This window comes from Oncorhynchus gorbuscha, linkage group LG09 (genome assembly GCF_021184085.1).
Source record: "Oncorhynchus gorbuscha isolate QuinsamMale2020 ecotype Even-year linkage group LG09, OgorEven_v1.0, whole genome shotgun sequence".
NCBI lineage: Eukaryota > Metazoa > Chordata > Actinopteri > Salmoniformes > Salmonidae > Oncorhynchus > Oncorhynchus gorbuscha.
Window position 1 is genome coordinate 17,859,049 of NC_060181.1, and position 252,594 is coordinate 18,111,642.

The 252,594-nt window shown below is 43.4% G+C and overlaps 4 protein-coding genes and 1 long non-coding RNA gene across 11 annotated transcripts in view; 4 read left to right on the forward strand and 1 right to left on the reverse strand.

Moving 5' to 3' along the window:
* Window positions 1-77,019, forward strand: part of LOC124043220 (potassium voltage-gated channel subfamily H member 8-like) — a 167,278-nt gene extending 90,259 nt beyond the window's left edge. Inside the window, exons 7-18 of the mRNA XM_046361549.1 lie at window positions 9,400-9,604; window positions 11,171-11,383; window positions 12,150-12,349; window positions 13,573-13,822; window positions 48,202-48,416; window positions 50,374-50,412; window positions 52,743-53,038; window positions 53,318-53,433; window positions 60,389-60,471; window positions 60,572-60,629; window positions 68,013-68,092; window positions 75,694-77,019. Coding sequence (XP_046217505.1) covers window positions 9,400-9,604; window positions 11,171-11,383; window positions 12,150-12,349; window positions 13,573-13,822; window positions 48,202-48,416; window positions 50,374-50,412; window positions 52,743-53,038; window positions 53,318-53,433; window positions 60,389-60,471; window positions 60,572-60,629; window positions 68,013-68,092; window positions 75,694-76,551 — 2,613 coding nt within the window. The 3' untranslated portion in view covers window positions 76,552-77,019. The remainder of the gene's footprint in view (window positions 1-9,399; window positions 9,605-11,170; window positions 11,384-12,149; window positions 12,350-13,572; window positions 13,823-48,201; window positions 48,417-50,373; window positions 50,413-52,742; window positions 53,039-53,317; window positions 53,434-60,388; window positions 60,472-60,571; window positions 60,630-68,012; window positions 68,093-75,693) is intronic.
* Window positions 77,020-106,359: 29,340 nt separating this feature from the next.
* Window positions 106,360-115,681, forward strand: LOC124043222 (ras-related protein Rab-5A-like). Of its 2 annotated transcripts, none has more exons than XM_046361550.1 (6): window positions 106,360-106,538; window positions 108,246-108,475; window positions 108,771-108,922; window positions 114,781-114,903; window positions 115,010-115,103; window positions 115,312-115,681. In XM_046361550.1, exons 2-6 carry the CDS (start codon window positions 108,310-108,312, stop codon window positions 115,425-115,427), a joined length of 651 nt encoding a protein of 216 aa, XP_046217506.1. In that variant the 5' UTR covers window positions 106,360-106,538; window positions 108,246-108,309; the 3' UTR covers window positions 115,428-115,681. The 2 variants fall into 2 exon arrangements, with proteins under 2 accessions (XP_046217506.1, XP_046217507.1); XM_046361551.1 differs by having other exon boundaries at window positions 106,376-106,441.
* Window positions 115,682-118,904: 3,223 nt separating this feature from the next.
* LOC124043223 lies at window positions 118,905-121,570 on the forward strand. The gene is made up of 2 exons (XR_006840284.1): window positions 118,905-119,880; window positions 120,038-121,570. It is a non-coding gene; the product is annotated as an uncharacterized LOC124043223 (long non-coding RNA).
* Window positions 121,571-122,580: 1,010 nt separating this feature from the next.
* On the forward strand, window positions 122,581-140,184 carry LOC124043224 (histone acetyltransferase KAT2B-like). Of its 4 annotated transcripts, none has more exons than XM_046361552.1 (18): window positions 122,581-122,914; window positions 123,652-123,778; window positions 124,838-124,983; window positions 125,053-125,139; window positions 125,258-125,439; window positions 126,562-126,753; window positions 126,865-126,968; window positions 127,134-127,259; window positions 127,394-127,533; window positions 130,423-130,631; window positions 135,064-135,190; window positions 135,435-135,545; window positions 135,695-135,838; window positions 135,975-136,089; window positions 136,323-136,353; window positions 136,516-136,579; window positions 136,700-136,784; window positions 137,757-140,184. In XM_046361552.1, exons 1-18 carry the CDS (start codon window positions 122,714-122,716, stop codon window positions 137,948-137,950), a joined length of 2,385 nt encoding a protein of 794 aa, XP_046217508.1. In that variant the 5' UTR covers window positions 122,581-122,713; the 3' UTR covers window positions 137,951-140,184. The 4 variants fall into 4 exon arrangements, with proteins under 4 accessions (XP_046217508.1, XP_046217510.1, XP_046217511.1 ...); XM_046361554.1 differs by having other exon boundaries at window positions 136,326-136,353; XM_046361555.1 differs by lacking the exons at window positions 136,700-136,784; window positions 137,757-140,184 and having other exon boundaries at window positions 136,471-136,579.
* Window positions 140,185-141,136: 952 nt separating this feature from the next.
* LOC124043225 (zinc finger protein 385D-like) lies at window positions 141,137-235,000 on the reverse strand. 3 transcript variants are annotated; one of them, XR_006840285.1, is made up of 14 exons: window positions 234,835-235,000; window positions 229,018-229,139; window positions 191,092-191,202; window positions 190,360-190,525; window positions 185,852-186,103; window positions 185,285-185,466; window positions 184,945-185,049; window positions 178,053-178,146; window positions 146,913-147,108; window positions 146,771-146,823; window positions 145,402-146,602; window positions 145,061-145,252; window positions 144,622-144,797; window positions 141,137-141,760 (listed from the first exon to the last, which is right to left on the reverse strand). XR_006840285.1 is itself a non-coding variant. In XM_046361557.1 (8 exons), the coding sequence occupies exons 1-8, from the start codon at window positions 234,878-234,880 to the stop codon at window positions 184,369-184,371; spliced, it is 1,224 nt and encodes a 407-aa protein (XP_046217513.1). In that variant the 5' UTR covers window positions 234,881-235,000; the 3' UTR covers window positions 183,562-184,368. The 3 variants fall into 3 exon arrangements, 2 of the variants coding, with proteins under 2 accessions (XP_046217513.1, XP_046217514.1); XM_046361557.1 differs by lacking the exons at window positions 141,137-141,760; window positions 144,622-144,797; window positions 145,061-145,252; ... (2 more) ...; window positions 146,913-147,108; window positions 178,053-178,146 and adding an exon at window positions 183,562-184,608; XM_046361558.1 differs by lacking the exons at window positions 141,137-141,760; window positions 144,622-144,797; window positions 145,061-145,252; ... (2 more) ...; window positions 146,913-147,108; window positions 178,053-178,146 and adding an exon at window positions 183,562-184,608 and having other exon boundaries at window positions 228,939-229,139.
* Window positions 235,001-252,594: the final 17,594 nt, after the last annotated feature.

Below are 252,594 nucleotides of genomic sequence, written 5' to 3' on the forward strand. Positions count from 1 at the left end.
GGAGCGGACGTAAAACGTTCTTTTAGAAGATCAAAAGCTCCTGGGCGGAACCGGACCACTTAAAACACGTCTTGACAGAAGTAAGAGCTGTGAGAGGGGCAGCAACTTGACCGAAATTACGAATGAAACGCCGATAGAAATTAGCGAAACCTAAAAAAGCGCTGCAACTCGACACGTGACCTTGGAACGGGCCAATCACTGACAGCTTGGACCTTAGCGGAATCCATCTGAATGCCTTCAGCGGAAATAACGGAACCGAGAAAAGTAACGGAGGAGACATGAAAAGAGCACTTCTCAGCCTTTACGTAGAGACAATTCTCTAAAAGGCGCTGTAGAACACGTCGAACGTGCTGAACATGAATCTCGAGTGACGGAGAAAAAATCAGGATATCGTCAAGATAGACAAAAACAAAAATGTTCAGCATGTCTCTCAGAACATCATTAACTAATGCCTGAAAAACAGCTGGCGCATTGGCGAGACCGAACGGCAGAACCCGGTACTCAAAATGCCCTAACGGAGTGTTAAACGCCGTTTTCCACTCGTCCCCCTCTCTGATGCGCACGAGATGGTAAGCGTTACGAAGGTCCAACTTAGTAAAGCACCTGGCTCCCTGCAGAATCTCGAAGGCTGATGACATAAGGGGAAGCGGATAACGATTCTTAACCGTTATGTCATTCAGCCCTCGATAATCCACGCAGGGCGCAGAGTACCGTCCTTCTTCTTAACAAAAAGAACCCCGCCCCGGCCGGAGAAGAAGAAGGCACTATGGTACCGGCGTCAAGAGACACAGACAAATAATCCTCGAGAGCCTTACGTTCGGGAGCCGACAGAGAGTATAGTCTACCTCGAGGAGGCGTGGTCCCTGGAAGGAGATCAATACTACAATCATACGACCGGTGAGGAGGAAGGGAGTTGGCTCGGGACCGACTGAAGACCGTGCGCAGATCATGATATTCCTCCGGCACTCCTGTCAAATCGCCAGGTTCCTCCTGAGAAGTAGGGAGAGAAGAAACGGGAGGGATGGCAGACATTAAACACTTCACATGACAAGAAACGTTCCAGGATAGGATAGAATTACTAGACCAATTAATAGAAGGATTATGACATACTAGCCAGGGATGACCCAAAACAACAGGTGTAAACGGTGAACGGAAAATCAAAAGAAATAGTCTCACTGTGGTTACCAGATACTGTGAGAGTTAAAGGTAGTGTCTCAAATTTGATGCTGGGAAGATGACTACCATCTAAGGCAAACATGGGCGTAGGCTTGTCTAACGGTCTGAAAGGAATGTTATGTTTCCGAACCCATGCTTCGTCCATGAAACAACCCTCAGCCCCAGAGTCAATCAAGGCACTGCATGTAGCACCCGAACCGGTCCAGCGTAGATGGACCGACATAGTAGTACAAGATCTAGATGAAGGGACCTGAGTAGTAGCGCTCACCAGTAGCCCTCCGCTTACTGATGGGCTCTGGCCTCTTACTGGACATGAATTAACAAAATGTCCAGCAACTCCGCAATAGAGGCACAGGCGGTTGGTGATCCTCCGTTCCCTCTCCTTAGTCGAGATGCGAATCCCTCCCAGCTGCATGGGCTCAGTCTCAAAGCCAGAGGAGGGAGATGGTTGCGATGCGGAGCAGGGAAACACCGTTGATGCGAGCTCTCTTCCACGAGCCCGGTGACGAAGATCTACCCGTCGTTCTATGCGGATGGCGAGAGCAATCAAAGAGTCCACATCTGAAGGAACCTCCCGGGAGAGAATCTCATCCTTAACCACTGCGTGGAGTCCCTCCAGAAAACGAGCGAGCAGCGCCGGCTCGTTCCACTCACTAGAGGCAGCAAGAGTGCGAAACTCAATGGAATAATCCGTTATGGACCGTTCACCTTGGCATAAGGAAGCCAGGGCCCTAGAAGCCTCCCCACCAAAAACTGAACGGTCAAAAACCCGAATCATCTCCTCTTTAAAGTTCTGGAATCTGTTAGAGCAATCAGCCCTTGCCTCCCAGATAGCTGTGCCCCATTCTCGAGCCCGGCCAGTAAGGAGTGAAATGACGTAAGCAACCCGAGCTCTCTCTCTAGAGTATGTGTGGGGTTGGAGAGAGAACACAATCTCACACTGCGTGAGAAAGGAGCGGCACTCAGTGGGCTGCCCGGAGTAGCAAGGTGGGTTATTAACCCTGGGTTCTGGAGGCTCGGCAGGCCAGGAAGTAACAGGTGGCACGAGACGTAGACTCTGGAACTGTCCAGAGAGGTCGGAAACCTGAGCGGCCAGGTTCTCCACGGCATGGCGAGCAGCAGACAATTCCTGCTCGTGTCTGCCGAGCATGGCTCCTTGGATCTTGACGGCAGTGTAAACAGCGTCTGAAGTCGCTGGGTCCATTCCTTGGTCAGTTCCTTCTGTCATGCAGGTGAACGAGGACCCAAACGCGACTTAACAGAAACAGAGTTTATTAATGTTCAAAACGGAATAACAGAAATCCTCTAGATTGTAGAGGGGAAAACAACTGGAGAAGCGGCCACAGACTGCAGGTCGCTTCGGGTAGGCGCAGGCCGTAGTCGACTGAGACACCTGCTCACACGCAGCGTCTGATGAAGGCACAAAACACGACAGGACAGGGTAATACACAATCACGGCAAAAACACGACAGGACAGGGCGAAACGCAATCACAGCATGGTGAATACAATGCAAGGAACTGACGGCACAGGAACGGAACACAAAGGAATAAATAGGGACTCTAATCAGGGGAAAGGATCGGGAACAGGTGTGGGAAGACTAAATGATGATTAGGGGAATAGGAACAGCTGGGAGCAGGAACGGAACGATAGAGAGAAGAGAGAGCGAGAGAGTGAGAGAGGGAGGGGGAGAGAGAGGGCTAGAAGGAGGGAAAGAACCAAATAAGGCCAGCAGAGGGAAACGAATAGAATGGGAAGCACAGGGACAAGACAAGATAATAAATGACAAACATGACACATTCCTTTGTCTTGATCTTCGTGTTCTTTGTTTAGTGTGTTTCAATTTTCCCAAAAGTGGTTAGATTCTATGGTTTCTTCAATTAGATTGAGCTGATTTCTGATGTGCTGTTCCTTCTTCTTCCATAGTGTTTTAGTGATTCACCACAGTGAAGGCGTAGGCTCAGGTTTTCTGGGTCTCTATGTTTTTTACTGGATAGGATTCTCGATTTCTTTCTTAGGTTTTTGCAATTTTTTGATAGGGAAATTGAGAAGTCAAATACTGTATATGTATATTCTAGCATCTTGTCCTGACAAAATATCCCGTTTACTACGGGAACGTCCAAAAATGAAAATACTGCCCCGTAGTCACAAAAGGCTAACAAGGGTTGAATTTGTTGTGGCCTAATTGTTTTTTTGTAGGTTTCCACATTACTTTCCATCCATCAATAGTGTTTCTTAATATTATTAAGTTCCTTTGGTTTTGATGTCTCGTGATTGAGTATTGCTCTGTTCAAGTAGACTGTGATTTTACTGTGATCTGACAGGGGTGTCAGTGGGCTGACTGTGAACGCTCTGAGAGAATTTGGATGACATCAATGATAAAGTATTCTACAGTACTACTGCAAACAGATGAGCAATAATTGTACGTACCGTAGGTGTACCTACCCACTGAGTCCCCTCGAAGCCTACCATTAACAACATACATACCCAGCGTGCGACAGAACTGCAGGAGTTGTGACACGTTTTTGTTGGTTATTTTGTCGTAGTTGTGTCTAGGGTGGCATATGGGGGAGGGAACCCTGTCACCTTCAGGTAGGTGTTTGTCCCCTTGTTTGCTGAGGGTGTCAAGTGTTTGTCCAGTTTTGGCGTTTACAGTGTATTCTGAAAGTATTCAGACCATTTGACTGTTTCCGCATTTTGTTATGATGCAACATTATTCAAAAATTGCTTAAATCATTTTTTTCCTCATTAATTTTCACACAATATCCCATAATGATAAAGCAAAAACAGGTTTTTAGAATTTCTGCAAATTTATGAAAATAAAAAACTGAAATATCACATTTACTTAAGTATTCAGACCCTTTGCTCAGTACTTTGTGGAAGCACCTTTGGCATAGGTCTGATCTGAGGGGTTCTAAATGGGGTGTGGGCATGGTTGGTTTTGGGGGTTATTGATTGGTCTGTCTGTCTGTCTGTCTGTCTGTCTGTCTGTCTGTCTGTCTGTCTGTCTGTCTGTCTGTCTGTCTGTCTGTCTGTCTGTCTGTCTGTCTGTCTGTCTGTCTGTCTGTCTGTCTGTCTGTCTGTCTGTCTGTCTGTCTGTCTGTCTGTCTGTCTGTCTGTCTGTCTGTCTGTCTGTCTGTCTGTCTGTCTGTCTGTCTGTCTGACTCTCTCTTTTGCTCTCTCTTTGACTCTATCTCGCTCTCTCTCTCTGACTCTCGTTCTCTCTGATTCTTTCTCACTCTCTCACTCTCTCTCTTTCTTTCTGTCTATTTTGCTCTCTCTCTCTCTCTCTCTTTCTATTTTCTCTCTCTCTCTCTCTCTCTCTCTCTCTCTCTCTCTCTCTCTCTCTCTCTCTCTCTCTCTCTCTCTCTCTCTCTCTCTCTCTCTCTCTTTTAAATCCACTTCCTCTCTACCCTTCATCTCTATTTTCCCATCGTCCTTCTCCCTTTCTCGAAAGTGCCTCCTTTCTGTTTTGTTACCTTTCTACACAATTACTGGCCCACTTTCTTACTCTTAACCATCTTCCCCATCCATTTGTGCAAACCTGCGCACACACACACACACACACAAGCTTGCAGATGTACACACACACATTCTCTCACTATTTCTCAGTTAGTCCCAGAGAAAAGGCTGTTTGTAAATGTGTGTGTGTGTGTGTGTGTGTGTGTGTGTGTGTGTGTGTGTGTGTGTGTGTGTGTGTGTGTGTGTGTGTGTGTGTGTGTGTGTGTGTGTGTGTGTGTGTGTGTGTGTGTGTGTGTGTGTGTGTGTGTGTGTGTGTGTGTGTGTGTGTGTGGTGGCTAAGGTCTAAGGAGCTGTGTTATGATGGACTGCTGTTCGAGATTGCCTGAGGAGCAGTTCCGAAGTCTTTCTGGGAAACTGCTATAATGTGCTGCACATTGTATGGGAGGGAGGGAGGGAGGGAGGGAGGGAGGGAGGGAGGGAGGGAGGTGAAAGCATATGTAAGTGGATAGAGATTTACACACACACACACAGACTTTCATCACACACTTACAGCCCACCTGAAGTGAAGTGTATGATTGCTATTTTTTCCACTGAAAGATCCTTGTCAGTCAGAAACACTCTTTATTGATGCCATATGAGCATTTTAACAGGCCTGAAATCAGTTGTTATAGAGAGGGAACGTACGGATTGGACAGCTAGTGGGATTTGAAACGGAACTGGGCTTTGAAGGGACTTTAGAAAGTGCTTACTTTGACCTCAGACATGGTTGTGTATTTTGTATAGCTCAGCACTGGTTTATTGCCATTGGTTTACTGTGTGTGTGGTTCTGAGTTTACAGCATTGTTGCAGTGAGCTATAGCTTTACTATCAGCCTGGGTGGCAAGGGGAGATTGCTGCTCATTTTCATTGCCTTGTTAAAGACGCAGTGTGTACCAAATGGCACCCTATTCACAATATAGTGCACTACATTGGACCAGGACCTGTTGGACTCTGGTCAAATGTAGTGCGCTGTATAAGGAATAGGGTACTATTTGGCAGGCACACACAGGGCATTTGTGAGTTCCTGTTCACAGGAAATCACTCTCTGCATTCGTTCTCTCTCACAGTGCCTTCAGCACCAAGCACTCAAATGTCAAAGAAATGAAAGAAGTGTGAGAATATGCAGCAGTGTATTTACTCAAAGCATGGAGGAGAACTATATTCCTGTTGAAGATCACAAGACGGATGATGAGGATGATGATGATTTTTTAATGATGCCATTGGTATAATTTTATAGAATTGAATATTGCTGATCTGCTCTGAAAGATAGTGCTGACAACAATGATGATGCAGATTTAATTTATAATAAAAAATAAATATTATGTTACCTTTATTTAATTAGGCAAGTAAGTTATGAACAAATTCTTATTTACAACGACGGCCAAACCCAGACGATGCTGGGCCAATTGTACTCCGCAGTATGGACTCCCAATCACTGCCAGATGTAATACAGTCTGGATTCGACCAGGGACTGTAATGACGCCTCTTGCACTGAGATGCAGTGCCTTAGACCGCTGCGCCCCTCGTGAGCAATGATGTGTGAAGATGCTGTGAAGATGCTGAAGGAAACAGGTTCAAAAGTATCTATATCCACTGTAAGACGAGTCCTATATCGACATAACCTGAAAGGCCGCTCAGCAAGGACAAAGCCACTTCTCCAAAACCGCCATAAAAAAGCCAGACTACGGTTTGCAACTGCACATGGGGACAAAGATCATACTTTTTGGAGAAATGTCCTCTGGTCTGATGAAACAAAAATGGAACTGTTTGGCCATATTGACCATCGTTATGTTTGGAGGAAAAAGGGGGATGCTTGCAAGCCGAAGAACACCATCCCAACCATGAAGAATGGGGGTGCAGCATCATGTTGTGGAGGTGCTTTGCTTCAGGAGGGACTGGTGCACTTCACAAAATAGATGGCATCATGAGGAGGAAAAATATGTGAATATATTGAAGCAACATCTCAAGACATCAGTCAGGAATTTAAAGGTTGGTCGCAAATGGGTCTTCCAAATGGACAATGACCCTTAGCATACTTCCAAAGTTGTGGCAAAATGGCTTAAGGACAACATAGTCAAGGTATTGGAGTGGCCATCACAAAGCCCTTACCTCAATGCCATAGAAAATTTGTGAGCTTCCCCCGAAGTTGGTTCCTCTCCTTGTTCGGGCGACGTTCGGCGATCGACGTCATCGGTCTTCTAGCCATCGCCGATCCACTTTTCATTTTCCATTTGTTTTGTCTTGTCTTCCCACACCTGGTTTCAACTCCATTAATTACATGTTGTGTATTTAACCCTCTGTTCCCCACATGTCCTTGTCAGGTATTATTTATTGTAAGTGCTTGTGCATGTTGTGTCTGGGGTTTTTGTCCAATTGTATATATTGTTTTTTTGTTCAAGGTGATTTTTATCATTAAACTGATCCGTTGTAACACAGTCTTTGCTCTCCTGCGCCTGACTTCTCTACCGCCAGTACGCACACCATATGAGCAGAACTGAAAAAGTGTGTGCGAGCAAGGAGGTCTACAAACCTGACTCAGTTCCACCAGCTCTGTCAGGAGGACTGGGCCAAAATTCACCCAACTTATTGTGGGACGCTTGTGGAGGCAATCCGAAACGTTAGACCCAAGTTAAACAATTTAAAGGCAATTCTACCAAATACTAATTGAGTGTATGTAAACTTCTGACCCACTGGGAATGTGATGAAAGAACTTAAAGCTAAAATAAGTCATTATATATAATATTATTCTGACATTTCACATTCTTAAAGTGGCTATCCTAACTGACCTAAAACAGGGAATTTTTACTAGGATTAAATCTCAGGAATTGTGAAAAACTGAGTTTAAATGTATTTGGCTAAGGTGTATGTAAACTTCCGACTTCAACTGTAGTTGGCCTGAACAGCACCAGCATTCTCATTAACATTGTACTTGCTATGACTGTAATATGTTGTTGTTAATCTACCTTGGTTGAATGCACTGACAGCCTTGAGCCTTCTTGGGTATGAATCTACAAGCTTGGCACACCTGCATTTGGGGAGTTTCTACCATTCTTCTCTGCAGATCCTCTCAAGCTCTGTCAGGTTGTAACAAAAGCTGAAATATATCACTCTACTATTATTCTGACATTTCACATTCTTAAAATAAAGTGGCTATCCTAACTGACCTAAAACAGGGAATTTTTACTAGGATTAAATGTCAGGAATTGTGAAAAACTGAGTTTAAATGTATTTGTGTCATGTTTTGTCATTGATTATCATGTCTTGTCTCTGTGCTTTCCTTCTATTCGTTTCCCTCTGCTGGTCTTATTAGGTTCTTTCCCTCTTTCTATTCCTCTCTCTCCCCCTCCCTCTCTCCCTCCCTCTCTCGCTCTCTCTCTCTATCGTTCCGTTCCTGCTCCCAGCTGTTCCTCATTCTCCTAACTACCTCATTTACTCTTTTCACACCTGTCCCCTATTTTGCCCTCTGATTAGAGTCCCTATTTCTCCCTCTGTTTTCCGCTTCTGTCCTTGTCGGATCCTTGCTTGATGTTCGCTGTGCTGTGTCCTTGTTCCGCCCTGTCGTGTTTTACCTTCTTCAGATGCTGCGTGTGAGCAGGTGTCAATGTCAGCTACGGCCGGTGCCTTCCCGAAGCGACCTGCAGTCTGTGGTCGCGTCTCCAGTCATTCCTCTCTACTGACGAGTGGATTTCAGTTTTTCTGTTTTTGCATTAGGATTATCGCTTTTGTTTAAGACGTGAATAAAGACTCTGTTTCCGTTAAGTCGCTTTTGGGTCCTCATTCACCAGCATAACAATTTGGCTAAGGTGTATATAAACTTCTGACTTCAACTGTGCTTGAGTTACACTTTACGCAGGCATTTACACAGGCAGGACAATTCTGATATTTTTTTCATTAATTGGTCTTGGGACCAATCAGATCAGCTCTTAAAAAGATCTGATGTGATTTGTCAAAAGACCAACTGGTGGAAAAAATATCAGAATTGGGCTGCCTGTGTTATGCTTTTACACAAAGTACAGGAGGACATTGTCATATCCATAGAACAGGACTCCTTCAATAGATAAGCCATCTCAGGCTCCTAAACTGAGTTAGATGATGGTTTGATGATAACAGGTGATGTCAGATGGTGGTAATGCCAAGTATTAGTGATGCCAGATGATGGTGATGCCAGGTAGTGGTGATGCCAGGTGATAGTGATGCCAGGAAATGGTGATGCCAGATGATGGTGATGCCAGATGGTGGTGATGCCCGGTAGTGGTGATGGCAGGTAATGGTGATGCCAGATGATGGTGATGCCAGATGGTGGTGATGCCCGGTAGTGGTGATGGCAGGTAATGGTGATGCCAGGTAATGGTGATGCCAGGTGATGGTGATGCCAGTAAATGGGGATGCCAGATGATGGAGATGCCAGTTATGAGTCATGCCAGATAGTGATGATGCCAGGCCAGGGTGATGCCAGGCGATGGTGATGCCAGGCGATGGTAATGCCAGGTGAATGCCAGATCCTCACTACTACCTCCCTACCATTTCCATAATGCAGTCATGCAGGTCACATTGATCAAGAAGCAGCCGGTTCTGAAATGCATCTTTTAAGTCCAAAAATGTGTCAGTCAGCTGAGGAGGAGGAGGATGATAATGACGATGAAGACTCTTGCCACTTGCTCCCCTCTGTACCTCATCTGCTATCACTGTAATAGAACCACACCTGTCATTCATTCCCCACCCAGGTATCAGTAGTCCACCTGTTGAAGACAGTGCGTCTGCTCCGGCTGCTGCGTCTGCTCCAGAAGATGGACCGGTACTCCCAGCACAGCACTGTGGTGCTCACCCTGCTCATGTCCATGTTCGCCCTGTTGGCCCACTGGATGGCCTGCATCTGGTACGTCATCGGCAAGAAGGAGATGGAGGCCAACGCCTACTCCTGGGACATCGGTGAGTGGTGGGAGCGACTATTTCTGTCTGATCAGGGATTTGGGGCATCACATCAGCGAGCAGCTTGTTCTGACTTGGAGAGGGGGGGGGGTTCAGAGATGGGGAAAGTAGAGGTCAGGAAGAGAGGTGGGAGGGTGAGGGGTGAGCATCTGAGGGGTGAACATGTCAGAGAATGGATCAGGGTTAAGGTGGGCATCGCATCGGTAAGTGGCTAGTTCTGTCTGGAGGGGTTCAGGGATGGGATCAGGCACCTGGCCAGAGACCATGGACATCAATGAATGAGCCGGACATCGGTGAGCAGCTAGTTCTGTCTTAGAGCTCTGGGGTGGAGCTGACATTTGGTGAGTGGGTGTTTTTGGTTGGTAGTGTCAGCTGGTTTTCGCAGCATATCATGGCTTATGTGTGTTTGTTTTTGGCTAGCCTTTATTAGCTTTCCAGCAAGCATCTCTCTCTGCAGTTTTAATGGCTGTGTTGATTATTTTATTGATTTGAGTGATTTCTAGCGAGACCTTTGTTACATATGCTATAACATATTCATGCATGGGGAATTGAATGTGACTGGGGGAAAACTTGTCCTGTTTTTATTTGTTTCTGGGGTTATGATTGACAGAGTAGCATAGTCCCACAGTAATGACTAGTCATCGGCCCAAACTTCCCCTGAACTAACTCCAGATCCAACACATAATGAGGCCTCTAGGGCTGATCCTCGGTGAGTATCGATGAGCCAGGTGCTGTTCTCAATTACCTCTACCTGACGTCTCCAAACTGATTCTGGGTCAGTATTGATGGGGCCATGAGAAGCTGATGCTTTTTTCCCCAATTAACTCAGCCTCAGTGTCATAAAATGATCTGAGGTCAGTATATCAGGGCTACCGGATTAATGTGCTCTATCCCAATTACGATATTCTAATGCTGATCCCACGTCAGTGTCAGGAGCTCTGTGAGAGAGGTATATCCAATTACCATTCTTCAGTGTCTGGTGGAGGTCTCAGGGGCCTGATGACTATCTCAACACTCACGTCACAGATAGAACCTGACCTAGGATCAGTTTTGGTTCTCAGGTACTTGCTATGGATTGGATTGCTATGGGATAGATTGGGACCAGAAATTGTCCTGGTTGTTTCTAACACCACGTTATTTTCCAAATGATGATCATTCTGTGCAAAACCCCCAATTTAGACTGGCCCACCGGGCTTCAGATGGACCAGCCCATCTGGCATTTTCCCAAAGTGCCCTATGTCCAGTCCATTTCTACCTGCTATTACTCCAGTTTGTATGTTAGGCATCCAGGGCTCTGGATACAGCTCAGAGAAGCTATATTGTTAACTCCAATTTTGGGCTCCAATTACGTTATATGTATTTACATAGCTAGTGCAAGGTTCTGGGGAAAAGAAGTAAACCACGTAGGGAATAGGGAGACGTTTAGAACAAAGCCTCACAAGAATGATTGGAGAAAGTTTCTACCACATTCCTTACACTTCTTCTACATCATGAGAGGGAGTGTACGAGAGAAGAGTAGAGAATTGGAACAAAGCCTGTCTTTCCCTCCCTCCTCTCTGTCTCCAGGCTGGCTCCATGAGTTGGGGAAGCGTCTAGAGTCTCCCTACGACCCCCAGGGGGAAGTGAACGGGACGAGGCTGAGCGGACCTTCTCTGAGGAGTGTCTACATCGCTTCTCTCTACTTCACCCTGTCCAGTCTGACCAGCGTGGGCTTCGGCAACGTGTCAGCCAACACCGACGCTGAGAAGATCTTCTCCATCTGCACCATGCTCATCGGAGGTAGGGGAGACACACACAAGTACACATACACACATCACAATTCATGCATGTAAAATGTGACTGCCAGGCAAATAGTTCTATTTAGTTGATGGTCATCATTTTTGTTATGTCTGGTTTCATCTAGTTGTACTGTGATAAAGGCTAAAGTGGCTGATCAGTTGGTTTGGACCAGTTTTATCTGGTTCAAACCAGAGACGTGAACTGGTTTTGGGGCAGAGGGTTTACATGAGGTCACAGTGGCAAGTGTTCTCCCTCTGGATGTTCATGAGTCTGGATGTGGTAAATGTCCCCGACTGCCTGGGGGCAATCACACGCACGCTCACACACACACACACACACACACACACACACACACACACAGGGAGCATAGAGACATAAGGGGTGTGTGTGTGGATGTGTGTGTGTGTGTGCGTCCCATGCCTCATCTCCCCTGTCTCCCTCCAGTGTTTATGAGATGAAAACAAAGACCTAGCCAGCCCAGATAGAGTCTGGTATAGGTCAGACCTAGTGTGTACAGTGTATAGGGGAAATTGAGTTATTAGCCTCGAGTAAATCTTTTTCTTCTCTTCACTCAATCTCATGCCCCACCTCTCAATCTCATGCCCATCCAACTCCCAATTGAACCCTCCAAACAACCCCCAACCCCAATTTTACTCCCACACTCTAACCCCAAACCAATATCATGCCCACCCCATCTTCCAATTTCATGCCCCTGCAAATCCTAATTGAACCCCCCAAAACCCTGCTTCCCTCCCTCCCCCTCTAGCGTTGATGCACGCCCTGGTGTTTGGTAACGTGACGGCCATTATCCAGCGGATGTACTCTCGCTGGTCCCAGTACCACACCCGTACCAAGGACCTGAAGGACTTCATCCGAGTCCACCACCTGCCCCAGGGCCTCAAACAACGCATGCTGGAGTACTTCCAGACCACATGGTCCGTCAACAACGGCATTGACTCCAACGAGGTGATTCAACTAATCAAGGGCTTGATGATAACTTTTATTGTAGACAATTAAGAGACTTGGCTGAAAATGTGGAGAAAGAGAGAGAAAGAGAGAGAGAGAGTGACTGAGACTCACTTAGACAGAGAGACAGATACGTAGGTAGACCAAGAAAAAGATAGAGACAGAAGCTGAGTGAGAGACAGTGGCCAATCATGCCTCAAGAGATGTTTGCCTGTGAGACACATAACAGAACAGAGCAAAGCATTCATATAGGATAGGGAGATGAATCACAGATGTATGAATTATAGATAGGCCTGTTGATTAAAGTGGGCCTCTGTGGGCTGATGACTCATTGATCTTTTCTGCTCAGCACTTTTCTGTTATATGCTGAAACAGAGACTGACAAACATTGTGTGTCAGGGATGATTAGATGTTGGAGAGATTGATTACTGTGATAGTAATGTCGCTGGTGCTGTGTGATGGGAACAATAGTGTGAAGCAGAGTTCTCCATATAGGGTCTGGGCCGGTATTCATGAAGGGTCTCAAAATCTAGGATCAGATCCCCTCTGTCCATTCAACACAATCTGTAAAGATTCCTCCCCACTCTGCTGAAAAGTTTTTTCTCCACTTTGCCATACATGAGTAATGGTTAAGAGCGTTGGGCCCGTGACCGAAAGGTTGCTGGTTCAAATCCCTGAGCCGACTGGGTGAAAAATGTATCGATGCCCTTGAGCAAGGCACTTAACACTTAATTTCTCTGACTAAAATGACTAAAATATATGTACATTATTTTTTAATTGTGATTTATCAGGGGCTGCTGCAGCAACTTCAGCCCCTCTACTTCCCAAGGCTATGACCACTTGTGCCGTGTCAAAAGTTCAACTCGCTCCATGCAGCACAGCCTAAAGTCAACACAACTTACTGCAAAACACTTGCAATATTTTCACCAAAGTGCCTTCATTCAAAGTGGCCTGATACATGCTGATGTTTGGTGACATCATTACTTTTTATTTATTTACCTGACCTTTTTAACCTTTATTTAACCAGGAAGTCCCTTGAGGTGAATAATAGAAATAAAAAAGTCAAGAGAAAACTGACCAAGATAACAGTTTAGAGTCAACTGCAATCATGCCATGGCTGTCAATCTCTCTCCCTCTTTCCTCCTTCCCCTCTCCTCTTCCTTTCTCTCTTCTTCTCCCTCTCCCCTCCCTCTTTCTCTCTGTCCACCTCCCCCTCCCCTCAGTTGCTGAAGGACTTCCCAGATGAGCTGCGCTCTGACATCACCATGCACCTGAACAAGGAGATATTGGAGCTGTCTCTGTTTGCCTCGGCCAGCAGGGGGTGCCTGCGCTCCCTGTCCCTGCACATCAAGACAACATTCTGTGCCCCTGGGGAGTATCTGCTGCGCCAGGGGGACGCCCTGCAGGCCATCTTCTTTGTCTGCTCTGGGTCCATGGAGGTGCTGAAGGATGGCATGGTGTTGGCTATACTGGGTGAGACATGGTGTTGGCTATACTGGGTGAGACATGGAGGGAGGGAGGGAGGGAGAGAGAGAGAGAGAGAGAGAGAGAGAGAGAGAGAGAGAGAGAGAGAGAGAGAGAGAGAGAGAGAGAGAGAGAGAGAGAGAGAGAGAGAGAGAGCAGAACGGTAGGCAGACAGACAAAATCCAAGTCCATTGTTGGAACACTTTGTGATGCTACTTGTCTGATTCCATCCCAACAGGCCACCTGTGGATCATAGTTTCCATTGTCGGGCGGAATCTACAGTCCTCTGTCACCTGTCACTCCCATGAGTTATCCATCCATTCCATTCACCATGAAAACCCCTGTTCTTTATGACAGCTACTGTGTCTGACCTCCAGCTGTATGACAGCGTCTGACAGAAAGACCATCTACACTTCTCTATATTTTTCCTCTCTTCAATTTAAGGAGCTTTATTTGCATGGGAAATATATGTTTGCATTGCCAAAGCAAGTGAAATAGATAATAAACAAAAGTGAAATGATTAATAAACATGAACAGTAAACATTACACTCACAAAATTTCCAAAATAATAAAGACATTTCAAATGTCATGTTGTAATGATGTGCAAGTAGTTAAAAGTAAAAAAGGGAAAATAAAAAACATGAATATAGGTTGTATGTACAATGGTGTTTGCTCTTCACTGGTTGCCCTTTTCTTGTGGCAACAGGTGACAAATATTTCTGCTGTGATTGCACACTGTGATATTTCACCCAATAGATATGGGAGTTGATCATTTGATTAGTTTTCAAATTTGTGGGTCTGTGTAATCTGAGGGGAATATGTGTCTCTAATATGGTCATCCATTTGGCAGGAAGTGCAGCTCATTTTGTGGGCAGTGTGCACATAGCCTTTCTTCTCTTGAGAGCCTGTCAGGGCCCAGGTTTGACAGAATCTGTGCAGAATATCGAGGTGCTGCTGTAAACCCTCCATGGTTGGGGACGGAAGCACCAGATCATTAGCAAACAGTAGGTATTTGACTTCAGATTCTAGTAGGGTGAGGCTGGGAGCTGAAGACTATTCTAGTGCACTCACCAATTCGTTGATATATATGTTGGAGAGGTTGGGGCTAAAGCTGCATCCCTGTCTCACCCCGTTGACCTGTGGAAAGAAATGTGTGTTTTTGGCCAATTTTAACCACAAGCTTGTTTGTGTACATGGATTTTATAATGTTGTATTTCCCCAAACATGTATCGATGAGAGTCGGGAAGCAAGTTCAGGGAGTGAATACGTTTAATTAATAAATGAACAAAACAAGAACCACAAACAGCGCACTGACATGAAACAGCAACAATGACAACTGGGGAAGAAACCAAAGGGAGGGACATATAAAGGGCAGGTAATCAAGGAGGTGATGGAGTCCAGGTGAGTGTCATTATGCACGTACTGCAGGTGTGCGCCCTAACGAGCAGCCTGGTGACCTAGAGGCCTGAGAGGGAGCACACGTGACACAATACCACTTTCCATCAATTTGTATATCAGGCACTCATGCCAAATTGAGTCGAAGGCTTTTTTGAAATCAACAAAGCATAAGAAGACTTTGCCTTTGTTTTGGTTTGTTTGTTTGTCAATTAGGGTGTGCAGGGTGAATACGTGGTCTGTTGTACAGTAATTTGGTAAAAAGCCAATTTGACATTTCCTCAGTTCCTTGTTTTCTTTGAGGAAATGTATGAGTCTCCTGTTAATGATAATGCAGAGAATTTTCCGAAGGTTGCTGTTGATGCATATATTTTTTTATTCAACAAATATTGAGGTGCCAGAGCTGAGGATGATGTTAAAGAGTTTAAGTATAGCAAATTGGAATATGTGTTCTGTATATTTGATAATTTAATTTAGGATACCATCAACCCCACAGGCCTTTTTAGGTTGGAGGGTTTTATTTTGTCCTGTAGTTCATTCAATATAATTGGAGAATCCACTGGGTTCTGGTAGTCTTTAATATTTTGATTCTAAGATTTGTATTTGATCATGTATATGTTTTTGCTGTTTGTTCTTTGTTATTGAGCCAAAGAGATTGGAGAAGTGGTTTATCCATACATACTCCATTTTGGATAGATAACTCTTCGTGTTGTTGTTTGTTTTGAGTTTTCCAGTTTTCCCAGAAGTGGATAGATTCTATGGTTTATTCAAATACATTGAGCTGATGTCTGACTTGCTGTTCCTTCTTTTTCCGTAGTGTATTTCTGTATTGTTTTAGTGATTCACCATTGTGAAGGTGTAGGCTCAGGTCTTCTGTCTTTATTTTTATTCTTTCATCAAATCATTTGTCATTGTTATTAATTTTCTTACATTGTCTGCTTGAAATGTTTAGATTTGATAGGGAGGTCAAAAATATTGTTTAGGTTTTCTACTGTCAAGTTTACACCTTCACTGTTACAGTGAAACCTTTTGTCCAGTAAATTGTCTAGAAGGGATTGAATTTGTTGTTGCCTAATTGTATTTTTTGTAGAATTCCACACTATTTTCCTTCCATCGATAGCATTTCTAATATTATTCAGTTCCTTTGGCTTTGATGCCTCATGATTGAATATAGCTCTGTTCAAGTAGAGTTGGATTTAGCTGTGATCAGATAGGGGTGTCTGTGGACTGTTTGTGGACACTTTAAGAGACTCTGGGTTGAGGTTAGTGATAAAGTAGTCTACAGTACTACTGCCAAGAGATGAGCTATAGGTGTACCTACCATAGGAGTCCCCTCGAAGCCTACCATTGACTATGTACATACCCAGGATGTAAAAGAGCTATAGGTGTACCTACCATAGGAGTCCCCTCCGAAGCCTACCATTGACTATGTACATACCCAGGATGTAACAGAGCTATAGGTGTACCTACCAGAGGAGTCCCCTCGAAGCCTACCATTGACTATGTACATACCCAGGATGTAACAGAGCTATAGGTGTACCTACCAGAGGAGTCCCCTCGAAGCCTACCATTGACTATGTACATACCCAGGATGTAACAGAGCTATAGGTGTACCTACCAGAGGAGTCCCCTCGAAGCCTACCATTGACTATGTACATACCCAGGATGTAACAGAGCTATAGGTGTACCTACCAGAGGAGTCCCCTCCGAAGCCTACCATTGACTATGTACATACCCAGGATGTAACAGAGCTATAGGTGTACCTACCAGAGGAGTCCCCTCGAAGCCTACCATTGACTATGTACATACCCAGGATGTAACAGAGCTATAGGTGTACCTACCAGAGGAGTCCCCTCGAAGCCTACCATTGACTATGTACATACCCAGGATGTAACAGAGCTATAGGTGTACCTACCATAGGAGTCCCCTCGAAGCCTACCATTGACTATGTACATACCCAGGATGTAACAGAGCTATAGGTGTACCTATCAGAGGAGTCCCCTCGAAGCCTACCATTGACTATGTACATACCCAGCGTCCGACAGAACTGCAGGAATTGTGACCCTTTTTTTGTTTATGTTGTTGTAGTTGTGTCTAAGGGGGCATATGGGGGAGGGAATGCTGTCACCTCCAGGTAGGTGTTTGTCCCTCTGTGTGCTGAGGGTGTTCTTGTCCAGTTCTGGCATTTAGGTCACCACAGACCAGTACATGTCACTGAGCCTGGAAATTGTTGATCTCCCCCTCTAGGATGGAGAAGCTGTAATTGTTAAAGTATGGGGATTCTATTGGGGGGGTTAGGGTTAGGTAGCACACAGGAGGACATTTTTCTCTCTGGAAATCATTTCCTCAAGCCAGGATCATTTCCCCGAGCCAGATGTAACATGTTCCTGTTTTGACTGATTTAATAGAGTGTGTTAGGTCTGCTCTATACTAAATTAGCATACCCCCTGAATCTCTTCCTTGTTTCATGTTTCACACCTGGTAGTTTGGTGGATGGGACTCTGTAACCTAGAGGGTAACCAGTTGGTCCATCTTCTTTATACCATGTTTCTTGTAGGATTACAATGTCTGTATTGCCAATTTATTTGATGAAGTCTGGGTTCCTGCTCTTTAGGCCAAAGGCAGATGACCTCAGACTTTGTATATTCCAGGATGAGATAGTAAAATATTTGTGTTCTATAGTGTCTAGTGTTGTTTTTGTGTGGTTTAGGCCCGGACCATTACAGTAGGAGTGAGCAGTGCTTGTTGAGCATCTGATACATACCTCTTAGGTCACAGGATGGGGGCTTGGGGGCGGTGTAATAGTGGGGGTTGGGCCTGTTGCTCTGCTCACAGCCTGGGCATATGTCCTGCTGTCATATTGAGGTCCTTGTCGCAGGGGCGGTGGGCATGAGCTGGGCAGAATGGGCATAGGTCTGATATGGGGGGGGGGGGGTGCTACCGTTCAGGGTGATGTCCTTCAGGGTCCTGGCAAAAGTAGGGATTGCTGCCTTGTAGAGGTAGACCTGGGAATAAAGGCTGTTCAGGTCCAGGGTGGAGTGGTGGGCCAGGTAGACATTAGGTTTTAAGGCACAGTCTTGTGAAATGCTTGAATTCACCCGCTGTATGGAGATAACCACTTGTGCGTTGGGGAAAGTGGAAGAAGCTTTTTCAATCACTCCCTTGAGTGCTGTTGCCACCTTTTCCTGCTTGGCCATCAGGTCATTTGTGCATGTGTGAATTATGATGTTGCTGGGAGACCCTAGTCTGTCCTCTGACAACAGCTCCAGGGCATGCTTAGTGTTTGGGCACCAGAGTTTAGCCACTTTGTGTTTGGTAAAAAGTGTATGTATGAATGTATTTGTCATTTGAGTCAATGAGGAGCATAATCTCTGGCTTTTGTGTGTCCTCGATGGATGTGGGGGGCTGTTAGGAGGGGGTGGGGTCTATGGGGTTGGGTACCATGTTGTTTATCCCATTGTGGTGTTGAGGTTGTGGTCTGGGTCTGGCGTGAGCTGTTCTGCTGGCTTGCCTGTGGGGGTGTTCTGATCACTGTAACACCTTAGCTCTCTGACCTCTAAGTTCTCTCATCTCAGTCCGTAGAGCAGCCAGCTCTCTCAGACAGCTGTCCATCTCCACCTTCTGCACTTTCGGTCTTGTTGGGGGGGGGGGGTTGTTGTGCTAGTCTCTCAAAGCACTTCACGATGACGGAAGTGAGTGCTACAGGGCGGTAGTCATTTAGCTCAGTTACCTTAGCTTTCTTGGGAACAGGAACAATGGTGGCCCCCTTGAAGCATGTGGGAACAGCAGACTGGGATAAAGATTGATCGAATATGTCCGTAAACATACCATGGTCTGCGCATGCTCTGAGGACGCAGCTGGGGATGCCGTCTGGGCCTGCAGCCTTGCAAGGGTTAACACGTTTAAATGTTTTACTCACGTCGGCTGCAGTGAAGGAGAGTCCGCAGGTTTTGGTAGCGGGCCGTGTCAGTGGCACTGAATTGTCCTCAAAGCGAGCAAAGAAGTTGTTTAGTCTGTCTGGGAGCAAGACATCCTGGTCCGAGAAGGGGCTGGTTTTCTTTTTGTAATCGGTGATTGACTGTAGACCCTGCCACATACCTCTTGTGTCTGAGCCGTTGAATTGTGAGTCTACTTTGTCTCTATACTGACGCTTAGCTTGTTTGATTGCCTTGCGGAGGGAATAGCTACACTGTTTGTATTCGGTCATGTTTCCGGTCACCTTGCCCTGGTTAAAAGCAGTGGCTTTTGCTTTCAGTTTCGTGTGAATGCTGCCATCAATCCACGGTTTCTGGTTTGGCAATGTTTTAATAGTTGCTGTGGGTACGACATCGTTGATGCACTTGCTCACCGAATCAGCGTATTCATCAATGTTGTTGTTCGACGCATTGCGGAACATATCCCAGTCCACGATATAATTTTCCTTCTGTGCTCTCTCTTTGATCCCGTAAAAATACTGGAACTGCATGAGGATGGCCTGCACCATTACTGTCCCAGACTTGTACACGTTGACAGAGGTTGTTTACATTTCCTCAATGTCTAGTATTCTGAGTTTCCACCCTGGGCCAATACCCTCTGTCTTGACATAGTGTGCTCTGTACCATGCCAGGGGATGGTCTGTGTGGAAAATGAAGTTGCTTATGTTCACCTCTTTATAGCAGTCAGAAAATAGTTTCTCTGGACTCTCCTTGAGGAGCTTTTTTTGTACTTATTCCTTGTAGTGTTTTTTTTATATCCACGGAGTACTGTATTGTAATGACCTCTAGACAGGGTGAAGACATGGGGGCTTCAAAGGACTCTGCCTTTGGGTGGGGGGGGGCTGTGAAACCCCCTTGCCATTGGTAGTCTCATTGGTTCACACCTCTCACTTCACAGTTCAGTGCAAATTGAAGCTGCCACCATGTCTGTTCTGTCCTAGCTTGTTAGCTTAGTATACTTATTTACGTAGCTTTATATAACAAAATGACCTGGAGATTGTCTTTTACATTTTGGCTTCAGAAGTAGCTTCAGACTGAATATTACTCACTCAGTTTTGTGTTGGATGGCATTTCCAGGTACCGCTGTCATTCTTCTGCAGGTTTTGCTTTGTTAGAAGTTTTTTCTTGATAGTCCTTGGTAGTAATAGTCCATTCGGGTAATTTTGTCCAAAATCAAGGTTTTGGTATGGAATTGTGATTTGGATTGAAGGTTTTGATGTTGAAGTTAGTATTCTGTATAAGTCCTTCTGAAAAAATTCAAGTTTATCTACATTTATCCAACTGTAAATTTTATATTTTTGCAGAACTCAGGAGCCCATTCTCTCTCTCTCTCCTATTGTCCATCTCCCTTTCTCCTTTTCTCTCTCTCTCTCTCTCTCTCTCTCTCTCTCTCTCTCTCTCTCTCTCTCTCTCTCTCTCTCTCTCTCTCTCTCTCTCTCTCTCTCTCTCTCTCTCTCTCTCTCTCTCTCTCTCTCTCTCTCTCTCTCTCTCTCTCTCTCAATCTCTCTCTCTCCTTTTCTAGTTGTCACTCATTTGTTTTTTAACATTTGACAGACAGACCACTTATGTGTCTCTGTCTTCCTCCTTTTCCCCCAGTTGGCGTGAATGCGTGCGTGTGTGTGTATGTTTGTGAGCTTTTGCTTATTCACATGGTAAAATATCTCTGACTCTCTATCTGTGTGTGGCTCTGTACAGTAAGGGTCTGACTGAATTTGTTTGACTGTGTGTGAGTCGCTGTGTAAAGTATCTATGACTAAGTCTTTGTCTGTGTGTTTGTGTTCGCATCTGCTCTGCCCATGTGTACAGTGTGTGTGTGTGTGTGTGTGTCTCTTTGTGTCATGTGTGCATACAGTATTGGACAGGGACAACACTCCCTTTCAGAGCACTCCTGCTGACTGTGCAGAAGGTCAGCCGGACATTGAGTGTCTGGGAACAGTGAAAGCTCTCTAAAGAGTCACGCCAACTCCTTACAAACCTTCTCACAGCCAAAACAATAGAGAAAGAGGGGGGTAAAGAGGAGGAATAGATAGAGGAGAGGAAAGTAAATTAGAAAAATGAACAAGGGAGGGAGTGAGGGATGTGGGAGTGAATAGAGGAGAGGGGAGAGATCAGGTAGGTAGGAGTGAAGAGAGGGGAGAGATCAGGTAGGTAGGAGTGAATACAGGATAGGAGAGGAGAGAGATCAGGTAGGTATGAGTGAATAGAGGAGAGAGATCAGGTAGGTAGGAGTGAATAGAGGAGAGGAGAGGAGAGGAGAGGAGAGGAGAGGAGAGGAGAGGAGAGGAGAGGAGAGAGAGAGGAGAGGAGAGGAGAGGAGAGGAGAGGAGAGGAGAGGAGAGGAGAGGGAGAGGAGAGGAGAGGAGTGGAGAGGAGATCAGGTAGGTAGGTATGAATAGAGGAGAGGAGAGGAGATCAGGTAAGTAGGAGTGAATAGAGGAGAGGAGAGGAGAGGAGAGAGATCAGGTAGGTAGGAGTGAATGGAGGAGAGGAGAGGAGAGGAGAGGAGAGGAGAGGAGAGGAGAGGAGAGGAGAGGAGAGGAGAGGAGAGGAGAGGAGAGGAGAGGAGAGGAGAGGAGAGGAGAGGGATCAAGTAGATCAGGTAGGTAGGAGTGAATAGAGGAGAGGAGAGAGATCAGGTAGGTAGGTATGGATAGAGGAGAGGAGAGAGATCAGGTAGGTATGAGTGAATAGAGGAGAGAGATCAGGTAGGTAGGAGTGAATAGAGGAGAGGAGAGGAGAGGAGTGGAGAGGAGAGGAGATCAGGTAGGTAAGTATGAATAGAGGAGAGGAGAGAGATCAGGTAAGTGGGAGTGAATAGAGGAGAAGAGAGGAGAGAGATCAGGTAGGTAGGTATGAATAGAGGAGAGGAGAAGAAAGAGATCAGGTAAGTAGGAGAGGAAAGGAGAGAGATCAGGTAAGTAGGAGTGAATAGAGGGGTGGAGAGAAGAGGAGAGAGATCAGGTAAGTAGGAGTAAATAGAGGAGAGGAGAGAGATCAGGTAGGTAGGAGTGAATAGAGGAGAGGAGAGGAGAGAGATCAGGTAAGTAGGAGTGAATAGTGGAGAGAGCTCAGGTAGGTAGGAGTGAATAGAGGAGAGGAGAGAGATCAGGTAGGTAGGAGTGAATAGAGGAGAGGAGAGGAGAGGAGAGAGATCAGGTAGGTAGGAGTGAATAGAGGAGAAGAGAAGAGAGAGATCAGGTAGGTAGGAGTGAATAGATGAGAAGAGAGGAGAGAGAGCAGGTAGGTGGGAGTGAACAGAGTGAACAGAGGAGAGAGATCAGGTAGGTAGGAGTGAATAGAGGAGAGGAGAGGAGAGAGATCAGGTAAGTAGGAGTGAATAGAGGAGAGAGATCAGGTAGGTAGGTATGAATAGAGGAGAGGAAAGAGATCAGGTAAATAGAGGAAAGGAAAGGAGAGGAGAGAGATCAGGTAGGTGGGAGTGAATAGAGGAGAGGAGTGAATAGGTAAGTAGGAGGGTAAGTAGGTAGGTAGGAGTGAATAGAGGAGAGGAGAGGAGAGAGATCAGGTAGGTAGGAGTGAATAGAGGAGAGGAGAGAGATCAGGTAGGTGGGAGTGAACAGAGTGAACAGAGGAGAGAGATCAGGTAGGTAGGAGTGAATAGAGGAGAGGAGAGAGATCAGGTAGGTGGGAGTGAACAGAGGAGAGAGATCAGGTAGGTAGAAGTGAATAGAGGAGAGAGATCAAGTAGGTAGAAGTGAATAGAGGAGAGGAGAGGAGAGAGATCAGGTAAGTAGGAGTGAATAGAGGAGAAAGATCAGGTAGGTAGGAGTGAATAGAGGAGAGGAGAGAGATCAGGTAGGTAGGAGTGAATAGAGGAGAGGAGAGGAGAGAGATCAGGTAGGTAGGAGTGAATAGAGGAGAGAGATCAAGTAGGTAGAAGTGAATAGAGGAGAGGAGAGGAGAGAGATCAGGTAGGTAGGAGTGAATAGAGGAGGAGAGAGAGGGAATAAGAGCAGTCATTGTTTAGAGCAGTTACTGTTTACTATCAGTACCCCCCTAGCATCCAGGGATGGGGGAAAAAATTATTTACAAAACACCATAAAGATCAATATATCAAAACTACAAAATAGTTGTATTTTGACATGTATTTCATTTAAAATACATGTATTAAGTATTTTAAAATACATAAATATATTGCAGGTACAGTTGAAGTTGGAAGTTTACATACACTTATGTTGGAATCATTAAAACTCGTTTTTCAACCACTCCACAAATCTCTTGTTAACAAACTATAGTTTTGGCAATTCGGTTATGACATCTACTTTGTGCATGACACAAGTAATTTTTCCAACAATTGTTCACAGACAGATTATTTTGCTGTACCGCAATCCTAGTGGGGTCAGAAGTTTACATAAACTAAGTTGACTGTGCCTTTAAACAGCTTGGAAATTTCCTGAAAATGATGTCATGGCTTTAGAAGCTTCTGATAGAGTAACTGACATCATTTGAGTCAATTGGAGGTGTACCTGTGGATGTATTTCAAGGCCTACCTTCAAACCCAGTGCCTCTTTGCTTGACATCATTGGAACATCAAAATAAATCAGCCAAGACCTCAGAAAAAAAACTGTAGACCTCCAGAAGTCTGGTTCATCCTTGGGAGCAATTTCCAAACGCCTGAAGGTACCACGTTCATCTGAACAAACAATAGTACGCAAGTATAAACACCATGGGACCACGCAGCCGTCATACCGCTCAGGAAGGAGGTGAGTTCTGTCTCCTAGAGATGAACGTACTTTGGTGCGAAAAGTGCAAATCAATCCCAGAACAACAGCAAAGGACCTTGTGAAGATGCTGGAGGAAACAGGTACAAAGTATCCATATCCACAGTGAAACGAGTCTTATATCGACATAACCTGAAAGGCCACTCAGCAAAGAAGAGGACACTGCTCAAAAACCGCCATAAAAACAACAGACTACGGTTTGCAACTGCAGATGGGGAAAAAAATAGTACTTTTTGGAGAAATGTGAAGCAAAAATAAAACTGTTTGGCCATAATGACCATCGTTATGTTTGGAGGAAAAAGGGGGATGCTTGCAAGCCGAAGAACACCATGCTAACCGTGAAGCACAGCATCATGTTGTGGGATGCTTTGCTGCAGGAGGGACTGGTGCACTTCACAAAATAGATGTTATCATGAGGAGGGGAAATGATGTGGATATATTGAAGCAACATCTCAAGACATCAGTCAGGAAGTTAAAGCTTGGTCGCAAATGGGTCTTCCAAATGGACAATGACCCCAAGCATACTTCCAAAGTTGTGGCAAAATGGCTTAAGGACAACATAGTCAAGGTATTGGAGTGGCCATCACAAAGCCCTGACCTCAATCCTATAGAAAATTTGTGGGCAGAACTGAAAAAGCGTGTGCGAGCAAGGAGGCCTACAAACCAGCTCTGTCAGGAGGAATAGGCCACAATTCACCCAACTTATTGTGGGAAGCTTGTGAAAAGCAACCTGAAACATTTGACCCAAATTTTAAGCAATTTAAAGGCAATGCTACCAAATACTAATTGATTGTATGTAAACGTATGACCCACTGGGAATGTGATGAAAGAACTTAAAGATAAAATAAGTAATTCTATATTCTATTATTCTGACATTTCACATTCTTAAAATAAAGTGGTTATCCTAACTGACCTAAAACAGGGAATTTTTACTAGGATTAAATGTCAGAAATTGTGAAAAACTGAGTTTAAATGTATTTGGCTAAGGTGTATGTAAACTTCCGACTTCAACTGTAGTTGGCCTGAACAGCACCAGCATTCTCATTAACATTGTACTTGCTATGACTGTGATATGTTGTTGTTAATCAACCTTAGTTGAATGCACTGACAGCCTTGAGCCTTCTTGGGTATGAATCTACAAGCTTGGCACACCTGTATTTGGGGAGTTTCTATCATTCTTCTCTGCAGATCCTCTCAAGCTCTGTCAGGTTGGATGGGGAGCGTCAATGCACAGATATTTTCAGGTCTCTCCAGAGATGTTATTTCTGATTCAAGTCTGGGCTCTGGCTGGGCCATTCAAGAACATCCAGAGACTTGTCCCAAAGCCACTCCTGCATTGTATTGGCTGTGTGCTTAGGGTCGTTGTCCTGTTGGAAGGTGAACCTTCACCTCAGTCTAAGGTCCTGAGCACTCTGGAGCAGGTTTTCATCAAGGATCTCTCTTTACTCGATCCTGACTAGTCTCCCAGTCCCTGCCGTTGAAAACATCCCCATAGCATGACGCTGCCACCACCGTGCTTCACCGTAGGGATGGTGCCAGGTTTCATCCAGACGTGACGCTTGGCATTGAGGCCAAATAGTTCAATCATGGTTTAATCAGACCAGAGAATCTTGTTTCTCATGGTCTGAGAGTCAATTTTGGTGCCTTTTGACAAACTCCAAGCGGGCTGTCAAGTCACCTCCCTGACTAAGACCCTTCTCCCCCGATTGCTGAGATTTCCAGAGCGGCTAGCTTTAGGAAGTGTCTTTGTGGTTCCAAACTTATTCCATTTAAGAATGATGGAGGCCTTTGTATTCTTGGGGACCTTCAATGCTGCAGAAACGTTTTGATACCCTTCCCCAGATCTGTGCCTCGACACAATCCTGTCTCAGAGCTCTACAGACAATTCCTCGACCTCATGGCTTGGTGTTTGCTCTGACATGCACGGTCAACTCTGGGACCTTTATATAGACAGGTATGTGCCTTTCCAAGGTGTGTGCCTATCCAATTCATGTCCAATCAATTGAATTTACCACAGGTGGACTGCAATCAAGTTGTAGAAACATCTCAAGGATGATCAATGGAAACAGGATGCACCTGAGGGTCTAAATACACTTGTAAAGATTCAACCCTTTTTTCAATCTTCACCTAAGATGACCTACCCAACTCTATCTGTATTATCTGAAAATGTAGCTAGCTAGACTATCTTACCTTTATACATCATTCATGGTTCGATGCGTCTCCTGTCGGATGCCATGGTTGCCCTTAGTTTAAAGATGTAATCCGGAGACAGGTGTTTTCTCCATCTCTTTAGCTATCATTACTAAAATTCAACTGATTTCAAAACTCAGTCCATCAGAAATTGTAGAGCAACACTTATGCAGTTGTAATACACAATACATTTTTTTGAAAAGCAGCGTTGGACAGGATTTCCTAGACAAACTAACCAGTTCAAATAGACAGAAACATCTCAAGGATGATCAATGGGAACAGGGTGGATCTAATATCCAACCCTTTTTTTGTTGCCTAAAATGATATAACCAAATCTAACTGCCTATAGCTCAGGACCTGAAGCAAAGAATGCATATTATTGATACCATTTGAAAGAAAACACTTTGAAGTTTGTGGTAATGTGAAATTAACGATCCTGTAGAGGTTATGTAAATAAGTAATTTCTGTTTTTATTTTTAATAAATTAGTAAAAATGTCTAAACCTGTTTTCACTTTGTCTTTGTCTTTTTTATAATCCATTTTAGAATATGGCTGTAATGTTACAAAATCTGACCGACCGGCCCAAATCAGTCTTGTGTAGCAACATTTTACCCTGTGCTCTGACCTCTTTCTCCCCTCTCTCTCCAGATGAAATCTCGCGTCTTGTGACGGCCGGCCGCCCAACAACCTGCCCGCTCGACCCTATCCCCTCCTCTCTTCTCCAGACCATTTCCGGAGACCTTCTCCCTTACCTCACCTCGCTCATCAACTTATCCCTGACCGCTGGCTACGTCCCTTCCGTCTTCAAGAGAGCGAAAGTTGCACCCCTTCTGAAAAAACCTACACTCGATCCCTCCGATGTTAACAACTACAGACCAGTATCCCTTCTTTCTTTTCTCTCCAAAACTCTTGAACGTGCCGTCCTTGGTCAGCTCTCCCGCTATCTCTCTCAGAATGACCTTCTTGATCCAAATCAGTCAGGTTTCAAGACTAGTCATTCAACTGAGACTGCTCTTCTCTGTATCACGGAGGCGCTCCGCACCGCTAAAGCTAACTCTCTCTCCTCTCCTTCTAGACCTATCGGCTGCCTTCGATACTGTGAACCATCAGATCCTCCTCTCCACCCTCTCCGAGTTGGGCATCTCTGGCGCGGCCCACGCTTGGATTGCGTCCTACCTGACAGGTCGCTCCTACCAGGTGGCGTGGCGAGAATCTGTCTCCTCACCACGCGCTCTCACCACTGGTGTCCCCCAGGGCTCTGTTCTAGGCCCTCTCCTATTCTCGCTATACACCAAGTCACTTGGCTCTGTCATAACCTCACATGGTCTCTCCTATCATTGCTATGCAGACGACACACAATTAATCTTCTCCTTTCCCCCTTCTGATGACCAGGTGGCGAATCGCATCTCTGCATGTCTGGCAGACATATCAGTGTGGATGACGGATCACCACCTCAAGCTGAACTTCGGCAAGACGGAGCTGCTCTTCCTCCCGGGGAAGGACTGCCCGTTCCATGATCTCGCCATCACGGTTGACAACTCCATTGTGTCCTCCTCCCAGAGCGCTAAGAACCTTGGCGTGATCCTGGACAACACCCTGTCGTTCTCAACTAACATCAAGGCGGTGGCCCGTTCCTGTAGGTTCATGCTCTACAACATCCACAGAGTACGACCCTGCCTCACACAGGAAGCGGCGCAGGTCCTAATCCAGGCACTTGTCATCTCCCGTCTGGATTACTGCAACTCGCTGTTGGCTGGGCTCCCTGCCTGTGCCATTAAACCCCTACATCTCATCCAGAACGCCGCAGCCCGTCTAGTGTTTAACCTTCCCAAGTTCTCTCACGTCACCCCGCTCCTCCGCTCTCTCCACTGGCTTCCAGTTGAAGCTCGCATCCGCTACAAGACCATGGTGCTTGCCTACGGAGCTGTGAGGGGAACGGCACCTCAGTACCTCCAGGCTCTGATCAGGCCCTACACCCAAATAAGGGCACTGCGTTCATCCACCTCTGGCCTGCTCGTCTCCCTACCACTGAGGAAGTACAGTTCCCGCTCAGCCCAATCAAAACTGTACGCTGCTCTGGCTCCCCAATGGTGGAACAAACTCCCTCACGACGCCAGGACAGCGGAGTCAATCACCACCTTCCGGAGACACCTGAAACCCCACCTCTTTAAGGAATACTTAGGATAGGATAAAGTAATCCTTCTCACCCCCCTCCCCCCCTTAAAATATTTAGATGCACTATTGTAAAGTGGCTGTTCCACTGGATGTCATAAGGTGAATGCACCGCACCAATTTGTAAGTCGCTCTGGATAAGAGCGTCTGCTAAATGACTTAAATGTAAATGTAATGTAAATGTTTTTTTTTACATTGGATAAAAGTAGAGACTCAGAGCTACAAAATGGTATAGCATACACTACAGTTGAGGAACAATGGGAATGTTCATTTATTTATTTTATTTCACCTTTCTTTAACCAGGTAGGCTAGTTGAGAACAAGTTCTCATTTACAACTTGCGACCTGGCCAAGATAAAGCAAGGCAGTTCGACACATACAACAAGACAGAGTTACACATGGAATAAGCAAATATTCAGTCAATAATACAGTAGAAAACATCTATATACATTGTGTGCAAATAACGTAAGATAAGGGAGGTAAAGGCAATAAATAGGCCTTGGTGGCAAAGTAATTTCAATATAGCAATTAAACACTGGAGTGATAGATGTGCAGAAGATGAATGTGCAAGTAGAGATACTGGGGTGCAAAGGAGCAAGATAAATAAATACAGTATGGGGATGAGGTAGTTGGAAAGGGCTATTTACAGATGGGCTATGTACAGGTGCAGTGATCTGTGAGCTTCTCTGACAGCTGGTGCTTAAAGCTAGTGAGGGAAATATGAGTCCCCAGCTTCATTGATTTTTGCAGTTCATTCCAGTCATTGGCAGCAGAGAACTGGAAGGAAAGTTGGACAAAGGAGGAATTGGCTTTGGGGGGGATTGGTGAAATATACCTGCTGGAGCGAGTGCTGTGGGTGGGTGCTGCTATGGTGTCCAGTGAGCTGAGATAAGGCGGAGAATTACCTAGCAAAGACTTGTAGATGACCTGGAGCCAGTGGGTTTGGCGACGAGTATGAAGCGAGGGCCCATCAACGAGAGCGTACAGGTCGCAGTGGTGGGTAGTATATGGGTCTTTGGTGACAAAACGGATGGCACGTGAAGGACTGCATCCAATTTGTTGAATAGAGTAGAGGCTATTTTGTAAATGACATCGGATTGGTAGGATGGTCAGTTTTATGAGGGTATGTTTGGCAGCATGAGTGAAGGATGTTTTTTGCGAAATAGGAAGCCGATTCTAGATTTAATTTCGTATTGGAGATGCTTAATGTGAGTCTGAAAGGAGAGTTTACAGTCTAACCAGACACCTAGGTATTTGTATTTGTCCACATATAAGTCGGAACCGTCCAGAGTAGTGATGCTGGATGGGCGGGCGGGTCCGGGCAGCGATCGGTTGAAGAGCATGCATTTAGTTTTACTTGCATTTAAGGGCAGTTGGAGGCCACAGAAGGAGATTTGTAATGGCATTGAAGCTCGTCTGGAGGGTAATTAATCTTTGGGCTCGGCGTGCCGCTAGCGACCCACCTCGACAACATCCAGTGAAATTGCAGAGCACCAAATTCAAATAAAAAAATAGTAATAATAAACATTCATGAAAATACAAGTGCTATACATCGGTTAAAATATTAACTTCTTTGGTCTAGGGGGCAGTATTTTGACGTCTGGATGAACAAACGTGCCCAAAGTAAACTGCCTTTTTCTCAGGCCCAGTATCTAGGATATGCACATAATTGTTAGATTTGGATAGAAGACACTCTAAAGTTTCTAAAGTTTCTATAACTGTTATGTAATGTCTGTGAGTATAACATAACTGATATGGCAGGCAAAAACCCAAGGACAAACCATAAAATGTAAAGAAATTCAGCCTACCACTGTTTCCAATGGCTGGCATGTTTATTATGAGGCGAAAACCTCCCAGATTGCAGTTACTAGGGCTTCCACTAAATGTCAACGGTCTTTAGAAAGAGTTTCAGGCTTGTTTTTGGGAAAATGAGCTAGAATGTGTAGTTTTTCTGAGTGGCTCCGATTTTGGCTGTTATGTTTTCATGCGCGTGGATGAGAGCGCGTCCTTTGTTGTTTATCTCCGGTAAAGACAATAATGATTCTCTGTCTTAAATTGTATCGTTTATTTACGTATTAAGGTACCGGAGGTTTGATTTTAAACATTGTTTGACTTGTTTGGAAAAGTTTATTGGTAACGTTTGGGATTCAGTTTGTATGCGTTTTGAAGGAGGGAAACCGGTGGATTATTGAATGAAGCGCGCCAGCTAAACTGAGTTTTTGGGGATATAAAGAAGGACTACCGAACACCATTTATGATGTAACTCGGACCTTTTGGAGTGCCAACAGAAGATCTTCCAAGGTAAGGCATTTATTTTATCGCTATTTCTGACTCTCGACCTGCCTGGTCGAATTGTTTTTCATGCTTTTATATGCGGGGCACTGTCCTCGCATGGTGTGCTTTTGCCGTAAAGCTTTTTTGAAATCTGACAAGCTTTATTTTGATGTATGACACTTGTATTTTCATGAATGTTAAATATTTCTATTTACATGTATGTCATTTGAATTTAGCGCTCTGCAATTTCACCGGATGTTGTCGAGGTGGGTCGCTAGCGGAATGACTGCGCCAGAAAGGTTAATCCAGCCGCTTTGTCAGATTTCAAAAAGACTTTACGGTGAAAGCATACCATGCGATTATCTGAGGACAGTGCCCTGCTTACAGAAGCATACAAACATTTTCCAACCAAGCAGAGGCATCACGAAAGTCAGAAATATCGATATTGGCAATCCAAAGGGTCCCAGCTACACAATAAATGGTTGTTTTGTTCGATAAAGTCCCTCTTTATATCCCAAAAAGTCAGTTTTGTTGGCGTGTTTTGTTCAGTAATCCACTGGCTCAAAGGCGGTCAAAACATGCAGACGAATACATCCTAATATTACCGGTGCAGTTCGAAACATGTCAAATGATGTTTATAATTAATCCCCAGGTTGTCAATTATCTAAATAATCAACACTATTTCAACCGGACAATAGCGTATTCAATAGAAAGGAAAAAGAACAAACCAGTACTGCATGATTCCATAGACCACTTACCAAAAGGTCTTATTTTCGTCGTTTTTCAAAAAACAAGCCTTGAAATCATGTCTAAATACTGTTGACATATAGTGGAAGCCAAAGGAACTGCAATCTGAGCGCTAAACCCTACATAGTCAATAGGCTTTCAATGGAAAACCACTCACATCAAATAAATCCATTTCCTGGATGGATTTTCCTCGGGTTTTCGCCTGCCATATCAGTCCTGTTATACTCACAGACAGTGTTTTCTATCCAAATATACCAATTATATGCATATCCCCGTTTTAAATATTTATTGGAGGATTTTTATTTTTGTATTACTTGTAACTGTTTTGGGTAATGCAAATTATTGTGCTGTTAGGGGAATAACCTGTTAGGAGAATAACCTGTGTGTAAATGTAATCTGTTGCTGTATTTATTTGTGTTATCTGTGATCATTTTGTTTGCCTTGGGTAGTTTCGTAATCAGTGTACCTAAAACTGTATGTGTAAACATGTATACGCAGGGCCCAGCTGTAAGAGACCTTGGTCTCACATTTTGTTTGCCTTGGGTAGTTTCATAATCATTGTACCTAAAACTGTATGTGTAAACATGTATACGCAGGGCCCAGCTGTAAGAGACCTTGGTCTCAGTCTGTGTTCCTTGTTGAAATAAAGGTATAATAATCCTAGCTTCTGGGCCTGAGTAACAGGCAGTTTACTTTGGGCACGTTTGTCATCCAAACTTCAAAATACTGCCCCTTAGAATAAAGAAGTTTAACACAGTGTCCAAAGAAGAGCCAGAAGTATACAGAATGGTGTCGTCTGCGTAGAGGTGGATCAGAGAATCACCAGCAGCAAGAGCAACATCATTGATGTATACAGAGAAGAGAGTCGGCCCGAGAATTGAACTCTGTGGCACCCCCATAGAGACTGCCAGAGGTCCGGACAACAGGCCCTCCGATATGACACACTGAACTCTATCAGAGAAGTTGTTGGTGATCTAGGCGAGGCAGTCATTTGAGACACCAAGGCTGTTGAGTCTGCCGATAAGAGTGACAGAGTCGAAAGCCTTGGCCAGGTTGATGAATACGGCTGTACAGTATTGTCTCTTATCGATGGCGGTTATGATATTGTTTAGGACCTTGAGCGTGGCTGAGGTGCACCCATGACCAGCTCTGAAACCAGATTGCATAGCGGAGAAGGTACGGTGGGATTCGAAATGGTCAGTAATCTGTTTGTTAACTTGGCTTTCGAATGCCCTAGAAAGGCAGAGTAGGATAGATATAGGTCTGGGTTTGGGTCTAGAGTGTTTCCCCCTTTGAAGCGGGGGGTTACCGCGGCAGCTATCCAATCTTTGGGAATCTCGGATGATACGAAAGAGAGGTTGAACAGGCTAGTAATAGGGGTGCAACAATTTCGGCACATAACTTTCAAAAGAGAGGGTCCAGATTGTCTAGCCCGGCTGATTTGTAGGGGTCCAGATTTTGCAGCTTTTTCAGATCATCAGCTATCTGGATTTGGGTGAAGGAGGAATGGGGGAGGCTTGGGAGAGTTGCTGTGGGGGTTGTAGGTATGTTGACCGGGGTAGGGGTAGCCAGGTGGAAAGCATGGCCGGCCGTAGAAAAATGCTTCTCGAAATTCTCAATTATAGCGGATTTATCAGTGGTGACAGTGTTTCCTAGCCTCAGGGCAGCTGGGAGGAGGTGCTCTTATTCTCCATGGACTTTACAGTGTCCCAAAACTTTTTTGAGTTTGTGCTACAGGATGAAAATGTCTGTTTTAAACAGATAGCCTTAGCTTTCCTAACTGCCTGTGTATATTGGTTCCTAACTTTCCTGAAAAGTTACATATCACGGGGGATATTCAATGCTAATGCAGAACGCCACAGGGTGTTTTTGTGCTGGTCAAGGGCAGTCAGGTCTAGAGTGGTTCTACATTTCTTGAATGGGGCAAGCTTATATAAGATGGTGAGGAAGGCACTATAGATCTGGTCTATAGCAAGCGGCAATTGTGAGAGACTTGTTTCTGGAAAGTTGTCAAACTAACCAACCAACTGTCGAACTAACCAACTATTGAACTTAACTATTGAACTAACCAACTAACTGTTGAACTAACCAACTATCCAACTATCCAAACCAACTGTCAACTAACCAACTATGTAACCAACTATCTAACTAACCAACTATTGAACTAACCAACTAACTGTCAAACTAACAAAACCAACTAACTAACCAACAACTTCAAACTAACCAGCTATCAAACTAACCAACTATCTAAACTAACCAACTGTCGAACTAACCAACTGTTGAACTAACCAACCAACTGTCAAACTAACCAACCAACTGTCAAACTAACCAACTAACTATGAAACTAACTATCAACTAACCAACTATCTAAATAACCAACTATCTATCGAACTAACAACAACTGTCGAACTAACCAACCAACTAACCAACTATCTATCGAACTAGTCAACTATCAAAATAATAACTGTCAAACCAAAAGCTATCCAACTATTGAACTAACAAACTATCCAACTATCTATTAACCAACAACTGTCAAGCTAACCAACTATCGAACCAACCAACCAACTTTCGAACTAACCAACAACTGTTAAACTAACCAACTATCGAACTAACCAACCAACCAACTGTCACTGTTGAGCTAACCAACTATTGAACTAACCAACCAACTGTCAAACTAACCAACTGTGAAATAACCAACTGTCAACTAACCAACTAACTAGAACTTAACCAAAAGGTCTTATTAACCAACGTTTTTCAAAAAACAAGCTGTTGAAACTGTCTAAATAACAACTGACCAACTAACCAAATAACTGCAATCTGAGCGCTAAACCCTAACATAGTCAATAGGCTTTCAAAAAACCACTACATCAAATAAACATGTCAAACTAACAATTTTCCAACTTTCGAACTAACCAACAACTGTCAAACTAACCAGACAAACTTTTCTATCCAAATAACTAATTATAACATAACCCCGTTTTAAATATTTATTGTCAAACTAACCAACTTTTTGTCAAATAACAACTAACTGTTTTGGGTAATGCAAATTATTGTCCTGTTAGGGGAATAACCAACTATCTAGGAGAATAACCAACTGTGTAAATGTAATCTGTTGCTGTATTTAAGTGTTATCTGAACTAACCAATTCAAAATAACTAAGTTTCTAACCAAATATCTATCTACAACTAAAACTAACCATCTGTGAATTAAAACATGTATACGCAGGGCCCAGCTGTAAGAACTAACCAACCAACTGTGGTCTAACCAATTCGAACTAACCAACCAACCAACTAATCAATCTAAAAACTATGTGTAAACATGTAACCAACCAACTGTCAAACTAACCAACTTGGTCTCAGTCCAACCAACTTGTTGAAACCAACCAACCAACCAATAACCATCTTCTGGGCCTAAGTAACAGGCAGTTTAACCAACTAACGTTTGTCATCCAAACTTCAAAATACTGTCCCCTAACCAATAACTATTGAAGTTTAACTAACCAACTGTTGAACTAACCAACTGTCCATACTAACCAACGTCCATCTAAGGTGGATCAAGAATCTAACCACTGTCAAACTAACCAACCAATTGATCAAACTAACCAACCAACTGTCAAACTAACCGACCAACTGAACTCTGTGGCAACTAACATAGAGACTAACCAACCCGGACAACAGGCCAACCAACGATCTATGACAACTGAACTCTATCAACCAAGTTGTTGGTGATCTAAGGCAGTCAACTGAGACACCAAGGCTGTTGAGTCTGCCAACTAACTGACAGACTAACCAAAACTATGGCCACCAACTATTGAATAACCAACTGTCCATCTCAAACTAACCAACGGTTATGATACTGTTTAACCAACAAACGTGGCTGAGGTAACCAACTAATGACCAACTCTGAAACCAGATTGTCATAACTAACCAACCAACTATCGGTCAAAATCGAAATGGTCGAACTAATCTGTTTGTTAACTAACCAACGAATGCCCTAACCAACCAACTATCTATAGAAATAGGTCTGGGTTTGAACTAATCAACCAACTATTGAAACGGGGTCCAACCAACCAAGCTATCAATCTTTATCTCGGATGATACGAAAGAAGGTTGAACAGGCTAGTAACCAGGGGTGCAACTAACCAACTAACCATAACTTTCAAAAAACTAACCAACTATTATCTAATTATCTGATTTGTAGGGGTAACCAGATTTTGCAGCTTTTCAGATCATCAGCTATCTGGATTTGGGTGAAGGAGGAATGGGGGAGGCTTGGGAGAGTTCTGTGGGGGTAATTATCTATGTTGAACTAGGGGTAGCCAGGTGGAAATTATCTATCGGCCGTAGAAAAATGCTTCTCGAAATTCTCAATATCTATCTAATTTATCAGTGGTGACAAGTGTTTCTAAGCCTCAGGGCAGCTAACCAACTATCTATCTTATTCTCCATGGACTAACCAAGTGTCCCAAAACTATTTTCTAAGTTTATCTATCAGGATGAAAATGTCTATCTTTAAACAGATAACCAACTATCTATCTAATTATCTAACTGCCAATTGTATATTGGTTATCTTTCCTAAAAGTTATCTAATTATCACGGGGATATTCAATGCTAATCAGAACTATCTATTTAACCAACTGTCTGGTCAAGGGCAGTCAGAACTAACCAAGTGGTTCTAATTTCTTGAATAACCAACTATATATAAGATGGTGATCTATCACTATAGATCTGGTCTATAACAAACGGCAACTATCTATCTAATTGTTTCTGGAAAGTTGTCAAACTAACCAACCAACTGTCGAACTAACCAACTATTGAACTTAACTATTGAACTAACCAACTAACTGTTGAACTAACCAACTATCCAACTATCCAACTAACCAACTGTCCAACTATCTATGTAACCAACTATCTATGTAACCAACTATCGAACTAACCAACTGTCAAACTAACCAACTAACTATCAAATTAACTAACCAACTATTGAACTAACCAACTGTCAAACTAACCAACTGTCGAACTAACCAACTGTTGAACTAACTAACCAACTGTCGAACTCACTAACCAACTGTCGAACTAACCAACTATCTATGAAACTAACTATCGAACTAACCAACTATCTAACTAACTAATCAACCGACTGTCGAACTAACCAACTAACTTTCAAACTAACCAACTAACCAACTATCTATCGAACTAGTCAACTATCGAACTAACCAAATAACTGTCAAACTAACAAGCTATCCAACTATTGAACTAACCAACTATCCAACTATCTATGTAACCAACTATCGAACTAACCAACTAACCAACTGTCAAACTAACCAACTAACTATCGAACTAACGAACTGTCAAACTAACCAACTGTCGAACTAACCAACTATCTATGTAACTAACTATCGAGCTAACCAACTGTCTAACTAGCCAACCAACTGTCGAACTAACCAACTGTTGAACTAACCAACTGTCTAACTAACCAACCAACTGTCGAACTAACCAACTGTTGAACTAACCAACTGTCTAACTAACCAACTGTTGAACTGACCAACTGTCGAACTAACCAACTGCAGAACTAACCAAATAACTGTCAAACTAACCAACTATCCAACTAACCAACTATCTATCGAACTAACCAACTATTGAACTAACCAACTAACTGTCAAACTAACAAACTATCCAACTGTCGAACTAACCAACAACTGTCAAACTAACCAGCTATCAAACTTCTCAACTATCTATGTAACTAACTATCGAACTAACCAACTGTCGAGCTAACCAACTAACTGTCAAACTAACCAACTAACTGTCAAACTAACCAACTAACTGTCGAACCAAGCAACTATCCAACTATCGAAATAACCAACTATCTATCGAACTAACCAACTGTCGAACTAACCAACTTTCGAACTAACCAAGTAACTATCGAACTAACCAACTATCAAAATAACTAACTTTCTAACCAAATATCTATCTAACCAACTAACTATCAAACTAACCATCTATCGAATTAACCAACCAACTGTCAAGCTAACCAACTATCGAACCAACCAACCAACTTTCGAACTAACCAACCAACTGTTAAACTAACCAACTGTCGAACTAACCAACCAACCAACTGTCAATCTAACCAACTATCGAACTAACCAACCAACTGTCAAACTAACCAACTGTCGAAATAACCAACCAACTGTCGAACTAACCAACCAACCAACCAACCATCTATCGAAATAACCCACTATCGAACTAACCAACTAACTATCGAACTAGCCAACTAACTGTCGAACTAACCAACTAACTATTGAACTAACTAACCAACTATTGAACTAACCAACTGTCCATCTAACCAACTGTCCATCTAACCAACTGTCCATCTAACCAACTGTCAAACTAACCAACCAACTGTCAAACTAACCAACCAACTGTCAAACTAACCGACCAACTGTCGAACTAACCAACTAACTGTCAAACTAACCAACCAACTGTCGAACGAACCAACCAACTATCTATAAAACTAACCAACCAACTTTTGAGCTAACCAACTAACTATCGAACTAGCCAACTAACTGTTAAACTAACCAACTAACTATTGAACTAACTAACCAACTATTGAACTAACCAACTGTCCATCTAACCAAGTGTCAAACTAACCAACCAACTGTCAAACTAACCAACAAACTGTCGAACTAACCAACTAACTGTCAAACTAACCAACCAACTGTCGAACTAACCAACCAACTATCTATCAAAATAATCAACTATCGAACTAACTAACCAACTGTCGAACTAACCAACCGACTGTCAAACTAACCAACCAACTATCTAGCGAAATAACCAACTATCGAACTAATCAACCAACTATCCAACCGTCGAACCAACCAAATATCTAATTATCTATCGAACTAACCAACTATCGAACTAACCAACTTTCGAACTAACCAACTAACCAACTATCAAACTAACCAACTACCTATCTAATTATCTATCGAACTAACCAACTATCGAACTAACCAACTATCTATCTAATTATCTATCGAACTAACCAACTGTCTATCTAATTATCTATCAAACTAACCAATTATCTATCGAACTAACCAACTATCTATCTAATTATCTACCGAACTAACCAACTGTCTATCTAATTATCTATCGAACTAACCAACTATCTATCTAATTATCTATCGAACTAACCAACTATCGAACTAACCAACTATCTATCTAATTATCTATCGAACTAACCAACTATCTATCTAATTATCTATCGAACTAACCAACTATCTATCTAATTATCTATCGAACTAACCAATTATCTATCTAATTATCTATCGAAATAACCAACTATCTATCTAATTATCTATCGAACTAACCAACTGTCTATCTAACTATCTATTGAACTAACCAACTGTCTATCTAATTATCTATCGAACTAACCAACTGACTATCTAATTATCTATCGAACTAACCAACTATCGAACTAACCAACTATCTATCTAATTATCTATCGAACTAACCAACTATCTATCTAATTATCTATCGAACTAACCAACTATCGAACTAACCAACTATCTATCTAATTATCTATTGAACTAACCAACTATCTATCTAATTATCTATCGAACTAACCAACTATCTATCTAATTATCTATCGAACTAATCAACTATCGAACTAACCAACTATCTATCTAATTATCTATCGAACTAACCAACTGTCTCTCTAATTATCTATCGAACTAACCAACTATCTATCTAATTATCTATCGAACTAACCAACTATCTATCTAATTATCTATCAAACTAACCAACTATCGAACTAACCATCTATCTAATTATCTATCGAACTAACCAACTATCTATCTAATTATCTATCAAACTAACCAACTGTCGAACTAACCAACTATCTATGAAACTAACTATCGAACTAACCAACTATCTAACTAACTAATCAACCGACTGTCGAACTAACCAACTAACTTTCAAACTAACCAACTAACCAACTATCTATCGAACTAGTCAACTATCGAACTAACCAAATAACTGTCAAACTAACAAGCTATCCAACTATTGAACTAACCAACTATCCAACTATCTATGTAACCAACTATCGAACTAACCAACTAACCAACTGTCGAACTAACCAACTAACTATCGAACTAACGAACTGTCAAACTAACCAACTGTCGAACTAACCAACTATCTATGTAACTAACTATCGAGCTAACCAACTGTCTAACTAGCCAACCAACTGTCGAACTAACCAACTGTTGAACTAACCAACTGTCTAACTAACCAACCAACTGTCGAACTAACCAACTGTCGAACTAACCAACTGTTGAACTGACCAACTGTCGAACTAACCAACTGCAGAACTAACCAAATAACTGTCAAACTAACCAACTATCCAACTAACCAACTATCTATCGAACTAACCAACTATTGAACTAACCAACTAACTGTCAAACTAACAAACTATCCAACTGTCGAACTAACCAACAACTGTCAAACTAACCAGCTATCAAACTTCTCAACTATCTATGTAACTAACTATCGAACTAACCAACTGTCGAGCTAACCAACTAACTGTCAAACTAACCAACTAACTGTCAAACTAACCAACTAACTGTCGAACCAAGCAACTATCCAACTATCGAAATAACCAACTATCTATCGAACTAACCAACTGTCGAACTAACCAACTTTCGAACTAACCAAGTAACTATCGAACTAACCAACTATCAAAATAACTAACTTTCTAACCAAATATCTATCTAACCAACTAACTATCAAACTAACCATCTATCGAATTAACCAACCAACTGTCAAGCTAACCAACTATCGAACCAACCAACCAACTTTCGAACTAACCAACCAACTGTTAAACTAACCAACTGTCGAACTAACCAACCAACCAACTGTCAATCTAACCAACTATTGAACTAACCAACCAACTGTCAAACTAACCAACTGTCGAAATAACCAACCAACTGTCGAACTAACCAACCAACCAACCATCTATCGAAATAACCCACTATCGAACTAACCAACTAACTATCGAACTAGCCAACTAACTGTCGAACTAACCAACTAACTATTGAACTAACTAACCAACTATTGAACTAACCAACTGTCCATCTAACCAACTGTCCATCTAACCAACTGTCCATCTAACCAACTGTCAAACTAACCAACCAACTGTCAAACTAACCAACCAACTGTCGAACTAACCAACTAACTGTCAAACTAACCAACCAACTGTCGAACGAACCAACCAACTATCTATAAAACTAACCAACCAACTTTTGAGCTAACCAACTAACTATCGAACTAGCCAACTAACTGTTAAACTAACCAACTAACTATTGAACTAACTAACCAACTATTGAACTAACCAACTGTCCATCTAACCAAGTGTCAAACTAACCAACCAACTGTCAAACTAACCAACAAACTGTCGAACTAACCAACTAACTGTCAAACTAACCAACCAACTGTCGAACTAACCAACCAACTATCTATCAAAATAATCAACTATCGAACTAACTAACCAACTGTCGAACTAACCAACCGACTGTCAAACTAACCAACCAACTGTCGAACTAACCAACCAACTGTCGAACTAACCAACCAACTATCTAGCGAAATAACCAACTATCGAACTAATCAACCAACTATCCAACCGTCGAACCAACCAAATATCTAATTATCTATCGAACTAACCAACTATCGAACTAACCAACTTTCGAACTAACCAACTAACCAACTATCAAACTAACCAACTACCTATCTAATTATCTATCGAACTAACCAACTATCTATCTAATTATCTATCGAACTAACCAACTGTCTATCTAATTATCTATCAAACTAACCAATTATCTATCGAACTAACCAACTATCTATCTAATTATCTACCGAACTAACCAACTGTCTATCTAATTATCTATCGAACTAACCAACTATCTATCTAATTATCTATCGAACTAACCAACTGTCTAAGTATCTATCAAACTAACCAACTATCTATCTAATTATCTATCGAACTAACCAACTATCGAACTAACCAACTATCTATCTAATTATCTATCGAACTAACCAACTATCTATCTAATTATCTATCGAACTAACCAACTATCTATCTAATTATCTATCGAACTAACCAATTATCTATCTAATTATCTATCGAACTAACCAACTATCTATCTAATTATCTATCGAACTAACCAACTGTCTATCTAACTATCTATTGAACTAACCAACTGTCTATCTAATTATCTATCGAACTAACCAACTGACTATCTAATTATCTATCGAACTAACCAACTATCGAACTAACCAACTATCTATCTAATTATCTATCGAACTAACCAACTATCTATCTAATTATCTATCGAACTAACCAACTATCGAACTAACCAACTATCTATCTAATTATCTATTGAACTAACCAACTATCTATCTAATTATCTATCGAACTAATCAACTATCGAACTAACCAACTATCTATCTAATTATCTATCGAACTAACCAACTGTCTCTCTAATTATCTATCGAACTAACCAACTATCTATCTAATTATCTATCGAACTAACCAACTATCTATCTAATTATCTATCAAACTAACCAACTATCGAACTAACCATCTATCTAATTATCTATCGAACTAACCAACTATCTATCTAATTATCTATCAAACTAACCAACTATCGAACTAACCAACTATCGAACTAACCAACTATCAACTAACCAACTAATTATCTATCGAACTAACCAACTATCGAACTAACCAACTATCTATCTAATTATCTATCGAACTAACCAACTATCTATCTAATTATCTATCGAACTAACCAACTATCTATCTAATTATCTATCGAACTAACCAACTGTCTATCTAATTATCTATCGAACTAACCAACTATCTATCTAATTATCTATCGAACTAACCAACCAGCTATCTAATTATCTATCGAACTAACCAACTATCTATCTAATTATATATCGAACTAACCAATTATCTATCTAATTATCTATCGACCTAACCAACTATCGAACTAACCAACTATCTATCTAATTATCAATCGAACTAACCAACTGTCTATCTAATTATCTATCGAACTAACCAACTATCGAACTAACCAACTATCTATCTAATTATCTATCGAACTAACCAACTATCGAACTAACCAACTATCGAACTAACCAACTATCTATCTAATTATCTATCGAACTAACCAATTATCTATCTAATTATCTATCGACCTAACCAACTATCGAACTAACCAACTATCTATCTAATTATCTATCGAACTAACCAACTGTCTATCTAATTATCTATCGAACTAACCAACTGTCTATCTAATTATCTATCGAACTAACCAACTATCTATCTAATTATCTATCGAACTAACCAACTATCGAACTAACCAACTATCTATCTAATTATCTATCGACCTAACCAACTATCGAACTAACCAACTATCTATCTAATTATCAATCGAACTAACCAACTGTCTATCTAATTAACTAACCAACTCTGAACTAACCAACCAACTATCGAACTAACCAACCAACTATCTATCTAATTATCAATCGAACTAACCAACTGTCTATCTAATTATCTATCGAACTAACCAACTATCTATCTAATTATCTATCGCACTAACCAACTGTCTATCTAATTATCTATCGAACTAACCAACTATCTATCTAATTATCTATCGAACTAACCAACTATCTATCTAAATGATCTATGGAACTAACCAACTATCTATCTAATTATCTATCGAACTAAACCAACTATCGAACTAACCAACTATCTATCTAATTATCTATCGAACTAACCAACTATCGAACTAACCAAACTAACCAACTATCTATCTAATTATCTATCGAACTAACCAACTATCTATCTAATTATCTATCGAACTAACCAACTATCGAACTAACCAACTATCTATCTAATTATCTATCGAACCAACCAACTGTCGAACTAACCAACTATCTATCTAATTATCTATCGAACTGTTCGAACAACTATCTATCTAATTATCTATCGAACTAACTAACCAACTATCGAACTAACCAACTATCTATCTAATTATCTATCGAATTAACCAACTATCGAACTAACCAACTATCTATCTAATTATCTATCGAATTAACCAACTATCGAACTAACCAACTATCTATCTAATTATCTATCGAATTAACCAACTATCGAACTAACCAACTATCTATCTAATTATCTATCGAACTAACCAACTATCTATCTAATTATCTATCGAACTAACCAACTATCGAACTAACCAACTATCTATCTAATTATCTATCGAACTAACCAACTATCTATCTAATTATCTATCGAACTAACCAACTATCTATCTAATTATCTATCGAACTAACCAATTATCTATCTAATTATCTATCGAACTAACCAACTATCTATCTAATTATCTATCGAACTAACCAACTGTCTATCTAACTATCTATTGAACTAACCAACTGTCTATCTAATTATCTATCGAACTAACCAACTGACTATCTAATTATCTATCGAACTAACCAACTATCGAACTAACCAACTATCTATCTAATTATCTATCGAACTAACCAACTATCTATCTAATTATCTATCGAACTAACCAACTATCGAACTAACCAACTATCTATCTAATTATCTATTGAACTAACCAACTATCTATCTAATTATCTATCGAACTAATCAACTATCGAACTAACCAACTATCTATCTAATTATCTATCGAACTAACCAACTGTCTCTCTAATTATCTATCGAACTAACCAACTATCTATCTAATTATCTATCGAACTAACCAACTATCTATCTAATTATCTATCAAACTAACCAACTATCGAACTAACCATCTATCTAATTATCTATCGAACTAACCAACTATCTATCTAATTATCTATCAAACTAACCAACTATCGAACTAACCAACTATCGAACTAACCAACTATCAATCTAATTATCTATCGAACTAACCAACTATCGAACTAACCAACTATCTATCTAATTATCTATCGAACTAACCAACTATCTATCTAATTATCTATCGAACTAACCAACTATCTATCTAATTATCTATCGAACTAACCAACTGTCTATCTAATTATCTATCGAACTAACCAACTATCTATCTAATTATCTATCGAACTAACCAACCAGCTATCTAATTATCTATCGAACTAACCAACTATCTATCTAATTATATATCGAACTAACCAATTATCTATCTAATTATCTATCGACCTAACCAACTATCGAACTAACCAACTATCTATCTAATTATCAATCGAACTAACCAACTGTCTATCTAATTATCTATCGAACTAACCAACTATCGAACTAACCAACTATCTATCTAATTATCTATCGAACTAACCAACTATCGAACTAACCAACTATCGAACTAACCAACTATCTATCTAATTATCTATCGAACTAACCAATTATCTATCTAATTATCTATCGACCTAACCAACTATCGAACTAACCAACTATCTATCTAATTATCTATCGAACTAACCAACTGTCTATCTAATTATCTATCGAACTAACCAACTGTCTATCTAATTATCTATCGAACTAACCAACTATCTATCTAATTATCTATCGAACTAACCAACTATCGAACTAACCAACTATCTATCTAATTATCTATCGACCTAACCAACTATCGAACTAACCAACTATCTATCTAATTATCAATCGAACTAACCAACTGTCTATCTAATTAACTATCGAACTAACCAACTATCGAACTAACCAACTATCTATCTAATTATCAATCGAACTAACCAACTGTCTATCTAATTATCTATCGAACTAACCAACTATCTATCTAATTATCTATCGCACTAACCAACTGTCTATCTAATTATCTATCGAACTAACCAACTATCTATCTAATTATCTATCGAACTAACCAACTATCTATCTAAATGATCTATGGAACTAACCAACTATCTATCTAATTATCTATCGAACTAACCAACTATCGAACTAACCAACTATCTATCTAATTATCTATCGAACTAACCAACTATCGAACTAACCAACTATCTATCTAATTATCTATCGAACTAACCAACTATCTATCTAATTATCTATCGAACTAACCAACTATCGAACTAACCAACTATCTATCTAATTATCTATCGAACTAACCAACTGTCGAACTAACCAACTATCTATCTAATTATCTATCGAACTAACCAACTATCTATCTAATTTATCTAACCAACTATCTATCGAATTAACCAACTATCGAACTAACCAACTATCTATCTAATTATCTATCGAATTAACCAACTATCGAACTAACCAACTATCTATCTAATTATCTATCGAATTAACCAACTATCGAACTAACCAACTATCTATCTAATTATCTATCGAATTAACCAACTATCGAACTAACCAACTATCTATCTAATTATCTATCGAACTAACCAACTATCTATCTAATTATCTATCGAACTAACCAACTATCGAACTAACCAACTATCTATCTAATTATCTATCGAACTAACCAACTGTCGAACTAACCAACTATCTATCTAATTATCTATCGAACTAACCAACTATCTATCTAATTATCTATCGAATTAACCAACTATCGAACTAACCAACTATCTATCTAATTATCTATCGAATTAACCAACTATCGAACTAACCAACTATCTATCTAATTATCTATCGAATTAACCAACTATCGAACTAACCAACTATCTATCTAATTATCTATCGAACTAACCAACTATCTATCTAATTATCTATCGAATTAACCAACTATCGAACTAACCAACTATCTATCTAATTATCTATCGAACTAACCAACTATCTATCTAATTATCTATCGAACTAATCAACTATCGAACTAACCAACTATCTATCTAATTATCTATCGAACTAACCAACTATCTATCTAATTATCTATCGAATTAACCAACAATCGAACTAACCAACTATCTATCTAATTATCTATCGAACTAACCAACTATCTATCTAATTATCTATCGAACTAACCAACTATCTATCTAATTATCTATCGAATTAACCAACTATCGAACTAACCAACTATCTATCTAATTATCTATCGAATTAACCAACTATCGAACTAACCAACTATCTATCTAATTATCTATCGAATTAACCAACTATCGAACTAACCAACTATCTATCTAATTATCTATCGAATTAACCAACTATCGAACTAACCAACTATCTATCTAATTATCTATCGAACTAACCAACTATCTATCTAATTATCTATCGAACTAACCAACTATCTATCTAATTATCTATCGAACTAACCAACTGTCTATCTAATTACTATCGAACTAACCAACTATCTATCTAATTATCTATCGAACTAACCAACTATCTATCTAATTATCTATCGAACTAACCAACTATTGAACTAACCAACTATCTATCTAATTATCTATCGAACTAACCAACGATCTATCTAATTATCTATCGAACTAACCAACTATCGAACTAACCAACTATCTATCTAATTATCTATCGAACTAACCAACTATCTATCTAATTATCTATCGAACTAACCAACTATCGAACTAACCAACTATCTATCTAATTATCTATCGAACTAACCAACTGTCTATCTAATTATCTATCGAACTAACCAACTATCTATCTAATTATCTATCGAACTAACCAACTATCTATCTAATTATCTATCGAACTAACCAACTATCTATCTATCTATCTATCTATCTATCTATCTATCTATCTATCTATCTATCTATCTATCTAAACTAACCAACTATCTATCTAATTATCTATCGAACTAACCAACTATCAAACTAACTAACTATCTATCAGTGGTGGAAAAAGTACTAAATTGTCATACTTGAGTAAATGTAAAGATACCTTAATAGAAAATGACTCAAAAGTAAATGTCACCCAGTAAAATACTACTTGAGTAAAAGTCTAAAAGTATTATGTCTAAAAAAAATACTTAAGTATCAAAAGTAAAACTATAAATAATTTAAAATTCATTATTTTCCTTATATTAAACAAACTATTTTATTTTATTTTTTATTGACGGATAGCCAGGGGCACACTCCGACACTCAGACATAATTTACAAGTTAAGCATTTATGTTTAGTGAGTCTGCCAGATCAGATGCAGTAGGGATGACCAGGGATGTCAAAATCCCTTGTCAAAATATAAGGAGTAAATTTTGAGTGTCAAGGACAATATATGGAGTAAAAAGTACATTTTATTTCGGAATGTAGTGAAGTAAAAGTAATGTTGCAATAATATAAACAGTAAAGTATAGTACAGATACCCAAAGTACTTTTAATTATTTTTACTTAAGTACTTTACACCACTGCTATCCATCTAACACATACTTTTGGTCTTGTGATGTAATACGTTCAGTTAGCAAACACTCTTATCGCACCATAGGGCTATGAGACTTCTGATACCAATGCAGGGTGAAAAGGGGCCACAAAATAGTAATTGAAGTAAATGAAATACATATTTCAAACACATGTAACAGAAATACTGCCCATCTCTGCCAGCCCCCCCCCCCAAAAAAAAGAGATCCTAATCAAATCTAATCAGACATCCAACACAGTACACACAAGAAAATGGGAGCAGAGTAAACAGTCTATGAAAACAGAAAGATAGTGTCACTTTATGACATGGAACATATTATATGTTATATTCTAACTATGATCTATGACTGATCAGATTCTGTTTTGTGTTTTTAACTTATGGCCACATATTAAGAACATTCCATGACACAGAAGTACAGCCCTAGAAATGACATGATAGGGGGCTTTGTCTATTCTATATTTAGAACTCTCTGTCTGAAACCTCCACCACTCCCTCTCCCTCCCCAGGTAAGGGTGACCTGATCGGGGCCAACATGTCTATAGATGACCGGGTGATAAAGACCAACGCAGATGTGAAGGCCCTAACCTACTGTGACCTGCAGTGTATCAACCTGAGTGGTCTGTATGAGGTACTGGACCTCTACCCAGAGTACACCAGCCGCTTTGTCCAAGACATCCATCTGGACCTCACATACAACCTGAGGGAGGGACACGAGTGCCATGTGAGTGACGTAAAACACCCACACAGTTACACATGGAATCAGGCACGCACACACACACATAGTAAGACCATGCTCAACAATAATAATAATATAATAATAATAATAATAATAATATGTATACCTATAGGGCCATAGGTAAACAAGAAAATGCTCATCCGGAGCCGGCGCTCCTAGTGGCCAGTGACTTTACTGCAGGAAAACTGAAATGCGTTTTAACTCATTTCTACCAGCATGTCACCTGTGCAAGTAGAGGGGAAAAACTCTTCATCACCCTTACTCCACATACAGAGATGCATACAAAGCTCTCCCTTGCCCTCCCTTTGGAAAATCTGACAATAACTCTTTCCTCCTGATTCCTGCTTACAAGCAAAAACTCAAACAGGAAGTACCAGGGATGCGCTCAATACGGAAGTTGTCCGATGAAGTGGATGCTAAACTACAGGACTGGTTCACTAGCACTGACTGGAATATGTTTCGCGATTCATCCGATGGCATTGAGGAGTTCACCACATCAGTCACCAGCATCATTATTAAGTGCATTGACGACATCGTCCCCACAGTTACCGCAAGTACATATCCCAACCAGAAGCCATGGATTACAGGCAACATTCATTCTGAGCTAAACGCTAGAGCTGCGGCTTTCAAGGAGTGGGACACTAATCCGGATGCTTATAAGAAATCCAGCTACGCCCGCCGACGAACTATGAAACAGGCTAAATGTCAATACAGGACCAAGATCGAATCCTACAACATCCTGACGCTTGTCGGATGTGGCAGGGCTTGTAAACTATCACGGATTACAAGGGAAACCCAGTCGCGAGCTGGCCAGTGATGTGAGCCTACCAGATGAGCTAAATATTGGTCGAGAGCTTCAAGTTCCTCAGTGTCCACATCGCTAAGGAATTATCATGGTCCACACACAGCAACACTGCCGTGAAGAGGGCACAACAATGCCTCTTCCCCCTCAGGAAACACACACACACGGACAAGCACACGCACGCCGCACACACGCACGCGCACACACACACACACACACACACACACACACACACACACACACACACACACACACACACACACACACACACACACACACACACACACACACACACACACACACACACACACACACACACACACACACACACACACACACACACACACACACACATTATTTTCTTCTATCCTTGTGGGGACCTCAAATTAATTTCCATTCAATATCCTACTTTACCTAAACCTTACCCTTACCCTAACCCTAACCCTAACCCTAACCCTGAACCTAACTAGGCAAGTCAGTTAAGAACAAGTTCTTATTTTCAATGATGGCCTAGGAACAGTGGGTTAACTGCCTTGTTCAGGGGCAGAACGACCTATTTTTACCTTGTCAGCTCAGGGATTCGCTCAGGGAAAATTGCGCTGCCAGGTTTGTTTCACATAAGGAATTTTAAATTACTCATACATTTTATGTTTGAAACGTAAGTATATTTTAGTAATTACATGTACTTTTGATACTATTATATTTAAAACCAAATACTTTTAGACTTTTACTCAAGTAGTATTTTACTGGGTGACTTTCACTTTTACTTGAGTCATTTTCTATTAAGGTGTCTTAGAGTTAACCGAAAGATTGTTGGATGGAATCCCTGACCTGACAAGGTACAAATCTGTCGTTCTTCCCCTGGGCAGCTGTTCCCCGGGCTCCGAAGACGTGGATGTCAATTATGACAGCCCCCCGCACCTCTCTGATTCAGAGTGGTTGGGTTTCAGTTGAATGCATTCAGTTGTACAACTGACTAGGTATCCCACTTTCTCTTTCCTTTACTTTTACTCAAGCATAACAATTGGTTATTTTTCCACCACTGACAGTTTCTGAGAGGAAGGATAACATCTGGGTTGGGCTGTGCTAACAATATAGACATGTTGAATTCACTCCCTTTTCTCTTCCATCTTTTTACAGGTCATATCCAGATTGTCCACCAAACCATTGGACACACAGGTACTGGCTCAGCAGACACTGGGGGCAGCAGGTAGCCTAGTGGTTAGAGCCGACGAGGTGAAAAACCCATCTGTGCCCTTGAAGAAAGCACAAAACCCCTAGCTTGTTCCTGGGGTGCCCTACTACTATGGCTGACCCTGTAAAACAACACATTTCACTGCACTTATCGTACTACTATAGCTGACCCTGTAAAACAACACATTTCACTGCACCTATTGTGCTACTTTGGCTGACCCTGTAAAACAACACATCACTGCACCTATCGTGCTACCCTGTAAAACAACACATATCACTGCACCTATTGTCCTACCCTGTAAAACAACACATATCACTGCACCTATCGTGCTACCCTGTAAAACAACACATATCACTGCACCTATCGTGCTACCCTGTAAAACAACACATATCACTGCACCTATCGTGCTACCCTGTAAAACAACACATATCACTGCACCTATTGTGCTACTTTGGCTGACCCTGTAAAACAACACACATCACTGCACCTATCGTGCTACCCTGTAAAACAACACACATCACTGCACCTATTGTCCTACCCTGTAAAACAACACATATCACTGCACCTATCGTGCTACCCTGTAAAACAACACATATCACTGCACCTATTGTCCTACCCTGTAAAACAACACATATCACTGCACCTATCGTGCTACCCTGTAAAACAACACATATCACTGCACCTATCGTGCTACCCTGTAAAACAACACATATCACTGCACCTATTGTGCTACTTTGGCTGACCCTGTAAAACAACACACATCACTGCACCTATCGTGCTACCCTGTAAAACAACACATATCACTGCACCTATCCTGCTACCCTGTAAAACAACACGTATCACTGCACCTATCGTGCTACCCTGTAAAACAACACATATCACTGCACCTATCGTGCTACCCTGTAAAACAACACATATCACTGCACCTACCCTGTAAAACAACACATATCACTGCACCTATTGTGCTACTTTGGCTGACCCTGTAAAACAACACATCACTGCACCTATCGTGCTACCCTGTAAAACAACACATATCACTGCACCTATCGTGCTACACTGTAAAACAACACATATCACGGCACTTATCCTAAAACAAAGAAAATAGGATTGAACGGAGACTTTATAAAGTCAGCAGTTCGTTTTTATGGTGATGGAGAGATGGGAGGAAGGGTTCGGAGGCAGAAGAAGGAGGGGAATGAGGGATGAGGTGATGGAGGGATATTAATTGGTGGGGGAAGTTTGAATTTCAGAGCTGATTTGATTGACGGACTGCCGGGGAAACTTTGGCGACTCGTTCAATTACACAGCAGAGCGGAGCACCATTCATTATTCACAAGAGGAAGTGATGGAATTAGGAGTAGAAATGTGGGAACAGTATTAGATCAGGTTATTAAACAGAGAGGGGTAGGGGGCCTGCAGTGTGTGAAGGAGGGTGTAGGGGGGCAGTGTGTGTGTGCGAGTGTATGTGCGTACACAGGGCCAGTAATAATTTAGACATCAGCTGTTTCAATGAGCGTTTTGAATCTCATTCAGTAGTTGGATTCAATAACCTCAACTGTGATTTTCTTTTGACTAAGAATGAGAACATAGGTCATCAATCAAAAGACATTTCATGCTATTTTCTACTTATAAATTCCATGTTTCTTTTACTCCATCAACATCTCATATTGCATGTAATTAGCAGTCTAGATCTGACTCATTGGGTGTTCAAAGGTTATCAGAATCATTGAGGTCAGGTTCACGCTGTTCATCACAGCCAGGGCTGGGTAGGTTACTTTCTAAATGTAATCTGTTACAGTTACTAGTTACCTGAGCAGGTGCTTGAGTCAGCCTTGACAGCACAGAACCCTGAGAGAACTTTAGTTGTTATGGAAATAGAACATTCTACTCTGAGGTGGATGTTTGGCTGACACACAGTACAATGGAGTCCTATACTGGTCTCAATGGTGTTGTCTGTTCCAGACAGTCGTTTAGTTATAGGGTGGCGCACAATTGGCCCAGCGCCGTCCGGGTTAGAGGAGGGTTGGCCGGGGCAGGCCCTCATTGTAAATAAGAATTTGTTCTTAACTGACTTGCCTAGTCAAATAAAGGATAAATAAAATAAATAGTTACAGCAATCTTCTACTCTCTCAATTCCATAGCACCCAGATTCATCAGTATAACTAGGTGTCCCCAAAATTGACTTTATTGTGTGACTGCAAACAGAAGTGATATTGCCTGTCTGTCTGTGAAATTAAATGAAGGCTAAGGGAATGATTTACAACAAATGCTCTCTGTCCTACATCCTATTTCTTTCTCTCCTCGCTCTCTGCAGACAGAGGGGAGAGGCAACGGACGAGTGATCCAGTCCTATCCATCCATCATTGAGAACCAGGAGGAAGAGGAGGAGGAAGATGAGTTGGCATCTGTATCTCCGGAATTGGTGCGCAACAGCGTCCTGTACACTAGAGAGGTGTCTTCTGGGAAGTCTCCATCGGGTAGAGCCGGGATGGAGAGAGAGTTGCACAGCGGCAGAGAAGGAACACACCAGAGCACTAGGAAACTGAGGGAGAAGATCCAGATCCGCCAGACAGCTCTCACCACGCTAGACCCCTCCAACCTCAGCCCTAGGTAACAGCTAATACTATCACACAATCTACTGACTCGTCAATTATTTTTGTCAGTTGTCTATCAGTCCACATGTCTAATCTGTCACTCTCTCTCCCTCCCCTTCCCCGTCTCTCTCCCTCTCCCTCCGCTTCTCTCTCTTGCTATTTCACTTTCTCTCTTTCTCTTTCTCTCTCTCTCTATCTCTTTCTCTCTCTCTCTCTCTCTCTTCTCTACCTCTCTCTTTCTCTCTGCTCTACCTCTCCCTCTCTCTTTGTCTCCCTTCTCTCTCTCATTCCCCAGGGTTGTGGACGGTACGGAGGATACTGAAGGTACAGAGACGTCTCCACTGTTCTCCTTCTCTCCTAGTCGAGCCTGTCCAGTCAGCGGTCCAGGGAATGCACCTGCCACATTTACAGGTCCCCACAACCATAACCACAATGACAATCACAACCCCCACCACCACAATCAAAACCACAACAACAACCACCACCACAACCATCACTATGACCACAACCAGCACCAGAACCACAACCAGCACCATAACCATCACCACAACCACAGTTACCTGTCCAACATTGTAATCGGTAATGTAACTTTTGGATTACCCAAAATCAGTAATTCCATTAAGAGGCATAGGTTAATAGCTGGCAAAAAAATCATCAAATCAGATTTGAACCCTAACCTTAACCACACTGTTAACCCTAATGCATAACCCAAACCTAAAATTAAGACCAAAAAGATCATTTTTACAATATAGCCAGTTTTGACTTTGCAGCTGTGTTGTCCTCCCAATCAAAGGATCAGACAAATCAAATCAAATCAAATTGTATTTGTCACATACATGGGCCGGATATACTAAAGCATTAAATGTAGTGTGTGCAAACCTCATAGCACAGTAAGAACACTACAACCCAATTTATTAACTGTCTTTCAAATGTGAAAAATAGCCCTTATCAGTTAATAAATTTGTTTCAAGGAATATGCAAGATATGGCATTTACATACTATTTCGCAGATACTGGGAGGAGGAAATGTAAATAGATTAAAATAACATACGCACTGTGATTTATCAAGATTGCGTCTGTTTTTAATAAGTTTCAATCGAAGGTGCAAAGTTAAAGAAATCAACATTTATTGAAAAATGGAATCACTTTCAACATTCAAAACATATTATTACATAACGAAATACTCAAGCTCAATAATATCTACTTGTGTTAAACTCCGCAAAATCATGGATGGATTGTCCTGACCGCGCGCTCTACAAACTCGCCACGGACGCCCTCGCCTTCACGCGCAAACAGTACACGTATATCGTTGCCAAGCACACAGACATAGGCTGTATTAAATATCCTACCTGCAGCTGAAAATTAGCCTTTGCTAATTTGAATGCCAGCAAATAACTTGCCTTGGTACTTGACTCTTGAATTGCAGTTTGTCGGTGAAAAAAGTTCTGTTGACTCTGTAAATTAGCTGCCAACCTCTGAGCAGTAGCCGCCAGTTCTTGTGTTGACTGCTTGCTAGCATAGTTTGCATGCTTCGTGGCAAAGTGACGGCTGATATTGTACTCTTTGAAAACCGCAACAGCTTCTTGGCATATCAGACATACAGCCGTTGATCGGACTTCAGTGAAGAAGTATTTTGTTGTCCACTCCTTATTAAACACTCGGCATTCGCTGTCCACTTTCCTTCTCTTTGGTCCGCTCATTTTCACAGAAGGGCTTAATGATGACGTGAAACGAAGTGAAAATTAAAGTGAAATAAAGAGAAATACGCGCCACTCCAACAACGGTCAATGTGTTTTGAGTGCGCCATCTATTGGGGAAATGTGGGCATTGCAGGGAAAGGGGAAAAAAGGAGGTTTTTACTATAATTTGGACAAGTTCGGCGGGCCGGATTAAAAAGCCTAACGGGCCGTATGTGGCCCGCGGGCCGTAGTTTGCCCATGTCTGGTCTAGGGTGTCAGGTAGGGTGGAGGTGATATGGTCCTTGACTAGTCTCTCAAAGCACTTCATGATGACGGAAGTGAGTGCTACGGGGCGGTAGTCGTTTAGCTCAGTTAACTTAGCTTTTTTGGGAACAGGAACAATGGTGGCCCTCTTGAAGCATGTGGGAACAACAGACTGGGATAGGAATTGATTGAATATGTCCGTAAACACACCAGCCAGCTGGTCTGTGCATGCTCTGAGGGCGCGGCTGGGGATGCCGTCTGGGCCTGCAGCCTTGCGAGGGTTGACACGTTGAAATGTTTTCCTCACGTCGGCTGCAGTGAAGGAGAGTCCGCACGTTTTAGTTGTGGGCCGTGTCAGTGGCACTGTATTGTCCTCAAAGCGGGCAAAAAAGTGATTTAGTCTGCCTGGGAGCAAGACATCCTGGTCCGTGACGGGGCGGGTTTTCTTTTTGTAATCCGTGATTGACTGTAGACCCTGCCACATACCTCTTGTGTCTGAGCCGTTGAATTGAGATTCTACTTTGTCTCTATACTGACGCTTAGCTTGTTAGATTGCCTTGCGGAGAAAATAGTTACACTGTTTGTATTCGGTCATATTTCCGGTCACCTTGCCCTGATTAAAAGCAGTGGTTCGGGCTTTCAGTTTCACGCGAATGCTGCCATCAATCCACGGTTTCTGGTTTGGGAATGTTTTAATCGTTGCTATGGGAACGACATCTTCAACGCACGTTCTAATGAACTCGCTCACCGAATCAGCGTATTCGTCAATGTGGTTGTCTGATGCAATACGAAACATATCCCAGTCCACATGATGGAAGCACTCTTGGGGTGTGGAATCAGATTGGTCGGACCAGCGTTGAACAGACCTCAGCGCGTGAGCTTTTTGTTTTAGTTTCTGTCTGTAGGCAGGGATCAACAAAATGGAGTCGTGGTCAGCTTTTCCAAAAGGAGGGCGGGGCAGGGCCTTATATGCGTCGCGGAAGTTAGAATAGCAGTGATCCAAGGTTTTTCGAGCCCTGGTTGCGCAATCGATATGCTGATAAAATTTAGGGAGTCTTGTTTTCAGATTAGCCTTGTTAAAATCCCCAGCTACAATGAATGCAGCCTCCGGATAAATGGATTCCAGTTTGCAAAGAGTCAAATAAAGTTAGTTCAGAGCCATCGATGTGTCTGCTTGGGGGGGAATATATACGGCTGTGATTATAATCGAAGAGAATTCCCTTGGAAGATAATGCGGTCGACATTTGATTGTGAGGAATTCTAAATCAGGTGAACAGAAGGACTTGAGTACCTGTATGTTGTTATGAATACACCACGTCACGTTAACCATGAAGCATACGCCCCCGCCCCTCTTCTTACCAGAAAGATGTTTGTTTCTGTCGGCGTGATGCGTGGAGAAACCCGTTGGCTGCACCGATTCCGATAGCGTCTCTCCAGTGAGCCATGTTTCCGTGAAGCAAAGAACGTTACAGTCTCTGATGTCCCCCTGGAATGCTACCCTTGCTCGGATTTCATCAACCTTGTTGTCAATAGACTGGACATTGGCGAGAAGAATGCTAGGGAGTGGTGCGCGATGTGCCCGTCTCCGGAGTCTGACCAGAAGACCGCTCCGTTTCTCCCTTTTACGAAGTGTTTTTTTTGGGTCGCCGGCTGGGATCCATTCCGTTGTCCTGGGTGAAAGGCAGTACACAGGATCCGCTTCACGAAAGTCATATTCTTGGTCGTACTGATGGTGAGTTGACGCTGCTCTTATGTTCAGTAGTTCTTCTCGACTGTATGTAATGAAACCTAAGATGACCTGGGGTACTAATGTAAGAAATAACACGTAAAAAAAAAAAAAAAAAACTGCATAGTTTCCTAGGAACGCGAAGCGAGGCGGCCATCTCTGTCGGCGCCGGAAGATACTGGGGGTGCCGGAAGATATAGTACTGAAAGCATAAGCTACAGTACAACTAGCTAGCATTGCAATGCATAAAATGCAGTGAGTTCTTGACTCAAAGAGAGAAAAAGACAATAGTTTAAGTTTTGAAGAGAGAGAGAGAGAGAGAGAGAGAGAGAGAGAGAGAGAGAGAGAGAGAGAGAGAGAGAGAGAGAGAGAGAGAGAGAGAGAGAGAGAGAGAGAGAGAGAGAGAGAGAGAGAGAGAGAGAGAGAGAGAGAGAGAGAGAGAGAGAGAGAGAGAGATCTTCTGCAAGAAGATAGAATTTACAGTTGGATAAATGTAAACTATAATTTTTTCGCACAGACTTATACAGGATACTGAGTTCAACACAAAACTGAGTGAGTAATGTTCAGACCGAAACAACTTCTGAAGCCAAAAAGTAGAAGACAATCTCCAGGTAATTTAGTTTTTTAAAGCTTAATAAATAAGGCTACTACGCTACCAAGCTGCTAAGGAAAGAAACTGACCTGACTGCAACTGCAATTAACACTGAAATGTGGAGTGAGAGGTGTGAAAACCATTGAGCCTAACAATGGCAGGAGAGTTTCACAGCCCCCCCCCATGGCTTCACTCTGTCCAGAGGTTATTACAATACAGTACTACACGGAATAAGTACAAAAAATGCTCCTCAAGGACAACCCATAGACACTATTTGCTGACTGCTACAAAGAGGGGAACGTAAGCAACTTCATTTTCTACACAGACCATCCCCTGGCATGGTACAGTGCTATAAGAGTACACTACCCCCGTGTCAAGAGAGAGGGTATTGGCCCAGGGTGGAAACTCAGAATACTAGATGTAACAGTATACTTTTAAACCGTCCCCTCTCCCATACCCGGGCGCGAACCAGGGACCTTCTGCACACCATCAACAACAGTCACCCTCGAAGCATCGTTACCCATCGCTCCACAAAAGCCGCGGCCCTTGCAGAGCAAGGGGAACTACTACTTCAAGGTCTCAGAGCAAGTGATGTAACCGATTGAAACGCTATTTAGCGCACACCGCTAACTAAGCTAGCCGTTTCACATCCGTTACATAGACATTGAGAAAATTGAAACAACCTCTGTCAACGTCTACAAGTCTGGGACAGTAATGGTGCAGGGCATCCTCATGCAATTCCAGCAGGACTTTTAAGGGATCAAAGAGAGAGCAAGGCAGATGAATCACTCTCTCTCTCTCTCTCTCTCTCTCTCTCTCTCTCTCTCTCTCTCTCTCTCTCTCTCTCTCTCTCTCTCTCTCTCTCTCTCTCTCTCTCTCTCTCTCTCTCTCTCTCTCTCTCTCTCTCTCTCTCTCTCTCTCTCTCTCTCTCTCTCTCTCTCTCTCTCTCTCTCTCTCTCTCTCTCTCTCTCTCTCTCTCTCTCTCTCTCTCTCTCTCTCTCTCTCTCTCTCTCTCTCTCTCTCTCTCTCTCTGATGACTCCCCCATCCTTAGTGAGTCTGATCACACCTCTTCAAACTGTCCTGCAGATGAGGAAAGTCACCCCCCCCAGCACTGAACAAACCCGGATCCCACAACTGCACTGCTCCTCCATCATTGAGAGGGATAAATTCACAGAGCTGGAGAGAGTCATGGTGGAGCTGAGAGAGCTAGTCCACACAATCCAGACAGAACAAGCCCACGAAGCAGACCAGCACAACAAACCCCCTCCCCCCATCCACCAAACTACCAGGTGTGAATCATGAAAGCGACTCAGGGGGTATGCTAATTTACTATACAGCAGACCTAACCTACTCTTTTAAATTAGTCAAAACAAGAACATTTTACATCTGTCTAGAAATAAATAAGGAAATGATCTCAACAGAGAAAAATGTCCTTGTGTGCTACCTGTATCCCCCCAATAGAATCCCTGTACTTTAACGAGGACAGCTTCTCCATCCTAGAGGGGGAGATCAACAATTTCCAGGCTCAGGGACATGTACTGCTCTGTGGTGACCTAAATGCCAGAACTGGACAAGAACCTGACACCCTCAGCACACAGGGGGACAAAAACCTATATGGAGGTGATAGCATTCCCTCCCCCATATGCCCCCCTAGACACAACTACGACAACATAACCAACAAAAATGGGTCACAACTCCTGCAGCTCTGTCGGACGCTGGGTATGTACATAGTCAATGGTAGGCTTCGAGGGGTCTGGAAGGTACACCTATAGCTCATCTCTTGGCAGTAGTACTGTAGACTACTTTATCACTGACCTCAACCCAGAGTCTCTTAAAGTGTTCACAGTCAGTCCACTGACCCCCCTATCAGATCACAGCAAAACTCTACTTGAACAAAACTATATTCAATCATGAGGCATCAAAGCCAAATGAATTGGATACATGCTATAGATGGAAGGAAAGTAGTGTGGAAATATACCAAAAAAACTATTAGGCAACAGAAAATTCAATCCCTTCTAGACAATTTCCTGTACAAAATGTTTCACTGTAATAGTGAAGGTGTAAACTTGGCAGTCGAAAACCTAAACAGTTTCTCTATCAAATCAAATAATTCAAGCAGACAACCTATGAAAATTAACAATGACAAATGGTTTCATGAAGAATGCAAAAACCAAAGAAAGAAATGGAGAACCTATCCATCCAAAAACATAGAGACCCAGAAAACCTGAGCCTACACCTTCACAATGGTGAATCACTAATACAATACAGAAATACACTACGGAAAAAGAAGGAACAGCATATCAGAAATCGGCTCACTGTAATTGAATGATCCATAGAATCTAACCACTTCTGGGAAAATTGGAAAACTCTAAACAAACAACAACACGAAGTGCTATCTATCCAAAACGGAGATGTATGGATAAACCACTTCTCCAATCTATTAGGCTCAATAACAAAGCACAAACAGCAAAAACATGTACAGGATCAAATACAAATCTTAGAATCAACTATTAAAGACTAACAGAACCCAGTGGATTCTCCAATTATATTGAATGAATATAGGACAACAAACAAACCCTCCAACCCAAAAAGGCCTGTGGGGTTGATGGTATCCTAAATGAAATGATAATATATACAGACCACATCATCCTCAGCTCTGGCATATGCCCCAATATTTGTAACCAAGGTGAACACCCCGAACCACAAAAGTGGAGACAAACTTAACCCTAATAACTACCGTGGGATATGCGTCAACAGCAACCTTGGGGAAATCCTCACCATTATCATTAACAGCAGACTCGTACATTTAGTCTGCGACAACAACGTACTGAGCAAATGTAAATGTACTTTTTACAAAATTACTGTACGACAGACCACGTATTCACTCTGCACACCCTAATTGACAAACAAACAAAACAAAAGCAAAGTTGTCTCATGCTTTGTTGATTTCAAAAAGCTTTCGAGTCAATTTTGCATGAAGGCCTGCTATACAAATTGATGGAAAGTGGTGTTGGGGGAAAAATGTACGACATTATAAACTCCATGGACACAAGCAACAAGTGTACTGTTAAAATTGGCTAAAAATAAACACATCTCTTTCCACAGGGCCGGGTGGTTTGACAGGGATGCAGCTTAAGCCCCACCCTCTTCAACATATAAATCAACGAAGTGGCGAGGAAACTAGAACGGTCTGCAGCACCCAGTCTCACCCTTCTAGAATCTGAAGTCAAATGTCTACTGTTTGCTAATGATCTGGTGCTTCTCTCCCCATCCAACGAGGGCCTACAGCAGCACCTAGATCTTCTGCACAGATTCTGTCAGATCTGGGCTCTGACAGTAAATCTCAGTAAGACAAAAATAATGGTTTTCCAAAAAAGGTCCAGTTGCCAGGACCACTAATACAAATTCCACCAAGACACCATTGCCATAGAGCACGCAAAAAATGATACATGCCTCTGCCTAAACATCAGTGCCACAGGTAACTTCCACATAGCTGTGGACGATCTGAGAGACAAGGCAAGAAGGGCCTTCTATGCCATCAAAAATAACATAAAATTCAACATACCAATTCGAATCTGTCAAAAAATACTTGAATCAGTTATAGAACCCATTGCCCTTTATGGTTGTGAGGTCTGGGGTCCGCTCACTAACCAATAATTCACAAAATGGGACAAACACCAAATTGAGACTGCATGCAAAAAATATCCTCTGTGTACAATGTAAAACACCAAATAATGCACAGAGAGCAGAATTAGGCTGACACGTGCTAATTATCAAAATCCAGAAAGAGCCGTTCAATTCTACAACCACCTAAATGGAAGCAATTCCCAAACCTGGAAACACGATTAGACCCAACCAAATCATTAGGAAACAAAAGGATAATTATTTGACACATTGGAAAGAATTTACAAAAAAACAGAGTAAAGTAGAATGCACAGTGGCATAACACCTGACCACTGTGACTGACCCAAAATTAAGGAAATCTTTGATTATATACAGATTCGGTGATCATAACCTTGCTGTTGGGAATGGCTGCATAAGGCAGAACTGGCTCTCAAGAGAAGACAGGCTATGTGCACACTGCACACAAAATTAAGTGGAAACTGAGCTGCACTTCCTAATCTGCCAAATGTATGGCAATATTAGAGTCACATATTTCCCTCAGATTATACAGACCTACAAAGAATTTGAAAACAAATTCAATTTTGATAAAGTCCCATATCTATTAGACGAAGTAGTAGCAGTGCTATGCAAGCTAGAGAGGACGTCACGCTTCACATTCTTGGACCCAGAGTGGTAGGAGACGGTGAAATTGAACGGAGTGAACAACAGAGCCTAATGAGCCTGCTTTGAGTTGAGGCGCTTGATGGTGAGGAGATATTCCAGACGTGGTCGGTCCACACTAGGAATAGATGTTCCACCCCTTCTAGCCAGTGTCTCCATTCCTCTGGCACCATCTTGATCGCAAGAAGTTCTCAGGTGACCAACGTCACAATTCCTTTTAAAACAATGGGAAACGAAAGTGCAGGGATATATATTTTGGTCCTGGGCAGAACGCTGGAACGGCCCCCACTCCAATGTCTGAGATTTCGACCTCCACCACGAACTGACGGGATGGGTCCGGATTAAGATGGAGGCTGTAATGAGCCGATGCTTGAGATCTGAAAACGCCCGGTCAGCAGCTGGGGACCACTTAAACAGAACTTTGGGTGAGTGCAGAGATGGGGGAAGACAGGGTGCTGTAGCCCCGGATGAAGTGGGGGTAGAAATTAGCAAATCTCAGGAAACGTTGCAGCTGCACTGGATGTGGATTGGGGCCACCTCCACCACTCTCACCTTGTTCAGATCCATCTGAATGTTCTCGGCAGCGATGATGGATCCCAGAAAGGAAATAGTGGAGCAATGAAATTCACACTTCTCCGCCTTGACAAACAACTGGTTCTCCAGGAGGCACTGGAGGACTTGTCGGACATGGAGAACATGCTCCTGAACCGAACAGGAAAAGACAAGGATGTCGTCAAGGTAGACAAACATGAACCGGTTCAACATGTCATGGAGCACATCATTGACCAGAGCCTGGAACACTGCGGGAGTGTTGGTCAGTCCGAATGGCATAACCAGATACTCGTAGTGCTCGCTAGTTGTGTTAAAGGCTGACTTCCATTTGTGTCCTTCCCGTATCGGAACCAGATGGTAGGTGTTCTGAAGGTCCAACATCAGGAATAGAGTCGCCTCCGGAGAGGCTTTAAAGAAAGAACAAAGAAGAACCCTGCACCCGCAGGGGAGGAAGAAGGACGAATTAACATTCCATGGTTTTGGTCTCAGGACCAGACATGGTATAAAGCCTCCCGGGAGGTGATGTAATGGTAGGGAGGAGGTCAATGGTGAAGTCATAAGGTTGATGTGGAGGAAGAGATGTGGCGCCGGCCTTGGTGAAAACCTCCTGGAGGTCCTGATGCTCTGCGGGAACGGTAGAGAGATCCGAGGCTTTACCCAAGCCCACAGGAGGACGTCTAGGGGATGGGCTGCGCCGCCTTGAGGCAATGTACATGGCAGAACCGGCTCCAACCCAGGATAGAAGCCGTATCCCAGTCAATCATTGGTTTGTGCCTCTGGAGCCACAACAATCCCAAAACCATGGGAGATTCAATGAGCAGGAACCGCATGGACTCACTGATTCTCTGACACTCACAGGTTGATAGGAATAATACTGCGAGTGACCCTGCCAATAGAGTGTCCATCCAATGCTCTGGCGTCCATTGGAACAGAGAGGAGTTGTGTGGAGATACCCAGCTCTGACACCAGGGTAGGGTCCATAAAGCTCTCGTCGGCCCCAGAGTCCATGAGCACCCGAAGAGATTTATACTTTCACCCCACAACAGGATAGCATGGAGAGGATTACGAGTAATGGGAGCTGGGAGACTCCCTCTATGGCCCACCCGTGTACTTGTACCTACAGATGAGCTGGGGGGGGGGTTTATTGGACAGGTGGCTTTGTAATGTCCTGAAGTTCCACAATGCAGACAGCTTTTAGAGCTTAGTCTGCGTAAATGTTCCTCAGGGGACAATCTAGCCCTGCCCAATCGCATGGGCGCCAGAGGAGGCGAGTCGACAGTCCTCAATGATTTCTGAGGGAACTCGGGTGGATTCTCTCTGGACTGGAGGTGTCGGGGATTTCCGGGGTTCTTCAGGGGATGAGGAAAAACGTGGACGGATGCGTGTGCCCGGGGTCAGACCTCCTCTCCCTACTGTGTTCCCGTAGTCACCCATCGATCCTTATGGTCAACGCTATGAGTCAGTCAAGGTCCAAGGGCAGCTCCTATGCTGCGAGCTCGTCCTTAATTTCCTCCGATAATCCATGTAGGAAGGTGTTGAACAGAGATTCCGGGTTCCAGTCACTCTCGGAGACTACCGTGTAGTCTGCCACACTACGGGAGTCTTGACGCGGTTGAAGTAGCTTCCGAGCCGCCTCTTTTCTAGACAATAGAGAGTCAAGCACCTTCCTTACTTCCACCTTGAAATCCTCCAACCTAAGGCAATCTTTGAATTGTTGCTCCCACACCGCTGTAGCCCAGACGAGTGCCCTCCTGGATTTCAGCGTTATAAGATAAGATATCTTTGAACGGTCCAATGGAAATGAAGAGGGCTGCAGCTCAAAAATGAGGGACACTGGAAGAGAAATGCCCGGCAGGTCCCGGGATCCCCAGAGTAGCGCTCTGGAGGATGTAAGCAGGGGTTCTCTGGAAGCCGGGGTAGGATGGGGAACGTCTGGGAGTTTTCCGTTGTGGCTTGCTGCCTAATAGATAGTCGGCAGAATTATTCCAACGATGCACTGATGGCATGGTCATGGTGTTCCGCCAAGGTGGGGAATCCTTCCATAAGGTTATGTAGTAACTCATCATGTCTTCCAATGGTGGCTCCTTGTGAGGAGACAGTGTTGCAGAGCTGGCCCGAGTCTGCTGGGTCAGTCATGGCCAGTTTGTACTATCAGGACTCAGGATATGACACAGATGCAGACACAGGAGGCGGATAGTACGATTCTCAGAATATTTATTATAACAAATAGCAGGCATAGGGTAGGCAGAGGTTCGTAATCCAAAGCAGAGTCAACCAGGGAGAGAGCTGCAGGTCAGGACAGGCAGAAAGGTCAACACCCAGGAAGACTAGAAAACAACATTTGAGAACAGGATAAACGGGAAAAACGCTGGTAAGACCGGACATAACAAAATGAACTGACAACAGACAATTTATTACTCCGATTCTGTTGCAAAACATTTCTTAAATGGAAGCAAACGGGACGTAACAGGGAGGGACCTACCTGAATTTTCCAATAGAAACTCGTTTTGCTCTGTTTGCTTCTTCCTCGTTCTTAAACAGTAAATGGTTTCTGTAATGATACATCCCTGTGACAATGTTGCGTTGGGAGGTAGGTGAAGGAGTCGGGCACAGGAGAGCAGAGATGTCTGAGATGTGTACTTTTAATAGGTAAGTCCACCAAACACAGGTATGGCACAATCCAAAAGTCAAACGCCCTCGACAACAGAGACACTGGTTACTCACGCAAGGAGGAACAAACAAAGTTCCTAAATAACACACTCTTATTAAATGCGTTATTCAAAAAATTGGGCACAACCTCACCGAGTGAAACAATCCCACACAAACCTAGGCAGGCAACAGGGTAAATATATACACACAGAAATTAAGGCAAATGAAACCAGGTTTGAAAGAACCAAAGACAAAACAAACAGAAAAGGAAAAAAGGATCGGTGATGGCTACTAGGCTGGCGACTCCGAGCGCCGCCCGATCAGGGAGAGGAACTACCATCGGTGGAAGTTGTGACAATCCCCGGTCGCAAAAACAATTACTGGCAGCTTAAACTTCTTAAATTCAACCATTATTGGGTTAAAATACACAGCATATACATTTGGGAACAGCCATCCTCAATAACCACAATCCGTAAGGCACAAATAAATGAGAGAGCAGCAGTGTGATTCACATCAATGTGCTATGTAGCATAGATATGAATAATAAGTGATATCAGTATCTCCCATAGGTTATGTACCACTTCTGTCATCCTTATCTCCAAGCATTTATTCAAGTTGGATCATTTTTGGTTGCCGACAGCAGTCACATAATTGGAAGACATAGCTTTGACCGTAGCCTACAAAAGCCTATTCCTGCTCTTTTCCCGCGATCCATCAAACGTATTTGGTGTGTCATCATAGTGGTCTCTGATTTGTGGTCAGACTCAAACTTCAACTTGTGCCTTTTTTCAATGTTGATATGAATGTCATTGAGAAAGCAGAAAGGTGTCAAATAACTTTTGTGCAAACATCCTTTCTGAATTTATGAGTAATCCTAGAAGTAATCACCTAGTTTTTCAAAAGTATCTGTAATCCGATTACAATATTTTAGCTTGTAATTTAGCGGATCCCACCACAACCATCACCACAATCACCTCCATTATCACAACCATCACCACAACCACAATCACAACCATCACCACAACCATCACCACCACCACAATAACAACCATCACCACCACCACAATCATAACCATCACTACCACCACAATCACAACCACCACAATCACAACCACCACAATCACAACCATCACCATCACCACCACAACCACAACTATCACCTCAACCATCACCACAACCACCACCACCACAACCATCACCACAATCACCTCCATTATCACAACCATCACCACAACTACAATCACAACCCTCACCACCACCACAATCACAACCATCACCACCACAACCACAACCACAACTATCACCACAACCATCACCATAACCACAACCACTACCATCACAACCATCACAACCACCACCACCATCACAACCATCACCACCACCACCACAACCATCACCACAACCAGATCATGTTGTGGTCAAGTCATCAGGCTACATTGAACTGATTATCATAAACTGTATTATATGATGATTACATACAGTGCCTTGCGAAAGTATTCGGCCCCCTTGAACTTTGCGACCTTTTGCCACATTTCAGGCTTCAAACATAAAGATATAAAACTGTATTTTTTTGTGAAGAATCAACAACAAGTGGGACACAATCATGAAGTGGAACGACATTTATTGGATATTTCAAACTTTTTTAACATATCAAAAATTGAAAAATTGGGCGTGCAAAATTATTCAGCCCCCTTAAGTTAATACTTTGTAGCCACCTTTTGCTGCGATTACAGCTGTAAATCGCTTGGGGTATGTCTCTATCAGTTTTGCACATCGAGAGACTGAAATTTTTTCCCATTCCTCCTTGCAAAACAGCTCGAGCTCAGTGAGGTTGGATGGAGAGCATTTGTGAACAGCAGTTTTCAGTTCTTTCCACAGATTCTCGATTGGATTCAGGTCTGGACTTTGACTTGGCCATTCTAACACCTGGATATGTTTATTTTTGAACCATTCCATTGTAGATTTTGCTTTATGTTTTGGATCATTGTCTTGTTGGAAGACAAATCTCCGTCCCAGTCTCAGGTCTTTTGCAGACTCCATCAGGTTTTCTTCCAGAATGGTCCTGTATTTGGCTCCATCCATCTTCCCATCAATTTTAACCATTTTCCCTGTCCCTGCTGAAGAAAAGCAGGCCCAAACCATGATGCGGCCCCCACCATGTTTGACAGTGGGGATGGCGTGTTCAGGGTGATGACCTGTGTTGCTTTTACGCCAAACATAACGTTTTGCATTGTTGCCAAAAAGTTCCATTTTGGTTTCATCTGACCAGAGCACCTTCTTCCACATGTTTGGTGTGTCTCCCGGGTGGCTTGTGGCAAACTTTAAACGACACTTTTTATGGATATCTTGAAGAAATGGCTTTCTTCTTGCCACTCTTACAGAAAGGCCAGATTTGTGCAATATACTGACTGATTGTTGTCCTATGGACAGAGTCTCCCACCTCAGCTGTAGATCTCTGCAGTTCATCCAGAGAGATCATGGGCCTCTTGGCTGCATCTCTGATCAGTCTTCTCCTTGTATGAGCTGAAAGTTTAGAGGGACGGCCAGGTCTTGGTAGATTTGCAGTAGTCTGATACTCCTTCCATTTCAATATTATCGCTTCCACAGTGCTCCTTGGGATGTTTAAAGCTTGGGAAATCTTTTTGTATCCACATCCGGCTTTAAACTTCTTCACAACAATATCTTGGGCCTGCCTGGCGTGTTCCTTGTTCTTCATGATGCTCTCTGCGCTTTTAACGGACCTCTGAGACTATCACAGTGCAGATGCATTTATACAGAGACTTGATTACACACAGGTGGATTGTATTTATCATCATTAGTCATTTAGGTCAACATTGGATCATTCAGAGATCCTCACTGAGGGGCTGAATAATTTTGCACGCCCAATTTTTCAGTTTTTGATTTGTTAAAAAAGTTAAATATAGTGAAATATCCAATAAATGTCGTTCCACTTCATGATTGTGTCCCACTTGTTGTTGATTCTTCACAAAAAATGCAGTTTTATATCTTTATGTTTGAAGCCTGAAATGTGGCAAAAGGTCGCAAAGTTCAAGGGGGCCGAATACTTTCGCAAGGCACTGTAACTACATAGTCCTTACCTAGAATGTAAACTTTAAAATGACATAACCCTGTTATTATTACCTACTATATAACAAGTATATGAAGATATTGGGACTTGTAAGTAACACAGTAACTGCTTCACCAGTTTCGGTTATTTTGTGACTCTTTCTAAATGGTGTTGCAGATATTCTCCAGATCAGCACAGCAGAGTCAGCAGCTAAAGCTGAGGAGACCTGGGGACAACTACGGCACCTAGACCAGGAGGTACAGTATGCTGTCTGTGCATACGTGTATGCGTGCATGCTTGTGTAAGAGGTAGCATTAGTCAGTTGAGCCACAGGCATATGGCCTTCTCAGGTGGTAGATGGATGGAGGGAGTGAGAGAATGAGGGAGCGAGAGAACGAGGAACAGAAAGACAGGACGAGGAATCTCTTCGAACTCTTCCAGAGGACACAGATTGGAGCGGAACTGGGACTCGCCAAATGGTGTCACAGGGAACATTCTAGAACGTGTTCAACCTTTTGTGGAACCAGGAACTGGCATAATCTGGTTTACCCTCTATGGAGGGACGCTTACATTGTAACATTTGAGGAAAGACTGAAGTCAACTAACCGTCTAAGGGATATGTGCTATTCCACGGGCTGTAGAACTTAAATACTGCTGTAGAATGTGCTTTTGAGGGAATCATAATTGTGTAATGTTCCATAATAGAACACTAGAATAAAGAAAAGCAGCTTTCCTCCATTCACACAGAGTCTCTATGTTAGCGTATCCCATGGTTTTGATTGGCAGGTGGCTAAATTGACATTAGGCTCTTGGCAGAGTGGGGGTCTCCCCCCGTGGTGCCTCGCTCCATCACCTGGCCTTGGCTGATAGGGGAAGGAGAGGAAAAAGGAGGAAGGATTTGGGGAATTTATAGATTGGTAAGGGAGAAGGATCGAAGAGGATGAGGAGTGGGCAGAACCTCTTTCCCTCACTCCATCGCTCTGTCTCACCACCCCCCATACCTCTTTCCCTTCCTCCCTTTTACTGTCTCTCCCCCGTACCTCTTTCCCTCCCTCCCTTTTACTGTCTCACCACCCCCCATACCTCTTTCCCTTCCTCCCTTTTACTGTCTCTCCCCCATACCTCTTTCCCTCCCTCCCTTTTACTGTCTCACCACCCCCCATACCTCTTTCCCTCCCTCCATTTTACTTTCTCACCCCCATACTTCATTCCCTCCCTCCCTTTTACTGTCTCACCACACCCATACCTCTTTCCCTCCCTCCCTTTTACTGTCTCACCACACCCATACCTCTTTCCCTCCCTCCCTTTTACTGTCTCACCACACCCATACCTCTTTCCCTCCCTCCATTTTACTGTCTCACCACACCCATACCTCTTTCCCTCCTTCCCTTTTACTGTCTCACCCCCATACCTCTTTCCTTCCCTCCTTTTTACTGTCTCACCCCATACCTCTTTCCCTCCCTCCCTTTTACTGTCTCACCCCCATACCTCTTTCCCTCCCTCTCTCTCGCTGTCTCATGTCTCTCTCTCTCTCTCTCCCCCATGTCTCTCTCTCTCTCTCTCTCTCTCTCTCTCTCTCTCTCTCTCTCTCTCTCTCTCTCTCTCTCTCTCTCTCTCTCTCTCTCTCTCTCTCTCTCTCTCTCTCTCTCTCTCTCTCTCTCTCTCTCTCTCTCTCTCTCTCTCTCTCTCTCTCTCTCTCTCAGGGAGGACAGTGTTTGACAGGTTGCCTCTCAGTGTGGTTCCCGGTGGTAACTGTAATTCTTACTTGAGCCAGTCCACGTTGGTCACCACGGGACATGGAAGAGGGGCTGGGGATTAACCCATAACCCTCGTCTCACATGAAATCAATACCATGCACGTTGATCCAAACATGTTGTATCACTTGTTACATTACATAGAGGTACACTAAAACTTCCTAAGAGCAGCCAAAAGTGATTTTACCAGTTATTACCTTATTCCTTATTTAGTTCATGTTATTTCATCTAGCTCATGTGCCACGACTAAATATGTGTAAATTCAATTTTTTTTATCGTTCGCTAGATTGAACTGTGCCTCAAGACTTGATTCTCTGGCCTATTAACTTGATTCTAGGGAAGAATCAAATCAAACCATTTTAGTATGGACATTTGGGTGATAATATGTTTACTACAATATAATATGTATTTATGTATGTATATGTATGGAAATTTGAGAACTGGGACATAATTATATATTTTGTAAAGATGTTGATTTTTGTAGATGCAGAGTGAATGTCACAGAGCATTATTTTCATGTCTAAACAATCGTAAGAATTTTTTTTATTAAATCCTAATTGTCCCTTGGTACTATACTCCGGCTTAAATTGTAAGAGCAGACTGATAAAACATTCAGCGTATAAACAGTGATACTAAATTATACAATGATATAGAATGATGGCCATCACAATCACCAGTAAACCTTTAATGAGGATAGAGCTGAGGAGATAAATTGATCACATTGAGTCAACAATCTGATGAATGTTGAATAATGAACTAATATTCAGATGCAATAGTCCTCCATCTACCCTCACAAGCTCCTTGCTGAATCTGCCGTGTTACTGACTTCAATTGTCTACAAATCCAACTGTGGCAATATTACATACCTGCCCAATGACCTGTGAACTCTCAGCTCTGACCTTACATACCTGCCCAATGACCTGTGAACTCTCAGCTCTGACCTTACATACCTGCCCAATGACCTGTGAACTCTCAGCTCTGACCTTGAACATACCTGCCCAATGACCTGTGAACTCTCAGCTCTGACCTTACATACCTGCCCAATGACCTGTGAACTCTCAGCTCTGACCTTACATACCTGCCCAATGACCTGTGAACTCTCAGCTCTGACCTTACATACCTGCCCAATGACCTGTGAACTCTCAGCTCTGACCTTACATACCTGCCCAATGACCTGTGAACTCTCAGCTCTGACCTTACATACCTGCCCAATGACCTGTGAACTCTCAGCTCTGACCTTACATACCTGCCCAATGACCTGTGAACTCTCAGCTCTGACCTTCGAGCGACCCCTAAAGACTTGAGCTCCTGACGTGTGTAGATGACACATTCATTTTGAAGAGCGGAGGCCAAAATGTGTCCCCTGGTTCCTGAGACCATAATCAACACCTACCCAGGAGATCTGGAACACTGACAGACTCCTGGGAATTCCAGAACAACCCGTAGTGACACATAGAACCATGGGAAACACCATGTCTGATGAATGCTAACACTAACAGGCTCACACACATACACCCACCACTTATGCTGCTGTCAAACTGTTTACTATTGTTATATTATTTATTCTGCTACTAGTCACTTTCTCCTAATCCCCCGCCTACATGTACATCGCTACCTCAAATTACTGCAATATCCCTGCACATTGTACATGTGGTACTGGCACTGGCCTTGTATATAATGTTTTTCTTATTATACTGTATATTTATTTACATTTTATTAGTAATACTATTTTGATATTGATTACTGCACTTTTGGATAAAGCTTTCAAGTTAAGCATTTCACTGTATTTGTGCATGTGACAATAAAACTTGAATTTGAATCAGGGATGGCCTAAATTCTGAATTTTGGAATTGAGTCCCATTCAACTCTTTAGTTGAAATGCTAATTGATTTGGCCACACCCCACACCCCACAGAATGTAGAATTTGAGTTTGAGTGACAGCCAGTAGAATTTAATTAAGTGCATTTCAAAGACATTCCACTCAGTCATAGAACATGAGAGTTTCATTGACTCTTGACAGGTCACACTTCCAGACACCAAATAATATATCACTTTTCTCTGGAAACAATGTTCATATACTCTTTTAATCATATTGCTTAGAACAGCCAATTATACAGTATTTCCACCAACCATTTCATGTTTGACTTCTTGCATCAGTGTCCGCTTGAGGGTTCAACTAATACATTCTCGGGAATGTAATATTTCCCCCATATTGAACAGAATTTAAGTGATTAATGAAGACCCCACTCTGCCTCACCTCTCTGTCTCTGTCTCTTTCTCCCTCTTTCTCTCTCCCACACTCTCTCGCCCCTCTTTCTCTCTGAGGTGACAGGGCTGAAATTGTGTTGATGGCGTAGCGGATTGGACTGTCCCGCTTCTATTTTTATCAACCCCATCGTTTACACAAAGAATTTGCGAGAACAGAGAGAGAGAACTAGAATGAGGAGAGAGTACTAGATTTGTCTCTTAAAATACACCTGAAAATGAGTTTTTATTGAGTTATAATACTTTGGTGGGTGCTTATATTTGTCCTATTTCAATTGGAAATGCATTTTTGCATATCCTAACTCTCCCCTCGGAGAGTGGGGTCACAGCCAGATTCAGCCATTGTGAAAGGCGATGCTGGAAAAAATGTCGGTTCAGTACCTCGCTCAAGGGCACGTCAACAGATTGTGCACCTTGCCAGCTTAGGGATTCAAGGTTTCAGTTATTGGCCTAACCCTCTTACCACTAGGCTACATACCACCCATAGAAAAGGTCATCAATCACTCAGAAAATACCATATGGCTAAGTTAGTTTGTGCCGTCTGGCGCCGGTATGTCATGGTCATCAGTCAGTTATTGATGTTTGCCTCGGCTGAACCTGCGTTGATGTGTTTACTTTCACTATCTGGTCCTGACGTGTTCAAGTTCCGTATTGTATGTGCCTAACCTTCACTTGTCTCCTACGTAGCATGATCCCTGCATGCGTGTTGATCTGTGTTGTGTTAATGGGTTGCCTAGCGTGATGAATACCCATGTATACGTTGAGTGACAGAGCCAGCTGGCATGCTGGCAGGGTGCCCTTGCTGTGCCATCTCTCTGTAGGACCACTACTGGCTGAATAGGACTAATCACCTCCAAGCCATCATTTTAATGACCAATTAGACCAGCATCATCAAGCTAGGCCAGAATAGCAACCCAAAATGGCAGGCTGAAAATGACCAAATTAATATTGATGACCCGGAATGGTTGATGTAATAATGGCAGTTTCACTAAGGGTGGTAGACCCATAATGGCTGCCTCGGAATTGGCAGATTAAGACTACATCCAGATTGGTGCATTTTAACACTCCCTGTCATGGCTTTCAAAGTGTTGCGCTAGTTCAGAGAGGAAGAGGTGAAGCAAGTGGTTTTACTCCACACAAAATCTGTCAACAAAAATAAGCCCATGAGGTGAAGAATTGTTGTATAGTGGTCAATGTGAGTGTTGAATTTGGTCAAGAACATGTATTGCTTATTTGCTAAAAGAAGCTTATTTGATCTAATAGAACTTTCATAAGGATTAGATTGTTACGAATGCAGTGATATAAGTGGACTCACTTGGCATTTTGGCAAATCTGAGTTTTCATTGAGATAGAGGACTCATTTTATTTCACCTTTATTGAGCCAGGTAGGCAAGATGAGAACAAGTTCTCATTTACAATTGCGACCTGGCCAAGATAAAGCAAAGCAGTTCGACACATACAACAACACAGAGTTACACATGGAGTAAAACAAACATACAGTCAATAATACAGTAGAAAAATAAGTCTATATACAACATGAGCAAGTGAGGTGAGATAAGGGAGGTAAAGGCAAAAAAAGGCCATGGTGGCGAAGTAGATACAATATTACAAGTAAAACACTGGAATGGTTGATTTGCAGTGGAAGAATGTACAAAATAGAGAGAAATAACAGGGTGCAAAGGAGCAAAATAAAGAAATAAATGCAGTAGGGGAAGAGGTAGTTATTTGGGCTTTATTATAGATGGGCTATGTACAGGTGCAGTAATCTGGGAGTTGCTCTGACAGCTGGTGCTTAAAGCTAGTGAGGGAGATAAATGTTTCCAGTTTCAGAGATTTTTGTAGTTCGTTCCAGTCATTGGCAACAGAGAACTGGAAGGAGAGGTGGCCAAAGGAAGAATTGGTTTTGGGGGTGACCAGAGAGATATACCTGCTGGAGTGCGTGCTACAGGTGGGTGCTGCTATGGTGACCAGCTGAGATAAGGGTGCGACTTTACCTAGCAGGGTCTTGTAGATGACCTGGAGCCAGTGGGTTTGGCGATGAGTATTAAGCGAGGGCCAGCCAACGAGAGTGTACAGGTCGCAGTGGTGGGTGGTATATGGGGCTTTGGTGACAAAACGGATGGCACTGTGATAGACTGCATCCAATTTATTGAGTAGGGTATTGGAGGCTATTTTGTAAATGACATCGCCGAAGTCGAGGATTGGTAGGATGGTCCGTTTTACAAGGGTATGTTTGGCAGCATGAGAGAAGGATGCTTTGTTGTGAAATAGGAAGCCAATTCGAGATTTAACTTCGGATTGGAGATGTTTGATGTCAGTCTGGAAGGAGAGTTTAGTCTAACCAGACACCTAGGTATTTGTAGTTGTCCACATATTCTAAGTCAGAGGCGTCCAGAGTAGTGATGTTGGACAGGCGGGCAGGTGCAGGCAGCGATCGGTTGAAAAGCATGCATTTAGTTTTACTTGAATTTAAGAGCAATTGGAGGCCACGGAAGGAGAGTTGTATGGCATTGAAGCTTGCTTGGAGGGTTGTTAACACAGTGTCCAAAGAAGGGCCAGAAGTATACAGAATGGTGTCGTCTGCGTAGAGGTGGATCAGAGACTCACCAGCAGCAAGAGCAACATCATTGATGTATACAGAGAAGAGAGTCGGTCCAAGAATTGAACCCTGTGGCACCCCCATAGAGACTGCCTGAAGCCCGGACAACAGACCTTCCGATTTGACACAATGAACTCTATCAGAGAAGTTGTTGGTGAACCAGGCAAGGCAATCATTTGAGAAACCAAGGCTGTCGAGTCTGCCGATGAGGATGTTGTCATTGACAGAGTCGAAAGCCTTGGCCAGATCAATGAATACGGCTGCACAGTATTGTTTCTTATCGATGGTGGTTAAGATATCGTTTAGGACCTTGAGCGTGGATGAGGTGCACCCATGACCAGCTCTGAAACCAGATTGCATAGCGGAGAAGGTATGGTGGGATTCGAAATGGTCGGTAATCTGTTTGTTGACTTGGCTTTCGAAGACCTTAGAAAGGCAGGGTAGGACAGATATAGGTCTGTAGCAGTATGGGTCAAGAGTGACCCCCCCTTTGAAGAGCGGGATGACCGTAGCTGCTTTCCAATCTTTGGGAATCTCAGACGACACGAAAGAGAGGTTGAACAGGCTAGTAATAGGGGTGGCAACAATTTCAGCAGATCATTTTAGAAAGAAAGGGTCCAGATTGTCTAGCCCGGCTGATTTGGAGGGGTCCAGATTTTGCAGCTCTTTCAGAACATCAGCAGACTGGATTTGGGAGAAGAAGAAATCATCATCATGGATACAATCCGTTTTAGCATGGACATTGCCATTGAGTGCTTCCATCATTTTAAAGTAGTCAACTGGGTGGTGATTCATATGAGTTGGAAGCAATCAGCCAATGAAGAATAAGAAAATTGACTACTTAAAATGGGAGATAGCCTCAATAACGCTGCTCATGCTGTCACAGACACTATAATGGCAGAGATACAAAGATGATTTCTCTATCTATCTCTATGGCCTGTTGTTCACACACATATCTGCCCTCTCATTGGCTAGACTTGTCCCACCTGATACCGTCTTCTGTCTTTGAGGACATGTTTTTCCATTGTTAGAGCTGTCACTTGACTATCTTGTCAACATAATAGAACATCTTTTGTCAAGTTTAAGGATTAGCTGGAGGGATTCTCCACCAGTGTTAAATCCATTAGAAGGAATGTGTTCAGCGGTAGAGCTAAAATGGCTGACCCAAAATGCATAATTTGATATTGCTGAGCCCAAATTAATATGGGTGACTGAAATATGTTTTTGTGTTTGTTCCCAGGTGAGTTCTCTGGGGAAGGAGGTGGCAGAGCTGGGCCAAGTAATGAGGAGTATGGCTCACCTGATGGAGTCCCTCATCTCCGGACCCAAACCCCTCTATCCTGCACACTTTGTACCTGGACACCCCACGTACCTGTCCCACCCTGCGCCCACATCCCACGCCACCCCCCCCACAGTCCTATCCTCCCCCTTCTCAGACTGGTCCTCTCTGGGAAGACACCCCCCTCACCACCCCCTCTCCTTGCACCTCTCCACTTGTTGGCCATGTCCAGCGGCATCCTGGGATGTTCCACGTGGATCCCGCCCTGACCGCTTTTCCACACAGACCACAGAACCTCCACCTGGTCTACCCTCTGTGCCCTGGCCCGGCCTCCTCCCCCCTTTCACGCCCCTACCCCCCCCTCCTTCTCCCTCACGGACGCCTCAACAGAGCTACTGCTCCCCTCGCCCCTCACTTCTCCTGGGACGCCCCACTGTGGAGGGGGAGGGGGCGCTGGGTCCTTCAGGTTGCGGGCACGGAGTCTGGAGACCCCACAGCCACCGCGTGATAGGAGAGGAGGGGCCCCTCAGAGCTCCGGGAGCCTGCCCCACCCTGGACGGAGCTACCAGCACATGGATTTGTAGCGGACAGAACTGGACTAAAGTGGACTCTCACTTAGATACTGGACTAAAGAGATACTGGACTAAAGGAGTGGATGGGACTAACAACCAGGTCCCTATATCATCAGACTACACTCTTACAGGGACACACAGATCTCTGATAATACTGATAACATGTAATTTTCTATCTCCGTTTCCAAGGCACATTTTTATTTTCAAATTGCATGACAAAAGTAGAGGGGCAGTAGGTAGCCTATAGGTAGCTACATTGTATAGACGTTCCAGTAGTGTTCTGGAGGGGTATAGAAGCAAGAATGTAGCTGTGACGTTGTGTTATTCTCTGGAGAAGACCCTGGGGGTCTGAAGGAGAGGAGAAGAGCAGTACTGCACAATGACAGAGGAGGAGGAGGAGGGGACTGGGTCGCACCAGGGATGGATGGAATAGTAGAGATGCCTGAGTGTATAAGGGGGAGGGAGAGGGAAGGAGGAGGGGGGGATTTCTTGCTCTTTCTCTCTTTCCAATTTTCAATTCGGATGGATTGGAGGAGAGAGTGAGTGGTGGAGGGAGTTGTGGTTGAGGGATGATGGAGAGAGTTGGAGGATGTGAGGCTTTAAGTTCCAGTTTTCTATCCACTCCCACCCCATCACTGTTCTTGTAGTTGAGGTCTGGGCCTGCAGCTGGGGACCAGTGGCTGGTGTTTGGGGGTTGGTTGGTAGGGGCTGCTTGCGTGGGTTGGTAGGGGCTGGTTGGTGGGTTGGTAGGGGCTGGTTGGTGGGTTGGTAGGAGCTGGTTGGTGGGTTGGTAGGAGCTGGTTGGTGGGTTGGTATGGGCTGGTTAGTGCGTTGGTAGGAGCTGGTTGGTGGGTTGGTAGGAGCTGGTTGGTGGGTTGGTAGGGGCTGGTTAGTGGGTTGGTAGGAGCTGGTTGGTGGGTTGGTAGGGGCTGGTTGGTGGGTTGGTAGGAGCTGGTTGGTAGGAGCTGGTTGGTGGGTTGGTAGGGGCTGGTTAGTGGGTTGGTAGGAGCTGGTTGGTGGGTTGGTAGGGGCTGGTTAGTGGGTTGGTAGGGGCTGGTTGGTGGGTTGGTAGGAGCTGGTTGGTGGGTTGGTAGGGGCTGGTTAGTGGGTTGGTAGGGGCTGGTTGGTAGTGGCTATGGATGCAAGGAGGATGAGGGAGTGGGGGGAGGAACGGGAAGAGGGGGGCATGTTGCGCCTGGAGCGACACAGCCCCTGCTGTTGTCTGTCATACTGTGCACAGCGAGGCGACTCTTTCTCTCTTTTCAACATAAATCCCACACATTACCATGCTGCATGTCACTATGGAACTCCAGCTTTTTTATTTATCTATTTAAATGAAACACGATTCAGTCTTTAATTAGTGAATTTGGCATTTATCAACACATATTTATAGGTACTGGGTCTATTTATATGAAACAAATGGGGAATTTTTAGACACAAGTACCAAGAGAGTAGTTAAAGGTCAGAACCAGGTATCCTAGCGTTTAGAGCGTTGGGCCAGTAATCAAAAGGTTACTGGGTCAAATCCCTGAGCTGAGAAGGTGAAAATGTGTTGATGTGCCCTTGAGCAAGGCACTTAACCCTAATTGCGCCTGTAAGTTGTTCTGGATAAGAGCATCTGCTAATTGACTTAAATGTTTATGAATCATTAGGCCTATTTGGCAGGATTTCCACAATGTGTCTCCCATTGGTTCCATATCCAAACCAATCAGAATAAAAGGCAATATCTCCACATTTCAAAGCACAAGAGAAAATTGATTGTATATTTATATGAATGTATCGATACTAAAGCTGTATTTTTGTACCTCGTGGACTGTAGGTGTAAGGGGTGCATTTCATTTGAGGGGAGTGTTGTAGTGTGTTGGTGAGTAGGCTGGGAAAACAGGAAGTAGTGAATCTGGCCACATCTAGCTCTATGTAGGTATCCAGTTCCAGAACCATTCATTTCAATTGAAAACGTTTCTAAAGCATTTTGAGATAAATAACCAGATCAATGTCCTTATATCTCCTTGAAATTATTAATTGTTTTGTGCACAATGTATAGTCAAAACATAATTTTAATTTCAATTGAAATGAATGGGCCTCTGACAACAGACTGGAACCAGAAGTAGTGGGGGACTGCATCAAACATTCCTATACGCAAAATATTGTACCAGACAAGGCAATGATGCCCAGGCCCTTCCTGTCTCAATGGTTCCTGGTTGATGGAATGTACTGTAATCAAATTAACCTCTTTTTTCTTTTGATATTTATTATTATTATTAGATAAAAACCTGTTATGATAATAAATTAAAAATACTACTGTTATGTACATGCATCTTGTTTATTTTGAATTCAACACACACACATATATATATATATATATATATATATATATATATATATATATATATATATAAATACACAGTGACTTCGGAAAGTATTCAGACCCCTTAACTTTTTCTTATTTTTTTTAAGATTACAGCCTTATTTTAAAATTTATTCAATTGTTTTTTCCCCCTCATCAATCCACACACAATACCCCATAATGTCAAAGCAAAAACAGGTTTTTAGAAATGAAATATCACATTTACATAAGTATTCAGAACCTTTACTCAGTACTTTGTTGAAGAACTTTTGGCAATGATTACAGCCACAAATCTTATGCTACAAGCTTGGCACACCTGTATTTGGGGAGTTTCTCCCATTCTTCTCTGGAGATCATCTCAAGCTCTGTCAGGTTGGATGGGGAGCGTTGCTGCACAGCTATGTTCAGGTCTCTTCAGAGATGTTCAATCGGTTTCAAGTCCGGGCTCTGGCTGTGCCGCTCAAGGACATTCAGAGACTTCCCGAAGCCACTCTTGCGCTGTCCTGGCTGTGTGCTTAGGGTTGTTGTCCTGTTGGAAGGTAAAACCTTCGCCCCAGTCTGAGGTCCTGAGCACTCTGGAGCAGGTTTTCATCAAGGATCTCTCTGTACTTTGGTTTCATCAGACCAGACAATCTTGTTTCTCATGGTCTGAGATTCCTTTAGGTGCCTCTTGGCAAACTCCAAGCGGGCTGTCATGTTCCTTTTACTGAGGAGTGGCTTCTGTCTGACCACTCTACCGTAAAAGCCTGATTGGTGGAGTGCTGCAGAGATGGTTGTCCATCTGGAAGGTTCTCCTATCTCCACAGAGGAAGTCTAGAGCTCTGTCAGGATGACCATCAGGTTTTTGGTCATCTCCCTGACCAAGGCCCTTCTCCCCCGATTGCTCAGTTTGGCCAGGCAGCCAGTTATAGGAGTCTTGGTGGTTCTAAACTTCTTCCATTTAAGAATGATGGAGGCCACTGTGTTTTTAGGGACCTTCAATGCTTCAGAAATGTTTTGGAACCCTTCCCCAGATCTGTGCCTCGACACAATCCTGTCTCGGAGCTCTACGGACAATTCCTTCAACCCCATGGCTTGGTTTTTGCTCTGACATGGCCTTCCAACTGTGGGACCTTATTTAATTTACCACAGGTGGACTCCAAACAAGTTGTAAAAACATCTCAAGGATGACCAATGGAAATAGGATGCACCTGAGCTCAATTTCAAATCTCATAGAAAATGTTTTTTATACTTATGTAAATAAGGTATTTCAGTTTTTAATTTTTTATATATTTGCAATAATTTCAACAAACCTGTTTTTGCTTTGTCATTATGGGGTATTGTGTGTTGATTGCTGGGGATTTTAAAAAATGTAATCCATTTTAGAATAAGGCTGTAACGTAACAAATTGTGGAAGAAGTTAAGGGGTCTGAATACTTTCCAGAGGCACTGTACACAAACACACACACACACACACACATGTTGAAGTTGTGTTGAGGGTACATGAAGGTCACTGCTTCAGATGGAGTTAAGACGGAGGTGAGTGAGTGTGTGTGTGGGTGTGTGTACATGCAAAAGTTTTGTGGTTGGGTTTTGTTGACACACCTGTTGTGGGTTCAGCAGATTTCAGCAGCCTGGCTGTTGTCCTCGTAGACAGAGGAAGAATAGCGGGATGGGGCAGGTGTGTGTTTGTGTCTGGGAGGGAGAACATTTGTTGTTGTTAATGGTTTTTGGGTGGGAGGTAGGGGGCTTGGATGACTCAGTGGTCTGAAATTATGATGTGTGTATTTGATATGGGTGGAGGATGAGAGGGTGAGGGGGGACTACAAGGCGGGGGTTACAAACCCGATGTGATAATGATTGTGTTTGTTTAGAAAACATAAAAGTCAGTGGAAATGAAGGTGTGTTTAACTGAAGGAGGTGTAGACAGGAGCAGATAGGGTGTGTTAATGAGTAATGAGTAATTGAGTGCACATACAGTACCAGTCAAAAGTTTAGACACACCTACTCAGTCCAGGGTTTTTCTTTATTTTTACTATTTTCTACATTGTGGAATAATGGTGAAGACATCAACACTATGAAATAACACCTGGAATCATGTAGTAACCAAAAATGTGTTAAACAAATCAGAATATAATTTCGATTTTAGGTTCTTCAAAGTAGCCACCCTTTGCCTTGATGACAGCTTCACCCGACCTCAACCCAATTGGGATGGTTTTGGATGAGTTGGACCGCAGAGTGAAGGAAAAGCATCCAACAAGTGCTTAGCATATGTGGGAACTCCTTCAAGACTTTTGGAAAAGCATTCCTCATGAAGCTGGTTGAGAGAATGCCAAGAGTGTGCAAAGCTGTCATCAAGGCAATGGGTGGCTATTTGAAGAATCTTAAATATAAAATATATTTGTTTAACACTTTATCGGTTACTACATGATTCCATATGTGTTATTTCACAGTTGTGATATATTCACTATTATTCTACAACGTAGAAAATAGTAAAAATAAAGAAAAGCCCTTGAATGAGTAGATGTTCTAAAACCTTTGCCCGGTAGTGTATATGGGAGTGTAACTGTGCAAAACACTGTTTGATCATGTTGTGCGTCTTTCGCATTTTAATGGAGGTATGAGTGGGTGTGTGTGGGTATGTGGGGGTATATGAGGGCGTATGGGGATATTTGGGGATGTAATTGTGCAAAACACTGTATGATCATGCTGTGTGTGTTTGGCCGGTACGGGGAGGTAGACGGAGGCCGGTGTGTTTTGATGATGATGTGTGTTTAGCGATGTCTCTCTGTGGAACTTGTTATTTGGCTTTGCTTGCTGAAGCCCATCCATATTTAATGGTGAACAGACAATCTCACCCTGTATGTTTATGCACTATTTTGTCCACCTGCGATCTGCCTCATATTTTATTCACTGCTTTCCACCTCCTTTTATTTATCATTTGGAAATAGAGGCCTTCCACAAACGATAATCTATAAAAATGTGCGATAGGATGAGAGTAAAAGAGGGGGACAGTGAAAAAGAGAGAGAGGAACAGAGGAAGCAAGACAGAAAGAGACATGAGGTAAAGAGGACATAAATATTGTTGTGTCTTTGGCATCATTAAAACTGAAGACTAATTGACCAAATAGCTCTCTGTAATTATTATTAAACTGATTAATCATGTAACTGTAATTAACTAGGAAGTCGGGGCACCAAGGAAAATATTCAGATTACAAAGTTATAATTTTCCTAATATAACTTTCAGATATTTTAATATCTGATCAATTCGTCTGCAAATTAATTAATCATTATTTACCTCACGTTAGTCTCATTCCAAACGTCGCAAATTGTTGGTTATCTGCACGAACCCAGTCTTCACTATGAGTCATCCATACATCAATTGTCTTAAATTATTTATTTACTAACTAAGTAATTCACAGAAATGCATAAACAAACAGTAGATAGTTACAAGGAAATGATAGCGGAGTTTCCCTAGTGGGATAAACTGGTATCGCGGCTTGGTGGGCAAAAAGGGAAGTGGGATTCAACTGAGATGAGACACTACAAAGTTGTGAGTGTGTGTGAGAGAGCACTTCCCTCTCAATCCAAAGTCCTTAATAAAGGCCCTGGCCCAAATAAAGCAGCACTTCACTTATCCTCGGTACACACACACACACACACACACACACACACACACACACACACACACACACACACACACACACACACACACACACACACACACACACACACACACACACACACACACACACACACACACACACACACACACACACACACACACACAGACAGACACTCAATCACATACACTCAATCTTCCATTCGAATTAGCACTTTGTCCCAGTGAAAATAGTTTCTCCTCCACAAGGAGTCTCACCCCATTTTTCAGCACAAAAGCTGAAAAATCTGTGCTGGAGATGGACTGAAAATCACACATTTCTATTCAGTATATTCCTTTATCTCTACACATTCTGCAGGTGTGATGTATAATTTGTTGTTTTTGTGTACAGTAAAGTGAAAATGTGAAAATTCTGCTTGGCGTCTGCTGACTCTTATATCTGGGCTATTATTATTCTCTCCCAGACAGGACAGTATGGAGAAGCAGATCGTTCCATAGATGAACCCTATGGCCAGTCTCTATAGTGTGTGTGTGTACAGTGCCTTGCGAAAGTATTCAGCCCCCTTGAACTTTGCGACCTTTTGCCACATTTCAGGCTTCAAACATATTCAGCCCCTTTAAGTTAATACTCTGTAGCGCCACCTTTTGCTACGATTACAGCTGTAAGTCGCTTGGGGTATGTCTCTATCAGTTTTGCACATCGAGAGACTGACAATTTTTCCCATTCCTCCTTGAAAAACAGCTCGAGCTCAGTGAGGTTGGATGGAGAGCATTTGTGAACAGCAGTGTTCAGTTCTTTCCACAGATTCTCGATTGGATTCAGGTCTGGACTTTGACTTGGCCATTCTAACACCTGGATATGTTTATTTTTGAACCATTCCATTGTAGATTTTAGGTCCTTCTGTAGCTCAGTTGGTAGAGCATGGCGCTTGTAACGCCAGGGTAGTGGGTTCGATCCCCGGGACCACCCATACGTAGAATGTATGCACACATGACTGTAAGTCGCTTTGGATAAAAGCGTCTGCTAAATGGCATATATTATCATTGTCTTGTTGGAAGACAAATCTCCGTCCCAGTCTCAGGTCTTTTGCAGACTCCATCAGGTTTTCTTCCAAATGGTCCTTACAAAGGGATGCTGGCCCATGTTGACTCCAATGCTTCCCGCAGTTGTGTCAAATTAGCTGGATGTCCTTTGGGTGGTGGACCATTCTTGATACACACAGGAAACTGTTGAGTGTGAAAAACCCAGCAGTGTTGCAGTTCTTGACACAAACCGGAACGCCTGGCACTTACTACCATACAGTACAAAGCCACTTAAATCTTTTGTCTTGCCCATTCACCCTCTGAATGGCACACATACACAATCCATTCACCTGGTCAGTCTATGTCATGGAAAGAGCAGGTGTTCATAATGTTATATTATCAATGTTCTTTTTCAGCCACGACTCCAAGTAACATGGAATATTACAGTTCTTCAGGTGCCGTTGATAGGATAGTCTCGAACTGGAGCTCATCCCATTTGTTTTTTATTGACTACTTTCACCAATAGAACGGAGAGTAGAGGCGGATTACGCCTCTCTTACATAGCCTTTTTCTTTTTAGAGTATTGGGAGTGGTCCAGGATGGGCAGTATGTCCTGTGCCTCTGACTCTTTGAAGTAGACATCTTCTTCTAAATCGAGGTTAGTGATCGCTGTTCTGATGTCCAGAACATATTTTTGGTGATAGGAAACAATGGCAGAAACATTTTGTACAAAAGAAGTTAGGATCAGCGCAAAAAAACACACAAAATTGCCATTCTGTCCATCTCTCCAGCCAGACCATTCTATTTGCATGATCCTGTCGAGGCCCAGTAGTTTATCCTTCGCTTGAGGGACAACTAGGTGTTTGATAAATGAGTCTGTGAGCGCAGCTCCCTTGGGTAGAATGCTACACGTAGCAGGAGAGAGGAGAACAATGTGCATGTCAGAGCAGAAGATTAATGTTGGGCTCCACTGTAGATGATGTAGACTCAGCTATGCTCCCCGCCCGACCAACATGGAGCCTTCTAAATTGCTTCTATTGATGCTCATCTGTCTAACAGTCTAACAGATAGCATGATGTTGTGACCATGTAGCCTCTAGATCAAACTATTGTGGTTTTCCTTGTAGTGTGAGGAAACTATGCACTCTGCCAAGAGGTTCAGACCTTTATGGCACAGGAGATGATGATGTGCCTGCCTCTTCTGTAACCACAGGGTTGCTGGTTCAAACCCCACTCCAGCTGTTCCCTGCCTCTCGCTACAGTGATGGCAGTAGGAGGATAGGAGAGACCAGGGGCAAATGTAACTAGCCTGGCTATCCATCCACATTGCTGCGGCCAAACCCCACGCCCACTAGTGTTTCTTTTCCACCATGAGTCTGGATTTGTTTCCTCCTCCACAACTTCTGGAATGCAAACACATTCTGACTGTCCTGATTGATCCCGGAAACTGATGGGTTGGGCCAGAGCTGGCCTATGTGATAACATTATCGACATTGATACTCTGATTGGCTAAAGTTGTTAGACACGATCTCATCGCTGATTAATTTATTTTGTACAATGCCCCTCATTTTGACTGCACACAAACGACTTCTAGGACGGCAGATTCGGTCTAAATGTATGTAGCGATCAATAGAGGAGCTGAATGTAAGTATTTAATGATAGGGGAGACCAGGGTCAAATGTAACAGGGGTCAGTTGTAACACCTTTAATTCTTCCAATCAGAGACAAGCTAGAGTGTTGAAATTCAATCAACAATTCCTACCCTTTCAAAAAAGTTTGAGAAAAAACACCATGCCTAATGTTCTCTCTTATCATTCAAAACTCCTAATTTCCTCCAAACCCCGTCTGCAGTCTGTGCCACATGTGCAGTACTTTTTAGGCATATGTCATAACAAACGTCTTAGAAACAGGTTGGCCATTGGTTGTATAATAAAGTGAGAGCCTTCACCCCCCTGTCCTTCACCAGTCTCCTGCATTATATAACAACACACTGTGAGGAGCAGATAAGTCAAATCTCCCAATGCTGAAATGGCTTTGTGCGCGTCTCGCCCGCTTGTTAAAACACTCCGCAGCCAGGGCTTGGGTCGTCAATCACCCTGAAGGCGGCTGCAGCGGGTGAGCTAAATTGGCTCTTGCACCACGCGGGGGGAAAATCTGCCTGTGGTGCAGAACTCAACATGGGGCGTATTCTGTCATAGCCTACCTCTCTCTGCTCTCTATTCTTTTCATGTGCTGCAGACAAACAAAAAGTCCACTATAGAATAAAGACAGAAAGGCCGTTTTTTAAAGAATATTCAAATGTACAATTCTGCAATCAAAAGTGTTTATGCTGTTCAGCTGAGATTTACTGTATGGCCTCAGAAGCTTTCAGATTCTGTCGCAGGGCTAGATGAAATGAAGAGAGAAAGAGAAAGGAAGACATGTTTCGAAGTTGTGTAAACAAAACTCATTAACAAGTTCTGACATGGCAACAGCAACACCTGAGGGATACAGAGATCAGAAGAAACTGGACCCAACCACAGTCAGCAAAGCAGGGGAAGAACCTTACCTCAAAGCTTTCTCAAAGTTAATACCATAGGTGTGTGTCAAATACCTAAAATAATGAGAAGGGAAGGGTGGGAACTATGCTTGAGGAATTAAGAAGTAAGTGCCTCTCTGGTTAAGTGTTTAACTGTTCAGGCCTAATTTCTTTCAACTGAGACATTTAGAGAGCTTTTGGTTTTTTGTCGTAATTGCAGCTCCAAGCAAAAAGGTTTTCTTCCATTTTAAGGCACGTTATCCTCCACTAAATGTCAGAACCAGCTCCTGAGGCCCAGTGTAGACTAATTGCAACACAACTACATTAGGCATTGTGAAGATACGAGAGTCTCGAAATACTCTCAAATCCAGTCCTGATTGGCTAAAATAGACCTATGCAACTTCATAAAAAGGGCAAAGACCTCCTGAAAAGTACATAGAAAGCTATACAGAAACTGGTGTATGTGGGAGAAGAGAGAGAGAGAGAAAGAGAGAGAGAGAGGTGAGTTCTTCTGCAAGAAGATAGAATTTACAGGGCAAAGACCTGAAAAGTACATAGAAAGCTATACAGAAACAGAGAGAGAGAGAGAGAGAGAGAGAGAGAGGCAGAGAGAGAGAGAGAGGCAGAGAGAGAGAGGCAGAGAGAGAGAGAGGCAGAGAGAGAGAGGCAGAGAGAGAGAGAGAGAGAGGCAGAGAGAGAGAGAGGCAGAGAGAGAGAGGCAGAGAGAGAGAGAGAGAGAGGCAGAGGCAGAGAGAGAGAGAGGCAGAGAGAGAGAGAGAGGCAGAGAGAGAGAGAGAGGCAGAGAGAGAGAGAGAGAGGCAGAGAGAGAGAGAGAGAGAGAGTGTGTATCAGATGGACAACATGCTCTGCTCACACCTACTGTAATGATCCGGAACTAAACCACACAAAAACAACACTAGACACTATAGAACACAAAGATTTTACTATCTCTTCCTGGAATATACAAGGTCTGAGGTCATCTGCCTTTGGCTTAAAGAGCAGGAACCCAGACTTTATCAAAGAAATTGGCAATACAGACATTGTCATCCTACAAGAAACATGGTATAAAGGAGACAGACCCACTGGTTAACCTCTAGAGAGCTGGTAGACCCATCCACCAAACTACCAGATGTGAAACAGAGAAGACAACATAACCAACAAAAACGGGTCACAACTCCTGCAGCTCTGTCGGACGCTGGGTAAGCTTTGAGGGGACTCCTCCGGTTGGTAAACCTATAACTCACTCTTGGCAGTAGTACTGTAGACTACTTTATCACTGACCTTAACCCAGTCTCTTAGAGTGTTCACAGTCAGTCCACTGACACCCTATCAGATCACAGCAAAATCACATTACTAGCCGTTAGATTCTACAACCATCTAAAACAAAGCAATTCCCAAACCTTTCATAACAAAGCCTTAACTTCCATAGAAATTAACATGGAGAAGAGTCCCTTAAGCAAGCTGGTCCTGGGGCTCCATTCACAAACACAAACATACCCCACAGAGCTTCAGGACGGCAACACAATTAGACCTAACCAAATCATGAGAAAACAAAATAATTATTACTTGAAACACTGGAAAGAATTTACAAAAAAACAGAGCAAACTCGAATGCTATTTGGCCCCAAACAGAGAGTGCACAGTGGCAGAATACCTGACCACTGTGACTGATCCTAAATTAAGGACATCTTTGACTATGTACAGTGAGCGTAGCCCTGCTAATGAGAAAGGCAACCCGAAGGCAGACCTGACTCTCAAGAGAAGACTGGCTGTGTTCGCACTGCCCTCAAAATTAGGTGGAAACTGAGCTGTACTTCCTAACCTCCTGCCAAATGTATGACCATATTAGAGACACATACAGTGGGGCAAAAAAGTATTTAGTCAGCCACCAATTGTGCAAGTTCTCCCACTTAAAAAGATGAGAGAGGCCTGTAATTTTCATCATAGGTACACTTCAACTATGACAGACAAAATGAGAAACAAAATCCATTGTAGGATTTTTAATTAATTAATTTGCAAATTATACTGCTTGTTTTGTATCAAATTCCAATGATAAAACTGGGGTGGACAAAAATGTGGGGGGGACCTGTCCCCAATGAAAGTTGCACCCCTGAATCATATACTGGTAAGTACATAATACCACAGAAATATTTAAGTAATAAGGCACGAGGAGGTGTGGTATATGGCCAGTATACCACGGCTAAGGGCGGTTCTTCAGCACGGCACAACGCGGAGTGCCTGGATACAGCCCTCAGCTGTGGTATATTGGCCATTTCACACAAACCCCCAAGGTGCCTTATTGCTATTATAAACTGGTTACCGATGTAATTAGACCAGTAAAAATAAATGTTTTGTCATATCCGTGGTATACAACGGCTTTCAGTCTATCAGCATTCAGGGTTAGAACCACCCAGTATATACTGTATAAAAGTATAAATGACACAGTAGTAATATTATGTGACTTATATGAAAGCCTTCACTGGAAACCATGTAACTAAAAAGAGAAAATATACTATTTTGTGCCAGAGTCTGGTGTTGCACATATGCCCACATTTGCCCCCTGGCAACAGGGGTTCGAGGCGACTTGGTGACCCTCAGTCTATGCCCCTACTATCTGTCACTATACATTGTCAAAAATAATACAAATCCTTTAAATATATATTTTTTTAAAGTATAAAAAGAAAAACTATTTCAAAAAAATGGAAATGATGGCAGGCAGACACAGGAAGTCATATAGAGTAGCTTTCACAGTTAGTAGGACCCCTGTCTGCCTGGTATCTTTTACATTTTATTGAAACAATATTTTCTCCGTTCTAGCAATATGTCAACAAGGGTAAGGGCCTAGGGGTAGCTGTTGATATGGGATTCAGGGTATATTTCCCCATTCCCTCCATTGTATTACTTGCTAATTTACATCCCCTTTGGGACATAAGGGACAATGAGCCACTTATTCTTGTGGAAACATTTAGCACCTTGTTGACTTATTCCCTGTGTTGTATTGAATGACCTCTGCTTGTTTAATGCTGTGCTTGTTTGGTAAGCTCATAGACAAGTCTTCCCAATGGGGATACAATGGAATACACTAATCATACAAGTATCTCATTGCTCGTTTGTGCAGACAGCTTCCCACCTAGTGCCTGAAGTATTTTTTTGCAGTTTACTGGTGAGCGATAATCTTTCTACACACACCAAAGTAGGCTAGGCACCAGCATGGCTGTATAATCCACAGGAGACCTGTGACCTAAGAACATTCACTGAAACCCTTATTGCTAACACCTATCCAATCCTCTCAGATCTACCTAAGTGCATAAGGTGTATGTAGGGGTGAGGGATTGATTTAGGATTCATGAGAGGTTTCTTCTGAATAAACCACCACTGGGTTCTCCCACAGTCCCACTAGGTAACACATTCAGTAATAATTCCACCATGGAGTCAGTCACCATAAGCCACTATATTGTTACTTACCTGTATCCTATATGTCCTCAGCTCCAGCCCCCTGACAGTCTGTCACAGACTCATTATCTGTGCAGTCCAGGGCAGATAGGCCTTACCATCACTTCTGTTGCATTCGTCAAGTAAATGCATTACCTTGTCAGTCATCATATGAATATTGTATAAGGGGAAAGTTATTAAATTGAGAAATGTCATCATGTCAACATTCAAGGGCAACCTCTTCGTGCTGGGTTGCTACTGGAGAAACTGGTATTGAAAAATGTCACAGAAGCTCTGTTTATACCTTGTGCTAACATGTGTCGTTTGTCCTGGTTTTGTCCACATTCTGATTGTGCCCACATTTTTAGGCATATGTAGACTAATAAAATATGCATTGTGATCCTATTGTGATCAGAAATTATAAGTGTAAACAGACAAGATTAGGAAAATATCAGGACGAAGGACACATGTTAGAACCAGGTATAAACAGGACTTGTGTCAACTTTCAAGGGCAACCACCTCATGCTGGGTGGTTACTGGTGAAGATTGTACTTTACGCTGAATTTGGATACATGAATATGGGATAGAGAGTAAATGATAGCTCTCAATACTTATTCTGAGAATCATCTTTGGATGCACTCTCTCTAGCAGTCAAATAACTGGAGAGATGATCAGGTGAGAGTGTGTGTGTGTGTGTGTGTGTGTGTGTGTGTGTGTGTGTGTGTGTGTGTGTGTGTGTGTGTGTGTGTGTGTGTGTGTGTGTGTGTGTGTGTGTGTGTGTGTGTGTGTGTGTGTGTGTGTGTGTGTGTGTGTGTGTGTGTGTGTGTGTGCGTATGCGTATGCACGTGCACGTGCGTGTGTGAGGCCAACTGACCTCGTGTCTGTCCTGGTTTAATAATTTGAACATGTGAGAGCGATGCTGGATTTCACGGTATCATGTCCACTCATGGGTCACCGAAAGATGTAATGTGATTTAATGTCTGTTCCACTGACTCACAGATCAAATTATCTGGTTTATGGATGTCAGTGTCCTCAGTGCCCTCCAGGTCTAGCATGCCTCTTAGGCCAATTCTCTTTAATAATCAAACCAAACAACACAAACACACATAAAACGCACACACATACAGACACACTCTCACTCTCTCTAATACACACACACACACACACACACACACACACACACACACACACACACACACACACACACACACACACACACACACACACACACACACACACACACACACACACACACACACACACACACACACACACACACACACACACACAGCTACATAATAATCAGGATCAGCCAGCAGTAAAGGTCTCTCAGAACCATATTCATCCTGAATTAATCTCCAGCTGTTGAAAGTAGGGGTGTGGATCATAAAACCAGTCAGTATCTGGTGTGACCACCACTTGCCTTATGCAGCTCAACACATCTCCTTTGTATAAAGTTGATCAGGCTGTTGATTGTGGCCTGTGGAACGTTGTCCCACTCCTCTTCAATGGCTGTGCGATGTTGCTGGGTATAGACGGGAACTGGAACATGCTGTCGTACACATCAATCCAGAGCATCTCCAACAGGCTCACTGGGTGACATGCCTGGTGAGTATGGAGGGACATTCTCAGCTTCCAGGAATTGTGTACAGATCCTTGCGACATCAAATCAAACTTTATTTGTCACATGCGCCGAATACAACAGGTGTAGACCTTACCATGAAATGCTTACTTACAAGCCCTTAATCAACAGTGCAGTTCAAGAAAATATTAATATAATATAATAATAATATATAATATTATTATTAAATATTTACCAAATAAACTGGTTGAGTCAATCACCACCTTCCGGAGACACCTGAAACCCCACCTCTTTAAGGAATACCTAGGATAGGATAAGTAATCCCTCTCACCCCCCCTTTAAGATTTAGATGCACTATTGTAAAGTGACTGTTCCACTGGATGTCATAAGGTAAATGCACCAATTTGTAAGTCGCTCTGGATAAGAGCGTCTGCTAAATGACTTAAATGTAAATGTAAACTAAAGTAAAAAAGTATTAAGTAGCACAATAAAAGAACAATAACGAGGCTATATACAGGGTGTACCGGTACCGAGTCAATGTGTGGGGGTACAAGTTAGTCAAGATAATTTGTACATGTAGGTAGGGGTGAAGTGATTATACATAGGTAATAAACAGTGAATAGCATCAATGTAAAAAACAAATGGAGGGAGGGGGGGGGGGGTCCTTTGATTAATTGTTCAGCAGTCTTATGGCTAGGGGGTACAAGCTGTTAAGGAGCCTTTTGGTCCTAGACTTGCCGCTCCAGGAGCAGAGAGAACAGTCCTTGGTGACTGGAGTCTTTGACAATTTTGGGGGCTTTCCTCTGACACTGCCTAGTATATAGGTCCTGGATGGAAGGAAGCTTGGCCTCAGTGATGTACTGGGCTGTACGCACTACTCTCTTACGGTCAGATGCCGAGCAGTTGCCATACCAAGCAGTGATGCCACCGGTCAGTATGTAGCTGTAGAACCTTTTGAGGATCTGGGGACACATGCCAAATCGACATGGGGCTGTGCAATATCATACAGAAACATGAGGTGATAGCGGCGGACGATTGGGACAACAATGAGCCCCAGGATCTCGTCACAGCATCTCTGTGCATTCAAATTTCCATTGCTAAAACCAGTGGAGGTTCCTTAGAGGAGGAAGGGGAGGACCATCCTCCTCGGGGAATTACATAAAAATAAAACATTTAAAACATCTAAATGTTAAAACTATACTAAATATATTCAAATGTCAACAAATAATTGATTAAACCACATTGCAATGAAGGTCTACTGTAGCCGCAGCAGTACTCTGTAGGGTAGCACCATGATGTAGCCGGAGGACAGCTAGCTTCTGTCCTACTATGAGTACATTGACTTCAATACAAAACCTAGGAGGCTCATGGTTCTCACCCCCTTCCATAGACTTACACAGTAATTATGACAACTTCCGGAGGAAGTCCTCCTACCTATCAGAGCTCTTGCAGCATGAACTGACATTTGATCATATTACCACAGTGCTAGCCTCTCTAAACTGGCTTCCTGTCAAAGCAAGGGCTGATTTCAAGGTTTTACTGCTAACCTACAAAGCATTACATGGGCTTGCTCCTACCTATCTCTCTGATTTGGTCCTGCCGTACATACCTACACGTACGCTACGGTCACAAGACGTAGGCCTCCTAATTGTCCCTAGAATTTCTAAGCAAACAGCTGGAGGCAGGGCTTTCTCCTATAGAGCTCCATTTTTATGGAACGGTCTGCCTACCCATGTCAGAGACGCAAACTCGGTCTCAACCTTTAAGTCTTTACTGAAGACTCATCTCTTCAGTGGGTCATATGATTGAGTGTAGTCTGGCCCAGGAGTGGGAAGGTGAACGGAAAGGCTCTGGAGCAACGAACCGCCCTTGCTGTCTCTGCCTGGCCGGTTCCCCTCTTTCCACTGGGATTCTCTGCCTCTAACCCTATTACAGGGGCTGAGTCACTGGCTTACTGGGGCTCTCTCATGCCGTCCCTGGAAGGGGTGCGTCACCTGAGTGGGTTGATTCACTGATCTGGTCTAACTGTCTGGGTTGGCGCCCCCCCTTGGGTTGTGCCATGGCGGAGATCTTTGTGAGCTATACTCAGCCTTGTCTCAGGATGGTAAATTGGTGGATATCCCTCTAGTGGTGTGGGGGCTGTGCTTTGGCAAAGTGGGTGGGGTTATATCCTTCCTGTTTGGCCCTGTCCGGGGGTGTCCTCGGATGGGGCCACAGTGTCTCCTGACCCCTCCTGTCTCAGCCTCCAGTATTTATGCTGCAGTAGTTTATGTGTCGGGGGGCTAGGGTCAGTTTGTTATATCAGGAGTACTTCTCCTGTCCTATTCGGTGTCCTGTGTGAATCTAAGTATGCGTTCTCTAATTCTCTCCTCTCTTTCTTTCTCTCTCTCGGAGGACCTGAGCCCTAGGACCATGCCTGACATGATGGACTACCTGACATGATGACCCCTTGCTGTCCCCAGTTCACCTGGCTGTGGTGCTGCTCCAGATTCATCTGACTTGAGCCCTAGGACCATGCCCCAGGACTACCTGACATGATGACTCCTTACTGTCCCCAGTCCACCTGACCGTGCTGCTGCTCCAGTATCAACTGTTCTGCCTTATTATTATTTGACCATGCTGGTCATTTATGAACATTTGAACATCTTGGCCATGTTCTGTTAAAATCTCCATTCGGCACAACCAGAAGAGGACTGGCCACCCGACATTGTCATGCTGGTGAAAGAGGACCCAAAAGCGACTTGGCGAAAACAGAGTCTTTAATCCAGTAAAGTAAATACAATCCAAAAAAACACAACTTTCACTCGAAATGACGAGGACAAACTGGAGACTCGATCTTGAACAGCAGGTGAACAACAGGTTGCCTCGGGAAGGCACTTGAACCAGACAGACTCAGACACCTGCTCACCACGCAGCATCTGAGGAAAACACGACACGACAGGGCGATACACAAACACAGCACGGTGAATTCTAGACAAGGAACCGACAGGGCAGAAACGAATAACAAGGAGAGAAATAGGGACTCTAATCAGGGAAAAGGATCGGGAACAGGTGTGGGAAGACTAAATGATTGATTAGGGGAATAGGAACAGCTGGGAGCAGGAACGGAACGATAGAGAGAAGAGAGAGCGGGAGAGTGAGAGAGGGAGGGGGAGAGAGAGGGATAGAAAGAGGGAAAGAACCTAATAAGACCAGCAGAGGGAAACGAATAGAATGGGGAGCACAGGGACAAGACATGATAATAAATGACAAAACATGACAGTACCCCCCCACTCACCGAGCGCCTCCTGGCGCACTCGAGGAGGAATCCTGGCGGCAACGGAGGAAATCATCAATGAGTGAACGGTCCAGCACGTCCCGAGACGGAACCCAACTCCTCTCCTCAGGACCGTAACCCTCCCAATCCACTAAGTATTGGTGACCCCGTCCCCGAGAACGCATGTCCATGATCTTATGTACCTTGTAAATAGGTGCGCTCTCGACAAGGACGGGAGGGGGGGAGGGAAGACGAACGGGAGTGCGAAGAAAGGGCTTGACACAGGAGACATGGAAGACAGGATGGACGCGACGAAGATGTCGCGGAAGAAGCAGTCGCACAGCGACAGGATTGACGACCTGGGAGACACGGAACGGACCAATGAACCGCGGAGTCAACTTACGAGAAGCTGTCGTAAGAGGAAGGTTGCGAGTGGAAAGCCACACTCTCTGGCCGCAACAATACCTTGGACTCTTAATCCTGCGTTTATTGGCGGCTCTCACAGTCTGTGCCCTGTAACGGCAAAGTGCAGACCTCACCCTCCTCCAGGTGCGCTCACAACGTTGGACAAACGCTTGAGCGGAGGGAACGCTGGACTCGGCAAGCTGGGATGAGAACAGAGGAGGCTGGTAACCCAGACTACTCTGAAACGGAGATAACCCGGTAGCAGACGAAGGAAGCGAATTGTGAGCGTATTCTGCCCAGGGAGCTGTTCTGCCCAAGACGCAGGGTTTCTGAAAGAAAGGCTGCGTAGTATGCGACCAATCGTCTGATTGGCCCTCTCTGCTTGACCGTTAGACTGGGGATGAAACCCGGAAGAGAGACTGACGGACGCACCAATCAAACGACAGAACTCCCTCCAAAACTGTGACGTGAATTGCGGGCCTCTGTCTGAAACGGCGTCTAACGGGAGGCCATGAATTCTGAATACATTCTCGATAATGATTTGTGCCGTCTCCTTAGCGGAAGGAAGTTTAGCGAGGGGAATGAAATGTGCCGCCTTAGAGAACCTATCGACAACCGTAAGAATCACAGTCTTCCCCGCAGACAAAGGCAGACCGGTAATGAAGTCTAGGGCGATGTGAGACCATGGTCGAGAAGGAATGGGGAGCGGTCTGAGACGACCGGCAGGAGGAGAGTTACCCGACTTAGTCTGCGCGCAGTCCGAACAAGCAGCCACGAAACGGCGCGTGTCACGCTCCTGAGTCGGCCACCAAAAGCGCTGGCGAATAGACGCAAGAGTGCCTCGAACACCGGGATGACCAGCTAACTTGGCAGAGTGAGCCCACTGAAGAACAGCCAGACGAGTGGAAACAGGAACGAAAAGGAGGTTACTAGGACAAGCGCGCGGCGACGCAGTGTGCGTGAGTGCTTGCTTAACCTGTCTTTCAATTCCCAGACTGTTAACCCGACAACACGCCCATAAGGAAGAATCCCCTCGGGATCAGTAGAAGCCACAGAAGAACTAAACAGACGGGATAAGGCATCAGGCTTGGTGTTCTTGCTACCCGGACGGTAAGAAATCACAAACTCGAAACGAGCGAAAAACAACGCCCAACGAGCTTGACGGGCATTAAGTCGTTTGGCAGAACGGATGTACTCAAGGTTCTTATGGTCTGTCCAAACGACAAAAGGAACGGTCGCCCCCTCCAACCACTGTCGCCATTCGCCTAGGGCTAAGCGGATGGCGAGCAGTTCACGGTTACCCACATCATAGTTGCGCTCAGATGGCGACAGGCGATGAGAAAAATAAGCGCAAGGATGAACCTTATCGTCAGACTGGAAGCGCTGGGATAGAATGGCTCCCACGCCTACCTCTGAAGCGTCCAACCTCGACAATGAATTGTCTAGTGACGTCAGGAGTAACGAGGATAGGAGCGGACGTAAAACGTTCTTTTAGAAGATCAAAAGCTCCCTGGGCGGAACCGGACCACTTAAAACACGTCTTGACAGAAGTAAGAGCTGTGAGAGGGGCAGCAACTTGACCGAAATTACGAATGAAACGCCGATAGAAATTAGCGAAACCTAAAAAGCGCTGCAACTCGACACGTGACCTTGGAACGGGCCAATCACTGACAGCTTGGACCTTAGCGGAATCCATCTGAATGCCTTCAGCGGAAATAACGGAACCGAGAAAAGTAACGGAGGAGACATGAAAAGAGCACTTCTCAGCCTTTACGTAGAGACAATTCTCTAAAAGGCACTGTAGAACACGTCGAACGTGCTGAACATGAATCTCGAGTGACGGAGAAAAAATCAGGATATCGTCAAGATAGACAAAAACAAAGATGTTCAGCATGTCTCTCAGAACATCATTAACTAATGCCTGAAAAACAGCTGGCGCATTGGCGAGACCGAACGGCAGAACCCGGTACTCAAAATGCCCTAACGGAGTGTTAAACGCCGTTTTCCACTCGTCCCCCTCTCTGATGCGCACGAGATGGTAAGCGTTACGAAGGTCCAACTTAGTAAAGCACCTGGCTCCCTGCAGAATCTCGAAGGCTGATGACATAAGGGGAAGCGGATAACGATTCTTAACCGTTATGTCATTCAGCCCTCGATAATCCACGCAGGGGCGCAGAGTACCGTCCTTCTTCTTAACAAAAAGAACCCCGCCCCGGCCGGAGAGGAAGAAGGCACTATGGTACCGGCGTCAAGAGACACAGACAAATAATCCTCGAGAGCCTTACGTTCGGGAGCCGACAGAGAGTATAGTCTACCCCGAGGAGGAGTTGTCCCCGGAAGGAGATCAATACTACAATCATACGACCGGTGAGGAGGAAGGGAGTTGGCTCGGGACCGACTGAAGACCGTGCGCAGATCATGATATTCCTCCGGCACTCCTGTCAAATCGCCAGGTTCCTCCTGAGAAGTAGGGACAGAAGAAACGGGAGGGATGGCAGACATTAAACACTTCACATGACAAGAAACGTTCCAGGATAGGATAGAATTACTAGACCAATTAATAGAAGGATTATGACATACTAGCCAGGGATGACCCAAAACAACAGGTGTAAATGGTGAACGGAAAATCAAAAAAGAAATAGTCTCACTGTGGTTACCAGATACTGTGAGGGTTAAAGGTAGTGTCTCAAATCTGATACTGGGAAGATGACTACCATCTAAGGCGAACATGGGCGTAGGCTTCTCTAACTCTCTGAAAGGAATGTCATGTTTCCGAACCCATGCTTCGTCCATGAAACAACCCTCAGCCCCAGAGTCTATCAAGGCACTACATGTAGCACCCGAACCGGTCCAGCGTAGATGGACCGACAAAGTAGTACAGGATTTTGATGGAGAGACTTGAGTAGTTGCGCTCACCTGTAGCCCTCCGCTTACAGATGAGCTCTGGCTTTTACTGGACATGAATTAACAAAATGTCCAGCAACTCCGCAATAGAGGCACAGGCGGTTGGTGATCCTCCGTTCCCTCTCCTTAGTCGAGATGCGAATCCCTCCCAGCTGCATGGGCTCAGTCTCTGAGCCAGAGGAGGGAGATGGTTGCGATGCGGAGCAGGGAAACACCGTTGATACGAGCTCTCTTCCACGAGCCCGGTGACGAAGATCTACCCGTCGTTCTATGCGGATGGCGAGAGCAATCAAAGAGTCCACATCTGAAGGAACCTCCCGGGAGAGAATCTCATCCTTAACCACTGCGTGGAGTCCCTCCAGAAAACGAGCGAGCAGCGCCGGCTCGTTCCACTCACTAGAGGCAGCAAGAGTGCGAAACTCAATAGAATAATCCGTTATGGACCGTTCACCTTGGCATAAGGAAGCCAGGGCCCTAGAAGCCTCCCTACCAAAAACTGAACGGTCAAAAACCCGAATCATCTCCTCTTTAAAGTTCTGGAACTTGTTAGAGCAATCAGCCCTTGCCTCCCAGATAGCTGTGCCCCATTCTCGAGCCCGGCCAGTAAGGAGTGAAATGACGTAAGCAACCCGAGCTCTCTCTAGAGTATGTGTTGGGTTGGAGAGAGAACACAATCTCACACTGCGTGAGAAAGGAGCGGCACTCAGTGGGCTGCCCGGAGTAGCAAGGTGGGTTATTAACCCTAGGTTCTGGAGGCTCGGCAGGCCAGGAAGTAACAGGTGGCACGAGACGTAGACTCTGGAACTGTCCAGAGAGGTCGGAAACCTGAGCGGCCAGGTTCTCCACGGCATGGCGAGCAGCAGACAATTCCTGCTCGTGTCTGCCGAGCATGACTCCTTGGATCTCGACGGCAGTGTAACGAGCGTCTGAAGTCGCTGGGTCCATTCCTTGGTCGGTTCCTTCTGTCATGCTGGTGAAAGAGGACCCAAAAGCGACTTGGCGAAAACAGAGTCTTTAATCCAGTAAAGTAAATACAATCCAAAAAAACACAACTTTCACTCGAAATGACGAGGACAAACTGGAGACTCGATCTTGAACAGCAGGTGAACAACAGGTTGCCTCGGGAAGGCACTTGAACCAGACAGACTCAGACACCTGCTCACCACGCAGCATCTGAGGAAAACACGACACGACAGGGCGATACACAAACACAGCACGGTGAATTCTAGACAAGGAACCGACAGGGCAGAAACGAATAACAAGGAGAGAAATAGGGACTCTAATCAGGGAAAAGGATCGGGAACAGGTGTGGGAAGACTAAATGATTGATTAGGGGAATAGGAACAGCTGGGAGCAGGAACGGAACGATAGAGAGAAGAGAGAGCGGGAGAGTGAGAGAGGGAGGGGGAGAGAGAGGGATAGAAAGAGGGAAAGAACCTAATAAGACCAGCAGAGGGAAACGAATAGAATGGGGAGCACAGGGACAAGACATGATAATAAATGACAAAACATGACACACATAGCCTGGTTCCTCTCTAGGTTTCTTCCTAGGTTTTGGCCTTTCTAGGGAGTTTTTCCTAGCCACCGTGCTTCTACACCTGCATTGCTTGCTGTTTGGGGTTTTAGGCTGGGTGTCTGTACAGCACTTTGAGATATCCACTGATGTACGAAGGGCTATATAAATACATTCGGTTTGATTTGATTTTCCCACCCAATCAAATAATGAATCTAGTACTGAATGCATTAGCTACAGCTAGCTAGCACTGCACTGCATAAGATGTGGTGAGTAGTTGACTCAAAGAGAGAGAGAGAAAGACAATAATTGAACAGTTAACAAATTAATTTCTTTCAAAATGAAAGACAACCAAGAGATAGATAGAGAGAGATTTAATATTTTTTAAACTTTCAGTTTCACTTACTTAGCTAGCAAATGCAGCTAGCTAGTTTAGCCTACTCAAACACCCTGCTCAAACAGAGGGATGCTATGTTAGCTAGCTGGCTATGACTATCCAACACAAGAATGAAACTCTTCCAAGTCAAGGTAAGCTTTTGGTTTTACTAATTAATTTCCACCGGGGCCTGCCGGTGTAAGTGCTAAACTGCTTACTGACTGGACACTGTAACGTTTCTGATTGATTGTAGCAGGTTTATTAATGTGTTAGTTCTATTAGCTATGTTGACTATGATGCTACTTTAGCTAATATGGAAACAACAATGTAGAGGTTATGCTATGGTTTTGCTTGGAAATGTTTTTGTGCCTGGTCACATACAGCTGATGTGATGTGTATTGAAGTCCAGTAACAAAGATAAAAGGTGAGCGGAGAGGAGTGCATAGATGCGAGAAGGAATACAACGAGGCTGCTATGAAAGTGAGGGGTGTATTCATTCTGCCGATTCTGTTGAAAAATGTTTCTTAAAGGAAGCAAACGGAACGAAATGAGGATAAACATACCTGCATTTATAGAAACTCTAGTTTACAACTGTTGTACTAATGATTACAAGACGGTAATGAACGTGTCTGTCCGTGTGTCACTGTCTGTCACCTGTATGCACCTGCAGTACCAGTCAAAAGTTTGGACACACCTTCTCATTGGAGAGTTTCTCTTTATTTTTACTATTTTCTAAATTGCAGAATTAAAGTGAAAACATCAAAACTATGAAATAACACATTTAGAATAATGTAGTAACCAAAACAGTGTTAAAGAAACCTAAATATATTTGAGATTCTTCAAAGTATCCACCATTTGCCTTGACGACAGCTTTGCGCACTCTTGGCATTCTCTCAACCAGCTTCATGAGGTAGTCACCTGGAATGCATTTCAATTAACAGGTGTGCCTTGTTTTTTTTAACCTTTATTTAACTAAGCAAGTCAGTTAAAAACAAATTATTGTGTTGTGCTGTGTTGTGACAAGGTAGGGGTGGTATACAGAAGATAGCCCTATTTGGTAAAAGACCAAGTCCATATTATAGCAATAACAGCTCAAATAAGCAAAGAGAAACGACAGTCCATCATTACTTTAAGACATGAAGGTCAGTTAATCCGGAAAATGTCAAGAATTTTGAAGTTTCTGAAAGTGCAGTCGCAAAAACCAACAAGCCCTATGATGAAACTGGCTCTCATGAGGACCGCCACAGGAATGGAAGACCCAGAGTTACCTCTGCTGCAGAGGATAAGTTCATTAGAGTTATCAGCCTCAGAAATTGCAGCCCAAATAAATGCTTCACAGAGTTCAAGTAACAGATACATCTCAACATAAACTGTTCAGAGGAGACTGCATGATTCAGGCCTTCATGGTCGAATTGCTGCAACGAAACCCCTACTAAAGGACACCAATTATAAGAAGAGACTTGCTTGGGCCAAGAAACACGAGCAATGGACATTAGACAGGTGGAAATCTGCCCTTTGGTCTGATGAGTCCAAAGTTGAGATTTTTGGTTCCAACCGCCGTGTCTTTTTGAGACACAGAGTAGGTGAACGGATAATCTCTGCATGTGTGGTTCTCACAGTGAAGCATGGAGGAGGAGGTGCGATGGTGTGGGGGTGCTTTGCTTGTGACACTGTCAGTGATTTATTTCGAATCCAATGCAAACTTTACAAGCATGGCTACCACAGCATTCTGCAGCAATATGCCATCACATCTGGTTTGTGGGACTGTCATTGGTGGGACTATCATTTGTTTTTCAACTGAACAATGACCCAAACACACCTCCAGGCTGTGTAAGGGCTATTTGACCAAGAAGGAGATGACCTAGCCTCCACAATTACCCAACCTCAACCCAATTGAGATGGTTTGGGATGATTGGACCGCAGAGTGGCTACTTTGAAGAATCTCAAATTGAAACACTTTTTTTGGTTACTACATGATTCCATATGTGTTATTTCATATTTTTGATGTCTTCACTATTATTCTAGAAAATAGTAAAAATAAAGAAAACCCCTTGAATTAGTAGGTGTGTCCAAACTTTTGACTGGTACTGTAAGTATTCACACCCCTGAGTCAATACTTTGTAGAAGCACCTTTGACAGTGATTACAGCTGTGAGTCTTTCTGTGTAAATCTCTAAGAGCTTTAATCACCTAGACTGTGCAACATTTGCCCATTATTCTTTTCAAAATTCTTCAAGCTCTGTCAAATTATTTGTTGATGATTGCTAGACACCATTTTCAGGTCTTGCCATATATTTTCAAGTAGATTTAAGTGAAAACTGTAACTCTGACACAGGAAAATTCAGTGTCTTCTTGGTAAGCAACTCCAGTGTAGATTAAGGACAAAAAGTGAATTGCTTTCCCAATTTTTTGGCAGATTACTTTATTGCCTTGTTGCAAACAGGATGCATGTCTTGGAATATGTTTAATTCTGTACAGGCCTCATTCTGTACAAACCTCCCTGGTCTTTGTGGTTGAATCTGTGTCTGACATTCACTGCTCGACTGAGGGACATTGCAGATAATTGTATGCGCAAGTTGCAGAGATGAGGTAGTAATTCAAAAGTAATGTTAAACACTGTTATTATTAGTCCATGCAACTTGTTATGTGACTTGTTAAGCAAATGTGTACTCTTGAACTTATTTAGTCTTGCCATAGCAAAGGGGTCGAAAACAGCTTTAAATGTTTAATTAACTTGCAAAAATCATCATTCCACATTGACATTATGTGGTATTGTGTGTAGGCCAGTGAATGTCTGACAATGTATTTTAGGCTGTAACACAACATAGTTTTGAAAGAAATCAAGGGGTGTGAATACTTTATGGGCAAATGAATAATCATCTTGTTGTTTGTCCGGGGATCCAATGCAACCTCCTTTTTTAATTTTTTTAAACCTTTATTTAACTTGGCAAGTCAGTTAAGAACAAATTCTTATTTTTAATGACGGCCTAGTGGGTTAACTGCCTGTTCAGGGGCAAAACGACAGATTTGTACCTTGTCAGCTCAGGGATTTGAACTTGCAACCTTCCGGTTACTAGTCCATTGCTCTAACCACTAGGCTAACCTCCTTGACTTGGGCACTGAGGGACCAGACAGACATACTGTCTACGGGTTTCATTGAATAGAGATTATGACCCTTAACAGTGCCATACTGCACTGGGCTAAGTGTGCTGTACTAAGAATAGCCCCACTGTCAAAGTACAATAGTGGAGGTTATTATACCATGCCAGGGTCAAGGAGAGGCTTCCTAAAGAGAATCTGTGGGCCAACTCACTGCTGCTACTCCAACCTCAGGTTGTAAAAGGCTTGACTTGGCTGTGACTTGTTTACGTCTTCATAAAGGCAGGACAACCAAGACTGAATATATATTTGGTTTTGGTTGATTGATTACTTTGTCAACACGTTGGTTTGCAGATTGATCAATGGAAGGTTGAGAAAACCAGAGGATTTTGACAGAATCACTCTTGCGATACAAAAATAATAAATGGTCTTTCTTTGGATGAATAACACAATGTGGAAATGGAATGGTAGCCTTATAGAATATCATTTCTATACGGTTCACAATGCTGTTGATAGTTTATTTGTTTTTACTGTGTATGTCAGCCTTCATTTATAGGACTCATGTGAGGCAGGATTTCCAGCTGTGAGACACATAACGGTAACAGGTATCTAGACCTCCACCAATGGACTGTATGTATGGTATCATTTTAAAGCCTTGAGCTCCCTCTTCTGGTTCAAATAGCAGCAGCATCTTGCTCCAAGACCTGTGTATCTCATCCTCCAGTCTATGGACCCGTGCCAGTTTGTGAAATGTTTTAATGATACTAAGGGATGGATAGAACTGTACAGAATGGTTACCTGAAGGAGAATGCTTTTTCAATTTCAGTCAAGTGGAGAGTTTCGTATTTAAAAAAAATCTAGTCCAACGGAGGTCATGTAATTTGTTATTGATGAAATTGAGATATTTTTGTTTTAGAATTTAAACTATGCTTTGGAATTAGTTGCTTATTAGGCTATATATCGATGTGTGCCCAATGCCACCCCTCATCTCTGATACTCCACTGGGAGTATGATGTGTGCCTATAGGCTATTTAGTGTGGGCTCAATCAAATTATCCATAAACTATAGACTATAGGCTACGAAGTGCATGTTCAGAGAAGCACAGAGCAAAGTAATATTTCTAAGATAGCTGCTGGGATGGTGTGAATAAAACTAGGCTGCAATACACACTGCAATGGATATTCCAACCCTGAGCCCCGGCCTGCTCTGCTCTTGCTGATGAAAAACGTTTTTGTGTGCTGCCTGCTGAACGAACCCTACGGTCGCAGTTCAGGAAGAGAGTCAAAGGCTCTTTGACTAATTTTTGGTTAGGCCCAGACTTCTGCAGAGACTAGCATATAGCCTTTGTTCTGTTCGGTTTGAGAAGGAGAGAGCGACGATGGGAAGGAGGACCGGGGGTCAAATTTGTTAGCGTGCTACTACTATAATTGATGTTATTAAAAACAACATGTTTCTTATGTATTCACCAGAGTTATTGACCTCACAATAAGACAAATTTTAGTAATTTTGTTGTGCTGAAACTTGAAGCAGCAGCTGCTGCAAAATCAATCGAAAATGGACAGCTCATGGTGCTGAAAGAAGGCAAATTCGAGTAGGCATAATTCATTTCAACTTCTTAATTTGAATTAGACTTTACTAATAACAAGAGGGATTTGTGTTGGAGCCTATTTCTTCCTATTTAGGAAATAAGAGGGAGGTCTACAAAATTAGGCTACAGTCTGCTATATCCGTATATTTGGAGGTCAATTCATCCACCCACTATGCACTCTTTAAAAAGCATACCTCTGCAAATCCACAACCTTCTGGCCCACAGCCCTGTGCTCTATAAAAAGTATGTGTTGCCATCCAACACTTACAGGACGAATAACAGTTTCTACAACTGCATATCTATGCTCTTATCTGTCCAAGAAGTGAGGATAAACGGTAAGCATGTTCCACTTTATTGTTTCACTACACCACATGACCAAAAGTATGCGGACACCTGCTTGTCGAACATGTGATTCCAAAAATCATGGCCATTAATAAGGAGTTGGTCCCCCCTTTGCTGCTATAATAGCCTTGAGTCTTCTGGAAAGGCTTTCCACTAGATGTTGGAACATTGCTGCTGGGACTTGCTTCCATTCACCCACAAGAGCATTAGTGAGGTCGGGCACTGATGTTGGGCGATTAGGCTTGACTCGCAGTCGGAGTTCCATATCCACCCAAAGGTGTTTGATGGGGTCAGGGCTCTGTCCAGGCCAGTTAAGTTCTTCCACACTGATCTTGACAAACTATTTCTGTATGGACCTCGCTTTGTGCACAGGCACATTGTCATGCTGAAACAGGAAATGGTCTTCCCCAAACTGTTGCCACAAAGTTGGAAGCACATAATCGTCCAGAATGTCATTGTATGCTGTAGCATTAAGATTTCCCTTCACTGGAACTAAGGGGCCTAGCCCGAACCATGAAAACAGCCAGCAAACTTTACAGTTGCCACTATGCAATGGGGCTGGTAGCATTCTCCTGGCATCCACCAAACTCAGATTCATCCCTTGGACTGCCAGATGGTGAACCAGGATTCATCACTCCCAAGAACGCGTTTCCACTGCTCCAGAGTCCAATGGCGGAGAGCTTTACATCGTCCAGCCGACGCTTGGCATTGCGCATGATGATCTTGGGCTTGTGTGCGGCTGCTCGGCCATGGAAACCCATTTCATGAAGCTCCCGACGAAGTTATTGTGCTGACGTTGCTTCCAGAGGCAGTTTGGAACGCAGTAGTGAGTGTTGCAACTGAGGACGCTACGTGCTTCAGCACTCGGTGGTCCCGTTCTGTGAGCTTGTGTGGCCTACCACTTTCTCCTAGATGTTTCCACTTCACAATAACAGCACTTACAGTTGACCAGGGTAGAAATTTGACAAACTGACTTGTGCCACGTTGAAAGTCACTGAGCTCTCCAGTAAGGCCATTCTACTGTCAATGTTTGTCTATGGAGATTGCATGGCTGTGTGCTCGATTTTATACACCTGTCAGCAACGGGCGAGGCTGAAGTAGCCAAATCCACTAATTTGAAGGGGTGTCCACATAACTTTGGCCATGTAGTGTATTATTTTGGGTATAGGGGAGTCACTTATTATTTTTCAAGCGTTCATGGGAGGGTTTATGTAAAATATGTGATGTTCATCCATTTTCATTTCAGGGGTCGATTTTCTAATCCTTATTATAAATAACGTTTACTCCCTAATTGAGTCAGTTATTCAAAGCTAGGTTTAATATAGGAGGAAAAGACATATCTTGCTGGTCCCAGACACACAAGGGACAGCATGGCCAGTCCCTGGAACGAACAAGGTTGAGAAACACAGTCAGATACAAATGCCGCGTTCAAAACAACTTGGAGCTTGGAAATGTCCTACTTCCGACTTCAGTTCGTTCAGAACAATTGAGAACTCGGTGGAACAACCGAGCTCCGACTATGAAAAATCGATTTGAATGGTCACACAAGTCGCAATTCCAACTCAGGACCTCGGGCCGCTATCTAGAGCTCCGACTTCCCAACCTGAAGTTCACTGACGTCATTTCGTTACCGAGTTCCCAGTTCTTTTAAATTACATTGAACATTTAAGTGATTTAGCAGACGCTCTTAAATCCGGCAATAGATAACTTATGATACAGCCTAACCTACACCTTACCCTCGGCTATGTTTTTTTTGGTGCACATTGTCCCCCCTTCACTTTATGAGTAATACATCTATATGCATATTTACGTCATCTTCATCTTAATTATCCAAAAGCTTTTACTTGAGCCCTGTATTTACTTCAATTGTAAATGGCAGATCCAATAACAAGGCAATTGGGTAATCTAACGTCTGCTTCTAACTAGTTTTACTAATTTGTTCCAAATCACTTGAAATCCCACATTACTCTTGATTTCATCCTCGAAGAAAAACAATCAAATTCATGAATCCGGCGTTACCTCTGCAGAGTAGACGTGCTGTGTGACGTGGCAGAATGGGCGGAAGGGGTTGTTTGTGTTTTGGTTCTAGTAAAAGGGGAAGTTGCAAGAAGAAAGAAAAAGGAGGAGACGTGATCGGGGTTGTTGAAATTATTTGTATGTTCAACAATACGTATCTGTCCGCACTGCGACCTTTAATTTGTGTATAGACTCGTGTGTGGTATTCTGTGTTCGTCAACCGACTGGCACTCAGGTATAGTAAGCAAATGGTGTGACAAGTTGTATATTTCAGCTCATTAGTTGTCAACAGGCTAGGTTAGCTAGCTTGATATGCTAACATTGGCGTCTGATGAGAAATGCAAAAAATAGGCCGTGGCCCGGATTTGGGTCGGGAAGAAACCTAACAACGGTTTTGTAATTTAATCGTTCCGGTCAAAACCGTGTTCGTGATGCTATTTATTGGTTGTTTATCCTAGTTGTGTTGATCATGTGTGGACATGGGTTCGTAATACGCTTCTCCTCGCTAGTTAGCTTATTGAAAATGTAGTTGGCCAGCCAGCTCCATCATCACATTCGCAATCGGACTTGTTATGCTAACGTTAGCTTGCCACCCAGTCACCTAACTAGCTAACAGTAGCTGCTTGGTAAGACAGTCAGTAATCAGGGAGTAGGTAGGTAGCACACGTTAGCAATTCAGATGTTGATGTAGCTAGTCAGCTGGCTAGTTACCTGGCTTGCTAATAATCTAGCTAGCAAGCTAACGTTAATTGGGTTAGCATTTGCTTCTATTTGGAAAATGGCGTACTCTCAATTTTCTAGCTAGATGCTTTGGCTTCGAAAATAAATCGAAGAATAGGCCACGTTGGCTATGCTAATTTAGTACATTGTTAGAAGTTTGAACAGTCCATGCTAGCACTGCAGAGATTCATAACAGTGCTGGTTGAGTCACGTCCCACCTCGAAGGCAACAGAGAGTACAGGCCGTTGGCATTGCTGTCAGCCGATTGCGCATGTTTACCTTCTAACTAACGTCGCTATTATATTAGCTATATGTAGGCGAACATATTTACATTGGAAGGCAACACTGCAACGTCCTTGCTGAGTAGTGTTTTCCTCTATGACACATTGTGTGTGTGTGTTTTGGAAAGTTTGAGGGGTACAATTTCAGCTCCGAGTGGGGATGTTACTGTGTGTACCGAAAGAGTTTGCATTGTTTTGACTGTAAATGCATATGGGAAGTCCAGATCAGAGCCATATTATTATGTCTTTAACAAAACTATTTCCATAGTCTACAGATTAGGCACACACAACTATGTCAGTAGCAATGTATGGTGTATTTGAAGAGGGAAAATATATTTTAGTGAGCTCACATATCCAGCCATCTCTGTGATACCATGCATTCAGAGACTGGGCTGGGTCATATTCAATACACAAAATGGGAGAGAACTGTTTAATACAAGGATATACTATCTGCTTGTCCCATAAGAAAAGCTTGTATTCGTTTTCCGTTGCACAGTGTTTTGCTATGGTGTGCTCTTATTAACATGCCCCAGCTCTACAGCAAGGTTTGACTGCCAAGCCATGTTTATTTTGACAACTTGTTTTCAGGGCAGCCTGCCTTCTACCTCCCTGAGAAAGAAGGGAAATAAAATGTCCAGCTCATTCATTCCATTCCAAGATTTCACCATATATTTAAGGGTTAAGTTGATCTCTTTATCAGAAGAGTCTGGACATGTATATCAAGTTTTTTTTTCTGAGAATCATGTCCACTTCCATACTGTCACCTTGACTCACTTATAGACCAGGGTTAAACTACATGTCAAAACAACTTTACGAAAACATCCATATCTCTACTTCAAAATCCTCTTATCTTTACCACATCTGACATAACCCTAGCAGAATACATCATCAGAGTTGTGAATAATTGTTCCTTTTTTCCTTCTCTCTACCGCCGCCTCCAGCTGAAGCCCTGACAGCATAGTCAGACGTGCGGGACAAACACTGACCGGGGGATCTGACTAGGCCATGGCCAACAGGGGAGGAGCTACGAGACCCAACGGGTCTAACGCTGGTAACAAGATCTGCCAGTTCAAGCTGGTACTTCTGGGGGAGTCGGCAGTGGGCAAGTCCAGCCTGGTGCTCCGCTTCGTCAAGGGACAGTTCCACGAGTTCCAGGAGAGCACCATTGGAGGTGACCATCACTCATTTATGCACTTAAGCCAGGAACAGAAAAGTATCTATAGCCTCTTCTGGAAGTTTCTACCCCTTCAGTGTTATAGGATCTGAAGGAACCGGTTATGGAAGGAACCTCAGACTTGCAGACAATGGCGCAATGGGGACTATGGGTTGTTGTTGGGTCTGGGCTGTAGTTATTTATTTATCCCTTCATTCATATTGTTGAATGTGTTTAGTGAGGTGTCCTGCTTTAATGCTTTTTAAAGTTCACGTCAATTATGTATTTGACAACTCTCTTCACTCCTCCCCAGCGGCCTTCCTGACCCAGACAGTGTGTCTAGACGACACGACGGTGAAGTTTGAGATCTGGGACACGGCAGGACAGGAGCGCTACCACAGCCTGGCGCCCATGTATTACAGAGGGGCGCAGGCCGCCATCGTGGTCTACGACATCACAAATGAGGCAAGTAGCATAATCTTGATAGATTATATAATCAGTGCAACCAACCTTCCTTTGTAAGAATGATAATTGATCTCACATGTTTGGATATGTGGTCACACTGGTGATCCATTCACGTTCCAGATTGAAAGTGGAGTGTTTTTAACATCACCATTTCCCTGGTACCATGTCTCATCAAATCAAATGTATTTATACAGCCCTTCGTACATCAGCTGATATCTCAAAGTGCTGTACAGAAACCCAGCCTACAACCCCAAACAGCAAGCAATGCAGGTGTAGAAGCATGGTGGCTAGGAAAAACTCCCTAGAAAGGCCAAAACCTTGGAAGAAACCTAGAGAGGAACCAGGCTATGTGGGGTGGCCAGTCCTCTTCTGGCTGTGCCGGGTGGAGATTATAACAGAACATGGCCAAGATGTTCAAATGTTCATAAAAGACCAGCATGGTCAAATAATAATAATCACAGGCAGAACAGTTGAAACTGGAGCAGCAGCACAGCCAGGTGGACTGGGGACAGCAAGGAGTCATCATGCGATGTAGTCCTGAGTCATGGTCCTAGGGCTCAGGTCCTCCGAGAGAGAGAGAGAAAGAGAGAGCACGCTTAAATTCACACAGGACACCGGATAGAACAAGAGAAGTACTCCAAATATAACAAACTGACCCTAGCCCCCTGACACATAAACTACTGCAGCATAAATGGAGGCTGAGACAGGAAGGGTCAGGAGACACTGTGGCCCCATCCGATGATACCCCCGGAATGGGCCAAACAGGAAGGATATAACCCCACCCACTTTGCCAAAGCACAGCCCCCACACCACTAGAGGGATTTCTTCAACCACCAAATGACCATCCTGAGACGAGGCCGAGTATAGCCCACAAAGATCTCCGCCACGGCACAACCCAAGGGGGGGTGCCAACCCAGACAGGAAGATCACATCAGTCACTCAACCCACTCAAGTGACGCACCCCTCCTAGGGACGGTATGAAAGAGCCCTAGTAAGCCAGTGACTCAGCCCCTGTAATAGGGTTAGAAGCAGAGAATCCCAGTGGAAAGAGGGGAACCGGCCAGGCAGAGACGGCAAGGGCGGTTCGTTGCTCCAGAGCCTTTCCGTTCACCTTCACACTCCTGGGCAAGACTACATTCAATCATATGACCCACTGAAAAGATGAGTCTTCAGTAAATACTTAAAGGTTGAGACCAAGTTTGCGTCTCTCACATGGGTAGGCAGACCATTACATAAAAATTGAGCTCTATAGGAGAAAGCCCTGCCTCCAGCTGTTTGCTTAGAAATTCTAGGGACAATTAGGAGGCCTGCGTCTTGTGACCGTAGCGTACGTGTAGGTATGTATGGCATGACCAAATCAGAGAGATATATAGGAGCAAGCCCATGTAATGCTTTGTAGGTTAGTAGTAAAACCTTGAAATCAGCCCTTTCCTTGACAGGAAGCCAGTGTAGAGAGGCTAGCATTGGAGTAATATGATCAAATTTTTTGGTTCTAGTCAGGATTCTAGCAGCTGTATTTGGCTAACTGAAGTTTATTTAGTGCTTTATCTGGGTAGCCGGAAAGTAGAGCATTGCAGTCGTCTAACCTAGAAGTAACAAAAGCATGGATACATTTTTCTGCATCATTTTTGGACAAAGTTTCTGATTTTTGCAATGTTACGTAGATGGAAAAAAGCTGTCATTGAAACAGTCTTGATATGTTCTTCAAAAGAGAGATCAGGGTCCAGAGTAATGCCAAGGTCCTTCACAGTTTTATTTGAGACGACTGTACAACCATTAAGATTAATTGTCAGATTCAACAGAAGATCTCTTTGTTTCTTGGGACCTAGAACAAGCATCTCTGTTTTGTCCGAGTTTAAAAGTAGAACGTTTGCAGCCATCCACTTCCTTATGTCTGAAACACAGGCTTCCAGGGAGGGCGATTTTGGTGCTTCACCATGTTTCATTGAAATGTACAGCTGTCTGTCATCCGCATAGTAATGAAAGTTAACATTATGTTTCCCGAATGACATCACCAAGAGGTAAAATATATAGTGAAAACAATAGTGGTCCTAAAATGGAACCTTGAGGAACACCGAAATTTACAGTTGATTTGTCAGAGGACAAACCATTCACAGAGACCAACTGATATCTTTCCGACAGATAAGATCTAAACCAGGCCAGAACTTGTCCGTGTAGACCAATTTGGGTTTCCAATCTCTCCAAAAGAATGTGGTGATCGATGGTATCAAAAGCAGCACTAAGGTCTAGGAACACGAGGACAGATGCAGAGCCTCGGTCTGATGTCATTAAAAGGTAATTTACCACCTTCACAAGTGCAGTCTCAGTGCTATGATGGGGTCTAAAACCAGACTGAAGCATTTAGTATACATTGTTTGTCTTCAGGAAGGCAGTGAGTTGCTGCGCAACAGCCTTTTCTAAAATTGTTGAGAGGAATGGAAGATTCAATATAGGCCGATAGTTAAAAAAAAAAATTCTGGGTCAAGGTTTGGCTTTTTCAAGAGAGGCTTTATTACTGCCACTTTTAGTGAGTTTGGTACACATCAGGTGGATAGAGCTGTTTATTATGTTCAACATAGGAGGGCCAAGCACAGGAAGCAGCTCTTTCAGTAGTTGGAATAGGGTCCAGTATGCAGCTTGAAGGTTTAGAGGCCATGATTATTTTCATCAATGTGTCAAGAGATATTCTACTAAACATCTTGAGTGTCTCCCTTGATCCTAGGTCCTGGCAGAGTTGTGCAGACTCAGGACAACTGAGCGTTGGAGGAATACGCAGATTTAAAGACGAGTCCGTCATTTGCTTTCTAATGATCCTGATCTTTTCCTCAAAGAAGTTCATGAATTTATCACTGCTGAAGTGAAAGCCATCCTCTCTTGGGGAATGCTGCTGTTTAGTTAGCTTTGTGACAGTATCAAAAAGGAATTTCGGATTGTTCTTATTTTCCTCAATTAAGTTGTAAAAATAGGATGATCGAGCAGCAGTAAGGGCTCTTCGATACTGCACGGTACATACATTCCAAGCTAGCCGGAAGACTTCCAGTTTGGTGTGGCGCCATTTCCGTTCCAATTTTCTGGAAGCTTGCTTCGGAGCTTGGATATTTTCTGTATACCAGGGAGTTAGTTTCTTATGAGAAATGTTTTTAGGGGTGCAACTGCATCTAGGGTATTGCGCAACGTTAACTTGGGTTCCTCAGTTAGGTGGTTAACTGATTTTTGTCCTCTGGCGTCCTTGGGTAGACAGAGGGAGTCTGGAAGGACATCAAGGAATCTTTGTGTTTGTGAATTTATAGCATGAGTTTTGATTTTCCTTGGTTGGGGTCTGAGCAGATTATTTGTTGTAATTGTAAACATAATAAAATGGTGGTCCGATAGTCCAGGATTATGAGGAAAAACATTAAGATCCACAACATTTATACCATGGGACAACTAGGTCCAGAGTATGACTGTGACAGTGAGTAGGTCCAGAGACATGTTGGACAAAACCCACTGAGTCGATGATGGCTCCGAAAGCCTTTTGGAGTGGGTCTGTGAATATTAAAGTCACCAAAGATTAGAATATTATCTGCTATGACTACAAGGTCCGATAGGAATTCAGGGAACTCAATGAGGAACGCTGTATATGGCCCAGGAGGCCTGTAAACAGTAACTATAAAAAGTGATTGAGTAGGCTGCATAGATTTCATGACTAGAAGCTCAAAAGACGAAAACTGCATTTCTTTTCTTTTGTAAATTGAAATTTGCTTTCGTAAATGTTAGCAACACCTCCGCCTTTGCGGGATATGGTCAGTAGTGTAGCCAGGTGAGGCCTCATTTAACACAGTACATTCATCAGGCTTAAGCCATGTTTCAGTCAGGCCAATCACATCAATATTATGATCAGTGATTAGTTCATTGACTATAATTGCCTTTGAAGTAAGGGATCTAACATTAAGTAGCCCTATTTTGAGATTCAATAATGACAGGAATGGAGGAGGTCTTTATCCTAGTGAGATTGCTAAGGCGAACACCGCAATGTTTAGTTTTGCCCAACCTAGGTCGAGGCACAGACACTGTCTCAATGGGGATAGCTGAGCTGACTACACTGACTGTGCTAGTGGCAGACTCCACTATGCTGGCTAACAGCCTGCTGCCTGGCCTGCACCCTATTTAATTGTGGAGTTAGAGCCCTGTCTATGTTGGTAGATAAGATGAGAGCACCCCTCCAGATAGGATGGAGTCCATCACTCCTCAGCAGGTCAGGCTTGGTCCTGTTTGTGGGTGAGTCCCAGAAAGAGTGCCAATTATATAAAAATTCTATCTTTTGGGAGGGGCAGAAATTGAGTTGTGAGACTCTGCTGTAGAACTCATCACTCCCCCATACCTGGGAGGGGGCCAGAGACAATTACTCGATGCCGACATATCTTTCTAGCTGATTTACATGCTGATGCTATGTGATCTCTGACTGTTTCATCCTAACATCGTTGGTGCTGACGTGGATAACTGACGTGGATAACAATAACTATACTCTCTACACTCGCCAGTTTCAGCTTTACATTACATACATTTAAGTAATTTAGCAGACGCTCTTATCCAGAGCGACTTACAAATTGGTGCATTCACCTTATGACATCCAGTGGAACAGTCACTTTACAATAGTGCATCTAAATCTTAAAGGGGGGGGGGGTGAGAGGGATTACTTATCCTATCCTAGGTATTCCTTAAAGAGGTGGGGTTTCAGGTGTCTCCGGAAGGTGGTGATTGACTCCGCTGTCCTGGCGTCGTGAGGGAGTTTGTTCCACCATTGGGGGGCCAGAGCAGCGAACAGTTTTGACTGGGCTGAGCGGGAGCTGTACTTCCTCAGTGGTAGGGAGGCGAGCAGGCCAGAGGTGGATGAACGCAGTGCCCTTGTTTGGGTGTAGGGCCTGATCAGAGCCTGGAGGTACTGAGGTGCCGTTCCCCTCACAGCTCCGTAGGCAAGCACCATGGTCTTGTAGCGGATGCGAGCTTCAAGTTGAATGACTAGTCTTTAGCCAGCACCATCTTCAGATTAGCCTTAACGTCGGTAGCCCTGCCCCCTGGTAAAGTGTATGATCGCTGGATTATTAGTTTTAAGTCTAATACTGTGGGTAATGGAGTCGCCAATGACTAGAGTTTTCAATTTGTCAGAGCTAATGGTGGGAAGCTTCGGCGTCTGAGACCCCGTAACGGGAGGAGTAGAGACGAGAAGGCTCGGCCTCTGACTCCGACTGATTGCTTAAAATGGGGAAACCCGGTTGAAAGTTTCTGTCGGCTGAATGAGCGACACCGGTTGAGCATTCCTACAGCATTTCCCTCCAGAAGCCGTGAGAAAGTTGTCCGGCTGCGGGGACCGTGCGAAGGGATTTATACTAACGTTACTATCTGTACTTACTGGTGGCACAGACGCTGTTTCATCCTTTCCTACAATGAAATTACCCTTGCCCAACGATTGCGTCTGAAGCTGGGCTTGTAGCACAGCTATCCTCGCCATAAGGCGATCGTTCTCCTGTATATTATGAGTACAGAGACTGCAATTAGAAGGCATCGTGTTAATGTTACTACTTAGCTTCTGCTGTTGGAGGTCCTGACGAACCACGTCCAGATAAAGCGTCCGGAGTGAAAAAGTTGAACGGGAAAAAAAAAAGTTGAGGGAAAAACCAAACATATAAACGGTAATTTAAAAAAGTAAAAACCGTAAAGTTGTCAGGTAGCAAAGTGAAGGAGACGGCACCTGCGATGGTAAAAAAAAACACTCCCTGTTAAGAACTCTTTAAAAAAAAAAAAATTATATACCATTTTTTACATTTATATTGACTCTCAATGTTAGAACTCTTTAAAAAAAATATTGTCTCTTGTCTCAGGAGTCATTTGCGCGGGCCAGGAACTGGGTGAAGGAGCTGCAGAGACAAGCCAGCCCCAACATTGTCATCGCCCTGTCTGGCAACAAGGCTGACCTCGCCAGCAAGAGAGCCGTGGACTTCCAGGTGAGTCCTCCAAAACACCTGTACCTGTCTGGTGTCACGAGAACACACCGGTGTGTGTCTGCGTTTGACAGGCAGTGACTGTCTCTGACATGGTTGTTTTTCCCAGGATGCCCAGTCATATGCAGACGACAACAGCTTACTCTTCATGGAGACGTCGGCCAAGACGTCTATGAATGTGAACGAGATATTCATGGCTATTGGTAGGTTCCTCTAACCCCGTGACACACATCACTTACTGATGTTTACATTTACATTTAAGTCATTTAGCAGACGCTCTGCACACTCAAATACTCACTAAATACATACTTAGACATGTATCAAGGAAATGTGAACTAGCAGAATGTTTTGATCAAGCGATCCTCATCAGTAGCTGCCGTTTGTGAAGTTTGTTTTTCTTCCATCCTCTAGCAAAAAGATTGCCCAAGAGCGAGCCTGCGGCCACAGGAGCTAACAGCGGGCGGAACAGGGGCGTCGACCTAACGGAAGCCGCCCAGCCAACTAAGGCCCCCTGCTGCAGTACTTAAAGCGAACCCCCCCCCCCCCCCCACACACACTGCAGTAACTAATGTGATGACCCCCGCCCGCCCAAAACTCTCTGATCTGCAGCAATGAAAAAGATGCCCTTTGAAAAAAAAGATGCCCTTTGAACCCCCTTCCCATTCTACCCTTCTCCTCATCTCTGCAGTAACTAATGCAAAGCAACACCCTCATCTATAGTTCTCTCAACGATGCCCTGCCCCTCCCTCTCCCCTACTGGTTCTGCTGTTACTAATTGAGACACCTCACACCTTCCTCCTTCTTTTCTGAAATTAGTGCCCGCCTTCCTACCTCATTCTTCCTGACTATTGGCAAGCAGCAGGACTAAGGGACGGGGCAACTCTGATGGTGGTCTCATCTCTTGGGTATAGCTACAGACTATCGCTCTGTGTTTCTAACACAATCTCTGTCCTTTCTGTTTGTTTTTTTGTTTTGTTTATTTTTTTTAATAGTGGGAATTATGGATGCATGTATCACTACATGGCCTAACTTGATGATGAGAAAAAAATCTGTTAACTTTATTCAGCGGCACAAAAACATATATTTGAGAGGGAGAGGGTCTTCAAAGGTTTGCGAGGGCTAATTCTAAGGAAAAGACTGTTTGGCAGTGGTCTTGGGTTCCTTCTAGTTTCTCTCTGTTGTTTCTGTCTACCCTTATCTGTCTCTTGAGTAATGTATTCATATGCTTTGCCCACTAAACCTTTAATAGCGCTAGTATAGAGTTTCTCCCTTCTGTCTCTCTTTGTCCCATCCCAAGGCCTTGCCTGCTTCTAATGCTCAGCCCCAAATCAAACCCTAACCCCTTAGGTACTTCATGTAGATCTGAGAGGATTTGAGATCAAAACAATCGGGTGAACATTCCACCTAGCCTATCAGAGGGCAAGGTGGAGCGATCCCCATAATGCTCACACCTATTCAATTCTCTCAGGTCTACCTAAGGGGTTAGAGGGCAATTTGGGATTGGGCATAGCTGTGGCATCGTGCAATGGTTCACAGTATTGGCTCTGTGATTTCTTCAGTGTCTGCAAGGACCTTCACACTGCGAAGCAACCTGCCTCCACACCCACCCCAACCCTACCTACTATCACCACCTTACCCCCACCAACCCTACCTGCTTTCACTTCCTTACCCTTCCCAACCATACCTGCTATCACCACCTTACTCCCCCCAACCCTACCTGCTATCACCACCTTACCCCCCCCAACCCTACCTGCTCCCAACCCTCATCACCCCTTACTCCCCCAACCCTACCTGCTATCACCACCTTACTCCCCCAACCCTACCTGCTATCACCCCTTACTCCCCCAACCCTACCTGCTATCACCCCTTACTCCCCTCAACCCTACCCCCAACCCTACCTGCTATCACCACCACCTTACCTGCTATCACCACCTTACCCCCCCAACCCTACCTGCTATCACTCCCCCAACCCTACCCTTACCCTTCCCAACCCTACCTGCTATCACCACCTTACCCTACCCCCCAACCCTACCCATGCTATCACCACCTTACTCACCCCTCAACCCTACCTGCTATCACCACCTTACTCCCCTCAACCCTACCTGCTATCACCACCTTACTCCCCTCAACCCTACCTGCTATCACCACCTTACCTGCTATCACCACCTTACTCCCCCCAACCCTACCTGCTATCACCACCTTACCTGCTATCACCACCTTACTCCCCCCAACCCAACCCTACCTGCTATCACCACCTTACCTGCTATCACCACCTTACTCCCAACCCTACCTGCTACCTGCTATCACCACCTTACTCCCCTCAACCCCCCAACCTTACCTGCTATCACCACCTTACTCCCCCAACCTTACCTGCTATCACCACCTTACCTGCTATCACCACCTTACTCCCCCAACCCTACCTGCTATCACCACCTTACCTGCTATCACCACCTTACTCCCCCAACCTTACCTGCTATCACCACCTTACCTGCTATCACCACCTTACCTGCTATCACCACCTTACTCCCCCAACCTTACCTGCTATCACCACCTTACTCCCCCAACCCTACCTGCTATCACCACCTTACCCCCCCCAACCCTACCCACCTATCACTATCACCTTACTCCCCCCAACCCTACCTGCTATCACCACCTTACTCCCCCCAACCCTACCTGCTATCACCACCTTACCTGCTATCACCCCCTTACTCCCCCCAACCCTACCTGCTATCACCACCCCAACTACCCCCCAACCTACCTGCTATCACCACCTTACTCCCCCAACCCTACCTGCTATCACCACCTTACCCCCACCAACCCTACCTGCTATCACCACCTTACTCCCACCAACCCTACCTGCTATCACCACCTTACTCCAACCCTACCTGCTATCACCACCTTACTCCCAACCCTACCTGCTATCACCACCTTACTCCCACCAACCCTACCTGCTATCACCACCTTACTACCCCACCAACTCCCCCAACCCTACCTGCTATCACCACCTTACTCCCACCAACCCTACCTGCTATCACCACCAACCCTACTCCCACCAACCCTACCTGCTATCACCACCTTACTCCCACCAACCCTACCTGCTATCACCACCTTACTCCCACCAACCCTACCTGCTATCACCACCTTACTCCCACCAACCCTACCTGCTATCACCACCTTACTCCCACCAACCCTACCTGCTATCACCACCTTACTCCCACCAACCCTACCTGCTATCACCACCTTACCCTACCCCACCAACCCTACCTGCTATCACCACCTTACTCCCACCAACCCTACCTGCTATCACCACCTTACTCCCACCAACCCTACCTGCTATCACCACCTTACTCCCCCCAACCCTACCTGCTATCACCACCTTACTCCCCCAACCCTACCTGCTATCACCACCTTACTCCCCTCAACCCTACCTGCTATCACCACCTTACTCCCCCAACCCTATCACCACCTTACTCCCCTCAACCCTACCTGCTATCACCACCTTACTCCCCTCAACCCTACCTGCTATCACCACCTTACTCCCACCACCTTACTCCCCTCAACCCTACCTGCTATCACCACCTTACTCCCCTCAACCCTACCTGCTATCACCACCTTACTCCCCTCAACCCTACCTGCTATCACCACCTTACTCCCCCCAACCCTACCTGCTATCACCACCTTACTCCCCTCAACCCTACCTGCTATCACCACCTTACTCCCCTCAACCCTACCTGCTATCACCACCTTACTCCCCCCAACCCTACCTGCTATCACCACCTTACTCCCCTCAACCCTACCTGCTATCACCACCTTACTCCCACCCAACCCTACCTGCTATCACCACCCTACCTGCTATCACCACCCTACCTGCTATCACCACCCTACCTGCTATCACCACCCTACCTGCTATCACCACCTTACCTGCTATCACCACCCTACCTGCTATCACCACCCTACCTGCTATCACCACCCTACCTGCTATCACCACCCTACCTGCTATCACCACCCTACCTGCTATCACCACCCTACCTGCTATCACCACCTTACTCCCACCAACCCTACCTGCTATCACCACCTTACTCCCCCCAACCCTACCTGCTATCACCACCTTACTCCCACCAACCCTACCTGCTATCACCACCTTACTCCCACCCAACCCTACCTGCTATCACCACCTTACTCCCCCCAACCCTACCTGCTATCACCACCTTACTCCCACCCAACCCTACCTGCTATCACCACCCTTACTCCCCCCAACCCTACCTGCTATCACCACCTTACTCCCCCCAACCCTACCTGCTATCACCACCTTACCCCCACCCAACCCTACCTGCTATCACCACCTTACCTGCTATCACCACCTTACTCCCCTCAACCCTACCTGCTATCACCACCTTACCTGCTATCACCACCTTACCCCCACCCAACCCTACCTGCTATCACCTTACTCCCCCAACCCTACCTGCTATCACCACCTTACCCCCACCCAACCCTACCTGCTATCACCACCTTACCCCCACCCAACCCTACCTGCTATCACCACCTTACTCCCACCCAACCCTACCTGCTATCACCACCTTACCCCCACCCAACCCTACCTGCTATCACCTTACTCCCCCAACCCTACCTGCTATCACCACCTTACTCCCACCCAACCCTACCTGCTATCACCACCTTACCCCTACCCAACCCTACCTGCTATCACCTTACTCCCCCAACCCTACCTGCTATCACCACCTTACTCCCACCCAACCCTACCTGCTATCACCACCTTACCCCCATCCTGACCTGATGGTCTCTGTCCGAGGGAGGGGTTATATCCTGATCCATTCTGGTTACAATGTCAGCTGATGTTCATTACGTCTCAACATGTTATGGTTCAGGTTATGAGGCATGTCCAGGTGTAAACAAGATGCTGGCTGGAAGGCAGCTGTTTTCCACTTGGAGAGACAGGGGAGCATGATGAGATGACCTCTGTAGGTGTTGAGAGAGGGAACATGGTGATGTCCAGGTGTTGAAGAGGGGAACATGGTGGGTGACCTCTGTAGGTGTTGAGAGAGGGGAACATTGAGGTGAGACAGAGGGGAACATGGTGAGGTGACCTCTGTAGGTGTTAGGTGTGAGATGACCTCTGTAGGTGTTGAGAGAGGGGAACATGGTGAGGTGACCTCTAGGTGTTGAGAGAGGGGAACATGGTGAGGTGACCTCTGTAGGTGTTGAGAGAGGGGAACATGGTGAGGTGACCTCTGTAGGTGTTGAGAGAGGGGAACATGGTGAGGTGACCTCTGTAGGTGTTGAGAGAGGGGAACATGGTGAGGTGACCTCTGTATGTGTTGAGAGAGGGGAACATGGTGAGGTGACCTCTGTAGGTGTTGAGAGAGGGGAATATGGTGAGATGACCTCTGTAGTTGTTGAGAGAGGGGAACATGGTGAGGTGACCTCTAGGTGTTGAGAGCTTCTTCATTAGGAGCCAGCTGACACTGGCCCTGGGTGTGTCCCAAATGTCACCCTATTCCCCAAATCGTGCACTGTTTTTGACTAAAGCCCTGGTCAAAGTAGTGCACTATATAGGGAATAGGGTGCCAATCAGGATGTCTCTCTTTGTCACGGTCACTATTCCTCCCTTGTTCTTTAGGAAGTGCTGTGGGTGTGGGGTTGTGTGTACACAGAGGGAGACTGGACTGTTTGGTGATAAAACATCCTCAGAGACAACAAACACAGTCAGACGCAGGTTTATTTCTCTAAACCCTTCCAGATCTAAATAACACACACAAGCTAAAACACGGCTCGCTCACACATGTACACTTTTGTGTTATTCTTAAACCCTGGACCTGTTACACACACACACAACCCGTCCTGATCAATAACTCTGTCCAGGTCTCTTCCTCATGCCTTGCACTAATGATTCTCATGAATATATCTTGTCATAATTACAGCCAGTGTGATATATATATATATATAATATACTGTACATAGGGTATTGCAATGTATTCTACTTTTTCCATTTACAGTTGACAGGACTAATGCTTGCTAGGGAGTTGTCTAGATAATCATTAAACTGTACAGTTAGCAGAAAACAGCTTCAGTGTGGGTTTGGAGTTGTTTTTTTCCCCCCACAAAAATGTTTAAATTATAATCGATGGTGGTCTTTATAAATGTAAGTGTTATTAACAAACAAAAATATCTTGCATTTCTTTAGTGGTCTGACTTATACTTTATTTCTCAAGAAAAGCTAAATGATTATTTTTTTTGGTTTCTATTTTTTAACATTCTCTCTCTCATTTCACTCATTTGTGAGTGATCTAAAGTTAGGATGCCCTGTCAAGTACTCCTCATCCCACTAGAACTGAAGTCACACACAATACACTGTCTGGCTGTTGAATCCCTGTTGGAGCAAAGCGGAAAGGATTTGAAAAACATTTACTTTCCGCTTGTCTTATAACGTCTCAGTAGGAATGTAACGACGTTGTGGGAACAATGTTAACAACCTTAGTAGGAGAAGAAAGACGGCTCTGTTCTACTGTTGGGGTATTAGCTGGTGGATCATGATGATGAATAAATGGATTAACTCATAGGGATGTACATTGTATACATTTTTGTTGTTGTGGCCACTTAATTGCAGCCGGAAAAAATAAAATAAATGCAAGCATTTTACAGTACTGTTAAATAATATCATGTGTGGAGTAGGATATTTGTCTTACCTAAGAGGTGGTTCCTGTTTTTTTAATGATTTCTAGAACTTGTGGTTCTAAGATTTTGTTTTCAGCGGTTCCAGATGTTTTCTTACACTACTGTACACTGTCTGGGGTAAAGAACCCCAACCACTCTGCCGGAGGTCACCAGTGGCATCCTGTTATTTTTATCTGACCTTTTGACCACTTAGTGTGACCTCAATAGGCAAAGCTATCGACCAAGATACTAGTGGTCCTGTCAGACCTGTCCTCACCCTGGCTCTCTGAATATCGAGTCAGAATAACAAAACTCTATTGTAAGATGTAATAATCGGCCTATAATTGGAAACATTTTATTACATATGTATTGTGTAACTACAAGGACTAGTCCATTATTGTGGTATTTGTAAGGTGGACATCATCACCAGAGTCTTTTGTCTGCTTTTCCCATGTCTTATTATTTTGTCTATGACGGTATGTTACTCCATTTGTCCCAGGTCATTACATTTGACCTTGAAATTCTCACTACCAATGGTTACATTTTTTTGTGTGACCTCTATCCTGGATCATAGCCTACTCCAGCATTTCCCAAACTAGGGGTTTGAAAACAGGAAATTCTGATATACAATTATGTCCGTAACCTCCAGTAGCAGCTAGATGCGGTTGTAATGAACAGTGGTTTCTGTTTTCTTCCTACAAATGTACTTCTATCTTTTGAATGGTTTAAGCTACATATTATTATGACCCCATCATTGATGTTGATAAAAGCCACATTGTCCGAGAGGGATTTACATGGTTATCAAAACGTAACGCCAGGGTAAACCTACAGGACACAGACCTTATTTTAAGTGTTTCTAAAATCATTTTGTGTTTTACATGGTGTGGGTTTTTGATATCAAAATGGGGTCGCGGACCAAAAAAGTTTGGGAACCCCTGGCCAAGCCTACTCACTGGAATACCCAGTTTGTCTCCCCTAGTGGAGGAAAAATGGACCTACAATGACAAACAAAAAAATAGGGATCAGCGCATTGAGCTATAAAAAAAACGGATCAGCGCCATGTCTGATTCTCCAGTAGTGGAATAGAGAACGGGACACCTAAACCATTTAATTCCAGGGTCGGGGATCCCGTTCGGTCTCGAGGATGTCCGGGAGCGCAGGGATTCAGCAGGGCTCCCCGGCCATCGGTGCAGCGGGATCGGCGCCTGCGGCTCCGGGAGCCGGGGGAACCGAGGGTTCGGGCGCCACGGTAGGATCGGCACGAATCGCGGTGAAGAAGGCGCAGCTCCGCTCCTCCCCGCGCCCGAAGAAACTGGAGAAGCTCGGAGTTTATTCATCTTGCAAGGTCGTTTTAAGTAGTCCATTATTACATTATTTAGCAATTATACATTTTGCAATGTTTTGAAAGTGGTTTGAGTTTCAGATGCTTGTTGGTTTGCAGCGCTACCAAAATGCAAACGCAGCAAAGGAAGCCATTGCTGCGCTTGCATTTCTTCATATCCCTCATGCTCTAGTTATGTAAAATGATCCTATTGGAAATAAACATCAGGAAAAAAACGGCAAAATGTACAGTTTAGTGCTCCCATATTATAATGTTGAAATATGTATTTCTAGGCGGGAGAGTGGACTAAACATTCTCAAGGTGCTTTGACAAATTCAGGTTAGCCTGCATGCCATGGTGCGGAATGCCTCCAGCAAGGGGAGCGTGCGGGGCGTAATTCACCCCACTGGGATAGTGACAGTGTTTTTTCCGTCTGTCAGCGCACTGTGGTAAAATAGAAAGTATTTATTGCAGTTATATATCATCTGCAGGGAGAGACAGCGTCTTTGTTTTGACAGTGACAGCTGCTGGGGGCGGGGTTTGTTGTTGTTCCTTGGCTCTTGTTCCTGTGCACAGTTTGACTCCAGCTAAGAGTTGTAGTGAGAGAGGGCTGGCCCAACAGGCATTGCCTAGCTATGCCACTTTGTAGCCAAGCTGTCTTTGTCAATTTATGCATATAAATTCAATGGAATTTTTCCTATTACGTTATGTTTCTAAACATGTGTGTGTGTGTTTCTAACCGGTGGAACCCTGTGCTGTAGGCTGAGGGGGCCTGTAAGTGTAACAGCTGGAAGAGCCAGAACCCCCCTCCCACACCACCCCGTACAGACCAGCAGCCCAACACTTTCAACCTTCAGGACCCCTGCCGTAGCTGCTCTCATACACTGGGTAAGACTAGGGGGAGAGAGGGTCAGAGGGGGGACATGAGGATGGGGTGCCCTGTGTACTGGAGGGGGAGAGAGGGTCAGAGGGGGGACATGAGGATGGGGTTGCCCTGTGTACTGGAGGGGGAGAGAGGGTCAGAGGGGGGACATGAGGATGGGGTTGCCCTGTGTACTGGAGGGGGAGAGAGGGTCAGAGGGGGACATGAGGATGGGGTTGCCCTGTGTACTGGAGGGGGAGAGAGGGTCAGAGGGGGACATGAGGATGGGGTGCCCTGTGTACTGGAGGGGGAGAGAGGGTCAGAGGGGTGACATGAGGATGGGGTTGCCCTGTGTACTGGAGGGGGAGAGAGGGTCAGAGGGGGACATGAGGATGGGGTGCCCTGTGTACTGGAGGGGGAGAGAGGGTCAGAGGGGGGACATGAGGATGGGGTGCCCTGTGTACTGGAGGGGGAGAGAGGGTCAGAGGGGGACATGAGGATGGGGTGCCCTGTGTACTGGAGGGGGAGAGAGGGTCAGAGGGGGGACATGAGGATGGGGTTGCCCTGTGTACTGGAGGGGGAGAGGGGGTCAGAGGGGGACATGGGGAGCGGTTGCCCTGTGTACTGGAGGGGGAGAGAGGGTCAGTGGGGGGACATAGGGAGGGGTTGCCCTGTGTACTGGAGGGGGAGAGAGGGTCAGTGGGGGGACATAGGGAGGGGTTGCCCTGTGTACTGGAGGGGGAGAGAGGGTCAGTGGGGGGACATGGGGAGGGGTTGCCCTGTGTATTGGAGGGGGAGAGAGGGTCAGAGGGGGGACATGGGGAGGGGTTGCCCTGTGTACTGGAGGGGGAGAGAGGGTCAGAGGGGGGACATGGGGAGGGGTTGCCCTGTGTACTGGAAGGGGAGAGAGGGTCAGAGGGGCGACATGGGAATGGGGTGCCACTGCCTCGTGTAAGGGCATGATATAGGCAGGTGGAATGTTCTAGAAATCCAGATAATAAGGAGGTAACAGGTTTTCAGGGAAACATTGGTCATCAAAACTAAAGTCTGTCTTCGCACTCTCACTCACTGTCTCTCCTTTTCAGGTGACCATGTGACCCACCTGGAGAACGTTTCAGAGGAGGAGATGAACAGGCTTCTGGGCATTGCTCTGGACGTGGAGTACCTGAACACATGTGTCCACAAAGAGGAGGATGCTGACACCAAACAAGTCTACTTCTCCCTCTTCAAGGTAGTCCACATGTCAACAACACATTACTTTCAGTGCATCTGTCTCACAATGTCCTTCTTTCACCTTCAGCTATTGAGGAAATGCATCCTTCAGATGGGCAGACCTGTGGTGGAGGCACAGGAGAGTCCTCCCTTTGAGAAACCTAGCATTGAACAGGCAAGTGTACACAACAAATACACACACGCTTAGCAAAAAAAAATACATATTTAGATCACACTTACACAAGATGTATACATTATATGTTGTTTACATGATCTCTGTGTCTCTTCAACAGGGGGTGAATAACTTTGTCCAGTACAAGTTCAGCCATCTTCCCTCCAAGGAGCGTCAGACCATCGTGGAGCTGGCCAAGATGTTCCTCAACCAGATCAACTACTGGCAGCTGGAGACGCCCTCACAGAGGCGACAGCGGGCGCCTGCTGATGATGCGGCTGGGTACAAAGTCAACTACACCAGGTAGTAGGCACCCTTTGATGATATGAATGCAACTGCTGGCAGGCGCCCTTTGATGATATGAATGCAACTGCTGGCAGGCGCCCTTTGATGATATGAATGCAACTGCTGGCAGGCGCCCTTTGATGATATGAATGCAACTGCTGGCAGGCGCCCTTTGATGATATGAATGCAACTGCTGGCAGGCGCCCTTTGATGATATGAATGCAACTGCTGGCAGGCGCCCTTTGATGATATGAATGCAACTGCTGGCGCCTTTGATGATAGGCGCTGGCCTTTGATATGAATGCAACTGCTGGCAGGCGCCCTTTGATATGAATGCAACTGCTGGCAGGCGCCCTTTGATGATATGAATGCAACTGCTGGCAGGTGCCCTTTGATGATATGAATGCAACTGCTGGCAGGCACCCTTTGATGATATGAATGCAACTGCTGGCAGGCGCCCTTTGATGATATGAATGCAACTGCTGGCAGGCACCCTTTGATGATATGAATGCAACTGCTGGCAGGCACCCTTTGATGATATGAATGCAACTGCTGGCAGGCGCCCTTTGATGATATGAATGCAACTGCTGGCAGGCACCCTTTGATGATATGAATGCAACTGCTGGCAGGCACCCTTTGATGATATGAATGCAACTGCTGGCAGGTGCCCTTTGATGCTGTGTTCACAGTCATGACATGTTTATTCCTAATGCACTGACCACACTGTGGACTGGCTTCATGTTCTTAATGCTTACATGCTGACTACACCGGGCGCACGCGTGCATCCACGTGCGCCATCACACCCATGTAGATTTTGTTCATCCACACCAGACATGATTTGTCCTGGGATATAAACATTGGGTTGTTGTTTTACCTGAAATGCACAAGGTCCCTTTTCCCCCCTGGATCTTGGGGATTTTGACCCATTTTGAGTCACACACAATCGTGTGTTCTCAAACACTTAAACATAGGGTAGCTATGGTGTTTTTAGTCCCCATTAGCCCCAGTCACTCCCATAACTTGCTACCAACAGATTCATTTTCTCTTCATTCCAATAGATGTGTACATTTCATGCAAATTGTATCACCGTTATATAACCCAGAATCAAACCCACATTTTTTGTGGTGTGTTTTCCCCCAGATGGCTGTGCTACTGCAACGTCCCTCAATTCTGTGACAGTCTACCGCGGTACGAGACGACCCAAATCTTCGGTCGGACCCTTCTGCGCTCCGTCTTCACTGTAATGAGGAAACAGCTGCTAGAGCAGGCCAGGCAGGAGAAGGATAAGTTACCCCCGGAGAAACGCACTCTCATCCTCACACACTTCCCCAAGTAAGAGACAAATTCTTCACATACACACAAACGTACACACACACACAAGATAGAGGAGGATTCCTAGTCTCGGTCTATAGTAGGTGTGATGATGATATCTGTGTGCTGTAGATTTCTGTCCATGCTGGAGGAGGAGGTGTACAGTCACAGCTCTCCCATCTGGAGTGAAGAATTCCTGGCTGGATGCTCAGGAGGACCGATCCCCATCCATACAGGTAAAACACACCTGACCTTTAGCCAGCTTGTCCAACACACTCTCACTTAGAGTTATACCTTGCCTAAAAAAGTTTAAGTAGGGAAAGTTGTGATGTGATTGATATGATGAGTGCTACTCTCCATTGATAAAGTAATCTGATTAGCTCCCTTGTGTATAATGACAGTGATCAGTGCGCCCCCAGTGGCCAGGCCTCTATACTACAACTCCAGCCCAGTATCTGTGGACCCATCCAGCTGTGGCAGTGTCAGTCCTGCCAGGAAGACCGCCTCTGTTCTGGAACCCAGCCCAGGTAAACACAACAGGCTCTACGCACAGATCCAGGATCAGCTTAGCCTCCACAAATTATAACCTTAACCATTAGGGGTAAAATCTCTCTTTAGATCAGTTTCTAGGGGAAACTTTACATATGATCTACCTGTGTAGGTGGGCAGAAGCGGAAGCCGTCGGAGCCCCTCCCCCATGAGGAGACTAAGAAGCTCAGGATTGTCGGGGACATTCCCATGGAACTCATCAACGAAGTCATGGCAACCATCACCGACCCCGCCTCCATGCTGGGACCAGAGGTAACATCAAACACTCAGGGCTCTGATCAATCAGCCGACTTCCGAATACAGATTGTTTTGGCGGTGCCTGAGGTGGAACTGCGTTAGAGCTGTCAAATTCAAAGGCGGCTCCTTGCATTATACCTAAAGTGGACATTGCCATTGTCTGCAGGGAGTCACCTTTGGAGAAATCCCATGCAGCCTTCAAGTTCGACCACTGGAATGCACAGAAGGCTGCTGAGGGGGAAACGGCTCATAATTATGTGCCGGGATGACGCAAATGGAATGGCATCAAACACCTGGAAACCAATTGTTTGATGTATTTGTTACCATTCTACGAATTACGCCCCAGTTATTACCACGAGCCCATTCTCCCCAATTAAGGTGCCACCAACCTGGTGCTGGAATGTAAGGCGTAGTATTCACCTGATTATGATGATAGAAACACTAATTATTTTGTTTAATGATTCGTCTATTTGAGCATCATTATTTCTATACAGCCTACACTTTCTGTGTCTGAACTTCTATCTCGAGCGGGGAGGGTGTGGCTTCGTGACAATGATCGCAAGAGCAGCTGCTCACCGATTTGAAGGCTCCAGCACAGTTCCACCTCCAACACCACCAAAACATCCATCCGCTATGCGGCTGTCTGCTATCACCGGTTAACTCTTGATCTGATGGAATCTAGACCTCAATCAGTCCAACACGTATTCATCAATACTTCCATCTCTTCAGTCCAACACATCATCAATACTTCCATCTCTTCAGTCCAACACATCATCAATACTTCCATCTCTTCAGTCCAACACATCATCAATACTTCCATCTCTTCAGTCCGACACATAGTCATCAATACTTCCATCTCTTCAGTCCGACACATAGTCATCAATACTTCCATCTCTTCAGTCCAACACATAGTCATCAATACTTCCATCTCTTCAGTCCAACACATAGTCATCAATACTTCCATCTCTTCAGTCCAACACATAGTCATCAATACTTCCATCTCTTAATTCCAACACATAGTCATCAATACTTCCATCTCTTCAGTCCAACACATAGTCATCAATACTTCCATCTCTTCAGTCCAACACATAGTCATCAATACTTCCATCTCTTCAGTCCAACACGTATTCATCAATACTTCCATCTCTTCAGTCCAACACGTAGTCATCAATACTTCCATCTCTTCAGTGCAACACATAGTCATCAATACTTCCATCTCTTCAGTGCAACACATAGTCATCAATACTTCCATCTCTTCAGTCCAACACGTATTCATCAATACTTCCATCTCTTCAGTCCAACACGTAGTCATCAATACTTCCATCTCTTCAGTCCAACACGTAGTCATCAATACTTCCATCTCTTCAGTCCAACACATAGTCATCAATACTTCCATCTCTTCAGTCCAACACATAGTCATCAATACTTCCATCTCTTCAGTCCAACACATAGTCATCAATACTTCCATCTCTTCAGTCCAACACATATTCATCAATACTTCCATCTCTTAATTCCAACACATCATCAATACTTCCATCTCTTCAGTCCAACACATAGTCATCAATACTTCCATCTCTTCAGTCCAACACATAGTCATCAATACTTCCATCTCTTCAGTCCAACACGTATTCATCAATACTTCCATCTCTTCAGTCCAACACGTAGTCATCAATACTTCCATCTCTTCACTCCAACACATCATCAATACTTCCATCTCTTCAGTCCAACACATAGTCATCAATACTTCCATCTCTTCAGTCCAACACATAGTCATCAATACTTCCATCTCTTCAGTCCAACACATAGTCATCAATACTTCCATCTCTTCAGTCCAACACATAGTCATCAATACTTCCATCTCTTAATTCCAACACATCATCAATACTTCCATCTCTTCAGTCCAACACATAGTCATCAATACTTCCATCTCTTCAGTCCAACACATAGTCATCAATACTTCCATCTCTTCAGTCCAACACGTAGTCATCAATACTTCCATCTCTTCAGTCCAACACGTAGTCATCAATACTTCCATCTCTTCAGTCTGACACGTAGTCATCAATACTTCCATCTCTTCAGTCCGACACATAGTCATCAATACTTCCATCTCTTCAGTCCGACACATAGTCATCAATACTTCCATCTCTTCAGTCCGACACATAGTCATCAATACTTCCATCTCTTCAGTCCGACACATAGTCATCAATACTTCCATCTCTTCAGTCCGACACATAGTCATCAATACTTCCATCTCTTCAGTCCGACACATAGTCATCAATACTTCCATCTCTTAATTCCAACACATCATCAATACTTCCATCTCTTCAGTCCAACACATAGTCATCAATACTTCCATCTCTTCAGTCCAACACATAGTCATCAATACTTCCATCTCTTCAGTCCAACACATAGTCATCAATACTTCCATCTCTTCAGTCCAACACATAGTCATCAATACTTCCATCTCTTCAGTCCAACACATAGTCATCAATACTTCCATCTCTTCAGTCCAACACGTATTCATCAATACTTCCATCTCTTCAGTCCGACACGTAGTCATCAATACTTCCATCTCTTCAGTCCGACACGTAGTCATCAATACTTTCATCTCTTCAGTCCAACACAGTCATCAATACTTCCATCGCTTAACACTCTCTATTCCATCTCTGTTAAAAATCAGTTAGTGGATATTAGATTATATTTGACTTGCAGTTCAGAACCTCCCACTAAGTCAATGTTTTAGAGGCAGTATTGAGGTTTGAAGGTGATGATTATGGTGAAGCTACTGCTGCTGCTGAGAATAATGATAATGGGACAAATATATGGACACTGCTAAATCAAAATGAGTGCTGTCATAGGACTTGATAATGAGTAAGGCTGACGTCATTCCCTCCCCACCCCCAGACCAGTCTACTGTCGGCCCACTCAGCCCGTGATGAGGCGGCACGCCTGGAGGAGAGGAGGGGGGTGATAGAGTTCCATGTCATCGGGAACTCCCTCAACCAGAAGCCCAACAAGAGGATCCTCATGTGGCTGGTGGGCCTCCAGAATGTCTTCTCTCACCAGCTGCCTCGCATGCCCAAAGAGTATATCACACGCCTCGTCTTTGACCCGTGAGTGTTACCATGAAAGATGGCGCCGACAGACATGGCAGCTTTCCTTATAGCGCCTAAGCAACTTTGCAGTATTTTTGTTTTTTTTGTGTGTTATTTCTTACATTATTAGCCCAGAACGTTTTTGTGTTATTATATACAGCCGGAAATAACTTTTGGATATCAGAGCGGCGGTAACTCACCAGCATTACGACCAGGAATACGACTTCCAAGAATTGGATCCTTTGTTCGCACCCCCCAGGGCATCTGAACTTATCCCAGAGGCTGCTCCAAGAACCCGTGGAGAAGAGGTATTTGGAGTGGACTTCTAGTCCGACTCAAGAGGCGAGCACACCATCCACCGCTTCCGAGTATATTACTCGCTAATGTGTATATACTGTCCCTGTCCATACAGCCAGCTGGTTCTCAGTACACCTCACAGACAGAAATAAAAAAACTCTCCAGGAAGAAGGACAGTGGTGTATGTTTAAAAATTAACCACTCGTGGTGTGATTATAATGTACAGAAACTAAAGTCCTATTGTTCACCCGACCTGGAATACTCCACAATCAAATGCCGACCGTATTACTTCCCAAGATAATTATCTTCGGTTATAGTCACAGCTGTGTTTATTCCCCCTCAAGTCGATACCAGGACGGCTCTCAAGGAACTACACTGGACTTTATGCAAACTGGTAACCACATATCCTGAGGCCACAGTTATTGTAGCTGGCGACTTTAACAAAGCAAATTTGAGGAAAACGCTACTGAAGTTCTAGCTGACAAGGCACAAATCTGTTGTTCTGCCCCTGAACAAGGCAGTTAACCCACTGTTCCTAGGCCGTCACTGCAGTACTCGCGCTGCTAAAACACTCAACCACTGCTATTCTCTCTTCCGGGATGCCTACAAGGCCCTCCCCCGCCCTCCCTTTGGCAAATCAGATCACAACTCCATTTTACTTCTCCCTTCCTATAGGCAGAAACTCAAAAAAGAAGTACACATGCTAAGGTCTATTCAACACTGGTCTGACCAATCAGAATTCATGCTTCAAGATTGTATTGATCACGGGATATGTTCCGGGTAGCCTCGGAGAATAATATTGATGTATACACGGACACGGTGACTGAGTTCATCAGGAAGTGTATAGAGGATGTTGTTCCCTCTGTTACTATTAAAACCTACCCAAACCAGAAACCATGGATAGATGGCAGCATTCAAGCTAAACTGAAAGCATGAACCACCGCATTTAACCATGGCAAGGTGACTGGGAATATGGTTGAATACAAACTGTGTAGTTATTCCCTCTGTAAAGCAATCAAACAGGCAAGACGTCAGTACAGAGACAAAGTGGAGTCACAATTCAACGGCTCAGACATGAGGTCTACAGACAATCACGGACTACAAAGGGAAAACCAGCCACATCGCGGACACTGACGTTTTTCTCCCAGACAGCTGGGGCGACAGCGTAGCCTAGTGGTTAGAGTGTTGGACTAGTAACCGAAAGGTTTCAAGATCGAATCCCGAGCTGACAAGGCACAAATCTGTCGTTCTGCCCCTGAACAAGGCAGTTAACCCACTGTTCCTAGGCCGTCATTGAAAATACGAATTTGTTTTTAACTGACTTGAATTTTATTTTAAAGGTAAAATTAAAAAAATACCTTTGCCCGCTTTGAGGATAAGACAGTGCCATCGACCTGGCCTGCTCCCAAGGACTGTGGGCTCTCGTTCTCCATGGCCGATGTGAGTGAGACATCTTAACGCTCGCACAGCTGCTGGGCCAGACGTCATCCCTAGCCACGTCCTCAGAGCATGCGCAGACCAGCTGGCTGGAGTGTTTACAGAAAAATTCAATCTCTCCCTATCCCAGTCTGCTGTCCCCACTTGCTTCCACCATTGTCCACCATTGTTCCTGTACCCAAGAAAGCAAAGATAACTGAACTAAATCTCCCCGTAGCACTCACTTCTTTCATCATGAAGTGCTTTGAGAGGCTAGTTAAGAATCATATCACCTCTACCTTACATGACACCGTAGACCCACTTCAATTTGCTTATACCGCCCAATAGATCCACAGACGATGCAATCACCATTGCACTGCATACTGCCCTATCCCATCTGGACAAGAGAAATACCTATGTCAGAATGCTGTTCATTGACTATAGCTCAGCCTTCAACACCATAGTACCCTCCAAGCTCATCATCAAGCTTGGGCTATGAACCCCACCCTGTGCAACAGGGTCCTGGACTTCCTGACGGGTCGCCCCCCATTGTGGTGAAGATAGGAAACAACATCTCCACTTCACTGATCCTCGACACAGGGGCCCCACAAGGGTGTGTGCTCAGCTCCCTCCTGTACTCCCTGTTCACTCAACTTAATCATCAGGTTTGAAGACGCCACAGCCATAGTAGGCCAACAATGACGAGACCGTCTACAGGGAGGAGGTGAGGCACCTGGCGGAGTGGTGCCAGGAAATAACCTCCCCTTCAACATCAACAAAACAAAGGAGTTGATCTTGGACTTCAGAAAAGGGGGGGCACGCCCCTTTCCACATTGATGGGACCGCAGTGGACAAGGTGGAAAGCTTCAAGTTCCTCGGCGTACACATCAACTGACTATCTGAAATGGTCCACCCACACAGACAGTGTGCTGAAGAAGGCACAACAATTGAGAGCATCCTGTCGGGCTGTATCACCGCCTGGTATGGCAACTGCACCGCCCGCAACCGCAGGGCTCTCCAGAGGGTGGCACGGCTGTCACACTGTTAAATAGCCATCACTAGCCGGCTACCACCGGGTTACTCAACCCTGCCCCTTATAGGCTGCTGCCCCATGTACATAGACTTGGAATCACTGGACACTTTAAAAATGGAACACTAGTCACTTTAATAATGTTTACATCCTGCTTTACTCATCTCATGTGTACATACTGGGTTCTATTCTACTGTATTTTAGTCATTGCCACTCCGACATTGCTCGTCCTAATATTTATATACACTGCTCAAAAAAATAAAGGGAACACTTAAACAACACAATGTAACTCCAAGTCAATCACACTTCTGTGAAATCAAACTGTCCACTTAGGAAGCAACACTGATTGACAATAAATTGCACATGCTGTTGTGCAAATGGAATAGACAACAGGTGGAAATTATAGGCAATTAGCAAGACACCCCCAATAAAGGAGTGGTTCTGCAGGTGGTGACCAGACCACTTCTTAGTTCCTATGCTTCCTGGCTGATGTTTTGGTCACTTTTGAATGCTGGCGTTGCTTTCACTCTAGTGGTAGCATGAGACGGAGTCTACAACACACACAAGTGGCTCAGGTAGTGCAGCTCACCCAGGATGGCACATCAATGCGAGCTGTGGCAAGAAGGTTTGCTGTGTCTGTCAGCGTAGTGTCCAGAGCATGGAGGCGCTACCAGGAGACAAGCCAGTACATCAGGAGACGTGGAGGAGGCCGTAGGAGGGCAACAACGCAACAGCATGACCGCTACCTCCGTCTTTGTGCAAGGAGGAGCAGGAGGAGCCCTGCCAGAGCCCTGCAAAATGACCTCCAGCAGGCCACAAATGTGCATGTGTCTGCTCAAACGGTCAGAAACAGACTCCATGAGGGTGGTATGAGGGCCCAACATCCACAGGTGGGGGTTGTGCTTACAGCCCAACACCGTGCAGGACGTTTGGCATTTGCCATTGAACACCAAGAATGGCAAATTCGCCACTGGCGCCCTGTGCTCTTCACAGATGAAAGCAGGTTCACACTGAGCACGTGGAGGCCACACACACTACTGAGCCTCATTTTGACTTGTTTTAAGGACATTACGTCAAAGTTGGATCAGCCTGTAGTGTGCTTTTCCACTTTAATTTTGAGTGTGACTCCAAATCCAGACCTCCATGGGTTGATAAATTTGATTTCCATTGATCATTTTTGTGTGATTTTGTTGTCAGCACATTCAACTATGTAAAGAAAAAAGTATTTAATAAGAATATTTCATTCATTCAGATCTAGGATGTGTTATTGTAGTGTTCCCTTTATTTTTTTGAGCAGTGTATTTCTTAATTCCATTATTTTACTTTTAGATTTGTGTGTATTGTTGTGAATTGTTAGATATTACTGCACTGTTGGAGCTAGAAAAACAAGCATTTCATTACACCCGCAATAACATCTGCTACATTTGTGTATGTGACCAATAAAATAAGATTTGATTTAGAGTTCTACCCTGATTGACTGACCACCAAAGAGAAAAATAGTCCCAACTTTGTAGCAAAGAAAGAAAACTTTTAACGTGAAGTTGCTATACAGTTGTAACCAGAGGTTTGACCCCTCAACGTTATGTAAACCGTGGCAACAATTGAACATTACACCTGGTTGTATCTATTTAACTCTAAAGCAGTTGCGTATTATGAGCTATTGAGTTGAATGATAAATTGGGAAGCGTTCACCGTCTCTCCAAACAGAAAGCACAAGACTCTGTCGCTGATCAAAGATGGCCGTGTGATCGGAGGCATCTGCTTCCGGATGTTCCCCTCGCAGAGCTTCACAGAGATCGTATTCTGTGCAGTCACCTCCAACGAGCAGGTCAAGGTACGAGAATGCAGCTCTTTTAACCTAGTCCCAGATCTGTTTGTGCTCCTTTCCAACTCCTATGGACATGTGTGACATGACAGTGACCATAGGACTTGGCCTATACACAAACAAACAGTTCTGGGTCGCATTTCTGTTGGTATTAACTGATATGACTGATATCCATTCTACTGCCATTGAGCTCTGTGCCTCACTCTTCTTGATTGGTCAGTTTTGACCTTTGACCCCTACCTATTGTTTAAAGGGATACGGCACTCACCTGATGAACCATCTGAAGGAGTACCACATCAAGCACGACATCCTCAACTTCCTCACTTACGCAGACGAGTATGCCATTGGCTACTTCAAAAAGCAGGTCAGTACATAATTGGTTGCTTAAAAAGATCAGCAAATGGCATTGGTTATCTTGTAATGTAGGGAAACATCAAGAAGCAGTCTCTTTAAAAAAAAATACCATTCTTACAGCTCTCTGTCTTTCTTTTTCTCTCCATCTCTCTGTCTCAGGGCTTCTCTAAAGACATCAAGGTTCCCAAGGCCAAGTATCTGGGCTACATCAAAGACTATGAGGGAGCGACACTGATGGGCTGTGAGCTCAACCCCAGCATCCCTTACACGGAGTTCTCTGTCATTATCAAGAAGCAGAAAGAGGTGTGTGTGGTGTGTGCATGCCTACAATGTCTATTTGTATAATAAATTGAGTTACCTAAGTTCTTTCTCTTTCGGTCTCCCTTCCACTATCTCTCTCACACCCTCCCTCCCTCCCTCACTCCATCCTCGCTTTCAGATCATAAAGAAACTGATAGAGAGGAAGCAAGCTCAGATCAGAAAGGTCTACCCAGGACTTTCCTGTTTTAAGGAAGGAGTTCGACAGATTCCCATCGAGAGCATTCCTGGAATACGTATGTTTCTCCTCCTGTAATTATATTAGTCTACCTTCAGCATAGGTTCAAAGGATGTGTCCAAAATGGCACCCTATTCCCTACATGGGCCCTGGTCAAATGTAGGGCACTATATAGGGAATAGGGTGCCATTGTGGACAAAGTCAAGTCTCCAAAGAGGTAGCAGTGATTTGGGCAGTAAAGAAGTGTGTGGACAGTGTCTCTAGTTTAACTCAACTCCTTTTTGTCACCAGGAGAAACTGGATGGAAACCGGTGGGCAAAGGGTGAGTCTTTCAGCTCCTTATAGCTTCTACTCATCTATTTTTAGTAAAACAAATGTAACGGCTTTTAAGTTTTCCTTCTAAAGCTTAGCCAGTGAGCTAATGGTAACTCTCTGACAGAAAATGAGGGTGATCACAACTTCCTGTTTCCTGTTGTGATCCCAGGAAAGAGCTGAAGGATCCAGATCAGCTGTACAGCACCCTGAAGACCATCCTACAACATGTTAAGGTGAGGGACACGCACATACGCATGCACATACGTACTCACTCACGTACTCACTCACTCTCAAATGCACATACACACCAACTCGTAGCCACACACACACAGGTTTCTCGTTATGTGTTATAGAGTCACCAGAATGCCTGGCCGTTCATGGAACCAGTGAAGAAGACTGAGGCTCCTGGTTACTACCAAGTCATCCGCTTCCCCATGGGTATGTATGGCACTACGCATGGAACACATCTGTGCCTGGGTCAACTCTTCAGGGGAAGGAATATAGCCATACATAACTTGTAAGCAAGAAAATATGGATGATTGCATCCGATATAGCCCCTTCAAAAGTATTCATACCCCTTGACTTGTTCCATATGTTGTTGTTTTACAGCCTGAATTCAAAATGGATTCAATATATTTTTTTCTGACCCATCTACACACAATACCCCGTAATGACAAAGTGAAAGTGTTTGCTAATTTATTAAGAATTACATTTATTGAAGGCGGAAACGAGGGTAAATCTCTAAGGGCTTTCCACGCCTGGATTATGCAACATTTGTCTCATTATTCTGTAAAAAAAGATATTCAAGCTGTCAAGTTAGTTGTTGATCATAGCTTGACAACCATTTTCAGGTCTTGCCATATATTTTCAAGTAGATTTAAGTCAAGTCTGTAACTCAGCCACTCAGGAACATTCACTGTCTTTTTGGTAAGCAACTCCAGTGTAGATTTTGCCCTGTGTTTTAGATGATTGTTTTGCTGAAAGGTTAATTAATCCTCTAGTGTCTGGTGGAAACCAAACTGAACCAGGTTTTCCGCTAGGATTTTGCATGTAGTTGGCTCCTTTCCATATTTTTTTTTAAATCACAGAGCGGAACAGCGGACTGTCAAGCTCCCGCCTATCTTCTCTTTGGATTGGTGGATACATCTCTTCATTTGAATACTTTAAAAAATATTTGATGAATGGTGTTGATGTCAGTGCCTGTATTCAATGGAGTTTGAGATGCTACGCTGAATATGAATAGACCATCTTATTTATTTGATTTGATTTTGGGCTTCGCCTCTTCTTCCCTGGTATAGTTACCTACAGACAGACACGTAATGGCGAGTTAAGTCATATTGTGTTAATCACAACATTTGGTTTCAGAGAGGTCAATCAAGAGTCGTGTTAATGTTGTGTGATTATCCCCAGACCTGAAGACGATGTCTGAGCGTCTGAAGAGCAGGTACTACACCACGCGGAAGCTCTTCATGGCCGACATGCAGCGCATCTTCACTAACTGTCGCGAGTACAACCCCCCAGAGAGCCAGTACTACAAGTGTGCCAACCTGTTAGAGAAGTTCTTCTACACCAAGATCAAGGAGGCAGGTCTCATTGAGAAGTGAAGAGATGGGAGGGGCTTCAAGGGTGAGGGAGCAATGGCTTAGGTCTAATGATTTTTAAATGTTTTTGTTTTTATTTACTTATTCTTTATTTTTCTACTGCGTTCAACCAGAAAAAAAAGAGATAGCTATATATCCACTAGGAAGAATGATTTTGGGTTAATCAGTATACTATCCCTCGCCCCACTCAGGAAAACAGAAGTCCTAGATAGAAACTCCCATCTGTTCAGCTAACACAACCCTCCATCTGTTCAGCTGACCCAACCCTCCATCTGTTCAGCTAACACAACCCTCCATCTGTTCAGCTGACCCAACCCTCCATCTGTTCAACTAACACAACCCTCCATCTGTTCAGCTAACCTAACCCTCCATCTGTTCAACTAACACAACCCTCCATCTGTTCAGCTAACCTAACCCTCCATCTGTTCAGCTAACCTAACCCTCCATCTGTTCAGCTAACCTAACCCTCCATCTGTTCAGCTAACCTATCCCTCCATCTGTTCAGCTAACCTAACCCTCCATCTGTTCAGCTAACCTAACTTAACCCTCCATCTGTTCAGCTAACCTAACTTAACCCTCCATCTGTTCAGCTAACCTAACTTAACCCTCCATTTGTTCAGCTAACCTAACCCTCCATCTGATCAGCTAACCTAACTTAACCCTCCATCTGTTCAGCTAACCTAACCCTCCATCTGTTCAGCTAACCTAACCCTCCATCTGTTCAGCTAACCTAACCCTCCATCTGTTCAGCTAACCTAACTTAACCCTCCATCTGTTCAGCTAACACAACCCTCCATCTGTTCAGCTAACACAACCCTCCATCTGTTCAGCTAACACAACCCTCCATCTGTTCAGCTAACACAACCCTCCATCTGTTCAGTTAACCTAACCCTCCATCTGTTCAGCTAACCTAACCCTCCACCTGTTCAGCTAACCTAACCCTCCATCTGTTCAGCTAACCCAACCCTCCATCTGTTCAGCTGTCCCAACCCTCCATCTGTTCAGCTGACCCAACCCTCCATCTGTTTAGCTGACCCAACCCTCCATCTGTTCAGCTGACCCAACCCTCCATCTGTTCAGCTGACCTAACCCTCCATCTGTTCAGCTGACCCAACCCTCCATCTGTTCAGCTGACCCAACCCTCCATCTGTTCAGCTGACCCAACCCTCCTTCTGTTCAGCTAACCCAACCTTCCATCTGTTCAGCTAACCTAACCCTCCATCTGTTCAGCTAACCTAACCCTCCATCTGTTCAGCTAACCTAACCCTCCATCTGTTCAGCTGACCTAACCCTCCATCTGTTCAGCTGACCTAACCCTCCATCTGTTCAGCTGACCCAACCCTCCATCTGTTCAGCTGACCCAACCCTCCATCTGTTCAGCTGACCCAACCCTCCATCTGTTCAGCTGACCCAACCCTCCATCTGTTCAGCTGACCCAACCCACATGTAAGACGTCACATCTGTGAAAAACTGGACTGTCTGAGAGATATGGGGAGGGATAGTCAGTCAGTTACTCAGCCATTCAGTCTCTGTCTCCATGTGGTGTTACTGGGTCGTAATGGTATAGGGTGAAAAAAAAACCTAGACGCCGATTTTGGGTCAGTTTTGCACTTTCCCCACTAATGGTAAAGGGTTAGGATTAGGGGAGGGGAAGCTGATCCTAGATCTGTACCTAGGGGAAACCTCTACCTGGAACCATAGTAATCTGACTTGTTTCATTTGTATGTGCGTGTTACGCGTGACTTCAGATGAGGTCTGTCCCAGAATTTTTGAGGGCAAAATTTGTATGTATGTTACTAGAGTTCATCCTGCCAAAAAAGGAAAATTATATTTTAAATCTGTCTGTATGAATTTTAACAGTTGTAAACCTCTTGAATTATTTGCTGTATATTTTTCCTGGTTTTTAAACTGAAAGGAGGGGAAGAAGCCCTTCATGCTGGTCCATGTAAAAAGTCCCATAGGGCAAAAGGTGACCATGGAAATGCACTTATTTATTTTTTCAAGCAACTATTCAGCATCACATGGTGAGAGCTTTTTTGTTTTCCATTGAGATGTTCTGTCTTTTGAGAAAAGCACTATGAAATAATGGCTAATTTTAACTATGTAGAGTTTCTCCTTATTTATGTGCTGTAATTTTTAAGGAATAATGCTTAATAAAATAATTTATTCTGTCTTATTTCTGTCTAGACGATTGATATCTTTCTACTTTGAAGATAAAATAAAAAGATTGTGCAATACTATGTAGTTTTGCTGTTTTGTATAGAAGATGTTTGTACTTTTTCAAACTTTAGGAGAAACCTGGATTTTGTAATAATGGTTTGAATGACAGACTATTTTATAGACTGATTAAAATAGAAGTGAATCTAATGGATTGGTGTTGTGTTTGTCCTGCTGCAAATCACTGACTCAGACGTGCCAACTCAAATCCCACTTTGCAAATCTATATAAAACAAACACCGTTTTTTATACCTGCCGCTAACATGGGTCCTGTGTCCTGATATGATCCATATTCTGATTGCCCACAATTGAAATAACAGGTGTAGACGATTAAAATAACATTGTCGTGTTCACCTGCTCAGAGGTTGCATGCGTCAACCAATGGTTGCGTGCCACATCAACTGTCATCGATTGACAGATTGCTATAACATGTTTGTAAGTTGTGTAAGTCATGTCATGTAAGTTGATAGTTAAATACCTATCTAGGCATTGTAAGGTCTGGCAGGCCTCAGCAACCCCTGGGCAGAGGAATGCGCACCTCGTGATCAGATCTTTCTGATTATCTCCAGAGGTAGTTGGGGACGAATTAATTGGTTAGATGAAAGCTTAGTGCCAGGTCAGTGGGTGGCGGGTCAGTGCTATCTGGAATCCTTGGGATGTCCCTACCCTAAACATTTTTGTTTGTCCTATACTAATTTGGCAGTGGTGGCCCGCCACTTAATATATATTTTTAAAGAATATATATTTATGTATACACGTCTGCCGAGACAGGCTTTTTAAGATCAGAGTGACAAGTTCCAGTTATTTGTAGAAAGTAGCATTTGATGCATTGTTTTTTTAAGGTAGCTGCAGATGGGCAACCCCACACTTCAGCCTATTTATGTAAAGCCACTACGCTGCATCAGTCAGGCTACAGTAATGCAGGTTACAAATTATATTTCAGATGGTGTCTTTTAAAGTACAACCTGAGTGTATACCTGAATGTTTATTCATAAAACCAAAACATCTTACACATGAAAACAGCGGCGTGTGGCAAATGAATATTCAAAGTTCTAGAAAAAGCAAGCAGAACATATATGAACAACAGTGAAATGACTGAACACAACCATACAGTACATGAGGAACATGTCGTCCGGCAGAATGCTGTTCTAACATCGCCCTCTACAGGTGGCTAACAATCAATACAGGCATCACGAAACGGGGAGATGGAGAGAATATAGATTTTGGGGAGATATACTTGAACATCTCCAATGCCCCTGATGATTTGGCTAAATTCAGCCTACTGATAAGAACAAAGAATGAACTAAGAAATGAACCACAATTAAAGCTGCCTTACATTATTTCATTGGACAAAAAAACTATTAAAATAATTTACCACAAACTCAGGTGCCAAACTAACTCTCAAACAGATTTGAATGGGTAAAACGTGTGTTCAATGTGTGGACACAAAGCACATGTTAGTGACATCCCACAACAGACTTATTGTATTTCTCCAGCAACGACGGCTGGGTCTTCATGGACTTCCTGGGTTTCTGTTTGAAGATGGGAGAGCGGAGGAACTTGGTGTCTGTGAACTTGTCTCCACGCCTCAGTTTCCTGAGATAAGAGATGGAGAAAGGATAGAGATTATTTTTTTGTTCATGTTTTGTTATTCAACCAATGTTCGCAGGTCTTATTGGGTTTTTAAAACAATACAGCCATATCAATTGATAAAAATATCAATTTACGTAAAATGCTTAATACTTAGATGTTGACATATCAATTACAAGCAATATAGACAGCAAACATGGTTAATATTTGCCATTTACCTCTGCTAGATCACATTTAACAATAAAAGCTCTATTTTTGTTATTTTTATAAAATTATAATCAAGACATAGGTGGGGGAAAAAATCATGTTTATCTTGAACAAATATACATGAAACAAGGTTATCACAATTGATGTTTATTGGTTTGAACTGAACAAATTCTAAAGACAAATTTTAAAAACAGTATTTTGTGAAAATGATAAATGAGCCCCATTGAACACAAATTAAGGCCGGTCTACACACTACGAGGGACAGAGTTTTGCTGTGTTTGTGTTGCAAATGTATTTCTTGCACTTGATGCATGTGTACTGTCTCCCTGTCCTTCTTGGTTCCACACACATCGCAGCGCTTCTTAACATTACTACCGGGTGCAATTTAGAATGAACGCAGTTCAGGAATTTTACAAATTTCTCACTCACATACAGTGGGGCAAAAACGTATTTAGTCAGCCACCAATTGTGCAAGTTCTCCCACTTAAAAATATGAGAGAGGCCTGTAATTTTCAGCATAGGTACACTTCAACTATGACAGACAAAATGAGAAAAAAAATCCAGAAAATCACATTTTAGGATTTTTTATGAATTTATTTGCAAATTATGGTGGAAAATAAGTATTTTGTCACCTACAAACAAGCAAGATTTCTGGCTCTCACAGACCTGTAAGTTCTTCTTTAAGAGGCTCCTCTGTCCTCCACTCGTTACCTGTATTAATGGCACCTGTTTGAACTTGTTATCAGTATAAAAGACACCTGTCCACAACCTCAAACAGTCACACTCCAAACTCCACTATGGCCAAGACCAAAGAGCTGTCAAAGGACACCAGAAACAAAATTGTAGACCTGCACCAGGCTGGGAAGACTGAATCTGCATTAGGTAAGCAGCTTGGTTTGAAGAAATCAACCGTGGGAGCAATTATTAGGAAATGGAAGACATACAAGACCACTGATAATCTCCCTCAATCTGGGGCTCCACGCAAAATCTCACCCTGTGGGGTCAAAATGATCACAAGAATGGTGAGCAAAAATCCCAGAACCACACGGGGGGACCTAGTGAATGACCTGCAGAGAGCTGGGACCAGAGTAACAAAGCCTACCATCAGTAACACACTACGCCGCCAGGGACTCAAATCCTGCAGTGCCAGACGTGTCCCCCTGCTTAAGCCAGTACATGTCCAGGCCAGTCTGAAGTTTGCTAGAGAGCATTTGAATGGTCCAGAAGAAGATTGGGAGAATGTCATATGGTCAGATGAAACCAATATATAACTTTTTGGTAAAAAATCAACTCGTCATGTTTGGAGGACAAAGAACGCTGAGTTGTATCCAAAGAACACCATACCTACTGTGAAGCATGGGGGTGGAAACATCATGCTTTGGGGCTGTTTTTCTGCAAAGGGACCAGGACGACTGATCCGTGTAAAGGAAAGATTGAATGGGGCCATGTATCGTGAGATTTTGAGTGAAAAACTCCTTCCATCAGCAAGGGCATTGAAGATGAAACGTGGCTGGGTCTTTCAGCATGACAGTGATCCCAAACACACCGCCCGGGCAATGAAGGAGTGGCTTCATAAGAAGCATTTCAAGGTCCTGGAGTGGCCTAGCCAGTCTCCAGATCTCAACCCCATAGAAAATCTTTGGAGGGAGTTGAAAGTCCGTGTTGCCCAGCAACAGCCCCAAAACATAGTAATAGTAATAGTAATATATGCCATTTAGCTGACGCTTTTATCCAAAGCGACTTACAGTCATGTGTGCATACATTCTACGTATGGGTGGTCCCGGGGATCGAACCCACTACCCTGGCGTTACAAGTGCCATGCTCTACCAACTGAGCTACATCACTGCTCTAGAGGAGATCTGCATGGAGGAATGGGCCAAAATACCAGCCACAGTGTGTGAAAACCTCGTGAAGACTTACAGAAAACGTTTGACCTCTGTCATTGCCAACAAAGGGTATATAACAAAGTATTGAGATAAACTTTCGTTATTGACCAAATACTTATTTTCCACCATCATTTGCAAACAAATTCATAAAAAATCCTACAATGTGATTTTCTGGATTTTTTTTTCATCTCATTTTGTCTGTCATAGTTGAAGTGTACCTATGATAAAAATTACAGACCTCTACATGCTTTGTATGTAGGAAAACCTGCAAAATCGTCAGTGTATCAAATACTCGGGGCATGGTCTCTACAAGGTCTCGAAAGTGTTCCACAGGGATGCTAGCCCATTTTGACTCCAATGCTTCCCACAATTGTGCCAAGTTGGCTGGATGTCCTTTGGGTGGTGGACCATTCTGGATACACACGGCAAACTGTTGAGCGTGAACACCCCAGCAGCGTTGCAGATCTTGACACACTCAAACTGGAGCGCCTGGCACCTACTACCATACCCCGTTCAAAGGCACTTAAAGCTTTTGTCTTGCCTATTCACCCTCTGAATGGCACACATACAGAAGCCATGTCTCAAGGCTTAAAAATCCTTCTTTAACCTGGATTTAACAGGGGACATCAATAAGGGATCATAGCTTTCACCTGGATTCAATGGGTGAGTCTATTTCATGGAAAGAGCAGGTGTTCATAATGTTTTGTGCACTCAGTGTATATAATACTACGTATTCAGGCAGTCTCATATTGACTGTGTATATTTAATACTCACGCGTGCAGCGACAGCTCTTTGTAGTCCACTGTTATCGTGGACCTCATCTTGCGGGCGGAGATGGAGCATCGGTCTGAAGGGCGGGAGCTCTTTAGAGAACTTCCGATAGGCTGCAGGGGTAATATTGGTCACATCAATCAGACTGAAACCCCGCCTAGCTCTGACACCATGCCCACCTGTGGTGAGAGGACAAAGTGAGTTGTAAGTGCAGAAATGTCAGAGAAAAAAGTGTAAAGTTCAGGCAGATATTCCATTGACACCAGTGGACTGATAACCCTGACAGAGGTGATGGAATGAGAGAAGAGATTAAGAGATTTTGATATGGCCAAAGCATTTCGCTACACTCACATTAACATCTGCTATGTGACCAATAAAATTAGATTTGATTTAGTGGTCAGAGAAGAACACTGTACATGTTGAACGTATAAGTGTAGTGTACCTGTCCTCCTGCATGTTTTGGGGATCAGTGCAGTGTGGTTCTGGGGCGTGCTGCTTGTCGATAAGCCAGGACCAGGAGGCTCACAAGGGGAGACCCTGAAAACAGGCAGGACGTTGTCGATCCTCATCATCTCCTCCTGCAGTCCTGGAGTGACAGGAAGCAGAGCCTCCTCACCATCCACTCTGTGGTGCTCTGGAACACACAATCACCATCACCAATCATTTTTCACTTGTGTCCAAAATGGCACCCTAATCCCTGTACTACATAGGGAATAGGTTGCCATTTGGATGAAGCCTTAATCATTTCAATAGACTATCACCATAACAAGCATACCCACTTACCTGTGTGACTCTCAAGACATTGCTCTGTCATTGGAACAGGACTGTCTGTCAACAAAGACACTCCCAGGGACTTCTGGGATTTGGTGTTCTATCTCATGGACCTCAGCGGGCCCAGCTGTAGGACAGGGCTCTACTCTTCTATATACCAATAATAATATATAATAATAATAATATATGCCATTTAGCAGACGCTTCTATCCAGCTTCTGACTGGATAGACACAGGGAGTTTAGCACCAGAAACAATATAGACACAATATATAGCCAAGTGTTTCTCAACTGGCTTTGCATCGAAACCAAAGTTAAACAAGGTTCTCAGTCGTGACCCAATATTCGCATCGTAATATTATTTTGCTGAAATGCTATCTGTAAAAATAAATGCTATATTGACAGTGGCAATTATATGACAAGGGAACAACATTCCTACCTTTTTAATTGTCAATAACTCCATATTGCTCATATTGTTGATGAAGGATGTTGGTAAGCTCACTGGTTTGAGACCACTAAATCAGCCAAATCTGCTATATAGCACTGCTAATAAATCTACATTGAAAAAACTATGATTGAAGAAGAAAAGAGTTTCAATTATATATATTTTTTAGGTTCATTATAATATCTACACATTCTCTACCTTGTATTAGTCATTTAAGTTTAGACTAGAGTAAAAAAAAAAATCACCGCCCAAAATTAGTAAAATACATTTAAAAAAATAAACATTTTACTCAGACACCCGTGACCCACCAGTTGAGAATCGCTGTCAAAGCCTATCCTTTCCTATAACAGCAATGTAGAAATTTGTATGTTGTTCACTGCTCACCACGTGACAACAGTCGTTTTGGAGGTCTGGTTTGTGGCCCCTCTCCAGTTCGGGTTTGGGCCGCGGTGGCTGGGCCTGTTTCGGTTGTGCCCGGGGTTGCTGCTGCTGATTGGCTGGTTTAGCTGGTGGCCCTAGGGTGGAGTGCTGCTGGAACTCCTCTGAGCCAATTGGATTGCCTTTCTCGGTCTTCACTCCTGTATGGGATTCTGGCCTCTTCTGTTGTTTAGAACCAGGCTCTCCACTAGGACCTCTGTCTCTTCCGGTATGAGAGGTTCTGTAGGGGAACTGTGGTTAGTAAATGTAATTTTCATATACCTGAGCTGATGGGTGACGGTGGGGCTTCGGCCATTACAAGATCTTCCAGAGCAGCACGACTTTGAATTCTCCTGCACAAAAATACCAAAAGGGAAAAGTTAAAAACTCCAGGGAGGAATTGATTACATTCACAAGCTGACAGTAGATGGGGTGAATCAAACTGGACATCAAACAGTGGCTCTTTGACTGCGAGTCAGAAATAAGATGCATTCAGTTGATACTATATTTTAATAGCTCACCTGGAGGAGTCCACTGGCTTTGGTGGTTCAGCAGGGAGCTGTGCAGGTCCAGTCTAAATACACACGTAAATATAATGAGAGGGGGAAGGGAACAACTTTCTTGGTTCCTCAGTTTGACTCAGCCATTCAGGCAGCATCATACCTGTACATTGCTTGCCTGCATCTCCTGGTCTTTGAGCCTCTTGAGCAGGGGAGGAAGAGAGCCTGCTGTTCCCTCTTCATCTGCAGGATGATACCGTTGGCCTGCGTCACCTTCTCCTTCTCTGCCTGCAGGGCCAGAGCCAGGGCTTTGTTGTTGATCTGCACGTTCTTCAGGATCATCGGCATCACGTTGCCAGCTGTAGAGAGACGGAGGGATGGAGGAGAGACAGGGAGGGAGGAGAGGGAGCTAGCTCAGAAATATGGCCTCCACTCTTGTGATGCCGGGACACCCTGGGGCGGCGGTGCCTGCAAACAGGGCGGCTAGTGCATGATCTACGATGTCTGGGCATTGTCATTAATAGGAAAGACTATGAATTACTTTTAGACGGGCCACGAGTCCCTTTAACAGGGCTGGAGGAGGGAGCAAAATGACGTCATAATGGCATTGGAAATGACGTCACAATAACTCTGCCGTTCCAAACAAAAACAGGAAAAAAATACAAATTAAATTGCCGGATGTAAGAGGACGATGCACTTCTTTTGAGTGTAGAATGAAGAAAATGTGTAGGAGTAGACCCTCCCGCAGATTAGAATGCTTTACATATTATATACTGAACAAAAATATAAACACAAGATGTTAAGTGTTGGTCCCATGTTTCATGAGCTGAAATAAAATATCCCAGAAAAGCTTATTTTGCTCAAATGTTTGCAAAAATGAATTTACCCCAATGTTAGTGAGCATTTCTCCTTTGCCAGGATAATCCATCCACCTGACAGGTTTGGCATATCATGAAGCTGTTTAACGGCCCTAAGAATCGTCCCTTTACCTTCCAATTTTCGTCTAAAATGACATACCCAAATCTAACTGCCTGTAGCTCAGGACCTTTTTTTATTTTACTAGGCAAGTCAGTTAAGAACAAATTCTTATTTTCAATGACAGCCTAGGAACAGTGGGTTAACTGACTTGTTCAGAGGCAGAATGACACATTCTTACCTTGTTAGCTGGGGGATTTGAACTAGTCCAACGCTCTAACCACTAGGCTACCCTGCCGACCTGAAGCAAAGACAGGTTTTTAGAAGAAAATAAAACGTATTTACATAAGTATTCAGACCCTTTGCTATGAGACTTGAAATCGAGCTCAGGTGCCTCCTGTATTCATTGATCATCCTTGATCTGTTTCTACAACTTGATTGGAGTCTACCTGTTCTGGAAACTTTTAGAAAATCCTGTTCTGGGACCAGGTCATGTGTTGGAGATTAAAGTGTTCCAGGACAAGGTCCTGAAGTATCCCGAGGTACTATAGAGATACCTGAACAGGGTCCTGAAGTATCCTGAGGTACTATAGAGATAACAAGACAGGGTCCTGAAGTATCCTGAGGTACTATAGAGATACCCGAACAGGGTCCTGAAGTATCCTGAGGTACTATAGAGATACCAGGACAGGGTCCTGAGGTATCCTGAGGTACTATAGAGATACCAGGACAGGGTCGGTCCTGAAGTATCCTGAGGTAATATAGAGAGAGACAGGGGGTCCAAGATCCAGGGTCCTGAAGTATCCTGAGGTACTATAGAGATACCAGGACAGGGTCCTGAAGTATCCTGAGGTACTATAGAGATACCAGAACAGGGTCCTGAACTATCCTGAGGTACTATAGAGATACCAGGACAGGGTCCTGAAGTATCCTGAGGTACTATAGAGATACCAGAACAGGGTCCTGAAGTATCCTGAGGTACTATAGAGATACCAGGACAGGGTCCTGAGGTATCCTGAGGTACTATAGAGATACCAGGACAGGGTCCTGAGGTATCCTGAGGTAATATAGAGATACCAGGACAGGGTCCTGAGGTAGAAGTAAAAAATATTCCTGCAGGTTAGAAAAACATTGTAAACTAAAATGTATTAATCAGTGGACTGGTAAAACAGTTGCTTATGATTGGGAACTAGATATAAATGTAAAACCTATATGGACATTTGCATAGGAGGCACTTCCATGTAAATAGAACATTTTAAATGACAGATAATTCAAATATTTTGATGACAAAACTCTGAATTATAAAAAGGAAGACGTTCCTAACAAACACTGTTTGTTTTGTGTGTTTGTGCCCCTGAGTCTGTGTCTATAGATGGAGTTTCACAATGGGAGCCAAGAGCAGCAAGGTAGAACCTTGCCCGACCTGCTGACCGGACCGTCGAAGGTAATGCTGTTTAAGTGGAGCAGGGACATTCTGAAGCAGGTACCACTCTGGCACAAGGTAACGGATTTCCTCTCAAAAGGCACATTGAGTGAAGCTTTATTAGCAGAATGTAGAAAGAAGTTTCAGGACTTTGAAGAAACACAAGAAAGGCAAGGCAAGTAGAATAGACTGGGATGATTTTATGAAGTGGGAAAGAGAAGCAGAGAAAAGGGCAGACAGGAACATTAAAGGAATAATGGAGGATGATAAGAAAAGAAGAAGAAATGAAAAGCCAAGTGACATTTACTGACCTGTTGCACTCTCTACAACCACTGTGATTATTTGACCCTGCAGGTCATCTATGAACATTTGAACATCTTGGAGAACAGTCTGGCCTTAATGGCCATGTACTCTTATAATCTGCACCCGGCACAGTCAGAGGGGGATAGGCCAACCCTCAGAGACTGGTTCTCTCTACGTTTCTTCCTAGGTTCCTGCCTTTTTTTGGGAGTTTTTCCTAGCCATCGTGATTCTACATCTGCATTGCTTGCTGTTTGGGGTTTTAGACTGGGTTTCTGTATAGTACTTTGTGACATCTGCTGATCGGGAGGTGCTCGGCGGTCGTCGTCGCCAGCCTACTAACTACCACCGATCCATGTTTCTTTTTCGTTTGGTTCTGTCTGTTTCTTACACCTGTGTTCTATTGAGTTAATTTCTGTGGGTTTATTACCCTCGTTGCCTGCTGGTATTTTGTGCAGGATTATTTCTGTGTTTGTTTGGGGCGTGTGCTAGATTGCGCCACAGGATATTCTCACGGTCATTTGAGCCGTTGTGATTTTTCCTCCTGTTGTCACATCGAATTCCTGTTTTGTTGGGCGCCTTCGTTCCTTCGTTGGGTTTGTTTCCCGACCTGTTTTGCTGTGTTTTGGGACTTCCAAATAAATATTTTCTATTTGGACCTCAGTGCTCTCCTGCTCCTGACTCTTGCACCCACCTCGTCCTAGTGAGGCACATTACACCAGTAGAGAGAATTAAGTAAAACCACATGTCCAAATCCCTATCTCCATCCATGACTAATTTAGGAAAGAGGCGATTTTAGCTATGATTTTAGCTAGCTAGCAAGCAAGCTTCCCTTGACACTTCTTGGTGCGCCAGGACCATTCACAGTTGAACTCACTCAGTTTAGCTCAACGCTGATTGGCTAATATTTTATATATTTATCGTCAAGGGAGGCCAAATGCTCGCTGGCTTCCCTTGCATTCAATGCTACGGTGTGCAACAATGTCATACTCTTTATTGACCAGACTGCATCAGATACATGGGCTACACATAGAGACAGAGGGGCGCTGTTTCTCTTACTCGGATGCTTTCTCCGGTGAGATACATTCAGCCTGTTTTGAATTGAAGAAAAATGATGAAACAGAGATGAAAGATAAATGATTTGATGTTCTTCCCTTGGCATCCATGATTACATGTCACTGGTGAGAAGAAACAAATGTTACATCAACAAACAAAAGTATTAGAAATTAATAGTAAACATTGGAAAAGACATGGGCTGGATTGCAGTTTTAACCAATCAGCATTCAAAATTAGACCCACCCGTGGTAAAATTAAGCAATAGGGCAAGGGGGGTGTGGTATATGGCCAATATACCACGGCTAAGGGTTGTTCTTAGGCACGACTCAAAGTGGAGTGCCTGCACACAGCCCTTAGCCATGGTATATTAGCCATATACCACAAAGTAATTGTAGTATGAATAGTAGGGGAAGATGAACAGATACGTATTGGTGGTGTTTACAATGTTGTTTGGTTAGGTTAGGTAGTGCAGGTCAGTTCCCACCTCATTTTGTGAACAATGGGCACATATCCTGTCTTTTTTTTTGAGACAGTCACAATGGTCAAGTATTCTGCCCCACTATGTAATCTCTGTTTAGGGCCAGATAGCATTCCAATTTGCTCCGTTTTTTTGTTGATTATTTGGGTTGGGACTAATTGTGTTGCTGCCCTGGGGCCCTGTGGGGTCTGCTTGTGTTTGTGAACAGAGCATCAGAACCAGCTGGCTGAGGGGACATCACTTCCTTTTAGGTGTGGTCATCACTTCCTTTTAGGTGTGGTCATCACTTCCTTTTAGGTGGTTGCAAAATGTTACTACTCTTTTCTGGATTTTGATAACTAGCGGGTAAAATCCTAATTCTGCGTGCATTGTTTGTGGTTTTGCATTGTTTATGGTTTGGCATTGTTTGTGGTTTTGCATTGTTTGTGGTTTTGCATTGTTTGTGGTTTTGCATTGTTTGTGGTTTTGCATTGTTTGTGGTTTTACATTGTTTATGGTTTTGCATTGTTTGTGGTTTTGCATTGTTTATGGTTTTGCATTGTTTGTGGTTTTGCATTGTTTGTGGTTTTGCATTGTTTGTGGTTTTGCATTGTTTGTGGTTTTGCATTGTTTGTGGTTTTGCATTGTTTGTGGTTTTGCATTGTTTGTGGTTTTACATTGTTTGTGGTTTTGCATTGTTTGTGGTTTTGCATTGTTTGTGGTTTTGCATTGTTTATGGTTTTGCATTGTTTGTGGTTTTGCATTGTTTGTGGTTTTGCATTGTTTGTGGTTTTGCATTGTTTGTGGTTTTGCATTGTTTGTGGTTTTGCATTGTTTATGGTTTTGCATTGTTTGTGGTTTTACATTGTTTGTGGTTTTGCATTGTACACAAAGCATATTTTGGCAGAAATCTGCATGCAGTCTCAATTGGGTGTTTGTCCAATTTTGTGAATTCTTGGTTGGTGAGTGGACCCCAGACCTCACAAACATATAACTGATTCAAGTAGTTTTAGCCAGATCTTAATTGCGATGTTGAGTTTGATGTTTTTATGGCATAGAAGCCCCTTCTTGCCTTGTTTCTGAGATCATTCACAGCCTTGTAGAAGTTATAATATGCCATTTAGCAGATGCTTTTATCCAAAGCCATGTGTGCATACATTTTACATATGGATGGTCCCGGGAATCAAACCCACTACCCCGGCGTTACAAGCACCATGCTCTACCAACAAAGCTAAAAAGGACAATGTTACCTGTGGTGTTGATGTTTAGGCCACACTAGGTATAATTCTTTATGTGCTCTAGGGCAACTGTGTTTAAATATTTGTATTTGTTGTCCTGGGAAGTGGACCTTTTTTGGAACACCATTATTTTTGCCTTACTGAGATTCACTGATAGAGTGTCTGACAGAATCTGTGCAGAAGATCTAAGTGCTGCCATAGGGCTTCCTTGGTTGGGGACAGAAGCAACAGATCATCAGCAAACAGACATTTGATTCACAAGTCTTTCAGTGTCCATCCTTTCCTGCCTCTCTCCTTTTCTGTGTGTGTGTCAGTGGAGGCTGGCGGGAGGAGCTATAGGAGGACGGGATCACTGTAATGGCTGGAATTGAATGAATGGAACTGAGTCAAACATGTCGTTTCCATATGTTTGTGTTTGACCCCGTTCCATTAATTCCATTCCAGCCATTACAATGAGCCCGTCCTCCTATAGCTCCTCCTATGAGCCTTCTCTGGTGTCTATGTCTTTATCTGTGTCTGTGGTGTTTGTATAGAGGAGGAAGGGAAAATAACTGATGGAGAATATTTATATTTTGTTCACATCACTAAGGCTTGAAAAAGATACAATGGACCAATTACAGCATAATACTGTTTTGACAGGAAGCTAATTCAAGAGCATCACAATGACTCAGTCAACATCGGTAATTGCCTATTGGTATAATATTGATGAGTTTGAATGGATAATGAGTTGGCACAAGTTGCAGGGGCTGGATGGATGGAGTTGATTGTTGTTTCTCAGTATAAATCCATCAATAAGCAATATGTAATTAAGTTATTTACTTATCTGATAACCTGCCCGCTCGACCCTATCCCCTCCTCTCTTCTCCAGACCATTTCCGGAGACCTTCTCCCTTACCTCACCTCGCTCATCAACTTATCCCTGACCGCTGGCTACGTCCCTTCCGTCTTCAAGAGAGCGAGAGTTGCACCCCTTCTGAAAAAACCTACACTCGATCCCTCCGATGTTAACAACTACAGACCAGTATCCCTTCTTTCTTTTCTCTCCAAAACTCTTGAACGTGCCGTCCTTGGTCAGCTCTCCCGCTATCTCTCTCAGAATGACCTTCTTGATCCAAATCAGTCAGGTTTCAAGACTAGTCATTCAACTGAGACTGCTCTTCTCTGTATCACGGAGGCGCTCCGCACCGCTAAAGCTAACTCTCTCTCCTCTGCTCTCATCCTTCTAGACCTATCGGCTGCCTTCGATACTGTGAACCATCAGATCCTCCTCTCCACCCTCTCCGAGTTGGGCATCTCTGGCGCGGCCCACGCTTGGATTGCGTCCTACCTGACAGGTCGCTCCTACCAGGTGGCGTGGCGAGAATCTGTCTCCTCACCACGCGCTCTCACCACTGGTGTCCCCCAGGGCTCTGTTCTAGGCCCCTCCTATTCTCGCTATACACCAAGTCACTTGGCTCTGTCATAACCTCACATGGTCTCTCCTATCATTGCTATGCAGACGACACACAATTAATCTTCTCCTTTCCCCCTTCTGATGACCAGGTGGCGAATCGCATCTCTGCATGTCTGGCAGACATATCAGTGTGGATGACGGATCACCACCTCAAGCTGAACTTCGGCAAGACGGAGCTGCTCTTCCTCCCGGGGAAGGACTGCCCGTTCCATGATCTCGCCATCACGGTTGACAACTCCATTGTGTCCTCCTCCCAGAGCGCTAAGAACCTTGGCGTGATCCTGGACAACACCCTGTCGTTCTCAACTAACATCAAGGCGGTGGCCCGTTCCTGTAGGTTCATGCTCTACAACATCCGCAGAGTACGACCCTGCCTCACACAGGAAGCGGCGCAGGTCCTAATCCAGGCACTTGTCATCTCCCGTCTGGATTACTGCAACTCGCTGTTGGCTGGGCTCCCTGCCTGTGCCATTAAACCCCTACAACTCATCCAGAACGCCGCAGCCCGTCTAGTGTTCAACCTTCCCAAGTTCTCTCACGTCACCCCGCTCCTCCGCTCTCTCCACTGGCTTCCAGTTGAAGCTCGCATACGCTACAAGACCATGGTGCTTGCCTACGGAGCTGTGAGGGGAACGGCACCTCAGTACCTCCAGGCTCTGATCAGGCCCTACACCCAAATAAGGGCACTGCGTTCATCCACCTCTGGCCTGCTCGTCTCCCTACCACTGAGGAAGTACAGTTCCCGCTCAGCCCAGTCAAAACTGTTCGCTGCTCTGGCTCCCCAATGGTGGAACAAACTCCCTCACGACGCCAGGACAGCGGAGTCAATCACCACCTTCCGGAGACACCTGAAACCCCACCTCTTTAAGGAATACTTAGGATAGGATAAAGTAATCCTTCTCACCCCCCCCCTTAAAATATTTAGATGCACTATTGTAAAGTGGCTGTTCCACTGGATGTCATAAGGTGAATGCACCAATTTGTAAGTCGCTCTGGATAAGAGCGTCTGCTAAATGACTTAAATGTAAATGTAATGTAAATGATATTCTTAAAGTTTTTGGTTGAATATTCAGACTGCTGTTTCCTGATCACTAGACATAGTGGATCAAGAATCATAAGCAGGCTGTGTGAACGGATCATATACTTTAATTTGACAATGTAAACGGTCTCCCCTTCCCCTCTCTCATCACTCTCTCTCTCCTCCCCATTCCGTCATTCTGTCCTCTCTCTGCTCCCAATGCAGTAAATAGTCATTCCTTTCTGCTCAATAAACCTTCCATAAATAATACATTAAATTAAATACCATGTCATGATCTCATTTACTTTCCTCTGCATGAGTCAAACGGAGCAATTATATCTTGACACACAGAGAAACACTCATTTATCAACACAGCAGCAGGGCACCTAAATAGACACACCTAAAGTGAGTCAGGGGGAGCCTGGAATCAGTCACTTAGTGTACTGTATATTGTGGTGCAAGGGAGAGGAAGCAAGTGATTCACCACATTGGGTAACTGCGATTCCACATACTGTAATTACCTTCACAACAACAATCTTTCTTCACACAAACACTACCCATTCCCTTAGACATCTTATTGCAGAGGAGACATTGCTGTTATTTTACTTAAAGGCCATGTAAATATTGTGGCTGTCACATTCACTGTCACAGTGGGAGACCACATTCACTGACACTGCGGGAGACCACATTCACTGACACAGCGGGAGACCACATTCACTGACACAGCGGGAGTCCACATTCACTGACACAGCGGGAGTCCACATTCACTGACACAGCGGGAGACCACATTCACTGACACAGCGGGAGTCCACATTCACTGACACAGCGGGAGTCCACATTCACTGACACAGCGGGAGTCCACATTCACTGTCACAGCGGGAGTCCACATTCACTGTCACAGCGGGAGTCCACATTCACTGACACAGCGGGAGTCCACATTCACTGACACAGCGGGAGACCACATTCACTGACACAGCGGGAGACCACATTCACTGACACAGCGGGAGTCCACATTCACTGACACAGCGGGAGTCCACATTCACTGACACAGCGGGAGACCACATTCACTGACACAGCGGGAGACCACATTCACTGTCACAGCGGGAGACCACATTCACTGACACAGCGGGAGTCCACATTCACTGACACAGCGGAGTCCACATTCACTGACACAGCGGAGTCCACATTCACTGTCACAGCGGGAGACCACATTCACTGACACAGCGGGAGACCACATTCACTGACACAGCGGGAGACCACATTCACTGACACAGCAGGAGTCCACATTCACTGTCACAGCGGGAGACCACATTCACTGACACAGCGGGAGTCCACATTCACTGACACAGCGGAGTCCACATTCACTGACACAGCGGGAGACCACATTCACTGACACAGCGGGAGACCACATTCACTGACACAGCGGGAGTCCACATTCACTGACACAGCGGGAGTCCACATTCACTGTCACAGCGGGAGACCACATTCACTGACACAGCGGGAGTCCACATTCACTGACACAGCGGGAGTCCACATTCACTGTCACAGCGGGAGACCACATTCACTGACACAGCGGGAGACCACATTCACTGACACAGCAGGAGTCCACATTCACTGTCATAGCGGGAGACCACATTCACTGACACAGCGGGAGTCCACATTCACTGACACAGCGGGAGTCCACATTCACTGACACAGCGGGAGACCACATTCACTGACACAGCGGGAGTCCACATTCACTGACAGCGGGAGACCACATTCACTGTCTCATGTTTGTCTGACACATCATGTTTCCATTCAATTCAATACACTTTATCCTCAAGGGGACGTCAATTCTGGGTAGAAATAATCATAGGCAGACAACGTTTGTGTCCCAAATGGTACCCTATAGTGCCACATGGGCCCTTGGAAAAAAATAGTGCACTACATAGGTAATAGGCTACCATTTGGGACACAGATCATGTCTGGTTTGGTCTGGATATGCAGCTGTGTTTATTGCCATCAGTCTTAATGCCTCTCCTGGTTATCAGAATGACTAGAGATGAGTACAGTTAATTTTTTATCGATTTGGTGAACGTTTTCACAAGTATGTTGTACATTTACAACTTTTAATACAAAACTCAAAACAGATCATCAGAACGGCAGTTGTTTCTATTGAACCTTTATTTAACTTGGCAAGTCAGTTTAGAACAAATTATTATTTACAATGACTGCCTCCCAGGGAACAGTGGGTTAACTGCCTTGTTCAGGGGCAGAACGACAGATTTTTACCTTGTCAGCACGGGGTTTCAATCCAGCAAACTTTCGGTTACTGGCGCAATGCGCTAACCACTAGGCTACCTGCCTCCCCGCAATTAACTAAGTACAACACAAAATCAGTCACTTTTCACCAAACTTAAATCAGTGTTTCATCTAGTAATACATGTTTCACATTGCAATACATGTTCATATAAAGTAATTGCCTTTGTTACAACCTGGCTCAAGATTGTAACAAACAATAAGAAACCTCACACTGAGTAAAGGAATAACAAAATGTATTTATTTCATAAATAAAGTAAACACTCACAACAATAATCATATGAGGCGTGATGGTCAGTAAATTAGGTGTCAACCAACAAAGCCACAAGGAAACAACCAAAGGCATGCATGGAGAGAGGAATCTCTTGCTGAATGGGGAAACAGTGGTTTTATGCCACAGCTGAGCTGACGACCCTCCCAGCTCCGCCCACCTCTCCTTCTCCGCCCATCAATCTCCTGCAGGAAGTAAGTACAGCAAAACCCAGTAGACAGAGCAGGGAGGGGCGTCACACTTTTCACAATGCAATGCTCACATTACTTTTGATATGAATCTCTTCTTTTTTATTAGAAGACATTTGACTATTACTTAATGTGACGTCTCTTAATTGACAATCACTTAAACGTTTGATAAACCTATATATTTTTACATGTATACCGGTTTGTCTACGACAGATTTTGAGGACAACACAAAGAAAATGTATGTCTGTAAAGTAGAAACAAATAAAGTATGATATACTGTACACTTAGTGTACAAAACATTATGAACACCTGCTCTTTCCGTGACATAGACTGACTAGGTGAATCCAGGTGAAAGATATGGTCCTTTATTGATGTCACTTGTTAAATCCACTTCAATCACTGTAGATGAAGGGATGATACCTTTTTAAAGCCTTCAGACAATTGAGACATGGATTGTGTATGTGTGCTATTCATTGTGTGAATGGGCAACACAAACGATTTAAGCGCCTTTGAACGGGGTATGTTAGTAGGTGCCAGGTGCAGCCATTTGTGTTAAGAACTGCAACGCTGCTGGGTTTTTCACGCTCAACAGTTTCTCATGTGTATCAATTATGGTCCACCACCCAAAGGACATCCAGCCAACTTGACACAACTGAAGCATTGGAGTCAACATGGGCCGGCATCCCTGTGGAACGCTTTCAACACCTTGTAGAGTCAACATGGGCCGGCATCCCTGTGGAACACTTTCAACACCTTGTAGAGTCAACATGGGCCGGCATCCCTGTGGAACGCTTTCAACACCTTGTAGAGTCCATGACCTGATGAACTGAAGCTGTTCTGAGGGCAAAAGGGGGTGCAACTCAATATTAGGAAGGTGTTCTTAATGTTTTGTACACTCAAATGTACTAATATGATTATGACTATTATGATTTTACTTCACAGTAAGTTTTTTAAAAATCCGATATTGAAAGGTCAGAAATGTACTGTATGTAACAAATCAAATCAAAGGTTATTGATTGTGTACACAGATTAGCAGATGTTAGTACAGGTGTAGCAAAATGTTGTGTTTGTAGCTCCAACAGTGCAGTAATACAATATCAATACAATACCATGTACATACATACATACATACATACATACATACATACATACATACATACATACATACATACATACATACATACATACATACATACAATACTGTAAAAGTAGAAAACAAATACTGTAAAATACAATACATGATTACAATACATGATTACAATACAGGTGGAAGATGATTGCCATCATGAGTGTACCAGCCTCCTTCAAGCCATGGATGAGTCATGCAATGATACAGGCTCACTGTAATGGCTTGAATGGAATCAATGGAACGGAGTCAAACATGTGGTTTCCATATGCTTGATGTGTTTTTGATACCCTTCCATTAATTACAATGCGCCAGTCCTCCTTTAGCACATCCCACCAGCCTCCTTTGCATACCACACATAAAATCATTCAAATTCTCAATATGAATCCACAAGAACAAATAGGAACAGCTGATAGGCAGTGGAGAGGCCAGGTGTATCATTGTGCATGAAAGGGGCGGCAGGGTAGCCTAGTGGTTAGAGTGTTGGACTAGTAACCGAAAGGTTGCAAGTTCCAATCCCCGAGCTGACAAGGTACAAATCTGTCGTTCTGCCCCTGAACAGGCAGTTAACCCACTGTTCCTAGACCGTCATTGAAAATAAGAATTTGTTCTTAACTGACTTACCTAGTAAAATAAAGGTTAAAAAAAAGAACAGTAAAGACATGAGACACACAGCTCAAAAATGTCCCCTATTGTTTAGGAACAATACAATTATCCTACCTAGACCAGCCTACAACACCACAATGCAATGAATCATTTCATTATTATTTCCAAGTGAGTGGAAATGTCAGTTGAATAACAACGCAAAACCCATTTGTTTCATTCCATTTGGATTAGTTGTGTGTCTGCTCTCCACCGTTTATAAGGCATAGAAAGGCACAGTAGCAGGCCAGTCTGGCTGGATTTTGACTTCTGATACTGAATGCACTTTCTGTAGCAGACGATCATACTCCTAAGTCGTCCCCAGTTATCCAGGCAAGCTTAACACATGGTCTGCCTCCTCTCCAATCCGAGTGGCTCTTCCTTGCTCACCTCGCTCATTTTTTCTGAAAAAAATGTATGACTATTTATTTGTTGCATAAACACAACCAGTCACAACGAATCTGATTAGGCTACTTCAAAAATATCCTGTAGTCATCCTCAAAAATATAATTACAGCATCCTCAAAACGGCTTGACATTAACCAGGTTTCCTTCCAAACTTTTTCTGTGAGTAAATAATGTCAGATAAATAATGTCACAACATCATGGGAAAGCATGCAGTTTATTAGGCTGCAGATTAAATAAGTTATGAACTTCACAGGGTGGTGAAAGTGCACGGAGATGAGCTTGATGCTCCTTTCAATACATATCAAGGGTCTTATTCTGGTGACATGGTGATTGATGCTTTGCTGTCGTTTGACAAATAAAAAGAATCTCGCTCTTTTGTCCATAATAATAATCTCATCATGTAGTATGCTATACCCACATCGTAACATCAAGCTGTTGGCTAGAGCACAAATACCAATACTAGAGCGGGCACAGTCGCTATACCTACGCACAAAACCGTCAGTTGGCCAAGAGATGGAAACCCATTTCTTAATTGGTACAGGGGAATTTAACTGCAAAAGTTACTTTTAGGTGCACTACATATGTGTTTGTATGTTAGCACCCAGCCCTAGTACTCTGATAACTCTTGTTGATCCCGGTGGACTCTCTTGTGGATTTCTGTTTTTTTGTTCTTGTTTGTTTGTTTTTTTGAGTATCTTTTGAGGCTTTTTGTGCTTTACCTTCCACCTTGTGGATTTACCTTTTTTGTCTTGGAGGATTACCTTTGTTCTTGTAGGATTCCTTTTGAGGTTGTGGAGTTACATGTTTTCCTGAAGAACTTCATTTTTTACTTCATTAAATACACCGTCTCAAGTACTGCTGTGTCTGCCTCATCTTCTGGGTTCTGCCTACTATTTGTGGCTCAGTTGGTTAAGTGACTGTTTCTCACTCCGGAGACCCGGGTTCGTAACCGGGTCCTGACAGAAACACAGAGCCGGTAATCCTCCAAGACACAAAAGGTAAATCCACAAGGTGGAAGGTAAAGCACAAAAAGCCTCAAAAGATACTCAAAAAAACAAACAAACAAGAACAAAAAACAGTCCACTGGGACTGTCCACTGGGATCAACAAGAGTACTAGGGCTGGGTGCTAACATACAAACACAGAGCAAAGAACAGAGGAAAACAAAGGGTTTAAATACAATCAGGGGAAACGAGGCACAGGTGCAAATAATAATGGGGATCAAGGGAAAACAAAAGGTCAAAAGGCACAATGGGGGCATCTAGTGACCAAAAACCGGAACAACCCTGGCCAAATCCTGACACATGGAGGTCTGGATTTGGAGTCACACTCAAAATTAAAGTGGAAAACCACACTACAGGCTGATCCAACTTTGATGTAATGTCCTTAAAACAAGTCAAAATGAGGCTCAGTAGTGTGTGTGACCTCCCTACAACGCCTGGGCATGCTCCTGATGAGGTGTTGGATGGTCTCCTGAGGGATCTCCTCCCAGACCTGGACTAAAGCATCCGCCAACTCCTAGACAGTCTGTGGTGCAACGTGGCGTTGGTGGATGGAGCGAGACATTATGTCCCAGATGTGCTCAATTGGATTCAGGTCTGGGGAACGGGCGGGCCAGTCCACAGCATCAATGCCTTCCTCTTGCAGGAACTGCTGACACACTCCAGCCACATGAGGTCTAGCATTGTCTTGCACTAGGAGGAACCCAGGGCCAACCGCACCAGCATATGGTCTCACAAGAGGTCTGAGGATCTCATCTCAGTACCAAATGGCAGTCAGGCTACCTCTGGCGAGCAAATGGAGGGCTGTGGGGCCCCCCAAATAAATGCCACCCCACACCATGACTGACCCACCGCCAAACCGGTCATGCTGGAGGATGTTGCAGGCAGCAGAACATTCTCCACAGCGTCTCCAGACTGTCACGTCTGTCACATGTGCTCAGTGTGAACCTGCTTTCATCTGTGAAGAGCACAGGGCGCCAGTGGTGAATTTGCCAATCTTGGTGTTCTCTGGCCAATGCCAAACGTCCTGCACGGTGTTGGGCTGTAAGCACAACCCCCACCCGAGTACGTCGGGCCCTCATACCACCCTCATGGAGTTTGAGCAGACACATGCACATTTGTGGCCTGCTGGAGGTCATTTTGCAGGGCACTGGCAGTGCTACTCCTTGCACAAAAGCGGAGGTAGCGATCCTGCTGCTGGGTTGTTGCCCTCCTACGGCCTCCTCCACGTCTCCTGATGTAATGGCCTGTCTCCTGGTAGCGCCTCCATGCTCTGGACACTACGCTGACAGACACAGCAAACCTTCTTGCCACAGCTCACATTGATGTGCCATCCTGGATGAGCTGCACTACCTGAGCCACGTGTGTGGGTTGTAGACTCCGTCTCATGCTACCACTAGAGTGAAAGCACCGCCAGCATTCGGAAGTGACCAAAACATCAACCGGGAAGCATAGGAACTGAGAAGTGGTCTATGGTTATCACCTGTTATCACCTGCACCTATTGGGGGTGTCTTGCTAATTGCCTATAATTTCCACCAGTTGTCCATTCCATTTGCACAACGGCATGTGAAATTTATTGTCAATCAGTGTTGCTTCCTAAGTGGACAGTTTGATTTCACAGAAGTGTGATTGACTTGGAGTTACATTGTGTTGTTTAAGTGTTCCCTTTATTTTTTTGAGCAGTGTATATCCAAAATGTCAATTTATTTGTCGCGTTTGATCCAGAAAAACACCGCTTCCAACTTATGCAACGTCGCTACAAAATATCTCAAAAGTTACCTGTAAACTTTGCCAAAACATTTCAAACTACTTTTGTAATACAACTTTAGGTATTTCTAAACGTATATAATCGATCAAATGGAAGACGGGAGGATCTGTGTTCAATACAGGAGCAAAGCAAACTGACGCTACTTTTCTGGTTACGGGCCTCTATCAAAAGGTACGCATGACGTGACGTTCGTTCTGAGCTATGGTACTTCTTCATTACACAAAGGACAAACCTCAACCAATTTCTACAAACTGGTGACATCCAGTGGAAGCGGTAGGAACTGCAGGAAAGTCGATTAGAATTCTGGATTCCCCAAGAAAACTTTGAAAAGACAGTGACTTAAAAAAAAATCTGAATGGTTTGTCCTCGGGGTTTCGCCTCCTAAATAAGTTCTGTTATACTCACAGACATGATTCAAACAGTTTTAGAAATTTCAGAGTGTTTTCTATCCAATACTAAAAATAATATGCATATATTAGGATCTGGGACAGAGTAGGAGGCAGTTCAGTTTGGGCACGCTATTTACCCAAAAGTGAAAATGCTGCCCTCTACCCCAACCAGGATAAGAACGGAGGCCAATGTTGGTCACCGTTTTTCAAAGTGTGTTGCATTATGGGTATACAAATTGTAGGACTTGCGACTACTTGCATTACCTTTACAATGATCATGTGTTTAAAGGTCATGAAATTTCGACTGCAGTCAAGGAGAAATTTCTGCAACTGCAACTTGTGGGAGAAAACCTTCTTCGTTTTGTTGTAAGCAAATTGTTGATGTCTCCACCTATCATTGGTTATTATCAATGCATGTTTATTGTTTTGGGTAAATGTATATTTAGAGCTTAAATACATCTTTATCCTTACAATGTAATTACATCAACATTTCTAACAAACATAAATTAAATATCCCACTTGCGACAATATACATATCAAATTTGTTGATTGTCTATTAAGTGTGAATAAAATGTAATACATATTGTAGGCTACACATGGGTTATTGTAAGGGATTTATACACTATAGGCTTAACCTTTATGGGATAGGGGCAGCATTTTCACTTTGGATGAATAGCTTGCCTAGAGTGAACTGCCTCCTGCTCTGTCCCAGATCCTAATATATGCATATTATTATTAGTATTGTTTGAATGATGTCTGTGAGTATAACAGAACTCATATGGCAGGCGAAAACCTGAGAAAAATCCAACCAGGATGTGGGACATCTGAGTTGTGTAGTTTTTCAAAGCTTGGCCTACCGAATAAAGGTGAAATAAAATAAAATTAAAATAAACACATTGAGATATGGATGAGGTTGGACTTCCTAGGGCTTCCACTAGATGTCAACCATCTTTAGAAACTGGTTTGAGGATTCTACTATAAAGGAAGGGCTCATGAGACCTCTGAGTCTGTCTCATGACGCGCGCTCCCCACAGAGTTACCTCTCGTTACAATGATTTTCTGAAGACAAAGGAATTCTCCGGTTGGAACATTATTGATGTTTTATGTTAAAAACATCCTAACGATTGATTCCATACATCGTTTGACATGTTTCTAAAGGACTGTAACGGAACTTTTCGAGTTTTTGTCTGGACGAAATGCTCGCGCCTCATGAAGATGGATTACTGGGCTGAACACGCTAACAACAAGTGGCTATTTGGACATAAATGATGGAACTTTATGAAACAAATCAGTCAGTTATTGTCAAACTGGGATTCCTGGGAGTGCCTTCTGATGAAGATCATCAAAGGTAAGTGAATATTTATGGTGTTGTTTCTAACTTTGTTGATTCCAAAATTCCTCTGGCTGTTTAAGGCTCTGAGCGTCGTTCTCAGATTATGATTTTTCCTTAAAGTTTTTTTGAAATCTGACACAGCGGTTGCATTAAGGAGAAGTCTACCTTTAATTATGTGAATAACACTTTTTTTCTGTCATTTTGTCTGTCATAGTTGAAGTGTACCCATGATGAAAATTACAGGCCTCTCTCATCTTTTTAAGTGGGAGAACTTGCACAATTGGTGGCTGATTAAATACTTTTTTGCCCCACTGTATGCCCAGTAATCCATCTTCATGAGCGCGAGCATTTCGTCCAGACAAAAACTTGAAAAGTTCCATTACAGTCCTTTAGAAACATGTCAAACGATGTATGGAATCAATCGTTAGGATGTTTTTAACATAAAACATCAATAAAACTTCTACAGATGCACAATCGAGAGCATCCTGGCGGGCTGTATCACCGCCTGGTATGGCAACTGCTCCGCCCATAACCGTAAGGCTCTCGAGAGGGTAGTGAGGTCTGCTCAACGCATCACCGGGGGCAAACTACCTGCCCTCCAGGACACCTACACCACCCGATGTCACAGGAAGGCCATAAAGATCATCAAGGACAACAACCACCCGAGCCACTGCCTGTTCACCCCGCTATCATCCAGAAGGCGAGGTCAGTACAGGTGCATCAAAGCTGGGACCGAGAGACTGAAAAACAGCTTCTATCTCAAGGCCATCAGACTGTTAAACAGCCACCACTAACATTGAGTGGCTGCTGCCAACACACTGACACTGACTCAACTCCAGCCACTTTAATAATGAGAATTGATGGGAAATTATGTAAAATATATCACTAGCCACTGAGATTCTTCTGTAGCTCAGTTGGTAGAGCATGGCGCTTGTAACGCCAGGGTAGTGGGTTCGATCCCCGGGACCACCCATACGTAGAATGTATGCACACATGACTGTAAGTCGCTTTGGATAAAAGCGTCTGCTAAATGGCATATATTATTATTATATTATAAACAATGCTACCTTATATAATGTTACATAGCCTACATTATTCATCTCATATGCATACGTATATACTGTACTCTATATCATCGACTGCATCCTTATGTAATACATGTATCACTAGCCACTTTAACTATGCCACTTTGTTTACATACTCATCTCATATGTATATACTGTACTCGATACCATCTACTGTATCTTGCCTATGCTGCTCTGTACCATCACTCATTCATATATCATATATCTTTATGTACATATTCTTTATCCCCTTACACTGTGTATAAAACAGTAGTTTTGGAATTGTTAGTTAGATTACTTGTTGGTTATTACTGCATTGTCGGAACTAGAAGCACAAGCATTTCGCTACACTCGCATTAACATCTGCTAACCATGTGTATGTGACAAATAAAATTGGATTTGATTTGAAAGTATTCAGACCCCTTCCCTTTATCCACATTCTAGTATGTTACAGTCTTATTCTAAAATTGATTCAATTAAGAAAAAACTCATCAATCTATACACAATACCCCATAATGACAAAGCAAAAGCAGGTTTTTAGAATTTTAAGCAAATGTACTCAAAACAAAATACAAAAATACATTTTCTATATAAGTATTCAGACCATTTGCTATGAGGCTCAAAATTGAGCTCAGGTGCATCCTGTTTACGTTGATCATCCTTGAGATGTTTCTACAATTTAGAGTCCACCTGTGGTAAATTCACTTGATTGGACATGATTTGGAAAGGTACACAGCTATCTATACAAGGCCCCACAGATGACAGTTGTCATGACATTGCCCTCTTTGGGTACAACAAGCCCCATCCCCCTCTCCCTGTCTCCTACACACAGGCTGCTGTGGTCAGAGAGGTCGTAAATTCCTGGAGGAGATTATCTCCTCATGGCCACAGTATAGAGACAGAGTGAATTTTCATAGAGAACAAAGGAATTTCTTCCACCTCACAGAACTTGAGGTCTGAACAACATTTATATTCTGGAGAAGGTATAAAAGATCGGTGAAGAATCCAGCTACGAACTGGTCCGTTTGGTACAATTTGGTGAAACTGATGAGAGATAATACGACCACATTACCATAATGCTGTTTATATAATAGCCTCTGTTATGAGGTTTACATCTAATTGTTGAATAAGATGAATGAGTGAGGATGATACTGTTTGTAAAATTGTGTAATGTGATTTTGGACTGTTTAATGAAGGAAACTCCAATTCCCTTTTGAGTTTAACTAAATCAGAGAGCCGCCCCTGAGCTCAGTTAGGGTCGGGCATCCTGGGACAGGCCCTTTTCTGCAACTCCCGAATAAAACCCCCACTTTGAGAATTTCTCAACAGACCATGTTTCCCTCAATTACGAGAGGACAAAGGTTGCAGACCAGCTTACCTCGATAACAAGAGAGCCAAGGTTTGAGTAGATGGCTGAATCTTTTAACCATACCACGTGGTTAAATTCTTAGACTATCAATTAATTAATTACTAGTCTGCAGCTAGGAATTCGGTATCATTGAACGCGAAGAACAACAACCGCCGAAACATCTATCCATAACGACATGAATGAATGTCACTCTGAACTATCCATTCTAACCACGACAGAGAGGGTGGACAAACTCTCCAACAGAAACAAACTTTTTAACAGAGACCACGATGACACACTGAGCGTAAATATATATATTGATTGCAATTGTTCCCGAATGAGTGAGCGTTCATGTGCAAAAGATTAGCATTTCAATTATCAACTTTGTAGTGCCTCATCTCAGTCGACCCCCACTTCCCTTTTGTACAACAAGCCGCCATGCCGGTTTAGCCCACTATGGCACATTCCCCTATCATTTCTTGTAACCATATTTACTTTGTTTGTTTGTGTGTGCACTTCTGTGATTGTTTAGTTAGTTAATAAATCAATTATTTAAGACAATTGATGTATAATATATGCCATTTAGCAGACGCTTTTATCCAAAGCGACTTACAGTCATGTGTGCATACATTCTACGTATGGGTGGTCCCGGGAATCAAACCCACTACCCTGGCGTTACAAGCGCCATGCTCTACCAACTGAGCTACAGAAGGACCACATACGAAGACTGGGTTCGTGCAGATAACGAACAATTTACGACGTTTGGAATGAGACTAACGTGAGGTAAATAAATAATTCATTAATTCAGAAGACTATTGATCAGATATTCAAATATCTAAAAAGTTATATTAGGAAATTATAACTTTGTAATCTGAATATTTTCCTTGGTGCCCCGACTTCCTAGTTAATTACAGTTACATGATTATTCAGTTTAATCGCGTAATACTAATTACAGAGAATCTTTGATAAAAACGAAAAGTCTTCATTTAATGATAGTAAATACACGACACAGTGCATGTCAGAGCAAAAACCAAGCCATGAGGTCGAAGGAATTGTCTGTAGAGTCCAGATACAAAATGGCTGGAGGCACAGATCTGGGGAAGGGTACCAAAAGAAATTCTGCAGCATTGAAGGTCCACAAGAACATAGTGGCCTCCATTATTCTTAAATGGAAGAAGTTTGGAACCACCAAGACTAACCACCCGGAAAAACTAAGCAATCGGGGGAGAAGGGTCTTGGAAAGGAAGGTGACCAATAACCCGATGGTCACTCTGACAGAGCTCCAGAGTTCCTCTGTGGAGATGAGAGAACCTTCCAGAAGGACAAGCATCTTTGCAGCACTCCACCAATCAGGCCTTTATGGTAGAGTGGACAGATGGAAGCCACTCCTCAGTAAAAAAGGCACATAACTGCCTGCTTGGAGTTTGCCAAAAGGCACCTAAAGGACTCTCAGACCGTGAGAAACAAGATTCTCTGGTCTGATGAAACCAAGATCGAACTCTTTGGCCTGAATCCCAAGCGTCACGTTTGGAAGAAACCTGGCACCATCCCTACGCTGAAGCATGGTGGTAGCAGCATCATGCTGTGGGGATATTTTTCAGCAGCAGGGACTGGGAGACGAGTCAGGATCGAGGTAAAGATGAACAGAGCAAAGTGCAGAGAGATCCTTGATGAAAACCTGCTTCGGAGCACTCAGGACCTCAGACTGGGGCAAAGGTCCACCTTCCAACAGGACATTGACCAGAAAGCGCACAGCTAAGGCAATGGAGGAGTGGCTTTGGGATAAGTCTCTGAATTTACTTGAGTGGCCCATCCAGAGCCCGGACTTGAACCTGATCGAAAATCTCTGGAGAGACCTGAAAATAGCTGTGCAGCAATGATCCCCTTCCAACCTGACAGAGCATGAGAGGATCTGCAGAGAAGAATGGGAGAAACTCCCCAAATACAGGTGTGCCAAGCTTGTAGAATCATACCCAAGAAGACTGTAATCGCTGCCAAAGGTGCTTCAACAAAGCAAAGGGTCTGAATACTTATGTAATATTTAATATATTTTTTGTCTAAAAACCTGTTTATGCTTAGTCATTATGGGAAATTGTGTGTAGATTGATGAGGGAAAAACACAATTGAATCTATTTTAGAATAAGGCTGCAACGTAACAAAATGTGGAAAAAGTGGGCGCTGAATACTTTCCCGAATGCATGTACCTCCCCCGACTCTACACGTCGACTCCTGTCAACATTCGGCTACTTTCGGCTTAGCACTCCAACACGTCCACTGACTCGTTGACTGACTGACTGATGAAAGAGAGGGTTCTGACATGGACACTGGATGTGTTACCTGCCTTTTTAGTACATTCACAAAAAAGCTGTTAACCAATCAATCCTCCCACCCATCCGTCCATTCATCTATACATCACTGTTTAGCTGAAGACAACACCAATGAAGACATGTCAGACCACCAGGCGGGTCCATCTCAGCAAATAAGAGCCCCGCGTTGCTCTACCCAGTGATCAGGTCGATTTGGAGCTCTCCCTCCCAGCAGATGTAATGCATTAGCTGTACTCTCTGCTCCCCCTCCCCAGGCCAAAAAACACAACCCAAAATTAAATGTGGAAAATGTGGAGAGCCAAGCACACAATTTATGATAATGAAATCCTAGCGCAGAGAGAGTCAATCAGACCCAAAGCAAACACTTAAAGAGAAACAACCCAGAAAATCTGGGATTATTGTTTTATAGAGTCAATTTTAGACAGATGCCTTTTTCAAACACTGTTGAGACGATTGTGTGTTGCTCCCTAATATAGAAGAACAGTGTTCAATCTGACATTGCTGCATCAAAATAGCATTGCTTTACCTACTTTATAATAGAGAAACACTAACAATCTAACGTTATAAAAAGAGGCTTTGTAACAATCTCAGAGCTACACTATAAACATTTTGAAATTGTAACATTGTACATGGCTAGACCATTTTTCTACCATCATCTTAGGATAACAACATCATAATTGTGACATCGTGTATGCCATTGCTATAGAGATCCTATTAAATTAATTACTAGAGGGAGGATGTCATGAACCTACAAAGTTACAGAATGGGGCTTTGAAAGCTGTGAGTGCTATTATATGATACAATGTCAGTACTTGTTGCATTTATAACTTGTCTAAGTCCTATCATCAACTGATTTGAGCCAGTGGATTGGCTGCATTGCTTGAATGGAATGTTTGGATATTGGCAGTTAATTTGACACAATGTATGGAATCAAACCTCTACAACTGACTGGCTAGCTAGCTAACACACATACAGTGCAGATCAATTCTTTACATTCATTGTTTTACACAATTTCTTATCACAGCACTGGCAGACCATGGTTGACTAATAGGATGGCAAACAAATGGCCCAGCGTCGTCTGGGTTAGGGGAGGCTGTCACGCCCTGGCCTTAGTTATCTTTGTTTTCTTTATTATTTTGGTTAGGTCAGGGTGTGACATGGGGGATTTATGTGTTTTGTCTGGTCTAGGGGTTTTGTATGTTTATGGGTCTGTATCCTTTCTAGGTAGTTTTATATGTCTATGGTTGCCTAGATTGGTTCTCAATTAGAGGCAGCTGTCTGTCGATGTCTCTGATTGGGAACCATATTTAGGCAGCCATGTTCTTTGGGTATTTTGTGGGTGATTGTCTTCTTTCTTTGTGTCATTGCACCAGATAGGACTGTTTCGGTTTTTACATTTGTTATTTGTTATTTTGTAGTGTTCTCGTTAATCGTCTATATTAAAGATGTTGAACACTAACCACGCTGCATTTTGGTCCTCCTCTCCTTCAGCGGAAGAAAACCGTTACAGAATCACCACCAAAACAGGACCAAGCAGCGTGGTGACAGGCAGCAGCAGGAGGAGCAGCGCAATCAGGACTATTGGACTTGGGAGAAGATACTGGATGGAGATGGACCCTGGATGCAGCTTGGGGAATATCGCCGCCCCAAGGCAGAGCTGGAGGCAGCCAAAGCGGAGAGGCGGCGGTTTGAAGAGGCAGCACGGAAGCAGGGCTGGAAGTGTTGGTGCCACATGGAACTGTTTTCGGTTATTCATGTTTCTTGTTTTGTAGTTGTGTTCATGTTGAGTTTTCCTATTAAAACCATGGACATTTACCACTCTGCATTTTGGTCCGATCCTTGTTTCACCTCTTCAGAGGAAGAGGAGGAAATCTGCCGTGACGCGACCATAACTTTGAAGTTCCTCCCATTTGTCCCCATTATGTCCTGTGTATTTATACCTGTGTTTTTTGTTGTCTGTTGCCAGTTTGTCTTCTCCTGTCAAGGCCTACAAGTGTGTTCCTGTGTTTCCTGTGCTCTAGTTTTGTTTTTCCTAGTCTTCCCAGTTTTGACCATTCTGCTTGCCCTGAGCCTGCCTGACATTCTGTACCTTTCTGACACTGCCCTGGATTACTGACTTGTGCCTGCTCTTGACCTGTTTGCCTGCCCCCTGTTTTGTAAATAAACATCTGTTATTCTAACTGTCTGCATCTAGGTCATATCCTGAGTCCGGATAGTACGAACTGGCCATGACTGACCCAGAAGAATCGGACCAGCTCCGCGATGCTGTCCTCCCACAGAGCCACCATTGGAAGATACGAGGAATTACTTCACAGCCTTACGGATGGATTCCAGACCTTGGTGGAATGCCACGACTGCGCTTTCCATAAATTGCTGCAGCAAGTCTGTGGATTGTCTGCTAGACAGCAAGCCACTACCGTAACCCTCCAGCCTCTCAGTAACCCCCGCTGTCAGCAGCGCGTCCCCCCCAGCCCCCGGCTTCCCAAGAACCCCGCTTACCTCGTCCGGGACGCTTCACTGTAGTTTCAGGGACCTGTCAGTCCTTTTCCTCCCAGTGCCTCCTCATCTTTGAGCTACAGCTATTTTATTTTCCAATGGCATTGGAGGAGTGGAGGCACTGGTTTGAGGGGGTGGACATTTTGTAAATATTTTTTATAATGAATCAATTACGGTGTTTCTTCCATACAAACGTGTTGTTTTAAGAATTAACAATTAATATAATCAGAATCCAGCACGGAGTAGCAAGTTTGGGTGCTTGTCCAGGATAGCGCTACCATCTGGTGAATTGCTGATCCTAAAACTGGGTGATACAGATGTCAGAGCTGCCATGAAGACTGCAAGAGTTATCCAGAGAGCTGAGGCTACAGGGTCGACTTTGAGAGTCACCAGAGAGCAGATTAAGACATCCATTATCCAGTAATGATAAAGCATCACAAGATTATTTGGAATCTTCAGAAACAGTTATTTTTATTTATTTTTATTTTACCTTTAACTAGGCAAGTCAGTTAAGCACAAATTCTTATTTTCAATGACAGCCGAGGAACAGTGGGTTAACTGACTTGTTCAGGGGCAGAACAGATTTTTACATTGTCAGCTCGGGGATTTGATCTTGCAACCTTCCAGTTACTAGTCCTACCCTCACCACTAGGCTACCTGCCACCCATCAATGAAAGGAAGCCAGCTGCACACACTATCAATGGCACTAGACAATGAGAGCGAAAGAGACATTCCAGAGGCATCGGAGTCTAACAAACCAGAACTTTTTGACTACATCATGGGTGAGGAGATACTGAAGCTGAAGGACAAGGGATTGTCCTATCTACTTCACCTGCATGATCAACTTGATTAACTATTATCAGCCACAGACAATGACTGACTGATACTATTATCAGTCACTGACCGAGACCAACAACACAACAACCAGAGACACTGAGCAATGGGTCAACACATGCTGATTGCAGAGCAGGTATCTGGATTGATGAGGGTTACTGATGTAGCAGCACTGTTTGCCAGTAGAGAACTCTTTGCCAAGGTTTGAGATCCAAACCCTTGAGACTTTGTTAACTGAAGGCCAGCTCCACGTCCATGTCTGCAGCAAGCTGAACTACTGTCCCCATTGATGGATGAATTGAAGTGTCCCTGGAGCTTCTTAGTAGTAAACATGGGAAATGGCCACACGTGTGCCTATGCTAGTTAGTCAGAGCTGTGTAGACTGTCCAGTACTAGACTTTAAAGTCATAGAGGAACTCATCAGAGAAAAAAACAGACTGATGGTGTCAGTCTCAGTGCACTGCTGAGTGAGTTGATGAATGTAAAAGAAAAAGCGGTTGAAATCATGGTCTCTGCAATTAACCTGTTAAGTCGACCCTCTACTTTTTCGAACATTCTGTTAAAAATCGCGCAACATTTCAGCGCCCTGCTACTCAGGCCAGGAATATAGTATATGCATATGATTAGTATGTGTGGATAGAAAACACTCAGACGTTTATAAAACTGGTTAAATCACGGCTGTGACTATAACAGAACGTGCGTTTCATCGAAAAGTGCAGGAATATCTGATCACTGAAAATGTAAATAAATATCCATCCGCGACTTCAAGGAATTGTTCAAAGTGAATCGAATTAAATGAGGCCGAGGTTGCAGTGCCTACAGCTTCCACACATTGTCTAGAGTCTTGTCATTTGATTCGCAATTGATTCTTGGTCTAACCGACCGGATGTTTTGGTCGAGCTCTCTCCAAGACATTTTTTCGAAACAGACACCTATAAAATTGACATCGCCTCCTGATGAATTTTATCGCTTATTAATGTGTACTAATACCTAAAGTTGCATTACAAAAGTATTTCGAAGTGTTTTGTGAAAGTTTATCGTCGACTTTTTTAATTAAAAAAAATGACGTTACGTTATGAAACGTTATTTTTTTCCGTTTATCACACAGTCTTCATAGATCGATATCTAGGCTATATATGGACCGATTTAATCGAAAAAAAGACCCAATATTGATTAATGAATGTTTTATATTTTATTTGTGCGGTTTGTGTAGCGACGACCATGCTAATTATTTTGTTTACGTCCCCTGCGGGTCTTTTGGGGTGTTACATGCTATCAGATAATAGCTTCTCATGCTTTCGCCGAAAAGCATTTTAAAAATCTGACTTGTTGCCTGGATTCACAACGAGTGTAGCTTTAATTCAATACCCTGCATGTGTATTTTAATGAACGTTTTAGTTTTATAAATACTATTAGCATTTAGCGTAGCGCATTTGCATTTCCAGAGCTCTAGATGGGATGCCTGCGTGCCAGGTAGGACCAAGAGGTTAAAGTGATGGCCAATGAAGAAATGTCTCAGAGCTGTCTGGTGAAAGTGTGAAAGAAAGGTCTTACCATTCCTACAGGTCAAATAGCTGAGTTAAAATTTAGAATCAGGGCCTGGCCGAAGGGAGGAACAATTGTGTTCGAGCCAGCCATGGACAGCCATTGACCAGAAGGTTTTCAGCTGTTTCTATGCCTCGTGGATGTGTCCTGTGGAGCCTCGATGGTGGTAAAGATTCAAATTCAGAATTCCAGACAACATGACATTTTTCTCTCTCAGAGAACAGTGCTGGGTTGGGTAGAGTTGATGGACGACATCAGACCTGTCATCACAGCACCTGACTGTGAGAAGAAGCATGTGAGTCAGTCTAGTAATGATTTTCAATGCTCCACTCAGCTTCACCATGAGAAGAGAGTGTCACACACCAGTTGGATCCAGAGAAAAATGGCACCTGCCTGTTGACTTAGAACATCTACTGGAAGAGGAACAAAAAATAGTTAGAAGAATGCTAAATGAAGTATCTGATGTGTTCGCACAGGAAGATGGAGATATGGGCTGCATTCCGAACCTTAAAACTCAACTTGAAGGATCACACGCCTGTCCAGAAAAGTTACAACTCCATTCCCGAAACCTCTATACAAAGAAATGAAAGAATATGTCCAAAACCTACTGGAGAGAGGCTGGATCAACAAATCTCCATATTCATCCCAGGTGGTCTGCGTGTGCAAGAAGGTCAGCAGCCTGTGGTTATGTGTCAACTTCAGGGAGATGAATCGCAAGACCATCCCTGACCATCATCCATTGCCAAGGTTTAGAAGACCTGCTGGATAACCTAGGGGGACACACATGGTTCTTGATACTCTACCAAGGCAGTGCTTACCACCAAGGCTTTGTCGAGGAATGCTCAAGACTAGCCACCGCGTTCAGCACCCCCTGGGTTCTATATGAGTTGGTTCGCATCCCCTTTGGTTTGACCAACGCCCCACCCGCTTTCCAGAGGTGTATGAAAGGAGTTCCAGAAAGCATGAGAGACGACAGCTGATCTTCATATCTGGAAGATGTTCTCTGCTATCCCAAGACGTTCAGTGAACATGTGGAAGGCCTAAGAAGAGTGCTTAGTCGGATGAGGAAGCACGGTATCAAACTGGGCCCGAAAAGTGTGAAGTCTTCAGACGCCGAGTGAGGTACATTGGTCAGATCGTATCCAGCAAGGCAGTACAAATCGACCCAAAAGACTTGGAGGCTGTGTTTTGCGGCTAAAGAAGACGGACCCACAGACAGTTGGAGAGGTCAGAACACTGCTGGGATTCTTCGGCTACTACAGGTCGTTCATCCAAGATTTCTCCAGGATGGCCAAACCCATATTTGAGTTGCTACAAAGTCCATCAGAAGAATAGCCCAAATCAACCAGAGGAAAAACCCAGACCAAAAAGGTTAGCAATGGACAATGGAATCCCAAGACACCAGTTCAGTGGACGGCTGTACACAGAGCCATCATAGCCAAGTTGGTTGACATGCTAACCAATCCACCCATACTAGCGTACCCAGACTGTGACTTACCATTTTTGCTCCACACTTATGCTTCCAATGAGGGTCTAGGGGCTGTCCTTTACCAACATCAGAATGGGAGACTATGTGTAATCGGTATGGGTCCAGATTGTTAACTCCAGCAGAGAAAAACTACCACCTCCATTCTGGCAAACTTGAGTTTTTAGCAGTTAAATGGGCGATCTGTGACAAATTTAGAGACTGTCTATACTATGCACCCACCTTATACCGTAAACACAGACAACAAGCCTTTGACTTATGTTCTGAGCACAGCTACACTCAATGCAGTAGGTCACCACTGGGTTGGGGAGTTGGCTGACTTTCACTTCGACTTGAAATACAGGCCTGGGAAAATGAATGCAGACGCTGACATACTGTCTCGTTGTCCTGTCGTTCTCCACAACCACATGGGTGAATACACAGTATATATTCCACCAGAAGTAATCTCAGCGGAATGGCAAGGAAGTAGAGCAGTGAAAAATTAGGATTTTCCATGGGTGGCTGTGCTGCAAGTCAACTCTAGAGAGGGTGGTGTGTCACCTGAAGGCGTGCCTGCCATCACACCAGAGGATATTAAGGCTGCATAACATGAGGATGCTGCAATCAGAGAAATCATCTTACTGAAAAACAAGATGGAATCCAAATGAGAAAGAGAAAAAGCTCACGGGAACAGAAATAAAGAGACTAGTGAGTGGAACAAGATGGTCATGGAAAATGGAATCCTGTACAGAAAGGCAGGAAAAAGAAAACAACTTGTACTAACCAGCAAGCTGAAGTCAGTGGTGCTGAAGAACTTACATGACGACGGAGCAGACAAAGTGATCCATCTAGTCAGGGAAACATTTCACTGGCAGCATGAAATAAAAGACTGTGATCAAACAGTGTGCATGTATCAAGCAGAAATGTCCCTGTCACGTATACTCCCTCTCTGGCCTCTAGGTCATCAGGCTACTGATGATCCCGCACACCTGTCACGTATACTCCCTCTCCGGCCTCTAGGTCATCAGGCTACTGATTATCCCGCACACCTGTCACGTATACTCCCTCTCCGGCCTCTAGGTCATCAGGCTACTGATTATCCCGCACACCTGTCACGTATACTCCCTCTCCGGCCTCTAGGTCATCAGGCTACTGATTATCCTGCACACTTGTCACGTATACTCCCTCTCCGGCCTCTAGGTCATCAGGCTACTGATTACTGTTCTATCACCATCAGTGCACCATTTGAGCTTCTCTCTGTCGACTACATGCACCTTGAGCCAAGCAAAGGAGGCTATGAATATATTATTGTACTGGTCGATTATTTCACATGCTTTGCACAGGCCTAACCAATGAAGAACAAGTCAGGAAAAACTGCAGCTTCAGCTGAGAAGATATTCCAAGACTTCGTTCCTCTAATAAGTTTCACCACGACCAAGGGCTTGCGAACAACCGGTTCCAGAGACTCCAGCAGCTTGCAGGGATCTCACACTCTCAGGGATCTGCAGGGATCTCACACTCTCAGGGATCAGCAGGGATCTCACACTCTCAGGGATCTGCAGGGATCTCACACTCTCAGGGATCTGCAGGGATCTCACACTCTCAGGGATCAGCAGGGATCTCACACTCTCAGGGATCTGTAGGGATCTCACACTCTCAGGGATCTGCAGGGATCTCACACTCCCGAAATACCCCATACCATCCACATGGTAACCCTGTGGAATGGATTAATAGAACACTCCTGCAGATGCTCCGTACTCGGCAAGAAGAGAAGAAGACAGAGTGGAAAGACCATATACCAAACATCATCCATGGCTATACCTACACAAGGCATGAGGCAACGGGATACTCACAATTTTTCCTCCTGTATGGCAGAGCCCTTCGCCTTCCTATCGACCTACTGTTCAACCTCTAACCAGAAATAGTGACAAGAACCCAACAAACATCCGTAGAGAAGTGGGCAACAGTGAAAGTGATCGAGTCCTTGTGAGGAACCTATCGGAAAGCGGTGGCCCCGGGAACCTCTGTGTTTACTGGGAGAAGACAATACATAGAGTTGTGGAGAGAATTAGAGAGGGTCCAGTGCATAACATCCAGTCAGAGTCTGGAGACAACACTCGTTGTGTACCAGAACCTCCTGTTACCTGTAAATGACTTGCCAGTGCATCAAGACACTCTATCCAAACCTGTGAAAACACCAAGATAAAAACAGACAACCGTCAGTAGCCTGATTGACCAAGAATCTGACAGTTCAGATGAAGAGGAAAGCTACTATACTAACCAGCATAGTCCTCGGGTCCAACAGATCGATGTCAGACAACAACCAAGTCAACCAGAGTGACATACCAGACTGCAAGCTACTGCTCAGGAGTTCAGACCTACAGTGGCACAGAAAATAGAACAGATCCAGCAGCAGTCTGAAGGACCTGAACAGCACGGAGTGGAGGATGAAGTGCAGGAGGAACTCCAAGATGTTGTGCTAGTACAGTGGCAAGAGGTCAATGGAAAGGAAGACTTACCTGTGAGAAGGTCCAAGCGCACTGGAAGGCCCAGAGAAATGCTTAGCTATGAGAGTCTGGGACAACTTGTTACATCTGCTCCTGTCACGCCCTCTACTGCTCATTCTGTGTCTCCTTGACCTGCCGCCACTCCCCTAGTGCTCTCTCCCTCTCCCCCTCTCTCTGTGTGTGTGTGATTGTGTGGGCGGAGACAGGTGTGCTGGAGTCAGAGCAGATCCCCACCAGCTGCAACCTGTTCCATAATCAAGACCTCTACAAATACTCAGCCCTGCCACTTCCACGCTGCCAGATCGTAATCTCTGGGCATTCTGCCCGCTCTGACTCTGCTTCCTCTCTCCAGTCCTACGTCACGTCATCCTGCTACTCTGTCCTGGTTACCCCACTCTACTGCTCCCTTGGATTCCCCCTCCGGACCTGCTTACCTCTGTTCCAACCCCTCTTGCTCCAGCCTCAGCCTCCGCACCTGGTTTCCTGCAACCCGCCCAAGCTTCCCCTGGTCTGCACTCCATCTTCCCCCTGTGTATCAATAAATACCTTGGTTACTTCATCCCAGTCTTTGCGTCTGAGTCTGCTCTTGGGTTCCCCTGTTCCACTCCACGTAACACAACTGTCATACCAGTTATGGAGGCAAGTTTCAAACACAGTTGTGCTCAATTTTTACATGGTGCCTGGAAACATAATGACTTATCTAGTGTTACAAGGAGGTTACTGACATGAAGGAACACCACTTGTCTGGACATGCTCAACACTGAATAGAAATTGACTTGACTATAGACAGCAAACAAATAGATGACAGGAGTCATCAAAAAAAGGAGGGGAGAGTGTACTGGGTTGAAAACAAACTCATTAAAAACAGACACCCCTTTGATATTTTTTAACCAATTTGTTTATATATTTGTCTTAATTAATCTAAATGGCATATTCTGCATGCTTTAGCATTAGTATTCCATCAGGCAAATAGATGGCGCTGTTGCACTGTGGTAGTAGGAGAAACAGCAAGTTCTGGCCAAGCACATGCGTCATTCTTCAGAATAAAGAAAGCGGCAGAACTTTGCAGACGTAAACTTGTGTCCATTTTTTCTACTATTACATGTATGTAACAAAACTTCCAAACATTCTAATATAGAATGAATATGTAATAACATGCTGTAAAACAACTTTGTCAAGGTATTATCACATTAGGAATGGTTTTGTGTTGGTTTTGTGTCGAACTGAGTGAGAGAAGCACATGATATACAATGAGTGAGAGTATATGTTAGCTTGATGCTAGCTGAGGTAAAAACAATTTACAAGTCACAGAGACTATGTTTACTGAGTAGCTCACTTGTACGGAATTTTGTCTAGGAGATTTTATAAAGAATCCATTTGTTAGGAATTTATGAGTTTGTTTTACATGTTATTGGTTTTATGTAAAATTGTGCTCATGAGCTGGTAAACTGGCCGTGCACGCTCAGTCTGGACCGTGGACTTTTAGTGCAGACAGTGCGGGTGCATGAGAGAGAGACGATTTTTACAGAGGTGCCACTATTTTACAGCTGAATGTATTGTTGTCAGTTTTCTATATCAGTAGCAGCATGTAGAAATACATTCAGTTATTTTTGTCTTCATATATAAATGTTTATGTTGTATGAATGTGATATACATTTTGGTTTTCATTTGAAATCATACAGTAAGACAGGGTTATTTGTGGAATATTTTAGAATTCTGCTCGAGGTAAAGAGCATTTATGTTGTGTAATTGAAAGTGTGCACTTGTTTGATGTGAAGGTTTTAAAAGTACAATCAAGAAAATAGACAATTGAACAAGAGAAAAAAAAACATTCTTCCGAATAAAGAAAGTTCCAGAACTTTGCAGACATAAACTTGTGTCCGTTCTTTTTTTTTATTACAGGCCACCTCAGTTACAGACTTAGACCGTTTGTTTGTTTGGCTAGCTAGCTAATGTTAGCTGGCTAGCTGGCAATTGTTTTGATTCGAATGCCAGCCAGTGTCAGGAGGTTGAGGATGGAGAGAAGCTGAAAGCAAGACGGCACAGTAGATTTGTGCAGTGATGAGGATCTAAGGGAAGACTAAGTTGGAAGGCTACTTTTGAGAGATTATTGAAATGTGATATGCTTTCCGGCACCACTTGACTGCCACAGTTTCACTCAAGTGGGTGATTCATTTTGTGAGTACTGAAGGAGTAGCTAACTAGCTACACTTATACAGAGTCCATGAACTGGAGTAGGTGAGTTTAAACTCAATCCAAATCCTACCATGGAGAAGCCACACAGACAGCATGGATGGTGAGACACCTAGATGACACCGTGCTGCCTGCCGGCCCCCCAGACTTGCTTCAGAGACCATCTTTGTTTGCTTGCCCCCTTTGACCACCTTCCTCCAATGAACATTCAAGCCATGAACTTTCCCGACCCTCTTATGACCTTCCATCTCATGAATTTAATAGTTTTTCACTAAAGTTCTCGTATTTTTTTGTTGCTTTAAAGCGCTTTCAGATACTTCATGTGTTGTTTTATTGTGTGCGTGCGTGTGAGACTGCAAAAGAGATATTGAGACGGAGGAGGAGAGGGAGAAGGAGAGAAAGAAAGGGAGAGGATGTGAGAGACAGAATGAGGTGAAGAGCAGAGCAGCCCGGCTTGGCCAGAGGGCTAAAAGGGGGTCTGTTGTCTGACAAGCGCTGGAATATTAAATATTACCCGGAGTATCCCACACACAGATGTTCTCAATCACGGCTCCAGATAATGAATGTAAGCAATATGGCAGCCATGTTGAGAGGGAGGATGAGGATGCTGCTGTGATCGAGCGAGGGGTGATTTTCTTGCCAGGCCAATTTACAGTGCCTTTCGAAAGTATTCGGCCTGCTTGAACTTTGCGACCTTTTGCCACATTTCAGGCTTCAAACATAAAGATATAAAACTGTATTTTTTTGTGAAGAATCAACAACAAGTGGGACACAATCATGAAGTGGAACGACATTTATTGGATATTTCAAACTTTTTTAACAAACAAAAACTGAAATATTGGCCGTGCAAAATTATTCAGCCCCCTTAAGTTAATACTTTGTAGCATCACCTTTTGCTACGATTACAGCTGTAAGTCACTTGGGGTATGTCTCTATCAGTTTTGCACATCGAGAGACTGACATTTTTTCCCATTCCTTGCAAAACAGCTCGAGCTCAGTGAGGTTGGATGGAGAGCAGAACAGCAGTTTTCAGTTCTTTCCACAGATTCTCGATTGGATTCAGGGACTTTGACTTGGCCATTCTAACACATGGATATGTTTATTTTTGAACCATTCCATTGTAGATTTTACTTTATGTTTTGGATCATTGTCTTGTTGGAAGACATATTTCCGTCCCAGTCTCAGGTCTTTTGCAGACTCCATCAGGTTTTCTTCCAGAATGGTCCTGTATTTGGCTCCATCCATCTTCCCATCAATTTTAACCCTCTTCTCTGTCCCTGCTGAAGAAAAGCAGGCCCAAACCATGATGCTGCCACCACCATGTTTGACAGTGGGGATGGTGTGTTCAGGGTGATGAGCTGTTTTGTTTTTATGCAAAACGTTATGTTGCCAAAAAGTTCAATTTTGGTTTCATCTGACCAGAGCACCTTCTTCCACATGTTTGGTGTGTCTCCCAGGTGGCTTGTGGCAAACTTTAAACAACACTTTTTATGGATATCTTTAAGAAATGGCTTTCGTCTTGCCACTCTTCCATAAAGGCCAGATTTGTGCAATATACGAATGATTGTTGTCCTATGGACAGAGTCTCCCACCTCAGCTGTAGATCTCTGCCGTTCATCCAGAGTGATCATGGGCCTCTTGGCTGCATCTCTGATCAGTCTTCTCCTTGTATGAGCTGAAAGTTTAGAGGGACGGCCAGGTCTTGGTAGATTTGCAGTGGTCTGATACTCCTTCCATTTCAATATTATCGCTTGGGATATTTAAAGCTTGGGAAATCTTTTTGTATCCAAATCCGGCTTTAAACTTCTTCACAACAGTATCTCTGACCTGCCTGGTGTGTTCCTTGTTCTTCATGATGCTCTCTGCGCTTTTAACGGACCTCTGAGACTATGACAGTGCAGGTGCATTTATATGGAGACTTGATTACACACAGGTGGATTGTATTTATCATCATCAGTCATTTAGGTCAACATTGGATCATTCAGAGATCCTCACTGAACTTCTGGAGAGAGTTTGCTGCACTGAAAGTAAAGGGGCTGAATAATTTTGCACGCCCAATATTTCAGTTTTTGATTTGTTAAAAAAGTTTGAAATATCCAATAAATGTTGTTCCACTTCATGATTGTGTCCCACTTGTTGTTGATTCTTCACAAAAAAATACAGTTTTATATTTTTATGTTTGAAGCCTGAAATGTGGCAAAAGGTCGCAAAGTTCAAGGGGGCTGAATACTTTCGCAAGGCACTGTAGTTATTAGTACTGGAGCAACTGTGAGTAGATATTAGCATTAGTGGCGGACTTCGGTTTCTAATATAGCAGGTGTAACAGTATAACTTTAGACCATCCCCTCGCCCATACCCGGGCGCGAACCAGGGACCCTCTGCACACATCAACAACAGTCACCCTCGAAGCATCGTTACCCATCGCTCCACAAAAGGGGAACTACTACTTCAAGGTCTCAGAGCAAGTGACGTCACCGATTGAAACGCTATTTAGCGCAAACCACCGCTAACTAAGCTAGCGTTTCACATCCGTTACACAGGAATCGGGTTTATTTCTGAGAGACTGATGACCACTCCATGAGCAATGCAGTAGGTTCAAAGGTAACATGAAGGTCATGACCTCTGAAATGATTGAAGTGGTAAATTGAAGCATATCTAAAATGTTACATACACACACACAATCCATCTTGCTAATCTCATCTCAAACCACTGGAAACAAACCACTGAGTTGAAGAGAATGGGCAGTGCTTCTTAGATCCTTCAAGCACATCCGTAAGAGCAGCAGGAGATCTGATCTAATGAGTGGGACGTTGTTTATATAAGAGCCTTCCTTCATCGTGGCCATTAGGCTAAAAGCACTTTACATGTACCACTAGAATCCCCAAAAAGCACTTCTACTTTTCTCTCAGATGTATGCTGGTATTCTTAGTCACTGAAGGTTGACTGGGATTCAGCAAATTATAAACATGTCCTCCTCTGAAACAGTTCCTTAGATGAAGTAAATTCAGAAATTATTCAGACCCCTTAATTTTTTCCACATTTTGTTATATTGCAGCCATATTCAACAAAACAAAAATCATTCATCTATACAAATTACCCCATAATGACAAAGCAAAAACAGATTTTTACATTTTTATTTGCAAATGTATAAAAAAGAAAATGGAAATATCACATTTACAGAAGTATTCAGACCCTTTATTCAGTACTTTGTTGAAGCACCTTTAACAGCAATTATAGCCTCAATTCTTCTTTAGTATGACGCTACAAACTTGGCACACCAATGGGGAGTTTCTCCCATTCTTCTCTTCAGATCATCTCATGCTCTGTCAGGTTGGATAGGAAGCGTCACTGCACAGCTTTCAGGTCTCTCCAGATATTTTCAATTTGGTTCAAGTCTGGGCCACTCAAGGACATTCAGAGACTTGGCCCGAAACCACTTCTGCATTGTCTTGGCTGTGTGGTTCAGTTCGTTGTCCTGTTGGAAGGTGAACCTTCACCCCAGTCTGAGGTCCTGAGCGCTCAAGAGCAGGTTTTCATCAAGGATCTTTTTTTTACTTTGACTAGTCTCCCAGTCCCTGCTGCTGAAAAACATCCCCACAGCATGATGCTGCCAACACCATGCTTCACCGTAGGGGTGGTGCCAGGTGTCTTCCAGACGTGACGCTTGGCATTCAGGCCAAAGAGTTCAATCTTGGTTTCATCAGACCAGATAATCTTCTTTCACATGATCAGAGTCCTTTAGGTGCCTTTTGGTAAACTTCAAGGGGGCTGTCATGTGCCTTTTACTGAGAAGTGGCTTCCGTCTGGCCACTCTACCATATTGAGTGCTGCAGAGATGGTTGTCCTTCTGGAAGGTTCTCCCATCTCCACAGAGTACATATGATAATATGTATATTGTAAAAAATACTGTTAAGGATGTCTTTATCAAATAGTTGTATTTGATAGGGGTTAACCCCTTCTTATAGACTACCTCCCACCAAAACATTAGATATACCAACATATGTCTGATTAAATGGATCTCTACAGAGATTCATGGGGCCTGGGTCCTTCTGTGCACAGCAGCATCTCCCAGACAATAAAGTCACGGTCAAGGAGCACATTCCTGTTGTGATTTATCTGAAGAAGTAAAGCCAAGGGGATTACCTGTAAGTAATAAATAATTGAGGCCCATCGTTTGAAGCCAAAATGAAGGATCTGCGTCTCTTAATTCATTTCAGTTTTTGAGAAATTCTTGAACGGGACCCAAAGAGGGATTAGTATCAAGGTAAGCAACAAATTCTTTATTGAAAAACAATACTAATATTTCATGACAAACACACGAACGAACACATGAACACACACACACCCACACACGCACACACTCAAGCATCGCACAAAAACCAACATAGACACCCTGGTCCAAGATGGTCAGTAGAGATAAATACTCTGAATCTGATCCCAACTCTGTTTCCAACTTTACAGACTGCAGTTTGTCTGCACGGGTCCCACAGAGTTGAGTTCTGGTCCATCTGACATGGGTCTGAGTCAGTAGTAGGCCAAATCTGGTTCAGGTCTGTGTCAGTACGGTGAGAACAGAACTGATGTATGTGCCGTACGGAGAGGTCCTGGGGCAGGATGTAATAGGGGCTGGTGGAGGGGCTGAGTCTGAAAGAGGGCGGAGCCAGATGTAAGGGCAGGGCGCAAATGGAACGGGGACAGGGTTGCCATGGCAGCAGCAGCAGCGAGGGAGAGATGGCTCTGTAAGAGGCGCGAGACGAGAGGCTTTGCCAAGTCCTCCTTCCTCAGAGTGATCCCAACCTAGAAACCACACACAGCGTGATCAAAACACTTCTACAATTAAATCACAACCAGTCTACAATTAAAATCACAACATGATCACAACATGATCACAACCAGTCTACAATTAAATCACAACAGGATCACAACCTGTCTACATTTAAATCCCAACATGATCACAACCGGTCTACAATTAAATCACAACGTGATCACAACCATACCGCTATCACACCTGTTCCACAATCTACAACACTTTGCAAAACAACTCCAATCCAATCATACCAGATGTAAACCACAAACAGTCCACAACAAAACCTCCAGTAAAGTACTGCCAAAAGACAATAATGTGGTACTCACTGTCTGCAGATTCTGGTTGCGTTGAGGAGGCAGACCATAGGGGCTAAACTTGGGCTTGGCTGGCTTCCCTGCTGCACGGTCTTTATGCCTTCTACTGCTGATGTGCTGAGGAGAGAGAGAGGGGCGGGTGGAGAGAGGAGTGGGGGGTGACAGGGATGAGGGAGAAGGAGATGTCTTAGCCACATGGGTCAGTCTAGCTCAATGATTCATCAGGTCACAGGAAATTAACGGAAACACTAAACCTAATTAAAATCCATCTTTTTCCTCTCATCTCTGGAACGCAGATGTATATATAGTCATAAAAGGGCGGATTTCAGTTTAAATACAGTATACAACTAACCTGTTTGAGTTGTGTCTCGGAGTTGACGTGCACATCGCAGACCTCACAGTGGAAAGTTTTGTTCTGCAGCCCAGTCGACACCTGAGTGGGAGTGGCCAGCTTGGCTTTGACCCCTGACCTGGGGAATGACTTTATGGCTCCGTCGCCGCTCCTGGCCTCCAGCATTGTCTTGTGTTTCGTGCCTGACAGGGTGAAAGGTCAGATGGGTCAAAGGTTAGAAGCAGAGACGCCAACTAAGTACAGTATTAACAAAGTGGGACATCACACTCTAGGAGCTCAGAAGCAAAAATGTAATATGCGTTTTTTGGTTGTTGTTTTTTCAGATACAAATATTTAATATCCAACGTTTCGACAGCCAAGCTGTCTTCATCAGGGTATATTCAAACTTCATCACTTTACCTGTCAGATCAAGATGGCAATAATGACCTAGCCCTTGGGAATAGGGAGTGAGTGATCGATTGGTGTGGTATTGACCCGATGAGAGCAATGATTAAGAAGACGGACTTGTTGCAACATGATGATGACACACACCTGTGCACAAACAGGTCAGTAAAGCTTCATTCTCACCACTGTTGTGAGCCTGTAGCTGGGATGCAGAGTTGACCGCCACCTTGCAGAGAGAACAGTATAGTAGTCTCTTAGCCTTCTTTTCCTCCGACTCCACAACCTCCTCCACCTCTCCCTCCATCTCCTTCTCCACCAGGGGACAGAGTGACAGAGAGGGGTCAGAGGGCATTTCCATGGATACAGATGGGCTGCAGGTCGATGGAACCACCCTAGAGGCAGAGGGTGGTGACAACACGGCTCCGGCTGTGACATCTACACAGAAGATTAGAAAAGAGCATCGTGATAAGGGTTTATCCCTCCATTTTCTGTCATCGTAAAATGAAAACAAATTTGAGTGTGGTGAATGGTGAATTAGTGGGGAGAGTGTTTGTGTGTGTGACAGTGGTGGGAGATAAGTTAACTCTGATGCTTTCTTCTTTCCTACATCAACCTCTAATAGAGTCTCTAATGCTGATTACCACTGCAGGGTCTGCGTCCCAAACGACACCCTATTCACTATCTAGTGTACTACTTTTGACCAGGGCCCATTTTCGCAAGCATCTCAAGTTTCTCAACTCTTACCATAACTCACGGAGACAGATAAAAGAACACCAGTGTGTATGAGATTCATTAGCTGTAATCTTGGTAACAATCCAAGATTTCCTATGGGTAAATCCACTTGAATTCAATCGCTTTTTGACAGCACCCCTTTTGATTTGAACAAAACCTTCATTACATACAGTATTTGCCCATTGTTGACTTGCTCAGAAAGTTACTTTTTGGGACATTCAAACCATTCAAGAGATAGAAGTCACAGCACAAAAACCTCACATCGGTTCTAGGCTACAACATATGCGAATATGAGAAGAATCTGAGATTAAAGGTTAAAAAATATATTGTATTCATTAAAAAATGTTTTCTTTCAAGACGTTTTAAAATATATGGACAACTCTGTTAATAAGCTTTTAAATTATATTAAACTCAACTGTTTATCTTTTCCAGTGATGAAAACATAGATGTCTCATTGTATGAGCGGGAATACAAAATGGGTCAAATTTGAGCACCTGTTTAGGCATTCAGGTCCAAAAGGTCCCTTTCTGTCCAATTCTTCCATGGTCTTAATTCATCTGGATTTACCCCTCTGGGAATCTGATTCCATTTCTCAGAGTAGTTCTTCCATGGTCTTAATTCATCTGGATTTACCCCTCTGGGAATCTGATTCCATTTCTCAGAGTAGTTCTTCCATGGTCTTAATTCATCTGGATTTACCCCTCTGGGAATCTGATTCCATTTCTCAGAGTAGTTCTTCCATGGTCTTAATTCATCTGTATTTACCCCTCTGGGAATCTGATTCCATTTCTCAGAGTAGTTCTTCCATGGTCTTAATTAATCTGGATTTACCCCTCTGGGAATCTGATTCCATTTCTCAGAGTAGAAAAATTAGAGGCTTGGATTGAGATGATTATACTCCATTATCTGCAGTGAGACAGACTGGAAATAGGGAATTTGGGAACCTTGCCTTGGTAATGGTGATTAGGCCTGTGAGGGTTTGTTTGTCTGTTTTCATTGACTGTCTCTCTAAAATGGCAATAAGGCTGTTTGACAAAGTCATCATCACAAAGCTCCCCTGTTTCTTCCACACACAGAAAAACTCACTCTATCGCTATCGCATGAAATCAAAATGGTCTCTTACTATGTCGCATATTTATCAAACAATATGCCTCCCACTCTCTAAAACACTCATGCACACCAACAAATATGATAAGGGAATGTATAAAACACCTGGAAACCATGGAAAACCATGGATTTGATACCATTCCACTGATTCCGCCCCAGCCATTACCCCAATTAAGGTGCCACCAACCTCTTGTGATATAAAGACACATACACACTCCCAGATCTGCAGAGATTAACAAGCAACGCAAACTCCTACAGCTGTGGATGCATACATACTCACAGATCTGCATACATTACAAACACACAAGCAAAGTGCTGCGTTTGAACCTCTAAAGACTGAGAATATACAGTTGAAGTCGGAAGTTTACATACACTTAGGTTGGAGTTATTAAAACTAGTTTTTTAACCACTCTATAAATTACTTGTTAACAAACTATAGTTTTGGCAAGTCTGTTAGGACATCTACTTTGTGTAGTAATTTTTCCAACAATTGTTTACAGACAGATTATTTCACTTATAATTCACTGTATCACAATTCCAGTGGGTCAGAAGTTTACATAAACTAATTTGACTGTGCCTTTATAGCTTGGAAAATTCCAGAAAATGATGTCATGGCTTTAGAAGCTTCTGATAGGCTAATTGACATCATTTGAGTCAATTGGAGGTGTACCTGTGGATGTATTTCCAGTCCTACCTTCAAACTCAGTGCCTCTTTGCTTGACATCATGGGAACATCAAAAGAAATCAGCCAAGACCTCAGAAAAAACATGTAGACCTCCACAAGTCTGGTTCATCCTTGGGAGTAATTTCCAAACGCCTGAAGGTACCACATTCATCTGTACAAACAATAGTACACAAGTATAAACACCATGGGACCACGCAGCCGTCATACCGCTCAGGAAGGAGACACGTTCTGTCTCCTAGAGATTAACGTCCTTTGTGCGAAAAATGAAAATCAATCTGAGAACAACAGCAAAGGACCTTGTGAAGATGCTGGAGGAAACTGTTATAAATTAATCTATATCCACAGTGAAATGAGTCATATATCTACATAACCTGAAAGGCCGCTCAGCAAGGAAGAAGCCACTGCTCCAAAACTGCCATAAAAATTCCAGACTAGGGTTTGCATCTGCACATGGGGACAAATATCGTGCTTTTTGGAGAAATGTCCTCTGGTCTGATGAAACAAAAATGGAACTGTTAGGCCATAATGACCATTGTTATGTTTGGAGGAAAAAGGTGGACGCTTGCAAGCCGAAGAACACCATCCCAACCGTTAAACACCGGGATGGCAGCATCATGTTGTGGACTGGTGCACTTCACAACATAGATGACATCATGAGGATGGAAAATTATGTGAATATATTGAAGCAAGATCTCAAGACATCAGTCAGGTTAAAGTTCAAGTTAAAGCTTGGTCGCAAATGGGTCTTCCAAATGGACAATGACCCCAAGCATACTTCCAAAGTTGTGGCAATCTGTCTTAAGGACAACAAAGTCAAGGTATTGGAGTGGCCATCACAAGCCCTGACCTCAATCCTATGGAACATTTTTGGGCAGAACTGAAAAAGCGTGTGTGAGCAAGGAGGCCTACAAACCTGACCCAGTTACACCAGCTCTGTCAGGAGGAATGGGCCACAATTCACCCAACTTATTGTGGGAAGCTTGTAGAAGGCTACCTGAAACGTTTGACCGAAGTTAAACAATTTAAAGGCAATGCTACCAAATACTAATTGAGTGTATGTAAACTTCTGACCCACTGGGAATGTGATGAAAGAAATAAAAGCTGAAAAAAATCATTCTCTCTACTATTATTCTGACATTTCACATTCTTAAAATAAAGTGGTGATCCTAACTGACCTAAGACAGGGTATTTCTACTAGGATTAAATGTCAGGAATTGTGAAAAACTGAGTTTAAATGTGTTTGGCTAAGGTGTATGTAAGAATCAGACTCAACTGTATGTATGTATACATGTATATAGGGTCTGAAAACTTATACCAATGTGATATTTTTTAAATACATTTGCAAAAATGTCTAAAAACCTGGTTTTGCTTTGTCATTATAGTGTATTGTTTGTAGATTGATGAGGGAAAAAAATATTTAATTAATTTTAGAATAAGGCTGTAATTTAATAAAATGTGGAAAAAGTAAATGGGTCTGAATACTTTCCTGAATGCACTTTATTTAATATGTATTTAGGGTAATGTAGAGGAAGGGGTGTTTAATGCCTTTCAGCCTTTTAGTCCATCTGCACTTTTTGACAGTGAGGATAGACAGGTGCACACAAACACGTGCACATGCACTCATGAACGCAAGCACACGCACGCACGCACGCACGCACGCACGCACGCACGCACGCACACACACACACACACACACACACACACACACACACACACACACACACACACACACACACACACACACACACACACACGTATGCACGCAGTGCACACAAGGGGAAAGACTGCCCCCTCTCATTGAAGCCACTGAAGTTCAAGGCCGACCACGGTACAGTCATTGAAATCAAATCAAATCAAATCTTATTTGTAGATGTTAATGCGAGTGTAGCGAAAATCTTGTGCTTCTAGTTCCGACAATGCAGTAATAACCAACGAGTAATCTAACCTAACAATTCCACAACTACTACCTTATAGACACAAGTATAAAGGGATAAAAATATGCACATAAAGATATATGAATGAGTGATGGTACAGAACGGCATAGGCAAGATACAGTAGATGGTATCGAGTACAGTATATACATAGGAGATGAGTAATGTACGGTATGTAAACAAAGTGGCATCGTTTAAAGTGGCTAGACACACACACACACCACACACACACTAACCTGTTGAACTGGGTTCTGAGCTGGGCGGCACAAGGCAGGGTGATACGCTCTTGGTCGTGGTTTCCTTGGATACTGTGTCGGGGGCTCTGGTCTTGCAGTCCAGTGGGTCGAGGGCTTTGAGCCTCTTGAAGTGTTTGGTACCATTGTAATGGGATGAGGCCTGGCTCTACACAGAGAGAATAGAACCAGAACCACTGAGTCACACAAGCGACAACAACTCCAATGACCATGCAGTAGTAAGAACTCAAGTCATCAAGTCATATAGCCACAGGGTCAAGCCAGAGATCTAACATTATTAGTGTTTCATCAGTTATCAGATGCTCTTATCCAGAGCAACTTATAAACTCTGAGATTTTCATCTCATACATCTCATCCAATATCAAACCTGTGCCATCCGCAAAGTATATGTACTGGTTAACACCACACAACACTTAGTATATATCTACTGGTCAACACCACACAACACTTAGTATATATTTATTGGTCAACACCACACAACACTTAGTATATATCTACTGGTCAACACCACACAACATTTATTATATATATACTTGTTAAGTTCAAACTCTGCAAGCTTCCCTGGTCCTGCCCTGTATGTGGTGAAACTCTGCAGCATCCCTGGTCCTGCCCTGTATGTGGTGAAACTCTGCAGCATCCCTGGTCCTGCCCTGTATGTGGTGAAACTCTGCAGCATCCCTGGTACTGCCCTGTAAGAGGTCAAACTCTGCCTACCTCTGAGTTGAACCTCAGTCGGCAAACGACACACGATGAGCTGGGTTTCCTCATAAAGGGCGTGGTTAGTCCAAATCCTGGACCAAAATGGGATTTGTGATCACGGTCCATCTGCAACAACAAGAGTGAAAAGGTGTTGAATTACTGTGGTATGGCTAGGGCTGAGGCAGAAGTGAAGGTTGAGCAAGATGTCAATGTTAAAGAGTACCTTAAATACTCTCACACTAGGGCTGTGGGGGTCATGACATTTTGTCAGCTGGTGATTGTCAAGCAAATAACTGCCAGTCTCACGGTAATTGGCCATTAATTAACATAAACACATTTAGCATCTCGTGGCTTCCACACATAGCCTACAAGCCACTGACATAAATCTTTGGAATATCTACATTTTAAAAAGTCTAATAAATCAATATAATATAGTTTACACCATAAATACACATAAATCCATTATTTATTTTAGACCAGTATAAAGAAACATGATATGAAGAAAATGTAGTCTTTTTCAGTTGAACAGAATAGCATACTCTGAGCTATCCTTATGTTAGGCCCAGGTCTGGCTATGCCATATGGCCGTATACACTAGTTAATTTAGTAGACAAGATTTGCAGAGAATTCAGTGGCATTATTTTATATTATAGTATGAAGAATACAATAGAACATAGCTGAATAAAATAGAAAGGATATTTTCTCCAAATTATTTGAGGGAGTTTCACATGCGGCTTTTCTGTGTTGAGTGAGTAACAAAGACACTTGTCCTCCTATATGCTTAATTTAGGGTTATGTATGCAACTTGAGTTGTGATACAAACGTTGGGCTGTATGTTTTGATTTTAATACATTCGAAGGCTGCATGATGCGACCCTAATGATGATTTGAAAAGGCATGAGCTCTGCTTTATTTTTTGTGCAGGCTGCACACACTTTATCAGTCTCTCATTCACAATTTGACAAGCACTTGATAATGTCTCGATTTTCCCGGCAGCATCCCCTTTGTGTGGTAGTTGTTCCTTTGGGATGAATATAATAACTATAATACCCTTCTCCCGGCTGAGTGCTCCAAAGCACCTCTCACTCACATGGCTCTCTCAGATATCTAAATTCTTATTAAGCCCGTCATGTGATCGGGTCCTTCTCACAGGCTACAAGTGAAGACAGACACATCAGGGATGCAACTGCGAAATTCCAAGGCGCATATTGAAGAATTATCCATATTTACTATTCATCAGCCAACAAGATGAGTAAGCCTAACGAATATCAAAAGCACTAGCCTATGTCAATCTACTATCCTGCATAATATAAAAATTTACTTATTCTATTCTGTGCGAGAAATAAATATTCCAAACATAGTCTGGAATGCGATAGCTCCCAAATGAATACAACCACTAGCATCAAAAACAAAAACCAATGAGGCTGATGCAACCGATCAGAACGTTTAGCTTAAAATGTTGATAAACTATTAAGCAATTTCTCACATTAAGCGCAGCAATGCACATACTAGGCTATAAGATCAAATGTTCCAAAATGCAATCAATTAGCGGGAATTCTCAAAAATGATCACAAATGCAATTATGCATGTAATGCTTTTATTATAAAGGTGCATTTTTATGGTGAAAACTATGTTCCCCAAACTTTAAACTCAACCACTGTGTGTGTTAGGCACTACACCTGTTGTAAAGCGGATTAATTTGCTTCATTTTAAGAAGTAATTTGGCCCCTTCAGTTGTGATACAAAACTCAAAACATATAGGCATATGGGCTAGGCTACATGAGGTGTGATACAAACCTCATTAAAACATATAGGCATATGGGCTAGGCTACATGAGGTGTGATACAAATCTCATTAAAACATATAGGCATATGGGCTAGGCTACATGAGGTGTGATACAAACCTCAAAACATATAGGCATATGGGCTAGGCTACATGAGGTGTGATACAAACCTCATTAAAACATATAGGCATATGGGCTAGGCTACATGAGGTGTGATACAAACCTCATTAAAACATATAGGCATATGGGCTAGGCTACATGAGGTGTGATACAAACCTCATTAAAACATATAGGCATATGGGCTAGGCTACATGAGGTGTGATACAAACCTCATTAAAACATATAGGCATATGGGCTAGGCTACATGAGGTGTGATACAAACCTCATTAAAACATATAGGCATATGGGCTAGGCTACATGAGGTGTGCGATTATGATTTGAACAAAAACAACAAAAAAGGCATATGCTGTTTCTTGCCTTACTGCTATGGTGGCAAAATTAGAAACATTATTATGCAAATGCACTGTATGAGCCTTAAACCTGTACATTTCCACTGTCTGTTTCTCTCATGTAAGAAGCCATTGTATTTTCCTCTCTTGTTTCTGAGAGACTTGGTCGCGCGGCCAAAGACAAAGAGCCTCTAAGAATGACCACAGATTTTGGTCCATCCTGTTCTTTTCATATCTTTCAAGGGCACAGCTGCGTGGAGATATGAAGAGCACAGAGACTAGCTTGAGCAGCAGAGAACATTCTACCAGCAGAAAGGGGCAGTAACAAAACTGGCGTTATCACTAGTTTGTGCACTATGTTCCCACCATGATCCTCACACATCTGCTAAACTGCCATGCAGACACTGGTTGTATTTTCCTATAAAGGCTGAAACCCAACTCTTGCTTGTTTGGCTCTTAACTCTGCAATGTTGTTGAGTGGATTGTTAACCGGCTCCAGATTTGTAAACCTTATACTAAGAAGTGAATAATCTGCAGTCTCTCTTCCTTTTGATTAGAATTTGCACGACACTGCACAAGCTGGGCATCATTCACAAATGATAATATAATAGGCTAATATTGTCACCCATCAGACTAATCTTGATTTAATCTTGTCTTTACATATACTAAATAATATACAGTACCAGTCAAAAGTTTGGGCACACCTACTCATTCAAGGGTTTTATCTTTATTTTTACAATGTTCTACATTGTAGAATAATATTGAGGACATTAAACATATGAAATAACACATGGAATCATGTAGTAACCAAAAAAGTGTTAATCAAATCAAAATAGATTTTAGATTTTAGATCATTCAAAGTAGCCACCCTTTGCCTTGATGACAACTTTGTACATTTTTGGCATTCTCTCAACCAGCTTCACCTGGAATGCTTTTCCAACAATCTTGAAGGAGTTCCCACATATGCTGAGCACTTGTTGGCTGCTTTTCCTTCACTCTGCAGGTCCAACTCATCCCAAACCATCATGGGTTGAGGTCAAGTGATTGTGGAGGCCAGGTCATCTGATGCAGCACGCCATCACTATCCTTCTTGGTCAGATAGCCCTTACACAGCCTGGAGGTGTGTTGGGTCATTGTCCTGTTGAAAAACAAATGATAGTCCCAGTAAGCGCAAACCAGATGGGATGGCATATCCCTGCAGAATGCTGTGGTAGCCATGATGGTTAAGAAATTGAATTCTAAATAAATCACAGACAGTGTCACCAGCATAGCACCCCCACACCATCACACCTCCTCCTCCATGCTTCATGGTGGGAACCACACATGTGGAGATCCGTTCACCTACTCTGCGTCTCACAAAGACATGGCGGTTGGAACCAAAAATCTCAAATTTGGACACATCAGACCAAAGGACAGATTTCCACCGGTCTAATGTCCACTGCTCGTGTTTCTTGGCCCAAGCATGTCTCTTCTTATTATTGGTGTCCTTTAGTAGTGGTTTCGTTGCAGCAATTTGACCATGAAGGCCTGATTTACACAGTCTCCTCTGAACAATTGCTGTTGAGATGTGTCTGTTACTTGTACTCTGTGAAGCATTTATTTGGGCTGCAATTTGAGGTGCAGTTAAATCTAATGAGCTTGTCCTCTGCAGCAGAGGTAAGTCTGGGTCTTCCTTTCCTGTGGCGGTCCTCATGTGAGCCAGTTTCATCATAGCACTTGATGGTTTCTGCGACTGTACTTTCAAAGTTCTTAACATTTTCCAGATCAACTGATCTTCATATCTTAAAGTAATGATGGACTGTCATTTCTCTTTGCTTATTTGAGCTGTTCTTGCCATAATATGGACTTGGTATTTCACCAAATAGGGCTATCTTCTGTATACCACTCTTACCTTGTCACAACACAACTGATTGGCTGAAACACATTAAGAAGGAAATAAATTCCACAAATTAACAAGGCACACCTGTTAATTGAACTGCTTTCCAGGTGACTACCTCATGAAGCTGGTTGAGAGAATGTCAAGAGTGTGCAAAGCTGTCATAAAGGCAAAGGGTGGCTACTTTGAAGAATCTCAAATATAAAATATATTTATTTAACACTTTTTTGCTTACTATAATGAAGAAATAATGAAACCCTTGAATGGTACTGTATGTTGGAATTTGTTTTGATTTAGAATAGACCATTATCATGCTCCTTTCTCAAGACAGGGGCAGGGGAAAAAATACATGTAATCTATGCACATAAATAGCGAATGGAGGACACATTTCCCATGGTTCATTTTCATGCCAGCCAGGTACTGTAGGCTATACTCCTGTTGTAAAGACAAGCAATTTGCTAAATATTATGAAAGTTGACAAATAGTTATTGTAGGCCTAGCCTATAGAAAGCTGATGGGTTCCGCCTCTTTTTAATAGAGGACATCAAAACTCTATCTTCTCATGCATTTGCATACCCTATAGAAATGTTGCACAACATGAGCTCATGGGCTGTCATTAACTCTCTCCTCTTCCATCCTATCATCTCTTCCCTCCGCTCAAACCTTCTCCCACCTATCTCCTGATTCTGCCTCCTCAACCCTCCTCTCCTCCCTCTCTGCATCCCTTGACTCTCTATGTCCCCTATCCTCCAGGCCGGCTCGGTCCTCCCCTCCCGCTCCGTGGCTCGATGACTCATTGCGAGCTCACAGAACAGGGCTCCGGGCAGCCGAGCGGAAATGGAGGAAAACTCGCCTCCCTGCGGACCTGGCATCCTTTCACTCCCTCCTCTCTACATTTTCCTCCTCTGTCTCTGCTGCTAAAGCCACTTTCTACCACGCTAAATTCCAAGCTTCTGCCTCCAACCCTAGGAAGCTCTTTGCCACCTTCTCCTCCCTCCTGAATCCTCCGCCCCCTCCCCCCTCCTCCCTCTCTGCAGATGACTTCGTCAACCATTTTGAAAAGAAGGTCGACGACATCCGATCCTCGTTTGCTAAGTCAAACGACACCGCTGGTTCTGCTCACACTGCCCTACCCTGTGCTCTGACCTCTTTCTCCCCTCTCTCTCCAGATGAAATCTCGCGTCTTGTGACGGCCGGCCGCCCAACAACCTGCCCGCTTGACCCTATCCCCTCCTCTCTTCTCCAGACCATTTCCGGAGACCTTCTCCCTTACCTCACCTCGCTCATCAACTCATCCCTGACCGTTGGCTACGTCCCTTCCGTCTTCAAGAGAGCGAGAGTTGCACCCCTTCTGAAAAAACCTACACTCGATCCCTCCGATGTCAACAATTACAGACCAGTATCCCTTCTTTCTTTTCTCTCCAAAACTCTTGAACGTGCCGTCCTTGGCCAGCTCTCCCGCTATCTCTCTCTGAATGACCTTCTTGATCCAAATCAGTCAGGTTTCAAGACTAGTCATTCAACTGAGACTGCTCTCCTCTGTATCACGGAGGCGCTCCGCACTGCTAAAGCTAACTCTCTCTCCTCTGCTCTCATCCTTCTAGATCTATCGGCTGCCTTCGATACTGTGAACCATCAGATCCTCCTCTCCACCCTCTCCGAGTTGGGCATCTCCGGCGCGGCCCACGCTTGGATTGCGTCCTACCTGACAGGTCGCTCCTACCAGGTGGCGTGGCGAGAATCTGTCTCCTCACCACGCGCTCTCACCACTGGTGTCCCCCAGGGCTCTGTTCTTGGCCCTCTCCTATTCTCGCTATACACCAAGTCACTTGGCTCTGTCATAACCTCACATGGTCTCTCTTATCATTGCTATGCAGACGACACACAATTAATCTTCTCCTTTCCCCCTTCTGATGACCAGGTGGCGAATCGCATCTCTGCATGTCTGGCAGACATATCAGTGTGGATGACGGATCACCACCTCAAGCTGAACCTCGGCAAGACGGAGCTGCTCTTCCTCCCGGGGAAGGACTGCCCGTTCCATGATCTCGCCATCACGGTTGACAACTCCATTGTGTCCTCCTCCCAGAGCGCCAAGAACCTTGGCGTGATCCTGGACAACACCCTGTCGTTCTCAACTAACATCAAGGCGGTGGCCCGTTCCTGTAGGTTCATGCTCTACAACATCCGCAGAGTACGACCCTGCCTCACACAGGAAGCGGCGCAGGTCCTAATCCAGGCACTTGTCATCTCCCGTCTGGATTACTGCAACTCGCTGTTGGCTGGGCTCCCTGCCTGTGCCATTAAACCCCTTCAACTCATCCAGAACGCCGCAGCCCGTCTGGTGTTCAACCTTCCCAAGTTCTCTCACGTCACCCCGCTCCTCCGTTCTCTCCACTGGCTTCCAGTTGAAGCTCGCATCCGCTACAAGACCATGGTGCTTGCCTACGGAGCTGTGAGGGGAACGGCACCTCAGTACCTCCAGGCTCTGATCAGGCCCTACACCCAAACAAGGGCACTGCGTTCATCCACCTCTGGCCTGCTCGCCTCCCTACCACTGAGGAAGTACAGCTCCCGCTCAGCCCAGTCAAAACTGTTCGCTGCCCTGGCCCCCCAATGGTGGAACAAACTCCCTCACGACGCCAGGACAGCGGAGTCAATCACCACCTTCCGGAGACACCTGAAACCCCACCTCTTTAAGGAATACCTAGGATAGGTTAAGTAATCCCTCTCACCCCACCCCCCCTAAGTTTTAGATGCACTATTGTTAAGTGACTGTCCCACTGGATGTCATAAGGTGATTGCACCAATTTGTAAGTCGCTCTGGATAAGAGCGTCTGCTAAATGACTTAAATGTAAATGTAAATGTAAGTGTTTGATTAGATTTTCAATTACATTTGCATCGATGCAGAGTGATAAGAGGAACAATAGAGTGCTGAGGACCAAGCAGTTAGCATGTTTGGTAGGCTACTTATGACCATAAGCAGCATCAGAGCTTGGAGAAGCCTAATTACTGTGACTAAATGGTCACGGGGAATTTGACTGTCGTCATGACTCGTGACCACCGGTGTGGCGTTAATATGGTTACCATAACAGCCCTATCTCAGACTTAAACAGGCTTAGAGTAATGGTCCTTCCTTTACTTCTAACATATGGTGACCTATGCAGACCTACCTTCCCAAACCAAACCAGAGGGAAAATGTGGTATGGATGGGGTTAAGAGTAGGGTTAAGAGAAGGGTTAAAAGAAGACTTAAGAATATCAAATCAAATTGTATTTTTTATTTGTCATATACACATGGTTAGCAGATGTTAATGCGAGTGTAGCGAAATGCTTGTGCTTCTAGTTCCGACCATGCAGCAATATCTAACAAGTAATCTAACCTAAAAATGTCACAACAACTACCTTATACACACAAGTGTAAAGGAATGAATAAGAATATGTACATAAAAATATATGAATGAGTGATGGCCGAACAGCATAGGCAAGATGCAGTAGATGGTATAGAGTACAGTATATACAAAGGAGATGAGTACTGTAGGGTCTGTAAACATTATATAAAGTGCCATTGTTTAAAGTGGCTAGTGATACATTTATTACATCAATATTTCCATTATTAAAGTGGCTAGAGTTGAGTCAGTATGTTGGCAGCAGTCACTCAATGTTAGTGGTGGCTGTTTAACAGTCTGATGGCCTTGAGATACAAGCTGTTTTTCAGTCTCTCGGTCCCTGCTTTAAATGCACCTGTACTGACCTCGCCTTCTGGATGATAGCGGGGTTAACAGGCAGTGGCTCGGGTGGTTGTTGTCCTTGATTATCTTTTTGGCCTTCCTGTGACATCGGGTGGTGTCCTGGAGGGCAGGTAGTTTGCCCCCGGTGATGTGTTGTGCAGACCTCACTACCCTCTGGAGAGCCTTACCATTATGCGCGGAGCAGTTGCCGTACCAGGCGGTGATACAGCCCGCCAGGATGCTCTCGATTGTGCATCTGTAAAGGTTTGTGAGTGTTTTTGGTGACAAGCTGAATTTCTTCAGCCTCCTGAGGTTGAAGAGGCGTTGCTGCGCCTTCTTCACCACGCTGTCTGTGTGGGTGGACCATTTCAGTTTGTCCGTGATGTGTATGCTGACGAACTTAAAACTTTCCACCCTCTCCACTCCTGTCCTGTCTATGTGGATAGTGGGCTGCACCCTCTGCTGTTTCCTGACGTCCACGATCATCTCCTTTGTTTTGTTGACGTTGAGTGAGAGGTTATTTTCCTGACACCACACTCCGAAGGCAATCACCTCCTCCCTGTAGGCCGTCTCATCATTGTTGATATTCAAGCCTACCAATGTAGTGTCGTCTGCAAACTCGATGATTTGAGTTGGAGGCGTGCATGGCCAAACAGTCACGGGTCAACAGGGAGTACAGGAGAGGGCTGAGAACACACCCTTGGAGGCCCCAGTGTTGAGGATCAGAGGGGTGGAGATGTTGCTACCTACCCTCACCACCTGGGGGGCGGCCCGTCAGGAAGTCCAGGACCCAGTTGCACAGGGCGGGGTCGAGACTCAGGGTTTCGAGCTTAATGACGAGTTTGGAGGGTACTATGGTGTTAAATGCTGAGCTATAGTCGATGAACAGCAGGGAGTGACTAGCACACAGACATTGTGGAGCCAAGAGATAATTGGTTCCCCCTCAATCATCCCTTCACATGGTTTAAAAGATACGTTCACATATGAAGACAAGCCTGACCTCTCCCCTCTCTGGGGCCCAAGTAACTTTTTCCACATAAGCATACTCATGAACATTGATAAAACATCTTATTTATCAATGTTACCTAACTAATTCTGATTCAGCCACGACAATGAACAGCATTCTTACATAGGTATTAATCTTGTCCAGATGGGTTAGGGCAGTATGCAGGGTGATTGAGTGGATCATCTGTGGACCTATTGGGGCGCTAAGCAAATTGGAATGGGTCTAGGGTGTCAGGTAGGGTGGAGGTGATATGATCCTTGACTAGTCTGTCAAAGCACTTCATGATGATGGAAGAGAGTGCTACGGGGATGTAGTCATTTAGCTCAGTTACCGTAGCTTTCTTGGGAACAGGAACAATGGTGGCCCTCTTGAAGCATGTGGAAACAGCAGACTAGGATAAGGATTGATTGAATATGTCTGTAAACACACCAGCCAGCTGGTCTGCACATGCTCTGACGACGCAGCTAGGGATGCCGTCTGGGACTGCAGCCTTGTGAGGGTTAACACATTTAAATGTTTTACTCACGTTGGCTGCAGTGAAGGAGAGCCCGTAGGTTTTGGTAGCGGGCCGTGTCAGTGGCACTGTCTTGTCCTCAAAACGAGCAAAGAAGTTGTTTAGTCTGTCTGGGAGCAAGGTATCGTGGTCCGCAACGGGGCTGGATTTTCTTTTGTAGTCCGTGATTGACTGTAGACCCTGCCACATACCTCTCGCGTCTGAGCCGTTGAATTGCGACTCTACTTTGTCTCTATACTGACGCTTAGATTGTTTGATTGCCTTGCGGAGGGAATAGCTACACTGTTTGTATTCGGTCATGTTTCCGGTCACCTTGCCATGATTAAAAGCAGTGGTTCGCGCTTTTAGTTTTGCGCGATTGCTGCCATCAATCCACAGTTTCTGGTTGGAGAATGTTTTAATAGACGCTGTGGATACAACATCACCGATGCACTTGCTAATAGACTTGCTCACCGAATCAGCGTATTCATCAATGTTGTTGTTTGACGCTATGCGGAACATATCCCAGTCCATGTAATCGAAGCGATCTTGAAGCGTGGAATCCGATTGGTCGGACCAGCGTTGAACAGCCCTGAGCGTGGGAGCTTCCTGTTTTAGTTTCTGTCTATAAGCTGGGAGCAACAAAATGGAGTCATGGTCAGCTTTTCGGAAAGGAGGGCGGGGAGGGCCTTATATTCATTGTGGAAGTTAGAATAACAATGATCCAGGGTTTTGCCAGCCCGGGTTGCACAATCGATATGCTAAGTAGAATTTAGGGAGCCTTGTTTTCAGATTAGATTTGTTAAAATCCCCAGCTACAACAAATGCATCCTCAGGATATGTGGTTTCCAGTTTACATAGAGTCGAATTAAGTTCTTTCAGGTCAGTCGATGTGTCTGCTTGGGGGGGAATATACACGACTGTGATTATGATTGAAGAGAATTCTCTTGGTAGATAATGCGGTCGGCATAGGGTTAAGCAACAGGTCAATGTTGAGCAAGAAGACCAGAAATGGTCATCTGTAGCTCAGTTGGTTGAGAATTGTGCTTGCAACGCCATGATAGTGGGTTTGATTCCAGGGACCACCTATATTTCAAATGTATCCAGACATGACTAAGTCACTTTGTATAAAAGCGTCTGCTAAATGGCATTTAATATTATTATATATTCAATGCTCCCTTGACTATTAGCCATATGTTATATTCCAAATGGCACCCTATTCCCTATGTAGTGGATCACTTTTGTGCACTACTTTTGACCAGATTCTGCCAGACACTAAAAATAATGATTTTGTTCCTTATAACAGGGCACAGGGTGACCAACTCCTACCTTTCAACAGTGAGCAAGTGGTAAAATGGGGTTAGTTTTAGGGTTGATCAAGAGGTCCCGGTTGAGAAAAATCTTATCGCTCCATAACTGATTACATGGTACATGGTACCTTTCAACAGTAAATACCCCTAAACACCTCAAAGTGCACTTAAAAGGTGGGCAGGTCCAACATCCCTTACTGGACACCTCTCTAAAGGGTGACGGTCATTATTGGCTACAGAGACGGGCTTTGAAAACTGGGTTGAGACGATAATCTCCAAGTTCACCTCGACAAGTTCAAAAATAAACTCTTGAACTTGGCCAAAAAGCACTTTAACTGTATGGTAAACCTACAGGTAGAATAGTAATGAAGGAGGCTGTTGATTCTACTGACTCTCCTGATTCTCCTGACTCTACTGCTTCTACTGACATCTGAATCAGGTGTGTTATCGTAGGGCTGGAGCAAAAGCCTGCACACCCAGTAACTCTCAAGGAGGAAAATTGACCACCACCTCTCTAGAGGAATACAATTCATGACTTGACAAGATAACAATCACAACACATAACGTTTAATCTAAATCTGACCTCTTATAGTTAAATCAAATCGTTTTTATTTGGTTTATTAACCAACTTTGTCTCCCTCTGTCTGTGGTCACTGGGAAGCATTGTACCGTGGCTTAAAGGGATACTTCGGAATTTTGGCAATTAGGAACTTTTATTTACTCCAACAGAATCAGATGAACTAGTGGATATCATTTTTGTCTCTCTGTGTCCAGTTTGAGTGTCATGGTCGTCATATGGAGGAGACCAAGGCGCAGCGTGGTAAGCGTACATACTTCTTTAATAAAGAAAGAACACTGAACAAACTATACAAAGCAACAAAACGAACCGTGAAGCTAATATGGCTAGTGCAGACATTCAACTAAACATAGAATAAGAACCCACAAACTATCCAAGGAATATAGCTACCTAAATATGGTCCCCAATCAGAGACAACGATAAACAGCTGCCTCTGATTGAGGACCAATAAACCCCTAGACATACAAAAAACCCTAGACAATACAAAAACTAAACAAACCACCCTCGTCACATCCTGACCTAACCAAAATAATAAATAAAACAAAGATAACTAAGGTCAGGGCGTGACAGTACCCCCCATCCCCAAAGGTACGGACTCCAGGCCGCAAACCTAAACCTATATTGGAGGGTCTGGGTGGGCATCTAACTTCAGTGGCGGCTCTGGTTCTGGACGCCGCCCCTCTTCTTTACACTGATTCCTCCGCCCTTGTAGCACTGACCCGTGGATCATCGCCGGAGGCCCTGGACTGTGGATCCTCGCCGTAGGCCCCGGGCTGGGGACCCTCGCTGGGTGGATCATCGCCGGAGGTTCTGGACTGGGGACCATCGCTGGCGACACCGGACTGGGGACCGTCGTTGGAGACCCCGGACTGGGGACCGTCGCTGGGGACCGTCGCTGGAGGCCCCGGGCTGGGGCTCGTCGCTGGAGGCCCCGGACTGGGGATCGTTGCTGGAGGCCCCGGACTGGGGATTGTCGCTGGAGGCCCCGGACTAGGGATCCTCGCTGGAGGCCCCCAACTGTGGCCCATTGCCGGAGGTTCTGGTCTGTAAACTGTCGGACGCCGGACACTCTGGACTGGGTACTGTCGCCGGACGCTCTGGAATGCCGAGGCGCACTCTAGGCCTGGTGCGTAGTGCCGGCACTGGTGGTACCGGGCTGGTGACACGCACCTCAGGGCGAGTGTGGGGAGGAGGGAACAGGACGTACTGGACTCTAGAGGCGCACTGGAGGTCTGGAGTGTAGAGCTGACGCAACTCGTCCTGGCTGGATGTTTATGGCACAGGATGCACTGGGCTGTGCAGACTCACCGGAGACATAGTGCGCAGAGCCGGCGCAGGATATCCTGGTCCAAGGGGTATACTGGAGACCAGGAGCGCTGAGCAGTCACCCTCCTTCCTGGCTGGATGCCCATTCTAGCCCGGCCACTGCGAGGAGCTGGAATAGAGCGCACCGGGCTAGAATAGCGCACTGGAGACACCGTGCGCTCCACCGCATAACACGGTGCCTGACCAGTAACATGCTCCCCACAGTAAGCACGAGGAGTTGGCTCAGGTCTCCATCCTGACTCATGCAATCTCCTCGTGTGCCTCCCCCTCCCCCCCCAAAGATTTCTTGGCGCCTCCTTATCTGGCCTCCGTGCTAGCTGTGTACCCTCATGTCATCGCCGTTCCTCTATGCTCCGGTATTTCTCCTCGTTGTATCGCCGTTCCGCTTTCGCTGCCTCTATCTCCTCCTTAGGACGGCGATACTCCCCCGGCTGCATCCAGGGTCCTGCTCCATCTAGTATCCCCTCCCATGTTCATTTCCCCATTAAACGCTGCTCCTCCTTTTCATGCTGCTTGGTGCTGTTATGGTGGGTTCTTCTGTCACGGTCGTCATATGGAGGAGACCAAGGCGCAGCGTGGTAAGCGTACATACTTCTTTAATAAAGAAAGAACACTGAACAAACTATACAAAACAACAAAACGAACCGTGAAGCTAATATGGCTAGTGCAGACAGGCAACTAAACAGAATAAGAACCCACAATAACTTGAAGTCTATGAGTTTCTGCTAGCATGCTCACATAATCTAATTTAAAAGTATGTATTAAGGTATCTGTAATATAGCAACTATGACAAAAATGAATGTAGACATAAATAAATAAATTTCTACAGCTTACAAAATATTTTATACAATGGTGAGGGAGTGCCAAGATGGAGGCACGGTAGCTTCAACACAGTCATCTATAAATCATTGCTCCTAACCCTTTAGCACCCCCCCACACACAACCCTTCAGCTCCATTTTTACTGGAGGCAAGGTGAAGTTCGGGAGCCAAAAACTACACCCCTTCGTCTGTGATTGGTCAACGGTAGGGAATGTTTTTACTTATTTTTCAAGAAAAGGTATTTTAAGGGAGTATGCGAGCACATTAATTCGGTTCACCATGTCAAGTTCAGCTAGGTGCCAGCAGAACTGAAGCCTTAAACCTTCAGCACCCTCAACCCTTATATCACCCTCTGACCCATCTCTGAGCCGGCACTCCACATTCCAACCCCAACCCACACTCTATTTGCTCCACTATGAACCCGCTCCACTTCTTTACCCTCTCTATCCTTCTTTCTCACCTCCTCTGTCTTTGTCTGATCAAAGTCTCCTTCAGGTCTCCCCAAGGAGCTGTTGTCTCAGACACTCTCCTCTGAGTGTGATGGACTGTCTTCCACATATGGTTACTGCTGTCGTGTATTTACTATCATTACATTGAAGACTTCGTTTTATCAAAGATTCTCTGTAATAGTATTACGCGATCAAACTGATTAATTATGTAACTGTAATTAATTAGGAAGTCGGGGCACCAAGGAAAATATTCAGATTACAAGATGACTTCCTCATTTCCTAAAATAACTTTTCATATATTTTCATATCTGATCCATAGTCTTCTGATGAATGAATTATTTACTATACCTCACGTTAGTCTCATTCCAAACGTTGTAAATTGTTGGTTATCTGCATGAACCCAGTCTTCACTATGAGTCATCCATACATCAATTGTCTTAAATCATTTATTTATTACTAACTAAGCAATTCGCAGAAATGCATAAACAAACAAACAAGGTAAATATGGTTACAAGAAATGATAGGAGAATGTGCCCTAGTGGGCTAAACCGGCATTGCGGCTTGTTAGACAAAAGGGAAGTGGTGGTTGACCAAGAAGTCACTACAGGGTTAATGATTATAACAATTTAAATGCTAATCCTTTACACATGAACGCTCACTCATTCGGGAACAATTGCAATCAATATATATATTTACGCTCAGTGTGTCGTCTTGATCGCTGTTGAAATTTTGTTACTGTTGGAGTGTTTTCGTCCTCTCTCTCTCTCTCTCTCTGTGGTTAGGCTGGATCGTTCAGAGTGACATTCATTTGTTTTCTTATAGGATGGATGTTTCGGCGGTTGTCGTTCTTCGCGTTCAATGATACCGAATTCCTAGCTGCAGGCTAGTAATTAAAATCAAAGACTTGTTCTTATTCTGTCGGTATCAATAGTCTAAGAGGTTAACCACGTGGTATGGTTAAAAGATTCAGCAATGGTCTACAACCTTTGTACTCCCGTGATTGAGAGAAACGTGGTGGTGGTGGTAATTTCTCAAAGTTGGGTTTTATTCGGAATTGCAGAAAAGGGGCTGTCCCAGGATGCCTGACCCTAACTGAGGTCAGGGGCGGTCCTCTGATTTAGTTAAACTCAAAAGGGAGTTTCCTTCATTAAACAGTCCAAAATCACATTGTAAAATTGTGTAAACAGTATCATACTCACTCATTCATGTTATACAACAATTAGATGTAAAACCTCATATCTGAGGCTATTATATAAACAGCGTTATGGTAATGTGGCCACACCGTCTCCCATGACCTTCCCCAAGTTGTGACAAACGGACCAGTTCGTAGCTGGATTCTTCACCGATCTTTTATACCTTCTCCGGAGCATGAAATTTGTTCAGACCTCAAGTTCTGTGAGGTGGAAGGAATTCCTTTGTTCTCTATGAAAATTCACTCTGTCTCTTATACTGTGTGGCCATGAGGCAGGTCTTCTCCTCAGGAATTTACGACCTCTCTTTGACCACAGCAGCCTAGTTGAAAGAGGCAGGGGGAGACAGGGAGAAGGGGATAGGGCTTGCTATACCCAAAGAGGGCAAGGTCATGACACTGTACTGTATCACGCTCTAGCTCTTATCACTCTCTAGGTCTTATCACTCTCTAGCTCTTATCACTCTCTAGCTCTTATCAGTCTCTAGCTCTTATCACTCTCTAGCTCTTATCAGTCTCTAGCTCTTATCAGTCTCTAGCTCTTATCACTCTCTAGCTCTTATCACTCTCTAGCTCTTATCAGTCTCTAGCTCTTATCAGTCTCTAGGTCTTATCACTCTCTAGCTCTTATCAGTCTCTAGCTCTTATCAGTCTCTAGCTCTTATCAGTCTCTAGCTCTTATCACTCTCTAGCTCTTATCACTCTCTAGCTCTTATCACTCTCTAGCTCTTATCACTCTCTAGCTCTTATCAGTCTCTAGCTCTTATCACTCTCTAGCTCTTATCACTCTCTAGCTCTTATCACTCTCTAGCTCTTATCAGTCTCTAGCTCTTATCACTCTCTAGCTCTTATCAGTCTCTAGCTCTTATCAGTCTCTAGCTCTTATCACTCTCTAGCTCTTATCAGTCTCTAGCTCTTATCACTCTCTAGCTCTTATCACTCTCTAGCTCTTATCAGTCTCTAGCTCTTATCACTCTCTAGCTCTTATCAGTCTCTAGCTCTTATCAGTCTCTAGCTCTTATCACTCTCTAGCTCTTATCAGTCTCTAGCTCTTATCAGTCTCTAGCTCTTATCAGTCTCTAGCTCTTATCACTCTCTAGCTCTTATTAAGGCATCTGCATGCTTCCCATCTGAAACAGTATCTTGCATATATTATGACAACATTTTCTGACGTTTTTGTTCGTTTTGGTCTTCAGCCAGGTTTTTTTGGGGCTGTTTGTGCACACCCCCAGAAAATGAGCGAGGCAAGTCGGACTTCGGTAGCCAAGACCACACCGTCAGTCATTTCTCCATTGGTCAACCGTAGATATTCTTCAATTAAGTGTTTGAGGTCATTCAACGATATAGGATTCATTTTCATGCAAATTTTTCCACTTGAGAAATACTGCACCAAACATGTTAGTTAGATGTAAAATTGCATGACTATGATCTCCTCGGCAAAAACGTAAATTAATGAGTTCATTCTGACTATTTTAAGATGTATATAGTGGCTACGGTGTCTCAAGCTGGACAAACATTACTATTGCTGCTTTTTCACTCTCTCTTTCTCTTCCTGCCTTACTCTCGCTTTCTCCTCTACACTGTCAATTTCTCTCCTTTTCTCTCTCGGTCTGTATATATCTTCCTCTTTTCACACTCAATCTCTCCATCCCTCATATAATCTCTCTTTGTCTATTTATTGTTCTTTAGGAGAAAGAGTTATGGGCTATGTGTCAGTAGATGGAAACACATCATACATATTGTAAATACTGCTGTACTGGAGCTCACACTTCCTTGTCCCTTTCTGAGGGAGGTGACAGACAGAGTTATGAGTTAGAGATGATCATGGTCATTACAGTCATTAGCATGAGTTATGTCTGTGTGTACTATGGGAATCCGGACAGAGAAGTGAGTATAGCTCCAGTTCAATCTGAGTACATTTAGAAGGTTAACTGTTCAACTGTACGGTGATTGTTCTCGACTGTTATTACATCTCTCGACTGTTATTACATCTCTCGACTGTTATTACATCTCGACTGTTATTGCATCTCGACTGTTATTGCATCTCGACTGTTATTACATCTCTCGACTGTTATTACATCTCTCGACTGTTATTGCATCTCTCGACTGTTATTACATCTCGACTGTTATTACATCTCGACTGTTATTGCATCTCGACTGTTATTGCATCTCGACTGTTATTACATCTCTCGACTGTTATTACATCTCTCGACTGTTATTATATCTCTCGACTGTTATTACATCGACTGTTATTGCATCTCTCCACTGTTATTGCATCTCTCGACTGTTATTGCATCTCTCGACTGTTATTACATCTCTCGACTGTTATTACATCTCTCGACTGTTATTACATCTCGACTGTTATTGCATCTCGACTGTTATTGCATCTCTCGACTGTTATTGCATCTCTCGACTGTTATTGCATCTCTCGACTGTTATTACATCTCTCGACTGTTATTACATCTCTCGACTGTTATTACATCTCGACTGTTATTGCATCTCTCGACTGTTATTACATCTCTCGACTGTTATTACATCTCTCGACTGTTATTACATCTCGACTGTTATTGCATCTCGACTGTTATTGCATCTCTCGACTGTTATTACATCTCTCGACTGTTATTGCATCTCGACTGTTATTGCATCTCGACTGTTATTGCATCTCGACTGTTATTACATCTCTCGACTGTTATTACATCTCTCGACTGTTATTACATCTCTCGACTGTTATTGCATCTCTCGACTGTTATTGCATCTCTCGACTGTTATTGCATCTCTAGACTGTTATTATATCTCTCGACTGTTATTACATCTCTCGACTGTTATTACATCTCTAGACTGTTATTACATCTCTCGACTGTTATTACATCTCGACTGTTATTGCATCTCGACTGTTATTGCATCTCTCGACTGTTATTACATCTCTCGACTGTTATTGCATCTCGACTGTTATTGCATCTCGACTGTTATTGCATCTCTCGACTGTTATTGCATCTCTCGACTGTTATTGCATCTCTAGACTGTTATTATATCTCTCGACTGTTATTACATCTCTCGACTGTTATTACATCTCTAGACTGTTATTACATCTCTCGACTGTTATTACATCTCGACTGTTATTGCATCTCGACTGTTATTGCATCTCTCGACTGTTATTACATCTCTCGACTGTTATTGCATCTCGACTGTTATTGCATCTCGACTGTTATTGCATCTCGACTGTTATTACATCTCTCGACTGTTATTACATCTCTCGACTGTTATTACATCTCGACTGTTATTGCATCTCTCGACTGTTATTGCATCTCTCGACTGTTATTGCATCTCTAGACTGTTATTATATCTCTCGACTGTTATTACATCGACTGTTATTGCATCTCTCCACTGTTATTGCATCTCTCGACTATTATTATATCTCTCGACTGTTATTACATCGACTGTTATTGCATCTCTCCACTGTTATTGCATCTCTAGACTGTTATTACATCTCACGACTGTTATTACATCGACTGTTATTGCATCTCTCGACTGTTATTGCATCTCTCGACTGTTATTACATCGACTGTTATTGCATCTCTCGACTGTTATTGCATCTCTCGACTGTTATTGCATCTCTAGACTGTTATTATATCTCTCGACTGTTATTACATCGACTGTTATTGCATCTCTCGACTGTTATTGCATCTCTCGACTGTTATTGCATCTCTCGACTGTTATTGCATCTCTCCACTGTTATTGCATCTCTAGACTGTTATTATATCTCTCGACTGTTATTACATCGACTGTTATTGCATCTCTCGACTGTTATTGCATCTCTCGACTGTTATTGCATCTCTCCACTGTTATTGCATCTCTCGACTGTTATTACATCTCGACTGTTATTACATCTCTCGACTGTTATTGCATCTCTCGACTGTTATTACATCTCTCGACTGTTATTACATCTCTCGACTGTTATTACATCTCTCGACTGTTATTGCATCTCTCGACTGTTATTGCATCTCTCGACTGTTATTGCATCTCTCGACTGTTATTGCATCTCTCGACTGTTATTGCATCTCTAGACTGTTATTATATCTCTCGACTGTTATTACATCGACTGTTATTGCATCTCTCGACTGTTATTACATCGACTGTTATTGCATCTCTCGACTGTTATTGCATCTCTCGACTGTTATTGCATCTCTCGACTGTTATTGCATCTCTAGACTGTTATTATATCTCTCGACTGTTATTACATCGACTGTTATAGCATCTCTCGACTGTTATTACATCTCTCGACTGTTATTACATCTCTCGACTGTTATTACATCTCTCGACTGTTATTGCATCTCTAGACTGTTATTACATCTCTCGACTGTTATTACATCTCTCGACTGTTATTGCATCTCTCGACTGTTATTGCATCTCTCGACTGTTATTGCATCTCTCGACTGTTATTGCATCTCTCGACTGTTATTGCATCTCTCGACTGTTATTGCATCTCTCGACTGTTATTGCATCTCTAGACTGTTATTATATCTCTCGACTGTTATTACATCGACTGTTATTGCATCTCTCGACTGTTATTACATCGACTGTTATTGCATCTCTCGACTGTTATTGCATCTCTCGACTGTTATTGCATCTCTCGACTGTTATTGCATCTCTAGACTGTTATTATATCTCTCGACTGTTATTACATCGACTGTTATTGCATCTCTCGACTGTTATTGCATCTCTCGAGTGTTATTGCATCTCTCCACTGTTATTGCATCTCTCGACTGTTATTACATCTCGACTGTTATTACATCTCTCGACTGTTATTGCATCTCTCGACTGTTATTACATCTCTCGACTGTTATTACATCTCTCGACTGTTATTGCATCTCTCGACTGTTATTGCATCTCTCGACTGTTATTGCATCTCTCGACTGTTATTGCATCTCTCGACTGTTATTGCATCTCTCGACTGTTATTGCATCTCGACTGTTATTGCATCTCTAGACTGTTATTATATCTCTCGACTGTTATTACATCGACTGTTATTGCATCTCTCGACTGTTATTGCATCTCTCGACTGTTATTGCATCTCTCGACTGTTATTGCATCTCTCGACTGTTATTGCATCTCTCGACTGTTATTGCATCTCTAGACTGTTATTATATCTCTCGACTGTTATTACATCGACTGTTATTGCATCTCTCGACTGTTATTACATCGACTGTTATTGCATCTCTCGACTGTTATTGCATCTCTCGACTGTTATTGCATCTCTCGACTGTTATTGCATCTCTAGACTGTTATTATATCTCTCGACTGTTATTACATCGACTGTTATTGCATCTCTCGACTGTTATTGCATCTCTCGACTGTTATTGCATCTCTCCACTGTTATTGCATCTCTCAACTGTTATTACATCTCGACTGTTATTACATTACTGTTATTGCATCTCTCGACTGTTATTGCATCTCTCGACTGTTATTGCATCTCTCGACTGTTATTGCATCTCTCGACTGTTATTGCATCTCTCGACTGTTATTGCATCTCTCGACTGTTATTGCATCTCTCGACTGTTATTGCATCTCTCGACTGTTATTATATCTCTCGACTGTTATTACATCTCGACTGTTATTGCATCTCTAGACTGTTATATCTCGACTGTTATTACATCGACTGTTATTACATCGACTGTTATTGCATCTCTCGACTGTTATTGCATCTCTCGACTGTTATTGCATCTCTCGACTGTTATTGCATCTCTCGACTGTTATTGCATCTCTAGACTGTTATTATATCTCTCGACTGTTATTACATCGACTGTTATTGCATCTCTCGACTGTTATTACATCGACTGTTATTGCATCTCTCGACTGTTATTGCATCTCTCGACTGTTATTGCATCTCTCGCCTGTTATTGCATCTCTAGACTGTTATTATATCTCTCGACTGTTATTACATCGACTGTTATTGCATCTCTCGACTGTTATTGCATCTCTCGCCTGTTATTGCATCTCTAGACTGTTATTATATCTCTCGACTGTTATTACATCGACTGTTATTGCATCTCTCGACTGTTATTATATCTCTCGACTGTTATTATATCTCTCGACTGTTATTATATCTCTCGACTGTTATTATATCTCTCGACTGTTATTACATCTCGACTGTTATTGCATCTCTAGACTGTTATATCTCGACTGTTATTACATCGACTGTTATTGCATCTCTCGACTCTTATTACATCTCTCGACTCTTATTACATCTCGACTGTTATTACATCTCTCCACTGTTATTGCATCTCTCAACTGTTATTACATCTCGACTGTTATTACATCTCTCGACTGTTATTGCATCTCTCGACTGTTATTGCATCTCTCGACTGTTATTGCATCTCTCGACTGTTATTGCATCTCTCGACTGTTATTGCATCTCTCGACTGTTATTGCATCTCTCGACTGTTATTGCATCTCTCGACTGTTATTATATCTCTCGACTGTTATTACATCTCGACTGTTATTGCATCTCTAGACTGTTATATCTCGACTGTTATTACATCGACTGTTATTGCATCTCTCGACTGTTATTGCATCTCTCGACTGTTATTGCATCTCTCGACTGTTATTGCATCTCTCGACTGTTATTGCATCTCTAGACTGTTATTATATCTCTCGACTGTTATTACATCGACTGTTATTGCATCTCTCGACTGTTATTACATCGACTGTTATTGCATCTCTCGACTGTTATTGCATCTCTCGACTGTTATTGCATCTCTCGCCTGTTATTGCATCTCTAGACTGTTATTATATCTCTCGACTGTTATTACATCGACTGTTATTGCATCTCTCGACTGTTATTGCATCTCTCGCCTGTTATTGCATCTCTAGACTGTTATTATATCTCTCGACTGTTATTACATCGACTGTTATTGCATCTCTCGACTGTTATTATATCTCTCGACTGTTATTATATCTCTCGACTGTTATTATATCTCTCGACTGTTATTATATCTCTCGACTGTTATTACATCTCGACTGTTATTGCATCTCTAGACTGTTATATCTCGACTGTTATTACATCGACTGTTATTGCATCTCTCGACTCTTATTACATCTCTCGACTCTTATTACATCTCGACTGTTATTACATCTCTCCACTGTTATTGCATCTCTCGACTGTTATTGCATCTCTCGACTGTTATTGCATCTCTCCACTGTTATTGCATCTCTCGACTGTTATTGCATCTCTCCACTGTTATTGCATCTCTCCACTGTTATTACATCTCTCCACTGTTATTGCATCTCTCGACTGTTATTGCATCTCTCGACTGTTATTGCATCTCTCGACTGTTATTGCATCTCTCGACTGTTATTGCATCTCTCGACTGTTATTGCATCTCTCGACTGTTATTGCATCTCTCGACTGTTATTGCATCTCTCGACTGTTATTGCATCTCTCGACTGTTATTGCATCTCTCGACTGTTATTGCATCTCTCGACTGTTATTGCATCTCTCGACTGTTATTACATCTCTCGACTGTTATTGCATCTCGACTGTTATTGCATCTCGACTGTTATTGCATCTCTCGACTGTTATTGCATCTCTCGACTGTTATTGCATCTCTCGACTGTTATTGCATCTCGACTGTTATTGCATCTCTCCACTGTTATTGCATCTCTCGACTGTTATTACATCTCGACTGTTATTACATCTCTCCACTGTTATTGCATCTCTCGACTGTTATTGCATCTCTCCACTGTTATTGCATCTCTCCACTGTTATTACATCTCTCGACTGTTATTGCATCTCTCCACTGTTATTGTATCTCTCCACTGTTATTACATCTCTCGACTGTTATTGCATCTCTCGACTGTTATTGCATCTCTGGACTGTTATTGCATCTCTCCACTGTTATTGCATCTCTCGACTGTTATTGCATCTCTAGACTGTTATTGCATCTCTCGACTGTTATTACATCTCTCCACTGTTATTGCATCTCTCGACTGTTATTGCATCTCTCGACTGTTATTGCATCTCTCGACTGTTATTGCATCTCTAGACTGTTATTGCATCTCTCGACTGTTATTACATCTCTAGACTGTTATTGCATCTCTCCACTGTTATTACATCTCTCCACTGTTATTGCATCTCTCCACTGTTATTACATCTCTCCACTGTTATTACATCTCTAGACTGTTATTGCATCTCTCCACTGTTATTGCATCTCTCCACTGTTATTGCATCTCTCCACTGTTATTACATCTCTCCACTGTTATTGCATCTCTCGACTGTTATTGCATCTCTCGACTGTTATTGCATCTCTCGACTGTTATTGCATCTCGACTGTTATTGCATCTCTAGACTGTTATTATATCTCTCGACTGTTATTACATCGACTGTTATTGCATCTCTCGACTGTTATTGCATCTCTCGACTGTTATTGCATCTCTCGACTGTTATTGCATCTCTCGACTGTTATTGCATCTCTCGACTGTTATTGCATCTCTCGACTGTTATTGCATCTCTAGACTGTTATTATATCTCTCGACTGTTATTACATCGACTGTTATTGCATCTCTCGACTGTTATTACATCGACTGTTATTGCATCTCTCGACTGTTATTGCATCTCTCGACTGTTATTGCATCTCTCGACTGTTATTGCATCTCTCGACTGTTATTGCATCTCTCGACTGTTATTGCATCTCTCCACTGTTATTGCATCTCTCGACTGTTATTACATCTCGACTGTTATTACATCTCTCGACTGTTATTGCATCTCTCGACTGTTATTACATCTCTCGACTGTTATTACATCTCTCGACTGTTATTGCATCTCTCGACTGTTATTGCATCTCTCGACTGTTATTGCATCTCTCGACTGTTATTGCATCTCTCGACTGTTATTGCATCTCTCGACTGTTATTGCATCTCTCGACTGTTATTGCATCTCAACTGTTATTGCATCTCTAGACTGTTATTATATCTCTCGACTGTTATTACATCGACTGTTATTGCATCTCTCGACTGTTATTGCATCTCTCGACTGTTATTGCATCTCTCGACTGTTATTGCATCTCTCGACTGTTATTGCATCTCTCGACTGTTATTGCATCTCTAGACTGTTATTATATCTCTCGACTGTTATTACATCGACTGTTATTGCATCTCTCGACTGTTATTACATCGACTGTTATTGCATCTCTCGACTGTTATTGCATCTCTAGACTGTTATTATATCTCTCGACTGTTATTACATCGACTGTTATTGCATCTCTCGACTGTTATTGCATCTCTCGACTGTTATTGCATCTCTCCACTGTTATTGCATCTCTCGACTGTTATTACATCTCGACTGTTATTACATCTCTCGACTGTTATTGCATCTCTCGACTGTTATTGCATCTCTCGACTGTTATTGCATCTCTCGACTGTTATTGCATCTCTCGACTGTTATTGCATCTCTCGACTGTTATTGCATCTCTCGACTGTTATTGCATCTCTCGACTGTTATTGCATCTCGACTGTTATTGCATCTCTAGACTGTTATTATATCTCTCGACTGTTATTACATCGACTGTTATTGCATCTCTCGACTGTTATTATATCTCTCGACTGTTATTATATCTCTCGACTGTTATTATATCTCTCGACTGTTATTATATCTCTCGACTGTTATTACATCTCGACTGTTATTGCATCTCTAGACTGTTATATCTCGACTGTTATTACATCGACTGTTATTGCATCTCTCGACTCTTATTACATCTCTCGACTCTTATTACATCTCGACTGTTATTACATCTCTCCACTGTTATTGCATCTCTCGACTGTTATTGCATCTCTCGACTGTTATTGCATCTCTCCACTGTTATTGCATCTCTCGACTGTTGTTATCTCTCCACTGCATCATCTCCACTGTTATTACATCTCTCCACTGTTATTACATCATCTCCACTGTTATTGCATCTCTCGACTGTTATTGCATCTCTCGACTGTTATTGCATCTCTCGACTGTTATTGCATCTCTCGACTGTTATTGCATCTCTCGACTGTTATTGCATCTCTCGACTGTTATTGCATCTCTCGACTGTTATTGCATCTCTCGACTGTTATTGCATCTCTCGACTGTTATTGCATCTCTCGACTGTTATTGCATCTCTCGACTGTTATTGCATCTCTCGACTGTTATTGCATCTCTCGACTGTTATTGCATCTCGACTGTTATTGCATCTCGACTGTTATTGCATCTCTCGACTGTTATTGCATCTCTCGACTGTTATTGCATCTCTCGACTGTTATTGCATCTCTCGACTGTTATTGCATCTCTCGACTGTTATTGCATCTCTCGCACTGTTATTACATCTCTCCACTGTTATTGCATCTCTCGACTGTTATTGCATCTCCACTGTTATTGCATCTCTCCACTGTTATTACATCTCTCGACTGTTATTGCATCGACTGTTATTCTCCACTGTTATTGCATCTCTCCACTGTTATTGCATCTCTCGACTGTTATTGCATCTCTCGACTGTTATTGCATCTCTGGACTGTTATTGCATCTCTCCACTGTTATTGCATCTCTCGACTGTTATTGCATCTCTAGACTGTTATTGCATCTCTCGACTGTTATTACATCTCTCCACTGTTATTGCATCTCTCGACTGTTATTGCATCTCTCGACTGTTATTGCATCTCTCGACTGTTATTGCATCTCTAGACTGTTATTGCATCTCTCGACTGTTATTACATCTCTAGACTGTTATTGCATCTCTCCACTGTTATTACATCTCTCCACTGTTATTGCATCTCTCCACTGTTATTACATCTCTCCACTGTTATTACATCTCTAGACTGTTATTGCATCTCTCCACTGTTATTGCATCTCTCCACTGTTATTGCATCTCTCCACTGTTATTACATCTCTCCACTGTTATTACATTGCATCTCTCGACTGTTATTGCATCTCTCGACTGTTATTGCATCTCTCGACTGTTATTGCATCTCTCGACTGTTATTGCATCTCTAGACTGTTATTATATCTCTCGACTGTTATTGCACTCTCGACTGTTATTGCATCTCTCGACTGTTATTGCATCTCTCGACTGTTATTGCATCTCTCGACTGTTATTGCATCTCTCGACTGTTATTGCATCTCTCGACTGTTATTGCATCTCTCGACTGTTATTGCATCTCTAGACTGTTATTGCATCTCTCGACTGTTATTACATCGACTGTTATTGCATCTCTCGACTGTTATTGCATCATCGACTGTTATTGCATCTCTCGACTGTTATTGCATCTCTCGACTGTTATTGCATCTCTCGACTGTTATTGCATCTCTCGACTGTTATTGCATCTCTCGACTGTTATTGCATCTCTCCACTGTTATTGCATCTCTCGACTGTTATTACATCTCTCGACTGTTATTGCATCTCTCGACTGTTATTACATCTCTCGACTGTTATTGCATCTCTCGACTGTTATTGCATCTCTCGACTGTTATTGCATCTTGACTGTTATTCATCTCGACTGTTATTGCATCTCTCGACTGTTATTGCATCTCTCGACTGTTATTGCATCTCTCGACTGTTATTGCATCTCTCGACTGTTATTGCATCTCAACTGTTATTGCATCTCTAGACTGTTATTGCATCTCTCGACTGTTATTGCATCTCTCGACTGTTATTGCATCTCTCGACTGTTATTGCATCTCTCGACTGTTATTGCATCTCTCGACTGTTATTGCATCTCTCGACTGTTATTGCATCTCTCGACTGTTATTGCATCTCTCGACTGTTATTGCATCTCTCGACTGTTATTGCATCATCGACTGTTATTGCATCTCTCGACTGTTATTGCATCTCTCGACTGTTATTATTGCATCTCGACTGTTATTGCATCTCTAGACTGTTATTACATCTCTCGACTGTTATTACATCTCTCGACTGTTATTGCATCTCTCGACTGTTATTGCATCTCTCGACTGTTATTGCATCTCTCGACTGTTATTGCATCTCTCGACTGTTATTGCATCTCTCGACTGTTATTGCATCTCTCGACTGTTATTGCATCTCTAGACTGTTATTGCATCTCTCGACTGTTATTACATCGACTGTTATTGCATCTCTCGACTGTTATTGCATCTCTCGACTGTTATTGCACTGTTATTGCATCTCTCGACTGTTATTGCATCTCTAGACTGTTATTATATCTCTCGACTGTTATTACATCGACTGTTATTGCATCTCTCGACTGTTATTATATGCATCTCTCGACTGTTATTTATCTCTCGACTGTTATTATATCTCTCGACTGTTATTACATCTCTCGACTGTTATTACATCTCGACTGTTATTGCATCTCTAGACTGTTATTGCATCTCGACTGTTATTATTGACATTCATCTCGACTGTTATTGCATCTCTCGACTGTTACATCTTATTACATCTCTCGACTGTTATTGCATCTCTCGACTGTTATTGCATCTCTCGACTGTTATTGCATCTCTCGACTGTTATTGCATCTCTCGACTGTTATTGCATCTCTAGACTGCATCTTACTGTTATTGCATCTCTCGACTGTTATTACATCTCTCGACTGTTATTGCATCTCTCGACTGTTATTATCTCTCGACTGTTATTGCATCTCTCGACTGTTATTGCATCTCTCGACTGTTATTGCATCTCTCGACTGTTATTGCATCATCTCGACTGTTATTGCATCTCTAGACTGTTATATCTCGACTGTTATTATCATCGACTGTTATTGCATCTCTCGACTGTTATTACATCTCGACTCTTATTGCATCTCGACTGTTATTGCATCTCTCCACTGTTATTGCATCTCTCGACTGTTATTGCATCTCTCGACTGTTATTGCATCTCTCCACTGTTATTGCATCTCTCGACTGTTATTGCATCAACTGTTATTGCATCTCTAGACTGTTATTACATCTCTCGACTGTTATTACATCTCTCCACTGTTATTGCATCTCTCGACTGTTATTGCATCTCTCGACTGTTATTGCATCTCTCGACTGTTATTGCATCTCTCGACTGTTATTGCATCTCTCGACTGTTATTGCATCTCTCGACTGTTATTGCATCTCTCGACTGTTATTGCATCTCTCGACTGTTATTGCATCTCTCGACTGTTATTACATCTCGACTGTTATTGCATCTCGACTGTTATTGCATCTCGACTGTTATTGCATCTCTCGACTGTTATTGCATCTCTCGACTGTTATTGCATCTCTAGACTGTTATTGCATCTCTCGACTGTTATTGCATCTCGACTGTTATTGCATCTCAACTGTTATTGCATCTCTAGACTGTTATTATATCTCTCGACTGTTATTGCATCATCGACTGTTATTGCATCTCTCGACTGTTATTGCATCTCTCGACTGTTATTGCATCTCTCGACTGTTATTGCATCTCTCGACTGTTATTGCATCTCGACTGTTATTGCATCTCTAGACTGTTATTATATCTCTCGACTGTTATTACATCGACTGTTATTGCATCTCTCGACTGTTATTACATCGACTGTTATTGCATCTCTCGACTGTTATTATATCTCTCGACTGTTATTATCTCTCGACTGTTATTGCATCTCTAGACTGTTATTATATCTCTAGACTGTTATTACATCTCGACTGTTATTACATCGACTGTTATTGCATCTCTCGACTGTTATTGCATCTCTCGACTGTTATTACATCTCTGTTATTGCACTGTTATTGCATCTCTCGACTGTTATTGCATCTCTCGACTGTTATTGCATCTGTTATTCTCTAGACTGTTATTGCATCTCTCCACTGTTATTGCATCTCTCGACTGTTATTGCATCTCTCGACTGTTATTACATCTCTCGACTGTTATTACATCTCTCCACTGTTATTGACTGTTATTGCATCTCTCGACTGTTATTGCATCTCTCGACTGTTATTGCATCTCTCGACTGTTATTGCATCTCTCGACTGTTATTGCATCTCTCGACTGTTATTGCATCTCGACTGTTATTGCATCTCTCCACTGTTATTGCATCTCTCGACTGTTACTGTTATTACATCTCGACTGTTATTGCATCTCTCGACTGTTATTGCATCTCTCGACTGTTATTGCATCTCTCCACTGTTATTGCATCTCTCCACTGTTATTGCATCTCTCGACTGTTATTGCATCTCTCCACTGTTATTGCATCTCTCGACTGTTATTGCATCTCTCGACTGTTATTGCATCTCTCGACTGTTATTGCATCTCTCGACTGTTATTGCATCTCTCCACTGTTATTGCATCTCTCGACTGTTATTGCATCTCTAGACTGTTATTGCATCTCTCCACTGTTATTGCATCTCTCGACTGTTATTGACTGTTATTCATCTAGACTGTTATTGCATCTCTCGACTGTTATTACATCTCTCCACTGTTATTGCATCTCTCGACTGTTATTGCATCTCTCGACTGTTATTGCATCTCTCGACTGTTATTGCATCTCTCGACTGTTATTCTCTAGACTGTTATTGCATCTCTCGACTGTTATTGCATCTCTAGACTGTTATTGCATCTCTCCACTGTTATTGCATCTCTCCACTGTTATTGCATCTCTCCACTGTTATTGCATCTCTCGACATCTCTCGACTGTTATTGCATCATCTCTCGACTGTTATTGCATCTCTCGACTGTTATTGCATCTCTCGACTGTTATTGCATCTCTCCACTGTTATTGCATCTCTCGACTGTTATTGCATCTCTCCACTGTTATTACATCTCTCGACTGTTATTACATCTCTCCACTGTTATTGCATCTCTCGACTGTTATTGCATCTCTCGACTGTTATTGCATCTCTCGACTGTTATTGCATCTCTCGACTGTTATTGCATCTCTCGACTGTTATTGCATCTCTCGACTGTTATTGCATCTCTCGACTGTTATTGCATCTCTCGACTGTTATTGCATCTCTCGACTGTTATTACATCTCTCGACTGTTATTGCATCTCGACTGTTATTGCATCTCGACTGTTATTGCATCTCTCGACTGTTATTGCATCTCTCGACTGTTATTGCATCTCTCGACTGTTATTGCATCTCTCGACTGTTATTGCATCTCTCGACTGTTATTGCATCTCAACTGTTATTGCATCTCTAGACTGTTATTATATCTCTCGACTGTTATTACATCGACTGTTATTGCATCTCTCGACTGTTATTGCATCTCTCGACTGTTATTGCATCTCTCGACTGTTATTGCATCTCTCGACTGTTATTGCATCTCTCGACTGTTATTGCATCTCTAGACTGTTATTATATCTCTCGACTGTTATTACATCGACTGTTATTGCATCTCTCGACTGTTATTACATCGACTGTTATTGCATCTCTCGACTGTTATTGCATCTCTCGACTGTTATTGCATCTCTCGACTGTTATTGCATCTCTAGACTGTTATTATATCTCTCGACTGTTATTACATCGACTGTTATTGCATCTCTCGACTGTTATTGCATCTCTCGACTGTTATTGCATCTCTCCACTGTTATTGCATCTCTCGACTGTTATTACATCTCGACTGTTATTACATCTCTCGACTGTTATTGCATCTCTCGACTGTTATTGCATCTCTCGACTGTTATTGCATCTCTCGACTGTTATTGCATCTCTCGACTGTTATTGCATCTCTCGACTGTTATTGCATCTCTCGACTGTTATTGCATCTCTCGACTGTTATTGCATCTCGACTGTTATTGCATCTCTAGACTGTTATTATATCTCTCGACTGTTATTACATCGACTGTTATTGCATCTCTCGACTGTTATTATATCTCTCGACTGTTATTATATCTCTCGACTGTTATTATATCTCTCGACTGTTATTATATCTCTCGACTGTTATTACATCTCGACTGTTATTGCATCTCTAGACTGTTATATCTCGACTGTTATTACATCGACTGTTATTGCATCTCTCGACTCTTATTACATCTCTCGACTCTTATTACATCTCGACTGTTATTACATCTCTCCACTGTTATTGCATCTCTCGACTGTTATTGCATCTCTCGACTGTTATTGCATCTCTCGACTGTTATTGCATCTCTAGACTGTTATTACATCTCTCGACTGTTATTACATCTCTCCACTGTTATTGCATCTCTCGACTGTTATTGCATCTCTCCACTGTTATTGCATCTCTCGACTGTTATTGCATCTCTCGACTGTTATTGCATCTCTCGACTGTTATTGCATCTCTCGACTGTTATTGCATCTCGACTGTTATTGCATCTCTCCACTGTTATTGCATCTCTCGACTGTTATTACATCTCGACTGTTATTACATCTCTCGACTGTTATTGCATCTCTCGACTGTTATTGCATCTCTCCACTGTTATTGCATCTCTCCACTGTTATTACATCTCTCGACTGTTATTGCATCTCTCCACTGTTATTGTATCTCTCCACTGTTATTACATCTCTCGACTGTTATTGCATCTCTCGACTGTTATTGCATCTCTCGACTGTTATTGCATCTCTCCACTGTTATTGCATCTCTCGACTGTTATTGCATCTCTAGACTGTTATTGCATCTCTCCACTGTTATTACATCTCTCGACTGTTATTGCATCTCTAGACTGTTATTGCATCTCTCGACTGTTATTACATCTCTCCACTGTTATTGCATCTCTCGACTGTTATTGCATCTCTCGACTGTTATTGCATCTCTCGACTGTTATTGCATCTCTAGACTGTTATTGCATCTCTCGACTGTTATTACATCTCTAGACTGTTATTGCATCTCTCCACTGTTATTGCATCTCTCCACTGTTATTGCATCTCTCCACTGTTATTGCATCTCTCGACTGTTATTGCATCTCTCGACTGTTATTGCATCTCTCGACTGTTATTGCATCTCTCGACTGTTATTGCATCTCTCGACTGTTATTGCATCTCTCCACTGTTATTGCATCTCTCGACTGTTATTGCATCTCTCGACTGTTATTGCATCTCTAGACTGTTATTGCATCTCTCGACTGTTATTGCATCTCTCGACTGTTATTGCATCTCTCCACTGTTATTGCATCTCTCCACAGTTATTGCATCTCTCCACTGTTATTGCATCTCTCCACTGTTATTGCATCTCTCCACTGTTATTGCATCTCTCCACTATTATTGCATCTCTCCACTGTTATTGCATCTCTCGACTGTTATTGCATCTCTCGACTGTTATTGCATCTCTCGACTGTTATTGCATCTCTCGACTGTTATTGCATCTCTCCACTGTTATTGCATCTCTCCACTGTTATTGCATCTCTCCACTGTTATTGCATCTCTCCACTGTTATTGCATCTCTCCACTGTTATTGCATCTCTCCACTGTTATTGCATCTCTCCACTGTTATTGCATCTCTCCACTGTTATTGCATCTCTCCACTGTTATTGCATCTCTCCACTGTTATTGCATCTCTCCACTGTTATTGCATCTCTCCACTGTTATTGCATCTCTCCACTGTTATTGCATCTCTCCACTGTTATTGCATCTCTCCACTGTTATTGCATCTCTCCACTGTTATTGCATCTCTCCACTGTTATTGCATCTCTCGACTGTTATTGCATCTCTCGACTGTTATTGCATCTCTCGACTGTTATTGCATCTCTCCACTGTTATTGCATCTCTCGACTGTTATTGCATCTCTAGACTGTTATTACATCTCACGACTGTTATTACATCTCTTCACTGTTATTACAACTCTTGACTGCTGTTACATTATAATAACTTGTCTGTTATTAGATGGCATAGACCTGAAATGAAAGGAATGGGTGAGTGTTTGTTTAACTCTTTCAACTCACTAAGAGGCCACTTAGGATACTGAGACACCCGTCTCTCCCATTCCCAAAGAAGCACTACACAACAAGCCAAACAACCCTTCAATCCCTCCCCATTAGACATGCTGCTTGGCACACAACATACACATTCCTGTAACCATGACAATCCACATGTCGACGACAAACAAAAAGTAATGTTGGAGATGGTGTGTGTGTGTGTCCTTACAGACTCCTGGGGAAATTCTAACAGTAACACAAAACACACACACACACACACACGGCCAGAGTTCAGTCCAACACTTACGCAACTGAAACACCCACAGGTTCAAATCATCCGTGCTGCGTTCGAAAAAGGGGGCGGATTCCCATTACCCTAGCCAGGTCTCATTAACATTCTGACAAAACCTACCTACCACAATCATCATATCAACACCACCATATAGACAGACGGACGGACGGACGGACGGACAGGAGGGAGAGAGGGGAGGAAAGGTAAGAGGGTGTGATGGATGGAGAGAAAGAGAGAAACTGAGAGTAAAAGGCCCAATTGACACACTTATCAAGACAACGTCCTTGGTCATCCCTACTGCCTCTGATCTGGCAGACTCACTAAACACAAATGCTTAGTTTGTAAATTATGTCTGAGGGTTGGAGTGTGCCCCTGGCTGTCAAAAAATAAATACAAATTATAATAATAATAATAATAATAATAATAATAATGTGTAGCATTTACTTTTAGTTTTTACTTTCACTCAAGTATGACAATTGAGTACTTTTTCCAGCACTGTACTTAAGTACATTTAAAACCAGATACTTTTAGACTTTTACTGGGTGACTCACTTTTACTTGAGTCATTTTATAATAAGGTATCCCCATAGAAATGCATTTGGCTTATTATAGACAGGTTTTGTCAAGCATGAGCCCTCTCGCTTAGCCTTTTCTCTGTGGTAAAACTACTGTATCTCACCAGAGAAAGCATCCGAGCGAGCGAAACAGCGTCCCTCTATCTTACTATAAGTAACCAATGTATCTGATGCTGTATGGACAGAAATAGTATGACATGCCATACTCTTTTGGTCCAGACAGCATCAGATACATGGTCTACACATACGCAGACAGAGGGGCGCTGTTTCGCTCGCTCGGATGATTTATCTGAGATTGATGCGTCTTCCTACGCACGTGTTAGTCAAATAGATTACCAATATTTTATTTGGACTGGCAAGGAGGTACAGTTGGGCAGGCCAGGTCCCCTGAGGCTCACCCATAACGCCGGCACTGTGGGGAACCAGCGTCACGTCTTGCTCTTCATAGTAATCAGAGGGCTGATACAAATACTATGCATGCCAGTCTCTCTTGGCTAAGAGTTGGGGATAGACTGACTGCATAACTTCTTTTTTATAAGAAACATTAATGGTTTGAAAATCCCAAATTGTTTGCATAGTCAACTTACACACGGCCCTGACACACACTTACTCCACCAGACATGCCACCATGGGTCTTTTCACAGTCCCCAAATCCAGAACAAATTCAAGAAAGCGCACAATATTATTTAGAGCCATTATTGCATGGAACTCCGTTCCATCTCATATTGCTCAAATGAACAGAAAATCTTGTTTTTAAAAAACGGATAAAGCATCACCTCACGGCACAAAGCCTTTCCCCCTATTTGACTTAGATAGTTTGTGTATTGGTATTGATAAGTAGGCGACATGTGTGCCTTTTGAAAAATGTATTTTTTTAAATGATGTAGTTCTGTCCTTGAGCTGTTCTTGTCTATTAATGTTCTGTATTGTGTCATGTTTCATGTTTTGTGTGGACCCCAGGATGAGTAGCTGCTGCTTTTGCAACAGCTAATAGGGATCCTAATAAAATGCCCCAAAAATCACGAAGGATCTATCATGGTCCAAACACACCAGCACAGTCGTGAAAAGGCCGTCCAGGACATCTATACAAGGTGGTGTCAGAGGAAGTGTTCAACATTTTCAATGATTCCAGCCACCCAAGTCATAGACTGTTCTCCCTGCTACCGCACGTGAAGCGAGACTAATGCACCGTCTGGGACCAACAGGATCGTGAACAGCTTCTACCCCCAAGCCATAATACTGCTAAATAGTTATTTAAATAGTTAGCCAAAAGCCTTGCAGGTGGCGCAGTGGTCTAGGGCAACTGAGATTCTGGGTTCGCGCCAAGGCTCTGTCGCAGCCGGCCGTGACTTGGAGGTCCGTGGGGCGACGCACAATTGGCCTAGCGTCGTCCGGGTTAGCGAGGGTTTGGCCGGTAGGGATATCCTTGTCTCATCGCGCACCATCGACTCCTGTGGCGGGCGCAGTGCACGCTAACCAAGGTCGCCAGGTGCACAGTGTTTCCTCCGAAACATTGGTGCGGCTGGCTTCCGGGTTAGATGCGCGCTGTGTTAAGAAGTAGTGCGGCTTGGTTGGGTTGTGTTTCGGAGGACGCATGACTTTCGACCTTCATCTCTCCCGAGCCTGTATGGGAGTTGTAGCGATGAGACAAGATAGGAACTACTAATAATTGGATACTACGAAAAAGGGGGTAAAATTAAAAATAAATAAATAATAATAGTTAACCAAATAGCTACCTGGACTGTCTGCAGTGACCCTTTTGCACTAACTTTGACTCATCACATACGCTTCTACTAGTGTTTACTATCTGTCACTTTATTCCTAAACTCAGCAGAAAAAGGAAGGTCCTGCGTTTATTTTTTAGAAAACTTAACATGTGTAAATATTTGTATGAACATAACAAGATTCAACAACTGAGACATGGACTGAACAAGTTCCACAGACATGTGACTAATAGAAATTGAATAATGTGTCCCTGAACAAAGGGGGGTGGGATCAAAATCAAAAGTAACAGTCAGTATCTGGTGTGGCCACCAGCTGCATTAAGTACTGTAGTGCATGTCCTCCTCATGGACTGCACCAGATTTGCCAGTTCTTGCTGTGAGATGTTACTCCACTATGTTACCCCACTCTTCCACCAAGGCACCTGCAAGTTCCCGGACATTTCTGGGGGGAATGGCCCTAGCCCTCACCCTCCGATCCAACAGGTCCCAGACGTGCTCAAAGGAATTGAGATCCGGGCACTTCGCTGGCCATGGTAGAACACTGACATTCCTGTCTTGCAGGAAATCACGCACAGAACGAGCAGTATGGCTGGTGGCATTGTCATGCTGGAGGGTCATGTCAGGATGAGCCTGCAGGAAGGGTACCACATGAGGGAGGAGAATGTCTTCCCTGTAACACACCGTGTTGAGATTGCCTGCAATGACAAGTTCAGTCTGATGATGCTGTGACACACCGCCCCAGATCATGACAAGCCCTCCACCTCCAAATCGATCCCTCTCCAGAGTACAGGCCTCGCTGTAACACTCATTCCTTCGACGATAAACGCGAATCCAACCATTACCCCTGGTGAGACAAAACCGCGACTCGCCAGAGAAGAGCACTCTTTGGAATTGTGCGTTCCTGGTGTAACTCGGGCAGTTGTTGTTGACATCCTGTACCTGTCCCGCAGGTGTGATGTTCGGATGTACCGATCCTGTGCAGGTATTGTTACACGTGGTCTGTCACTGCGAGGACGATCAACTGTCCGTCCTGTCTCCCTGTAGCGCTGTCTTAGGCATCTCACAGTACGGACATTCCAATTTATTGCCTTGGCCACATCTGTAGTCTTCATGCCTCCTTGCAGCATCTCTAAGGCACGTTCACGCAGATGAGCAGGGACTCTGGGCATCTTTCTTTTGGTGTTTTCCAGAGTCAGTAGAAAGGCCTCTTTAGTGTCCTAAGTTTTCAAAACCGTGACCTTAATTGCCTACCGTCTGTAAGCTGTTAGTGTCTCACAGGTGCATGTTCATTAATTATTTAAGGTTCATTGAACAAGCATGGGAAACAGTGTTTAAACCCTTTACAATGAAGTTATTTGGATTTTTACGAAATATCTTTGAAAGACAGGGTCCTGAAAAAGGGACGTTTCTTTTTGTGCTGAGTTTAATTATATGTACAGTACATATCTACCTCAATTACCTCGTACTCCTACACATCGACTCTAAGTTATTGTTACTCATTGTGTATCTATTGTTACTTTTATTATTACATGTTTTACTTTTATATTATTTCTCTATTTTCTCTATGCATTGTTGGGAAGGGCCCGTAAGTAGGCATTTCACTGTTACACCTGTTGTTTACCAAGCATGTGACGAAACACATTTGATTTGATTTGAGAAGAAAATTTCGATTTTTAAACCAGGTGATACAGAGAATCCTATCTACACTGTTTGGCTGTCTATCTCTGAAACTTGTCATGAGGTAGGTTTCCATCCAATTGGCGAAAGATTTTCATACGAATATAAAAGAATAAAAACAATATGCACATTTTCCATCAAATTGACTTGTTGCCGATAAAAGGCTGTGCGTGATGAAGTAATGCACATTAAAATACTTTTTGTATTAAAATTCCCATGTACCGGGTTTCCATCTCATTTTTAACTATACTGATGGTTGTCTCACAAAAACTGTTGCATTATACAGTGAGTGTGCCCACTCTGGTATTGTGGGCACCACAACAGCTCTATCTGTGCGATTGGCTAGAGTGCACGTGTAGCCTACATGATGAGATTATTATTATGGACAAAAATAGCGAGATTATTTATAATTGTCAAACGACAGCAAAGCATCAATCACCATGTCACCAGAATAAGACCCTTGATATGTATTGAAAGGAGCATCAAGCTCATCACCTTGCACTTTCACCACCCTGTAAAGTTCATCATAACTTATTTCATCTGTAGCCTAATAAACTGCATGCTTTCCTGACGAGTCATAGTGAGAGGACCACACGTCATCGCATGACTCCAAGTTTACTTAGAAACGATGGTTATTATATCAATATTTGTGCATAAAAGCGTTTACACTGACATTTCTCACATAATACATTTTACAGCCACAAAAAGATTCCACCTTGTCTAGCGTGACCTAGACAGAGTTCTAAGAAAAGCTTGGTGCAGAAACAACAGAGTAAAGCTCACCTCAGGTTGTGTGGAAAAATGTCAAAGCATTGTGTACTACTAACTAACTATGGTGATGGTAGTGATAGACACTACTCACTTCAGTGAAACCATGGAACAGGCTGAGCGGGAGGAGGGGCTTCAGCGCCATGGATTGGTGGACTCCTCCCACAGGAGGCCCAAAGTCCAATGAAGGCAGGGTAGCGGTCTGACAGACGTTACCTAGGAGACAGTCATCACGTCAATTCTAAACAGATTAATACAGTTAAGAGGGTGAGGGCGAGGAGCTAATCACACTCACTCACGCACACACATACTGGCCCACAGACACACACAGAGTTTGGTTCAATAAGGTCATTAGTGCATCCTCTGTGATTAGCTCTGTTTGTGTGGGTGAGTTCCTGATTATGGAGAGTTTGTTTTGTTTTGGGATTTCCACTGAGCCTGATTACAGTTTGATAATCATAACAATCACAGCCCCACCCATGTACACCCTGCTGCACAAACATTTGGCCTGATTACCTTAAGTGTGTGTGTGTGTGTGTGTGTGTGTGTGTGTGTGTGTGTGTGTGTGTGTGTGTGTGTGTGTGTGTGTGTGTGTGTGTGTGTGTGTGTGTGTGTGTGTGTGTGTGTGTGTGTGTGTGTGTGTGTGTGTGTGTGTGTGTGTGTGTGTGTGTGTGTGTGTGTGTGTGTGTGTGTGTGTGTGTGTGTGTGTGTGTGTGTGTGTGTGTGTGTGAGCGAGAGAGAAAGAGAAAGAGAAAGAGAAAGAGAAAGAGAGTGAAGACTAAAGAGGACTAGCAAGAACAAGAGCTAATAAGATAAAGATGAGTGTTAGAGCACAAGCTGAATGTGTGTTTTCTCTCTGTCTGTCCCTACCTCGCTCTCTCCGTCCTCTCATCTTCTCTTGATCTCTCTGTCTGTCACTACCTCGCTCTCTCCGTCCTCTCATCTTCTCTTGATCTCTCTGTCTGTCACTACCTCGCTCCCTCCGTCCTCTCATCTTCTCTTGATCTCTCTGTCTGTCCCTACCTCGCTCTCTCCGTCCTCTCATCTTCTCTTGATCTCTCTGTCTGTCCCTACCTCGCTCCCTCCGTCCTCTCATCTTCTCTTGATCTCTCTGTCTGTCCCTACCTCGCTCCCTCATCTTCTCTTGATGTCTCTGTCTGTCCCTACCTCGCTCCCTCCGTCCTCTCATCTTCTCTTGATGTCTGTCTGTCCCTACCTCGCTCCTTCCGTCCTCTCATCTTCTCTTGATCTCTCTGTCTGTCGCTACCTCGCTCCCTCCCTCCTCTGTCTGTCTGTCTGTCTGTCTGTCTGTCTGTCTGTCTGTCTGTCTGTCTGTGTCTGTCTGTCTGTCTGTCTGTCTGTCTGTCTGTCTGTCTGTCTGTCTGTCTGTCTGTCTGTCTGTCTGTCTGTCTGTCTGTCTGTCTGTCTGTCTGTCTGTCTGTCTGTCTGTCTGTCTGTCTGTCTGTCTGTCTGTCTGTCTGTCTGTCAATTAAATTAAATTCAAGGGACTTTATTAGCATGTGAAACATATATTACCATTGCCAAAGCAAGTGAAGTAGATAATATACAAAAGTTAAATAAACAATAAAAATTAACTGTAAACATTACACTCATAGTTCAAAAAGAATAATGACATTACAAATGTAATATTATGTATACAGTGTTCTAACGATGTGCAAATGGTTAAAGTACAAAAGGGAAAATAAATAAACATAAATATGGGTTGTATTTACAATGGTGTTTGTTCTTCACTGGTTGCCTTTTTCTTGTGGCAAGAGGTCACAAATATTGCTGCTGTGATGGCACACTTTGGTATTTTACCAGTCAAAACCAGTGCACTATGTATGGAACAGGGGTCGATTTGGGAAGCAGACTGAGAAGGTTTATTATGTAGCACCAGGCATGACAGCATGGAGCAAAGTCACACTTTATCATCAAATAGAGTTGGAGGCAGAAGCCCTGAGTTGAGTAAACAAGAGCAACATGATATTTCTGTACTTAGTGCATTCTGAAAATATTCAGACCCATTGTCATTATGGGGTATTGTGTGTAGTTTGATGAGGAAAAACATGTTTTAATTCCATTTTAGAATAAGGCTGTAACGTAATAAAAGGTGGAGAAGTCAAGGGGTCCGCATACTTTCCGAATGCACTGTATGTATGTCGTTTTGGGAGCCCCTGCTCTATGCTTATGCGCGAGTGAAGTGAGTTCGGAAAACATCATTTATTCTATGAATTTTAGGGGGATTTTACACCGAAATTATTGTGAGGTTTTTCCGAAATATGGTGTTAACGATCTATCCGCACTCGGGAACGCACTAAACAACGCGCCGTGGTACACTCAAAAAGGGTGGTCTCGGTCCGATTCAATTCGTACTGTGGTGCCGTTCGCTCACGGTGAGAACAGAACGCAGTCCGTAGCGAACACAGGAAAATAACCAGTCACGCATTATTATTGGTTGTTTGACTGCGCTCATTGGTTGTTTTTGATAGCATTTGATTAAATGCACACAGCATCATCATTTGAGATCTCAGAAATATGTGAGTAGTAGCAGCGCATTTATGAGCGCATCCGATTCGGATTCGTGGGAGAAGGGGGCTATATATAGGCTGTTTTTTTTTAATTTCACCTTTATTTAACCAGGTAGGCTAGTTGAGAACAAGTTCTCATTTGCAACTGCGACCTGGCCAAGATAAAGCATAGCAGTGTGAACAGACAACAGAGTTACACATGGAGTAAACAATTAACAAGTCAATAACACAGTAGGAAAAAAAAGAAAAAGGGGAGTCTATATACATTGTGTGCAAAAGGCATGAGGAGGTAGGCGAATAATTACAATTTTGCAGATTAACATTGGAGTGATAAATGATCAGATGGTCATGTACAGGTAGAGATATTGGTGTGCAAAAGAGCAGAAAAGTAAATAAATAAAAACAGTATGGGGATGAGGTAGGTAAAAATGGGTGGGCTATTTACCGATAGACTATGTACAGCTGCAGCGATCGGTTAGCTGCTCAGATAGCAGATGTTTGAAGTTGGTGAGGGAGATAAAAGTCTCCAACTTCAGCGATTTTTGCAATTCGTTCCAGTCACAGGCAGCAGAGAACTGGAACGAAAGGCAGCCAAATGAGGTGTTGGCTTTAGGGATGATCAGTGAGATACACCTGCTGGAGCGCGTGCTACGGATGGGTGTTGCCATCGTGACCAGTGAACTGAGATAAGGCGGAGCTTTACCTAGCATGGACTTGTAGATGACCTGGAGCCAGTGGGTCTGGCGGCGAATGTGTTGCGAGGGCCAGCCGACTAGAGCATACAAGTCGCAGTGGTGGGTGGTATAAGGTGCTTTAGTGAAAAAACGGATGGCACTGTGATAAACTGCATCCAGTTTGCTGAGTAGAGTGTTGGAAGCAATTTTGTAGATGACATTGCCGAAGTCGAGGATCGGTAGGATAGTCAGTTTTACTAGGGTAAGTTTGGCGGCGTGAGTGAAGGAGGCTTTGTTGCGGAATAGAAAGCCAACTCTTGATTTGATTTTCGATTGGAGATGTTTGATATGAGTCTGGAAGGAGAGTTTACAGTCTAGCCAGACACCTAGGTACTTATAGATGTCCACATATTAAAGGTTGGAACCATCCAGGGTGGTGATGCTGGTCAGGCGTGCGGGTGCAGGCAGTGAACGGTTGAAAAGCATGCATTTGGTTTTACTAGCGTTTAAGAGCAGTTGGAGGCCACGGAAGGAGTGTTGTATGACATTGAAGCTCGTTTGGAGGTTAGATAGCACAGTGTCCAAGGACGGGCCGGAAGTATATAGAATGGTGTCGTCTGTGTAGAGGTGGATCAGGGAATCGCCCGCAGCAAGAGCAACATCATCGATATATACAGAAAAAAAGAGTCGGCCCGAGGATTGAACCCTGTGGCACCCCCATAGAGACTGCCAGAGGACCGGACAGCATGCCCTCCGATTTGACACACTGAACTCTGTCTGCAAAGAAGTTGGTGAACCAGGCAAGGCAGTCATCCGAAAAACCGAGGCTACTGAGTCTGCCGATAAGAATATGGTGATTGACCGAGTCGAAAGCCTTGGCAAGGTCTATGAAGACGGCTGCACAGTACTGTCTTTTATCGATGGCGGTTATGATATCGTTTAGTACCTTGAGCGTGGCTGAGGTGCACCCGTGACCGGCTCGGAAACCAGATTGCACAGCGGAGAAGGTACGGTGGGATTTGAGATGGTCAGTGACCTGTTTGTTGACTTGGCTTTCGAAGACCTTAGATAGGCAGGGCAGGATGGATATAGGTCTGTAACAGTTTGGGTCCAGGGTGTCTCCCCCTTTGAAGAGGGGGATGACTGCGGCAGCTTTCCAATCCTTGGGGATCTCAGACGATATGAAAGAGAGGTTGAACAGGCTGGTAATAGGGGTTGCGACAATGGCGGCGGATAGTTTCAGAAATAGAGGGTCCAGATTGTCAAGCCCAGCTGATTTGTACAGGTCCAGGTTTTGCAGCTCTTTCAGAACATCTGCTATCTGGATTTGGGTAAAGGAGAACCTGGAGAGGCTTGGGCGAGTAGCTGCGGGGGGGGGCGGAGCTGTTGGCCGAGGTTGGAGTAGCCAGGCGGATGGCATGGCCAGCCGTTGAGAAATGCTTGTTGAAGTTTTCGATAATCATGGATTTATCGGTGGTGACCGTGTTCCCTAGCCTCAGTGCAGTGGGCAGCTGGGAGGAGGTGCTCTTGTTCTCCATGGACTTCACAGTGTCCCAGAACTTTTTGGAGTTGGAGCTACAGGATGCAAACTTCTGCCTGAAGAAGCTGGCCTTAGCTTTCCTGACTGACTGCGTGTATTGGTTCCTGACTTCCCTGAACACTTGCATATCGCGGGGACTATTCGATGCTATTGCAGTCCGCCACAGGATGTTTTTGTGCTGGTCGAGGGCAGTCAGGTCTGGAGTGAACCAAGGGCTATATCTGTTCTTAGTTCTGCTACTCACGTAGCAGATTGAGATATTGCGCTGTTGTTGGATGACCAAAGTGAAATCCGATTCGAACTCCTCAAAACTATGTGTGAAATAGTTCACATAGAAACTTTGTGTACAACTCATAATCAAATAGTCTTCCCCAAAATAACATGGTCGCTGTGGTAGAACGTTTATTTTGATTGGCGATTTTGTGCATTGATCAAAATCCCATCAAGTAGCCTGATTTCAAATTACATGTAAACAGGATTTTTTGGGAATCGTTATTTTTGCACATCATAAACGATAAAAAAATTGACAATTATATTAATCTGACTATTCCGTATTACTGTGTGCATGCTACTCAATGCCAGCCGTTTTCCTATTGGTCAGTCACTCTGACCGTTGTGTAACAGCTGCCGCATTACACTAATAATGGCTAAACATTCTGACACTACCAGAACTTTTGTCGGAGCCTACAATCTCACGTAGTGGTACTTAATCGGCAGACCTAGACCCTGTCACACTGAACGGTCCAAGACGTTCGATAATCCTTTGCGACCTAAGAATTTTCCCACGACGTGGAAATCAATCTTGTCTGGGGATACAATCGGGGCATAAAACGGCTAAAATCGTACAGTCTGCAAAAGCATGTATGTATGTACGTACTAAAGGACGTAGACAGATCCACAGACCCCTCCCGATTTCATCGTTGGGGACAACAAAACAAAAAGGTGGACTCAACTTGCCAGGATGGGCAACAGGCTATTTCTGTGACCCATACGTCTGCATCCTTACAGCAGACATTTACATGGAGCATCTAACTGTGCATTTACTGAGCCTTAAATTGTAATGAACCTAACCCGTTTGAGTAGGCAATGTTTTATTTATTTAGGCTACCTAAAAGCATTCTGGTAATTTCCTACTATACTTGAAGTAAAAATAAGTATCTCCTTACCAAAATACATGCTGGTCTTATCAACAATCAATATTCCTTTTTGCATGCAACTTCACCACCCCCTGGTCAAGTCTTCAATCGATTCTAGCTGAGCATCGTGGTATGATGGGTCCAGAATGAGTCTCCTCTCCACAATAGGCTACCACTCACTGCTGAGGTAGGCTACTCTCCCTCCTCTAAACTCCCTCTCTCTCTCTAACCTTGTTTACACCTTGAGCTAACATGTGGTCCCAATCACTATCGGCTTAAGGTTCGTTTACACATGGAGGTAAAATGTCTCTCTTTCCCATCCACTGTGCTCGCATTGTGACTAGATTTCCTGGTGCCTTCCTCTATACAAATTATTTGACTTTCTTTCAAAATAATATGAATGTATTTATTTTAAGACAATTATTGATGCCATACGCCAATGGTGCAACCTGTCAATGATTTGAGAGGCCGGTATAATAATGATTTAAATGATTTGACCATCCAGTTCTGTTAAAAACTTGATTGATATCCATGTACAATGGGTCACTGATTACCTCTTGAGGCTGGTCTTTTAGTCGTCTACACCTGCCTGAAAATGTGGGCACAATCAGAATGTAAACAAGATCAGGAAAAATGATACATGTTAGAACCAGGTGTAAACATGGCTTCTGTTTCCCTCCCCCTCCGCCTCCCCCTGTCTTGCTCTGAGATGTGTGAAGAATTTTACTTTATTGGAGTGCAGGCTCCATATGCAGGGTGTGTCTGTGTCATCTGTAGTATGCTATTTGAGGTTATTGGTCAAGTCCTCACTGAGCCAGGTGCTCTTGTTAACCTATTGACATGCATGCGTGTGCGTGCACACATAGAAATAGAGAGAGAGAGGGATGGAGGGAGGGAGGGAGGGAGGGAGGGCAGAGAACTGATGTCATCTGATGCGGCATATGGGATACCATGGTCACCATCCAGCCCTAAAAATGGGGAAATCCCTGCCTCCTCACTGTGATTCATTCACTCCACTGTGAGTCTATGGAGGCTGACCAGGCTGTTGTCTTTGGATGAGCCTGTGTGTAAATCCTTTAACATCCTCACTCCATTCCTCCAGTGGCTGGTATTTTTAGATGCTCCCTGTATTCACTGGTTCAGAAGGAAACCACATACAGCATGCAGATACAGTGCATTTGGAAAGTATTCAGGCCCCTTGACTTTTTCCATATTTTGTTACGTTACAGTGTTATTGTAAAATTGCTTAAATAAAAATACTAATTCAAACAGAAATACCTTATTTACATAAGTATTCAGACCCTTTGCTATGAAAGACACACACCTGTCTATATAAGGTCCCACAGTTGACAGTGCATATGAGAGCAAAAACCAAGCCATGAGGTCGAAGGTATTGTCCATAGAGCTCCGAGACAGGATTGTGTTCGAGGTACAGATCTGGGGAAGGGTAACAAAACATTTCTGCCATATTGAAGGTCCCCAAGAACACAGTGGCCTCCATCATTCTTAAATGGAATAAGTTTGGAACCACCAAGACTCTTCCTAGAGCTGGCTGCTCAACCAAACTGAGCAATCGGGGGAGAAGTGCCTTGGTCGGGGATGTGACCGAAAACCTGATGATCACTCTGACAGAGCTCCAGAGTTCCTCTGTGGAGATGGGAGAACCTTCCAGAAGGACAACCATCTCTGTAGTACTCCACCAATCAGGCCTTTATGGTAGAGCGGCCAGACGGAAGCCACTCCTCAGTAAAATGCAGTAAAACCAAGATTGAACTCTTTGGCCTGAATGGCAAGTGTCACTTCTGGAGGAAACCTGGCATCATCCCTACGGTAAAGCATGGTGGTGGCACCATCATGCTGTGGGGACGTTTTTCAGTGGCAGGGACTGGGAGACTAGTCAGGATCGAGGGAAAGATGAACGGAGCAAAGTACAGAGAGATCCTTAATAAAAACATGCTCCAGAGCGCTCAGGACCTCAGACTGGGGTGAAGGTTCACTTTCCAACAGGACAACAACCCTAAGTACACAGCCAAGACACCACAGGAGTGATTTCGGGACAAGTCTCTGAATGTCTTTCAGTGGCCCAGCCAGAGTCCAGACTGGAACCCGATTGAACATCTCCGGAGAGACCTGACAGACCTGAATAGTTAATGTAAATATGATATTTCAGTTGTTTTCTTTTTATAAATGAGCAAAAATGTATAAAAATCTGTTTTTCATTATGATGTATTTTGTGTAGATTGATGAGTGGAAAAAGCAATTTAATCCATTTTAGAACGAGGCTGTAACGTCACAAAATGTAGAAAAAGTCAAGTGGTCTGAATACTTTCTGAATGCACCGTATGTCCCACACACATAACATCACACTAGGTGCTATCATCATCACCATCATCATCACATGTGCACATGTATAGACTCTTTCTCTCACACCACACACACACACACACACACACACACACACACACACACACACACACACACACACACACACACACACACACACACACACACACACACACACACACACACACACACACACACACACACACACACACACACACACACACACACACACACACACACACTCTTGTAGAACTAAACTTGTGGGGACACATTTCATCCAATTCAAAATCCTATTTTCCCTCACCCCTAAACCTAACCCTACCACCTAACCCTAAAATGATCCCTAGCTCCTAACCCTAATTCTAACCCTAACACTAATTCTAACCTTAACCCTAAAGCCCCTAGAAATAACATTTCACCTTGTGGGGACAAAGCAAAATGTACTCTCGTGGTAATAAACCACAAGTATAGTAAAAGATGTCCACACACACACACGCACAAGCACGCTGGCTCTTAAATACACTATTCTCATCAGAAAGTGTTCATACCCCTTGACTTATTCCACAGTTTGTTGTGGTATACAGCCTGAATTAATTAAAAATGGATTAAATAGATTTTCTCTCACCCATCTACACATAATACCCGATAATGACAAAGTGAAAACATGTTTTTAGAAATGTTTGCAAATTTATTGAAAATAAAATACAGGAATATCTCATTTACATAAGTATTCACACCCTTGAGTCAATATTTTGGAGAAGCACCACTCACGATTACAGCTGTGAATCTTTCTGGGTAAGTTTCTAAAATAGAAGTCAGTTCTATTTCTGACGCAGATCGCGCAGCAAGTCCTGCCTCTCTCATCTCCTCATTGATTTGTAGAAGCAGGTACCCACATGCCATCTCCTCATTGGTTATACCCACGTGGGTGACTGAAAGATGAAAGAGGTCGGTAGTGGTAATGCACCTAATTTATGAAAGTTGCCAATCGCAATATAAAGAAAACGTTTGACCTCTGTCATTGCCAACAAAGGGTATATAACAAAGTATTGAGATAAACTTTTGTTATTGACCAAATACTTATTTTCCACCATAATTTGCAAATACATTCATAAAAAATCCTACATTTTGTCTGTCATGGTTGAAGTGTACCTATGATGAAAATTACAGACCTCTCTCATCTTTTTAAGTGGGAAAACTTGCACAATTGGTGGCTGACTAAATCCGGTTTCGGTTCGGTGTAAGAGCTTCCACACCTGATGTGTAACTTTTGCCCATTCTTTTTACAATTCGTCAAGTTCTGTCAAATTCATTGTTGATCATTGCTGGACAACCATTTTCAGGTCTTGCCATATAGGTTTTCAAGTAGATTTAGGTTAATGCTGTAACTCGGCCACTCAGGAACATCTCCCAGTCTCTGGTGGAAAGTAGACTGAACCAGGTTTTCCACTAGATGTTTGCCTGTGCTTAGCTCCATTCCATTTATTTTTTATCCTGTAAAACTCTCTAGTCCTTAATGATTACAAGCATACCCTTAACATGATGCAGCCACCACTATGTTTGAAACTATGGAGAGTAGTACTCAGTAATGTGTTGTGTTAGATTTGCCCCAAACATAACACTTTGTATTCAGGACAGAAAGGGAATAGCTTTGCAACATTTTTTTTCAGTGTCTGCTTTTTTAATTATTACCCATCTACTAATAGGTGCCCTTCTTTTTTGGAAAACCTCCCTGGTCTTTGTGGTTGAATCTGTGTTTGAAATTCACTGCTTGACTGAGGGACCTTACAGATAATTGTATGTGTGGGGTACAGAGATGAGGTAGTCATTCAAAAATCATGTTAAACACTGTTATTGCACACAGAATGAGTCCATGCAACTTATGTGACTTGTTATGTAATTGTTTACTCCTGAACTTATTTAGGCTTGCCATAACAAAGGGGTGGAATACTTATTGACTAACATTTTTTTGAAAAAACAAAATTCCACTTTGACATTAGGGGCTATTGTGTGTAGGCAAGTGACAAAACATTTAAATGTAATCCATTTTCAATTCAGGCTGTAACACAAGAAAATGTGTAAAAAGTGAAGGGGTGTGAATACTTTCTGAAGGCACTGTGCACTCAGTCTGTGCACTCAGTCTGTGCACTCAGTCTGTGCACTCAGTCTGTGCACTCAGTCAGAGAAGATACATTCCTTTTGACCTGTCTGCTCCAATCTCCCCTCCAGTTTTTGCGAGGAGGACAATAACATGTTTTCTCACAATCTATGGCACCTGGGGCAGATTCATCAGAATTAGTGGCATTTAAATGGAATGGTGTCTTGGTTCTGCCACATAATACAATGCAGTGTTTTGGTTTAAACATCCTTTTAATTAAGAAATTAATCTACTTAGCATCACATGATAAATCATTCACACTTCACACAAATATAAGGAAGCCCTTAGTAACAGTAACAGCTCAACATCCAGCATCCTCCCAGAGTATCTCCCACTGACCTGAGTTATTTAGCGTGTTTCTGTCCAGCTCCATGGAACAACAGCAGAGAGAGAGAAGAAGAAAAGTACACAGATGGAAATATCTGCTCATAAACTAAATGTACCGCTCCTTTGTCACTTACTGTTATGCCAGACCAGACACTTTCTGTTCTCGGAAAAGAACAGAATGCTTTAAGTCTTGGTGGTATTATTCATTTTTTTCTCCCTCCAGAGTGAAGTCAAAACGTTTCCCAATTCTCTAGTCTCAGGACTAAGCTTTGTTTCAGACTTGGGTTGGAGCTGGTCTCAGACCTGTAGGTACTTTAGCCAGTTCCTTGGGCATGGCATGGGCTACCGAGTGACGAAGCAGTCTAAGGCACTGCGTCTCAGTGCTAGAGGCGTCACTACAAACACCCTGGTTCGATTCCGGGCTATATCACAACCGGCCGTAATTGGGAGTCCCATAGGGCGGCGCACAATTGGCCCAGCATCATCCAGGTTTAGCCGGAGTAGGCCGTCATTGTAAAAAATAAATTTGTTCTTAACTGACTTGCCTAGTTAAATAAAAAACTACAAATGGGCTACATGTATGTTGGGTAAAGCACATACAGACTGGGTCCAGGCTAGTCTTAGTCAGAATCCACAGGTGTTTCTCTTGGCTCCTCTGCCTAAGAGCAGAAATGAGATATAAATTAAATTCACCATTAGCAGACTGGTGTGAAAATTGGTACATACTAGATCTGCTTTGAGACAACCACAGCTCTCGGTTGCATTGCTGGGTTAAGGCTAGCAATAATGTTAATGACATCCCTGGTCCAAACTTGCCTGATGACTCAAATTGAATTCTTCCGCTGCTTTGTTTGCTACATACAGAACTTCAGTCTGAGACTGCCATCGTTGAAGTCGTCTGTGGTGACGTCAAAATGAGGGGTGTTGTACACAAAGTCATCAGCGATTGGATCATCTCTAACCAATCAGAGTATCAAAGCCGCTTTACCCACGTGTGTCCTGTCTCTGGCTCAACCAATCGGTTTCTGGGACCAATCAGAATGGTTAGCATGTGTTTCCATTCTAGAAATCGTCAGAGAGGTACTCTGATCCAGACTCATTTAGAAAAAGAAACAAACGTCCGTGGGCGTAGCGTTAGGCCGGAGCAAGGAGTTTGGGTAGCCAGGCAAGGGCCAAACCATCCAGATGTTAAAAGCCTATTTCACATTACTATCTGCCTTGAGTTTATGGGCTGGGGGATATCACCTCGCGATACTGGGTACATCACTTCATGGGTTGGGGCTATCACCTCAAGATACTAGGTCCATCACTTCATGGGTTGGGGGCTATCACCTCAAGATACTAGGTCCATTACTTCATGGTTTGGGGGATATCACCTCAAGATACTAGGTCCATCACTTCATGGGTTGGGGGCTATCACCTCAAGATACTAGGTCCATCAGTTCATGGGTTGGGGGATATCACCTCAAGATACTAGGTCCATCAATCACTTCATGGGTTGGGGGATATCCCCTCAAGATACTAGGTCCATCAGTTCATGGGTTGGGGGATATCACCTCAAGATACTAGGTCCATCAATCACTTCATGGATTGGGGGCTATCACCTCAAGATACTAGGTCCATCAGTTCATGGGTTGGGGGATATCCCCTCAAGATACTAGGTCCATCACTTTATGGGTTGGGGGGCTATCACCATGAGATATTCAGATCCATCACTTTATGGGTTGAGGGCTATCACATCCAGATATTCAGATCCATCACTTTATAGTTTGGGAGCTCTCGCCTCGAGATACTAGATACATCCCTTTACACCAGAGACCATTTAGTGCCACAGATACAGCAATAAACACTCTGGCTGCCATGGCAACTGATGTATGATAAATGGAAGGGGAACTATGTGCTGCTCCCATAGTTTGTGTCTGGCCTGTTGCTAATTGCTAGACAGAGAGAGGTGTTAAACTTAATTGCCCCTTGTGTGATTATGGGAAGATACATCCAGCTCTGTAATAATGTTCCTGTCTCTTTTTAACCTTTATTTAACTACGTAAGTCAGTTAAAGAACAAATTCTTATTTTGCAATGACGGTCTACCCCGGCCAAACCCTCCCCTAACCCAGACGACGCTGGGCCAATTGTGTGCCGCCCTACGGGACCCCCGTTCACAGCCGGTTGCGATACAGCCCGGGATCGAACCAGGGTCTGTAGTGACGCCTCTAGCACTGAGATGCAGTGCCTTTAGACGGCTTTGTCACTCTGTAGCCCAATTTTCTGACTGGCCTATGTGGGTGGTTTTTTCTCGCCTCAGTGATCTGAATCTAAGATTACAGGGACTCTCCGCAACTATATTCAATGTGCGGGACAAAATTGAGGCTATGATTAAGAAGTTGGAGCTCTTCTCTGTCTGCATTAACAAGGACAACACACAGGTCTTCCATCATTTAATTATTTTTTGTGTGCAAATGAACTCAAGCTTACGGACAATGTCAAATGTGATATAGCGAAGCACCTGAGTGAGTTGGGTGCGCAATTACGCAGGTACTTTCCCCAAACGGATGACACAAACAACTGGATTCCTTATCCCTTTCATGCCCGGCCTCCAGTCCACTGGTATCTGAACAAGAGAGCCTCATCGAAATTGCAACAAGCAGTTCAGTGAAAATATAATTTAATCAGAATCCACTGGCAGATTTCTGGATTGGGCTGTGCTCAGAGTATCCTGCCTCAGCAGATCGTGCTGTTAAGTCACTGATGCCCTTTGCAACCACTTACCTATGTGAGAGTGGATTCTCGGCCCTCACTAGCATGACAACTAAATACAGGCACAGTGTGTGGAAACTGATTTTACAACCCAACATTGCAGAGTTATGGGCATCTTTTCAAGCACACCCTTCTCATTAACCTGTGATGAGTTAATCACCATTTTTGATGAATAAATAAAGTTTTATATGTAATTATTGATTATTATTTGTGCCCTGGTCCTATAAAGGTTCTTTGTCACTTCCCATGAGCTGCGTTGTGACAAATAAATGTATCGTATAATGTGTGTGTGGCAGGCTTACAATGATGTCAAAAAAACTACATTTGAGAGTGCGCTGACCCTGGTGCTAGAGGGGGTACGCAGGTGGAGGTTGAATGTGTGAAGGGGTACGGGACTATAAAAAGTTTGGGAACCACTGTTCCAAACAATTAAGTAGCTACACTACATGACCAACAGTATGTGGATACCTGCTCGTCGAACATCTCATTCCAAAATCATGGGCATTAATATGAAGTTGGTCCCCCCTTTGCTGCTATACTCTCTACTCCTTGGCTTTCCGCTAGATGTTGGAACATTGCTGCGGGAACTTGCTTCCATTCAGCCTTATGTGAGGTCGGGCACTGATGTTTGATGTTTAGGCCTGGTTCACCAAAAGGTGTTGGATGGAGTTGAGGTCAGGGCTCTGTGCAGGCCAGTCAAGTTTTTGCACACTGATCTCGACAAACCATTTCTGTATGGACCTCGCTTTGTGCATGGGGGCATTGTCATGCTGAAACAGGAAAGGACCTTCCCCAAACTGTTGCCACAAAGCTGGAAGCAAAGATTCATCTGTGGTTTTCTCTTCTCTAAAAGTAGACAGATGGAGTCACTTGCAGATTTTAACTCTAAAAGGTCAGAAAATTGATAGGGTCACCTCCTACAAGTATCTTGGGATTTGGTTAGATGAAAAGCTGAATTTTAAACAGCACATTAATAACTTCACCAAGACACTGAAGTTGAAATTGGGTTTCTAGTTTTGTAACAAATCTTGCTTTTCAATGTCAGTCAGAAAGGATATTATTCAAAGCACTTCGTTATCAGTGCTGGATTACGGTGATATTGTCTATATGCAGGCCTCAGCAAGTACCTTAAACTCTGGACACAGTGTATCATGGTGCTTTAAGATGTATTACCAATACTAGATCGCTCACCCATCACTGTGAACTGTATGCTATGGTGCAATGGACCTCTCTTTCCACCAGGAGGCTAAAGCACTGGTACACTTTTGTGTACAAAGCATTGACAAGGCATTGATTGTATCTCTGTTCCTTACTGACCAGATCAGTCACTCAATACAGTCTTCGTTCACAGTCGCTGCTGACCTTGTCTGTTCCTAAGGCTAGAACTGAGATGGGGAAACAATATTTTTCCCATAATGCCCCTTCATCCTGGAACATGCTTCGAAAGATATTAAAGTTAGCAGAGTTTTTAAGACTCTGATCAACGACACCGTTTGTGATAGCTGCAGTTGTTTCTAGTCTTCAAATGTATCTGTAACTTGTAACACTTTGTATTTTGTGTGTATTTTGTAGTAATATGTTATGTACATGCTGCTATTTCCCTGTTTTGCCTTCCTTCTTGCAAGGTTGCCCTTGCAAAATAGTTTTTACCTAAATGGGTCTTACCTGGTTAAATAAAGGTAAACAAAAAAAAAAGGATGTCATTGTATACTGTAGCCTTAATATTTATCTTCATTTGAACTACTGGACCTAGCCTGAACCATGAAAAACAGCCCCAGACAATTATTCCTTCTCCACCAAACTTTACAGTTGGCATTGTGCATTCACAATGCCAACTGGCATCCACAAAACCCAGATTTGTCCGTCGGACTGCCAGATGGTGAAGTGTGATTCATCACTCCAGAGAACGCCTTTCTACTGCTCCAGAGTCCAATGACGGCGAGCTTTACACCACTCCCTGTGAACAGTTCTTGTGATGATGTTGCTTTCAAAGGCAGTTTGGAACTCGGAGGTGAGTGTTGCAACAGGGTACAGACTATTTTTACGCGCTACGAACTTCAGCACTCAGCGGGATCGTTCTGTGATATTATGTGGCCTATCACTTCGCGGCTGAGCCATTGTTGCTCCTAGACGTTTCCACATCAGAATAACAGCACTTACAGTTCCCCGGGGCAGGGCAGAAATTTCGAATTGACTTGTTGAAAAGGTGGCATCCTATGACGGTGCCATGTTGAAAGTCACTGAGCTCTTCAGTAAGGCCATTCTACTAAAATGTTTGTCTATGGAGATTGCATGGCTGTGTGCACGATTATATACACCTGTCAGCAACGTGTGTGGCTGAAGTAGCTTAATCCAGTAATTTGACAGGGTGTCCACATACTTTTGCAAAGTGGTGTGTTGCGCTGAAGCCTGCCAACTGTTACCTAAGCATTTGAATGGCAAATGGGATGTGCTCTTCAATTACCAGTTGAGAAATAAAAGGAGTAGCACTTTTTAATCATGGCCAACAAACTATTTTTAACACACAAAAGCTGTATGCTGTGCGCCTGTGAAAAATAAGATACTTCACGAATATACACCAGCCCAATTTAATGCCACTAAATTACACAAATGAACCCATAGATGATATGCATGACGGGTCAAATGTATTTATATCAACTGGTGTTCCCATCAATGAATAGGCAACAAAATAAGTATTTCGCAATGGAATTTCTTTTCTTCACCAGGACGATTTGCCGGTGCTAATTTTATTTATTGGCTTTATTAGGCTAACAGAAACTCTGATGCATGCACATGCACACACGCACATACGCACACAAATACAGTGCCTTGCGAAAGTATTCGGCCCCCTTGAACTTTGCGACCTTTTGCCACATTTCAGGCTTCAAACATAAAGATATAAAACTGTATTTTTTTGTGAAGAATCAACAACAAGTGGGACACAATCATGAAGTGTAACGACATTTATTGGATATTTCAAACAGTCTCTCGATGTGCAAAACTGATAGAGACATACCCCAAGCGATTTACAGCTGTAATCGCAGCAAAAGGTGGCTACAAATTATTAACTTAAGGGCGCTGAATAATTTTGCACGCCCAATTTTTCAGTTTTTGATTTTTTTTTAAAGTTTGAAATATCCAATAAATGTCGTTCCACTTCATGATTGTGTCCCACTTGTTGTTGATTCTTCACAAAAAAATACAGTTTTATATCTTTCTGTTTGAAGCCTGAAATGTGGCAAAAGGTCGCAAAGTTCAAGGGGGCCGAATACTTTCGCAAGGCACTGTACAAACACTGCCTATATATATTATTTCACATTGCAATCAACTAGGCATTCAAAATAACAACATATTTCTAGAAGTCTTCAAATACTTGCTCTAAATTAGGGGTATTCAACTCTTACCCTTCGAGGGCTGGCGCCTCCTGGTTTTCTGTTCTACTTGATAATTAATTGTACACACCTGGTGTCCCAGGTATAAATCAGTCATTGATTAGAGGGGAACAGTTAAATGCAGTGGAACTGGATTTGAGATCCAGAGTTGAGTTTTAATGTTCTAAGTGGTCACTTCCAGGCTCCATCCATATACTGTATACACTACATGACCAAAAGTATGTGGACACCTGCTCATCGAACATCTCAGTCCAAAATCATGGAGTTGGTCCCACTTTTGTTGCTATAAGATCTTCCACTCTTCCGGGAAGACTTTCCACTAGATGTTTGAACATTGCTGCGGCGACTTGTTTCCACAAGCATTAGTGAGGTTGGGTACTGCTGTTGGCCGATTAGGCCTGGCTCACAGTCGGCGTTCCAATTTATCCCAAAGGTGTTCGATGGGGTTGAGGTCAGGGCTCTGTGCAGGCCAGTCAAGTTCTTCCACACTGATCTCAACAAACCATTTCTGAATGGGCCTTCTCCAAACTGTTGCCACAAAGTTGGAAGCACAGAATGGTCTAGAATGTCATTGTATGCTGTAGTGTTAAGATTTCCCTTCACTGGAACTAAGGGGCCTAGCCCGAACCATGAAAAACAGCCCCAGACCATTATTCCTCCTCTACCAAACTATACAATTGGTACTATGCATTTGGGCAGGTAGCGTGCTCCCGACGAACAGTCCTTGTGCTGATGTTGCTTCCAGAGGCAGTTTGGAACTCGGTAGTGGGTGTTGCAAACAAGGTCAGGCGATTTGTACGTGCTACGTGCTTCAGCATTCGGCTGTCCCGTTCTGTGATATTGTGTGGCCTACCACTTCACTACTGAGACATTGTTGCTCCTAGATGTTTCCACTTCACAACAACAGCACTTACAGTTGACAGGGCAGATCGAGCAGGGAAGAAATTTCATGAACGGACTTGTTGGAAAGGTGGCATCCAATGACGGTGCCACGTTGAAAGTCACTGAGCTCTTCACAGTAAGGCCATTCTACTACCAATGTTTGTCTATGGAGATCGCATGGCGGTGTGCTCGATTTTATACATCTGTCAGCAATGGATGTGGCTGAAATAGCCCAATCCACTAATTTCATGAGGTGTCCACATACTTTTGTATATATAGTGTACTTCCTACAGTACTCCAGACTCACTCTAGATCTCCTGTTTGAGAGGATTGAAATGTTACTTCAACAATCATTCAGCCCACCTGATTGGTCACCACAACAACATCACCATGGTGATCCGCAGATCATTAGATAATGTGTTTATGTGATGACATTAGTCAAAGAAATGTGCAATAGGTTTTCCAACAAACGCAGACATTGGAGACATTCCAATGGTAAATCTTCTGCGGGTGAACTTGGAATGGGAACTTGGAATGCAATTCTGCATCAGATGACTGCTAAATGAGAATACACACAGTAGACACAGCTAACACACACAGTAGGCTACATAATGTATGTTGTAAATTACACTGTCCAACACAGAGTGATAACATTTGATGTTTCTTACACATGTAGCTGTCAGTAGGCATATTGTATGTAGTGGAAGGTGTAAAGTAATGTCTCCAGCTGAACAGCAGCTCACGATGTCCAGTCTCCTGTACATCTCAGCAGCAGCTCATGGTATCCAATCTCCTGTACATCTCAGCAGCAGCTCATGGTATCCAATCTCCTGTACATCTCAGCAGCAGCTCATGGTATCCAATCTCATGTACATCTCAGCAGCAGCTCATGGTATCCAATCTCCTATACATCTCAGCAGCAGCTCATGGTATCCAATCTCCTATACATCTCAGCAGCAGCTCATGGTATCCAATCTCCTGTACATCTCAGCAGCAGCTCATGGTATCCAATCTCCTGTACATCTCAGCAGCAGCTCATGGTATCCAATCTCCTGTACATCTCAGCAGCAGCTCATGGTATCCAGTCTCCTGTACATCTCAGCAGCAGCTCATGGTATCCAGTCTCCTTTACATCTCAGCAGCAGCTTATGGTATCCAGTCTCCTGTACATCTCAGCAGCAGCTCATGGTATCCAGTCTCCTGTACATCTCAGCAGCAGCTCATGGTATCCAGTCTCCTTTACATCTCAGCAGCAGCTTATGGTATCCAGTCTCCTGTACATCTCAGCAGCAGCTCATGGTATCCAATCTCCTATACATCTCAGCAGCAGCTCATGATATCCAGTCTCCTGTGCCTTGTGATGTGTGAGATGGGATGAAGGAACTTCTAGATGGTTTCCATTCACTCCTGCGTTTCCTCAAGGTCCCCATCCCACTGCGGGTGACTGACAGACTGTGTAAGTACACCTGTGTGAGTCTGTGTGATGAGTGTGATGAGTGTGTCTGTGACTCTGTTCTTCCTAAAGCTTTTTTGTTCTACCTTTGTGTGTGTATGTGTGCGTGTGCGTGTGTGTGTGTGTGTGTGTGTGTGTGTGTGTGTGTGTGTGTGTGTGTGTGTGTGTGTGTGTGTGTGTGTGTGTGTGTGTGTGTGTGTGTGTGTGTGTGTGTGTGTGTGTGTGTGTGTGTGTGTGTGTGTGTGTGTGTGTGTGTGTGTTTTGTCCATTGGTTTTGTCTTGTCTTCCCACACACCTGATTTCAATCCCATTCATTACCTGTTGTGTATTTACCTTCTGTTTCCCCTCATGTCTTTGTCAGAGATTGTTTTATTGTCAGTGTAGTTTTATGTTGTATAGGTGCGTGACGGGTCCTCGTACCCATGTTTGTTTATGTCTGTACATTTTAGTGTTATGGAGCATATTACGTGGACATTTATTAAAAGACTCCATTTTGACTCTCCTGTGCCTGACTTCCCTGCCACCTATACACAAATCGTTGACAGTGTGTGTGTCTTTCCTCTCCTGTGTGTAGGGTAAATGTGCAGAGATAGCCTCTGGCAGAACAAGACAAACTATTTTAGGAAGAACAGTGTCACACACACTGGGAAATCTGTAGACCTCCTTTCCAGTGGGCACAAACTGGTGGAATCAACGTTGTTTCAACGTCCTTTGTTAACGTACTGTGATGTGGAATCAGCATGGAAAATACACTGTATTTGAAAAAAGTAATCAACCATTACGGTTTTCATCTCATTTCAACCAGTGTTGTAAACATTGAAATTAGGGTAAAACTTTAACTTAAAACATTAACTCCTAAGTCAAAGGGTGTTTATAGTTTCTGATGGCACCGTACATGTGTGATTAAAGCTAGCACAACCAGTCAGCTTTCCATACACATGTAGGAGTGAATGGGTTGAGGACGGAATAGAATGAAGCTCCCTGTGGTTTGAACCATGATCCTTGCCTGTGACATAGAGATTCAGAGTTAGAGCTGAGCAGGGTAGTACAAACTCCCTGTCAAACCTCAGGAGCCACAATGGTCTGTCCCTAGGCTGAACCCTAACACCAGATGAACCATAAACACAGCTAATGCACACATCACTTCACAGTTAACCTTATAGTATACACTGCTAGAGGTGCTGTAGAGATAGCTTATGGCTGCATTCTGTCTGGGGATACTGTAGATAATAGAAGGGTCTCCACCAGATTACAGAGAGAGATCCACATTATACATGGTATCAGTGGATTGGAAAGATTCCCCGCCGAGGTTTGGTCGGGGGGAGTTCCATGCTCTCTGTGGTCAAGGATCAGGATGAACGCAGGGGTCATAGGGGTCGTGATAAAACATAGGTGTGGTGCGACGATCGTAAATCAACACAGGGATAACGCCAATCGAACGGAGTGGATGGACAGCAACTACTCACGTCAAAACTCAACCAGTAGATATACGACCAGTCTTGCTGTTTTAGAAGCTCAACCATTAGCCATGGATGCATCCCAAGGTTTACACATGGTTTTACGGGCTGCATGTCAAGTGGCGTAATGGCCACCATGGACGTTTTAAATCCCCACTTTTCCCCGCATTCACTCAGGCCACTCTCAAACTTAACTTCGATAGTGAAGGGTCAAAACGCGGCCAAAATATTTACTGTCCTGTGCAGAAAGTTCAGTGACTATTCATAAAATATTTTTTATGAAACCTTTGTGATCCTTTCATTATAGAAAAACACACACACACACACACACTGTAAAAGTCCTTTGTGCACATGTGTGAGACACAGATAGAGCAGTTTCTATCATGAATGTCACTAATCAACAATACTGGAGATTTATACTCTCTTGGCCGAGCTACACAAAAATACTCATTTAAACCATGGTCCACAGATGAGCAACAGACACAGTTGTATACATGTGCACATGCCCACACACACTCAAAATGCTATGGTCAGGGTGTGACACCCAGTTGCTAATATATGCATATTATTAGTAGATTTGGATAGAAGTTTCTAAAACTGTTTGAATGATGTCTATGAGTATAACAGAACTGATATGGCAGGCAAAAACCTGAGATAAATCCAACCAGGAAGTGGAAAATCTGAGGTTTGTAGTTTTTCAAAGTTTGGCCTATCGAAAACACAGTGTCTACGGGGTCAAATTGCACTTCCTAAGGCTTCCACTAGATGTCAACAGTCATTAGAAACTTGTTTGAGGCTTCTATTGTAAAGGAGGGGCTCATAAGGGCTCTTTGAGTCAGTGGTCTGGCAGAGTGCCACAAACCCGTGACACTCGTTCACGTGAGAGGTAGCTCGCGTTCCATTGCTTTTCTACAGACAAAGGAATTCTCCGGTTGGAACATTATTGAAGATTTATGTTAACATCCTAAAGATTGATTCTATACATCGTTTGACATGTTTCTATGGACTGTAACGGAACTTTTGGACTTTTCGTCTGGACCTAGTGCTCGCGCCTCATGAAGATGGATTACTTGGCTGAACGCGCTAACAACAAGGAGGAATTTGGACATAAATGATGGACTTTGATTTCTTCATTTATTTAGTTTCTTTCATTTGGTGTATTGCACTTGTTAATGTGTGAAAGTTACATATTTCAAAAAAATATTTTAGAATTTCACACGCTGCCTTTTCAGAGGAATGTTGTCGAGGGGTGCCGCTAGCGGAGCGCGAAATTCAAAAATGTTTTTTAGAAATAAGTGCAATACACCAAATTAAAGCTTAGCTTCTTGTTAATCTACCCATCGTGTCCGATTTCAAAAAGGATTTACAGTGAAAGCACAACATATGATTATGTTAGGTCAGAGCCTAGTCACAAAAAAACATATAGCCATTTTCCAGCCAAAGAGAGGAGTCACAAAAAGCAGAAATAGAGATCAAATTAATCACTAACCTTTGATCTTCATCAGATGGCACTCATAGGACTTCATGTTACACAATACATGTATGTTTTGTTTGATAAAGTTCATATTTATATCCAAAAATCTCAGTTTACATTGGCGTGTTATATTCAGTATGGGGATCTGGGCCTGATCGGGTGTCTGTGGTAGTAAATCCTTCCCGTCCGACTCATTGAAGAAAAACTCTTTGTCCAGTTTGAGCAACTGCAGTTCAAATGTCCAGAGACGCTAGCAGCAACATTATGTATAAAACAAGTTACGAACAACATGAAAAAACAAACAAAAGCGTGGTGGGTTAAGAGCCGATAAGACGGCAGCACTCCCCTCCCGTGCCATCACACAGGAAGGCCAGTCAATCCGGAAAATGTCAAGAACTTTTGAAGTTTCTTCATGTGCAGTCACAAAAACCATCAAGCGCTATGATGAAACTGGCTCACATGAGGACCGCCACAGGAAAGGAAGACCCAGAGTTACCTCTGCTGCAGAGGTAACTCATTAAATGCAAAACAGATTGCAGCCAAATAAATGCTTCACAGAGTTCAAGTAACAGACACATCTCAACATCAATTGTTCTGAGGAGACTGTGTGAATCAGGCCTTCATGATCAAATTGCTGCAAAGAAACCACTAATAAAGGACACCAATAAGAAGAAGAGACTTGCTTGGGCCAAGAAACACAAGCAGTGGACATTAGACTAGTGGAAATCTGTCCTTTGTTCTGATGAGTCCAAATGTGAGATTTTTAGTTCCAACCGCTGTGTCTTTGTGAGACGCAGAGTAGGTGAACAGATGATCTCCACGTGTGGTTCCCACCGTGAAGTTTGAAGTAGGAGGTGTAATGGTGCTTTGCTGGTGACACTGTCAGTGATTTATTTAGAATTCAAGGCACACTTAACCAGCATGGCTACCACAGCATTCTGCAGGGATACACTATCCCATCTGGTTTGCGCTTAGTGGGACTATCATTTGTTTTTCAACAGGACAATGACCCTACACACCTCCAGGCTGTGTAAGGACTATTTGACCAAGAAGGAGAATGATGCATTGCTGCATCAGATGACCTGGCCTCCACAATCACCCAATGGTTTGTGATGAATTGGACCGCAGAGTGAAGGAAAAGCAGCCAACAAATGCTCAGCAAATGTGAGAACTCCTTCAAGACTGTTGGAATAGCATTCCAGGTGAAGATGGTTGAGAGAATGCCATGCGTGTGCAAAGCTTTCATGAAGGCAAAGGCTGGCTACTTTGAAGAATCTCAAATATAAACCATATTTTGATTTGTTTAACAATTTTGTGGTTACTACATGATTCCATATTTGTTATTTCATAGTTTTGATGTCTTCACTATTATTATACAATGTAGAAAATAGTAAAATAAAGAAAAAACTTTGAATGAGTAGGTGTGTCCAAACTTTTGACTAGTATTGTTTGTGAGAATAAATCGCTCCCTCCATTGACACTGCTGTCCTCTCTAACCAGGTACCATTAAACAGGTGTGTTTGACAGAGAACGACACAGTATGTGGGT

Bases quoted from the DNA above. Each gene is read 5' to 3' on its own strand.
- LOC124043222 (XM_046361550.1), top strand. From the start codon at position 108,310: ATGGCCAACAGGGGAGGAGCTACGAGACCCAACGGGTCTAACGCTGGT. The intron at 108,476-108,770 runs GTGACCATCACT...ACTCCTCCCCAG, and splicing joins CCAGGAGAGCACCATTGGAG to CGGCCTTCCTGACCCAGACA. The intron at 115,104-115,311 runs GTAGGTTCCTCT...TCCATCCTCTAG, and splicing joins CGAGATATTCATGGCTATTG to CAAAAAGATTGCCCAAGAGC.
- LOC124043224 (XM_046361552.1), top strand. From the start codon at position 122,714: ATGTCCGGGAGCGCAGGGATTCAGCAGGGCTCCCCGGCCATCGGTGCA. The intron at 124,984-125,052 runs GTAGTCCACATG...TTTCACCTTCAG, and splicing joins TCTACTTCTCCCTCTTCAAG to CTATTGAGGAAATGCATCCT. The intron at 136,785-137,756 runs GTATGTATGGCA...GATTATCCCCAG, and splicing joins AGTCATCCGCTTCCCCATGG to ACCTGAAGACGATGTCTGAG.
- LOC124043225 (XM_046361557.1), bottom strand. From the start codon at position 234,880: ATGCAAAAAGGAATATTGATTGTTGATAAGACCAGCATGTATTTTG. The intron at 185,467-185,851 runs GTGAGAATGAAG...TCACCCTGTCAG, and splicing joins GCTACAGGCTCACAACAGTG to GCACGAAACACAAGACAATG. The intron at 184,609-184,944 runs GTGAGTACCACA...TGTGGTTTCTAG, and splicing joins GCAACCAGAATCTGCAGACA to GTTGGGATCACTCTGAGGAA.